This window comes from Heterodontus francisci, chromosome 42 (assembly GCF_036365525.1).
Source record: "Heterodontus francisci isolate sHetFra1 chromosome 42, sHetFra1.hap1, whole genome shotgun sequence".
Classification (NCBI taxonomy): Eukaryota; Metazoa; Chordata; class Chondrichthyes; order Heterodontiformes; family Heterodontidae; genus Heterodontus; species Heterodontus francisci.
In genome coordinates this window covers 3,645,512-3,933,869 of record NC_090412.1, presented here as the reverse complement: position 1 = coordinate 3,933,869, position 288,358 = coordinate 3,645,512, and the positions used below count along the sequence as shown (strand labels likewise).

The following is a 288,358-nucleotide window of genomic DNA, read 5'->3' as shown; positions in this document are numbered from 1 at the left end:
ATCAGGTGGAATACTGGTTTTAGGCCCCGCCCAATATTACTCCAAGCTGACTCCAGTGGAAAGTAACATCAGGCAGGGTATAAAAGCTGTGTTGCCCCCGATCCTATCAATTTGCCAACAGCTGGGCTGGGTTAAAATTGCCCGTCTGGAAATGTGTCTCATGGCTGAGCAGTAATATTACTTTGATCACATTTGCTCGACAGTCTCTTCTTCAAAGGGAAATTTGGCTTCACTAAGTGGAACTTCTTGTTGCCAGCAAGTGCTTCAGAAAGAGAGAATATGGAGAAATCTGGAAGGTTCCAAGCTTAAACATAAGGTTCCAAGAAGCTGGAGGCTGTGAGTAAGAGCATTTAAGAGAAACTTTCTGAATACTTTTCAGAATCGTCACTGGAACAGGGTCATGTTAACCCCAGTTATGATGAAAGGTCCTAAACCTGGTGCAACATCAGCAGGCCCTTTGAGTTTGCATTTTCAAATATTGACTGGTTTTGTTGCTTTTAAAAGATGTAAGCTTGATCTGTGATACTTCCACATTCAAACCAATGAGAAGTAGGGAATATGTAACAAATTCCAGGCGTGTTTGATATTATAAAATGGGACCGTTGGTATTTCTGTTTACAGACAGTGCGGTACAAGGGAAACCATGTTTAAAACTGAGCTTCAATTTATAATTCTATAGTTTTCTGGCATTCTACACATTGATTGTATAAACATCTGTGTAATATAGGACATTGTCACTGGTGCATGTATCAGGAAGACTGTTACTGCCACTCAGTGTGAGGTTTCATACTTAACTTACAGACTTCCTGAATTGATTTTAATTTTACTGCACCGATGGAGAAATTTAGAGTAATCCTGTGACACATCTAGAGCACCTTTGCACTAAAAGAGCTCAAGAAATCTGTCTCAGCCCCACAGTTGAATAAATTAAATAAATGCTAGTTGATCTCTGTGACATTTTACATGGGGAGTCAGGACTAAGCAGAGATTGGGTGATATTTGGCCCAGGGTGTATAAACGTAATTCAACCCCCCCCTATTATAAAGTTTTGCATACAAGTCACAATACAGAAACAGGCCATTTGGCCCAACCAGCCCATGTTGGCATTTACACTGCACACAGGCAAAGAGTTCTGATCACATGTACCCTCCTTGATCCCCTTTGTCCATCTGTCCAATCTAATCGTCACTGTTAACAGAGTTTCCGCCTCAACCCCTAACCCTGGAAGTGAATTCCACAGCCTCAAAACTCTCTCTCTGAAGAAATATCTCCTGCTCACGTCGAAATCTCTGCTGTAACCCCACCATCCTGCCAGTCGTGACAGCAGCATCTTCTCTAGGGAGAGGTTGTAATTACAGCTCGACAGGTTTATGTAGGCACTTTCCATTATAAATATGGACATGGGAGTTTGTAATGGAAATGTGCAAAACATGATTTTCTTTTAATATAGTACAGATGAGAAGCTGTTGAACAAGAATTTCTTTCCATCTCTGTACGATTGCCCATGAGTGGTATAAAGGACATGTGCACATCCCATCATTATTTCATGCAGTCAACACTATATTTGGAGATAAGTCTCATTATAGAATCCACTGGCAACAATTTAAACGAAATAACATGACTTAATGGGCATGTGTGAAAGGTAAATTGACCATTTGCTAGTTTGAACCAATATCTACTTTTATTTGTTTCATGGGATGTGGGCATCACTGGCTAGGCCAGCATTTATTGCCCATCCCTAATTGCCCTTGAGAAGGTGGTGGTGAGCTGCCTTCTTGAACTGCTGCAGTGCATGTGGTGTGGGTGCACCCACTGTGCTGTTAGGAAGGGAGTTCCAGGATTTTGATCCAGCGACAGTGAAGGACCGACGATATATTTCCAAGTCAGGATAGTGTGTGACCTGGAGGGAACTTTCAGATAGTGGTGTTCCCACGTATCTGCTGCCCTTGTCCTTCTAGTTGGAAGAGGTCATGGGTTTGGAAGGTGCTGCCAAAGGAAGCACGGTGGGTTGCTGCAGTGCAGCTTGTAGATGTTACACACTGCTGCCACTGTGCGTCGGTGGTGGAGGGAGTGAATGTTTAAGGTAGTGGATGGGGTGCTGATCAAGCGGGCTGCTTTGTCCTGGATGGTGTCAGGCTTCTTGAGTGTTGTTGAAGCCACATTCATCCAGGCAAGTGGAGAATATTCCTTCACAGTCCTAACTTGTGACTTGTAGATGGTGGACAGGCTTTCGGGAATCAGAAGTTGAGTTACTCGTCACAGAATTCTTGGTCTATGACGTGCTCTTATAGCCACAGTATTTATGTGGCTGCTCCAGTTCAATTTCTGGTCAATGGTATGTTGATAGTAATGATGATAATGCCATTGAACATCAAAGGGAGATGGTTAGATTCTCTCTTGTTGGAGATCATCAATGCCTGGCACTTGTGTGGCACGAATGTTCCTTGCTACTTGTCAGCCCAAGCCTGGATGTTGTCCAGGTCTTGCTGCATATGGACATGGGCTGCTTCAGTTTCTGAGGGGTTGTGAATGCTACTGAATCTCATACAATCATCAGCAAACATCCCCACTTCTGACCTTATAATGGAGGGAAGGTCCTACCCTTACAGCATAATTCTTAGAAATATTCTGGATTTTTTTTATCCATGCCCATAGTTATCACATACACTGTAGGAGAACGTCTCAGATGCCCCCTGTCTAAATTTATCCAATAAAGGAAATGTCTTAAATAGATGCCCAAGAGTGACTATAAGCCAACGTGTGTGAATTAGGAATGTGGTTGAATTAAAACAAGGCCTGGGAGATTAGCGAAATGCTGCCTGCAAGAGCCCTGTTCACGTAACAGATGGATAGCAGCTCCACATGGTCCTCTGAGCTGAACACAGATAGCAATGTGGTGAAGTAACATGACCAGGCTGGTATCTCATATTGTTTAAATACTTGGCCACTTTTAAAAGTAGGATTCTGGAAAGATTCCAAGCCCTGCTTCTGCAAAGTACCGAGTTTGACAAACTCTCCATTTCCTTTACTGAGAAAGTGAGGCACCTATAAATTTCAAATCAAATCTGGGCCAGAATTGTAATCCCTAGCACTGTGCTTCTGTAGAATTTCTTTGCACTGTTCCCACTAATAAATCAGCAACAAGACAAGAAATTTGTGTTCTGCATTGTGTTAATCTCTTAAGTAGCATGTTCAGATGGTGCAATATGGAAGGTCAGAATCTCTCTCACTATAACTTTTGTGTTTACAAAATAAAGCTTGTGTAGAGTGTTGCACTTGCATCAAAATTTGTTGTATGGCTAGTAATTGGTTTTCATTGTTTTAATCGTGCATTTGTGCTCCACACTTGCATCTTTGAAAAGTTGCTTTGGGTGTTGCAGTAATGCAAAATATGAAGGATAATTACAGCCAAGTATTTGTCACAGTTTAGCATTTGATGTCGGATCACTTTGTGAAGGTAGGTTTTCACTACCTTGGCTCCGCACCTGTTTGGAACTTGTACGAAGCCCACTTTTAAACTGTGACTTTAAAGTTTGAAAAGGTTGCAGTGGTCCTTTGGATTGCTTTTAACTATCTAATGCAGCAGTCTTGTCAAGGGACAGTGGTGTAGGTGCTACACAACCTCCTAAATCCCTGAAATTGAGGACAGGAAGTATTCAGTATGATTTCAATGTTTGCAAAAATTAGTCTTGTGTGTAATGTTGCACTTGCATCGAAATCTGTTGTATGATGAGTAATCAGTTTTCTAACATTTAGAATGAGATCTGTGGTCCAATATCTGGAGCTCCTCGGATCTCTCCAGAGGGAGAACAGAACCTAAAGATGGGTGCTTCTGAATTTCTAGGCCAATCTATGTGCACTGTGGAATGTATTATGTTCCTATATTTCTGTTCTGTGAATATAGGAACAGAGAACCTCCCACAATGTCCAGAGATACCAGACCACCTGAACATATTGCATTGAATAATAAATATGCACGCAGCAGGTAAATATCTTGTGGGTTTTGATGATTCTGTATAAACTCGTGTCGTTTTTTGACATGGTTGGACGTGATTTATTTGTAACTTCTCACTTAGTTCCAGTTATTATTTATGTATGAAGCGATAGTGGATTTCCTGTATTGTAGGTCGCTGTCACCTAGACGATATAGCATCAGTTTGCGTGTGGAAAATCTGCGATTGGATGAAACTTGCATCACTCATTGCAACCCATGTTAAATTGGGACATACTTTTCCAGACAGAGAGGACATCTTCCATTAAAGGATAAGGGAATATATGAGAGTACTTGGTGTATGGAATACCTCTCTGCCAATTCTGTCCCTTAAATATTGCTCTGTACACATGAGCAGTGCCCCAATACCTCATCCATTTGTCCAATCTGCACAGGCTCCCAGACACTGTGTGTTGGGAAGATGTTACACTGTTTACTGTAATTTGAGCCTCATTTATCCATCAGGGATGGCTAATGTACCCGTTGAGCTAGCGGCACTTAATCTGCATTTTTAATACCGTATTTGTAACCTTTTGCAGATTTCCCACCTTGAACACGAATCCTTGTTTTGCCCAAAGTCAGTGCTGTAGCCCAGGTATATGTCAAAATAACACCTGGAGAATCTGAAGTGAGGCAATATTACTGAGCTGTGTAGAATGATAAGGTACTTATTGATTATTTCCATTTTTATTCCAAATGAATTCTGTTTGGATGTCTTACTTTTCTACTGACACCAACTTCCTGATGTGTTGGAATTTGATAACAAAGACAAAAAAAGGAAAGGTCCTCTGCAACTCATCAGAAATTCCAAAACCTTATGCCTTGGCAGAAAGGGGGCTTTTGTATATGGAAATAAGACAAACCTTTGATTTTATGCAATGCACAGAATGTTTCTGTTCTATGCAGCACAATGAAAAATTAGTTTTGTACACGGTGTGCCAGATTTCTGCTTCTGTTACATGATGCTGACATAAGTTTAAATGGTCTGAAGTGACATGAGAAGGAAGTGATGCCAGACAAAAATGGGAGATTGCAGTATTTACTTTTTCCCTTTCTGTAATGAATAGGCTTCTACTTTGTTGCATACTGAATACTATAATTTTTCTTTTGTGTACCTGTCACCTTCAGTGGAAGTGCATGCTTGTATGTGGAACTGGGGAGTGACAGCAGAACAATAGGGGAGGTCAGTTCTCTGAAAGCAGAGCTCATTGAGGCACGAGGTAATTTTGTAGTCACCACAGGAAACACATCCTCCAACACTTAAATTATCTTTTTGTTATCCAGTGTTTTTGGTGTGCTGATCAACATTTGTGCAGACGTTTGAGTCAGCTGTAAATTCCAGGAATGGATTAAAAGCGACTAGAAAACTAGGCCGTAGTCAGCTTGTGGTGAATGTATGTGAAATTGCAGGATTGGACAGAATGTTGACTATTTAAACCAATACAAATAATTCGACAAAGTGGTGAAGCAACTAATTTTGTGCTGACAAATTTGTTCCATTTTTTGATCCCTGTTTTTGTGGATTGCCTGATACATCACCAAATGGGAGCTTTTGTAGTTTATAGTTGTTCCAGTTTGAGGGGTTTGTTGGGCAGCTGTCTGTTGTAGTCAACAAACTAATCATTGAAGTCTGTGAGAACTAAGACTACTTACACCTAAACTAATAATTTCAAAAAACTATCGAAGGCTTTTTTCTTTCTTCTTGACAATACAACAACAAAGACATTTTTTTGTGCAGGTAAATCATTGCATATTCCAACAGTATAATCTTGGCAGTGGTAGCCATTACTATAAAGTATCACACTCCTATAGTATACAGGTATGGTATACAGGCCATTACTATATAGTCTTTTGGGCCTCCTTATCTCGAGAGACAATGGATACGCGCCTGGAGGTGGTCAGTGGTTTGTGAAGCAGCGCCTGGAGTGGCTATAAAGGCCAATTCTGGAGTGACAGGCTCTTCCACAGGTGCTGCAGAGAAATTTGTTTGTCGGGGCTGTTGCACAGTTGGCTCTCCCCTTGCGCCTCTGTCTTTTTTCCTGCCAACTAATAAGTCTCTTCGACTCGCCACAATTTAGCCCCGTCTTTATGGCTGCCCGCCAGCTCTGGCGAACGCTGGCAACTGACTCCCACGACTTGTGATCAATGTCACAGGACTTCATGTCGCGTTTGCAGACGTCTTTATAGCGGAGACATGGACGGCCGGTGGGTCTGATACCAGTGGCGAGCTCGCTGTACAATGTGTCTTTGGGGATCCTGCCATCTTCCATGCGGCTCACATGGCCAAGCCATCTCAAGCGCCGCTGACTCAGTAGTGTGTATAAGCTGGGGGTGTTGGCCGCTTCAAGGACTTCTGTGTTGGAGATATAGTCCTGCCACCTGATGCCAAGTATTCTCCGAAGGCAGCGAAGATGGAATGAATTGAGACGTCGCTCTTGGCTGGCATACGTTGTCCAGGCCTCGCTGCCGTAGAGCAAAGTACTGAGGACACAGGCCTGATACACACGGACTTTTGTGTTCCGTGTCAGTGCGCCATTTTCCCACACTCTCTTGGCCAGTCTGGACATAGCAGTGGAAGCCTTACCCATGCGCTTGTTGATTTCTGCATCTAGAGACAGGTTACTGGTGATAGTTGAGCCTAGGTAGGTGAACTCTTGAACCACTTCCAGAGCGTGGTCGCCAATATTGATGGATGGAGCATTTCTGACGTCCTGCCCCATGATGTTCGTTTTCTTGAGGCTGATGGTTAGGCCAAATTCATTGCAGGCAGCCGCAAACCTGTCGATGAGACTCTGCAGGCACTCATCAGTGTGAGATGTTAAAGCAGCATCGTCAGCAAAGAGGAGTTCTCTGATGAGGACTTTCCGTACTTTGGACTTCGCTCTTAGATGGACAAGGTTGAACAACCTGCCCCCTGATCTTGTGTGGAGGAAAATTCCTTCTTCAGAGGATTTGAACGCATGTGAAAGCAGCAGGGAGAAGAAAATCCCAAAAAGTGTGGGTGCGAGAACACAGCCCTGTTTCACACCACTCAGGATAGGAAAGGGCTCTGATGAGGAGCCACCATGTTGAATTGTGCCTTTCATATTGTCATGGAATGAGGTGATGATACTTAGTAGCTTTGGTGGACATCCGATCTTTTCTAGTAGTCTGAAGAGACCACGTCTGCTGACGAGGTCAAAGGCTTTGGTGAGATCAATGAAAGCAATGTAGAGGGGCATCTGTTGTTCACGGCATTTCTCCTGTATCTGACGAAGGGAGAACAGCATGTCAATAGTCGATCTCTCTGCACGAAAGCCACACTGTGCCTCAGGGTAGACGCGCTCGGCCAGCTTCTGGAGCCTGTTCAGAGCGACTCGAGCAAAGACTTTCCCCACTATGCTGAGCAGGGAGATTCCACGGTAGTTGTTGCAGTCACCGCGGTCACCTTTGTTTTTATAGAGGGTGATCATCATCATCACTATATAGTACGCAATATATAACACTGTACAATATGCACATTACAACAACATGCATTTATATAGTGCCTTTAACATAACAAAATACCCCAAGACTCTTCACAGGAGACAAAGACTGACACCGAGTCAAAGAAAGAACTTACATTTATATAGGGTCTTGCATGACCTCAGGACATTTGAAAGAGCTGAACAGCCAATAAAGTACTTTTTAAAATAATTACTATTGTAATGTAGGAAAGAAGGAAACATTAGGACATGAGACCAAAAGCTTGATCAAAGAGGTGGGTTTTAAGCAGCATCTTAACGCAGGAGAGAAAAGTAGAGAGATGAAGAGATTTGGGGAAGGAATTACAAAGCTTGGGGTCTAGATAGCCTAATAATATACAATACACACTACATTACGGTATTATATGCAGTACAGTACAATATGTGCATTGCTATACAATGCACACTGTTACACAATATATTACTATGCAATACATACTGCAAGTGCTGAACCTTACCAGACCACATGGTTCCTGTAGGTCAATTGTTACTTTTAGAGAGTAAGACTATTAGCAACTGGGATTACGACTGCATGGTTTGCAAGCATCTTGATCCCATTTGGTTATCCCTAGGCCTTTGATGAACCCCTGGCTGGGTCTACCTTGGTGGGGTGAGAGAGGGTGCAACCTATGGCTCTAGTGTCACTGTGGCTCCTGAACTCTAGTAACCTGGCCATCCCACATCTGGGCATCCCAGTCCTATTTGAATAGATGTTCCTGATTGTAATTTGTGGGCTGAGAGGTTTGGAAGAACTAATTTTAGGTTTGTTGTTAGCTCTCTCCACACTGCCTCCAGATAATACATAATCCAAAGATCTGATTGCATTTACAACTTTATATATATGCAGTGGGAAATCCACACACCCAGTGAAGATACAGTCAATATATAAATATAAGTTGTTGTTGTATAATTAGAAGTCCCTGCTGTACCTCAATGGTTCAGTGTTTATTAAAAAATATTGGTCATTAGGGGATGCAACTGAACTGGGAAGCAACTGAGCATCGTTCGGAAATTCTCTATACCATAAAGTTTTATGGATCGTGATGTGCAGTATTTACCTAGAAGCTAACTGCAGACACATGGTACTGATGGTTATACGATGCTCCGCTCTGACTCAGCTCATGTTTCTTGAACAGCTGGAGGGAACTTGTTGACTTCTGAAAGAGGGGAGAAATGAGCAAGTTGTCTCTGTGAGTCCCAGCAGGGCAATGTTGGAGTATTGCTCATTGCTTCATTTCCCACTCAGACTTTCCTCTTGTGAACTGTCAGGGGTGGGGAAGAGAAATGTCTGCAGTTCTGCTCTGTTCAAACTGGAGCCAGTAAACTTAGACAGAAACCAAACTCGTCCCCCTCAGTGGGGAGGAAGCTTGACTTCTGAGTTGTATTGGATTGCAACATGAGGAACTTTTCATGTTGAGATTAAGGGAGAATTAAATTTTTTAAATCTTTTAAATTTGGAAAAACTCCTCAAAGATGTTTTGGCAAAAGCGCTTCCCTAAAAAAACCAGTTTGCTTGAGTGAATGAGCTGAAAAGTGAAGGAGTGCTTTGGGGGGGGGGGACAAATGAATTCAGAGGCCTTTGCACGTTCTTTTTCTGTTCCTGATAGCCAGTTGTGGAAAAACACTGTATTGCTCTGCCAGAACTGGCTTATTCAATGTGGGAGGACCGAGGAGAAGTACAGCTGTGTCTCCTCGCCCACCTGCAGCCTGACTCACTTCACTGGGACTTGTATTTGTCATTGCCAGCGTGGAAGGAGCCAGATCTGACTGGGTGTTAGGTTTGCTATCTTAATTCTTTCAATTAGAACTCTTTTGATATTTAAAGTAGCGTGTTCAAAAACAATTGGAAGCATTTTGCAGAAGTGTATTTGTTTCAAACTCAATAAAATATGTGGTTTTCTGCTGCTCGGAAGTGGGGGGCTGGGGGGTGGCGGTTGTGGGAGGTGGGGGTGCGTTGGGGGGCTGGGGGGGGTTGGGGGGGTTGGTTGGAGAGGGTGGAATCAGGTTACTCTCAGTTCAGCTGCCAGATCCATTCTGGGGTTTTGGGGGGCTGCGGTGATTGGGCGGGATGGTGGGGGTGCGAGAAGGAGGCGATTCCAGTGGGGGATGGAGGGCTTTGAATTCATACAGTGGGCCATAGAATTTCTGTGGGCTCAGGAAGAGAACACCTGCTTCTCCCAGGGCCACAAAAATAAAACCTGAAAGGTTCCAGGGTCAGATCTTGAGCAGGCGCCTTTAAACCCGGCATCTAGTATAACCAATCAGAATGTGTGTGGCTCAAGCTCCACCCATTTGTGCCTGAATTTCGCATTCAGGGTCCTACAAGGAGCATGGTTTCCAATTTGGATAGTAAAGGCACTTTATACTTGTTTCAGAGTCCCCGGCACGGTGGTGCAGTGGTTAGCACCGGCGACCCGGGTTCGATTCTGGGTACTGCCTGTGCGGAGTTTGCAAGTTCTCCCTGTGACCGCGTGGGTTTTCGCCGGGTGCTCTGGTTTCCTCCCACAGCCAAAGACTTGCAGGTTGTTAGGTAAATTGGCCATTATAAATTGCCCCTAGTGTAGGTAGGTGGTAGGGGAATTGAGGGAAGGTGGGGATGTGAGAGGGAATATGGGATTAGTATAAATGGGTGGTTGATGGTCAGCACAGACTCAGTGGGCCGAAGGGCCTGTTTCAGTGCTGTATCTCTAAATAAATAAAAATAAATCAAGGCCAAAAATCACCTGAGTGAAGATGGCATCTAGTGCAATTCCACCATAACGCAGGTTGTAATGTGAAATTCAGAAATCTAACACCAGTTTTATGCTAGAAGAATGATGGTTGTTGCTAGAATTTCTTCTCCAATGATTTATATATAATTCCTACATCTTTGATCTAAGTTATATGTGAATTGAAAATAAGCATTGAGATAAATTAGAGTTTTATTGATCAGTTGCAACATGGGGAACTTCCATATACCTTCTTTGGGTCAATATTAATTCCACATCAGAGTTTAAAAATTTGAGTTTTTATTTTGATGCCTCACTCCCTCCTTCTCATATCCTCTGGCCTTTGTGAAGGTACAGCCTGTTCAATGACTGATCAGAGCCAGCTAGTTTTATTCCCAAAAGAAAATGCTTTGCTGGAACATCTTAAGGCTCAAGGGAACTTAAATCTACTTCAGATTGAATGTGTTCCAGATCCTGTATTATTTCAGTAAAATTGCTTGGATTGCAAACAAGAGTTAAATTATTTAAAATCTGACGCTTCCCTCCCCCCCCAATTCCAGTTTACGTGAGTTATTGGTTCTGCTGCGTTTTGGAACTGGCAAGTGCTTAACGTGCTTTAAATCTCTCTCAAGGAAACTTTGTAAACTCTGGTCTGAGTACAAAGTGCTAAGTAGCCGTGTGCGACACTGCAGGTGGCTTTGTGCTGTTCTCCAGGCACGTGCTGTGAGTTGACAGAATGGGTCCTATTCTTCAGTGAGTCCTCGAATGGAAACGTGTGTCCCAGGGGAAGCCCTATCACTGAATCTCACAGCATAGATAAAGCTGCTGCTTGTCTTCCCTTGATCATCGTGTGCAACATTCTTTCGGTCGAAATTGAATGAAAAGTAATTGTGAGTTGTCTAATAAATGTCCCTGTCTCTATCTCTCTCTCTCTCTCTGCAGAATGAGAAACTTGGTATAAAGAGCATACGTTTTCAAATCCTATGTAATGGATTAAAATTGAACATTTTAAGTTATCAGGCTTAACATGGGGGAATTAGTCCACATGGAAATGCTTTCAATGCTTCTTACCTATCACCATTCATTATGCTTGAAACATAGCTGGTAAAAAGGCCTCTTACCTATTCGAAGAGATGATGATTTGAATTATCATGCTCTATCCATCTCTCCTCCCCCTCCCATCCCCCACAGAGACACGACCTTTTAGTTTGCAGAGAGGTTCCGCAAGACACGCAAAAGTGTTAGCTGCAGGCTGTCTCATCAAGCCCTTGCATTGACTAAGTGATTATGGCAATCACCATCCTCTCTTGCTCCTAGCTGTCATGTTTCGATTTGTCAATTCTTTTCTAACAAAGTAGAGCTGTTGGCGGCACAGTGGCGCAGTGGTTAGCACTGCCGCCTCACAGCTCCAGGGTCCCGGGTTCGATTCTGGGTACTGCCTGTGTGGAGTTTGCAAGTTCTCCCTGTGTCTGCGTGGGTTTTCTCCGGGTGCTCCGGTTTCCTCCCACAAGCCAAAAGACTTGCAGGTTGGTAGGTAAATTGGCCTTTATAAATTGTCACTAGTATAGGTAGGTGGTAGGGAAATATAGGGTCAGGTGGGGATGTTGGGTAGGAATATGGGATTAGTGTAGGATTAGTATAACTGGGTGGTTGATGGTCGGCACAGACTCGGTGGGCCGAAGGGCCTGTTTCAGTGCTGTATCTCTAATCTAATCTAAAAAAAAAAAGAATAAACGAGAACACTAGTTTGAGATCTATGGTCTTATTGACACAAGTAGAACTAAGTGACCCCACAGCTGTCATTGTCTGTGCATTTAGTTCAGTAATTTCCCCAGCCCCCAGCCAGAAATTTCAGATGTCCTTGAGGGAGCAGAGAGATACACAATGATGAACAAAATCATGATTCCTCACATCTTTGAAATGATGAGGTCTGTCGCTGCTGATTTCATGATGTGACGCTTGAGGTAGGCAGCATTCTAGGACATTGTTCATGGTCGGTTAGCCAACCTGGCTTATTGTTAGGTGTTGCATGGGTTACGGGCTAGGATCCTTCCTGTTTATTAACTCTGTAAGCCAATGTTGTAACTGGTAAGCAGGCAGCTTACTAGTGCTCTTGTTGATGAGCTGCACAGTTTTAGTTACCTAGGCTCCAGTAGTATCTCAGCAAACATTTTGGGGAAGGTTGAGGGCTGTGGGGAAGTTTCCTGAGATTTGACTCATGTCAAGCTGCGTCTTCTACCCACTGTTTTCCCTTTCCACCCTCCATAAACTTGAGGTCATCCAAAACTCTGCTCCCCCTATCCTAGCTCCCACCAAGTCCCATTCACCCATTAACCCTGTGCTCACTGATCTACATAGGCTCTCCGTTTGGCAACGCCTCAATTTTTAAAATTCTCATCCTTATTTTCAAATCCCTCCATGGACTCACCCCTCCCTCTCTCTGTGACCACCTCCAGCCCCACAACCCTGAGATCTCTGTTCTCCAATTCTAGCCTTGTGCTCATCTCCAATATTAATCACTCCACCATTGGCCGCTATGCCTTCAGCTGCCTAAACCTTAAGCTCCTTTAGACTCTCTGCCTCGCTAACTCTCTCTCCTCCTTTAAGATGCTCCTTAAAACCTACCTCCGACTAAGCTTTTGATTACCTTGTCCTAATATCATCTTATGTGTCTCAGGGTCAAATTTTGTTTGATAATTGCTCCTGTGAAGCACCTTGGGGCATTTTACTCCGTTAAGAGTGCTATCTAAATGTATGTTGCCGCATATAATTAATGAGCTTTAGCTAATTGGAGTTATTCCTATTCTCATGGTTTTCACGATTTGTTGGATGCCCTGAAAACCACGAGAATAGGGATAACATGGACCCCTTGCCCTAACCTTCAAGTAACAGAAGCTGCTACCCAAAGGAAAACACTTAATCGTGCATAACAAAATTTGCATTGGGCTAAGTCAGCAAATACGGGAAAATAAGAGATAAGCAGAAACCTGACGACCTTGCAGATCTCCTCGGAATCTGTTAGCAGAGTCCATGGAAATGAGACACTCCAATTAAAAAAGCTGAGGCCTGTGTGGTGGCAATAACAGGAATAACATATCAGGGAAACTGAAACTCCTTATTATACTGAATTTTCAATACTTTTCGTTTAGACTCAATCAGTGATGTGTTTCTGCATGTCAGATAACTGTCTGATCAAAAACGTCATGTATAGCAAGTGACTTTTAATTGTTATCATTAGAATCATACGGCACAGAAGGAGGCCATTCGGCCCATCACACCACTTTTTATTCGTTCATGGGATGTGGGCATCGCTGGCCAGGCCAGCATTTATTGCCGATCCCTAATTGCCCTTGAGAAGGTGGTGGTGAGCTGCCTTCTTGCATCCCTGCACTCCATGTGGGGTAGGTACACCCACAGTGCTGTTAGGAAGGGAGTTCCAGGATGTTGACCCAGCGACAGTGAAGCAACGGTGATACAGTTCCAAGTCAGGATCATGTGTGACTTGGAGGGGAACTTGCAGGTGGTGGTGTTCCCATGCATTTGCTGCTCATGTCCTTCTAGTTGGTAGAGGTTGTGGGTTTGGAAGGTGCTGTCGAAGGAGCCTTGGTGCGTTGCCTGTGCTGGCTCTTTGAAAGAGCTATCCAATTAGTCTCACTCCCTTCCTCTTTCTCCATAGCTGCATAAATTTCTCTTTTTCAATATCCAATTCCCCTCTGAATGTTATTATTGAATCTACTTCCATCGCTCTATCAGGCAGTACATTCCTGATCAAATCTCGCTACACAAAATAAATTCCCCTCTCTTGGATTTTTTCCCCAATTATATAGTTGTTGACAATTGGATGAGAGCTACACAGGTGGTGTTCAAGATTAATTTAAGGTTAAAATTGCCTCTAATTTGTTGCTATGTGCCTGCCTGAAATCGGGCAGGTGGGCAGTTAAAATAACCTAAGTTACATATTCACCCAGGTGCTGACAGATTTACCTGTTGTCCTGACCTGGTGACAAGGACACCTGCCCAAAGGTGTGAGCCACCTGAGCAGGAACTGACAGCGAGTTTCCTGCTAGGCATACCCAGTGGGGGAGAGGATCGAGTCCAGAAGAGGCCCAAATTTGATGAAACTTTTCTGTGGGACCAGGAGCAGCAGGCGTTTCCTCCGCAAGGTCCCCACAAGGAAAGCTCAGGTATTCCCTCCTGCGAACTCAACTCCCAGCCTCCACCCACCCCTTCCAATTGTGGAATCCTGTAGGACAGCCCACAAGCTGATCCTGCCACCTACCTGCTGTTGGCAGGAGAGGTGTTCCGCCTGCACTGGGTGGGAATCTGCCCACTGTGATTTAAATGAAGCCAGGTCTCATCCTGCTGTGAGCACTGTGGAATTAACTCACCAGCGAGGATTCCCGCGGTTCAACTCCAGGGCATGGTTTTAGGTGGGACGTGTCAGAAAGAAAGAGGAAAGCTGAGTTTTTCAAATGAGTTTTTTTGAATATCCTTTCCTTGTATCTAGTTGCCCAAATCCTACATGAAAATTCCTCAGGCCCACACACACCAAAGTTAATTTGTTGTTCATTCCTGCTCCTGTCCTTGGGAACTGCCTCCGTGTCCTGATTGTTTCACCCACTTTTGACCTGGTGAAATGTGTTAACCATCAGACTGGACAAAAGAGGGTCTGTAAGCTCACAAATGCCATTCCGCCCTGTGAGATGGATAACTGTGGCATGTCTTTTAGCATTAGAACTAAAACGGGTTCGGTTTCCAGTGCTGAGGTCTCAGATGGATCTTTTCAAAGGAGTCGCTTGGCATGGTTAGTTTAAGTGGCCAGTAATCAAGCTGCAATGGACATAATTGTGCAAATGATTGATCTGATCACTGAGTGCTCTGAAGCTATACCCTTTGGTGTGGATTGCTAGTCCGTGCTTTAGTGTTAACTACTTATGCACTGACCACCTCCAGGCGCTTATCCATTGCCTCTCGAGATAAGGAGGCCAAAGAAGAACTTATGCAGACTATCCTGTGAGTCACTGCACAGTCTGCTGCTGATAATTCAGTGTAACTTTTTGCACTAAAAAGTGTGAACCATCTAATAATTTGAATTAAACAGTGCAACTCACACAGCAAAGCAAAAATTTAGCACTAATAAAAAGTTAAATTATTAGATCATTTGAATTGAGTAGCTTTGATTGAAGAGGACTTGATTGTATGGTGAGGGGCATGCGTAGTCTATGACCTCAGTAGCTCTGTTTACACATTCATACATTGAGAAAGCAGTTAATGCCTTTGATATAGTCTGCTCATACCTCAGAATCACACTGAGTAGAGAATCCTTCGTCAATGGCAAGGTAAGCCTGAAGTTCTACTGCAACTTTTGAATTGCTGTAAAGTGAGTTCCACTTTTCCATGGTAATAGTATCAGTTTAACTTGAAGACTATAGCACGTAGCAGAAGAAATGAAGCTTCTTGTAGCTAAGTTCTGGGTAACAGGCTGCAGTTTTCCATTGATTTACATGTGGATAATACCATAGCAGGATGTTTGTTAAATGTAATTTGCCTTGTCAGGATAGTGCCATTAATGCTGGGACCTCTGAAAACACCATCCAGCCATGAGCTGCATCCCTCTCATCTCAGCCGTATGTAAATGTCTAGGACCTCCAGAATCTCAAAGTTGAATACAGCAAAAAAACAGTATAACTCCAGTCCACGCATCCACGGAGAACTGAAGATGATCCACTCTCACATTGCAGTATAACCGCACCCTCATTTTCAGAAAATTGTCGTTTGGTCAATATTGTATGTTCAAAGAAGAGTTTCATTCAAAGTGTTACCGAAAAACACTTTTATTTTAAACATGAAAGATCAAATATTTGGCTGCTCAAATTGAGTGTCTAATTAAATAGCAAATTCTGTGACTAATACATATATCCCTCACTTGGAACAGGCGGATGGGGTTAATGCAGGTAGAAGATCAACTGACTAGGGTCCGCAATCCATCGCCATCCAATGCGAACTTAGGAGGGGATGCATTGATATTGTTGGGAGGGGGCAGGAATTGGTTGTGGGCAGCAGCTCAAAATGAGTGATAGCAAATGGGCAGCCCATTAAGAAAGGCCCAGTGATCTGATGTGGAGCTACATATCTCTTTTTTTTTCTTAATTTAAAAGTGATAACAGCACTGAAAACATTTGCTGTTGTGAGGAACATGGATCAGAATTTTCCGACCTGCCTCAACATCGCTCCAAGTTGCCTTCTGGTTATTTCCTTTTATTTCCCAATTGTTGACCGTTTTTAAAGAATGGCCAATTTACTCCACACTACAGTTAATGACGGTATAGGACTTCCATGCTTAATATCAGTTCTGTTCTGTGGGAACTGAGTCACATCCATGATAAATTGAAGAAAATAAATTTTGTGTGTGTACTTAAAGTGGGCATTTTCTAAGAGTTTTATGACTGATATATGGTCTCGGATAAATATTTGTGGTCTCCGTGTTTGTACAGCTTGTCAAGCTGTAGAAAGCTTTTGCAGTAAAATGCTTATCAGAAATACATTCACACATTAAATGTAAGGATCGTTAACAGTGCTACTGTTTATATTTTGAAGATTTGCTTTTCATTGTAATTGCAATTTATAACATTGATATATAAGTTACTTATCTTTTTTCCCATAATATTGGTTGGGAAATGTATTGAAAACTCTTTACAGCGAGGACAGGTCTCATTGTACTGTAGCTAAAGTGATGACAGCTTATGAGTTGTCCTGGAGGTAAAATCTGGAGATAATTAGAGGACAGTAGTGGAATTTTAAAACATAAGAAACAGGAGCAGGTGTAGGCTATATGGACCCTCGAGCCTGCTCCGCCATTCAATACAATCATGAGCTGATCAGCTTTCCCACTCTATCCCTATATCCTTTGATTCTCATAGTGTTCAAAAATCTGTGCAGTCTTGATGATATTCCGGGACTGAACATCCACTGCTCTCTGGCATTCACCAACCCTTTGAAGAAATTTCTCCTCATCTCAATCCTAAATGGCTGGTCCTTCTTCTGAGACTGTGCCCTTTAGTTCTGGATTCTCCAGCCGGCAAAAACAGACTCTATGGACCTTCCCAAAGTGTTCGACCAAATAGGTGCCCAAAACAAAAGTCATGATTACAACAGTGAGAAACCTGCAGTCTCAAGTTGTTTGTGTGTTATTGATGTTCAGGAATTTACGTCACAATGTGGGCCAGCTGAGTTCCAAAGCAGCAGCACCCAAAGCAAAGCATTCCATTTGAAGCAGATCTGTAGAATATAAATACTGTGAACTGAAGAGGTCAGGTAGCTGAATTCAAATGCTGTCACGCATTCCAGGATATTGGTAACAATGTGTTTACTTGTAAAAGCTAAGCGGGGCATTATTTGTTTCGTTTTTTGTGTCCGTTCACAGGCACATTTTGTCACCACTGTAGACCCAAGGCCATTACTATTTTTTTTCTTTCTTTACTATTCCTGGGCCCTTCTATTCCCCGCTCCCACGGCTGTTGTTCAGTCATGCGATTTTGCATTTCTGTTTTGGATACTTTTTGCGCCCTCCCCCCCAGCAAAAAAAAAACTACCCAAACCCGCCACTATTCCTCTGCCTCCTACTCTCCTTCTGCCATGCCAGACATGAATCCCTCTCGAATAAGCCCACAGGTCACCCCATATCGGCATGTCCCCAATGGGCCCATTGAGAGACTGCACACTTCCTCCTGACAAGCCACATACACAACTGCCCCATCCTCCCTTCTCTTGCTGACTTTCCCACCAAGTGCACTTGGGACTGAATTTTATGGACCCCTGGGAGATGGGAGGGGAGGCATGGGGGGGGGGGGAGGGGGGAGGGGAGGCGTGGGGGGGGGCCCATAAAATAATGACAGAAGAGGGTGGGTGGAGTGCCCGTCACCTTCCCGTCGCCATATGATTTTGTTAGGGGCCATTTGAGGCCCTTAAGTGACCTATTAATAGCTACTTCAGGGTATCTTTGTGCTACTGTTGTTATTTTACCATGGAGGGCCTGTGGTGGCAAAGGCTACCCTTCTGCTAACACCCACCTCAATGACCACTCCCCCCATGATGCCACCCCCCCCCCCCCCCCCCATTGCCGGGCCCACAGGACTGGCCCCAATGATTGCGCCACATATACCTGGGGTCCAGGGCTCCAGCGATGGCCCTGATCTCAGGCCTCTTGTAGTACAAGCAGTGGCTACCAGTACTGAGCTGTTGGCCCTCTGTTTGGCTAGAAACTCTGGCAGGCGCAATCCCCATCCTTAAAAGGACGGGTCCCCGGTGCCAGGCAGTTGATTACCCAAGTGCGTTAAATAGAGCGGGGAAGAAGAGTGTCTCCAAAAGGCCAAGGCAGGGTTCTCCTCACCTTTTGGGCCCAGTGTGGGGACCCCTGCCGGCTCCATAAAATCCAGCCCCAATGTTGAGGGCGAACCTCACGGAACTCCTCCTCACCCTGGTTCACCTCATCCACCACTTACATCTTGGACTGTGCCAGTGAATCAATCACACTTTGCATTTCCCTTCTGAATGTGCATTCATTCATGAAGAAAGCCCTAGCCAACCATGACTTTATTGTGGATGATTGCATTGATATCATGGTTTTGTCTGAAAGTTGCCTCCTTTCTTGTTTCAACCTCTGTACTAGATGACCTTGTGCTCTGTGATTTCAATCTTCATTTCAGCTCCCTCCTCTGAATTCATTGGTCTTCTAACCTCCCGAAGCCTTATACAACTGTCAGGATTTCAGAGGAAGGTGGAGGTCCCAGTATATTGTTGGCCATTCTAACTTGACCATGAACTGTTGTTCTGATTGCTGCATTGTTTGCTGGTCTTGAGCAGTCATGTCATGCACTGGATTCCGGGACATTGTGTGAATTTATATTATGCTGGAGCCAACGCAGCAAAAGCCACCCACCTCGTGGTTTGAATTCGGGTGGGCGGGGTGGGGGGGTCAACATCTGGAATTTTCTGCTGTGTTTACAATGAGGTCAGCAGGAATGCAGTGTGAAAATCTTAGTATAATAGGTATAAGGCACAGAACCAGTTTGGTGAGCGTGAAGATTCAAATACTGGTAAAGGGACATGTATGTGAACAAAGGAATGGGAGGAGGCCATTCAGCCCAATGAACCTGTTCTACCATTCAATGATTTCACTGCTTATCTGTGAAGAGCTTGTGCAAACCATCACTTGAAACAGGTGAGTCCCTATTAACTTCTTGCTTCACACAGTTGAACTTGCTGTCTGAATATTGGCCACTGTATTCACAGAAGGAGGCCATTTGGCTCCCTATTCCTGTGCTAGCTCTCTGAGCTATCTAATTAGATCCCACTGCTCTGCTGTTTCCCCACTGCCATGCATTTTTTCTTTTTTAAGTATATACACCCATAAGCCAATTCCCTTTTTAAATTAGTGGCGTTTTTTGAAAGTGTCAAAGTTGGATCTGGATGAGGTTGTTATTAATCATAGATCTAGTCGGTGGGAAAACCATTTCAATAGTTTGTACTTGATCCAGCTTTGGCGGAAACCTGATTTTCTTTTGTTTTTTTTTTCACTCCTGTTTCTTTAGCTGTTTAGCCTCTGCTTTCCGTAAAATGATTGGTGTATTCAGTAACTGGATGGTCAGAGGTACAAAAAATGGCCTTGAGTGATTTGCTTATGATTCTTTCCCTGAGAGAGATGTGTGTGACCGTCACTCAGCACCCTCCCATCAGAATTAAGCTGAAATCAGGAGCTTGCCTTCAGTGAAATGTGAATAGAAATTGTGTCCAAAAACATAATCAACTTTTTGTTTTGTTAAGCAAGCTTTCAAGATCTAACTCTATCTTCATATATGGAATCGGATCCAATGTGCAAATTGTCGGGTCTTTTGAAATATTATCTCACTTAGGTAAAATGTGGACTGTAAATATACCGAATGGCAGGGATTACACAAGCACAGGATGACAGCAGCAGTGCAACAATGTGTTTCTGGCTGAGTGAAAATCACACCAGCAAACTATCCATTTACCTGCTACTGCTTGTTACAACACCATCCATCTTAATTTATGACCATTATTACTGGATCAAGACTACTTTAGATCGCCAACCAATAGTTCGTCTGCAGAAATGAACAATCTACCTGTTGCTTCGACAGTTAAAATCTAATTGAATATAATGATTTCACTTGTAGTTAACTGTTTAATTTATTGATCTCTTTTGAGTTTGGAAATGCTGCGCAGAACATTGTGTGTGATTTTTGGCTATTGAAAATGTGCATGTATAGAATTTTGATTTGTAAACTTAAACAGATGTTCAACACCGAAACATTGAAAGAAACCAATGGTACAGTTGAATTGTCAGAAGTACTTTACACATGAGGGTCATTGATAGTCTTATGTTGAGAAGTATAATATCTTGTTAAGGTATAGAAAGGGGTAATTTAGAATAGTAAAAAAGAAAAATTTGCATTTATATAGAACCTTTCATGACCAAAGGACATCCAGTGTGCGTCATAGCCAATGAAGTACTTTTGAAGTGTAGTCACTGTTGTAATGTAGGAAACAGGTCAGCCAACTTGTGGACAGCAAGTTCCCACAAACAGCAATGTGATAATGACTATTAATGTTGGTTGAGTCATAATCAGGGAGAACTGTCCATCTGCAAATAGTGCAATGGGATCTTTTCTGCCCATCTGAGAGGGCAGACAGAGCCTCAGTTTAATGTCCCATCTGAAAGACGGGCATCTCTGACAGTGCAGCTCTCCCTCAGTACAGCACTGGGAGGATCAACCTAGATTTTTATGCTCAGATCTCTGGAGTGGGACATCAACCCACAACCTCTTGGCTCTGAGGTGAGAATGCTACCGAGTGGGCCATGGCAAAGCAATTAACATTGCTTTATTTTGTTAGTTTCTCTTGCCAGTTTCTCCTTCCCAATCCTTCCTTGTTGGGGTGTTGGCTCCTTGCTGGGATGCAGTTTCCCAAGTATCAGTCATTCATTCCTTGCCCGTGTGACCATTATAGATGTGTGAGCCTCATTAGTGCTATTGCAGTGGAGCTCAATCCTACCCTCAGGACTTTTTATTTTATTTTCAAAATATACTTTATTCATAAAAATCCGTAAAAAAATACATTACCAGTTTCAAACAGCACCAAGTCAAAAAATACAAACAGTGCAAGGGTGGTCAGTTTCCTTCATATCAATCATGGGTTGTCTCACAACCCTTCCATTTCATTTTGTCATGCCATATACATTTTTACAGCAAACAAAAATTTTCCCGATACAGTTCGAGGGGTTTTCCATGGATCCAGCCCCTCCGTTCAGCTTGATGGGGGGACCTTACACAGTGGTCTTTCCCCATTGAGCCTCAATCCTACTCTCAAGACCTCTGAACTCTGAGAAGTGTCATTGGGTAGCGATTGGGTGCGTGAACGCTAACTTAAATTTCTTTTCTAATCCAGCAAACATGTTGGTAAGTGTAGCACTCCTACCAGGTTCGGGCTGTGATTTACTAACTCAGCAGAGACCAGACCCCAAACATCCTGAGCTCATGAAACTCACCTGGAGAAATGTCCTGAGCCACTCATGGACTGGATAGTGTATATTTTAAGAAAACTTTATTTGACTGAAGAAATGTGATTTACATAATTTTGCTGTATCCTATCCTTTTTGAGGACTTTGTATTTAAGCACAGAATGCTGATGATGTTAGGAGACATTTGTCTAAGGAAAGTTAGAGAGTCTGACTGTTGGTTGAGGAATTAATTCTCACCAGGCTACCAGCTCAATAAATGCCAAAGGTTGACCAATAGCCCCCCAAAAAACCTAAAAACAGCCCTGACTGTAAGACTAATGTAGTTACACAGAGAGCATATTGGGCCATAAGTTAAGCTGCAGATATACCCAACAGTAAATCACTTGCATAGTGGAGAATGGTGCCAAAAACTTGGGGATTTTTCCTTCACTTCTTGTGCAGAAGTTGTGGGCAACTAGATGTGTATTTATACTCACTGGGAAATCTGATTTGTTAAATTGTTTTTACTGTTGCAGTGACACGGAGACGCATTTCCCATTCATTTGTATTGGAACTCATCGACCTCTTGGCAACAGTTATCACTGGAGTTCCTCTAGTTCCTCCTATGGGGAGTGGACAGGAAAGTGGAATTGAAGCCCAAGATCAGCCATGATCGTATTGAATGACGGAGCAGGCTCGATGGGCAATATGGTCTACTCCTGCTCCTATTTCTTGTGTTCTTGTGTTCTTCCTTCATCAGTAGATTACACTGGTAGTTGTCTTTTCCCTAATAACCCAGTGGCACTTGTTTTGCCGACAGTTTATGTTGGGAGTCTTCTTCCTCACTTCACACTGGCAGTCTTATATCCCCTTTTCCCATCCCGTTCATACTGGTCCTTTTTAACACCAACCTTTCCCCCTTCGATTTATGCGGGCACCCTCTGACCAGTCAGTTCATCACCTCCTTCTTTCCACAGTCCACATTGATACCAGTCTTTCCCAATTCTTCCTCCAGCCACAGACTGCATAGCACAATTTTATTTCAGAGCTGCAGTTCTCCCTGGAGGTGAAGAATGAATTGGGAGGCAATTCTGATTTTCATCCATAAACATGCAGGAGATGGGCATGTCTGGATCTGCAGAGTACTTTTTGTTCACTGGGCTGAAACATGTCATGATACATTTCACACCACATGAAACACAAGATTTACATAAATACTGCTCATTTGTTGGAATTATTTCTAGTACTGTTTTATTACTGGATATAATACCTACACAAGTACATTATTCTAACGATATTTCTTCTCTGTTCCTTCTTGTGTTTATTTATATGCTATCTACTCATCTTGCAAAGTCATCTGTTTCTCTTTCAATCAATTTGAAGAGACAGAAAACACATTGTTTTTTTGATTGGCTGAAAACTTTAAAATCTGATTTTTCAATCAATCAGGCGAATAGTGGTTGGGGTTTAACTGACAGAGTGACATCAAACTTCTAATTTACTTTTTTTGTTACTCTGAGCAGTGCAAACAAGACATGGTGGAGGTAGGAAGATCCCCTGAAATGAGTTATTTTAGTAATGTTCGGGGGAGGGGTGTATGGAAAGGGATTAACATACAGAGACAGAGCCATAAACCCAGGGCTGAGTCAACAGATGTTAACGCGGCTTCCTTACACGGTTAGCCTCAGTAACGCTGGCTATCAGTTCTTACTGATTAAGGAGAAATAGTTTTGGGGGCTGGAGAGAAGACAAAATGGACAAATCAGAAGGAGATTGATGTTGATTATAACTCTCGGAACTGTTGGTTTTGTACTGGCTCTCAAGTTATAAAAAAACTCATCAAACTAGCTACGGAAATCCATCTAGTTCCAGCTATCTGTTTTCCCCAGTCCCTAGAGTAGAACCTAGAAAGCCGAGCATGTCCATAGAGCATTGTCAGCTACTTTAACACAGGCGCTTGTTTAAATTGGGTTAGCGCCTCTGCTCAGACAGCACACGGAGCAGTGTCCTCCGAACCGTGTTTGTCCCCTCATATCAGCAACAGTAATTTCAAGGCTTGTATCTCTTCTGTTGATATGTGAGGGAATACTGAGCGTTCACCAGAGCTGGCGGGCAGCCATAAAGGCGGGGCTAAAGTGTGGCGAGTCGAAGAGACTTAGTAGTTGGCAGGAAAAAAGACAGAGGCGCAAGGGGAGAGCCAACTGTGTAACAGCCCCGACAAACAAATTTCTCTGAAGCACCTGTGGAAGAGCCTGTCACTCTAGAATTGGCCTTTATAGCCACTCCAGGCGCTGCTTCACAAACCACTGACCACCTCCAGGCGCTTATCCATTGTCTCTCGAGATAAGGAGGCCCAAAGAAGAAGAAAGACTGAGAATACTGGTACACAAGTAAAATAACTTTAAGTTGCAAGCTGACAGCAGCTCTGTATCGCTGCTGAGAAACAGTTTTGGCTGTATTTCTGAAATCTGTCCTATTTATCATTTTTCATATAAATAGGACTCCTTTGAAGGTTGTCTGCTTGGAAATAGCAGAAATGTGTGTGTGTTTGTAAATAACACTTGCAAGTTAGCTTCTGTAAGCTTTAAAATGCTCTTTTGTGGATTTTTAGAAGAAGGACGAGCAATTTAATTTTGTTTTTTGCCAAAGATCCCATTTGAAGGATTTGTTTACATTATTTATGGGCTCCCTTATCTGATGAAGTTACGATAGACAAGTTAGTGAAGCCCCATGGGAGTTCATTGCCATAGTCTAGGCTGATACCTCAGTGCAGTACTGAAGAAGTGCTACATTGTCAGAGGTGTTGTAATTGGAAGAAACCTTAACCGTGGTCCTGTCTGCCTGTTCAGAAGTGTTGGCCAGGGGCTGCAAGAAGTACAGAATCTGTTACAAACTGCTGGATTGTTTGTGAACTATAGCAACCTGTGCTCAGACACTGGTCTGTGCTGGTAAAAACCAGTTTGAACTAATTAATTTATGTGACAAGACAAGGGAGCGATCACAGGAATAGAGCCTTATTTGGACACGGTGTGATACCAGGGTCTTTGGGCCTGGGCCAATAAGGAGAACATACGAACGAGGTGAGCAAGCCTAAACCAACCGGAAAGAAACAGCACAGTTTGAAGAGATAAGAAAGAGAATAAGTACAGAGAGTCTCGGGCATAGAGCCAGCGAGAAACTCCGGAGACCAACCATCGCGGAAGTGGAAGACCCTGCGTGAGCAATGCGGCGACGACGTAAAAGAGAGAGAGAACGGAATGCCTGGCCAGCATCAGCTCTCCCCTTTTTCAGGTATTATCCTCTGTTTTCTGTGACTAGGTCAGGGAAAGGTCAGAGGAACCTAGTGGGTGTGCTTATTGATTCTAGTAAGCTTTGTTATTAACTGTATAACCCAGTTTGAGTTGCATGCTTTTGTCTAACCAAGTGTATAAGCCTTATTCTTACATTGTACAACAATGTGAATAAAGTAAATTGATCGTTAAAGAAAGGACTGAGTTTCCTCCTCTTTGTACTAAGCCATTAACTGTAGCCGGTGGATTAGGTGGAGAGTGGCTCTCCTGTAACCCGATATCCCAAACACCCAGCCTGAGCCTGAATTAAGAGGACTTAGTCCCACGTGACGGCCAGGATCAAGTGGGTGAAAGAAATAAAGGGGCCAAGGGGGAGTTGACTCTGCGCCATGGTTTACAGAAGGATGTAAAAAGTCCCACAAACATATTTGCAGAGCAAGGAGAGGCCTGGCCAACATTCTTTCCCCAATCTACACTACCAAAAATATTAATAAACTGTTTTGTTGGTATCTTCCTGTGCATTGAGTCACCAGACTACCCTGTGTGGCAGTGACTGCCCTTCCACCAGCAAAAGTAATTCAGTGGTTGGGATTGGTATGGTTTTGGTTAAGGAGAGAACCTCTAACATGTAGGAGTAGCAGATTGATATTTTTGCGATCATTCCATTTGTGTGTTTTGAAACAGAATTTCAAACCTTGCCTGGCAACTGTTCAATGGTGACAATGGCTGCAGGTCCCTCTCCCAGGTTAAGCACACATATAGGGCTGGATTTTGTTCTGATCCCAACGGCAGGTTTTGTGGCAGGGGGTTCCGGAGAATCGGGGCAGAATCACCCACCACGCAACCCAGCGCTGGGAATCCCGGTTCCGATTCTCCCACGGCGAGATAGGCTGACAATGGCCTTCCCACCCAGAGGCCAATTGAGGCCCTGAAGTGGCCTCTAATAACGGCCATTTTAAGGCCTCTTCCCACCATTGCTGGGATCTTACCTTGTAAAACGAGGCGCCTTCCCTGCGGACTTGCGGGGTCCCTCCTTTGTGGACAACTTGTGGCCCATGGAGGATCCATCCCCCCCCCCCGGGAACAACTGTACCCCACCCGGGACGCCCTCCCCCTGGACTGAACAGCCGTCCCGTCCCCCCCTTGCTAGGGCCTTCCAGACCAGCCCCTGTGAGCCCACCTCACAACCTGAGATCTGGGGTTCCAGCGCTGGGCCTGGGTCCGAGGCCTCTGCAAGTACCAGCAGTGGCCACTGCTCCCGGTAGCTATGTCGATTACTGCTGAGCTGCTGGCACTGTGATTGGCCGGCAGCTCTTGGAGGTGGGATCCCCGTCTGATAAAGACTTTAAAGGGACAGGGATACTGCCTCCTTAAACTTTGACCCCAAAAGACCGGAGGATCACTCCAGGAGTCTGAAAAAATGCAGAGGCTGGGTTGCCCCTGACTTTTCAGTCAAACGGCAGGAAATCCTCCTGCACAAAATCCAGCCCATGGAGTTATTTCTATTTGGGGGCAATAGAACAAACCGTAACTCCTTTCCCCAATAAGATGTATTTTTGGTGGGGATGAGGAGGCAGAAGCAAAATGCATTCTAGATTTCCGTGAGCAGTTATTACTTATACACGTCCACTTTTCTTTTGGGCCTCCTTGTCTCGAGAGACAATGGATACGCGCCTGGAGGTGGTCAGTGGTTTGTGAAGCAGCGCCTGGAGTGGCTATAAAGGCCAATTCTAGAGTGACAGGCTCTTCCACAGGTGCTGCAGAGAAATTTGGTTGTCAGGGCTGTTACACAGTTGGCTCTCCCCTTGCGCCTCTGTCTTTTTTCCTGCCAACTGCTAAGTCTCTTCGACTTGCCACATTTTAGCCCCGTCTTTATGGTTGCCCGCCAGCTCTGGCGAACGCTGGCAACTGACTCCCACGACTTGTGATCAATGTCACAGGATTTCATGTCGCGTTTGCAGACGTCTTTATAGCGGAGACATGGACGGCCGGTGGGTCTGATACCAGTGGCGAGCTCGCTGTACAATGTGTCTTTGGGGATCCTGCCATCTTCCATGCAGCTCACATGGCCAAGCCATTTCAAGTGCCGCTGACTCAGTAGTGTGTACAAGCTGGAAATTTTGGCCGCCTCGAGGACTTCTGTGTTGGAGATACGGTCCTGCCACCTGATGCCAAGTATTCTCCGGAGGCAGCGAAGATGGAATGAATTGAGACGTCGCTCTTGGCTGACATACGTTGTCCAGGCCTCGCTGCCATAGAGCAAGGTACTGAGGACACAGGCCTGATACACTCGGACTTTTGTGTTCCGTGTCAGTGCGCCATTTTCCCACACTCTCTTGGCCAGTCTGGACATAGCAGTGGAAGCCTTTCCCATGCGCTTGTTGATTTCTGCATCTAGAGACAGGTTACTGGTGATAGTTGAGCCTAGGTAGGTGAACTCTTGAACCACTTCCAGAGTGTGGTCGCCAATATTGATGGATGGAGCATTTCTGACGTCCTGCCCCATGATGTTTTGTTTTCTTGAGGCTGATGGTTAGGCCAAATTCATTGCAGGCAGCCGCAAACCTGTCGACTGTAGACAAGCTAAGGGGGAAACTTAAGAAAGATGTTGAAACTTAAGTCACTGAGAAGAAAACAAAAATGATATTTAATATGAACCTATTGGATTTTAGTCTGAGTTGATTTGGAATCTTATCTCTCCGTACTTTCAGCATAATTTAGCATTAATCTTGGAAGTAGTCTTTAGAATCTTTTCAGTATTCGTTGGTCAACTGCTTGGATATTTTGATTCCTGTCTACCATTTCCTTTTTTATGCGATGTGAGAACACATTAGGGACACTTAGTCTCATGTGTTGCAACAAAGCTACAGCATAAGGATCAGAGGAATGTTTAAAAGTTATTTTGGTTAGCCTGGTCATGCCAAATACATGTTTCATTGGAGGCAGTGTGTACATGAACCAGGTTGAACTACGAGCTTAAATATTTATGGTGGCAAGAGGTACTTTTTATATCAAAATGTGAACTTCCACATCTACAGTTTAGGTTTGAGAGGAAAGTGGGTGAAAATATGTGTTTTGGTTACCAGGTTACAAACAAATGTTCATCATTCTAAAAGTTTCAGGAACGCTCAACTTCCAACAAGGGCATGAGGAGTTGAGCTAAATTAGGTGAAAGTTCACAAACTGGAGAAGCTTTAGTGTAGAAACCAGCAACTGGTTTGGATAAGATATGTTCAATAGGAGCTCATATTTACCAGAGATTGCTTTACAGAGTCTTGCCTTTAGAACCTTGTTTTACCATTTGAATTGTTACACAAAATTGAACTATATTCTTTTGTTCACTTTGCATCATTCTTTGAAGTACTTTTAGTGAGTGATGGTTGATGGCCCCAACTGGGGTACAGGTTTGGAAGGATTGCTATGTTTGAATGTGTGAGTAATCTGAATTAAGAGTTGCTGCTGAATCATACTGTTTTCCATTTGATAATGGTGAGACTGTCTTACTTTTAACAGTTTTAAACCACTGACCCATGATGCCATCAAATACTGTTTAAAAATAAATTAACCAAAGTGATTGGACAGATTAACCAAATTTGCTACTAATTGTAATTCTTTGCAATTGTTCAGATAATACAAGGCGTTCTGATGAGATATTATTTAACTTCATAATTAAAAGCAAATATAGTTACAAATATTCATCCAGGGACACGTAAGCAAAAATCTGTCGAGATGTCTTTGTGAGAATTTATGCCTCTCTATTTGGATTGCAGCCATGTTACTTTCAATGTCTACCTTGGCTCAATGGTAGCTCTGTGGGATCGAGCTCCATTCCAGATAATAAACCCATCATCCAGGCTGACACTTCAATGCAGTACTGAGGGAGTGCTGCACTGTCAGAGGTTCTATTGTTTGAGACATTAAACCAAGGCCTGTTTGCCTTCTCGGGTGCATTTAAAAGATCCCATGGCACTATTCAATCAAATAGCAGGGGATTTATCCCAATGTCCTGGCCAACATTGATCCCTCAACTAATGCCTGTTAAAACAGATTATTTGGTGACTTCGCTTATGCTGTATGTGAACTTGCTGTGCACAAATTCACTGCTGTACTTGCCCACATTACAGTTGTGACTACACCTCAAAAATACTCAACTGGCTGTAAAACAATTTGCACTTCCTTGAAGCCATGAAAAGCACTGGTTCTTTATTTCTACTCGGTCCGCTCTATCTTGCTTTATGTACAACCTTCACAGTCTTCACTTAAAACACACTGATTACCTCCTCATATAGCCACTTTGTGGTTTGTGAAGCAGCGCCTGGAGTGGCCTTTATAGCCACTCCAGGCGCTGCTTCACAAACCACTGACCACCTCCAGGCGCGTATCCATTGTCTCTCGAGATAAGGAGGCCCAAAAGACATATTGGAGACCTCCCAGAAACAGCATCCATTATAGTGGTAATCTTGTCCTGTGGTATGACAACCATCAGCTAACTCCTCAATTGAATGAAAATAGCAGGTGTAGAGAGGATAAAAAAAAATCTGCGTTGGAACGTTATCATTCAGTTGGGAGATTTAAGTGTGGAGTTGAATAATCTCACCCTGAGACTCGGTGTTTCTTGATATTTTTAACCCCTTTCCTGTAACTTTAGCAGACGCAAGCAGTTGGTGATAATCGTGCGTGTTGAATATGTTACAAACTTATGTAATGGGATGAGGCTTCTTGGTGAGATGTTTGGTTGAAGTGGGAGGTCTTTGACTCTGGAGCCTGGTTTCATCCCCCACTGAGGTTGTAGAGAACAATTTTACATCGATCTTATTGTGGTCTGGGTAACGAAGCCGGAAAAGTAAGTGACATGAAGATAGAACAAATGGGAATAGTGGCTATAATCTAATTAGATTCACATTGGAAACAGATAAAGTACAAGAGGCATTCAAGATAAAAGATTGGAAATGAGCCAATTTCAATGGGATAAAAGGGAAGCTTGCACACATTAATTGGCTTGGAAAAAAGACAGATGAAACAGCTAGCAGATATTTAAATACAAGGTGGGTAAGATACAGGTTGAATCCATTTCTACTTGGAGCAAATGGGATTTGCCAAATGCAGAGGCTGCACAAATAGAGGTTAGAGTAAAAATGATCCTGAAAAATTGGCATTATTTTCCACTGGTTGGTGAATTGCTATCAAATTGGCACAGACTCTGAATTATCACCAGAACAAAAGGGGCAGTTAGGGGAAATTATTTCACAGGGGATTATTCAAACAAGGAATAGCTAAATGCCACAAGCAGCTGTTGAGGCAGACACTCTCACATCTACAAGGGTAAGTATTTTATATCCTTCCTTTGCAAAGAATAAAGTGATAGTGCAGGGAAATGGGTTAGAATAGATAGCATGTTGGGTCAAATGGCCTTTGACTGTGCTGTAAATTTCTGATGTTTTCTGGGATTCTTGTAATACTTGTAAACTTAGATGCAGCATGGGCCTGCCTTGTTTGGTCTCCCAGCTGGAGGAGAGACAGTGTGTGGCAACTCAGTCCACTGGGACAGCTGTCTTTGTTTTGAGTGGGGATTAGCAACTAGGAATGAGAAGGATGCCATTCTTTACTCAGACAGAGCAACTGTCCACTGATGGCCCATCACATATGTTAGCAGAGATGTATGACCAGCAAGGAAGCTACCTCATTCATTAAAATGTAGAATTTCCCCTCAGAGGTAGGAAAATATGAAAGCAAATATTTTCAGCACTCTTCTCAGATCATTTTCCTTGAATAATGAGAGAACGTGCATTAATAAAATGCCTGTTGGACATCCCAGAGCACCTCACACTTGATGAATAGCTCCTATAGTGCAATGGCTGTTGAAATGTGGGCAAAAACTGCTGCTAATTTATGTACAGCAGATTCCAGAACAGTAAATGTGATGAATGACCAGTTAAAATTGTTTCTGATGGTGCTTGGTTGAGACAATGATATTGACTGGGTCACACTAGTCTGCATTGAGTAGTTCCATGGATTACTGTCCATCTGAACAGAGAGCCTCAGTTTAATGACTTCTCCAAAGCTTGCCACTTTGGAATGTTAAGGGTGATTTGATTCAGGTTTTAAGGATTTTGAAAACAACTGATAGGGTCGGTAGAAACTTTTTCTGCCAGTGGGAGAGTCTAGGATGCGAGCACATAAGCTTAAAATCATAGCCAGGCCATTCAGGAGAGAGGAAAAGCGGTAGATGCTAGCTCAGTTAATCATTTTAAATCTGAGGATGCTAGCTTTTACCAGGCAGGGGTATGAAAGCATATGAAGCCAAGACAGGTAGATGGAGTTAAGATACAGATCAGCCATGATCTCATTGAATAGCAAAACAGGCTCCAGAACTGAATGGCTTCTTCCTGCTCTGTGCTCCTATTTTTCAACAATGTAACACACCAGAGTCTCAGTCTAGATTATGGAGTGTGCCTTGAACCCACAACCTTCTGACTGAGACCAATGCTGAACAAACACTTGTAGTGAGTCGAAAGAAGCTGTCAGAGTATTCTAATGTAACCAAGCAGGATGCAGGATCATGGAAAAGAACGATTGTGTTTTTTATAATGAAGTTTGTTCACTATCCTGTTGTTATTATGACTTAAAATGCGAAAATCTCAGATAGTGGGCAAAGACTATTGTTCGTGACTTGGAACAGACGCAAAAAGTACCCATGCAAAGCTAAATTGGGTAAACTATTGAATGACGAAGCATTATTCAAATTTCAATATTGAACAGCATAGTATAAATGAGGATGCTGCACTTATTTCAGACCTGGATTCCTAAATTTGTTTATTCCAGTTGGACCGATTTCCAGGTCTTGAGGAGTCTGACCAGTGGTACAGAAAGGGATCGTTGGAGGCTACTTAAAAAAAGCCCAAAAACGTCCAAAATGTTTTTTTGTGGAGTCAGAAGGAGGAGAGATCAACTGGCTTACCCTCGACAACCACCTCCCCACCCCCCCACAAAACCCCGATCACCTTCCCGCCCCCCCAATCTGATCACCTTCCTGCCCCCAATCACCTCCTTATCCCCTCCCAAACACACTCACCACCCTGCCCTTGCCAGCAACCCCCCTCCCCAACCACCCTCCCGCACCAAGTCCCACCTCTGGGCCTTGGTGTAGCCTGAAATTCTTGAGGACCCAACCACTGAGTTGTGTTTGACTGTTTCATTGGTGTCTGCAGATCACCTGGTTTATCCTGATCTTGGGCCCTCTCCATACCAGTGCACTGTCGCTGAGCGCTGGCAGAATCACGCTCAGTTTGGGTGGTGACAAAACTCGGCTCCAATGGGTTTTAAATCCACTTTTAATTTCTTACTGAATATATAATGTTTACCCAATACAACTCTTCAGAAGCAAGCAAATAGCTTATCTCTTTTTTTCCAGTTCTTTGCTTTTGATATTTTTAAGGAGATGATGAAACCCGTTTTTCCCCCAACTGTAAGACATGCATATCTGAACTTGTTCTAGTGTTTGTCATACTGGCATTTGAAGTAGAGAGACAGGCTGAATTGGTTTGATGTTCTGAAGCTGTTATTAATGAGCAGTATTTTATCTGACATTTATAGTTGCCACTTATGCGTGCTTGTTGTGTTTTTGTTAATTTTTTTTATACAACTACTTCAAGTCCTAAGTGAAGCTAAACATATAATTTGCTTTACAGCTTACACCTGTGCATTTGAAGGTCTCACATAAATCATCACTGAGCTTTTTTTCTTCACAATTGCACGATACTTATTTTTAACAAACCATTACATTGAAATTTAACCTGTAGAAGTTAATTACATATTTAATATTTTTATATTTGCACCACACTTCTCTGAAACGGCAAAATGCCCAGCATTCCTGGCTTAAGCACACAGGGAAATTGTGAAACTACAATAAAAAAAACCTTCTGAAAGTATCTTGTTCTCAGAATGTGGGCAGTGAGACACTGGCAAAGTCACATTTATTATCCATCCATTGTTGTTGGGACACTGCAGAGAGAGCATCGACAGTCAACCATGTAGGCTTAGAGAATCGTGTGCAGGACAAACAAAGTAGTGATGAAAAGTTTCCTTCCCAGAGGATATTAGTGAACCAGTTGGCTTTTACAGTAATCCAGCAGTTTTCATGGTGTTTTTTTTCCCCCCTAGTCCCAGACTATTAATTACCAGATTTGTCAAAGTCAATTTCACAGTGGTAGCAATTGAACTCTCACCCTCTGAATTGTTAGTCCAGCAGTATAATCACCATGCTACTGTGCCATACTTGGACAGCAATATACTCAATGATTTGTACTTGACACTTGGATTAGTATTAAAACCCAGAGTGTGCTGAAATTGACAACTGGTTCTTGTTTTGGAGCTCAGTCACATTTAGAGACAGTGGCCCTTGGCTGAAATATCTTGAATTTTATTTTTAAAAGTTTGTAACATGTAAACGTTTAGATTTCGCTTTTAAGTAAAGACAAGATGCAGGTTCTTCAATGGAGCAAAGATATGTTAATGTCATTTCAGCAAGCCAGGTTTGGGGTACAATCTATGCCCAGACTATTAACAGGGACAGGCACCAACATGTTGCACCATGGACATTTGACAAAAGTATTGACTCAACCACAGACATAGGTGCAATTAATCTGTATATAAATTGTATAGCCAACCTAATACCATCAAAACACAGTCTGATTTAAAACACATTCTCCCTACTTAGTGAGATATCTGTCATTGTTTTTCCTTGCACAAGTAGTCAATGTCTGCCCTCTCCCTCTGCCCCCCTTTCCCCCCCACTCTCTCCCCTACACTCTCCCATTCCTCTCCCTCTCTCCCCCTCTCTCTCCCACTTCCCTCTCTTCCCCCCTCCGTCTTCCCCCTTCCTTCTCTCTCCCCTCTCTCTCTCCCTCTCCCCTCACTCATTCCTTCTTTCCCTCACTCTCTCCCTCCCCCTCACCCCCTCTTTTCCCTCCTCCCCTTTCTCTCTCCTCCCCCCCCTCTCTCTCCCACTCCCTCCCTCTCTCCCACCCTCCCTCTCTCTCTCCCACCCTCCCTCTCTCCCAATCTCTCTCTGCCACTCTCTCTCCCTCTCTACTCCCTACCTTCCCCCCAACCTTTCCCCCCACTCTATCTCTCTCTCTCTCTCCCTCTCTCCTCCCCCCCCCCTCCACTCCCTCCCTCTCTACCACCCCCCCATTCTCCCTCTCTTCCCCCCCACCACTCTCTCCCTCCCCCTCTCTCCCCCGCCCACCTCTGCTGCGCTCCATTTGGACAGATGACCGTGTGCGGGCTGTAGGAACTAGCCCGATGCTTTTCGCTCCCTTTAAAACACAAGTTTAAAGGCTTGGAGCAAGACATTTAAAATTACCACGGACCTCAAAATCTTTACCACGGACACTGGTGTCTGTGTACGGACACATTGCCGACCTCTGACGATTAATCTGTCCTTTCTCCCTTTTGATGCTCAGAAACCAGTAGTGTATTTCCAGCATTTTGTGTTTTTAGTTCAGATTTGCGCAGTGTGTCCTGTATAATCTCTAGATTTCTTTCTAACTAAGAATCACGCAGTTCCATAGCAGGATTCATATGTTCAATTCTTTTGCTGAAGACGCAATTTTAGAAACTGAGTTCTTATGCATTCCGTTCAGATTCTTTACCCACCATTGGCCTGCAGTTTAGGAGGGAAGCCTCCATGTTGATGCATGTTTTTGGTGGATTTTACGGGCCGAGCTGGAATTCCCATTCTCCCGAACAGCCAAGGAGAGAATGTGAAAAACTCTTTTGCCAACAGTTACATCTTCAGTGTTTAGACAGGACACGTAGTGCCTCTGGCACTCTCAACATTGAAATAAATTTGAGGTCGGTATAAGAAGTATCTGGGGGCAGGGTGTGAGTGGTACATTCCAGACGGTATCAACTCAATGCAGCAGGAGATTACACCATCTCGTCAGTTTCACGCTATTTCTATGCTGAGTGAAGTTTGGCTTAATTGCTCATCATCAAACTTTCAGCTTTGTGCCAATGCTGAAGTTGCAGATGTGCCCATGGATCATTTGTGCACCTGACTTTTCAAAGTACCTTCCTCTGTCACCAGGTGAACTTGCACACTGTTGTGGAAAACCAATCATAGATGTTGTGTACAAATGCTTTTTATTCATTCTCAGTATCTGGGTAACGCTGGCGCTGGCAAGACGAGCATTTATTGCCCATCCCTAATTGCCCTCCAGAAGGTGGTGGTGAGCTGCCTTCTTGAACCCTTGTAGTAAAGGTTGGCTACCCAACCCGAACCTGATGGGACCCGACGACATGTGTCAGGTTCGGGGTCGGGTCGGGTCGCACTTCCGGGTCCGGCATTCGGGCTCAAGTTGGGTCGGGCCAGGTCGGACACTCTCTACCAACACCTCAGGTAAGTGACTCTAATGTTAACTTACTTTTTGGGCTTCAAAGGTGGTTTTGTTAGTTATTTTAAGCTTGTGTAGATCAGCAACAAAGTGAAAAACGGAAGGTAGGTGAACTGATGGTCAGGTCGGGTCAGGCGCAGGAAAGAATGGAAGGACTTAGGCCAGGTCGAGCTCGGGGTCGGATGTTGTTCTGTTGGGCTTGGATTGGGTTTCGTTTGCAGACCTGAGCAGGCCTTTACCTTGTAGTCCATGTGGGGTAGGTACACCCACAGTGTTTGCGGGGTGGGGGGGTGGGGAGAGTTGCAGGATTCTGACCCAGCAATGATGAAGTGAATCATAATGATGCATTCACACAGTCTGATGCAACTCTAATTTTAGTGATTCAGTTAAAAAAAAGAAAATTGCATGTTATTTCTGAAATTCATTTGCCAATTCTGATGAACCAAAGAACCCTTGTAATTTTATCACTAAAATAAAATGCCTGTTTGATCTGATGTGATTTTTAAAAATCCAATCTGGCTGTCTTATCAGTGGGAAAAGGAGTTGCAGAGGTTGTTGATCTGATGGAGATGTTAATCATACAGGCTGAGTCAGCACAGTGTCTGGTGCATCATAGAGGGCTTGGGGAACTTCCAGTAATCTGTTATTCCAGATGGGCATCACCACAGATATGTTGCTGACATGAAAACCAGCAATATGAAATAAAAACAGAAAATGCTGGAAATACTCAATAGGTCAGGCAGCATCTGTGGAGAAAGAAACCGAGGCCAGAATTTTACGCCACCCCGATGAGCAAGATGGTGGCGTAAAATGGAGCGGGAGGCACCAGGAGACCTTCCCGACCCACTCCCACCTCCACCCCCTTTACGCAGGGTGGTGGCAGCTAAAAATAGCCCGTCCCACTTAACGGTCACTTAAGGGCCTTTGCCCACCTCCACTCAGATTTTACGCATGGCAAGCGGGCATCCTGGAGACGGGAGAAGCCGCCTAACGAAAGCAGGCAGCTTCTCAGCGTCCCGGGGTGGCCCTCGTGTTCGGCACCCTGTGCCCGATGGAGGCCGCCCTCGCTACCCCGACCAGCCCCAAGACCCAACATGCCCCCAATCCCCGCAATCGACCACCCTTGCCTCTCCAGGGCCCCACCGATTACCCCCGGCAAGGCAACCAAAACTTACCTTCCCTCCTGTCTCCCAGGCATCTTGTCTTCATGGTGGACTGCAGTCCCAGCAGAGACCACCGCTCCCATTGGCGCTGCTGGGACTGAGAGCCGATCAGCGGAAAGCTCCATTAGTTGGGACTTCCTACCTGGAGCAGGTGGACATCCTGCCTCCCACCAGGTGAAGCCCAGGGACCCGCAATATACAGGTTGGATCCCAGGCGAGGTGGAATTGGGTTCGCCACCGACCTTTCCGGCCAGAGTTAATGTTTTGGGTCAGTGTTCTGATGAAAGGTCATCAACCTGAAATGAAAATGTTGTTCCTCTTTCCACAGACGCTGTCTTAACTGCTGAGGATTTCCAGCATTTTCTGTTCTTATTTTCCAAGCTTTGCATATTGGTATTTTGCGACTGTTGGACAGGGTACTTAATGCTGCCCTTCAACCTCCTGCAAGTTTTCTCATGTGAATTACTGCAATTTCTCTCCAGTATCTGCAATTCCTGTGCTCAGAGCTGCTTGGGAAGTTATCTCCATGTTAGATGCAGTCTTAGGCAGAGTGGTTTGCATTATGGTTTTGTGCTGTTAAATCCATGTATTGCTACATATTCCTCCACTAAGCCATTTGGGATTTTTGGTCCCTGTGTAATATTATGAACACAGTTCAATGGAGAGGGCCGGTGTTGGTGAAGTTGGTCTTGGGCAGGAGAGGTAAAACATTTTCTGACAATAATATGACATGCTCAGCGACGCGATCCTGGAGGTTTAACGCTCCAACCCATGTCTTCATATTAAAGTTGATTTGATCATACAGCTGGATTTTATCTCACTCTTCCATTATTTATAATGGAAATTCAAGTATATGTTCACATTATTCTGCATGAATAAGAATTTTTTTAGATATCTTTTTTTAGATATGGGTTATATGCTGGTTCAACAGGGGATGCTGTTTTACGCTTAAGACATGTTGCCACAGTGTGCAAAATGACATTACATCTAACTTGAGCCATAGCCAGATTTACAAGGTATGTCTCAGTTACAAAGAAGACTATTCCATTTTCTAGCACTGCTGGTTTGATGTGTCCAATAATGTAGAGAAAGAGGTATCTCCTGTTGGCTCATTGAAAGTTCAAAGCAAGGTAATAAATTAAAATGATATGACGCTGTAACTATTGCTGCAGAGATCTACTTATAATAGTCCCCTGCGACACCACTCAGTCCTGTACACTTTTTATTTGTGCAGTGAGTCATTCCCACTTTGCTTAGTGCTAACTGTGCATGTTCCACATACCACGTTGTCTCACACATCTCTTGTCTGCTTTATCTAACGTGGCTTTTCATGACCTCATTCTAAATTTAAAGTGTCTGGTTCAATGTAACTAGGTTGACTTACACATTCCTGTACACGTCTGGAGACTGAGGTACAAACAGTCCATGTTCGGCAGTCCTACTAATGAGAGATACCAAAAAATAATGTATCCTTTCTGCACTGCTTTTGATCAAAGATTAGCACAATGTTGCCCATTATAATCACCGTTAGGGAACTTTTCATGCACATTTGTAATTTCGTCTAATGACCACCATTAGACAAATTTTCACTCTCCATGCTTCTTAGAAATATGTCTGGCTTCACATGCAGTTAAGTTGTCTACATAAACACATGAATGGTTGGTAATGAACAACATTAAATATAAACATTAGATGCAATATTCTAGTCAATGCTAAGATCTGAAGAAACTGCAATTTTCAGAAAGTGTAGGGTCCTTAGAAACTTGGATGTGTAATTCAACATTAAACCATCATTTTATATAATTTGACTAAATACTAATGTTCTATTCTTAAACAGTGATAATGTGCTCAGTTACCAGTGCTTGTCCTCCACAGTATTTTACTTTGCAAGATTTAAAAGTGTGCTTCCGAAAGTAGAATTTAAAGGGTTAATGCTACTTTTTGTTTTACTTAAGCTAGGTTTGTATTCCCTAGAATATAGGTAAAGGGGTGATTTGATTGAGATTGTCAGGATTTGGAAAGGAATTGGTAGGGTAGATAGAAACTTATTCTGCTGGTGGGGAGTCCAAAACAAGGGGACATAACCTTAAGATGAGAGCCAGGCCATTGGGGAGAGAGTTAGGAAACACTTTTTCACACAAAGAAGTGTGGAACTCTCTTGAACAAAAAGCAGTAGATGCTAACTCAGTTTATAGATTTAAATCTGACATTGATAGATTTTTGCCAGACAAGGGTATAGAAGGATATGAGCCAAGTCTAGGGGATGGAGTTAAGATTCAGATCAGCCAGGATGTTATTGAATGGCAGAATAGGCTCAAGGGGCTGATTGGCCTTCTGTTCCTGTGTTCCTAATGCTGCTTTTCACTAGGGACTTTGTTAAATCCACTAAATTAGAGTTCATGGAAGTTACTGTATAAATCACAACGTTGAATACTCAACAATACCATTTCCTTATGGATACTACATGCTGAATTTATTTGATTTCCAAGACTAATCTCTTACAATAGGATATTTTAAGTACAATGGTGGACAAAGCTTTGATTTAAGGCTTATTCCAGGATAATGCTATGCAATTATCCTTTGCTGCAGAAATTGCAGGATAAGTATCCTTCCCTCCTACTTCAACATGTTAAGCTCAACCAAGCGGAGGGTGGACTCCTGGTCAGAACTGCAATCTGCAAAGTGATTTTAAGGCTAAAATGTCCAAATGAATTGGGTTGTTTCAGCTTCAGCTCCTAGAATCCTCCATTTCTGCACTAAAGGCAAAGCACAGTCTCAAATTTAAAATACAAAATTGTTTTAAGTAAAACAGTTGGGACATAAGGGCATTTAGAGTTGAAGAACAATTTATTTGGAATTAAGAACATACAATCAGGAGTAAGAAAATGCTGATCTCATTAAGCCCATTCCCCACAGGTCATCTGTGAATATTCATAATCACTAACCTTGCTTCACCAATTGCTGCCCCTCACCATCACAACCCATTGATCCTACTTTGAGGAATACTGAGTGCCTTCTCCACCCTAAGGAAAAAACATCAAGTGATGCTATTAGTACCTCTACCATCTTCAATCCCCTTCTCAGCACTGGTACCCTTTTAAGGTATTGGTTGACCTCGAATAAACCACATTCTCTGTAAGTCTATTCCATTTGTCTACTATCCTGTGGGGGAATTCTCTACTTTTACTCAAGGTTTTGAATGTTGCACTCACATCCTCTATTCACTGCTCATAGTCCAAGTTAAATTGTTTGCTTCTTTCATTTTGGATGCAGTAGAATTTTCCTGATTCGTGTTTGAGTTGCAGTGTATGCAGCCACCATAAGTATAGCTTCTAATTTATATGGCAGAAGAAAAATCTAAAATAAAAGCAGCTGATTCTTAATTATTAGTTACTCAAAGGAAGTCTGACAATGGAGATGAGAACAATGTAACACTGGCTTTTCAAGTGCCTTCAAGGTTTACCCATCTAGTTATTCTCTACCTTGTCCATTCCCACCCAGCAAGGTTTTCAAGTTTAGATTTGTGGTTTTAAGATATTTCATATTCATTTTGCATCATATTAAATACAGTTTAGGTTTTTCATAATTAAAGGTGTTTTTAATAGGTGTGTTACCCCCGGGTTCCAAGCTGCACAGCATATTGTTCCCTCAAGGGATTATGGTACATAATATGGTAGGGATCCAAATTCATTTTGTCTTTTGGATTTATTTTATTGAAACTATAGAGTAGCGTATGTGAGATATGGTTTGCACTGAAACAATGCTGGCAATTGTATTAATTCCACCAAAGCAGTTGCACAAAGCATTTGTTCATTGTGAGTAAATTGGTTAGAATAAGGGCATATGATTAAATAAGATTGTATTCTTGGGATCCCTGCTGATCCAGACTGATGACTTGAGTGAGCTAATGGATGGTGCGTGTCTGAGATAATGCAAACTGTTTCTTACAGAGATAGAGTACTGACTTCATGGTGTATGAACCAGGTAGAAATGAACAACATTCCTGCAGTTCTTATTGTCAAAAATAAGAGTGAAAATGTCACCTGGTGTTGAACGTTTGATTGCTTTTGGGATACTTTGAGTAGTGTGCTTTATTGGATTGTTACACTTAAACTGATATTGATTCACTTACTAGAATCCCTGGTGGTTTCACCAATGTCATCAGTTTCAGATTCTTACAAATGCTCCATTAAGAACAGTCTTGCCACTCTAAGCCTCAGCAGGTACCAGTGTTCTCAAGGTGGGTGTTCCCCCCTCTAAAAGCTACACAAGCCAAGCATCTGAATGCAGTGTTTTCCTTTGGTCTTTTTGATGTCACTGAACCATTTTCTGACATCCTGTTGGGCTCCCTTATTATGCGAGATCTTGTTTGACCTTACAGAAGCTTCCATTGTATGCTTTTCTCTGGGGTTTGGGGATCACGGTGGTCCTGAAAGTGGAGGGCTACCTTTTAGACCTCCTCTGTGATCAAATTGACTTTCACTTCAGGAAATATTGCCTTGCTCGATCTGTTGACGTGCAGTAAATTAAGGATATTCTTGATTCATTGCTGGTTAAGGTTGATTGAATCAACCTTCAAAAAAGTATATTTTGATTCAGTATTTTAATTTATCATACATGGAACTTTCCTTAAATATGTGCACACTCGACAGACCTCTCCTTCCCCCACCCCAGAATCATATTTCATTTTTAGTTTATTATAGTGAAACTTTTATCCAATTATAAAGTTAGTTTAGGAACTTATTTTGGTTGCTCTTTTCTGCAGATGATTCTTGCAAAGATTTTGGTTTTGACTTCGAAATGGAGATAAAATTCAGTTAGATCCATTCTTTGTAAATAAATTACTGTTGAAGTTAACCTCTTTGCTCACAACTTCATGTTACTTTCAGAGATGTTTTGCTGTGTCTTTAAATTTAAAATTACATTCCTGATAGTTCTGTGGATCATCCCAAATTAAAACCAAGAACATGTTGGTGAGTTGTTGATGGTGCTGATAAAATCATGGAATTTTCTAGAGCAGGGAAAACCATTTGGCCCATCAGTCTCCACAAGCTCTCGGATCCGCCTAGCTCCATATCCTTGTCCTCATTCCCTCTAAACATGTTTTTTCCACCTCATAATTCCAAGGAACATCCTCTTGTGGTATTCAGATTATTAGCTTCTCTTTTAAACAGAGTGTTTCAACAGAGATGTTGAAGTGTTAAAATGTTGCACTGTAGACATGTCCAGCAGTGTTATACCTACATTATGCAATTACTGCAGTGCAGTACTGAGGGTGTGTTGCTTCATTGAAGGTGCCACATAACTGAGGACCAGTCTGCCCTGTCGGGTGGATGTAAAAGATCCCATTTGTCTGCTGATGATTCCATTCTGCAGGGTAGTGGAGTGGGAAAGTGGAGTTGAAGCCCAAATCAGCCAAGATCATATTGAATGGCAGAGCAGGCTCAATGGGCCATATGGTCTACTCCTGCTCCTATTTCTCATGTTCTTATGCCTACAACCTATAACTAGCCACTCTAATTTGCTTCAAAGTATTGGAAATGCTGTTCTCCATCTCAAGTGAGCATTTATGTAATGGTGACTTTGCATTATATCTTATACAAGTGTTTCAGTCTACTTGCTGGTACCTGCTATGTTAGTATTTGTGGTTTGTAATAGCTGTGTTCTTGGGCTCTCTGTAATCCAGGATCATCTATTCTGTTACTGTCAACATAACATCAGCAGTTGAGCTGGCAGCTGTTTATTGGTGAATAGTTACTGCTTGATATGATGAGTGCTATCACTGCACTTGTTTGCGTTAATAGATCCTGAAACTGTAATATATTCTACATAGAACATAGAACATAGAACATTACAGCGCAGTACAGGCCCTTCGGCCCTCGATGTTGCGCCGACCTGTGAAACCATCTGACCTACACTATTCCATTTTCATCCATATGTCTATCCAATGACCACTTAAATGCCCTTAAAGTTGGCGAGTCTACTACTGTTGCAGGCAGGGCGTTCCACGCCCCTACTACTCTCTGAGTAAAGAAACTACCTCTAACATCTGTCCTTTATCTATCACCCCTCAACTTAAAGCTATGTCCCCTCGTGTTTGCCATCACCATCCGAGGAAAAAGACTCTCACTATCCACCCTATCTAACCCTCTGATTATCTTATATGTCTCTATTAAGTCACCTCTCCTCCTCCTTCTCTAACGAAAACAACCTCAAGTCCCTCAGCCTTTCCTCGTAAGACCTTCCCTCCATACCAGGCAACATCCTAGTAAATCTCCTCTGCACCCTTTCCATAGCTTCCACATCCTTCCTATAATGCGGTGACCAGAACTGCACGCAATACTCCAGGTGCGGCCGCACCAGAGTTTTGTACAGCTGCAGCATGACCTCGTGGCTCCGAAACTCGATCCCCCTACTAATAAAAGCTAACACACCATATGCCTTCTTAACAGCCCTATTAACCTGGGTGGCAACTTTCAGGGATTTATGTACCTGGACACCAAGATCTCTCTGCTCATCCACACTACCAAGAATCTTCCCATTAGCCCAGTACTCTGCATTCCTGTTACTCCTTCCAAAGTGAATCACCTCACACATTTCCGCATTAAACTCCATTTGCCATCTCTCAGCCCAGCTCTGCAGCCTATCTATGTCCCTCTGTAACCTACAACATCCTTCGGCACTATCTACAACTCCACCGACCTTCGTGTCATCCGCAAATTTACTAACCCACCCTTCTACACCCTCTTCCAGGTCATTTATAAAAATGACAAACAGCAGTGGCCCCAAAACAGATCCTTGCGGTACACCACTAGTAACTAAACTCCAGGATGAACATTTGCCATCAACCACCATCCTCTGTCTTCTTTCAGCTAGCCAATTTCTGATCCAAAGCACAAAATCACCTTCAATCCCATACTTCCGTATTTTCTGCAATAGCCTACCATGGGGAACCTTATCAAACGCCTTACTGAAATCCATATACACCACATCCACTGCTTTACCCTCATCCACCTGTTTGGTCACCTTCTCGAAAAACTCAATAAGGTTTGTGAGGCACGACCTACCCGTCACAAAACCATGCTGACTATCGCTAATGAACTTATTCTTTTCAAGATGATTATAAATCCTGTCTCTTATAACCTTTTCCAACATTTTACCCACAACCGAAGTAAGGCTCACAGGTCTATAATTACCAGGGCTGTCTCTACTCCCCTTCTTGAACAAGGGGACAACATTTGCTATCCTCCAGTCTTCCGGCACTATTCCTGTCGACAATGACGACATAAAGATCAAGGACAAAGGCTCTGCAATCTCCTCCCGAGCTTCCCAGAGAATCCTAGGATAAATCCCATCTGGCCCAGGGGACTTATATATTTTCACACTTTCCAAAATTGCTAACACCTCCTCCTTGTGAACCTCAATCCCATCTAGCCTAGTAGTCTGTATCTCAGTATTCTCCTCGACAACATTTTCTTTCTCTACTGTAAATACTGATGAAAAATATTCATTTAACACTTCCCTTATCTCCTCTGATTCCACACACAACTTCCCACTACTATCCTTGATTGGCCCTGTTCTAACTCTTATCATTCTTTTATTCCTGATATACCTATAGAAAGCCTTAGGGTTTTCCTTGATCCTATCCGCCAATGACTTCTCGTGTCCTCTCCTCGCTCTTCTAAGCTCTCCCTTTAGATCCTTCCTGGCTAGCTTGTAACTCTCAAGCGCCCTAACTGAGCCTTCACGTCTCATCCTAACATAAGCCGGCTTCTTCCTCTTGACAAGCGCTTCAACTTCTTTAGTAAACCACGGCTCCCTCGCTCGACAACTTCCTCCCTGCCTGACAGGTACATACTTATCAAGGACACGCAGTAGCTGCTCCTTGAATAAGCTCCACATTTCGATTGTGCCCATCCCCTGCAGTTTCCTTCCCCATCCTACGCATCCTAAATCTTGCCGAATCGCATCATAATTTCCTTTCCCCCAGATATAATTCTTGCTCTGCGGTATATACCTGTCCCTGCCCATCGCTAAGGTAAACCTAACCGAATTGTGATCACTATCACCAAAGTGCTCACCTACATCTAAATCTAACACCTGGCCGGGTTTATTACCCAGTACCAAATCCAATGTGGCATCGCCCCTGGTTGGCCTGTCTACATACTGTGTCAGAAAACCCTCCTGCACACACTGGACAAAAACTGACCCATCTAAAGTACTCGAACTATAGTATTTCCAGTCGATATTTGGAAAGTTAAAGTCCCCCATAACAACTACCCTGTTACTCTCGCTCCTGTCGAGAATCATCTTCGCTATCCTTTCCTCTACATCTCTGGAACTATTCGGAGGTCTATAGAAAACTCCCAACAGGGTGACCTCTCCTCTCCTGTTTCTAACCTCGGCCCATACTACCTCAGTGGACGAGTCCTCAAACGTCCTTTCTGCCGCTGTAATACTCTCCTTGATTAACAATGCCACACCCCCCCCCTCTTTTACCATCCTCTCTGTTCTTACTGAAACATCTAAATCCCGGAACCTGCAACATCCATTCCTGCCCCTGCTCTACCCATGTCTCCAAAATGGCCACAACATCGAGATCCCAGGTACCAACCCATGCTGCAAGCTCACCCACCTTATTCCGGATGCTCCTGGCGTTGAAGTAGACACACTTTAAACCAAGTTCTTGCTTGCCAGTGCCCTCTTGCGTCCTTGTAACCTTATCCCTGACCTCACTACTCTCAACATCCTGTACACTGGAACTACAATTTAGGTTCCCATCCCCCTGCTGAATTAGTTTAAACCCCCCCGAAGAGCACTAGCAAATCTCCCCCCCCCCAGGATATTGGTACCCCTCTGGTCCAGGTGAAGACCATCCTGTTTGTAGAGGTCCCACCTCCCCCAGAAAGAGCCCCAATTATCCAGGAAACCAAAACCCTCCCTCCTACACCATCCCTGCAGCCACGTGTTCAACTCCTCTCTCTCCCTATTCCTCGCTTCGCTAGCACGTGGCACGGGCAACAACCCAGAGATAACAACTCTGTTTGTTCTCGCTCTAAGCTTCCACCCTAGCTCCCTGAATTTCTGCCTTAAATCCCCATCTCTCTTCCTACCTATGTCGTTGGTGCCTATGTGGACCACGACTTGGGGCTGCTCCCCCTCCCCCTTAAGGATCCCAAAAACACTATCCGAGACATCACAAACCCTGGCACCTGGGAGGCAACACACCAACCGTGAGTCAAATTTACACACAAGAGACCCTTGCTTGAGATGGTGGTGGAGGTTTTCATGGCAACTCTGCCACATTCTCCTCTCAGTCCAGTTTACATAGAATTACAAAGAATTTACAGCATAGAAACAGGCCATTCAGCCTTCCTGGTCTGTGCTCCAAATGAGCCTTCTGATTCCCTATTTATCTCACCCTATCAGCATGTCCTTCTATTCATTTCTTTATCATGTGTTTGTCTAGCTTCCCCTTAAATGTAGCTATACTATTCACTCTTCTTTGGCCTCCTTATCTCAAGAGACAATGGGTAAGCGCCTGGAGGTGGTCAGTGGTTTGTGAAGCAGCGCCTGGAGTGGCTATAAAGGCCAATTCTAGAGTGACAGACTCTTCCACAGGTGCTGCAGATAAAATTGGTTGTCAGGGCTGTTACACAGTTGGCTCTCTCCTTGCGCTTCTGTCTTTTTTCCTGCCAACTGCTAAGTCTCTTCGACTCGCCACACTTTAGCCCCGCCTTTATGGCTGCCCGCCAGCTCTGGCGAACACTGGCAACTGACTCCCACGACTTGTGATCAATGTCACAGGACTTCATGTCACGTTTGCAGACATCTTTAAAGCGGAGACAAGGACGGCCGGTGGGTCTGATACCAGTGAACAGCTCACTGTACAATGTGTCCTTGGGGATCCTGCCATCTTCCATGCGGCTCACATGGCCAAGCCATCTCAAGCGCCGCTGGCTCAGTAGAGTGTAAAAGCTGGGGATGTTGGCCACCTCGAGGACTTCTGTGTTGGAGATACGGTCCTGCCACCTGATGCCAAGGATTCTCCGAAGGCAGCGAAGATGGAATGAATTGAGACGTCGCTCTTGGCTGACATACGTTGTCCAGGCCTTGCTGCCGTAGAGCAAGGTACTGAGGACACAGGCTTGATACACTCGGACTTTTGTGTTCCGTGTCAATGCGCCATTTTCCTACACTCTCTTGGCCAGTCTGGACATAGCAGAGGAAGCCTTTCCCATGCGCTTGTTGATTTCTGCATCGAGAGACAGGTTACTGGTGATAGTTGAGCCTAGGTAGGTGAACTCTTGAACCACTTCCAGAGCGTGGTCGCCAATATTGATGGATGGAGCATTTCTGACATCCTGTCCCACGATGTTTGTTTTCTTGAGGCTGATGGTTAGGCCAAATTCGGTGCAGGTAGCTGCAATCCTTTCGATGAGTCTCTGCAGACACTCTTCAGTGTGAGATGTTAATGCAGCATCATCAGCAAAGAGGTGTTCCCTGATGAGGACTTTACGTTCAACCGCAAGCTTGAACAACCTGCCATCTGATCTTGTGTGGAGGAAGATTCCTTCTTCTAAAGACTTGAACGCATGTGAGAGCAGCAGGGAGAAGAAGATCCCAAACAGTGTAGGTGCGAGAACACAGCCCTGTTTCATGCTACTCAGGATAGGAAAGGGGTCTGATGAGGTGCCGCTATGCTGAATTGTGCCTTTCATATTGTCATGGAATGAGGTGATGATACTTAGTAGCTTTGGTGGACATCCGATCTTTGCTAGTAGTCTGAAGAGACCACGTCTGCTGATGAGGTCAAAGGCTTTGGTGAGATCAATGAAAGCAATGTAGAGGGGCATCTGTTATTTGCGGCATTTCTCCTGTAGCTGTCGAAGGGAAAACAGCATGTCAATGGTGGATCTCTCTGCACGAAAGCCACACTGTGCCTCAGGGTAGACACGCTCAGCCAGCTTCTGGAGCCTGTTTAAAGCGATTCGAGCAAAGACTTTCCCCACTATGCTGAGCAGGGAGATTCCATGGTAATTGTTGCAGTCACTGCGGTCACCCTTGTTCTTATAGAGGGTGATGATATTGGCATCGCGCACGTCCTGTGGTACTGCTCCCTCGTCCCAGCACAGGCAAAGCAGTTCATGTAGTGCTGAGAGTATAGCAGGCTTGGCACTCTTGATGATTTCAGGGCTAATGCCGTCCTTCCCAGGGGCTTTTCCACTGGCTAGAGAATCAATGGCATCACTGAGTTCCGATTTTGTTGGCTGTTCGTCCAGCTCATAAATGACTGGCAGAGACTGGGCTGCATTGAGGGCGGTCTCAGTGACAACATTTTCCCTGGAGTACAGTTCTATGCAGTGCTCCACGCAGTGGTCCATTTGCTTGCATTGGTCAGTGATTGTGTCCCCTGATTTAGATTTGAGGGGGGCGATCTTCTTGATGGTTGGCCCAAAAGCTCTCTTAATGCAATCATACATTCCTCTGATGTTTCCTGTGTCAGAGGCCAGCTGAATACGACTGCATTGGTGTTGCCAGTAGTCATTTGCGCAGCGCCTGGCTGTTCTTTGTGCAACGCTTCTGGCTGCTTTAAGTGCTACGGATGTTAACTTGCTGGGGGCTTTCTTGAAGTTCAACAGTGCAATGCGCTTAGCAGCTATGACAGGTTTCAGCTCTTCAAAGTGAGATTGAAACTAGTCTGCATTCTGCTTCTCATGTTTGCCATAGGTGGTCATTGCTGACTCATAGATAGCGTCTCTGATGTGGGCCCACTTGGTCTCTGCATCCCCTGTAGAAGTGTTTTGAAGGGCTTTTTCAAGTGAATTTAGAAACTTATGTCACAGCTGTGGATAAGAAATTCTGCTAGTGTTGATGCGCAGGTGGCCCTTCTGCTTGGAGTGATGCAGCTTCTTTGGTTTGAGACTAACCTTGCTGCACACCAGGGAGTGGTCGGTGTCGCAGTCCGCACTGTGGAAGTTGCATGTGATTTGAACACTGTTTAAAGAGGCTCGCCTTGTGACAATGAGATCCAGCTGGTGCCAACGACATGATCTTGGGTGTCTCCATGAAACCTGGTGACAGGGTTTAGTGTGAAAGAACGAGTTGGTGATGCAGAGGTTTTGATAGGTACACAACTCAAGCAGTCTCTGTCCGTTCTCATTCATCCTTCCAATGTCATAGCGCCCAAGGCAGGAGGGCCATGAGTCATGGTCGGCCCCAACCCTGGCATTAAAGTCCTCCAGCAGGAACAGATGTTCGGTATTGGGGATGCTACTAATGATATTATGGAGTTCCTCATAGAACTGGTCTTTAGCTTCAGGTGGGGAGCAGAGTGTTGGAGCATAGATGCTGAGTAGGTGTACTGGACCAGAGGTGGTGAGCAGTCGGATGGACAGTATGCATTCCGAGCCATTTGAAGGTGGCTCTATCATGCTGAGCAAAGAGTTTCTGATGGCGAAGCCCACTCCATGCTGTCTTGGTTCTTCAGGATCCCTACCCTGCCAGAAGAAGGTGTAGTCTTGCTCTCTTCGAGATCCGCTCGCAGGGAGGCGTGTCACCTGAAGTGCTGCAATGTCCACATTGAGTCTACTGAGCTCGTTATTAATGATGGCGGTCTTCAGAGATTCGTTGATTTATGTAAGGTCTTCCGACAGGCCAGGACACATAGTTCTGACATTCCAGCTTGCAAAACCAAGGGCTGGTACCTTCTTTCCTTTTTTTTGTCATGCTGTTTGGTGCAGTGTTGCAGTCCACTTTTCGGGCAATGACCCTGAGCTCCAAGCACCCATTGAAGCAGGTGGACTGTGGTGGGACAGAACCTTACTGACCGGGGGCTGCCCGGTTTGAGGCGGGCGGTAGCTTTCCAGTGAGATGCGATGACCTCTCCCACTGACAAAGGCAACCCGTGGCGCCCAATCTCTACGCCAATTGAGCTGGACTTATAACCCGTAACTGCTGCCTTCTGTGTTGTTTTGGTCGCTGTGAGGTGACTATGGAGTGACCTCTCCATGGCGCATGCCTGGGCGGATGTATGGAGGTTGTGAGTTGCCCAAGCATCAAAACCCCCCTCTCGGCCTTCCTGGTGGGGTCCAAAAGAGTGCAGAGCACGACGTTTGGCACCGGTATGGTTGCAGGAACTGCCGGAAACATGCCAAAGGTGACACATGATTGCCTTCGGGGGGGAAGGGGGTGTGGAGGGGGGAGTGGTGCAGTGGGAAGGGGGTGCAAGGGGGAGCTGGGAAGGGGGCTGCAGGGGGGTAGGGGAGGGGGTGCGAGGGGGGAGCTGGGAAGGGGGTGCGAGGTAGGTGAGCTGGGAGGGGGGTGCAAGGGGGGAGCTGGGAAGGGGGAGTGGGGGGGGGCGGTGTTGGCGGAAGGGTGTGCAGGTAATAAAACATTTCATCATCTCCCACCATTGTCCTCTAGTGATCTGAATGCTGGTGGGGTAGCTTCATTAATTGGTTAGTAGTAATGCACTTAAGAAAGGACCTCATCAGGTAAATCAGGCTCTCGGTGAACCTGTTCGCTTCCATCTGCATCGTCTTCGTCAACAATTGGATCGTGACTATTCACTCAGCGACTCCACATTCTAACCACTCTCTGGATAAAGAGATTTTTCCTGAATTCCTTATTGGATTTATTAATGACTATGTTCTATTGATGGCCCCTCGTTCTGGACTCCCTCTCCACATCTACCCAATCGAACCCCTACATAATTTGAAAGGTCACCCCTCAGACTTCTCTTTTCCAGAGAAAGGAGTCATAGTCATAGAGTCGTAGAGTCGTACAGCACAGAAACAGGCCCTTCAGCCCATCATGTCTGTGCCGGCCATCAAGCACCTAACTATTCTCGTCCCATTTTCCAGCACTTGGCCCGTAGCCAAGGAAATCAATTCTCTTCAATCTTTCCTGATAGTTCTAACCTCTCAGCCCTTGTCAATCTTTTTTGCATCTTTCCCGGTGCCTCTATTGTTTTTAATTGAAGATCTTCTGCTGAGTCTGAAAGTTCTTCAAGCTGTTGCAGTTACTGTCTGGCTTGGTGGCTGAATGTGTATTTATTTACTATCATTGAAGTGCTTCATGTTCAGTTGTTTGTGCCGATTTATATTCAACAACCGTGCAATCTTATCCCTGCCCTCCGTCTCAAGACCAGTTCCAATTATTAATCACTGCCTCACCAAAGCCTCCTGCACAATCATGGACATTTTGGACATTTCTGCCTCCTCGTACTCTGATTATTTTCTAGTGGCTTAATTCCAACACGGTGAATTAAAGGGTCAAGTCCCTCATTTCCTGTTTGTTCAAGTGCTAACCTGTGCTTATTGTCACTGTGCAATAATTGGCAGCCAGCAATATCAGTCAATGAATTTGCTGTTCGTGACTGGGTTGTAGTGAGTGCACTTTAAGTTGTGGAAATGCTTCAAAGTTTCTCAATCTTTGCCATTTTGAAAATAGCCCTATATATTCCTAAATACATTTTATATTGCAATCTTTTCTTGCTTAAATGCTGCTGCAGGTGTCACCAGGTTACTCGTGAAAATCTTTTAGTTTCATTGAAAATCCTATTCAGCCATATACAATCTCCTTTTCAGTGAGGGATGTAAAATCTTCCTGCCGATGGTGTATGATGTCCTGTGTCTGTGTGTGTGTGCAATGTGTAAAAAACAAAAAGCTGTTCATTTCATTATGAAGAATACATTTCCAATTTTTCCACATGTAGCATGTAGAGGAAATCCTTCTCCTCTATTGTAAAAACAGAATGAAGTTAGACATCTGCTATTTGTTTCAACAGAATTTTTCATGCAATTTTGTATCCTGGGTATTCAGGAATTTTCCGTGACTGCTGATGATTGCAAAGACAGCTCTTGGTACTTATCAGAGCTATTTTAATTCACGGAACTGTTTGACCACCTTGGCTTTAAAGAACGTGGAGCTGAATTTTTTCACTGATGGTCAGGTTTTGCCACCAGGGCTGAAAGCAGAAGCTGACCCCACTCCGGCAGGCATTGGGATCCTGCGGCAGCATTTTGCCAGTGACAGCCAATTGAGAGGCTGCCACCGGGGTCACTGTCCAATTGAGCACGGCAGCCCACACCCCCACCGAGCTGTAACCCAATCAGAGGGCTGACAACTCCACAGCCTCAGCAGTGTCTCTGCTGGCGGTGGCCATTGCTGAGGCTGTGTCACCAGGGAGAGGGCATCTCAATGCCGAAGTGCCCTTGAAGAGTGTTGAATTTGTTTAGGCAAGCTGGAACGTGGCAGGCAGGCCCCGATGATTGGGGTTGGGGGGGTGCGGGCGGTGGGGGGGTGGTATTGTGTTGCTACCAGGGTGGCCTTTGTCACTAGGGGGCCCTTCTGTGGGCCATGGAGTGCCCATCAAGGAAGGCACTCTTGCCAGAACCTGCTGGGAGGCCCCCAGGGTTTACCTGGTCGTCTCCCCACACGAGGGCGGGCCCACCTGACATGGGCAAAATGCCCACGGGGCGGAACATACCCTTAATTGGCCATGTAAGTGGCTCAATTGGCCATCCAGTGGGCAGCTGTACCACCAAGGTTCTCGCCACTGGCAATCTGCCATGATACCCAGGAAGACATTGGGCTCCCTTCCTGACACCTTCCCCCACCATATTGCCAGCCCTCCCACCTCCCAGCCTCTCTCCAATTGGCCAGAAAAATTCAGCCCATAAGAACATAGCAATAGGAGCAGGAGTAGTTATTGAACTAGTCTACTAAGTATTCATGAATAACATAGCAGAGTTGTTATTTGGAACATGTCTAATACATAGTCCATGAACTAACGGGCCCGCAAACTCACTTTATCCATGATAGCTTCTAATGCTTCAACCGTGGCTTGGAGTAATCAGTGAACAGTCTTCATTCCGTCAATCAGGAGTCAATATTTTCCCAGTTTTCCAGATCCAAAGTATTTAAAGAGTTAAACCTGAAACTTCCTGGTTTTCACCTTTTTCAGGGGGAAGGAAGGCTTGGATATTTAATACATGGGTGAGGGATTTGAATGCTTGTGGGCCTCAGATATTTTGTATAAAGGCTTTTGCCATTGTCTGTGAAAGGGCTTTGATTTCTCTGTGTGTAGCAGGCTTGAATGGTTTGCGTATGGAGACTCGGGCATATGTATAGGGGATTGAATATTTGTATATGGGGTTTGGCCGGGTCATGTATAAGGTTTTGAATGTTTTTATTGAGGGACTTGGATTTTCTGTACACAGCGGATGTTTGGATTTTGTGCTTTTTTGTGTATTGTGTTTCCATGTAAACATCTGCAGTCTATTTTCTGATGGTGACATGTTTATGAGACCAGCAGCTCCCATATGTTGGGACAATCCTGCTTTAAAGGGACAGTAGGAATAAAATTGGAAATCAATGGGAATGCATCCCTGCCAACGTTAAATGTTACCCTTTTGTGTAAGCGTTTGGCGACTTTTTTCTCTGTGGAGGGAGTAGAGTCACGTATTCTTTTCTTGACACTGATATCATGAAGTAGATTTTCACCTTTACTGCCTGAGCATCAAGCATCGACTGAGTAGAGTGCAGAGAGGAATATTTGATTGCATGGCAAAAGGGAACCCATCAGAATGTCCTTGTCTTAGCTGAAACCGAGGCACATGATTTTCTCGGCCTTTGATACTTGTCTTCCTAATTATTAAGTGGAAAATTAATTCATCTTGCTGGAAAAATATTCTGTTGACTGGATTTTAATATCCTGCCACTGACAGCAGTGGTGGTTGTGCAAAATAGCGGCAGTCCCACTTGTGAGGTTAGCGGCCACACTGCCGCAATTACACAGTGGGCAGCCATTGAGCATAATGACGGTGGCCGTGCCCCCCAATCATGTGGTGGGGGCGGCATTGGCAATACTGTTAACGGTTTGCAGAGTTCCCTCCATCCCCCCCACTCCTGCAAACAGTATCCACTTGCAGAGGTCTCTCCTTCTCTCACATCTGCAGATTGAGCTCAGTGGCAATGCCCAATGTGAAAAAGAATCCTATAAGATAACAATGATAACTTACCTAACCTTTGCAGGCACTGATGACTTTCGCCTCACTGGCGCAAGCTTTTCAAAGATTGGAAAGTGAAAGCACGTGAGTGCCACACGTTGTGCATAAGATTGTGATCGCAGCAAACTAGATACATATTCATGCAAAGCAGCATGTAACAGATTTAAGTTACGATCCTGTCACGTTGTGACGGAGGTGCTGCCACGGAACTTCGCCGCCTCTGAGAAAATCGGAAACCAGCATTGTGGCGCGGGTTCCACGACAGACGACTCCACGCCGTTTCTCTGGACCCATCCGCCAAAAAACCCACCTTCCAATGGAGAAAAAATCCTGCCCTGTATAGCGTTAAACCTAAAGGACTAACTGAAATGTCAGAGTATCTTAAAATTTGTTAGTCTACTATTTACTGTTGCAAATACTTACATGTTCTCCAGCAGACTGACTCCCCAAACCCTTTGCCATAAAACCCTTCATGTACAATACTAGTCGACAGAAGAAGTGTTCAGCTCCAGTTATTTAACCTTAATTGTGAAATTGGATTCATTCCTGTTGCTCAAGATTGCGATATATTCAGTTTGACAGATGCCATGTAATGATGATGGAATATCTTGAAACACCTTGTGAAAATATTTGTATCCAACACTTGAGCCTTGTGAAAACACTTGTGCTGCATTTAGAAATGGGGCAGATCGGTATATCAGTAGTTACATTCCAGCAGTAAGTCCAGACTGATTGAACTATTACATGTCCTGAAAACCATGAATAACTGTTTATTATGTAGCCAAGTCATGGTTCATTGAACGTGCAATTCATACTTAGACCATGTCACGCTGTGGCTGCATTAAAATTGCTAGCATTTAGCTGAAACCTAAAGGAATCTGTATTACTGTAGATACCTAATGCAGTGAATGGCATTTTATTTTATAGGATTAATAGAAGTCAACAAAATAAGTAGCACTTCCACTTTCCCAGGATAAACATTTGCTTAGCTCCTCAAATTTAGTAATGCTGAGATTGTTTTCTGGATGACACACAATTACGTCATCGAAGTGATGGTGATGTTTGTCTCTGATAGGTTTAGGATCCAGAATAGCATTCAGTCTTGTCACAGGTTTTTGTGGCAATCAATTCCTAATGTGTATATGATGTACTTTTTGTGTGTGTTTGTAACTAAGTCAATACTTTAATATTTAGAGTTTTTCACTCTGTTTCAAGTTTTAAATGCTGCTTTTGTTTCCTGCAAGATATTCTCTTAATTACTGTTTAATATGCTTGGGTAGCCAACGTAACATGGGAAGATGTGGGTTTTAAAAATCCAAGAGTGTTTGGAAATGTTGATTACTTGTTTCTATTTCAGAATCCTAAGTATTTTAAAGCTTATATTATTAAGCATCATTGATCTGAGAATAGGCCAACATCCTGATATCAGACCCATCAATCAATAACCCAGGGAAGCATAAGATCACTAGGCACACTGAACCATTGCATGTGGAAATTTGAAAGGTAGATATTTTCTGGTTGCTGTTACAAGCTCTGGGGCTTACATTTTTAGAAGGGCTGTAGATATCTGCATTTAAGATTGAGAGTTGAATCAGCGTTAAAGTGTAGTGCTCCGTGTTAAGTGGTAAGTGAGAAAGTTGTTAAATGTACTGGATTCTTAATTAAACTTAGATTGTTTAAAATTTGACTCCAGTTTGTGTTTTAATAGTCACATTACCAAGTAGGATGTGGTATGTGCATACACAGATAAACCTATTCACATTCCCCATTTGCTAATAGTTACACTAATGTCTGCCTACTGTTTTCACACTAGGGCCACCTGGAGAAAAGGGAAGACATGGTCGCAGAGGTATTCCAGGTATGTGGCACAGAAACTCTAAAGTATCCCCTTAAGTGGACATCATGGCAATCTTATTCCACAGGCTATAGAAAGGGAACCAAGAATCAAGTGAATTATAGGGAAATTATCCTGATTTATTTGGTACAGTGCTTATTAACCTTTAATCTTTGCCAGATTTTGTGTCTCTATCATGGAAAATGCTTGTTTGAGATATGTCATTCACACAGCCTACTTATTAAGGAATAACAATTATGAAGCAATGAAGTTTTATATATTTTATGTAATAGTTCATTGGATTAAATAAATATAAGGAACATGCTGTGTTATTATTTGAAGTCCCAAACTTCCAATATATATGAAGTTAAAAACTTCTTGAATATAAAATAAGATTGTAAAAGGTGCTAATTGTGCCTTTTAGTGTTAATTCAGTTCAGATGTTGTTTCCAGTAAGAGGTTGGAGAAATCAGCACAGGAGTTGCTTATGTGAATCTGTTATTAATTACATTCTATTAAGATACCGAAATGTGATTTATTTTCTTTGTGAGGTGTGAGCTAGTTTGCTGAAATTGCACAAACTGTGCATAATTTGTCTGTTTTTTTTTCTGTACCAATTCTTTGAATACAGTTAGATCCCCTCCTTTCCCCTGTCTGAGGGCAGCTAACACCCAGGACCTCTGGGTCTGTGTGAACAGTGGACATCCACTGTATTTACTCAGTCTGCAAAGTTTTGCCAAATAACTTTATTAAACCAAATGCTTCTTTAATTTTTCCCCCTTTTTATAAAGCAGTTGTCCCTTCTTGACTTTCTACAGCATGTTTGGGGGATTGATAGCAACCTTCTTGTTTTTTTCACCCTCTGTGGACTGGACTCAATCTGGAGCACTTCCATTAAAAAAAATCATTTGTAAGACTTTTATTTGGCTAGCTGATTTAGTAATGTTTCAATGACAGCACAGACAGTTGGAGCTTTACTGTTTGTTAGCAAACTTTATGATCTGGATTGCTTTGCTGTATATGTAAAGGGCATAAGAGATTTAAATAAGAACTGCTAACGGTGGTCTGGATTGTTATTGATGACCACATTCCCTCTTTAAATAGCAGTACACAATCTTGGTGCTTTATAGCACGCTACCACTAGACATGGCTTCTGGGTTGCCATTGGGAAATTTCACAGTATGGAAAGCTTCAAATGCCAACTCTTTGTGTATTTGTCCAGCTGTGATTCTCTATCTCGAGGTCCTGAATGAGATTAGTTTGAGCACGTGTCAATCCAGTGCTGGGTGCATGGGACTCTCCAGGAACAAAACTATTCCCCCCGCTAGGGATAGCTGGGAGTAATGTGTCAGCCTCACTGGAGGGAGGAAGGGTGCGTGTAAGCTGACTTGAAGTGCCAACAGCGGTTTGGCGATTGGACTGGCCCATTGGCAGAATATTATAGGGAAGGTACAAGTTGGATGTGAGCTGTTCTAAATGGAGTGGAGCATGCTTCATCCTAAAATGCTGGCAGTGTCAAGAAAACCATTCCCGGTCCTTGTCTCTACATCTTGTATAAACACAAACACTTCCCTCTGCACAATCATCTGTCTGAATTGTAATGCAATTTTTTTTTAAAGCATGTAATTTGTTAATGGAAAAGTGAATTAAATCTAGGTTAAAGCTTGTATTAATTCTATAAAGAACATTACAGCAGTATAATACATTATTTTCCTTTCTGTTCTTATGTTTACAGGATCAGCTGTAAGTACAAGAGTGGCTAGGATTATCTATGGGAACAGGTTGGGTTAAAAAAAACTTTGTCAGTAAGATTCTACATAGTGCACTTTAAACATTAACTTGTTTCTGCTAAATCTTTCCAGTATCATCATAACCTTTCCTCAGTCCTTGTGAAATTTATATTTGATATTGTTGTAAGTTATTTGTGTGAGCAGTAAGCACCTATAATAATGGATGGAACACTATCTTTTGCATCTTGGTGTACATTTTACTTTCATACTTTCTTAAACAAATGAGTACTAAAGTTAGCTTTATTCCTTTGGCTTATTGTGCTATGTATGTAATATGTTCATTTCTTTCCCCCCTTTCTACTGATTTTTGTTCTTTTCAGGGACCTCCAGGAAGAGATGGCTTTCCGGTAATTAGCATTTAACTGCACCACTCTCCTGTCTTGTCCTAAAGCTGTGTTTGCTCTCCTTTGCCTTATTTTAACATTCTTTCTCCTTCCCCTGCTACATTGTGGAGCTTGCCTCTTGCTAACTTTCTATCCACTCCCACTTGATCTCATTAATTCATTCATTTACTCCATTTTTGTTTAAAACAAAACGGAAAAAAGTAAAGGCCTTCTTAGGATAAACGAACGGCCCCATTGCAGAAAGGATTGATCTCCCAGACATTAAAACCCACATAATAGCATCACCTTCACCATTCTAATCAACTGTTTTGCAAACACTACTCCCCAAAAGTATTACTTTGGCTCTCACTACATTTGTTTTCAGGCTGTGGATGGAAACTTATTTAACTGGTGGTGTGGTGTTAGCATACAGTCATCATATTTCTAGCTTTTTTTTTGTGATGAGCTTTTCTCCTGAGAGTTAACTCTTGGCCTGGTAGTCTGGTAGTTTGGTGTGTAAAGCACTAAATCGCAGTAGCTATTGGGAAGGCTTCATGCTTTTATAAACAAGCATTAAATTCTGGAATGCTTGCTCTGTGATTTGGGGCAAACGACTTTGCTGGATGTCCTAGTATGCGGCTGAACATCTTTTTTGGGTGAAATCGCAAAAACTCTTCCTTTGCAGTTCTGACTGTACATTGATTATTAGGGAAACAAAGGATCCATGGGCCTACCAGGAAGAAGGGTAAGTTTACTTTATTGCATCTAATTTTAGTCTTGTGGTTACATAAACCTGATGCCTTGTGTTGCTCTGGAGGCACAATAAATGATCATTTCAGCTTTTTGTTAATGAACTGTCAAAGAAAATAATGTTAAAGCTGCAATATCCTTCCTTACAACTCGCCCCCCCCCCACCCCCTCCACCAACTCCCCCCTCACCCCCCCACTGCCTTCCCCTCATCCCCCCACTGCCTTCCCCTCATTCCCCACCTTTCCTGGACAAGCCGCAACTAAAATTGAGTTGAATTGAATTGCAGTATTTCATCTGTGTTAACAAGCACCGAATTAGTGTGTGTATATAACCTTTGAGGGGAAAAAAGGCACCGGTTTTAGAAGTGTCATGTTCTCCCTGAAGAATCATTGTGTAAACATTTATAAAAGGTCAGAACAACATCTGGTTTACGGAGATGGATGACTTTTGTTAAAGTGATGTTGTGCAGCTTTTTTATTTTAATTTCGGATGCCAGGATAATGCAGCCTTAAACTATTTATTTGGCAGTGCAGCACTTAACTGCACCTTTTTGAGAGCATTTTGCACATTTTTTGGCTCCAGCTTGCAACTTGTTAATGGACCAATTCAGTCAGGGCTGTGAACTGAAATATATGCTTCTATGCCGTTTAAGATGAATGTAATGTTGACTTGAAGTGAGGTTCTTATTTGGGTGAAGTTTCTGTAAAACATGTGCAGTTTTCTTGCTGTGATGCCTGGCAGTTCTGATTTGTGATTTATTTTAAAATGTGCTACCTGTTCTGCACTGCAACTTCTCCCTTTAAAGCATCGGTCAGTTAAATGGGCTGTTTGGTGAACATTTCTGTCCTCGTAACAAAACTGTAAAAATGCATCAGCAAATATGCTGGAATTGCAGTCAGTTCGGCAGGAATGTACAGTACAGTAAAACTCATTTGATGGAGTATTTACAGTTTAATGTTTCTAAGCAGTGAAGACGTCGGGACCCTGAACATTCTGAACGTCACCAAGCAATTTCTTGTGTGTCTCACTCATTTTATACGTTCTTAAAACGAAAAGAAGCTTATAGAATAATTTCCAATACTCATTTATAAATTCAAGGGATAAAATACGTGTGTAAAAATGTTTAATTTTATCCATTACTCTAACATTACGGAAATGTCAATGAGGCATAGGGTGGGATCACTGCAGCTAATATTGTGGATATCTTCACTGTCTTCTAATACTGAACAGCCTCTTTAAAAGTTTGACTCATTGCTGTCAAAATGCTGTGGGCTAACCTGAGTGCTGTGCATCTGGTCTGATTCTTTTTAATATTGTCTGTATGTAAGCAAAGGTGCAAGGAATACTTCAGTTCATAAGCACATTTATCACAAAGAGTTGGTATTTAGCAGAAATAAACAAACCCACTCTGACTCCCCCGTTGATTTAAAAGGAAACAAGTTCTATCTGTGTGTGGGCTGAAGGACCGTTAACTGTTATTACTCCAGCTCATTAGATGAGGAAATTCCAGGGGGGATCAACTAGGTTTTTAAGGTTAGTCTGCCACCACCATATCTCAGTGAGTGATTGTGAGGCAGGGGAGGACAAACACTGTTTCAGGCATTCTTGCAATAGACAGCAAGTTTTTGTACTAATTATCCTATTTTTTAGAACAATTACTTTGAAAGTTTTCCAAGTTCTGCTTGTTTTGGATCACTTTCTCAGTGCAAGGAACTACCCGCAGCAGAACTTCCTGTCATTAGTGGCAAATGCTCTCTTCTCTTTTTTTCCTTGAAGAAAGTCCATAAACTGTGTTCACTTTTTGGTGAATGGACCTCAAGGGCACGACTCAAAGAACATTGATTTTTGCCTGCTGTTAATGCATGTTATCACACATTGGCTCACAGAGAATTTATCCTGTCAAAGTGCTCTAACTAATAAATCAACACACTACCCATCCAGACTCTTGATTCAAAAGTACAGTTGCATGCAATCTAAAGTGTTGCACGTTAGAGGCCAAATCAGCTTCAAATATTATACTTTCAGTTATTTGAATAGTTTAAAGAGTAAGATCTATCACCTGTGTAGATGGAAGGATAACTGCACAAATGATTTACTAAAGATTACAGGGTAGGAATTTGTCTTGGGCAGTATAGCATTGGCCGCCTATTACATACCCTACTGGATATTAAGTTCAATTGACATTAAGGGAACTGAATAACAGGCAGGATGTATGACAGGCAGCCAACGAATTTACCTTTACATTTATAACTAATGATGAGGTTTTTTTTTGTAAGTTGTCATTTAGTTCACCAGTTTGTGCCACAACCAAAGTTTGGCAAATTGATTGGGTCTCCCAGATATCCGTGGGGTAGAGTGTGAAATGATGGTCTCAGATACAAATGTGAGATGGTCAGGCCAGTTACATGCCATTTTCATGATCGATCACTCACTGCAGTACAAGCTTTTTGTCCAAATTGTTCGCCAATCTCAGCAATCTGCAGGAGTGCCTTTGCGTTTTTTTTGGCTTGATGGAAGCCAACTAAATGTTTAGTATAAATTAAAAGCAGAAATTGCTGGAAATTCTCAGCAGGTCAGGCAGCATCTGTGGACGGAGAAACAGTTAATGTTTCAGATCTCAGAATCACAGAATTACAGAAGTGTTACAGTCCAGAAGGAGGCCATTCGGCCCATCGTGTCTGCACCAGCTCTTTGAAAGAGCAATTCCCTCAGTTCCATTTCCCCGCCTTCTCCCCATAACCCTGCACATTCTTCATTTTCATGTAACTGACTAATTCCCTTTTAAATGCTTCAGTTGAACCTGCCTCCACCACACCCTCAGGCAGTGCATTCCAGACCTTAACCACTCGCTACGTCAAAAGGTTTTTCCTCGTGTCACTTCTTTGCTTCTTTTACGAAATACTTTAAATCTGTGCCCTCTCGTTCTCGATCCTTTCAAGAATGGGAACAGTTTCTCTCTATCTACTCTGTCCAGACCCCTCATGATTTTGAATACCTCTATCAAATCACCTCTCAACCTTCTTTTCTCTAAGGAAAACAGTCCTAACTTCTCCAATCTATCTACATAACTGAAATTCCTCATCCCTGAAATCATTCCCGTGAATCTCTTCTGTACTCTCTCCAAGGCCTTCACGTCTTTCCTAAAGTGCGGCGCCCAGAATTGGACGCAATACTTCAGCTGAGGCCGAATTAGTGTCTTATACAAGTTCAACATAACTTCCTTGCTCTTGTATTCTATGCCTCTATTAATAAAGCCCAGGATACTGTATGCTTTATTAACTGCTCTCTCAACCTGTCCTGCCACTTTTAATGAGTTATGCACATATACGCCTAGGTCCCTCTGCTCCTGCACCCCCTTTAGAATAATCATAAAGTGCTGGGCGGCACAGTGGCACAGTGGTTAGCACTGCAGCCTCACAGCTCCAGGGACCCGGGTTCGATTCTGGGTACTGCCTGTGTGGAGTTTGCAAGTTCTCCCTGTGTCTGCGTGGGTTTTCTCCGGGTGCTCCGGTTTCCTCCCACAAGCCAAAAGACTTGCAGGTTGGTAGGTAAATTGGCCATTATAAATTGTCACTAGTATAGGTAGGTGGTAGGGAAATATAGGGACAGGTGGGGATGTTTGGTAGGAATATGGGATTAGTGTAGGATTAGTATAAATGGGTGGTTGATGGTCGGCACTGACTCGGTGGGCCGAAGGGCCTGTTTCAGTGCTGTATCTCTAATCTAATCACTTGCCCTCTCTCCCCAAAACACTTACCTTGTCCACCTGACCTTCCCACCCCCCCCCCCACCAATCTGCATAAACTTTAACCTAACACCCTTCCCACCATCCCCTACATCAACGATGTCACTTTGATCCTATTCCCCTCTTTCCCCCTGCCCCCCCACTGAGAAACGTACTTCCTCCCCACCAGTGTGGTGCCTCATTTCCCCGGATGGGGATCTGAAGGTGGGGGGAGTGTCGGCCAGCAGCAGGAAGATTACAACAGGATGGAAGGCGGGAGCATAAATATAATTAATGCATTAATTTTAATTTATTTGCATATGTAAATGGGGGTCCCATCGCCGAGCGGCAGGGGGGGCCGCCACAAGGCCTCGCTGGCACCAGCAATATTGGGTCGGGCCCACCCAACGTCGGAGTGGGTGGCGGTCTTCTCCCGGAGGCATCTTCAGTCTCCCCCCCCGCCGCCTTGGACCCCGACACCTGGGAGAGAACTAAATCCAGCCCATCAACTCTTTCTTTCTACACAGATGCTGCCTGACCTGCTGAATATTTCCAGCATTTTCTGTCTTTATTTCAGATTTCCAGCATCTGCAGTATTTTGCTTTTGTGGGTGTTTAGTTCGCTGCTTGAATCTGACATTGTCAAACTTGAAGATGAATTTTTAAAACACTCTCCAATGTATAATGTGATAAATGTGCTTTTAAAAGCATGATTAAATGTAGAATTAGTTTTACATTCATTATATTTTACTTGCTGGCTGTATGTTAATTACTATTAGCATGTAAATGCAAAGTTGTGAGCAGTTTTGAATTTATTAGATTTTGAAAGATTTCATGTAAATTCGAGTCCTATAATCAGACTTGAAAAGATGAAGGATTGGGTCAGCTACCATTTCTTTGCACATTTACAACAACAACTTGCATTTATATAGCACCTTTTAACATAGTAAAATGTCCCAAGGTGCTTCAGAGGAGTGCTGTCAAGCGGTTTGACACCAACACACAGACATAAGGTGACCAATAGCTTGGCCAAAGAGGTAGGTTTTAAGGAGCATCTTAAAGGAGGCGAGTGAGGTAGAGAGTCAGAGAAGTTTCAGGTGGGAATTCCAGAGCTTAGGGCCCGGGCAGCTGAACAACATCATTTCCAATGGTGGAGTGATTAAAATCAGGGATACTCAAGTGGCCCTCAGTTTGAATCCAAATCAGGCTTAGAAGATGAAACCATTTCTCCACACTGACTTCACCTGAAATAAAATTGCACAGTTTCCACCCAGTTCATGATTGGATCAACAATCTGAATGAGGAGCATCTCCCGAGGTCAATAATAGGAATGTCTCACTGAGTTATTTCAGCTGATCAAAGGTGGAGCAGCAGTTTGGGGGTGTTACAGTCAGTCTCAGCACTACCGGGAAAATCTGGTAACTTACCAGCTCATGAGCTGAAAATAATTCTTTTGCTCCAAAGTGAGTTTGCGGAGGTCAAGCGAGGACATGATTCCATCTCTGCTGTGAGTCTTTCATGGTTAAATAGGCCACCAATGTTCATTGTTAAGATTCACACAGAAAGTATGATCACTTGAGCTGGAGATGCTCTGAATCCAGCAGGGTCTCAATGCCTTTAGAAAATAATTGGCGTGAGTGGGATGAGGCGACAGTGCAAAATCACAAGATAATTGAGAATGAAGAAACCCATTTGACTGGTCTGGGTTTTACCCCTCCAGAAACACCCAAATGACCCACCTCTTTCCCCCATTTCCACATCCAACTGTTTCTTAAATGATTCCTGGATTTTTCCCCTTGACTGCTCATTCCGCAAATCCATTCCAAGTATTGATGGCTCTTAGTGTAAGGAGAAAGACCCTGAAAAGGTTGTGGTTTTGATGTATTGTTGAGGTCAGTAAGGGAATCCCAATACCCCTGATCAACAAGCACATGATACGAACATTGAATGTAAAGGAAGAAAATATTTTATTTCTGTGCCCACATCTTTGTTAAAGCTTAATATATTTAACCGCCCAAAAATCTGAGTAAAAATTTAACATGATGAAAATATACATGTTCACAACTTTGCTTTATAAGTGTGTGTGGTGAGATTACACCCTGAATAATCAAGAAGTTTTGGTGCAACCTGAACCAGGAATTAAGGACCCAGTTGCCCCAATATGTCCCACCATATGATTATTGATGTGAATGTAACCCCGCATTAGTGAATAGGGCACTTGCTTCTGAGTCTGAAAATCGTGGGTTCAAGTCCCACTCCAGAAATTGGACGCATAATCTAGGCTGACACTGCAGTACAGTACTGAGGGAGTGCTGCACTGCCGGAGGGTCAGTACTGAGGGAGTGCTGCACTGCCGGAGGGTCAGTACTGAGGGAGTGCTGCACTCTTGTAGTTTCTGTCCTTTGGATGAGATCTTAAAACCAAAATGGTGTCTGTCTGCTCTGATGGATGTTAAAGATTTCTGTAGTGTTTGCCGGGATACAGCATTTTCACTTTTTTCCCGATTTGTTTTCTGTGCGGATTTACGGTGTTTGATTAGATGTTTTGGAATCTTCTTCATAGGCATTGGAGATTTTCTTGACATTTCGTCCTGGTGATGAGTTTAAATTGGGCTAAATAGAGATGTATATCATTTCTATTCTCTCTTCAGCCCCAAACCCCAACTAAGATCGGTCAGTATTGCAGAGAATCCATCCTTTTCAATCTCAAAGTGCTATTAAACTTCCACGATTGCAGTAATACCAGAGTAACTTCGAATGGCCACTGAAGGGAAAATGGGAATGTAACTCTAGAATCTAGCCACAACCTAATGTCAGAGCATGTGACCCCAGGATCGATGAGACTGTCTCCATTTTATACACATAATTCTTTACTATTGCTATATGGCTTTGAGATCCCAATTTGATTTCCCCTCTTTTTCCAGTTCTTCCACTATTTTTAAAGGTCCGCTAACAGTGAGCTCCCTCCCACTCTCCCACCCTCACTCCATCCACCCATGCTTAGCACTATAGTCCCCTGCTGCATGGACCCTCACCAGTGACATGGTGTATCCAGCTACTGCAAGATGCACTAGGGACTGGGGAGCCAGGGTTACGATGCCAGTCAAAGAACCTGTCCACTGTTTAGGGCCTCCTGTTGGATGACCTAACCGAAAAATTGGCCCTGTGAGAGCAAACCCAGATCCTTGTGGTCTGCAACACACTCGCTCGCTGTTTTACAGAGCCGCCCATTACTTGCTGGGTTTTTATTCTTAGTCAAGTGCCTTGGAATGTTTTTTTCTACATTAAAGGCACTGGATTAATTCAGGTTGTTTTACTTTTGTCCAGAATTGAAGATTACGAAGGGTGTAACTTATTGCTGTACTACTTGCTTGAGGTTTGTTGCAGTATGATCTAATGCATAGATACTGATTTTGGCTGTGGATATCTTGATGTAGACTGCTTTAGAGAATTGCTGATAAGTACATTGTCTTTTTTTTTGGTCTAATACTAATCCTCTGTTTGTGTCTCTCCTTTACTTCTGCATGCTGTATTTGCTGTGCCTGCCCAGGGTCTAAAGGGGGAACCTGGTGAAGAGGTGAGTCATAGAAGGAAAGGGTAGCCTGTCCTTAATTTGTATTTCTGGTAGTACGTTAATAGGACTTCTAAATATTTCCTTGGCTGAGTGACTGTCTGTTAGAGTAGAACAGACATTTCATTCTAGCTAATCTTAAAATTGTAGTGTCAAACTGCTATAAGTGCAGTGGATATGAAAAAAAAGATGAAATCTTTCAATCGGGAGTACATTTCTGGAGTCAATATCAAACTAAGTTATGGTCGGAATTGAACGTTGAGACCTGGAAAGCCATGGCCGAGCTCACCTCTGCCAGGCCTGGAAGCCAGACTGATATTTTACATGGCCCAGGCCCTTAATTGATCTCTGAGGCAGGAAGTCTCACCATCAAGAGCTGCCAGCCAATCAGGGGGCTAGCAGCTCCTCAGTCCCAACAGCGCCATGGGGTGCATTGGCCACTGCTGGGACTGCACCCAGCAAGAAGAGAAACTATGGACATTGCCTTTCAAAGAGGTAAGTGGGGGTCAGGCCTCACCGAGGATAATCACCTAGGCCCGGACGAGGAGGATGTGGGACAGAGAGCAGGGTGAGGGGATAGTTTCAGCGGGGCTGCCCCAGGCTGCTGGGAGGGTCCTCTATGAGGCTAAATCAGGAGGCCACACCCCCCCACCCCCACCAGCCCACAAGGAGGCTGCCAGGTATGACTGGGCAGCGTCCTCAGGTGCCAAAGTGCCCATCCGCCGCTAGTAAAATACCAGTGGCAGCGGAAAGAGGCCCTTAATTGGTTTGTAATTGGCCACTTAAGGGCCTCAATTGGCATGGTCGTTTGGCACCTCCCCCGCTGCTGGTAAAATAGCAGCAGCATAGGTAGGTGATAGACATGGCACCCCCACCTCCCACACAATTTTACACGTCCCCATTTCCTCGCCCACTCCCAGGGTTGGGGTGGGGGGGTGCGGGGGTTGGGGGGCAGGGGATTATGTATCCTCTCCAGCAACAAATATTCCTAATTCTCATTCTTTCATAAAGCAATGGTTGAACCTTATTCCTGACAATGTTTAAATTAGATAAACAAACCTGAAAGAAAAAACGTTATAGTTTTTGCCATGTTGGACCGGATCTCGTGCTTGGCCCGATGTCAGGTTTCGTGGGGCGAGGGGGCGGTGGTGGGAGTGGGGGCCGGAGAATCAGAGAGGCTGTGGCCACCATGGAACCAGATGCTGGGATTGCTGGACCCAATCTTCCCAGTGGCGGCAACTCCTCCGATCTGTGACGGTACCCTAGTTTAAATATTTAAAATACCTCTCTGCATAAACTTCAATGTCGTTCAGCACGATCTTCCCATCCGTTCCTGATCTTCAGAATGACGTGCAGCTCTCACACGCCTTCACTTTTCCATCCATGAGAAGCTGACAGCATCAAGGAGGGGAAGGGGTCAAATCTGCATTCTGTTTGCAGGGCTTGCAGTCTTTTAAAAATGGCACCAGCACCTACTCCTGCATCAGGTGACTCCGTTCATTTAAACAGGGTTTTTCCACCCAAGTTATGCTCAGGGTTATCTCATTTGGTCATGGGATGTGGGCATTGCTGGCAAAGCCAGCATTTATTGCCCATCTGTGAGAAGGTAATGGTGAACTGACTTCTTCAGCTATTGGTGTCTATGTGGTGTAGGTACACCCCAGTGCCGTTAGGGAGGGAGTTCCAGGATTTTGACCCAGCGACCGTGAAGGAACGGCGATATAGTTCCAAGTCAGGGTGGTGTGTGACTTGGAGATGATCCCATGCGTCTACTGCCCTTGTCCTTCTAGGTGGTAGAGGTCGCGGGTTTGGAAGGTGCTGTTGAAGGAGCCTTGGTGCATTTTCTAGATGTACTTGGCAACTCATCCATTGGTGCTTGTTTTTCCATCAACCACGAATTCCTAAATGCTCTGTTATGCCTCCCACTGCTTTCCTTCCCCATTTGCAATGACTTCCTCCTCTGTGTACGCTCTTTTTGTGAATGATTGCACTTTTTCAGCTTCTTTCAGTGTGCAAAACCTGGGTCCCTCTTGTAATGAAATGGTTCAACCGTTACATCTTGATATCCTTTGTGCTCTTGAATGGGGCCGTGAACTTTGTCCATTTCAATTCTTTGAAGCTTGATCCTTCATGTCCAATCAGCTTTTGGCTCCACTGTCACTTATTTTTTTGTTTCTTGATAATCTCTTCCAAACAGGAAGGAAATTTACCGAACACTGCTCCCCAAAAACTAGGCTTCCTCTTTTGTGGCAAACACTTGCTTTCCTCTCAAGGGCCGGAATTTTACAGCTCCCCAACGAGAGGGCAGGTGGCGGGGGGAGGGGTATTCCCGACGCTTTCCCGCCTCCACTGCAATTTTACGCTGGGCAGCGGTGGTGAGAAATGGCCCCCACCCCAGGCCAGTCAGGCCCTTCAGTGGCCAATTAACTACCAGTTAAGGGCCTCCATCTGCCACTGCGGGTCTTTTACCCATGGCGGGCTGACGGCCAAGCCCTCAAGAACACAGCTAGGAAAATGCTGGGTCAGTGGTGGGGGGGGTGGTGGTTTCCCTCCTGATCGGGCACCCTGTATCCCATGGAGGCCCACCCCTGAAGCCCCAACCACCCCCACCGTGCAACATTCCCCCACACAACACCCCCTTGCCTTGCCGGGGCCCGGCTGATTGTCCCCGGCGAGGCCCCAAAAACTTACCTTCATTCCAGGGCTGTCCTTCGCCTTACTTTCCACGACTGGGTGTTGTCCCAGCAGTGGCCACTGCTGATTGGCTGGCAGCTCCATTAGACGGGACTTCCCGCCCAAGGCCAATTAAGGGCCTGGAGAACAAAAGATCCTGGCCTGGCACCCCAGGCCCAGCGGAGGTGGGCTCGCATCCGACTTTAATGTAAAATCCTGGCCAACGACTCTTCAATTCTTTTTTAATAGTGTGTACGTCCATTCCGATATGAAAGTGTTTCTCCAATGGAACAAATTTAACATCTCTGACTCTTACACAGAATATAACAAAGCATCTGTGAGCTCTCTGTACTTTTTGCCTCAACCTGCAAATGCACTGTTTGACATGCTCATCATTCTTCCTGAAATGGAAACACCTCCCAGGTTTCTGATGAACAACTGCTCCTGTAACTTGAAAAGATTCCTGGCACATGAAAAGATTGCCTAGAGGGCTTGCTCTGAAGCGCATTTGGTTGAAGAACAGAAAATTTGAGGAAGTAACAGCTCTGAAAGGGCTGCAGCTCATCGTTAAAGGGGAAATTGTGTTGATGACAGGAAAGGCGATGAATTATTCACAATGGTACAGCAACAACTATTGTCTTTGATACTGAATGACTGGTGCTTTTGTTGCAGGAGATGCAGCACAGGAGGGGTGGCCTTACTTGGGTCTGAAGGCAACCACCCCACCTCCACCCCTTTCAAAAGCACAGGTGCAAGTTGCATGGAGAGATGTCCTAAGAGCCATTCTCCCATGTTTCTTTTCTTTCAAATAATACGAGCCTGTTGGTCTGCTGCCTGAGAAATGAGTGCCAACATATAATCTTTCTGTGGTCAGATGCCACCTGAATGGTAAATTTATGTTTAAACCCTTTCCCTTCATGCAGACATGAGGTTTGTATGAAGATCTCTACCTCCGACATGGGTGCCAGACATAACATGCTGCAAGCGAGGGAACTCTGGAATGTAGAAACTTATACACTCTGTCCAACTGATAACTCCTTTCAACAGGAGAGAAGTGATGAACTATCTCAACTTTTGACAAAAGCCCTCGTCACTTGCTTTATACAGGAGTGCAATGCAGGCTAATTGACTTGACAGATGATGTTGTTAAATTGCAAGGATACAGTGACACCGTGCAGTATTTGGTACAACTCTGTGGCAGCCACTGTTGTGAAGGAGAGATGAACAAGACAGTTCTCTGATCTGTCCAGGGAGGTGTACCAGATTCTATAAACAGAGCTCCCAGGGTAGTGAAAGATCAGAGACAATTATGTTGAGGCTCCATTTATTGGCCACCATCAAGTCTCATTACCTGAATCATGCAGCAGTCTCTCAACCCTCTTCATTAATTGCTATAATATTTTAAATAGCACAATAAAATGAGCTATGAAAGTATTGGCAGGAAAAAAACATGGAAACATGCATTCCAGCAATACCAACTAAAGCATGGAACAAACTTGGACAGTAAACTCAAAAAAAACACAGTGCACCTGTAACCTTCTTCTAAGAAGATAATTTGAGCAGATTTGATCCCAAGATCCACAATGAGATCACAACGAGCAAGGTGTGTGTTGCAAGTGAAGCCAATCCCAAAGGAAGAGGCTCAATTTTAAAACCTGTGCCCACTGTCCACGAGATCCTACATGTCAACAGCAGAGCCTTGGAATATTTGTCAACTGAATATAAAGAGGCAAAAAAAATTTTAAGTACTGGTTGGAAATGCCAGGGACTACATTTGGCCATTTGTCTGACTTGGCTTGATAATTGTCCAGAGTGGTTGAAAGAAAGTACAACAAATCTTTTCATATCATGAATACTGGTCTGATTTAGAAGAACTTGGAGGATAGGTATTCTCAAAGACTGTGCATAGCATTTTGTTCTTCCAAACTATTACCAAATCTTGGCATGAATTGTATTCAAAGTCGAATCAAGTCAAGTTTCGTCTAGCAACTTTGATTAACTCTACTCAGTAGAAGTGTGTTCAGGATAAGGCAACGTTCCTGGCCCAATGGTAATTAAGTGAGGATTACACAGAAGTTGTTCTTCAAGCAGTGGTTAATGCAGTGAAGGGTTGGTGCCAAACCATGAGTTTGAAGTAATTCACATTGGCATCAGGTCAAGCCTGAATTATAACGTGCTTCAGACTTTGTTTGTTTTCTGTGACTAGTTTGATTCATGCAGCTCTTTAAAACTTGAGCGCGTAGACTTGTGGATGGCAAATCCCTTCATGAACCAGGCTGGCAAATGAGATCATCATTCTGTGGAAATTCCATGCAAGCAGAAAGTGTTTTTCTTTGAAGCACTCCTTACAAGTAGCATATTAGTTGCCTGACCAAGAGAATGATTATTCATGCATTGAAAATTGAAAAAAGGTTGGCCAAAAAAATAATACAATGCAGGCTTTCTTATGGTCTTGTGTACAACTCTCTCAAAAATTGATTTTGAAATATTTCTGTCGAATAATCAGTGATTGTTAATTAATTTACCATATTGTGCAACTTTCCATAACACAGGCTGGAACACTGGCTGATAGCTATTCAGTGTAAATTCAGGATCTAATCAATACTTGTCCTGAAATCATAGCCATAATAAAACTGGGAAATCAGGAAACAGAACTATGTATATATATATCAATGCTTCATGTTTTTCATAATTCCAGAATTGTGAAGATAAATTTTTTTTGATGTCAGTATTTTCTTCTATTACTTCAACCTTTGTGCAAGAACTGGCAGTAACATATTCAATCTCTCACTGCTCCAGCTGCCATAGTCTGATGATGCTTAAACACAGTTTACCCATAATGGCCCTTTACTCCCAAGAACTACATAGCGGAAGTTTTTTTTAAAAAGTGTCAGTACCCGCAATTAACTGTAGTAAAACCGAGACCATGTTTGCTTGCTCCATGTTGAACTTACAAAAAGATTTTATGCACCAAGAGTTGTAACATATACTTGGCACATTGTTTCTTGATAATGAACTGTGGATTATTCCTGGATTCATGTAATATCAGTTATTTTAAGAATGCTTGAAAATAAGAGACATAGAATCCTTTAAACTGGCTGAGAGAGAATAAAAACACACACTAAATGAAAATGGCATTTCAACTGTACTTCAGGGATAGATTCCGTTATGAACTGTTGAAGCTTAATTCTCATCTATAATACCATTTGAAAGCCATATTTTAAATGTTTCACATTCATTTTCTATCTAGAATTCAAAAAATGATTATCAGATCTGAGCAATATCAACAGGTCTTGAAATATTCCAGATGTATAACCCATGTTCTGTTTGTTTATATAAATGGTGCTGGATGTTTGAAACTGTGACACTATGGGCTGAATTTTCCCAAATCCCAGGTTGTCCTGCCAACCGGACTGAGTATGGGTCCCAAGCCTGCATGGACAGACACTGGGACCCTGGACGGGATACTACTGGCAGCAGCCAATTAAGAGGGCACCACCGGGACCACGGTCCAATTGAGGACCGTAACCCGCCTCAGAGCTGCCGGCCCAATCAGAGAGCCGGCAATTCGGCAGCTTTGGCAGTGCCCCCGAGAGAGAGGTAGCCACTGTTGAGGCTGCAGGAAGAAGAAGAGGGCACCTCCATGTTGAGGAACCCTTGAAGGCCAGGCAAAGTTGTTTTTATTCACTGTGCCGGGACCAGGCAGGAAGGCCCTGACAATCAGAAGAGTGAACCCTCCAGTGGCATTGGGTCAGCCATTGACGCTGGGGGTGCCCCTTGATGGGCCTTGGAATGGCCATTACGGAAGGCCCCTCCCTGGGAACCTGCTGGGAGGCTGCCATGGTTTAACTGGCAGTCTTACCATGCGGTGGGGGCCCACCCCGAGGCTGGTAAAATTCCATGGGGGGGGGTGGTGGTGTTGGAGAGGAAGTGGCTGTTCATTGGCCACTTAATTGGTTTAATTGGCCTCCTGCCTCCAGATCGCAGGCAGCCACACTGCTGCCATTCCCTGCATTGAGAATATCCGGTAGGGGCAGTATGACACGGACTTCCCTCCTGTGCCTTCCGCCACTATTTCACTGGTAAAATCCAGCCCTATGTCCTGGTTTGCTCAAATTAAGTGATGAATAGATCATGATGGGTCATGACTGTCCTGGTCTTCAGATTCATATTACTAAAGTAAACCACCCTTTCTTTTCTTTTTCTCTTCTTTTGGGCCTCCTTATCTCGAGAGACAATGGATACGCGCCTGGAGGTGGTCAGTGGTTTGTGAAGCAGCGCCTGGAGTGGCTATAAAGGCCAATTCTGGAGTGACAGGCTCTTCTACAGGTGCTGCAGAGAAATTTGTTTGTTGGGGCTGTTGCACAGTTGGCTCTCCCCTTGCGCCTCTGTCTTTTTTCCTGCCAACTACTAAGTCTCTTCGACTCGCCACAATTTAGCCCTGTCTTTATGGCTGCCCGCCAGCTCTGGCGAATGCTGGCAACTGACTCCCACGACTTGTGATCAATGTCACACGATTTCATGTCGCGTTTGCAGACGTCTTTATAACGGAGACATGGACGGCCGGTGGGTCTGATACCAGTGGCGAGCTCGCTGTACAATGTGTCTTTGGGGATCCTGCCATCTTCCATGCGGCTCACATGGCCAAGCCATCTCAAGCGCCGCTGACTCAGTAGTGTGTATAAGCTGGGGGTGTTGGCCGCTTCAAGGACTTCTGTGTTGGAGATATAGTCCTGCCACCTGATGCCAAGTATTCTCCGAAGGCAGCGAAGATGGAATGAATTGAGACGTCGCTCTTGGCTGGCATACGTTGTCCAGGCCTCGCTGCCGTAGAGCAAGGTACTGAGGACACAGGCCTGATACACTCGGACTTTTGTGTTCCGTGTCAGTGCGCCATTTTCCCACACTCTCTTGGCCAGTCTGGACATAGCAGTGGAAGCCTTACCCATGCGCTTGTTGATTTCTGCATCTAGAGACAGGTTACTGGTGATAGTTGAGCCTAGGTAGGTGAACTCTTGAACCACTTCCAGAGCGTGGTCGCCAATATTGATGGATGGAGCATTTCTGACATCCTGCCCCATGATGTTCGTTTTCTTGAGGCTGATGGTTAGGCCAAATTCATTGCAGGCAGACGCAAACCTGTCGATGAGACTCTGCAGGCATTCTTCAGTGTGAGATGTTAAAGCAGCATCGTCAGCAAAGAGGAGTTCTCTGATGAGGACTTTCCGTACTTTGGACTTCGCTCTTAGACGGGCAAGGTTGAACAACCTGCCCCCTGATCTTGTGTGGAGGGAAATTCCTTCTTCAGAGGATTTGAACGCATGTGAAAGCAGCAGGGAGAAGAAAATCCCAAAAAGTGTGGGTGCGAGAACACAGCCCTGTTTCACACCACTCAGGATAGGAAAGGGCTCTGATGAGGAGCCACCATGTTGAATTGTGCCTTTCATATTGTCATGGAATGAGGTGATGATACTTAGTAGCTTTGGTGGACATCCGATCTTTTCTAGTAGTCTGAAGAGACCACGTCTGCTGACGAGGTCAAAGGCTTTGGTGAGATCAATGAAAGCAATGTAGAGGGGCATCTGTTGTTCACGGCATTTCTCCTGTATCTGACGAAGGGAGAACAGCATGTCAATAGTCGATCTCTCTGCACGAAAGCCACACTGTGCCTCAGGGTAGACGCGCTCGGCCAGCTTCTGGAGCCTGTTCAGAGCGACTCGAGCAAAGACTTTCCCCACTATGCTGAGCAGGGAGATTCCACGGTAGTTGTTGCAGTCACCGCGGTCACCTTTGTTTTTATAGAGGGTGATGATGTTGGCATCGCGCATGTCCTGGGGTACTGCTCCCTCGTCCCAGCACAGGCATAGCAGTTCATGTAGTGCTGAGAGTATAGCAGGCTTGGCACTCTTGATTATTTCAGGGGTAATGCTGTCCTTCCCAGGGGCTTTTCCGCTGGCTAGGGAATCAATGGCATCACTGAGTTCCGATTTGGTTGGCTGTATGTCCAGCTCATCCATGACTGGTAGAGGCTGGGCTGCATTGAGGGCAGTCTCAGTGACAGCATTCTCCCTGGAGTACAGTTCTAGGTAGTGCTCAACCCAGCGGTCCATCTGTTTGCGTTGGTCAGTGATTATGTCCCCCGATTTAGATTTGAGGGGGGTGATCTTCTTGATGGTTGGCCCAAGAGCTCTCTTCATGCCATCATACATTCCTCTGATGTTTCCGGTGTCTGAGGCCAGCTGAATATGACTGCATAGGTGTTGCCAGTGGTCGTTTGCGCAACGCCTAGCTGTTCTTTGTGCAGTACTTCTGGCTGCTTTAAGTGCTGCGGATGTTAAATCGCTGGGGGCTTTCTTGTAGTTCAAAAGTGCAATGCGCTTAGCGGCTATGACAGGTTCCAGCTCTTCATTATGAGATTGAAACCAGTCTGCATTTCTCTTCGCACTTTTGCCGTAGGTGGTCAAAGCTGACTCATAGATGGCGTCTCTGATGTGGGCCCACTTGGTCTCAGCATCCCCTGTGGGAGTGTTTTGAAGGGCTGTTACAAGTGAATTTAGAAATTTTTGTAACAGCTGTGGGTGAGAAATTCTGCTCGTGTTGATGCGCGGGTGGCCCTTCTGCTTGGAATGATGCAACTTCTTTGGTCTGAGTCTAACCTTGCTGCACACCAGGGAGTGGTCGGTGTCGCAGTCCGCACTGTGGAAGCTGCGTGTGATTTGAACACTGTTTAAGGCGGCTCGCCTTGTGACAATGAGGTCTAGCTGGTGCCAACGACGTGATCTTGGGTGCCTCCATGAAACCTGGTGACAGGGTTTAGTGTGAAAGAACGAGTTGGTGATGCAGAGGTTATGATAGGTACACAACTCAAGCAGTCTCTGCCCGTTCTCATTCATCCTTCCAACGCCATAGCGCCCAAGGCAGGAGGGCCATGAGTCATGGTCGGCCCCAACCCTGGCATTAAAGTCCCCCAGCAGGAATAGGTGTTCGGTGTTGGGGATGCTGCTAATGATGTTATGGAGTTGTTCATAGAACTGGTCTTTAGCTTCAGGTGCGGAACAGAGTGTTGGAGCATAGATGCTGAGTAGGTGTACTGGACCAGAGGTGGTGAGCAGTCGGATGGACAGTATGCGTTCCGAGCCATTTGAGGGAGGCTCTATCATGCTGAGCAAGGAGTTTCTGATGGCGAAGCCCACTCCATGCTGTCTTGGTTCTTCAGGATCCCTGCCCTGCCAGAAGAAGGTGTAGTCTTGCTCTGCTAGAGAGCCACTCGCGGGGAGGCGAGTCTCCTGAAGTGCTGCAATGTCCACATTGAGTCTACTGAGCTCGTTGTTAATGATGGCGGTCTTCCGAGAATCGTTGATTTGTGTAAGGTCTTCCGACAGGCCAGGACACATAGTTCTGACGTTCCAGCTTGCAAAGCGAAGGGCTGGTACCTTCTTTCCTTTTTTCATGTTGTTTGGTGCGGTGTATCAGTCCACCTTTCGGGCAATGACCCTGAGCTCCAAGCACCCATTGAAGCAGGCAGACTGTGGCGGGACAGAACCTTATTGACCGGGGGCTGCCCGGTTTGAGGCGGGCGGTAGCTGTCCAGTGAGGTGCAATGACCTCTCCCACCGACAAAGGCAACCCGTGGCGCCCAGTTTCTACGCCAATTTATCTGGACTTATAACCCGTAACTGCTGCCTTCCGTGTTGTTTCAGTCGCTGTGAGGCAACTATGGAGTGACCTCTCCATGGCGCATGCCTGGGCAAATTTATGGAGGTTGAGAGTTGCCCAGTCGTCAAAACCCCCCTCTCGGCCTTTCTGGTGGGGTCCAAAGGAGTGCAGGACACGACGTTTGGCACCAGTATGGCTGCAGGAACTGCCGGAAACATGCCAAAGGTGACACATGACCGCCTACGGGGTTCCGCTCCGGATTTTCTGTTAGGGTTTACTCCCTTAGCCTTGGTCTCTCCCGAGACGCCCACAAGGCAGTGGGGTTGTTGGGGCCCCTACACAGGTGTAGGATGGTGCCGGTGGGAGGAGGGGATGCAAGGGGGAGGGGTAGAGGGAGGGGGTGGGGGGGGGGTGCAGGGGAAGGGGGTGCGGGGTGAAGATGGTGCGGGGGGCGGCGGGCTGGGACGGGGTTGTGAGGGGGTGAGCTGAGAGGGTGGAGCAGGGAAGGGGACGGGGGTGGGGGGGGGTGGAAGGGGGGTAAAGGGGGGGGGAGGGGGGGGTGGAATCTGGTGCAGGTAATAAGCCATTTCCTCAGTGCCCACCATCGACGTCCGGAAAGCTCATCCACGTCCTTCGGGAGGTGAAGCATCATTTGGCAGACTTAGAGGTGATTACATTTGCTAAGGGTTTTTTTTTTTTTGCAGTGGTTTAAATAAAGGCATGCAGCATTGCCGACAGTGCGCTGCAGATGCTCTCCGAGCCATCTCCCGCGGGCGCTTTGAAGTTGCGGCCGGGGGGGCCGTTCGTGGATGTTTTGGGTGTTCGGGGCACCTTTTCACAGGACTTCTCTCGGGTCCCGCAGCTCCTTCTTCACCTCAATGGACTTACCGCATGCCGTGGCTGCAGACACTCTACAATGCAAGAAAACATTGAGTTATAACACATGAATATAGAAGTTATTTAAACCTGGTTTTGAGATGAGAACAAAATTCTAACCATTGTGCAACAAAATCTAACGAGATAATTTTGTTCTGTTGTTTTCCTCAAGGAACGTTTAGGTGAAGATTGTGTGCTAAAGCAAGTTCTCTTAGACCGTCTTTGAACTTCACTTTGCTCCGATGCTGTGAATCTGGAGTCAAAGCCCAATGCAGAGCAGGGTTCCCTCTTCACAAGAGTCCCACATTAACTTTTTTTTGTCCAAGTTTCTATATTAAATGATCCAAATCTAGTCCACTATTCAGATACTCCAGACATCTCACACCATCGTAACAATTTGCATCGGCTGCAATGAAATCCTTAAAGGATCACCATGGAGACATTTTGATAGTTATTGAGCAAACTAGGATAACATTTAATATTAAAGTATAAACAGCAGAAAACCGTCCTCGTAACAGAAGCAATTTCAGTTATTATTCTAAATACAAATGGCTAAGTGGGGACAGGTGTTCTTCCAGTTGAACTAACAATTCAAGTCAACGTTTGTTCGCTGTCAGCTTCTCAGCTTGCGAAAGTATGAGAAATAAGCCAACATCAAGCGATGTATACACGAGTTTAGTTTGCCTAGTTTATTTTAAAAACCTTAGGATGTTACTTCTTTCTGAGCCAGTTTAGACCTCGAGTCTGGATTTATACAACAGTTCAGCATTGGTGCAAAGCCAGACATTTTGCACTGACATTATGTTTGTAGAGTAATGCAGCCTTATTTTAACGCATACACGTGCAATTTCAGATTTGTGACTTAGAAACAGAGTAAAACCTCCTTTTGTAATGTATTAAACAAAAATCTGCTTTGTTTAAAACATGAAACTATTATCAACATAACATGTAAATGAAGAATTGGTAGGTATTTTGCATAACCTACCACCAGATACAAACTAACTTCTTGGCCAACTACTAGTAATAAGGTGCAAAAATACAATTAATATTTTCTTCATATTTAGCAATAAAATTAAGCATTTTGCTCTTGAGATGCTCCAATTAGATTGTTTTTCAGAACTAATGGGTGAATCAGCGATGGAATTTAAGTTCACAATTCACATTCATTTACACTATGGTCTGATGGATTTGTGATGTTCTTGAGGATTCAGCCATAATATAAATCTTAGTTTACAAGATCTTCCGCTGGTTGAGATGGGAATGAATTACATAGTATGGCACACAGCAATACACATCATGAAGTTGCCAGGTCTAACCCCTGGTCTTTGCTAAGTTCACTCAGTTACACAGGAAGATGATAGAAGTACAAGTGATAACATTCACCTTGGTATCTCCAGGCTAGGAAGGGGGGGGAAATTATCCAAGTTTGAGCTCATAGTTGCTAACGAGCTGCTGGACCTATCCATGTTATGGGGGCCAGGTAGCAACAGCGATTGGGTGGGCTTTGATGGGTTCCATGCTTCCCGATGTCTCAAGTGCTCTTTCAAAGAGCTGACACAGACACAACAGATGGATCCTCCCCTCCCTTTCCTGACTCCACCACCCACCCCTCCCCCACCCCTTCTGTGGTGTCACAGGAAGGTACTGAGCGAAAATGGGTGATTTGCCATCACAACAAAGCAAAACCGAGAAAGGAGCAAGGTGATAAAAGGTCACTGAAATAAGCTCTTACATGCACTTTACGAGCTGTCATAGGACAATATAGCCACATGCACAATCTTGCTTATCTTTGGCCTCCTTGTCTCGAGAGACAATGGGTAAGCGCCTGGAGGTGGTCAGTGGTTTGTGGAGCAGTGCCTGGAGTGGCTATAAAGGCCAATTCTAGAATGACAGACTCTTCCACAGGTGCTGCAGATAAAATTGGTTGTCGGGGCTGTTACACAGTTGGCTCTCTCCTTGCGCTTCTGTCTTTTTTCCTGCCAACTGCTAAGTCTCTTCGACTCGCCACGCTTTAGCCCCGCCTTTATGGTTGCCCGCCAGCTCTGATGATCGCTGGCAACTGAATCCCACGACTTGTGATCAATGTCACAGGACGTCATGTCGCACTTGCAGACGTCTTTAAAGCGGAGACAAGGACGGCCGGTGGATCTGACACCAGTGACGAGCTCACTGTATAATGTGTCCTTGGGGATCCTGCCATCTTCCATGCGGCTCACATGGCCAAGCCATCTCAAGTGCCGCTGACTCAGTAGGGTGTATAAGCTGGGGATGTTGGCCGCCTCGAGGACTTCTGTGTTGGAGATACGGTTCTGGCACCTGATGCCAAGTATTCTCCGGAAGCAGCGAAGATGGAATGAATTGAGACGTCGCTCTTGGCTGACGTACGTTGTCCAGGCCTTGCTGCCGTAGAGCAAGGTACTGAGGACACAGGCTTGATACACTTGGACTTTTGTGTTCTGTGTCAGTGCGCCATTTTCCCACACTCTCTTGGCCAGTCTGGACATAGCAGTGGATGCCTTTCCCATGCGCTTGTTGATTTCTGCATCGAGAGACAGGTTACTGGTGATAGTTGAGCCTAGGTAGGTGAACTCTTGAACCACTTCCAGAGCGTGGTCGCCGATATTTATGGATGGGCATTTCTGACGTCCTGTCCCACGATGTTTGTTTTCTTGAGGCTGATGGTTATGCCAAATTCGTTGCAAGCAGCCGCAATCCTGTTGATGAGTCTCTGCAGACACTCTTCAGTGTGAGAGGTTAATGCAGCATCGTCAGCAAAGAGGAGTTCCCTGATGAGGACTTTCCGTACTTTGGTCTTCGCTTTTAGACGGGCAAGGTTGAACAACCTGCCACCTTATCTTGTGTGGAGGAAAATTCCTTCTTCTGAAGACTTGTACGCATGTGAGAGCAGCAGGGAGAAGAAGATCCCAATCAGTGTAGGTGCGAGAACACAGCCCTGTTTCATGCCACTCAGGATAGGAAAGGGGTCTGATGAGGCGCCGCTATGCTGAATTATGCCTTTCATATTGTCATGGAATGCTGTAAGTTACTAGTAGTAAGTTACTAAGCTACGGTCTTCATGGGTAATAGATGGTACATGCTGTATGGTGACTATAGGGAAGGCAGACAAAAGAAGGGATTAAAAACATTTCAAAGATTGTTAAAGGCGGTCAAATGCATCCTGGTTTGTAGCCAGTCAAAAAGTACTTATGCTGTATCTATTTTATGAAAAATACACAAATGTGTTCCTTGAGAGCCAATCATGGAGAGTGAAGGGCATGATGAGTTGCCTGTTATATTGAATGTAACACCTAATACAGCCAGAGGATCTAGGAGCTAAGATAAAACTACAACTGAGATGCTCACATGGACTTTGGAGTTTACCAGTATTGACTTTCTAACCTCTGTAGAGAAACAACAAACGATACCTAATTAGGGCATGAAGTCAATTTATTCTGGACCTTGGCTACAAGTATCATGTAGTTGGTTTCTATTAGGGGACAGAACATCTGAGAGGAAGTTCACAATTAGCTGTTATTTATTTGTCTGGACTGTAATGGTTGCTTTTTCTGATTGCCTTTTCCCCTTCTATCACAGGGAGCTCCAGGAGACCCTGGCATCTCAATTATTGGACCCCGTGGCCCTCCTGTGAGTCCTGTTATTGCTTCCTTGTTCGCTGTGTGCTCAGTTGTGATGTGTTGGGACAGGAAATATTGCAATATTTACCAATGCAGCTGTTGACTTTTATGTGGCAGAAATGTAAACATAGCCAGTGCTTTCTAGGTATAATCGTCTCTTATTGCATTCTATTATAAATATTATTTTATTTGATTTATTCAATGGCTGTAGCATAGGTTGTTTCAGCAAGAATTATTTCTTTTGGTAATCTGTGTAGTATGAAAGGCTTCAATATAATCCAGATGTTTTATCGGCGTGACAGAGATATCAAATTATAATTGACTCTAACATGCTTTTAAACTCTCTTTAATTATTTTTTGCTATGACTTCCTTAAAGGAACTGACTGTATAATGAGGGAGGGAGCAACATTCAACAGATAATAGGCACTTGAAGATGTTTTACTGGTCTTGTCCATTGTGCCCCTTCACAGCTGGGATTAATGAACTCCTATTCTCTGATTTAATTCAATCAGTTCAAACAAAAATAATGAAGTAATTATCAGAAACATGATTTAAAATGGTGTTTCTTCAGAATAGAGCACTTTACTGCACATGCAGTAACAGCTTAGTTCCCTAAAACAACAGCCTGAAGTCTTCAACAGCTTCAGTTGAGCTAAGCAACACAAGATTCATCACATGAGATTTAAAACAACTATATCTACATCTTAAACCTTTAAGATTTTTATTTATTTATTTAGAGATACAGCACTGAAACAGGCCCTTCGGCCCACCGAGTCTGTGCTGACCAAGAACCACCCATTTATACCAACCCTACAGTAATCCCATATTCCCTATCACCTGCCTACACTAGGGGCAATTTACAATGGCCAATTTACCTATCACCTGCAAGTCTTTGGCTGTGGGAGGAAACTGGAGCACCCGGTGAAAACCCACGCAGTCACAGGGAGAACTTGCAAACTCCGCACAGGCAGTACCCAGAATTGAACCCGGGTCCCTGGAGCTGTGAGGCTGCGGTGCTAACCACTGCGCCACTGTGCCGCCCATAAGGGATTATGAAAGGGTTTTTTTTAAGGTAGGCGTAGAGAAAATGTCTTCACTTGTAGGGGAGACCAGAACTAGGGGCCATAAATATAAGATAGTCACTAATAAATCCAAAAAAGAATTCAGGAGAAACTTCTTTACCCAGAGAGTGGTGAGAAGTGGAACTTGCTACACAAGGAATGATTGAGGCGAATAGCATGGATGCATTTAAGGGGAAGCTGGATGAATACATGAGGGAGAAAGGAATAGAAGGATATGCTGATAGAGTGAGATGAAAAGGAGGGGGAAGAGGTTCATGTGGAGCATAAACACCAGCATAGACCTGTGTGGTTGAAAGATCCATTTCTGTGCTGCAAATTCCTCCATGGTTCTCCCTTTCCTGTATCTGTAACCTCCTCCAGCCCTACAACCGGCCGAGGTCTCTGGGTTCTTTCGTTCTTGGCCCCTTGCGCTTCCCCCTTATGTTGCCGAGGCCCGAAACCCCTCTGCCTATCTACCCCCTCTCCTTAAGATGCTCCTTAAAACCTGTCACTTTGACCACTGTCCTTATGTAGCTCAGTGTCAAATTTTATTGGATAGTGCTCATGAATCGCCGAGGGATGTTTTACTACATTAAAGTTGCTATATAAATGCAAATTGTTGACGATGGGGAGACAGAGGAAATATTGGGCTGAATTTTTAAAGCTCTTTCCCAATCCTGGCAGTGAGCTTCAAAAGAGATGCGGTGCACACGCGGTGCACACGCGAGATACACGCGAGATACACACGGTGCACACGCGAGATACACGCGAGATACACGCTGTGGAGGTGCCACGATATTTCACATGGCGACTCATTTACATTGGGGGGGGGGGGGGTGGGTGGAACGCCCGCCCCTGACGACATAGAGAGGGTGGCTGTTCCGTCCCTGGCAACAGCGTCCAGCGCCATTTTTAAAGGGCTCAAGCCCTTCAGTTACATTTAAATTTTTTAAGTGACAGGTTTTCCAATAAATTAAAATTTTATTTTATTCACTCTTCCAACCCCCTCTCCCACCCCCCCAATGCATAATCCATTTATTATTTGTCTTATCCCCCCAAAAAATAAATTTTTTACGCCCTTTTACCGCCCCCCCCCACCCAAAAAGATTCTTTCTTTTAATCTTCAACCCCTTCCCACCATCCCCTCAACCAATCCTGTTCACTTTTGCCGCTCTCCCCCACCCTGAAAAAGTCATCCTTCCTCCCTCCCTCAGATCTCCATAGGCCGGAATATCGATGTGGGATGGCCGTCGGAACCGGGTTAAGTGTTTGATTAAAATTTATTTAAATACTTAAATGAAGGCTTGTCCGCCGCTGGTAAAATGGGGTGGAGCCTTCCCAGCTCCGAGGCCCATGGCAGGACTCTCCCGGAAGTGTTTTCCACCCCGCTCCTCCCCCTCCACCCCTGACCATTACCCTCAAAGTCGGGGGCTGGTAAAATTCAGACCATTATTTTTCAATATGCCATGTCAAACTTTTTTTTGATAAGTTTGGGTATTGGTGGCAGTGTATATGGGCAGAAAAAAAGTCTTCAGTGGCTTGTGCCGCAGATTTCTAAAGTTATGTGTTTGTCTTTTTGTGGAAAAAAAAGTCTCATTTTAGGTGCCAGAGAATTTTACATTACTAAGCTGGTTCAGAAGAAAAACAAAAACCAGATCACAAAAACAACATAATTTGATAGCTTATTTTCTTCCAATAATTAACTGTAGCAAACAGATAGGTTAGATTATATATTGCTGCTTTATGCGCATCTGTACTTATTTTGCTAAAATTAGTGGACGAAGGAAAATGTCGTCCCTAATTTTCAGACCATCAAATGAAACCAAAATTACTGGAAAACCTTTAAAGAAAATGTGCAGTTATGAAAAGTTAACTTTTAAACATATCTGTTGATAATGAAAGTGCTTTACGGTCATAATTAATTCACATTTGATAATACATTTCCCATCTGATCAATAGTTGGACATAGAATTACATGTTCCTTGAAGTTTATAGCTAATGACATTTACATTGCACAAAATCATGACACAAAATATCTTTGTGAATTTTATTGCAAAGTAAATAACTGGAAAACCTGCACAATTTGAAAAGCTCTAGATTTTGTTCCTTTTTAATTAGATATATATGTAAGTATGTATGCATATCCATCTAATTTACCTTATAACACACTCTCATCAACCTTTCCATTATAAATTCCTATGCCCACATTAATAATGGGAATTGTCTATGTAAACTTGTCACATGGTGATTATGCTCTTCTGCCACTGAGGGCACTGTGGAACCTCAGCTCCTCAGTCTGTACTGCAGAGTAATTCCTGCATTGCAACCAACTATACTTTCCAATTTGCCTCAAGTTTGGTCAAAGTATTATATAAAAATGAGAATAAAATGTATTGCTTCAGAATGGGGGCTGACCCACACCTGGTCTAATTAAACCCCAATCTTTAACCCCCTTAATTTGTATGACAAATCACAGGAGATACAAAATATGGAAATATGCACTTGGAAATGATTGATCGTAGTGCTTTTTAGGAATTTTCTTTAAGTGCGTTCGTAAAGTTTTAAAGTACCAGTAGATCTTACCTTGGAAGTTTACTTGAAAATAAAGGACTGACCGAGGGTCAAATACAAAAAGGTAAAAAGTATATTTACAAAAATAGTGAATGGTGTGTACACCATGTAACTTTTATTCTAAAGTATTTTGTTGTTTAAAATATCCAGGTTTCTCCAAAGGCTGCGTTTGCTGACAACGCAACCACTAGGTGGCGCAGTACTGGCACATGCGCTAATGCAGCCTCACGCATTGAAACGTCACTGTCTGCGATGTCTCAGGAAGCTGCCAGTAATAAAGATGGCGCTGCTCAAATTGTCACAAAAAGCAAACGTAGCCTTAAAACCAAATCCCCACAGTGGTTGCAATTGCTGCCTGCATCCCATCCCCAACAGTATCTGTGTTAGTACAGAACCAAATAATCTCATTGGAAGGCATCTTTCAATTCGCACTTTGATGCTGATTATTCTAACATATTGGTTTTGGGAATAGATTCATGTGGCTTATTCTCTTGCACAATTACAGCAGTGCAAATGGATTCTGGGCTATAATTCAGATAGAAGCCATCACACATTTCTTTGCCACTCCGTCCCGCGCCCGTCTGCTCACCGCTTCTCCCTCCCTTGGCCACTCGCTCCTGCCCTTGCCGCTTCCCTACCACGGCCGCTCGCTCCCCGCTACCCCTCCCACCACCACCACGGCTGCTTGCTCCAGGACTTGCTGCTTCCCTCTTCTTGGCCGCTGGCGAGGGATCGAGGGGGAGAAGGGCGAGGGTGGGAGTGAGTGGCTGAAGGGGAGGATGTTGCGAGATTGAGAGCGAGTGGCTGAGGGAAGGCGACCGGGAACGAGTGGCTGAGGGGGGAGGGCGGTGAGGGCGGGAGCGACTGGTTGAGGGAAGCCGGCCGGGAGCGAGTGGTTGAGGGAAGGTGGCCGGGAGCGAGTGGTTGAGGGAAGGCAGCCGGGAGCGAGTGGTTGAGGGAAGGCGGCTGGGAGTGAGTGGTTGAGGGAAGGCAGCCGGGAGCGAGTGGCTGAGGGAAGGCAGCCGGGAGTGAGCAGCCCCGTTCCAGCCATGATGATGTTTCAGAGCACATGCGCGAATTAGTCCTGACAAACCAGGTGCTGATGTAGACTGAGCAGGCGCAGCACCACACTGGCAGGAAGAAACCGATCTGCACGTGTGCGCAGCTGGGAGCGCACTGATGACGTGGCGCTTGCCTGCGTTGTCAGGAGTCACTTTGTTCTCCAAATTGATGGAATTTGGATCAATTTAATTAACCAGGCCCCTGGATGTACAACAATTCTTACTTATTTTTCAGATGATAGAGTGTAAATTGTCTGTGTGATTGAGAACAGCTTATGATGAAAGAATGATCTGTGACCAGATGTATCACCATCTCTATGATGCAGCAGACAAACAAAAGTCTGGTTATATTCGATCTGTACTTGGGTTTCCTTAAATCCAGGGAGCTTGCTGAATATTGTTGTGCCTTTAAAAGAGCTGCTAAGAGTGGACATGTTAATTATGCCAGAAAAGGCATCATCCTTTTACAAATGATGGGGAAGGATTTCATTTCTTTGATATTTTATTTCCTGTTCGAATATACCATAAAGAATTGATTTATTTGCGGTGTTTTTCACTCTCGTTGCGCCTAAGTTAGGGCTGCAGAAATGTGACAACATAGTTTGACCATCTGGTTTTGTAGTTAGCCATCAGAAGCAAAGTGATAAACCATTGCTAATGAGGAACAGCTTGAGAACCAGTTACTTGCTCTCACATTTTGCATTTGACAAATAACAAACAAATAACAGGCCCTCCAGGCTTCAAAGGAAGCTGTTTTCCTTCAGTAGCCTGAATTAAAATTAACTTAAATTGTCTTAATATCCTGGTGTAGCTGGAGAGAGTTGGTTAGACAGTGAACTGTCACCTGCAGAAATCATTGCGTGAAGAATGTGTGTCATGCAATATCCTATCTTTAGGGCATATTTTCAAAAGTCACTTTAACATTTTAATCCTGTGAGATTATTTGGAGTCCCTGCAAAGAGCAGTTGAAATGAGAGTGACTTATTTATCCATTCAAATCCTTCAAAATCCAAGATTAAACCTAATTTCTGCTCAGTCTCCTGTTAGTAATTTGAAAAGTTGTGGCAAAAATGCTACTTTTACAAAGATTAGATTTCACAGAATTCTGAACAGTACGTTGAGATTACAATACTGCAAATGTAGCGCTGAACATGGATTGTGAAACTGCAATTTTAACTTAATTGTGCTGTCACAGTAATGCCTACAGTTGATTTAACGTAGATTTTTTTTTGACAATAAAAAGCAACAAGACTTCCCTGATTGCTCAGCTGGTTCAGACCAGCAAAGACTGAGGTTTCATTTCTCTCAATGGTGCTGGGTTAGCGTGAGCTCAACTGGAGTGATGACAGGACAGTACAATTGGCCTTGCTACTCTTGGTTAGGCAGGTGAAATCAGCCAGCACTTCTGTTTCTGATCTTAGTGCTACTGGCTGGAGAACACATATCGGCACGTGGCCTAGATTGGATTGGATTGGATTGCCTCCCCACACTGAATAGCTTGCCAATACGGCCTGTCTAGGCGTGGACATTTATGGTCACTTGGATGAGAGATATAGGTCTGATACCTTTTTGTTTTGTTAACAAAAAACTTTGAGAAGAGCAAAGAGTATCTGTATGCTTCAGGAATGTATGTTACTTTCTTTCAAATTAATGAAGGACCTATAACATATATCACAGCATTGGTTGTGATGTTGTACTCTACTTTACCTGGGTAAAGTTTCCAACAGTGGTGCAGTGGTTAGCATCGCAGCCTCACAGCTCCAGCGACCCGGGTTCAGTTCTGGGTACTGCCTGTGCGGAGATTGCAAGTTCTCCCTGTGACAGCGTGGGTTTCTGCCGGGTGCTCCGGTTTCCTCCCACAGCCAAAGACTTGCAGGTTGATAGGTAAATTAGCCGTTGTAAATTGTGTAGGTAGGTGGTAAGAGAATGGTGGGGATGTGGTAGGGAATATGGGATTAATGTAGGATTAGTATAAGTGGGTGGTTGTTGGCTGGCACAGACTCGGTGGGCCGAAGGGCCTGTTTCAGTGCTGTATCTGTTAAAAAAAAAACAAAAAAAAAACTGTGTGGATCCTTGAATGGCAGGAATGCAAGCATGAAATTTGTATGAAAACCCATGATTTTCCATCCATTAAAATGACCCTTTATTGTCTTGAATTACCCTAAATAAACTTGAACTCATCCAAAACTCTGCTCCCCATAGCCTAACTTGCACCAAGTCCCATTCACCCATTATCCCATGTGCTCGCTTACCTACACTGGTCCCTGGTCTCATAACATCTCAGTTTTAAAGTTCTCATCCTTGTCTTCAAATCCCTCCATGGCCTCGCCCCTCCCTATCACTATAATCTCTGCCAGCCTTACAGCCCTCTGAGATCTTGGCACTCCTCCAGTTTTGGCCTCCCCACGCAGCTATCGATTTTCATTGCCCCACCATTGGCGGTTGTCCCTTCAGCTTCCTAGGCCCAAACTCTTGAATTCCCTTCCAAAACCTCTCTGACTTTTCTATCTTACTCCTCCTTCAAGATGCTCCTTAAAACCAATCTCTTTGACCAAGCTCATGGTCATTTGTCCGAATATCTCTTTATGTGGCTCTGTGTCAAATTTTGTTTGATATTCACTCCTGTGGAGTGGTTCGGGACGTCTTACTATATTAAAGGAGGTAGATAAATGCAAGTTATTGTTGTTGAAACAGTAAAGTGTCTTGAGTTGTATTGAGTTAAATGTTTGGCGACTCCCATTAGTTGTAAACTTTGACATGATATCGTGTTGCACATGGTATTAGTGCAGATACTCCAGGCTTAAGTGGCTGAAAGAGTGAAGCTTTAGTTGAGCCATGTCAGCTGATTGGGGAGGCAACAAGTGAAGGAGAGGCATCGATTTCACTCCATCACCAGCTGGCGGGAGTTATGATTCCAAGTGATTCATAGCTTCTGTTTTTCTCTGTTCTCTTTCCTTGTTCAATGAATTGTTTTGTCTAGATGCTAAAACTCAAGCAAGCAAAAAAAGTGGAGCTTCAGCTCTGTTGCCTGTTTATCGAATGTTCAGCTGCGTGAACTATTTCTGTTATTGGACTTTCGTATTTCAAAGAGGTCAGGAATGACTATTGGAGAAATATAAATGGACGAGTTTACATTGAGCTGCTGAAGTAGAGACATCTGTAATGAATATAGTGATGGTGAGGAAGGCTTTTGATGCAGCAGTGTATACAAGGGTGAAATATTTCTGATGTGCAATACCTGTCTCAGTTACTCACTTTCTCACTCTTCTGCTGCTGTATATAGAATGCATTTGGTCTACTTCTAAGAAATAGTTTTAGCTTAATTCAAGTAAGTTCTGTGAATTCTCTAATTGTTTAGAAAACCTTGCTTGAGAAGAAAAATTTTAACTAGTAAAAAAAAAACCTTGCTTTGTACTATAATATATAACCAAGTAAAAGGTGATGAATTGGATTAATATTTTTCCCCAATTCTGTTTTTTTTCCCTTTAATCTAGGGTCAGCCAGGAGCAAGAGGGTTTCCAGGATATCCGGTGTGTTGATGTTTGAGAGACTTTTCCCTTGGAATTTCATTTGTTAATCATTCAGTAATATTTTAATAGCTTGCTTAACATTATTTTAACCAGATTACTCTGGTTTATTTGTATAAAATAGACCAGCTTTCGTGAATGAATGGCCATGCTGTGAGGAATTAATCGTATATTTATGCCACTGCTAGTGCTTTTGAGTTACAAGTACCTAAGTTATATAAGCTTCCCATCGTGTATTCATACTGTTTGATCATTACATTTATGTTGCTGTGTATTCAGACGCTAACTCACTAGACTTAAAGCTGTTTTCTTATGTTTTGGGTTCCATCCTAATCAGCTTCATTGAGCACCTACACTAAAGGCTCAGCAGAAAATATCCTTATTTAATGCTCATGTGAAGTGCCTTGGGATGTTTTTACTACAGTAAAGGCACTATATAAATGCAAGTTGCTGTTGTCAAAATGATCCTTTTATTTATAGAAAGTGTATTGTGACACTGTGTAGGTTGTAAGTATATGAGGGGTAATTCTGCATTGTTAGCAGGGAAGAGGCTGGAAGGGACTATAGATAAGAGACAAGGGCTGCTACGTCATACTCCAGTCCACACCCTTGCCCTTCTGGTATGAGTGTGGACTTGGAGAACCATCCCTGTAATATACCGAACTTCAAAAACAAAATGGATAATTATAAAACACTGGTATTTTCAAGTATGTTTGCATTTCAACTTTAAACGGTGAAACTGATTTTTTTAATAGCACAAGAAAATACAGCTTACAAGTTTTAATTTATCTACCATAGTAGCAGGTGTAAAGAGGTGTGCATGTATACAGTGCCACAAGAACACAAGAAATAGCAGCAGAATTAGACCATCCAGCCCATCGAGCCTGCTCCGCCATTCAATGTGATCTTGGCTGACCTTGGGCTTCAATTCCACTTTCCTGCCCTCTCCCCATATCCCTTCATTCCCTGAGAGCCCAAAATCTGTCTATCGCAGCCTTAATTGTATTCAATGATGGAGCATTCACAACCCTCTGGGGTAGAGAATTCCAAAGATTCACAACCCTCTGAGTGAAGAAATTTCGCCTCATCTCAGTCCTGAATGATTGGCCCCTTATCCTGAGACTGTGTCCTCGTGTTCTAGATTCCCTGACCAGTGGGAACAATCTCTCAGCTTCTACCCTATCAAGCCCTTTCAGAATCTTGTATATCTCAATTAGATCGCCTCTCATTCTTCTAAACTCCAGAGAATATAGGCCCAATTTACTCAGCCTCTCATCATAGGACAACCCCCTCATCCCAGGGACTAATTTAGTAAATCTTTGCTGCCCTGTCTCCAGTGCAAGTATATTCATTCTTAAATGTGGATACCAAAACTGCACACAGTTTTCACCTCCCTCAGAAATGTCTCAAAATGTTTCACATGCGATGAGTTAACTTGACGCACGTTGACTATTGTCAAAAGCAGCAGCCATTTTGTGCTTGGCAGACAAACATACGCACATATGAATTAGGAGCAGGAGTAGGCCACTTGGCCCATCGAGCCTGCTGCGCCATTCAATAAAATCATGGTTAATCTTATTGTAACCTCGACTCCACATTCCGCCCACCCCGATAACCTTTCACCCCCTTGCTTATCAAGAATCTATCTACCTCTGCCTTAAAAATATTCAAAGACTCTCTTTCCACTGCCTTTTGTGGAAGAGAATTCCAAAGATTTATGACCCTCTGAGAGAAAAAAATTCTCCTAATCTCTGTCTTAAATGGGCGAGGGCAACCCCTTATTTTTAAATAGTGATCCCTAGTTCTAGATTCTTCCACAAGGGGAAACATCTTTTCCACATCCACCCTGTCAAGACCCCTCAGGATCCTGTATGTTTCAATCAAGTCGCCTCTTACTCGTCTAAATTCCGATGGATACAAGCCTAGCCTGTCCAACCTTTCCTCATAAGGCAACCCGCTTATTCCAGGTATCAGTCTAGTAAACCTTCTCTGAACTGCTTCCAATGCAATTACATCTTTCCTTAAATAAGAAATACTCAGTACTCCAGATGTGGTCTCACCAATGCCCTGTATAACTGAAGCATAACCTCCCTACTTTTTTATTCAATTCCCCTCGCAATAAACCATAAGATTCTATAGCTTTCCTAATTACTTGTTGAACCTGCATACTAACCTTTTGCAATTCATGCACTAGGACACCCAGATCCTTCTGCATCTCAGACCTCTGCAATCTCTCACTATTTAGATAATAGGCTTCTTTTTTATTCTTCCTGTCAAAGTGAACAATTTCACATTTTCCCACATTTTACTCCATTTGCCAGATCTTTGCCCATTCACTTAATCTATCTATATCCCTTTGTGGCCTCCTTTTGTCCTCTTCACAACTTACTTTCCTATCTTTGTGTCATCAACAAGTTGAATGACTAGTTTTCTATTTGTGAAGCTGGTGTTGAAGAGAATGAAAAATCTGTTTCAGATTTCTAAACTCAATCTTCATGGCTGAAAACTAATCCTACAATCTAGATTGATTTGTGAAAGCCGGCTATTGATCTAACTAATAATACTTACTGGGATTGCTCTGAAGTGTGCAAACTCTTCTTAAGTGAGAGCTTACTGATGTGAGCCTGGACATTATGTTGACAAATATATTTTGACCTATATTATCACTGCAACAGAAGCACTGTGAAGCAAAAGATATCTGAGTTATAAAAGATACTGCAATTTATAGTGAGTGTAAGAACAGGAAGTAACAGAGTAAAATATTCAAAGTAAATAGATTTATATTTGAGGATTTTAAGATCAGCATATAAAGAGCCATTCTTACCATTTAAGATTTGAATGTGAAGTTTGTCCCACATTTAAGGGAAAAGGTAAGACAGTGGAAAGATGGATTTGAACTCAATCAATCAAAAAAGAATGAACTTACAGAGCCTAATGGTCTCTCTGTTCCTAAGCATTCTTCTGTGTTCCTAAACTGGGGTTCTACTTATTCTTTACCAACATTCAGGTAAATAATACTCAGTATTTTTGAATTTCTGAAAGATTTGATCTCTGTGTTGGGATAAACCATTGAGAACGTACCTTTACCACAGAGCTGTTACCTCACTGGATTGGATTAGGAATCCAAGTGTCGCTCTGAACGGTTTGCTGCATCAAAGACTCTGTATAACGTGTAAATCTTAGCCACTTGAGATGGAGATATCGATGAAACATGAAGCCAGCTTTTGCCTCATGATTCAGCTGCAGTCCAGACCCCGCAGCACATACACGTGTGTCTATATAATAAAAAAATATATATATAATATATGCATCTAATAAATGGCTAATGAGACTGGACGCAAGGGGATTAGTGAGGATTAATGCAGTTAAAGAAAAGAATATACCAGACATTCAGTAGGTGTAAGAGAGCTGAGATTGTGGATTGCACACTTGAACAAAGAATCCTGTGTATACCTTGGTACATTTTGGAGCATAATCCATTTCTTGAAGGAAAGCTTGCATTCATTACAAGATATTGTGAATACCACTGATTTTATACTTACCCCATCTGAAATCCAAAAGCAGTTCAAATACCCGCTCCTGCGCATTTAATTTACACCTTCAATAAAGTATTAAATAAGTTGAAGTTGAGTGTGAATTATGTGCCTGAGCTTTGCACCGAACTGGAAAAAATGCATTTTAACATTTAATATTGTCAAAACTGATGTACCATTTAACATATTGATTTCTTGTCAGCTGTGTTTTGCTCAATTTGCCAAGCTGCTTCTGTTTGTTTTTCTTTTATGGTGAACATATTGAAACAATAAAACTGATCAGGTTTGAGCGTGCTTTACACACTTCACTACCAGCTGATGGGAGCCATTTAAAACTGCATCTTAACAAAACCATTGGTTATTAAATAAGTCTGTAAAGGTGCATTGTTGTTCTTTGCTTCAGTGTTTTTGCTACTAACTATTCCATTGCTGAATTTCCATTTAACTTTCATTTAATGGACTCCTGTCATGTTGACGTTTAATCTCTTGAAAAACTTTTCTATGTTTAGCGTCATTTCCTGTCAAGTGATTGTTATGCTCTGAAACACTTCATTCATATTTTTATATTCATCGGTATTTAATTTATTTTGAAGGGTCCGATAGGGTTGGATGGCAGATCTGTAAGTATTACATGTAATTTTTAAATTTCTTGCTGTAACAATAATGTGTACATCCTTACTAGCATTTTGTTTGTGATCGATGTACTTCAAATATTTACTGTCCAACATTTGCTTTCATGATGGAGTGACTTCTTCGGCCACATTAGAGGGCATTTAAGGAAGTGAAATGTGTCCTGGACTGTAGTACAAAATGGATGATAGCAAATCAGGAGCCTGTTTTATATGCCGCCTGATTTGCTGTTCCATTTTGCGCCACAGCACTGGACCAATTTCACCTTCTAAGAGGCAACCGCATAGGGTGGGATGGGAATTACAGACCAGACCAGGTAGAGTGACGTAAATGTAAAACCAGTTGGGTTTCTGCATGTTTCATTTCTCAAATCCACAATTTACTGTGGAACTCAAACTCTGTGTTGCTAGTCCACTTGATGTGGTCAAAATGCCCTCTTTTTTGAAGTTCTCCAAATATCAGTGATGTTATTTTTGGCCTTAATGGTGCATTATTATAAATATTTAGTCCTGTGAATGTCTGAACTTTATCTTTGGGTGAATATAATTAGCGAGATCAGAACAGCACTCATTATACAACTGTTGATGCCAAAGAAAGTCAGACAGGCAGCCAATCTGATATCACTGAAGGTGAAAGTTCCGCCAGAGGTCTGATCTGTTTGAATTTAGAATTGTTCAGTTTCTTAATGGTTAATGGGTTATTCTCCCTTTTCAAATTTTCTTTGGAAAAAAAAGGAATAGAAGGTTATTATATTCATGAACTGTAAACCATTGGTTTTTTTGTGTGTGTTTGTGTGTGTGTGAGAGAGAGAGACCACAGATGTAATAATACAGAAGCTGCCTACCTGTGAATGGTGCTCTCATGTTCTAGATTTAAATAGAACAAAGCAACACATGCATTCACAACGTTTCTTTGTCTGATTTCTTATCCGATTTTCACAAGGTGTTTGGGGTTGAGGACGGGTTGAAAACATAAACAAATTGACAAAGTAAGCATTTTTATCAATCCACCGCAGCTTAATATTTTATTTCTGTCATTTCAGGGAAAAGCTGGTCCTAAAGGTGATATGGTAAGACTGGAATCAAAATGTGTATTTTTTAAAAATCCCAAAGTGCTGGGAATACACATTAGGATCAGTAGCGTCAGACAGATAAAACAGGTTGATGTATCTGATGCAGACTTTGTCAGGGTGATTCAATGTATATCCGACACTTCTTATTTCTAGTTATGACAGTTTTGCTTTAAATAAACATACTCAGCATGTAAGTAAATATGGGAACATTTTACTACAGGTGTAAGAGAGTAAATAATGTGCGCTACATTTTTCTGACTAGAGCTTATGATGTAGCTTCATGTGGTGGAAATATAAAACAGGAATTCAAGCCTGAAGTCAGTACATGGTACATGACCAATGCAATTTTCTGTCCATTTATTTATGGACAGCAAATAATCCAAGCTGCAAATCAGATCATTACTACCCCCAACGTCCCTAATATTAGCTCCCATCACATGAAACTCTGCATCAGCAGCGCCAAATAATATTTCATCCTATCAGCTAAAATTTTGAAACACTTGTTGATGACTGTCACTATTATCAGATGTTTTGAAAAGCAATTTTGCAGTTTTTGAAAAGATCACCCTGGGTCAGCATGGGGTCAATGGGCTGAATTGCCTCCTTCATGTTGTAACCATTCTGTGTGTCATTATTTTTCAAAGCAAAACTTCACTTTCACCAGTCCCTTCCAAATGTTTGTGTTTGCTTATAAATAACAGAGGTTACTTCCTGCACTGTCTCCAGCTCTTGCACATCTTTGTGACCATTCTATGTCTTCTTTGGCCTCCTTATCTCGAGAGACAATGGATACGCGCCTGGAGGTGGTCAGTGGTGTGTGAAGCAGTGCCTGGAGTGGCTATAAAGGCCAATTCTAGAGTGACAGACTCTTCCACAGGTGCTGCAGAAAAATTTGTTTGTCGGGGCTGTTACACAGCTGGCTCTCCCCTTGCGCCTCTGTCTTTTTTCCTGCCAACTGCTAAGTCTCTTCGACTCACCACACTTTAGCCCCGCCTTTATGGCTGCCTGCCAGCTCTGGCGAACGCTGGCAACTGACTCCCACGACTTGTGATCAATGTCACAGGACTTCATGTCGCGTTTGCAGACGTCTTTAAAGCGGAGACATGGACGGCCGGTGGGTCTGATACCAGTGGCGAGCTCGCTGTACAATGTGTCTTTGGGGATCCTGCCATCTTCCATGCGGCTCACATGGCCAAGCCATCTCAAGCGCCGCTGACTCAGTAGTGTGTATAAGCTGGGGATGTTGGCCGCCTCGAGGACTTCTGTGTTGGAGATACGGTCCTGCCACCTGATGCCAAGTATTCTCCGGAGGCAGCGAAGATGGAATGAATTGAGACGCCGCTCTTGGCTGACATGCATTGTCCAGGCCTCGCTGCCATAGAGCAAGGTACTGAGGACACAGGCTTGATACACTCGGACTTTTGTGTTCCGTGTCAGTGCGCCATTTTCCCACACTCTCTTGGCCAGTCTGGACATAGCAGTGGAAGCCTTTCCCATGCGCTTGTTGATTTCTGCATCTAGAGACAGGTTACTGGTGATAGTTGAGCCTAGGTAGGTGAACTCTTGAACCACTTCCAGAGCGTGGTCGCCAATATTGATGGATGGAGCATTTCTGACGTCCTACCCCATGATGTTTGTTTTCTTGAGGCTGATGGTTAGGCCAAATTCATTGCAGGCAGCTGCAAACCTGTCGATGAGACTCTGCAGGCACTCTTCAGTGTATGTAAGATTGTAAAAACACTCTTTTACATTTTAAGCAGAGTAAAACTTGCAATCCACAAAACTGTTTATTGTAAACTCTGACTGTTGTTTTATGTTTTTGTTTTTGCAAAGGGTTTACCTGGCACAAAAGGAGAAAAGGTAAGCAAGCCTTCACCATGAAATTTATGCAATCTGATTAAGTTTTAAGACTACTCTGACGGTGGGCAAATTCCCTCATGTCATCTAACTGTTCTATTGATTTCCAAAGGGAGACTCGGGGCAAAAAGGAGAAAAGGTAAGTCGCAATTCTGAATTAAACACATATTGAACAATAAGACTGAAAGTTCTACAAGGGTATATAGCTGGCAGTCATTGGTTAATGCAGGTTCATATTATAAAATTACATGTTCTTCACAGATAAATAGCTTGAATGGTCCAGGACATGGTCTGAGAACGTAGAAACGCATGATGTTCCCCTACCGACTAGTGTAACAGTAATTCTTGATAAATGAAAGGGGATATAAGAGAGTGAGACTGGCTATAGAAATGGTTGTGTTTATTTTCCACGGCAGTTTCTACATCAGTCAGAGAACAGTCAAGCTATTGTGCAGTTGTTTTAAAGTGGCTGTTTTACCTTTTGAGTTAAATGGACCTTGACTGTTTTATATTCAGCTCTTCCTCTGTTCCTTTGCCACTGGCCGGTGTCTGCAAGCTAGCAATTGCAAAATTACACAGCTTACGTGTAAAGTAGCATTAACCGAGAGGAAGCTGTTGTTCAATGCACTTGTTCTTTAAAGAAACTGAATTATTTTTATACCTTTATACATGTTCAAGTTTTCAGTTTTTGGTATTTGCTTGTTGTACAAGACTTGAGCTTTGTAAACACCAAGCAGTCTTTAAAAATAAGCCAAATATTTGAAAGCAATTGCTTGCAGAAGTCTGTGTCCAAGAACTAGACCCATTTTCCTTGATTTAAGTCACAGCTGTGCTGATACCCAGAGGCACAAGCAGTGGTGGATTGAATGTGTCCGTGCATAACTGTGGGTTCTTGGATTACCAAATCTGCTCCTCAGGAAAATCCTGTCGTTTTTTTTTTTAAACATTTTTTCTCTAGTGTATCCGGATTTGAAAACAAATTGTACTTTGTAAAATTTACTTGCAACTGGAAATCATGGGAATAATGGATCAACAGCAGAGTCTTTACAAGAACGTGGGGAAGGGGATGATGGGAGAGATGTTGCATTTATATAGCACCTTAAAATTAATGAAATTACATTTCAGTGTTTTTTTTTGTAGGCAAGTGCAGGAGCAAACTTGCACACAGCAGGGCCCACAAACAACAATGAGATAAATGAGCAGTTAAATTGCTTTTGGTGATGTTGGTTGAAGGATAAATATTGTCCAGGACACCAGAGGAACTCCTGTGTTTGTCTTCAAATAATTTCATGCATTCTTCATATAGCCACTTGAGAAGTGGGTGTTGGGACTTGCGTTTAACATCTTATGCAAGAGACAGATCTTCCAACAAATAGCACTCCCTGAGGTGTCAACCTAGTTTATACGCTCAAATCCTGGGCTGGAATTTTATGCCGCCCCCCCCCCCCCCGCCCCCCCCAACGGGCGGGCTGCAGGGTGCGGGGATATCTGTTCCCGAGGCTTTCCCGCCCCTGCTGCTATTTTAAGCTGGGCGGCAGCGGCGAGAAACGGTTCATCCGTCCCAGGCCAATCAATGCCGTAAAGTGGCCAATTAACTGCCACATAAGGGCCTCCTCCCCCTGCTGCTGGTATTTTACCCCTGGGCAGCCGGACAGCAAAAGCCTCAAGAACACTGCAGGGTGGAGGTGGGGGGGGGGGAGGGTCCTACTGATCGGGCACCCTGGGCCTCACCGAGGGCTGCCCCCAAAGCCCAACCCCCGCACCCGCACAAAACTCACCCCTCCCCCCCCCCCCCCCCCCACCCACTGAGCCCTTTTGCCTTGCTGAGGCCTGGCCGATTGCCCCGGTGAGGCCAAAAACTTACCATCTTTCAGGGGCAGTCGTCCCTTCTTGCTTCTTAAGGCTGGATGTAGTCCCAGCAGTGGCCACCGGTGGTGCTGCTTGGTCTAAGAGCTGCCAACGCGCTGATTGGCTGGAAGCTCCATTAGGCGGGACTTCCTGCCTCAAGGAGGTGGAAGTCCCGTCTAAAGATAATTAAGGACCTGGGGAGTGATAAATCCCTGTGTTGCTCCCCAGGCCCAGTGGAGGCGGGCTCACCCCCAACTGTTCGGCCACTGGGCAGGCCCTCTCACCCAACATAAGATTCCAGCCCTGGAGCGGAATTACCTTGAGACTGTGAGGTGAAAATGCTACCACTGAGTCAAGGTTGATACTTAACTGGGAAGAGTTTAGCAATTATGGAGGGGATTTTAGGCAAGAGTCTGACCATGTTTTATGCCGTGCTTTTTTTATACTGGCGTTGATTGTCCATAAACTGAATCAGTTGTATGTGGTTTGGAAGTTTAATTTCTGTAACAATGCCAAGTCCAAGATGCAGTCTGACCGTAAAAGAAATGACGAGGAGAGCCAATAGACACTGAGATCGATTAATTATGTAACTAGTGTTTAACCTATATGTACTAACTCTCAGAAATCAGTCCATAAGTTCACAAGCAAAGGATATGACCCTCTTCTCCAAAACATAAAAACACAGGGCTGAATTTTACCGGTATAATTCTGCGGGGAGAGGCTCGCCTCGAACCCTGACGTTGAGAAGGGCCCGCTGCATATTACTGGTGGTGGGGGGTCCTCGGTGCGGTCTGCTGCCGCCTGGCGGCAGGTCCGTCACCTCCATATTTAAACTAACATTAATAAGATATAAATGTACCTACCTGCAGGCAGTAGCCATCGCACGCCGATTTTACAGCCGCCATTCGTGCTGCGTGCGCTGTACGGCGTTCCGGGCAAGAACCTGGTGGGGAGGGGGGAAGGAATAAAATTTTCAGGGTGCGAGGGGTGGAGGAGCAGGTAAAACAATTTTGATTGGATGTGGGAATGGCGGGAAGGGGTTGAAGGACAAAAGATTGAAGGCTGGGGGGGAAAGTCCGGGTATTTGAAAAAGCCAATTGTTGGTCATTTCGGGCAATGAAATGACCATTGGGGGAGTGTTGGGGAAGGGCTTGCACATCTTTATTACCTCTTAATAAAAAATTCTGTGTCGGAAGGCCGCCGAGTTGAAAGCGCGCCCCCCGCAGAGTGCGCACGTGACTAAAATTCAGGCATCAGAATCATAGAATGATGCTGCCCAAAAGGAGGCCATTTGGCCCATCGTCCTGTGGTGGTTCTTTGGTAGAGCTGGCCAATTATTCCATCTCCCCTGCTCTTTGCCCATTGCCCTGCAGATGTTTTCCCTTCAAGTATTTATCCAATTTTCTTTTGAAAATTATTATTGAATTTGCTTTCATGCAGCACATTCCAGATCACAATAACTTGCTGTGTAAAAAAAAAAAATGTTTCCTCATGTCATCTGTGGTTCTTTTACCAGTCACCTTAAATCTTGTGTCCCCTGGAAACAGTTTCTCTTTATTTACTCCATCAAAACCTTTACCAAACCTCCTCGTAGCCTTCTCTGCTCTAAGGAGAACCTCACTGTTCCATGACCATTATGTGGTGCATCACGTATTTTACATAATTGGAGTGAATGGGAAGTGGTTTGTATGTTGGAACTCTGCACAGGCATTGAAGCATTTACTTGGGCCTGACTGTATTCCTTGAAAATTGTAACTGCCTTGAAATCGGTTTGGTGTTACAACAACAACTTACCTTTATACAGGGCCTTTAATAAAACATCCCAACGCACTTCACAGGAGCATTATAAAACAAAATATGACACCGAGCTACATAAGGAGATATTAGGTCAGATGACCAAAAGCTTGGTCAAAGAGGTAGGTTTTAAGGAGTGTCTTAAAGGAGGAAAGCGAGGTGGAGAGATTTAGGGAGGGTGTTCCAAAGCTTGGGGCTGAGGCAGATGAAGGCACAGCCGCCAATGGTGGAGCGATTAAAATCAGAGGCCAGAATTAGAGAAGTGTTATGCTATCTATCTTTAGTTATCATGAATTGCAAATATATAAATCCCTGGTTGCTTTCGATGTTTTGTTTCACTCCAAACACAAAACGATAATATGTTTCTGGTCTAAATTCTTATTTATCAATCTTAATAACCGTTTGATTGTTTTACATCATGACACTGTTTCCTAACATTTAAAGATAATATCTTCTTTGTTTTGGATAGCAAGACAGCATTTGAACATGGCTCACTGTTTGTTTGTGTTTGCACAGGGTCTGAATGGTCCAAAAGGTGACAAGGTGAGCATGGGTTGTTGCCAGTTTTGTTGAGCTTGTATTAGCCTTATAACTATTCCAATATGTCACTTTAGTCCCGATTAGATTGCAAACTTGAGACAAGATGTAATGCAGAACTTAATTCAGCAGTGGCAGTAAGGCATTGGGCTAAAAGATTGGCTGGCCCTTCTCGTGACTTCAATGTAAAGGAAAATCGGGCGAGGAATGTGATAGGCAGACATGGGAAAACAGCTGTGGCCTATCACATGCAGTCAATCTGCCAGCTCTCATTTTATACACTCGTCTACATTGAAAATACACACATAGTTACGACCAGTTGATTACGTTAGATGTGTCTTTCACTGGGAAATATAACCTCTGTAAAACTGATGCGTAAACTTCAAGTTTAATCAAAGAACTAAAATATTATATAAAAGCAAAATACTGCGGATGCTGGAAATCTGAAATAAAAACAAGAAATGCTGGAACCACTCAGCAGGTCTGGCAGCATCTGTGAAAAGAGAAGCAGAGTTAACGTTTCGGGTCAGTGACCCTTCTTCAGAACTGACAAATAGTCACAGGTTATAAGCAAGTGAGGTGGGGGTGGGGCAAGAGATAACAAAGGAGGTCTAGATTGGACCAGGCCACATAGCTGACCAAAAGGTCACGGAGCAATGGCAAACAATATGTTAATGGTGTGTTGAAAGACAAAGCATTAGTACAGATTAGGTGTTAATACACTGAATATTGAACAGCAGCAAGTGCAAACCTGAAAAAAAACAGTGGGTAAGCAAACTGAACAAACTAAGATGAAATGAAATAAATGCAAAAAAAAGATTGTAAAAAATGTAAAAAAGAATGTTAAAAAAAAGGAAGAAAAACCTTATATATCTTGTTTTCTGCTACCAGCAGGAATCACTAATCATTTATTAACTAACTCAGGATCGAAATATTTTTTACACCGATCTTTCTTTCACTGGTTTGTCACTAAACACACTTTCCACACATGGATCTTCAATTCCTCCTTCAGAAATGTTGCATGATTGAACATTTGAGTTAACCTTATGGCATCACTTGTACCTGTCCACACTCTGCATAGTGTTAGTGATGTCACCTGCTCAGTTCCAAGGACACTGTGATTAAAAAGGAACTGTGTCAAATCATGCCTCTGATCTTTAATTAAACAAATGTTAAATGTCTTTTAGAAAGTAAGTACGATGTTCAATATTGGCTGTAATGTTTAGGATCTCTGTAATACTGTGGTGGGAATGGTCTAGAAATATAGACACTGAAATCACCTGACTAACCAGAAGTGAAAATTGTTTTTCATACTTCAAAGGGCTAAACATTAAGTAGCTCGTTATATGCCAATGATTATTACATGGGTTTAGTTTTCATAGGCTTTAAAATGCAGCTTGGGTCAAAAAAAAGACACTGTCACACATTTTCATTTAATACACAACTAATCAGTCCATGATATTTCTTGATTTCTTTTTACATTTAAAGATTATTCAAAATTTTCTCTGATTTGCTTAGATGTTTTTTACACCTTGATACTGTTCACACATTTTTCCAAGCTTCAGTATAACCAGGCAAAGTCTGTCTGAGACATCATCACCCTGGAGGATCCAAGCTTTTATCATTAATAAAATTCCCAGTGTTGCTGCCCTACACATCAACTAAAAATGATAACTTTCAACTACACGCGAATCAATCAGATGATTGTAGAAATGTTCTATCCTTATGTATAAAACCTATGATAAGAATGGTGCAAATTGGAAAATATTTATAGGCAGTTAAAAATCCATCTCAGTTTTGGATTAGACTATTTTAAAACCTCGCTATAATACGTCAATCTTTTTGCCAGGACTTTAGACGTAAAACAAATGATGTATTGACATCGTGACTCTGATTAAACTTCTATTTTCTAGGGTCAACGTGGAGATTCTGCACTCACAGTAAGTAATCTGTCTTTCAGACTATATTTACTTTTAGCCCTAGTGGATATACACAACAGTATTTATATCCAGCCTTCTAATGCGATTTTTATATAATGAGATTTACTGATAACTAAAAAGGGGTGAAGGTTCAAACTCCTAAAACTGATTATCTCTAAATTTCATGTTTCATTTTTAACTGTTCAAGGACATGAATAAAGATATTTCAATCTGTCCACTTTATTCAGCTGAAAGCCATTCGGTCATAAATGGTTAACTTTTTCAATAATTTAGTCATGTTCACTGTTAGTTTTCAAATGTTCACATTAGTAAGAACATTAACCCCTCTTCCTCTTTCCACCACCTCCCTTCTAAAGCCATGAAAGCTCCTGCCTAACTTTCAAGTTATCCATTAGCTTAGAAATTCAGATCGAATCCCTGACTGCTTGTTCGTTTTTGATGCTGTCTTCTGTCTTGTCCTAAGTTATGATTCTGTGAATGTCCAATGGTCACTGCCATTTTATCATTACAGAGTAGTAAGTTTGGGACAGGAGACACTGTCTTTTACACTCTGCACAATGAAAAATGCCATTTTTGCGCAGTCATGGCATAACAGTGTCACATTTACAATTCAGGACAGAAGAAGTTACTGATTTGGCTGCCTCAGTGCTCCCTATAGCCCTGACACAGGGCTTTGTTTTTCTATCACTCTATTCCTTCTCTAATAATGATCTGCTCCATTATCACTTCATCATGCCCACTTATTGTTTTTGCTGATTCCACAACCTTAATATCTACAACGTCCATTTCTCTCTTGGGGAGCACTGACAGTCTATTAATACAACCTAGCTGATTTTTTTTGGAAAACTAGTGATGGCCCTATTTGGGGCAGATTTGTCAATAAAGGATTTGATTAACTGGAGCCGAAGATATGAGATTGTCTTTATGCCAATGCTGGGTCTGCAGCTTGTCAAACCAGAGTAGAAGATAACTTTGTACAGGAAGACTGATAGGACTGCCTGGTAGCTCCACACCAATTGTATTTAATTTAAATCACCCTGATGGGAACTGAATAAGACTGAATTTTGTATCTAACTTAGAGCATCAGGCAGCCATGTTTAACTGCGACTTTCTTCTATCATAACCCCCAGTAGTTCCCATTGCCAAAACTGATGGAAACATTACCGAGGAAGGTCCAATTGATTATTAATCCACAGCTTTACATTCCATTGCTGGTTAATGAGAAATTAATTTCTAACCTCCATGAGCTTATAACCCGGAATAACTTTGTAAATAAGTGAACATAATTACATAGATTCGGGTTCAAGAAGCAAGAGCAACTCATAGCACCAGTCTCTTAAGTATAATTGTTAACTCTTAGTTCCTTGAGTTGTTAACAAGATTGAAAAACAGGTTGCGCTTAAATCTGTTGCATGCAAAGTTTTACTTTTTAAAATTCTGTATCCTTTTTCTTTTTCTTTAAATTCTCTTGTGTCAAATAAACTTAGACATGAGGTTGTTATTTGATGAATTGCTGTGATTGGAAATCCCTTGTTACCATCTTGTAATACTTTTATTTCATTTTCATCAAAACAAATTTGTTTCGGTGTTTCTACAGAAACGACGTAGGCAAAAATATTACTGCAATTTCTCAATTTTTTTATTATATAAATGTCTGAGTCCAGTTGCGTACTTTGTCTGTCAGAACATAGCTTCCATTTTTCATTTTAAGTTGTTTAAGGTTCATCTGTTGTCCAACAGGCTAACCTAAAATGCAATTCTCGGTGGAAAGCAACATGAAGGATCTGTTGATAACACAGAAGAATTGAATCATGTCTCATGACCCTGCACAGACTCATTATTAAGACATTTAGAAAAGAGTCTAAATTGACCCCAGACTGCAAAGCAAATCTTTTGGAAATTTTAGTCCATGGCATGTCTGGTTGCCTTGATAACAGGCATAGCAGAACTTCTGCTCACAGTGGTACTTTATTGCCCTTTTATGCATCAAAGCAGTTTTAAAAGCACTTACAAGGCGATTTGTTTGTTGCATAGTTCTTGTGGGATGATTTAGGGTACTGCTTTATTTCTGTACAGTGAATTAGAATGGTGTCTTAATTCCAACTCCCATTGCATGAAGGAATTGCTGTGGAGAAGCTGTCTTCAAGGCTTGTCTTTTTGAAACTCCTATAAAGAAACCATGTTTGAAAATTGTGTTGCACAACTAGATGGATCTTTATAATTCAAATTCTCACTTATAGCTATGGAGAAAGATGCAGCCAGCACCAATCTAAATAGTCCTAATCTACCCTACCTCCTTCAGTACAGCAATGTGAAGACACCCTAAGATCAATCGAGAAATGAGGAAATTTTTTTTTTAACTTATTGGGAATGAGAGTCAAGAGTGTCCTTGCCTTATTGTCACAAATATCAATATAAGAAATGACCTGTATTTCAAAAAAGTCCAAATCATGCCTCTGTAATATGTGCTGGAGAGACTGTTGTTTACGCTCCATCTCAGCTTCACATCTACACTAAATATATGACCATAAACTCACCCAAATTCAAACAAGTTATATACCATTTCTTTCCTATCTAGGTTGCAATTCAAAAGATTCCATTGTGACAATTTTTATAAAATTCCATGTATTGTTTCATTGTGTCATATTGTTTCTTTTTGCATTTTTTCTTCCTGTTTAAGATTTTCTCTACGCTTCAGTTGAAACATTTTGGTTGGCATCTCTCTGTGGATGCAGCTTTCTGTAAGATTAGGGTTAGTCATGGGTTGTATGTTCTTTCAAGATAACCTACCAAGATCATGGCAGCAGGAGATGTTACAGTTCACATCTAAAAGCCCGGAAATATATTTTCTTACATAGCAGTGGACTCCCCAGCAATCTACTTGGGAAGTGTGGGTCTACACTTCACATTATTTTCAGTCCATTAAAATGGGTAGTAAACCTTAGAAAGCACATGTACAAATTCCCTATCTGTGCTCCTGATGGGCAAGGTCTCTGGCTAGGGGTTGTATGTATAGGTCCTGTGTCGAGCACACATCTTGTCATTTTTCAGAGTGTCCCTTTAGCTTTGCCTTCCTGCTGTCCTGCAGTGTAGCCAGCCTTGCATCTCTGAGGGACTGTATCCTCTATTTTGTCACAAAGACTGCTCAGATTGACAGCGCATGACCCTGAAACAAATCATTTGTAAAAGGTTACAAAAATCTCTAGTGAGATTGAGGATAATTACACATTTTTAAAAAAGTACCTGTTTTAAGGATGTAGTGTACATTTTTTTGGAGGGAACAGGTCTGATTCTGTCTGCCCGTGGATAGAATCACTTAGTTTCTATGTTGCATTCTGTAGGAGTTCCCTGGGACTTCACTAGCAGCACTGCGGCTAAATCAGATCCTGACTGTGAAGGTTTGTGGGTGCTTTCACTGTCGTTATGGTCAGTCTTACAACAGAGTGTTTTGTGCTCCTTCGGAGTAGCTCAAAATTGGTTTTGTAACCAGCTGAATTGTGAAGCAGCTCAGAAAAATTCCTATTCTCAACCCAAATTGGATATTGGCCTGTAATAACTATGTGGTTTAGTTGACTTGACCAGTTGCAGTCTGAACTTATGTTTGATTAAATTGGTAGGGTTGCCACCTCTGGTTGGATGTATTCCTGGAGGTTTCATCATGTGACCTCATGCCTCCAACTGTCCCACCCTCACACGCCTACCATTGGTCGCCCAACATGTCCATCCTCAAAGCACTCTGCCAATCGGAAAGCAGGCAGGTCTTCATGAATCGATTGGATGATTCTTAACTGTTGAAGTCTTTTTTTCCCCCTGCCCAATATTTTTATAACTAATAAACAAAAGTGTTCAAAGACTTTTTTAAAAAACAACAATATTTAAAGCCCCAATGATTTTTCTCCTGGGTTTTTGCTCACAGCATTCCTGGAGACAGATCTTTAATCCCTGGAGACTCCGGGCCAAACCTGGAGGATTGGCAACCCTAATAATGAGTAATGCTCAGTTTCAACTGGGAAAATTCCATATTACAAATGGCAATTAACCATTTTCTAAACACAAAAAAATGTTTTGAAATCATAATTCACTTTGTTATAAGACTGGGTCTTATTTCTCTCTACTTAAAGCCAGCAACAAATTCTGAGGGTAGTCCTTTGGTGAAAAAAATGTTTTACTTTTTAATTTTAATTTTATTTTCCTGTAACGTTTGGCACATGATGAAAGGCTTCATGTTTTCCTTTCACCAACTGCACACCCCCGTACAAACTTTTCTGTTGCTGGCTTTCACTCTGGCGTCGAGCTTTGCTGCTTTTCTCAATATTCTTGTCTTTTTTCCCCTTCCTCCTCTATCCATCCCTTCCCTTCCTAAAAAAACACATCAAACATCACCTCATGCCCTTTGGCTTTGTACTGACCTGTGACTTCTGGCTCACCTGCCTATTCAGTTTACTCCACCTCGACTGAAAATACTGCCACCTGCTGACCAGTTCATCAGACGCCTCTACCTCAAGGTAAACGCCTCGACTGCTACCAGGTGCCACTTTGTTCTTTTCAGTATTCCTCATTCCCCTCCCCTCCCCAATCTAATAACCTATTCTTTGGTTATGAAGTTTGCTTTTTGGCTGCTCTACTTAATATCAATTACTTGCTCTTTTAATTGGCGAATGATTTGCAAGCCAATTGTTTTAAATATTGTCATGGAACTTAGTGGCTTTTGATTCAATCCCAGGGTGAACAAGGACAAACCAATAGCAACTGCTCTCCAGGGCCACCTGGACCCCCAGGGCCTAAAGGACCCCCAGGACATTCGGGTAAACCAGGGACTGATGGATTACCAGTAAGTTTTAGCCTTGTCCTTTTCTTTGCTCTTGGCACCTCTGCCCTGCTTGTGAAAAATGTTGTCGTTGGCCTGGTAGGTGCATGACAATGGGGTTAAGGAACTAACCATCTTTACACTTTCTCCTGTTGACCTACTTATTGTTTTAACTTAAGATGTTTAAGAGCCCTTGCATACAATGCCATGATTATTTCAGCAATATCAAAAAGTGTTGGTAGTGTTAATCGCAACTGCAGGTAAAATGGTTCATAACTGTTTCCAAATAGTGAACTATCTGGGTTAAATTCCATAGTGCATTTAACCGCACCCCCATTGGTGGCTGTACCGTCAACAGTCTCAGCCCTAAACTCGGGAATTCCTTCTTGAGCTTTTCCACTTCTCCATCTCTCTCTCCTCCTTTTAAGATGCTCCTTAAAACCTACTTCTTGGACCAAATATCTCCTCCTGTGGCTCGGTGTCAAATTTTGTTAACGCTCCTGTGAAGCGCCTTGGGACTTTTCAACTATGTTAAAGGTGCTATAAAAATGCAAGTTGTTATGCACAAACACAATTAGTCATGTCAGGATGGGAGCCAGAGAGAGAGAGAGACAGAAAGGAAAGTGGGAGACTGAGAGATGAGAGAGTGTAAGATAAAGGAGAATGATTGGTGTGCAGGATGAACTCCATTGTCACCCACTGCAGACACAGCGAACACCTGCTCAACCTGAGCGAGGCATGGCTGAAAAAAGGCCAGCAGTCAACCAACAAGCAGCTGTGAAATGGTTTAGGAATGGGGATTGCGGCACAGTGGCGCAGTGGTTAGCACCGCAGCCTCACAGCTCCAGGGACCCAGGTTCGATTCTGGGTACTGCCTGTGTGGAGTTTGCAAGTTCTCCCTGTGTCTGCGTGGGTTTTCGCCGGGCGCTCCGGTTTCCTCCCACAAGCCAAAAGACTTGCAGGTTGGTAGGTAAATTGGCCATTATAAATTGTCACTAGTATAGGTAGGAATATGGGATTAGTGTAGGATTAGTATAAATGGGTGGTTGGTGGTCGGCACAGACTCGGTGGGCTGAAGGGCCTGTTTCAGTGCTGTATCTCTAATCTAATCTAACTGTTGTTTCTTGGTGAAGAGATCACTGCATAAAACTGTACAACTGCTGGAAAGGGTTTGTCTTGTGCACCAGTAGAGTGGAACATTTGAGAGTGGAGCACTGCTGTGATAAATTTTATTTTTCATGAACTCAGTCTGTGAAACTAGTAAAGAGTGAGGGTTTGCTGTTTCACAGTAATTTCTTACAGCGGTTGGGAAATTACCAAGCGAAATTGTGGAAAGGAACAATAATCAGTGGAAAATAATAATTGTCCAAATGACTGACTGAATTTAGCCAGTGCTTGGGATCGTTACATACTGATAACTAAATTAAGACTCTGGACTCAAATAATGACTGAGTTCATATTTGCAGGGGAAACCTGGAGATTCTGGGAAACCTGGAGATTCTGGGAAACCTGGAAGAGATGGAATCAGGGTAGGTAATTGAAATGATTTTGCTACATAGATTACCTGTATATTTCCTTTGTTTAAAGCCAACTCTCTGCTCTTTTGATTCCCCCCACTTCCATTATGCAACACACCAGGCTTCGCTGCAATTCTGTCTGTGCAGCCCTGAACCATTGGACCCTGGAGTACAGTCAGTTTGGACTGATGTCAGGACAGGTAGCGATTTACTGCCTTGTTTGGTACCTCTTCTCAACTCAGCTGAGACAGGCAGTTCACCACATGCTGGGGTTCCTGATGCAGCACATCGGGCAACTGCTGGCCTGAGTCACAGCTGACATGGATACGAGAACCTGGACTGCACAATAGAGTTCCCTTCGGACAGCAGCTAAGGGTAGATCTTCAAGCACATTTCCCGCAAGTTTCCAATTGGTGTCACAAGCAGGTCAGGTACTTCACCACAATTAAAAATCTTTGCTTAACGCAAAATTATTCTTTGAGATTGTATTCTCACCTTACTATTGAAAAACAGAAACCCATCAAAATCTTTTGACCTTTTATTGCCATTTATATGGTAAAAGCTAAATTGTAGAAATTCAAAGAGCACTAACATTACCAAACACATTCACAGAGTGTCAACAGCCATGTGCCAATTTTGGGTTAAAAACATGAGCTTTTTTTATGAATAAAAGGATAAAGTATATCTGTTTGATTTTGCCGCCTGTCACCATTGCTAATTTTAAATCTCACTCGTTATTTACAGCATTGATAGTTTACCATTGTTACTTTGACTTGATGAGATGTGTGGGAAAGTTGATTGGAATCTGACCTTGAAAGACAACGGGCAATCACTTTGTAAAAATGGATTTGACGCTGCACAGTGGATCTGAACTTAGTTCTAATTCTTCGCAAAGAATACCTTTTAACTATACGTGCTTCCGCTCTAGAGTCTTACCCACTGGAAAAGCAGAGCAGGATGGCACATGCTGTTTTGTAGGTGAATGTGACAATCAGTTTGTACACTGCTTAGTTCCACAAACAGCAGTGAGGTGGTTTGCCTGTTATTCTGTTTGGGTGATGTTGGTTGAAGGATGAATGCTGGCCGAGACACCAGGAATGTTTCCATGCTCATCACCTTCAAAGAAAAAGAGCCATGGCATCTTATACAGTCCACCTGAGCAAGCTGATAAAGCCTTTGTTTAACACATCTGACAGATGGCTCCTCCAACAGTGCAGCACTGACTCAGTACTGCACTGAAATATCATCTAGATTAAGTGCCCGAGCCTTGGATTGGAGATTGTGGGAGTTGAACCCACAACCTTCCAACTCAGACAGAAGGGTTGTCACGGAACACGTGGTTGTAAAATTTACCTCAAACTACTACCGACGTCTCTTTTCTCTGAGTCAAGTCACAACTTTGAAAGAGAATTTTGAAGGACCAACATCTTATTACTATCCTTTTAATTTCTCAGGGTCCATCTGGAATGCCTGGACCGAAGGTAATTAACAAGGCCTGTGTCTACATCAATAAATTTAATTGATGAGGTCTAGGTGGATCTGTAAAATTAAGAACTATTATTAGCACTTCCTGTGACTGCTTTTAGTTCAAAGACAGCGAAAGACCCCTGCTCACCATTAGAATAACAGCTTCTTGCCTTCGTCTAGTGACTATGCAATAGGATTTAACTATAGTTGACAAAGTTATCTTAGCTCTTAACTTTATTCTGCTCTTAGCTCAGTAAGAAAAATGCAGAAAATGGCAAAGTTTTCTGGTGCAGCTGTGTTGAGGTGCAGAGACTGTTACAGTGACTGTTTTCTGAACTTCAAGTGCAGTCATTGAATCAGTGGAGCTGAATGGTCTGTTTCTGTGCTGTACAATCTCTAATTCTATGAAAGGTACATTGGAGGAGAATATACAGAAAGTATATTCAAAGTATGTTCCTTTCTAAACATGTCCAGTGATTCAGGTTTTCCTGGACCGCAGAGGCAGAGGTGAAAATAGTTTGTGTGTTTAGGAAATGTTCGTTCCTCTTCAGAAGAACAAAAGGAACTCTTCATCAGAGGGACAGTGTGGTGGGTCAATAAAATGCTGTCACCATCCGAAACATGAGATAAGGATGTGTTTAAAAGAAAGCTCTCCAAGCAACAGGGCACAATCAAAGGAGCTAATCCCATTTATATCTTATCTGACGCTCACCAGCCCTGCTATTCTGTAATAGAATCGACAGCCTCACAACCTTGGAGGTGTTTACGAAAATCACATTAGTGTTGAAATCCCTGCGGAGTAATTATCAGCCTAACACCTTTTGTTTCAAGTGTTTAAACACGCCCGTTTCGAATTAATTAAAAATATAACTTTAGAACTCAGTATGGTAGCATGAGACGTTAAGTATTACCACAGTGAACTCCACTCTGTTCCCAACTCGCCAAGCCTCCTTTGACAGCACCTTCCAAACCCACGACCTCTACCAACTAGAAGGACAAGGGCAGCAGGTGTATGGGAACATCACCATTTGCAAGTTCCCCTCCAAGTCACACACCATCCTGACTTGGAACTATATCGCCGTTCCTTCACTGTCACTGGGTCAAAAACCTGGAACTCCCTCCCCAACAGCACTGTGGATGTACCTACACCACAAGGACTGCAGCGGTTTAAGAAGGCAGCTCACCACCACCTTCTCAAGGCCTTGCCAGCAACGCCCACATCACAGAAATGAATTCTTAAAGACTTGGGCCTTTCATGACCTCGGGACATTCCAAAATGCTTCACAGCCAATGGAGTAATTGTGAAGTGTAGACAATGTTATAATGTAGGAAACACAGCAGCGAATTCGGCACAGTATTGTCCCACAACAGCAACAAAATAAATTACTAGATCATCTGCTTTACGAACATACGATTTAGGAGCAGGAGTAGGCCACTCGGCCCTTCAAGCCTGCTCCACCATTCAGTAAGTTCATGGCTGAACTGATTACTCCACATTCCGGCCTTCCCCCGATAACCTTCCACCCCCTTGCTTATCAAGAATCTATCTACCTCTGCCTTAAAAATATTCAGACTCTGCTTCCACTGCCTTTTGAGGAAGAGAATTCCAAAGACACTCAGCCCTCTGAGAGAAAACATTTCTCCTCATCTCTGCCTTAAATGGGCGACCCCTTATTTTTAAATAGTGACCCCTAGTTCTAGATTCTCCCACAAGATGAAACATACTCCATTTGCCAGGTCTTTGCCCACTCACTTAACCTATCTATATCCCTTTGTAGTCTCCTTATGTTCTCTTCACAAGTTACTGTCATACCTATCTTTGTGTCATCAGCAAATTTAGCAACCATACCTTCGATCCCTTCATCTATGCCATCTATTTAAATGGTTAAAAAGTTGAGAGCCCAGCACAGATCCCTGTGGCACACCACTCATTGCATCTTGCTAACCAGAAAATGACCCATTTATGCCAATTCTCTGTTTCCTGTTAGTTCACCAAGCTTCTATCCATGCCAATATGTTACCCCCTACACCATGAGCTTTTATTTTCTGCAATGACCATTGATTTGGCACCTTATCAAATGCCTTCTGGAAATCTAAGTACAGTACATCCACTGGTTCCCCTTTATCCACAGCACATGTAACTCCCTCAAAGAACTCCAATAAATTGGTTAAACATGATTTCCCATTCACAAAACCATATTGACTCTGCCTGGTTACCTTGAATTTTTCTAAATTCCCTGCTATAATGTCTTTAATAATAGCATCTAACATTTTCCCTAAGACAGATGTTAAGCTAACTGGCCAGTAGTTTCCTGCTTTCTGTCTCCCTCCCTTTTTGAATAAAGGAGTTACAGTCGCTATTCATGGGCTAGTTATACACAGGGCCCTGTTCCTTGCAGACAGAAAGAACTTTCTACACACATTGCGCATGTTTCAGCTGAACAAAATAAGTGACAGCCATTCAGGGCAATGCCTTGACCAATCAGAGTCAAGCTGTCTGGTTTAAATTTCAAACAAAGCTTGGCTGTTAACTGTCAATCACCGTAAACTGGTGCATTCTCCATGGCAACGCCTCTACCAATCAGAGTTCACTTGCCAACCAATCAGCACTCTCTTCACATGCAATATAAGTTGTTGTTTTCCCTTACATTGGTTATTCTTGCGATTGTGCTGATGAGTGCAAGACGAAAAGCTTGGACAACATGTCTCTATTTTAAGCAATTCTCAAATATGAGAACACATTAAAAAATGTTGGGAAGAGTTCAGGAATTGACCTAGCCAGCTTCACGCTGAATCATTGCAATCACAAATGTTAAGCATGTTACTGCAATATTGAAGGTTAGATGCCCTTAGCTTGATGTGGAAATAGGTTTGGTGATCCTTCAGATCGAGAGCAGGCTGTCTGAGGTGTAGCTCATTGAAAAAGCTATATCCTCAAATGTCTTGTCCCTTCAGTCAGGCTGAATGGACATAGTTGTTCTCCAATTAGAAAAACCAACCTTGAAAGACTAAGTTCAGTTGAACATGAAGTTCAGGTTTTCTTTGGGCTTTGTAAACAATCACAATATATAGCCGTGTGTGTAAAATATGCCATTCTTATTAACATAAAGGAACAAATAAGGTAAATAGTTTTATGTGCAAAATGTATTTTTTGGAAAGACAAAATTGTAGCGTTTTGAAGTATGTGGTAATTTTTTTCATGACATTTGTGTAACGTCCATAAATTTTAGTAAGTGAACAAAACTCATGGAAATGCCATTTGATTAAAAGTACTTGCTAAAGTTGGCGTGAGGAGTACTAGTTAGCCATGTGATCCAAGTTACATTTTTGAAAGGGCAGAATACCATTCCAGGTATTTCAAATTATTTTTCATCAGCCTCTGAGAATCCAGGTGGAAAGGTGTGCATAGTTTTACAACAGCAACTTGCATTTATATAGCAACTTTTGAGGTATGATGAACATTCACTCCCTTCACCACCTACGCACAGTGGCAGCAGTGTGTACCATCTACAAGATGCACTGCAGCAACGCACCAAGGCTCCTTCGACAGCACCTTCCAAACCCGCGACCTCTACCACCTAGAAGGACAAGGGCAGCCGGTACGTGGGAACGCCACCATCTGCAAATTCCCCTCCAAGCCACACACCATCTTGACTCGGAACTATATCATCATTCCTTTACTGTCGCTGGATCAAAATCCTGGAACTCCCTTCTTAACAGCACTGTGGGTACACCTACATCCCAATGACTACAGCAGTTCAAGAAGGCAGCTCACAACCACCTTCTTGAGGGTAATTAGGGATGGGCAATAAATGCTGGCCTGGCCAGCGACGCCCACCTCCCATTAATGAGTTTTTAAAAAAATGTAGCAAAACATCCCAAGGTGCTTCGCAAGAGTGTAACCAGAAAAATCTGACACCAAGCCACCTAAAGAGATATTAGGGCAGGTGATCCAACTTTTAATCAAACAGGTACATTTTGAGGAGCATCTTTAAAGAAGAGGAAAGATTTATTGAGGGAATTCCAAAGCTTAGGGCCTAGGCAGCTGAAGGCAAAGACACCAATGGTGGAGTGAAGGAAATCATGGGATATCTTCAGTAATTTTAAATGTTAAACCCTTGGGAGGGAGATGACCACAAAATGTCAAGCCATCGAGATGCATGTCTTTTGTTGGTACCCTTGCTAGAACCTCCCTCAGGGTTTCCGAGTTGTAATCTTAGACAACTACAGTAAAGTTGGCTGAGATTGAGGCATCGCAAAGCAAATCAAATCAGGAAATGGAACAGCATGACTTTTAAAAGGCTTTTCCAGGAAGCTGTAAGAAAGTCGATTTTTAACGAGAGAACTTGTTTATGTAACGAAGGGAACTTTTACTGAACTCTACTAACCCAGTTTTATACTCCACGAAAAGTTTCATCAGTGGTGTTTTAATCTGAAAATTGCAAACTTTACCCATTTTCGATGTCTAATAACTGAAGTGTTACTAATGCTAAGTGTTTCTTCTCAATAATGGAAACAAATGTACTCCTTTTATTGTTTCAGGGAGAACCAGGAATAACAGGATTGCAGGGAAAACCAGGAATGCCAGGGCTCCCAGGAAGAAAGGTTAGATAAACTCTCTTGCGGCTGTGGGCAATCCCCAGGGCCTTAACCTGTACAAGGAAATATTGAATTAATCTATCACTGTGAGACTGGTGAGAGGTAGCTCCATGAATCTATGCTGTCTGCACACCACACACAATCAAATGTGATTGGCACAATGGACACCAAATAATGCAGGTAAATGTGGTTGAGAGAAATGTGTTTAGACCAATACTCTACTTGCTCTTCTTAGAAATCATTCTTGCTATTAAACCTACTTCAAAAGATTGACATAATTCTGCTGTCAGTGCACAGCCTCTTCCCCTGATTGTTGGTCAGAGATTGGATTCCATTCATGTCTGTCGCAGTCATCAGTTCCAGTATAACTAGTGGTAGTTTCTGTAGCAGGACTACCATTGAACAGTAAGACTGCATTTGCACTGAGGTGCTAGCGTCATTTTGAAGCAGTTTTTCTAAGTTGTAAGCGTGTAAATCTAGAGTCAGAAGCCAACTGGAGTTTTGAGAGAAGCAGAGTGATTCTCTGTGAAAGATCAACTCTCAATCCCTGTCTCCAGACTCGCACTGCAACTTAACATTGCTATGATGCCACTTCTCACCAACACTACCACAACCAATCATATAAATGCTGCCTAAACTGATGGAATTCCCTGGTATTAGTAAGAGTATTAGTAATTTCTAATGCTGTCGGGTGTACATGTGCAAATTAAACATTTTGCATGTCATAACTTCACTGCTATGTTGCTGGAAAATATTTCCAGCTTTTTTATTTGTAATGTCTATGATGATGAGGTAATTGGTATATAAAGGAAGCAAGTAAAGTTGTCGGGCAATGGTCAAAGTGCTTCAGCGTTAAATCTGAAGAACCTTGTAAAAATAACTTGATAACTATGTATCATGCCAGTAGTTTGCTGGTAAATGAGTGGATTAGGTTATTGACCATTCACCATACTCAGGTTGGTTTTCTGAGATGCCTTATTAAGAAGGCAATCTAATTAATTAGAAGGTGCATTCGACCTCCTTAAAGGAATTGTATATTTTTAAAATGCAGAAAGTTCAGGCTTTGTATCGACGTATTCCTGCAGAGATTTAGCTCAAGAACACAGTCTGTCTGGGAATGTTGTTGATTATAACAGCCTGTGCTATTCCCAGATTGTGAGTAAACCACTTAAAATGTACTGGCTCTTTCACATTTAGTTGTAGAATTATTTTATTGTGGTTTATTGTAAACAGAACTGTAACGCAATCCAAATGTAATACTGCTATTAATAATGTTTTAACCTCAATGCTCAGAATTGCTTCCATCCATTGGGGCTCAGTTGACTTTTTATTGCTCACACTTTCACCTGAGTTGTTAGATTTGTTTCTTCTTGGAAGTTGTGTAAATTTTGATATTGAGGATAAGCTAAGTTAAGGATCTGGGTTTTAAACCTTTAATGGTTTGAAGGTGTCAGAAATGTAAGAACCGGACATGTTGTCAAATGTGTAAGCTGCTCTTTAAATGGACCATCATGTCATTAACCAACTTGCCTAACAAATCGAGGTGTGTTGTTGAGTTGGTGGGTGTTGTTGGGGAGTGTGGGGAGGGGTGTAGTATCTTAATTAAGATGGCTAACCTGGAATAGCATTCTGCTGCTTCGAAGTGTGCTGCCTGAAGCACAACTTCTTCACAGGGCAAAGGCTGAAATTGGAAGTACTTGTAAACCTATTATTATTTATGGTATAATAGAACTATTTATTGTAAAAGAGCATGAACATCCCAGGAATGTGGCCAACTTTTGGAACCTGCCTTATAAAGACGTTGGCACTGGGAAATGTAAAGTATACAGATCCTGTGCAGTCCACAAGGGGGAGGGGAGAGGGTGAGAGAGGGAGGACTGTGGGTCCCTTAGGGTATTGGGTTTCTGTGTGTCACAGCAGATTTCTGTGTTTTTGTATTTGTTAACTTGTTAGCCCATGATTCCTGTAGCTGTGTATTAAATATAACATGTTTTCCCTTGAGTAACCAATCCTGTCTTTTAGAATTTAGTAGATGGGGTCCCCAGGGGCGGTTTAAAGGTCAGCTGGAACATGTTAATCTCTTAAATAAAAACGGATATAAATTCACTTGAGTTTTGTTTTTGGTAGCTTTGCCTAGAGAAAGTCACTCATTATAATTTAAATTGTTTACGTCAGGTAAATAGGCAGATAATATGTTAAAATGTATAATGATATTCCATTGTTATTGGGATGACAAAAGCAACTTGCTCCAGATGTTATATAAGCATTTTAGAAACAAACTGAAACGAGATAGCAAGCATATAACTCTTTAGGAGAATGAAGTTGTTCAGACTTTTCCAGACAGTGATTGTTTAAAGGCTGCGTTTGCTGACAACGCAACCACTAGGTGGCGCAGTACTAGCACATGCGTAAATGCAGCCTCTTCCACTGGAACGTCACTGTCTGCGATGTTCAGGCAGTTGCCAGGATTAAAAATGCACTGCTCAATTAATCACAGAAAATGTAGCTGCTGAATTTATCACAGATTTATCAACCTGCTCTCCGGCCTCTCGCTCCCCGTTTCCTTCCCCCCCCTCCCACCACCGCCAGCCCTCTGGCTGCTCTCTCCCTGCTTCCCCTCACCCTCCTCCAGCCACTAGTTTCCGGCTGTGCCACTTATCTCCTCTTGGCCACTCGCTCCCGTGTTCGATCGTTCTTCGCGCAGGCCGGGAGGGGTGACGGGTTTTCGTAGGAGTGAGTGGCCAAGAGCAGGGAGGTGGGCCTAGAGCTATTGGCTGGAGGAGGGCAGGGGGTGGGGGTGGGGACAGTGGGGGGGCAGGGAGCGAGAGGCTGGAGAGTGAGGTGGCCGGGGGGTGGGGGTGGGTGGGTAGTGTGGGAAGCGAGGAGCAGGGAACAATCAGACGCTTCACCCTTCATGTGCGAGCACCAAGCACATGCGTTGGGTCCGCCCAGGCACGTTACGCGATGACGGCGCATGTGCGCAGCTTGCAGTGTTCTGATGATGTTGGCGGGCCGGAGACTTGTCAGGAGTCACTTTGTTGTTTAAATGCCACTGTGATACATGGAGAGTTGCACTTATAAATGTAACTATCTTAAGACCACAATAGCAGCTTGTCTGCTGGGTTGATTGAAATGAATTTGGTGAGAGGAAGTAAGGTGGGAGGAGGCTCGTATGGAGCATAAACAGCGGCACTGATTGGCTGGGCCGAATGGCCTGTTAGTGTGCTGTAAATTCTATGCGATTTGAAACTACAGGGTTGTAGATCTGGTGTATCAGGCACTTGGCAACAAGGCAGCTCATCTCCCCACCTCACCTGGCTTTTTCAGGATTGTACTCTTGTCCCATCAGCTCACCCACAACAACTGAGATTCATCCATCGATTTGATGGGAGATGCCAACATCACAACGCCATTAACTATATCAAATATTTGACACTGCTTTACAGGGGTGTTTACTGTCCATAGAATGATAACCAATGACAACCTTTCTTTGATGAATTTGTCTTTTACTCAGCTTTAACTTTATCACATCAGTTCTATTTTATATAAGGATATATTGGCTTTGAAAGGAGCACAGATTTACCTGAATGTTACCAGGGCTCTAAGGGTTAGATTATGAGGAGAGATTATACAAACTAGGGTTTGTATTCCCTGGAATATAGAAGGTTCTGGTTGATTTGATTGCGGTTTTTAGAATTTTGAAATTAATTGTTACGGTCAATAAAGAGAAACCTTTTCTGCTGGTTGGAGAGCCTTGAACAAAGGGACATATCTTAAATTCAGAGCCAAGCCATTCAGGAGAGAAATTAGAAAATAGTCCTTCATGCAAAGGGTGGAAGAAGTGTGGAACTCTCCCCTACAAAAAAGCAGTAGATGGTATTTCAATTAATAATTTTAAATCTCAGATCCATAGATTTTTGCTAGCCAAGAATATTAAGGAAGATGGAGACAAGGAGGGTGGATGGAGTTACGGTACAGATCAGCTGTGATCTCATTGAATGGTGGATCAGGCTCGTGGGGCTGAATGGCCTCCTCCTGTTTCTGTCTAACAGGCTTGAGGGGCTGAATGGCCTCCTCCTGCTCCTATGTTCCCCTATAATTCCTGGGGGGCCCCTTTTTGTCCTAACTCCAGGTCAGAAACTCCATTCCATGGAACGATGGAGTCATGTGTGTAGATGGGGCAAAAACCCCTGGTGTCTTTAGGGATCCATTAGTGTTGTCTGCCCAGTATGATCCAGCCTTGTAAAGTGGAGCAAGGGCCACTGAGGACCAGCCGAGGCTCTGAAAGGAAAAATGGATCTCTACTGGGATTGATACCTAACTCGAATGAAGGTTTAGGGCCTTTAGAAGACCTCAAAGTTCAATTGTGCTGAAGCTTGTTAAGGGCGTAAAGGGAGTAATTTCTCTGTGAAACCCACGAACCACCTTCGCCTTCTCCACTCACATACACTTACCCCTTTTTAAATGGAACATCCCTTCTCATTGCTGCCTGCAAGAGTTTAAATGTCCCGTCTAAATGCAGCAGAATCTTGACAGACCAGGGTTCCACCCATATTACAGGATAGAAATCGATCTCAAACCCTCTCCAGTTCCAGGAATTTCAGCAAATATTTGTTTAACTGGAAATATCTGGGTTGGTGAATTTGGATGTGCAATATTACACCCATTAATGAACTTATGCAGTGTCATTGGCCACTTGGGCTGCTTTAAATGACCATTTCAATTCTCCTAAATAAGTCATCTGTAAATGAATATTAGTGTATTGGAGAGTAAACCTAAGGTGGTGTATATCTGACCTCACAATTGGAAAAAGAAATGTTTCTACCTATCCTGCCACAGTCAGTAAATGTGGGCATCCATCTTCCTTGTAAAGTGTCCAGCTGGAAATCCGATCTATTTATGTATCTGAAGTCTTTTCAGATTTTATTTCTTGCTTGTTGCAAGGGGAATAATAAGATACTTGGTTAAAAAATTAGATTGTTCTAACAAATGGTGCTATCCAGAAATTCAACGCACATAAGCTTCTTGCAGTAATTACACTGCAAATTTAATATTTGTGAGGATATCTTCAAATGTCTGTTGAATGGAATGGTTGATGTTAGCATGATCACCATAACTGGGAAACTCTTTCCCCACAGTATCACAAGCAGCAGAAATGTATTTAAGGGGAAGCTGGATAAACACATGAGGGAGAAAGGAATAGAAGGATATGGTGATAGGGTGAGATGATGTATGATGGAGACAGCTTGTGTAGAGCATTAACACCAGCATGAACATGTTGGGCCGAATGGCTGTAGACACTATGTAAACACCATTTGAAAGTAATGCCACAATATGCTTTTTTAAAAATTGGATCTGTGGTGTATCTGCAATCTGTCGGAGCTCTGTGCTTGTCTGTTATTAGTCACGATGAAACTAGTCAGTAACGTTGCGTGCCAAACATGAAACCCAGTCAGTGTGGAGCTAATTTGTTTAATTTGTAGTGGGATTATCACTGAATAAAGCAGAAATACAAGTACCCTGTTAACTTTTGACTTTCTATTCTGTTTCCATGAGAGTGTCATGTTCTTTGCAAAACTTTCTCCAACTCTTGAATTCTATTATTAAAAGAAGCAGCTATTTTTTTATGGGGCTTACGTTACAGAACCAAGTCAAACAAAAAGAAGTTCATTTATATTCATTTGTTCACATCCAGAAGCAACTGGGCACTATGGAATTAAATTATGCATAAGTTTACCTTCTTTCTAGAAAGAGGTATTATCACACTTTTCAAATGTCTGTGAAATTCTTTCATGAATTATGGCTTCAGCAGTGGGAAAACAGTTACAGTTGGATTGCAAATTACACAGAATTTACACCACAGAAACAGGCCATTCAGCCCAACTGGTCTGTGCTCCTCCCACCAATCCTGTATCGTTCAATTTTTTTCTCCTTCATGTGCTTCTCTAGCTTCCTCTTAAATGCATCTATACTATTCACCTCAACTAGCAGCGAGTTCCACATTCTCACCACTCTGGGTGAAGATGTTTCTTCTGAATTCCCTGGTTCTGGTCTCCCCACAAGTGGAAATGTCTTCTCTAAAGACCTCTATTAGTTCACCCCTCAGCCTTCTCTTTTCAAGAATTTGTCATACCTTTTATCTCATGGTTTATACTCTGTCTACCTTTCCTTTCACTGCTGCGTCCTCTCTAGTTATGTTCTTCAGTCTTCTCTCTTATTTTTCTCTTCTTTCTCTCAGGGAGAGGTTGGTGAACTGGGACTTCCTGGTCCAGCTGGACTACCTGGATCTGTAGGGCAAAAGGTAAAAGTGGAGGAATGGTCTGTGCTGTCTGTTGGTTTGAAATAACAACAATTAATTACTCATTATTATTGGAAAGCACAAAAACATCTGTTTTTAAAGAAAATTAAATCTCTTAACGAAGGGTGGTATAGTTGTCAAGTTTGGTTTGCCACACCATCATTAAAAGGTTTCAGTTTTCACTTAATAAAGGAATAACTAGTTTTTTTTTAAAGATGTAAAATTCAGATCCTTTGAGCTTTCAGGCAGGTTAAATTCAAGTGTCAGATGTTGACTTGTGTGTGTGAATGAAGGAAACTAAACTCTAAACTGTGTGCATGATACAGGATCTGACCTCATTTTCTTTCTTGCTTCTGTCTGCATTGTATAAAGTGACTTATCTCTGCTTTCCTTCTGGCTGTCCTATTTTTGTTAACAGGGAGACCGAGGACACGTTGGACAAAAGGTATTGAAATAGAACCATCCTTTCATCCTTAATCTGTCTTGCCTGCCTTAATCTGTTTTGTCATTGCTTTTCTTAATCTATTTCGTCTTAATCAATTAACCTTTCCACTAGTTCCTCCACCAATCTGAATCAAATTAATGAATTTCATCCAGAAGTAGACCCAATAAAAGAGAGCATTTATTTATTGAATTTTCATGTTTCAATATAATTGCCATTTATACATGTGAGATGCATAATAAAATTCACAAGTGCTGTGCCCAAATACTTTTCTAAACATAATAAGTGTGCTAAAATTGCATTCCCTGCTGCAGTTTTTTTTTGGTGATTTATGTTCAGAGAATGCACCATGTACATTGTCTGTCTGGAGCTCACCTCCACTCTTTTCCCCTTAATCCCTGCTTTTGTGATGTCGGTTCTTAACTGATACCGTCTACTCCATTAATTGTCAGTTTTTAAACTTAAAGAATAATTTATCCAGTAATATGTATTCAGCAATTTTAATCAATCAGGGGCTTATGTTGAACAGTTTCAATTCAAGTTAACAGTTAATTTAAATTAATAAACCTTAGAGAAGTCCACTGTATTTTACTTTCAAGCAATTTCTTCAATGAAAAGAATCTGCTTTGGAGCACTGATTTTGAAACTGAAGTTACCTAATCAAAAAGCTGTGGTGTTTTCTACGGTGCAAAACTTTGAGGGCCAGAAATACGCAGCATGTCAGTCAGTAATGAACAGAGACCGGGAGGTTAACATTTTTGGAGTGACAGTTCGTCGAATTTCAGCGTGCTGCCTGAATGTAAAGTCATCGTCGTGGGTCAGTCGGCACCTATACAAAACTGCTGGATTTTCATTTCCAGCAGGCTCTGAGGGAAAGCTTGTTGTCTACTGGGGAGATGGTGAAGGGTCGCGTGAGAGAAAGGACGGGGATGGGGGAAGAGTCTAGGCCAGAAGAATTCTCCCACTCCTCCTGCCTTGTCAGAGGAAAGTTTTCCACTTGGAGAGTCACTTCTGTCAGCAGAGCAGCTGCAGACCTGGAATAGCCACAATGGATTCATTGTTCGGGCCGCAGTTAAAATCCAATCTTGATTTGCATAAATTCATGAGTACCCCACGTCCTGTAGGCAGAAGAACATGGGTCAAAGTGGGAAATGGGTGAAAGGGTTTTTTTTGGGGGTTTGGGGGTTGGTCAGTAACCTGTTTTTTTTAACTGTTGGCCCACCCTGCTTCCATCAAGCAGGTAGGTTTAAAATTGACACCAAAAACTAGGCCCTTTCTGCAATAGGCCAACAATCCATGATGCCAGCTTCATACTCAGGAGCAAATGGAGACTCTGAACCCTGTTTCAGATCCCCATGTTGAAGATTTATCTTTCCTCTTTCGTATGTTGACTGACCTGCTGTGCATTTTGTTCTTTTTTGCATAAATGTATTTTCATTGCAGCAATCAGGTGTTCAAAAACCAGATGTAGCGATTGAAAGATAGTTGACACATGTATCCCCACACGGAAGGATGTGGCTGCTCTTCACCCCTCCTCAGTTCTTCACTTAAACTTTCATTACCCCCCACAGGGCAAGCCAGGCGAAGCAGGTCGGGCAGGTGATAAAGGAGAAAAGGTAGTTTTTAATCTCACTTCAGAATCGTTTGTTTTGTTATGAGCATGCAAGTTCATGAATGGCCTGCAGGGTCAGTATTGCTGAGAAACTACGACACACTCAGACACTGATTTAAGAGGCAGGATTGAAAATCTGTTATTTTCATCATTTCTGACAATCAGTTGGAAAAATTGAAAGCTAATGTTTTGTAGCGAGACTCATTTACTGGAAGAATGATGTCCGACTGAACACGTTAAGAACAATAAGAGATTTCATTTATTCTTTAGTACAGCACAGATGTATACTGGACCATTGCTAGTCTTTGAACACCAAAGCATTCATATGAAAATCCTTTGTTCACTATGTAAACAGAGGAATTAATTTCTTTGATTTTAAATTGATTAATTCCTTCATTCATGTAGTGGACAAAGGAATTCCATACACAGTGTTCTTCTCTGACTGTAAATTTCAGGCCATAGGCTATATATTAAAAATAGTGATTTAAAAAAACTGATCTAAATAGTGGAGTTTATGAAAATCTCATCGTTTCCACAGCAGCTATTGTAGTGCAGTAGTTTCTGAGAAATTACTTCTAGTTCAGAATGCAGCTTTTGATAGTACTGAATGAATGTTTAATCTCATTGTATGACATTCCACTAAAATAACAAAGGAACATTGTATGAATGTGTTAAATCTCTGAAGATGACACTCCAGTGCAATACTAGGAGACAGTAGGAAGTGTCTTGTATTGTAACTGACTTGTGCTGTGTCACACCTGACATGTTAATTGTTAATGTTATCATTTGATGCAAAGTGGAAATTATGAAAATCTTCCCTGATATTAATTGCGGAGTTTTAAGCACTGAGAATTTCTGTATTGTACATTTTTATATGAACTTGTAGCTGGGAATTTTTTTTAAATGAACACTTTGGCCTTTGCTGTGTTGGTTAAGGCTTCCGTGTCAAGGCAAAGGAATCCAAACCTGCCTGTCTGTAGTAGATTTCGATATTCAAACAGAATGTCCAGCTACTATTTCTAACTTGAGGTGTCAGCCATAGCTCAGTGGGTAATATACTCTCACTCTTGAGTCAGAAGGTCCTGGTTTAATCCCCACTCCAGAGACTTGAGCCCATAACCAAGGCTGACTCTTCCAGTGCAGTACTATCAGAGGTGCCACCTTTTGAATAAAGCCTTAAACCAAAGTCCTCTCAGATAGATGTAAAAATTCGCACGGCGCCATTTGAAGAAGAACTGGTAGGTTTCCCAGTGTCCTGGTTAACATTTATCTCTCAGTACGTCACTAAAGCAGATTATATGTTCAATTTTTCTCAATCATTTGTGGGAGCTTGCTGTGCGCAAATTGGCTGTTATGTTTTCCTACATTACAACAGTGACTACTCTTCAAAAGTATTTCATTGTCTGTGAAGCACCTTGGGGTTCTAAGATAATGAACACTATATAAATGCAAGTCCTCTCCTTCATCTGGTCAAAATTGGTTTGATTAATTCCTCATAATCATATGGTCAGCTGTGACTTAGCAACTTGTATGGCCTAACAAATTATAGATGTAAAAGCTGTTAGAAATAATTGATGTTGATCACGAGCTGTTGATTGCCTATAAGAGTAAATTGTATTTGCCATTATTGGAGGTCTTTGAAATGCTCAATACAGATAGGCTTCCAGCCTCATATTGGCGTTTACTGTCTGCGTTATAATTAATAATGGTTATCCCGTCTCAGAGTGTCTGATTAGCATGACCCTTGTCTATTGTAGCAGCTTTTCTTTCTTACAGAGGTGTGAGAATTCAGGGGATGTCTTGAAATTGGAGTTGACAGTTTAGATCCAGAGGCATTATGTGTCCCACATCACAACAGTGACTACACATCAAAAGTACTTCATTGGCTATAAATTGGGATGTTCAGAGGTTGCGAAAGGTGTTCTTTGTTCCTACTTTCTAACTCAGGCTTAGAGTAAATATGGCCAGCTTTCAGTCTTGCTTTAACTGCCTGATTGACTATGTTAAGCTAAATGTCTGAATCACTGTGGTGAGCTGGAAGTCAATATATTTCCAAGTAGGAACACAGGAACATAGGAACACAGGAACATAGGAGCACAGGAACATAGGAGCACAGGAACATAGGAGCACAGGAACATAGGAGCAGGCCTTTTCAGCCTGTCGAGCCTGCCCCGCCATTCAATATGATCATGACTGATCATCCACTTCAATGCCTTTTTCCCACACTATCCCCATATCCCCTTATGTCATTTGTATTTAGAAATCTGTCAATCTCTGCTTTAAACATATTCAATGACTGAGCTTCCACAACCCTCTGGGGTAGAGAATTCCAAAGATTCACAACCCTCTGAGTAATGAAACTTTTCCTCATCTCTGTCCTATGTGGCTTCCCCCTTATTTTGAAATGGTTCTAGACTCCCCAACCAGGGGAAACATCTTAGCTGCATCAACCCTGTCTAGCCTTTTAAGTATTTTGTAGGTTTCAATGAGATCACCTCTCATTCTTCAAAACTCAAGAGAAAACAGACCCAGTTTCCCCAGTCTCTCTTCATAGGACAGTCCTGTCATCCTGGGAACAAGTCTGGTGAATCTTCGTTGCACTCCCTCTTTGGCAATAATATCCTTCCTAAGGTAAGGGGACCAAAACTTCACACAGTACTCAAGGTGCGGTCTAACCAAGGTTCTAAACAATTGAAGCAAGACTTCACTACTCCTGTACTCAAATCCTCTTGCGATAAAGGCTGACATACCATTAGCCTTCTTAATTGCTTGCTGCACCTGCATGTTAGTTTTCAGTGACTTATTGACAAGGACACCCAGGTCCCTTTGTACATCTACACTTTCTAATCTCTTACCATTTAAGAAATACTCTGCACATCTGTTCCTCCTACCAAAGTGGATAACATTTTTCCACATTATATTCCATCTGCCACGTTCTTGCTCACCCACTAAGTCTGACCAAATCCCCTTGAAGCCATTTTGCATCTTCCTCACAACACACATTCCCACCTAGTTCATCCGTGAACTTGGAAATACTACATTTGGTCCCCACATCCAAATCATTGATATATATTGTGAACAGCTGGGTCCCAAGCACTGATCCCTGTGGTACCCCACTAGTCACAGCCTGCCAACCTGAGAATGACCCATTTATCCCTATTTTCTGCTTTCTGCCTGTTAACCAATCCTTAATCCATGCCAGTATATTACCTCCTATCCCATGTGCTTTAATTTTGCTAACCAACCTCCTGTGGGGGACTTTATCAAAGGCCTTCTGAAAATCCAAGTATACCACATCCACCCCTTTATCAATTCTGTCAGTAACATCCTCAAAAAACTCCAACAGGTTCGACAAACATGATTTCTCCTTCCTAAATCCATGTTGACTATGCCCAATCAGATCATTGTTATCCGTGTCCATTTATCACATCCTTTAGAATAGATTCTCGCATTTTCCCAACAACTGATATAAGGCTAACAGGTCTGTAATTCCCTGTTTTCTCTCTCCCTCCCTTCTTAAATAGTGGGGTGACATTTGCGACCTTCCAGTCTGCAGGTGCTGCTCCAAAATTTATAGAATTTTGGGAAGATGATCACCAATGCATCCACTATCTCCATAGCTACCTCTTTCAACACTCTGGGATGTATAATATCAGGTCCTGGGGACTTTACAATCTTCAGTCCCATTAATTTCTCAAATACAACCTTTTTACTAATACTAATTTCCTTCAATTCCTCATATCCCCTAGTCCCTTGGATCTCTAATTCTGGGAGATTTCTTCTATCTTCCTCAGTGAAGACAGACACAGAGTAATCATTTAGCTTCTCTGCCATTTCTCTATTCCCCATTATAAATTCTCCTGACTCTGCCTGTAGTGCACCCACATTGGTCTTAGCCAAACGTTTCCTTTTTCCGTACCTGTAGAAACTTTTGCAGTCCGATTTTATATTTTTTTGCGAGTGAAATTATTAGTCTCAAAAACAGATTTAAAATATCAGTGAAAATTAAAATCGTGTTAGTTTTATCTGCTGGTTTATTTAGTGATCTCAGTGCGATATTTTGAGAGGTCACTGGTATACAGTGGCATTCTATACTATGCCTGCTGTGAAATCAGGTGGTATAATTGTGAATAATTGACCCCACGCGTGCAATCTCATTTACTTCATGCATGAGGTTAAGTTCTGATTCAATAGGAAGCTCCTGCCTGTCTATAGATAATTTTTGCATTGAGCAACAGTACAGTACAGTATTGAGAAGAGGCCCAAATGAGGACAAGTAAATCCAGGGTTCTTAACAAATGAGGAATTACAGAGATTTGGAAACTTTGTAAAAGTGTTGTTGAAGTGCCAAAAAGTTTAATTAAGAAACGGGAAGGATTCTTCTGTTCTGGCACCTAAGAGATTACTTGGACATACTGTGTCACTAAAAATTGGGCAGGCGGAGGTGTACGCCCATAAAGGGGGTTATTTTAAATGGCATGTGTAACCTTCCCCTCGATTCCTGTCTGTACGCCCAGGTGATCAAATAGACCTAGGCACAGCAGCAGAGAAACCTATCCCAGTGTTTGACTGGACATTAATGGGAAATATTTTACCCTTGGTGCCGAACGGTCAAGTGAAAAACCCTAAGGAAACCCCATGTGTACTTACTTTGAATGAAAATATATCAGAATTTATAAGCTGAAATTCAGCTCCCACTTGGCATCTGAAATCTAACATATCTGATGTTGATGTGCATTTTAATGATGAATTTGGACAATGTAGCTGTTTGAAGTCTGGCAATTTATGCTTATGTTCGAAGAGTGCCATCTGCTGGTCCCACTTGATGTTTGAGTTGGTTTGTTGATGCAGGCTGTAAAAACCATACTACTTGTAAATTACTCCTCCCTTCAACCCCACTCTTGGCAGCTGTGCTTCAGCTGACCGGGCCCCACGCTCTTGAATTTCCACTCCAACCCCTCTGCCTTTTCACCTACATCGATTCCCCCCCTACCCCACGCTTAAAACCCACATTTTTAACCAAGATTTTGGCCTCCCCATCTAATCTCTCCTTTTGACTCAGAGTCTATTCCTCGGTGAAGTGCCTTGGAATGCTGTTTGATATTAAATGTGCTCGCTAAATACAAGTTGATGGCTTGCTTAACATTCTCCCATCAAAACCTTTCAGATGTTTTTCTGTATATTGCTCTATTCATAGTTTAGTTGTTTTCTACCATTACTAAATAACGGAATTGTCAGCACTTCCAGGAAGGAACTGTTTGAAAGCTTTTGTCATCATTAATACAGTCATTGATCATTGCTGGAATTATACCTTTCTATACTTGAGAAATAATTGTTGCCAATGAGGTGCTTTTCCGCCTCAGAATAAAACATGTCCAACAAACTCTAACACATAAAAGCTAAATATGTTAGAAACCTGCTTTTCATCAGGAGGACCAAGGGATTGATTAACAAGGGGAAAATAGAGTTCGAAAGCAAGCTTGCAGGGAACATAAAAACTGACTGTAAAAGTTTCTATAGATATTTGAAGAGAAAAAGATTGGTGAAGACAAATGTAGGTCCCTTACAGTCAGAACAGGGGAATTTATTATGGGGAATAAAGAAATGGCTGACCAACTAAATGCATACTTTGGTTCTGTCTTCACAAAGGAGGACATAAATAGCATACCAGAAATGTTGGGGAACACAGGGCATAGTGAGAGAGAGGAACTGAAAGAAATCAGTATTAGTAGAGAAATGGTGTTGGGGAAATTGATGGGATTGAAGGCCGATAAATCCCCAGGGCCTGATGGTCTGCATCCCAGAGTACTTAAGGAAGTGGCCCTAGAAATAGTGGATGCATTGGTGGTCATCTTCCAAGATTCTATAGACTCTGGAATAGTTCCTACAGATTGGAGTGCAGCTAATGTAACCCCACTATTTAAAAAGGGAGGTAGAGAGAAAACAGTGAATTATAGACCTGATAGAATTATAGCCTGATGTCGGTAGTAGGGAAAATTCTAGAGTCCATTGTCAAAGATTTTATAGCAGAGCACTTAGAGAACAGTGGTAGAATCGGGCAGAGTCAGCATGGATTTATGAAAGGGAAATCATACTTGACAAATCTACTAGAATTCTTTGAGGTTGTAACTAGTAGAGTTGATGAGGGGGAGCCAGTGGATGTGGTTTATTTGGACTTTCAGAAGGCTTTCGACAAAGTCCCACATAAGAGATTAGCATGTAAAACTAAAGCGCATGGGATTGGGGGTAGTGTATTGCGATGGATAGAAAATTGGTTGGTGGACAGGAAACAAAGAGTAGGGATAAATGGGTCTTTTCCGAATGGCAGGCAGTGACTAGTGGGGTACCGCAGGGATCGGTGCAAGGACCCCAGCAGTTCACAATATACATTAGTGATTTAGATGAGGGAACTAAATGTAATATCTCCAAATTTGCAGAAGACACAAAACTGGGTGGGAGGGTGAGTTGTGAGGAGGATGCAGAGAGGCTTCAGGGTGATTTGGACAAGTTGAGTGAGTGGGCTAATGCATGGCAGATGCAGTACAATGTGGATAAATGTGAGGTTATCCACTTTGGTAGCAAAAACAGGAAGGCAGATTATTATCTGAACTGCTATAAACTGAGAGGAGAGAATATGCAGCGAGACCTGGGTGTTCTCGTACACCAGTCGCTGAAGGTAAGCATGCAGGTGCAACAGGTGGTAAAAAAGGCAAATGGTATGTTGGCCTTCATAGCGAGAGGATTCGAGTACAGGAGCAGGGATGTCTTGCTGCAATTATACAGGGCCTTGTGAGGCCACACCTGGAATACTGTGTGCAGTTTTGGTCTCCTTATCTGAGGAAGGATGTTTTTCCTATAGAGGGAGTGCAGCAAAGGTTTACCAGACTGATTCCTGGGATGGCGGGACTGACGTATGAGGAGAGATTGAGTCGGTTAGGATTATATTTGCAGGAGTTCAGAAGAGTGAGGGGGGATCTCATAGAAACCTATTAAATTCTAACAGGACTAGACAGGATCGATGCAGGAAGGATGTTCCCGATGGCGGGGTGGGGGAGGCGAGTCCAGAACCAGGGGTCATAGTCTAAGGATACGGGTTAAACCTTTCAGGACTGAGATGAGGAGAAATTTCTTCACCCAGAGCGTGGTGAGCCTGTGGAATTCGCTACCACAGAAAGCAGTTGAGGCCAAAACATTGTGTGTTTTCAAGAAGGAGTTAGATATAGCTCTTGGGTCTGAAGGGATCAAAGGGTATGGGGCGAAAGCGGGAACAGGTTACTGAGTTGGATGATCAGCCATGATCATAATGAATGGCGGAGCATGCTCGAAGGGCCAAATGGCCTACTCCTGCTCCTATTTTCCATGTTTCTATGAGATTTAATTCTGGCAAATTTCTGATAATCTGTGCCAAAAGTTCAATGATCAAAAAAAAAATCTGGCAGAACATGGAATTGTACTGTTTAAAATAATAATACTAAACCTTTGGGAACTTGCTGTTGTGGTGTGTTGAATGGCTGCCCATTTCACTTCTCTGAACCGCAGTTATAACACAGCTCAAGATCTGCCACTGTTCAACCATGGAAAATAGTTGAAGCTGGAAAAAGCACAAATCCCAAACCTTCAGTCAAAATATCTTGAACTAATTACACTGGAACAGATATTATAGTCAATGACATCAGTGCTGGTGGTCTAATAATTTGCCATGACTCCCAGCCAGAATCCTGGAATGTCCAGTCCCAGAATTATCCTTCTGGTTGCATTCACTTTGAAATATTTTTGTAAACTTTTCTGTATGCTCAAAGTGTGGGATTTATACATGTAGGTTAATGGTAAACGTATTGAAGAATGGCAGGGTGAATTATAAATGTAGTCCCATTCCCCATTAATGGGAGAAAATGATGCCAACAGGAGCAAATAGGTTGAGCTCACAATCCCTTATCACTACAAGATGGGTTATTCAAATCTTAATGTGTTTAAATATTTTTTGTTCTTTTGGCTGTACAAAATGCCTGCACATATATAAAACCTCGAGATGTAAGTACCATTGTAACAGTGTTTAAAAACCACACAAAAGATCGGAAAATGAACATGCACCGTAAAAACTATTGCACCATGAATCATTAAATAAAAGTGTTGACCCCTACGTGGCTTAAATGGATATACGTTTGGTGAGCCTGTGGCACTTGGAACAGAGCAAACAGTTGACATACATTCGAGCCATTGTCTCTAGGCTTGCTCCTCATTAACCAACTGCAGAGGGTTCCCACTGGCCAAGGTTAAAGTGGAGTAATTTATTATGATCATTGTTAATCACAAATTTTTGATGCTGGCTAGTCTACCACCTACTTAATTGCAAGAATTTAGAAGTAAATTCCAATAGGTTTGAACTACCCTTATCCAGCAGGTCTTCTGTACCTTGAGATTATTTGTTTTGTGACCCTCAATGGAATGTCTGGAAGTTGGAGAAAATGTATATGGATTTGCAAAAGAGATCAGCATTCCAATTGGCTAAATTAATATATGTACTTCAACATGTGTTTACATATTAACTTCATATGATGTTGAAACACTGACAGAAATGCACTCACTTCATTATCAGCTCCCCCACTATATGGTGGTAATCCTATCTGCACTGATCTAAAACACTACAGAATAGATTGATAGCTGAACTATTTTGAAGATGTTTGTGTGCATTATTTGGCTGCAGTATACAATAGTTCTAACTTGAAAACATTGGAAAGCAGAAGCAGAGCTTTGAGCAGAACTCACCAGTTCGAGAGGGGAGTAAATAACACGGAGATCTATGGTAAAAAAAACTACACTGAAACTTGGAAACACACTTGACCCTTCATGGTTTTAATCCTTTTGAGTACGTTCAGTACTCAAATGATTAGCAAATACTCAAATATAGAACATGGAACATATTGATGTTCAAAATAAATGACTTATGAAAGGGAAACTGGTGAGACTTATATGTATCGCCCTCATTTATTAGATAAACAAACTATTTTGTCTGAATCTAGAGAACATGTTCAAGCTTTATAAACTATAACTGGGAGTAGCCTGTGGCTGAGGGTTATCTTAATGATCTACTGTAGTTTGGGTGAGGTGCTGTTTGCTTTTGGCAGCCATATTGGAAATTTTGAAATTTATTTTAGAGATACAGCACTGAAACAGGCCCTTCGGCCCACGGAGTCTGTGCCAACCAACAACCACCCATTTATACTAATCCTACATTAATCCCATATTCCCCACCATTCTCCTACCTACACTATGGGCAATTTACAATGGCCAATTTATCTATCAACCTGCAAGTCTTTGGCTGTGGGAGGAAACTGGAGCACCCGGTGGAAACCCACGCGGTTACAGGGAGAACTTGCAAACTCCACACAGGCAGTACCCAGAACTGAACCCGGGTCGCTGGAGCTGTGAGGCTGCGGTGCTAACCACTGCACCACTGTGCCGCCCAGAGATTTAGCACCCTGACTGGGATTGTCTGGATCAGGGTTTGAAACCTACATCTTCTGATGTAGAGGCAGGAATTCTACCACTAAGCCAAATCATGAAAGAAAACTGAGGAACTGATGAGTTCAGCTCAAAAACTCATGCAGGCGGAAACTGGACCAAACGGTCCCAATGTAGAGGAACAAAGCCCTGTGTGCAAAGCACATCTGAATAATGTCTGGCCCAATATTGGGTCAGGGCATCACTAGCGTGCAGGGCCCCTTATATATGCAAATGAGGGGCTGAACACCATGATTAGATCTATTCTGAGAAACGGGATAGTGATGAGCTGAGCAGGAGTTGCAGAGACAGAGAATCTGTCTGGGAAAATAAACAGTGTCACATCTCATTCCAGCCTAAATTGTGCAATCTTACAGAAAGCGTTACCTCAACTTCTGTACAGTCGCAGGTCTGCTTTTGAAAAATTCTGTAGCATTCACAAAAATAGTCCTTTAAATTCTGAACATTACGAAATGAAATCAATTATAACACCCATTGAATATGTTTCTTGGAATAACTTTGGATGTGTTTCTTTTTCCTTTTAAAATCTTGATGAAGAAATTTTAAGCTGACGTATTTGCACATGCTTTTATGTAGATAATATTCCATCAAATCTGTTAGCCACTTCTCTGGAAGTTTCTAACTATAGATAGATGATACTTAACAGGTTGACGAGATCGCAGTGCAATGTTGTAACCCTGCCCCAAACTCTTTTATCGCCAGAAAAATAATTATTTAAGGCTAAGCATCCTGGCTTTAGTAATAAGCTGTTAGCTCCTCACATGTTTCAACTCAATAGTGCTGTTTTAAATATTTATAAATGCAATAAGTAAGTCATTATTCTATTTTAAGAACTGGAACTTGCAAATAGTTTGTTCAGAGGAGCATTCTAATCTTGATAAATGTTGAACAACAGTAGAGTAGAGATGTACGTTTGGAATCAAAATGATTTTCAGAAAGTATGACTGTACATTCATGAGTGAATGTGCGCCTGTGTTTTGATTTGTCATAGTTCCAAAATTGCTTATGAAATGGACACTATTCCACACAAGGGAATCTGAACACAAGCTATCCAGGCACCCCATTTGTTCTGCTGGTTGTTGATATATTTCGCACAATCAGTTGGTCATTAGTTGAACCGTACAGCCCATGAAGTTCCTGGGTTTGATCTCCAGTCAGTGCCATTAATTGAACTTGAGTGTAATAGTACCAATTTGACTTGGTGCTCCCAGCTTCGGGAGTGGGAAAACAGCCCAGGTTCCCGGTCCCAATTGCTACCTAATTAGCCATGCTGGAAAGTGCCTTGTGTGAACTTTAGGTGACAACATGCTTGAGCTTGTCTGTGGTACCTGTGTGTTGAATAGCTGCACCAACATTCACTGTCTAGGTGCACACAAAAATAGTGACTGCTTGAGCAAGGCGGCAGATGATGGTCAGCATTCATTGCACTGTGTCCATGAAGACTCATTGCTTTCTGGACAGAGGGAGCCTAAGAGAAAGAAATAAGAGGTAGTGGGGAGCAAAATCAAGTTGGTCACTGCTTCCAAGAAGACTAATTGATTGCTCTTCTCAATGAAATAATACTAAAGAGATTCTACTGAAAGGGCAACACTGGAAGAAACGACTAGAGATAATTCCGAAAGTAACCGATGGTGAAGCTGGCTAAATATGGCATTGATAGAGACACCAAAACTTCAACAAGATTCATTAGTTGACAACACTTCAGCAATATGGATGAATGTGCCCATTATTATTACCGATCTTAGGTATCACGGATCAGATCAAAATTTAGTTCAAATGCCAAGAACAAGCAGCCATAAATCAGGAGAGAAAGAGGAAAGAAAGAATGAGTTTATATTTATTGCACTGCTGCGACCAGGTGAGAGAGGTGTCTGGGGGGCGGGGGGTGGGGGGGTTCCCTCTCAGCCTTCATCTGGTAACAGGCTTTAATGTGAAACATATCGTGTTTTTAGCTCCCCCTTGGTGAATCCTTATTCACCACTTTCCAATTAATAGGCAAAGAAACCAGCACAAACAGGCTTTATTAGGTTTAAAGAAGAAACGTTGAAATTTATTAAACTCTAATTCGGTTAATGCCTACGGATACACGACATGTAGGCGCCAGCATGCATATGCGATACACACATGCAAATAGAGACAGAAAAGAGCAGAACAAAAATAAAGTGGAAAGGTTTGAGGCAATATCTGAAGAGTTTTGTTATGGTGCTTCGAACCCACTGTAGAGACCTTGATTGTAGGTAGATCTTGCTTTTTGTTGGGGCCCAGTATTCTTAAACCTTGTTCGCCGTAGGAGACTTTTCTCTCTTGGGGATCATGTGTCTTAAGTGGATTCAGAGGCTTGTGAGAAAGAGATGGGAGCAGACAGACAGGAGAGGCTGTGGCGAGCCAGCCAGGAGAGATCATCTCAGTCCAGGAGCATTCTGCTTTCTGCCCAAACTGTTTGTACAAATTCAAAAAACTCAAGTTGCCCAGCAGGTTAGTCATGTGACTAGCTGGTTTGACCATGTCCGTTTGTGTATTCAGCCATCTTAGCAGTCACTTGGAATGCGAGCTCCTCCATTTTCAGCGTCTGGTGATCAAAAGTCCATTGTAGGTTGAATGTGTCGGGGAATGGCTGCTTTGTCCTTCCAAACACCCTGTTAATATGCAAATGTCTTTCCAGCCACGGCTGATCTGTTTAACAAGTCCTTTCTTCACTCCAGTAACAGTTTTTAATATCAATGTTCATGACAAAATTAATGTGCCTCATTCTTGGCAGGTGGGGGCCTATCCTAACATGCACCTTGTCACATCCTCAAGGCATCCCAAAGTGCTTCACAGCCAATGATTTACTTTTTGAAGTTCCGTCACAGCTGCCGTTTTGTCTATAAATAGTTTTACAAACAATAGAGAGGACCAAAGTAGTCCTCGTGTCACTGTGATCTAAACTGATTTTAGTCCTTTGAGTTTACCGGAGGTCTAAAATGTTGGCGTTGTAATAAGTTAAATAGAGGCAGAACTCCATCAGAGCACTATCCTAGCAGCTGAACCTCAGTTCCTTAACTGAGGAGTGAATCTGCTGTTTCATAGCATCTGGCCCAATGGGACTGGTTAATCGTGGATGAATTTGACCTTTGGTCCTGACTCTGAGAAACTAGTGATCATTCACTCAAAATTTAACCTTAGAGAGGAAAAGTTGTCATTTAGCATTGTTTATGAAACTGTCTAAACCAATAATATAATCAGTCATTGAAGTTCATTTATCAGTTTGTTGAAATGGGAATTAAGGATATATTTACGACACAAATATACAGCTAAGATGTTCTCATCCCTTTCCCTTACTCCTATCATCTTCCTCACCGTTCCTCATTCTCACCCTTCCTTTCAATATTTCTTTATAATATTTTCCCGTTACTTTGTACATGTCTTTGCTTTCCTGTTTTCTGTAGGGAGAGATAGGAAGACCTGGTATGCCAGGAAAACCAGGAGCAAAGGTATTCCGCAATCACATTCCCCTGCCATAACTTTCTTGTGCACTACTGAAGTGATGAAAATTCATAACACTTCAAAGTAAAAGCATTTCACTTTTGTTAATCCAGTATAAGTTCTTTTAATCGTTTGCAGCAGTTACAAACAGATTGCTACTTTATTGCTTCAATCTTTTCCTAAAGGTCTGGAGTATTTATATTAAGTGGATATTTAAAAATTGTACAGTGTTTAAGACATTGCTCATGTGTTGCCAAAATCTTACCAAACGAACTGAAGCATGATCCTAGGTAATGGATCCTATAAATAGTTCCAATTACAGGCAGCCAGACTACTACTGCTCCCGTCTTTCCATGAAGTTTGGTGTGTGAGATGATTACAGAAAATCATTCTTGTCGTGTCTCCTTAAAGTCATCTTCTTAAATATTGTACACTACTTTTCAAACACAAGGTCTGACCTATACCGAAAGATAATGAAATATGTATAAAACTGAAATTGGTCTAAAAAGATGATTATTAGTGCTAAACAAGACATTTAGTTTTGTGGAGAGTGATATGGCTGTACAGTACAAACTGATGTTTCTGTCTCCCACTTTCATTACTGCCCTGAATGTTACATTTTTAAAAATTCATTCACGGGATGTGGGCGTCGCTGGCGAGGTCAGCATTTATTGCCCATCCCTAATTGCCCTTGAGAAGTTGGTGGTGAGCTGCCTTCTTGAACCACTGCAGTCCTTGGGGTGTAGATACACCCACAGTGCTGTTAGGAAGGGAGTTCCAGGATTTTGATCCGGCGACAGTGAAGGAACGACAATATATAACGACAAGTCAGGATGGTGTGTGGCTTGGAGGGGAACTTGCAGGTGGTGGTGTTCCCATGCATCTGCTGCCCTTGTCCTTCAAGGTGGTCGAGGTCACGGGTTTGGAATGTGCTGTCTAAGGTGCCTTGTGCGTTGTTGTTCTTTGCTGTTACAGGCTCCACCTCTCTGGCTTTCTTCCCATCCTCCAAATCCTAGCCAGCTGGTCAAAATCCTTTAACTGTATCCAGTGAAGTAGCCCAAAACTCACAGAATCTAGGGATGCTTATTGTTCATTAGAAAACTTTTCCCCAGAGATTTATGGCATATAACCAGCATTCCTGATTGATTCTGAAGATGCGTGTTAACAAAAAGGCATAATCTGTACTACCCAATTTAATATGTCTTTCATTTTGCAACAAATCAGTCTCTGTCTAAAATACTAACTAGTGTGTCATAAAAGTATTTACTAATGTTTCTATAACTCAGCTTTGTCTCTTATTTTCTTCCGTATACTTTGCATTGATTTCTGACTCGTGCTATTTCCTACCTTCAATCAATAGGGGTCACTTACTTCAACTGTTCCTAGGTTAAAGGTTAGTCACAGTTCAGCACATTCATTAAACCACAGCATTCTTAATTTGCTTCTTTCTTTGTCTCTATTCATTTCTTATCTATTTTCCCGTTGTGCTTTCTGCCGGACACAGGGAGAGCCAGGACAGACTGGACCAACTGGACAGAAGGTAGTATTTCACCTGGTGATAATTTAATTTCTTGTGATGCCCTTTTCAGATTGAGTTGTTCTTTGTACACATTGCTCATCGCTTAACAATGCAGTAGCATCAGGATGACTTGTATTGTGTCTCACTTGACCTGTTTTAACCAGCATTGAATGTTTTATTTGGTTAGTTAACACTTATTCTTTTACTTTTACAATTCTACTTTTTCTTTCACTTCCCCAGCGCCCACCCTGCCCCAAACAACACCCATCTCACCTCTCCAAATCACTCATTTGTGCAGTGTCTGCCTTCAGCAGTTTGGAGTGCTTGTACTTTTGGCAACTGTGCATGCAAGTCTTTGTTCAGCCCCTGTGGTGGATCATTCTCATTGTAGCTGAGAGCTGGTCTTTGTGCATTGCTCAAAATTTGGCAATAAAGATTAAAGTTTTGACCTAAACTAGGATGCAAGCCTTTACCTACAGAGGTAAAAACCAAAAGCGACATGGGGAATAACCTTTTTACACAGCAAGTGGTTACGATCTGGGTTGCACTGCCTGAGAGTGTGGTGGAGGCAGATTCAATTGTGGCTTTCAAAAGGGAATTGGATAAGCAGCTGAAGGGAAAAAAAATTTCAGGGCTGCAGGGAAAGGGCCAGGGAGCGGGACCAGCTGATTAGCTCTTATAGAGAGCTGGCACAGACACGATGGGCCGAATGACCTCTATCCGTGCTGTAACCTAAAGGTTCTATTCTTGGTATGATGCTGATAACTGAAGAGAAGCAATCAAACCATACTACTAGTCTTTTATTACAACGGTATTTGAACAGCTGATGATATTTGAATTCCAAAGCCTTTCCTGCTGCTTAGCATTCATAATTTAATATGTTTTATAATCAGCACTGCTCGACATAATGAGCTGTAAGAGTTCTTTTTGCAGAATCCCTGATAAATCATGAATAATTAAAAATGGATGGGTATAATTAGATGATCCAGTATGTGTCAGAAATGATAGCTTCATCATATGTCAGTGTAAAGTCTTGAAACTGCAGAAGAAAATAGACTCAACTGTCTCACTCCCCACATCACAATGAGGCTTCATCACAAGATGTGCTTTAAGGTTGTCCACAGCTGATGTCCCTCCTCTTTCTCTTACTGACTCCTGGGTCCTGGTCTCCTACCTTCACATTCTATACATAAGATGCACTAGGAGAAGCTGGTCAGCGTGACCTCCCCGGAAAGAGAGGTCATTGAGTAGGATTTATAGTTTGGGACTGACTGACACATTGATGCATGAATTTGCAAACACCTTGAAAAAACTATTGCTAACTATCCCTTTATAGGAAATTAATTTTGCTAAAAACCAAAGCAGGTGATCTTGAAATTTGCATAGTTTATTGCGAGCATCCACACTGTGAGTAACACTATCACTTGTTATCATCCTATCACTGGAGATCTGGATACAGCTACACTTGGCGAGTTAGATGTAGAGCACTGTGCTCAGTTCAGGTCTCCATGTTACAAAAAGGGCACAGAGGCTCTGGGGAAGGTGCAAAAAAGATTGGTGAGAATGTGGAACTCGCTACCACATGGAGTGGTTGACACACTGAGCATAGATACACTTAAGCAGAAGCTAGATAGAAGGACACGATGATTGGGTGAAATGAAATAAGGTATTGGGTGGCGCATTGGTTAGCACCGCAGCCTCACAGTTCCAGCGACCCGGGTTCAATTCTGGGTACTGCCTGTGTGGAGTTTGCAAGTTCTCCCTGTGTCTGCGTGGGTTTCCGCCGGGTGCTCCGGTTTCCTCCCACCGTCAAAGACTTGCAGGTTGATAGGTAAATTGGCCATTATAAATTGCCCCTAGTATAGGTAGGTGGTAGGGAAATACAGGGACAGTTGGGGGTGTGGTAGGAATATGTAATTAGTGTAGGATTAGTATAAATGGGTGGTTGATGGTCGGCATAGACTCGGTGGGCCGAAGGGCCTGTTCCTGTGCTGTAAGTACTATGTAATACTGTTCATGTAATTCCCAGATGAATTCTCCTGTGTATACAATTTGCTTCATAGATTTTAGCATTAGTGGCTTAATAGTAAATTGAGAGTGAATGTATTCTACATCCAGGTGAATCTGTAGCAAAGAAGCTATTCTGTGTGTTTGTCAGCCTTGCAGGTTGAATTCTGGCAGTGGGCTTTGCATTTTGGAAGCTTTATAATGCATGAAATAATTGCCGAAGTATTGCAGATCAAAGTTGAAATCCTTGCACACGTGTGCTTTTTAAGTGCTTGTAACTGTGATTTGCCACGTTTGTATATCAGAGGAACAAGTGATAGTATTTGGTACATGACATGGACTCATCCCCTAACCAGCTTCATTTTAAGAAAGATTCTACTTTCGGTGTAACGTGTGTACTCTCACTGTGAGAATCGGTCCTGGAGTGGGAAAATCCAACTGGAGTTTGTGCTGTCATGTTTGGAATTGCTGTCGCTGCCATTGTGCTTCTTGCCAATAGCTTGACAAGGGTAGCATTGAGCTCCAAAGCAGGATTCGCATCAGCACTTGGCAGATTTTCACTCTGTTCACATCCGTTGGCTCACATGCAACAGTCAACTGAGACAGGCTTAACTGTGGCATGTATGGATCATCTTCAATAGATCTCAAGTATTGCAGGAGATGTGTTTGGACAGAGAATTGCTTTCCACACTGGAGTTACATGAGTCTCGAAAATACCACTTTAAGATCAGTGGTGAAAAATTACAATTAGATTTTTCAATGGGAAATATTTAAACCTCAAGCAGAGAGAACTTTATTTTTAAAGTCTGACCAGTGAAAATGAACTGTTTTATGACCTTCAGAAGGTATTTGATAAAACTCCCCCATGAGTTTTTTTAATGAAGTTCACATTCGTGGAGCTAATGGCAAACTAGCTAACCAGATGAAGAGTTGTGCAGGTCGCTTAAGTTTCCTGTTGCTCCCACTAATCATAACTGAAGGGGTTACTACTCACAACAGTAATATTATTAATAATGGAAAATTGCATGATTCCAAGGCATGTAACCAGGTTCAAATAGAATTAAAAAGATCTAGCCCAATTGAGCAGATGGAGTAAGGAATAATAGATGAATCTTAAATTGATTTTATGGGAGATAAATGTAAGTTAATGTATATTTGAACAGCAAATGTGAGGATTGGGAATTAATTACCCCAATTACTGGGTCTAATTATTCATCAACTACTGAAAATTACTAAGAAGGCAAATCACATTGGCATGAGTCTCAACAGCATTTGACTACAAATTGAAACAAGCTGTGCTAACCTGGTTTTGAACACCGTTTTGTCAAATGGATATTAATACTTTTGAGAAGTTTCAGAGAAGAGTGATGAGAATGACTCAAAGACCAGGGGGTTCCAGGGTACGAGGTGTGATGCACATAACTGAATTTGGAGAAAAGAAGTTTGAAGAGAAGTATGACACTAGTGTTTGAAACAGGAGACGATATAAACAGATTCTATCATTTTGGTAGTGTGTGTTCAAGAACTTTATGCATTTCAGTGCTGCACAGTTTCTTTAGAATATTTTCTCAATATGTGTTGTCATGGTGGGTAACTAGTAGCTGCCGACTGAACCATTTTTGATGGCAGACCGTCAATGGAAAGCTGATAAGAGATACAAGGAGAGTAAAGATACTGGCTAGTGTTACAGTTCATCAGTTGGAGAGGGCTTCTGAATTATAAGAAAGAGGAGTTTTTTTTATTCATTCACTCGATGTGGGCATTACTGCGCCAGCATTTTTTCCCCTAATAGTCATCGGAGTGGTTTGCTCGACCCTTCCCTCGAGAATTACTGGCCCCTCAATACCACGGGTCATGGCACGGGGGCTGGTAAAATTCTGTAGGGAGAGGTCTGCCTCGACCCGCAACGTCAAAAAGGGCCCACCGCATGTAACCGGCAGTGGGGGGAACATTGGCGCAGCCCCCCGCCACTCAGCTGTGGCACCCCAATTAGAATATGTAAAACACTACCTACCTCTGCAGATTTTGCAGCCCACCACATCTCCTGCACGCTTCCGGATTTTACGTAGAACAGGCGACCGTTATGTGCCGTCCCGTTCATGAACCGAAAACCAGACGGGACAGCAGAAGCAGGAGTCTGGACAGTGAAGGTAAGTCCAGATATACAGGGGTCTCAGCTCTGCATTCTTAAAGGGAGGAGGGAGGGGGGGATTACAGGGGTCTCACTCTACATACTGGAAGGGAGGGGGGGATTACAGGAGTTTCAGCTCTGCATTCTGGAAGGGAGGAGGGAGGGGGGGATTACAGGGGTCTCACTCTACATTCTTAAAGAGAGGAGGGAGGGGGTCTGGGATTATTAGAGGGAAAGCTCTGCAAGCATGAAGGGAGGTACGGTGTACCCTCCCTCCGTAAACTGCGTATGCTGTGCGTTTGTTTGTGCTTGTGATGGAGCAATGGCACTCTAGTCACCCTGTGTGTGGGAGGGTGCCAGAAAGGGCAGGAGCATTAAGGTTATATGGATGGTGAGGGAATTTTCAGCTGGTAGGATCTTGATGTGGTCATACTGTGCCACTCTGAGTGTTGGCCAAGATGGGCAATGCCATGCCACATCACATAGTTGATCCATGAAAGCACCTGATGTACACGTCAACACCAATCCCTGCCCTGTTAGGAAACTTCGAGTAAATGAAGGGTTCAACTTTATTTACCACATGGGAATGGGTATGGCTCATCCTACATTGTGTGGTCCTCTGCTCCTGAGGATCCATATGGGCCGGAGCCAAAATCAACAGGCAGGTGTGGTCCACGTAGAGGCCCCCGGTCCTGAGCAGGAGCCCCCAAGGGGAGCTTGCCATTATGGTCACCGTGCATCTACAGGCCCTACACGACACGCCATCGGATGTCAGAGTACCAATTTCAGAAGCGTTTGCGCATGTAAAGAAGGTGATGACACGTCTCTGTGCCCTGCTCAAAGATGACTTGCAGCCCATTGTCTTCGGTGGACCCTATGCCTGCGGCCCTCATAGTGGCAGCAGTTCTCAAGCTTGATGCTAATGCAGCTTTTCAGGGGCCCACCGGAGACCTCTGTGGGGTCACACAGTCAGCAGTGCACCGCTGCATCAGGGAGGTCGCCAACACCCTGCACCGGAGAGCCAGTGACTTTGTCCACTTCAGGACAGATCCTCACAGTCAGGCACAGAGGTCCATCGGTTTCGGCACCATTGCCGTATAACCAAAGGTTTAAGTGTTCATAGACTGCAACCGTCTGGCCATTAGGCCTCCCGCCAGGCTACCACCTGCAGACGTCACCATTAAAGGAATCCTCTCAATTTAGGTGCAGCTAGTATGTGATCATCAGAGATGGTTCATACAAATCTGTGCCCGCTTCTCAGGTAGCCGCCATGACACCTGGGTCCTGCACTAGTCCCGGCTGCCACCGCTGTTCACTGAACTGGTTCAGATGGAGGGGTAGCTTCCTGGAGACAAGGGCTATCCCTTGCAGACATGGCTCCCGACACCAGTGAGAGACCCCACACTGCTGCAGAGGAGAGATACAACGCCAGCCACTGAGCTACAAGAGCCACCATTGAGCAGGAGATTAGCATGCTGAAAGAGCGCTTCCAATGCCTGGATGGATAGGGTGATGCCCTGTACTACGGGCCAAAAAGGCCAGCTCCTTTCTTTGCTGCTCGCTGTGTTCTGCACAACTACGCATTCAATAGGGGCCAGGCCTGGCATGATGAGGAGAGACGTTCTTTTGATTCCTCCTCGGACTATGAGGACACTGAGAACCTACAACAGGAAATGCGCATGGGAGGGCAGATGGCACCCAGGCTCTGCATGCAGGGCTAGCAGCAAGATAGGTATGTATGACAGTGGCTTATCAGACAAAGGCTCTCTGCTCCATAGGAACCAACATGTGCTCTGCAAACCACACATCACCCTCGCTCACCTGCTGTGCACCAGTTCACATCTGCAGCATCCCTGTGTAAACCATTAAGAGGCAGCAGCTGACTGAGCCAATATCCATGTCACTGCATTTGTGGAGACGCTCATGAGTAATGGTGGCATGGCAATGATGTTATTGCATATGTTGGCTCTCCTGAATGGCCAACGGTGCAAAGGGATGTGACATTGGCGCTACATGCTGGCATACATCATTCACACGGAGAAAAGGAAACACATGTTGGTGACAAACATTTAGTGAGAGACGTATTTACATTGCTATGACACCCGTGCAGTCCCATTTGTGTCAGTGTGTTCTCTGTAAACGCTTGAGAGTGCCCCTTCTCGGTGCAACCTCTGCGCTAGCAGCCTGACTGAAGGAAGGCTGCTGATCTGATTGGCCTTTGGCTGCGGATGACTTTGGCACTCATACCCTGTGCGCGTGAGGCCTAGAGGGCTCCGCTGGCTGGGGGAGTACTCGTTCATCTTCTTCTGGCATTGGACCCTTTGACGCCAGATGGCTCCACAGCTACTCACCTCCTCTGCCATCTCCAGCCAGACTGTCATGTTCAGGTGGGAGGGCCTCTTCTTACTGTCATTGACGAAAAGGACCTCCCGCCTTGCCCACACAGCCTGGAGGAGTGAGCAGGGAGACTTCGCTGCAATGTGGGGCCACTGTAGAGCACCCCTCTGTCATCCTCAGCTTTTGGTGTGGTCCTTTAAATGCAAAGGTGACTCCACCGTGTAACTGCTCTAACTTCTGGCTGCAAGGTTTGTCTCGCACATGTTTGAAAACCAATGCAGGACTAGTGAAGAAATCTGTGCTGTTGTCATGGTTTTTCAACTATTACATATCGACGCATGTTCACAAACATTTTGCTTCTGCAGTAGCTGATCATAGTTATTGGTGTAATATTTCTAGTTGGCAATGCAGCTAGAATATGAACATTTTTTCTCTTTTTTAGCAAAGATCATTTAATTGAGTTACAAGTATTTTCACATAACAGTTAGCAGAGAAATGAATACAGATTCCAAATGCATATTAGTCTGCAGCTTTTCACAGTCAGATGATTAGAAGACCATATTATGTAAATATTCTTCAATTATGGTTTTACTTCTGTTGTATATTTGCCTTTTATGGTACATTTAAGTCTCACGTCCTGGAATGTGTAAAATTAAGGTTATTCACCCAGGTGCGGCACACCTACAAAGCAATTTAACACTTGAGTGGATGAAGGGGATCGCAACACTGGGATACAGCAGAGTAAGTATGTGGCAGCGAAGCAGAAAGTTCTGGGGAAACTCTGCAGCTCAGGCAGCATCTGTGGACAGAGAAGCAGAGTTAACTTTCACGTCTGTGAGCTTGGTCACAAACCTGAAAGTTAACGCAGCTTCTCTCTCCACAGATGCTGCCTGAGCTGCTGAGTTTCTCCAGAACTTTCTGCTTTGCTGCCAGATTGACAGCAGCCACACTCTTCAACAGTGAGGTAAGTATTTCTTTGACAGCTGTCAGGAAGCAGGTGCTGGGGCACTTAAAATAGCACCTGCTACACAGCTGTCAAATGGTTCCTCACTGCACCGGATGTCCCGCCTCTCCCCATGCAATTTGGGGGGGGTGGGCGGGGGGCACGGCTCGTCGCAGTGATGCGTAATATCACAGGGGCTTGGCGGCGACCACTGAATGCGGGCACACCGCCGACTTCAAAGTTTGCAGCACGAATAAAATTCAGGCCAGTATTCGTGAACTCGATGGGTTTTGTGACACTTCAGTAGTTTCATGGTTACCATGACTGATAGTAGCTTCTTTTATTGCAGATTTATTTAATTAACTGAGTTTAAATACCCCAACTGCTATGGTGGGATTTGAACTCAAATCTACCAGATTACTAGTCAAGTAACATAACCACTCTGCTACTGTACATCTCAACTTAATGACTGGAAATATTACCATTTGTTCTTGCTGCATTTCCAGTGGACTTTCTACTTTTGTAAATGGATATTCTGTTAGTTTCCTGTTTTTGTAAAAGGTTCAAGTTTTTTTTCCATTTAGAATAAGTCTGTAATTTCCTCATGAATTGAGAGATTGCTAGCCAGACACACAAAAGCAGAAAAATTACTCAATTGCTAACATGTTGGTGTCTTTTCAATTGTGCAGGGCGAAGGTGGCATCCCAGGGAAAGATGGTGCAGCAGGACAGAAAGTAAGTCTGCTCTCGGACATTCTTGTGTGTTAAATGCCTCGTGTAGATAAATGGCTCGAGTTATGGGTATGGAGCCTGCTTGCCATTTTAAAACAGAAACATCGAAACATAGAAAATAGGAGCAGGAGTAGGCCATTCGGCCCTTCGAGCCTGCTCCACCATTCATTATGATCATGGCTGATCATCCAACTCAATAGCCTGTTCCCGCTTTCCTCCCATACCCTTTGATCCCTTTAGACCCAAGAGCTATATCTAACTCCTCCTTGAAAACATACAATGTTTTGGCCTCAACTGCTTTCTGTGGTAGCGAATTCCACAGGCTCACCACGCTCTGGGTGAAGAAATTTCTCCTCATCTCAGTCCTGAAAGGTTTAGCCCGTATCCTTAGACTATGACCCCTGGTTCTGGACTCCCCCACCATCGGGAACATCCTTCCTGCATCTACCCTGTCAAGTCCTGTTAGAATTTTATAGGTTTCTATGAGATCCCCCCTCACTCTTCTGAACTCAAGCGAATATAATCCTAACCGACTCAATCTCTCTCCATACGTCAGTCCTGCCATCCCAGGAATCAGTCTGGTAAACTTTCGCTGCACTCCCTCTATAGCAAGAACATCCTGAAATGCCCGGCCTGTGAGGGTGGTAGAGGCAGGTTGCCTCACATCCTTTAAAAAGTACCTGGATGAGCACTTGGCGCATCATAACATTCAAGGCTACGGGCCAAGTGCTGGCAAATGGGATTAGGTAGACAGGTCAGGTGTCTTTAATGCATCGGTGTAGACTCGATGGGCTGAAGGGCCTCTTCTGCACTGTATTATTCTGAGATTCTGTGATCATCCCTCAGATAAGGAGACCAAAACTGCACACGATATTCCAGGTGTGGCCTCACCAAGGCCCTGTATAATTGCGGAAAGACATCCCTGAAAATATTCAAATATTGATCGAAACTATATATTCAGCTGTCTCTGACAAATCTTTATTTGTGCAGCAGCATTGTGACAAGCCATTTCTGTATTTTATGAAGTTTATCCTCAGGGATCAATATTTGCCACACGCTCTCCCCCATCTCTCATCTACCTGCTGCCCCTCGGTGACATCATTTGAAGTATTGGCCCCCTCAGGATGGGAATGGTGGGTGTGGGTGTGGGGGGTGGGGGGGGGAAGTGCCCTTTGCCCTTTGCCCTCTTGAGGCCTTGCAATTTAGTCCAGTTGGAGAAGGCCATGGAGAGCCTTTCCGCCCCAGGCCAATTACTTGTCCACATAGGGGCCTCTTCCCGTCTCTGCCTCAATTTAATAGAAGGCGGAGGGGCGCAGCCCCTTGGGAAGACACCGCCAGGTGGGACCTGGTGGCCACCTCCCAGGGTCAGGAGGTGGTCCCGCCTTTGGGGGCAATCCAGGGCTCCTGAAGGGGTCTCCCAGGAGCAATGGCTGCTCCCTCCACCCCCCTCCTCCACCCCCCAGGACACCCCTCCTGCCCTCCACCCTCACTAACCCCAGCCCCACCCCATTGCTGGGACCTGCCTGACTGACCCCACTCACCTGTATGGATAAATGTGAGATTATCCACTTCGGTAGCAAAAACAGGAAAGCAGATTATTATCTGAACGGCTGTAAACTGAGAGAGGGGAATATGCAGCGAGACCTGGGTGTTCTCGTACACCAGTCGCTGAAGGTAAGCATGCAGGTGCAACAAGCAGTATAAAGGCAAATGGTATGTTGGCCTTCATAGCGAGAGGATTCAAGTACAGGAGCAGGGATGTTTTGCTGCAATTGTACAGGGCCTTGGTGAGGCCACACCTGGTATATTGTGTGCAGTTTTGGTCTCCTTATCTGAGGAAGGATGTTCTTGCTATAGAGGGAGTGCAGCGAAGGTTTACCAGACTGATTCCTGGGATGGTGGGACTGACTTATGAGGAGAGATTGAGTCGATTCGGATTATATTCGCTAGAGTTCAGAAGAGTGAGGGGGGGGGGGAATCTCATACAAACCTATAAAATTCTAACAGGACTTGACAGAGTAGATGCAGGAAGGATGTTCCCGATGGTGGGGGAGTCCAGAACCAGGGGTCATAGTCTAATGATACAGGGTAAACCTTTCAGGACTGAGATGAGGAGAAATTTCTTCACGCAGAGAGTGGTGAGCCTGTGGAATTCGTTACCACAGAAAGCAGTTGTGGCCAGAGCATTGTATGTTTTCAAGAAGGAGTTAGATATAGCTCTTGTGTTTAGTTCAGTTTAGAGATACAGCACTGAAACAGGCCCTTCGGCCCACAGAGTCTGTGTCGATCATCAACCACCCATTTTATACTAATCCTACACTAACCCCATATTCCTACCACATTCCCACCTGTCCCTATATTTCCCTACCACCAACCTATACTAGGGGCAATTTATAATGGCCAATTAACCTATCAACCTGCAAGTCTTTGGCATGTGGGAGGAAACCGGAGCACCCGAAGGAAACCCACGCTGACACAGGGAGAACTTGCAAACTCCACACAGGCAGTACCCAGAATTGAACCTGGGTCGCTGGAACTGTGAGGCTGCAGTGCTAACCACTGCGCCGCTGTGTCTAAAGAGATCAAAGGGTATGGGGCGAAAGCGGGAACAGGCTACTGAATTGTATGATCAGCCATGATCATAATGAATGGTGGAGCAGGCTTGAAGGGCCGAATGGCCTACTCCTGCTCCTATTTTCTATGTTTCTATGTATGGGACCTTTCTCCTCGAAGCTGCAGGGCCTCCTGCAGTACCGGCAGTGGCCACTGCTCCCTGTGGCGCTGCTTGTACTACAGAGCTGCCGGCCTTCTGATTGGCTGGCTGTTTTTGGAGGCAGCAGCTGGTCCCTCAAAGGGATGGTGTCCCAGATGGCGGGCAGTTAATTCCCTGCCCGCTGTGAATTGTAACAGGGGTCCGACAGAGGGCCGAGGCGGGGTCTCCCCCAACCTTCCGACCCACTGTCAGGACCCCTGTCTTCAGAATAAAATTTAACCCATGGTGTCAGGTGCCACATGTACGCTCATGACACCCAGCTCTATCTCACGACCACGTCTCTCAACCCCTCCAGTGCATCTTTGTTGGCAGACTGCTTGTCAGCCATCCAGTCATGGATAAGCTTCATTTACCTCCAAATAAACATTGGGATTTGGACTGAAGTCATTGTCTTCGGCCTCCAGCACATTCCCTCTCCATCGATTCATCCCTAGCCACTGCTTCTGGCTGAAACAAACTGTTCACAATCTCAACATCCTATTTGACCCCGAGCTGAGTTTCCAACCCCATATCCTGTCCAAGATAGAGACCACCTACCTCCACCTCAGTAACACTGTCTGCTACTGAAACCCTCCTTGTGTTTTTATGAGCTCCAGACCTGACTATTCCAATGCTTTCCTGGCCACCCTCCTACCTTCCACCCTGCGTAAACTTGAGCTGATCCAAAAATCTGCTGTCCCCCATCCCAACTCGCACAAAGTCCTGTTCACCCATCATCCCCGCGCACACTGACCTGCATTGGCTCCTGGTCAATGCCTCAATTTCAAAATTCTCATTGGTCTGTTCAAATCCCTCCATGGTCTCATTTATCTCTGTCACCTCCTCCAGTCCTGCAACCCTCCTAAATCTCTGCATTCCTCCAACTCTGGCCTATTGCCCCTCACCCACTCCTTTCACCCCCAACTATTGGCGGCTGTACCTTCAGCTGTCGAGGCCCTAAGCTCTGGAAGTCTCTCTCCGCCTCTGAAAACTCTGGATAAATCTCTCCGCTTCCCTCCCCCTTTCAGACCATCCTTAAAACCTACTTCTTTGGCCAAGCTTTTAGTCACCCATCCTAGTATCTCCTCTTTTGGTTCAATTTTTGTTTGATAATGCTCCTGCGTAACACTTTGGGACATTTTCCTAGGTTAAAGGTGCTATATAAATGCAAGTTGTTGTTCCCTAAATTGGCTTTGGGTTAGATAGTTAAATGCATCACTAATCTGGTAACTGTCGAACCCAACATGCTAATTATTTTGGGAATATTTAGCAATGATATTAATCATTCTATAATTGTGTACATACACGTCCTTAACTCTTTGTAATTTATACCATTTATATTTCCTGTTGGACAGGCTACGATACTTTGTTTAGTTTTTTTTATCTCTCACTGTTATTCGAGTCTACTGATCGCACAGGAAGTCAGCGATTGTGGGTTTAATAATCTAGAACTCACCCTGAAGAAATCTCTGTCTATCATTGTTTAACTTGACAATATGGTCTTGTTAAATAGGGTGAAACCGGAGACCCAGGATCAGCTGCTGGTGGAATTAAGGGTGAACCGGGTCTGCCGGGTTTACTTGGACCTCCTGGCTCTCCAGGACGAAAGGTTGGTATCTCTTTATTAAACAGTATCATTCTGGTGAGTAGTTGTTGAGGTTTGGCATTTAAAGTGTCACTTGTGTCAATTTTAAAAAGATAGACTTGCACAACCTCAGGCCACTCCAAAGTGCTTTACAACCAGGGAAGTATTTTTGAAGTGTAGTCACTGTTGTAATGTAGAAAAAGCAGTAGCCAATTTACGCACGGCAAGCTCCCACAAACAGCAATGTGATAATGACCAGATAATTGATATTTTAATGATTTTGATTAAGGATTATTGATTATTGGCAAAAATACTGCCGTAGGATCTTTTATGTCTACCTGAGAGGGCTTAGGGGGCTTTGGTTTAATGTCACATCCAAAAGGAATGACACCTCTGACAGTGCAGTACTCATTCAGTACTGCTGTGGATTGATTTTGTGCTCAAGTCTCAGGATTGGAACACGAGCCTAAACCCTCTGACAGAGATGCAAGATTTCTGCCCACTGAGCTACAGTTAGGACATGTCTGCCGCTGATAGGGTCAGGCAAGGTGGGGTGGGGTTGAGTGGGGTGTGGGGGGTGGGGTTTGCGGGAGGGTCTTTGGAAGGGGATGGGGGGGTTCTGGGACAGGGAAGAACTCACCTTTATGAGTGGAGTACCAGAGGAACAGTTCTGCTCATCCCATCCTCACAAAGGAATTTATTCGTCTTGCCTGAACAGGCCTCTCGTCCTTCCCGCCAGATGCCAACCTGTGTCAATTTTACCCATTCAGGCATCAGTTTCAATAGAATCAGGGCCCCCAATTCATGTATCTGTACTATATTCCTGAATACAATATTGGGGGGTTTGTTTTTAAGGAGAATAATAATTAATGCTAATTCTAAAATTTGCATAATAAAGTTAATAACCAGTATCCCAGTGAAGGTATGTTCTGGAATTTTTTACAGGGTGAAGCTGGTGCAAAAGGACTGCGGGTGAGTTGAAATTTGGTTAATGATGCTATCTTTGGTAACAGCAGTTTTCTTTAATAATTAATTCTGCAGAGGTAACATAAGCTGCTGCTTTGTTGTACTTGTGCATTTCTGTTATGGTATAAATTATATCCTCTAGTTTACACGGGGAATGAATAAAATGGGCTTCGCTAATGCACATTGCTTGCTGGTTCTAGTGATGGGTTGTTTAATCTATTTTGTTTGCTCTGCAGGGTCCACCAGGTCCCAAAGGTGAACCAGGAAAAACCGAGATCATTGACTACAATGGTAACATCAATGACGCACTCCAGGTACGTATTCGACAAACAGCTGCATCCTTCACTGTAGTTAGTTCAGGCTTTTCTGTTAAACATGTTTAGAATTCTGTTAAGAAAACAGTCAAATGTTGTAAGCGTAGGAAATGCTGTGCATCAAAGGACAAATGATAGAATCTTACTGTGTGGAAGGAGGCCATTCAGCCCTTCGTGTGCCGTGCTGGCTCTTTGAAAGAGCTATCCAATTAGTCCCACTCCGCCCTGCTCTTTCCTGTTAACCCTGAAAATTCTTCCTTTTCAAGTATTTGTCCAATTCCCTTTTGAAAGTTATTACTGATTCTGCTTCCACTGCCCTTTCAGGGGAGTTGGTGGCGTAGTGTTAGTATCATTGGACTAATAATTTGGAGCCTGGGCTAATGCTCTGGGGATATGAGTTTGAATCCCACCACGGCAGATGGTGAAATTAGAATTCAATTAATAAAGCTGGAATTAAAAGCTAGTATGATAGGGGACGAATGCCCTTTAGGGAAGGAAATCTGTTATCTTTACCTAGCCTGGCCTACATGTGACTCCAGTCCCATAGCAATGTGGTTGATTTATAAATACCTTCTGAAATGGCCTAGCAAGCCACTCAGTTCAAGGACAGTTCGGGATGGGCAGTGACTCCCACAAATGAATATTAAAAAAAAGTGCATTCTAGATCTTAAAACCTCACTGCGTGTAAATGTATTATTTCAATTTGGTAGAAATGTGATCAGCTGCTTTTCTCTTGTAAGTTGCACCAGGCGATAGAGCCCTGATTGTCCTCCATCCCACTCCAAAATTGCACCTGAGAATTGAGTGGAATGCTTAGGAAGAACAGGCACCAAAATCCTTTTCACCCATTCTGCTCCTGATATTTGCACTGCACGTAAACCGCCTCTCTGGCTTTCCTGCTGTCTGTGTAAACAATGTACATGTCCTACAATTGAACAGCAGAGGTGGCTGCACTCGGGGGTCCTCGACTAGTATCAGCACTCAGAATGGGCTGAGACTGCTGTCGGCAAGTTCGGGTTTCACTCGCCAAGCTCTGGTCAGGCTCCCGACAGTCGGAATCCAGCCCGATATCCTTTCTCTCAAACATTGCTTTATTCGAACAGCTGACATAGAATCATAGAAATTTACAGCACAGAAGGAGGACACTCGGCCCATCATGTCCACGCTGTCTGACATGTAGCCATCCAGCCTAATGTCACTTTCTAGCTCTTGGTCCATCGCCTTGTAGGTACAGTACTACAAGTACTTTTTAAATATTATGAGGGTTACTGCCTCAATCACCCCTTCAGGCAGTGAGTTCCAGATCCCTACACCCTCTGTGTGAAAACATTTCCCCTTCAATCCCCTCGAAACCTCCTTCCTCTTACCTAAATCTATTCCTCCTGGTTATGGACCCCTCAACCAAGGGGAATAGAGCTTTCCTACCCACTCTGTCTAGCCCCCTTCATAATTTTATACACTTCTATTAGGTCTCCCCTCAGCCTCCTCTGTAACAAAGAAAACAATCCTAGCCTATCCAATCCTTCCTCATAACTAAAATTCTCCAGTTCAGGCAACATCCTCATAAATCTCCTCTGCACCTCCTCTAGTGCAATCACATCTTTCCTACAGTGCGGTGACCGGAACTGCGTGCAGTACTCCGGCTGTGGTCTAACTAGTGTTTTATACAGTTCCAGATAATAAAAGCAAGTATCCTTATGCCTTCTTGACCACCTTATCTACCTGTCCAGCCACCTTCAGGGATCTGTGGACATGCACTTCAAGGTCCCTCTGTACCTCTACACTTCTCAAATATCCTACCATTTATTGAGCATTCCCCTTGCCTTATTAGCGTTCCCCAAATGCATTACCTCACACTCCACTGGATTGAACTCCATTTGCCACTGTTCCACCCACTTCACTGGTCCATTAATATGTTCCTACAGTCTACAGCTTTCTTCTTTATTATTCACCACATGGCCAATTTTTGTATCATCTGCAAACTTCTTAATCACACCCAAATCATTGACATATAACCACAAAAAGCAAGGGACGTCATACTGAGCCCTGCAGAAACCCACTGGAAACAGACTTCCAGTCTCAAAAACATCCATCAACTCTTTCCCTTTGCTTCCTGCCTCTGAGCCAATTTTAGATCCCATTTGCCACTTTGCCTTGGATTCCATGGGATTTTACTTTCGTGACCAGTCTGCTGTGTGGAACCTTATTCAAAAGCCTTGCTAAAATCCATATAGACTACATCAAATGCTGTAACCTCATCGACCTCCTTGTTACCTCCCCTCGACCCTCTTTGTTATCATCCATCTCTGTAGCGGATCCTCCTGTTATAATCAAGCAATTCGCCATCTGGGGCAGCCCTGTGCCTGACATCAGCTGAAAACAGAATTCCAGTATTAGATTCTCAGTGGAATCAGACAATAATCTGATAACATTTGGGTTTGGGTATTTAAAGAAACTAATGATGCACATGGGCTATAGTTATGGCTGGGTCCAAAACACACTTTATAATCAGAGAGCACTGCACCAGACCTAGTTCCCTTCAGACATCAGTCTGCAAGTTTTTGTTTGTCTAAAAACGAAGCTTATTCTTTTCTGTGAGGCTTCACATTGCCCTATATGATTATATTTAGGGTCCCCCAGGGGTTCCAGGAATGCCAGGACTTCCAGGCCAGAAGGTAAAGTTTTCACCTTGTTCGATGACTCAGAGGGGATGAAATCCATCTTGGGCGATAACAAATTGTCCGCCCGTTTTATACGCCATCTGATTCTCTTCTGCATTGACGGGATGCCAACAGCAACAACTTGCATCTGTATAGTGCCTTTAACATAGTAAAGTATCCCAAGGCATTTCAAAGCGGCAAAATTTGACGCTGAGCCACATAAAGAAATATTAGGGCAGGTGACCAAAATCTTGGTCAAAGAGTTAGGGTGTAAGAAATGGCTTAAAGGAGGAGAGAGGCAGAGACGAGGTGCAGAGGTTTAGGGAGGGAATTCCAGAGCTTAGGGCCCAGGCAGCTGAAGGCACGGTCACTAATGGTGGAGTGACTAAAACCGGGATGAGCAAGAGGCCAGAATTGGAGGAGCGCAGAGACCTCAGAAGGTTGTGGGGCTGGAGGAGGTTACAGAGATAGGGAGGAGCAAGGCCAGAATTGGAGGAGCGCAGAGACCTCAGAAGGTTATGGGGCTGGAGGAGGTTACAGAGATAGGGAGGAGCGAGGCCAGAATTGGAGGAGCGCAGAGACCTCAGAAGGTTGTGGGGCTGGAGGAGGTTACAGAGATAGGGAGGAGCGAGGCCAGAATTGGAGGAGCGCAGAGACCTCAGAAGGTTGTGGGGCTGGAGGAGGTTACAGAGATAGGGAGGAGCGAGGCCAGAATTGGAGGAGCGCAGAGACCTCAGAAGGTTGTGGGGCTGGAGGAGGTTACAGAGATAGGGAGGAGCGAGGCCATGGAGGGATTTGGAAACAAGGATGAAAATTTGAAAATGTGGCTCCCAGTTCGTGAATGTCCACTTTGCCTGACAGCCCAAGACGGATTTCACTCCCCAAGATCTTGAAAAATCTTACTTATCTTTCCAGACGGGGGTGAAGGTATTTATAACAGCAAATAAAAATTCCGATTCTCCTTGTGTTGGGTTTGTTGCTTATTTAACACTGGAGTGTCTACATTTACACTGTGAAATTGCTTATATGTTGTAAAATGGAAATTTGGGTAGAATTAGCATATATCGTTGACATTGCCCGAGTGGAATGTATGCACTGATGCTTGATTATATATTTATAGGGTGAAATAGGCTTGCCAGGGGTACCTGGAGTTGATGGAGAAAAGGTAATTAGAGTTTTTATTTATCTTAAAGAACAAATACAGTTGTTTTGTGTGTTAAAGTTCCCATTATCTCACCTGAGTGTCTCGTTTTAGCCATAAAAACTTTCCTGGCTACTGTGTTTTCTTATTCCAGGGCTCTCGTGGTAAAACGGGTGATGTTGGACCCTCCGGCCCAGAAGGACCACCAGGACCCAAAGGAGAGACAGGAATTATGGGATTCCCAGGACCCAAAGGAGACAAGGGAGATGTTGGGCTGACAGGAGCTCCCGTACGTTCAAACCTTCAATGTGTTATTTCTAACACAGACACTTAGAATTTTACAACCCCCTGGGAGCAGGCTAGGAGGCGGGAACATAGGAACAGAAGTAGGCCATTCGGCCCATCAAGCCTGTTCCACCATTCAAACAGATCATGGCTGATCATCTACCTCTACGCCATTTTTCCCCACTATCTCCATATCCCTTGATGTCATTAGCATTCAGAAATCTATTGATTTCTGTCTTGAACATAGGAGGGGGCCGTAAAACCAAATGGGAGGTAGGGGCTGCCATGCCTGTTGCCTACCAGCCCCCGCTGCTATATCACCAGTGCCGGGGGACGAGGCAAGCGGCCTGCCTTTAGGCCTATTGAGGCCCTTGTGGCCAATTAATGGTTACTAAAGCGCCTCTTGTTGCTGCTACTAGTATTTTACCAGCAGTGGTCGGGCACTTCAGCACCAGTAATACCTTGCCAGCTTGGGGGAACCTCCTGATCGGGCACCCTGTGCCCCATAGAGAGCTCCCCCAGCAGCACGGGTCACTCCTGCTAAAACTACCCCTGCCCTGCTCCCTGACCCACCTCCTCCTCGCCGGGGCCTAGCCAATTATCCCTAGCGAGGCCCAGCCCCTCACTCACCTCTCTGAAGGGCGATGTCCATCATTCCTGTTCTTACTGGGTGCAGTCCCTGCAGTAGCCACTGCTACTGGGACTGAAGAACTGCCGGCCCTAAGATTGGCCAGCAGCTCTTGGAGGCGGGACTTAATGCCTCAGCGGGACAGAATCCCTGACTGAAGCCAATTAAGGGCCTGAGCCACACAAAATAGCGTGTGGCTTTCAGGCCAGGCAGAGGTGGACTTGTCCCTGGCTTTCCAACCGGCGGACAGGGTCACTGTCTTCTCGCTAAATCCCAGCCTTGGATTCATAAACACATTCTATTAATATAAGGTACCTTGTTGTACATTTTGGCCATCTCGCCATTCCTTTTAAGTATTTTCATGGTCGTATCCACAAACTAAAATGTTCGCATGACAATGAGGCAATCTCCCATCCAAATCTTCGTCTGCCCAGTATAGATGAATTTACTTCCTGGCCTGATCTATTTAATGAACAACTTTATTGCAAATCTTTCTTGCACGAGACTGCACCAAGCTGGTCATGTGACAGTGTTTGACTGTATCAAACTACTCATACTAAAAAATAACTTTGGCAAAATTATTCCAAAATGGCTTTTGATCTTTTCTGCCCCATTTGCAAACAGTCCAATACTCAAAAGCTTAAAGTATTTGAATTATCCATAAATGCTATTATAAGAAATTTTATTTTGTATTTAATGAATGTTTAGGGTCTAGACGGGCTCACGGGTGAAAAAGGAATAAGGGGAGAACCAGGATTGCAAGGCCCACCCGGACTGCCAGGTCCCGTAGGTCTTCCTGGCTCAATCGTAAGTATTTGCAGCCAAGCCCAGTTCCTTTAGTTTGATACAATGAAGGTGAAGTTGGTACTGGGTGTTAACAAACAGTGGCATATAGCAGATTGGCTGCCCATTTTACGCTCTGTCCCCGTTTTCTTTCCCATTGATGTCAGTAGAACAGATAATCGGGTGCATGTAAAACAGACTCCTGATTCGCCATCTCCCACTTTGTGCTCCCTCCCAACTTCACCCCCAATGCCAAGTCAGAATATTAATACTAAAAGCCAGCCAGTCATGTGTCCTTCCAGACCACGCTGAGGTAAAAGTTTGAGTAATGTTCTGTACTAATCAAAAAAACATTTTTCCTGCTGTGTTACCCCAGCAGAGGGTTAGATTTTCCTCTTTGGGTACATTTTATGCCACACTAGCTGTTGATGGGTCTTAGACTGAAATGTGAGTTACTTCTTTACTCCAAATGTTTCTCTGTCGTCCCATTCACGTAATTTAAGTTGTAAGTTTAGATGTATCTTAAGAGCAGACTAGATGTGGTAGATGAAATTTATACATCAAATTTAAAGGGAGGCAGGCTTTAAGGTCTTAAACAGCTGAGGAAGGAATGGTAATTGATCCCAGAGAGCAACAATTACCTCAAGTGGCCATCATTTTTGTACTTTGGGCTGAAGCATAATTTTTTCCCCAGTTGTTTGCCTCATTAAGGTCACCCAATTGGAACGGCAGAGTGTGTCACTCTGATTTCCCAGTACTGTTTAGAGGTGAGCACTACAAATGCTGGGAATACCCAGTTCAGTTATGTAAATGATGCTGCCCCAGGATTTGGGACAGGGTCAAAGTTCTCCGTTGTAGGTGACTAGCAATCCCACAACACCACACTTCCAGCAACAGAGCAGGGACCCAGAGTTTTGAAACTTTGAAGTTTAATAAGGTTAAGATAAAAGCGTCTTCGTGACAGCCCAATATCAAGAGTCTGAGTGCTCAGATACAGACTCCAGTCCCAGAATCCTGACCTGGATGCAGTTGTCACTTCTTGGTAACGCAGATTGAGTGCCTGACTGTAGCAGAGCACAATATCAGGGCAATTTAGTGTAGTACCAGAGGGGAAACTGCTATTGCCAGTTCACTAGTAACAATATTGATGGAATATTCCACAGTCCAGACTCTGAATAATCCCAGCAGCTCAATCAGACTGTGTAACTGTGTAAACTATGTAACTTCCTTGCAGATAAAACAAAGAGGGCAATTTCTGTACAGTGTGTGCTCCCCTTTCACTGAATCTTGCAGCGTAGAACTGGCTTCCCTGCTGTTGGTACCTATTGATGCGATGGGATACTTCTGCAGGCACAAGTAAACAATTTCCATATAGACTGACTGATTTATTTTTATTTTTGATTTCAGGCAGATAAAGGCGAGAAGGGTGATGCGGTAAGGGATGTTTACATTTATTTTCTATCCACTGGTTAAATATTGAACACTCCAAAGCTTAGAAGACACTGGGCTGAATTTTACAGACCCTCCCGACGTCTGGGGTCATGGCGGGGGGTGGGTGGGAGGGGTGCGGGGGGCCGGAAAATCCCTCCGGGAGAGGGTCACCACACCGGGAGGGCCCGGTCTGATATTGCCAGCGGCGGCAAGGCCTTGTGGTGGCCCCGCCCACCACTCGGTGACAGGACAGCCTTTTATATATTTAAATAAATTAAAATCATTGAATTAATTATATTCACATTCCTGCCGTCTGTTCCGGTGCGATCTTCGAGCAGCTGGTCAGCACTCCCATCCGGGGAACCGAGGCAGAACGCTGGTGGGAAGGGGGGGGGGAGGAGCTAAATTCTCAGTGCAGGAGGCGGGGAGCGGGGTCAAAGTTGCATCATTGGTGTAGGTAATGGTGGGAAGGGTTATAGTTTCAAATTTATGCACTTTGGTGGGGGGGGGGGAAAGTCAGGTGGACAAGGTAAGTTTTTTTTGGTGGGGCAGAGGGCAAGTAAATTCTATGGTTATTGGGGAGGTGTTGGGAGAGGGGCAAAAAAAACGTTTTTAATTTTTTTCATTCAATGTCTCTTTAAAAATTTTAATTGAATGGTCGGGCACGAAGCCCTTTAAAATTGACATCAACACCTGCGCGCAGGCAGCTGACGCCATTGCCAGGCCGGACAGCCCACCCCTCCCCCGTCATTGGGCAGGCTGGGCCGCCATTGTTTTCGCCCGCCGCTGATTTTGGCGGCAGGAGTATAAATTTTGTCCCACTGTTTTGTGATTTTAGTGTGCGAGTGCTGAATGTGGTGGCAGGTCCTTCCTTTGTCCATTTTTAAAATAACAGGTTAGCACCTCAGACACAATAGCAGACAGAAGGAAATCATGCAAATAGATTTCATGTTCAGGAGTTATCACTGCAAACGGTAAATTCTAGGCTTGTATATAATTGGGATAAAATGTTAGAAATGCATTAGGTGTTTTAATTTTCTGTATTTCACTGGAATATTGTGATTCAAAAAACATAAATGTTTCCACTGTCAAGGAGCTGTGATATATTACCTGCCCATAGTGTACATTGTTGGGAAGTTCAAATTATTGCTGTAAAATCACACAGTGTAATGGGTAGCCCAAAAGAAAAAAAAAGAAATGGGTAAAATGAGAGGAAACTGACTGAATTTGCCCAGTATGAATATTTGCATCTAAATATAAAAGATCTATCCAATCATCCCACTTCCCTAGTTCTGCAAATTTTTCTCCCAAGTATTTATCTAATTCCCTTTTGCAAGTTACTATTGGATGTGCAGGAAATGTAATGCAGGTTCAGATAAAACTTGGCACAAATTTACTATCCTTTCCACCCTGAGGTATCAGATATATTATAAAAGCAAAATACTGCGGATGCTGGAAATCTGAAATAAAAACAAGAAATGCTGGAACCACTCAGCAGGTCTGACAGCATCTGTGGAAAGAGAAGCAGAGTTAACGTTTCGGGTCAGTGACCCTTCATCGGAACTCGGAGTTCCGTTGAAGGGTCACTGACCCGAAACGTTAACTCTGCTTCTCTTTCCACAGATGCTGCCAGACCTGCTGAGTGGTTCCAGCATTTCTTGTTTTTGTATCAGATATATTATTTGAAAACTTTGAAAAATTTGAGCAAGGGTGTATATGATGGAAGGACAACTCTTAAGCATTGCTGAATAATACGCACTTCAGTTGTTTTAACTGTCTTATTGTAGTTTACGCACTGTACTCGCTGAGGGTTTTGGAGCCAATCATCATAATTTAAAAGTCTTTTGAAGTTGAACCATCTCTGCTGCCCGTTCCTTAAATCTGCTGTGTGACTGTACAGCACGATCTACATTGTTTCATGAATTATTTGCAAAGGTTGTCTTGTGTATATACTGAGGGATGTCTGTTATTTTTATAGGTTAGTGGTCCTCCAGGACCACCTGGACCAGAGGGACCTCCAGGTCCAATGGTAAGGATTCATTCTCTTCAATCTACCAGGAAGCCAGTATAACATGAAAGACTCCAACCAAGAGGAAGCTAATATACAGTCTTGTAGACGAGAGGGGAAATGAGCAGGCAGCTGGTGTTAAGCTCACAAAAAAGTTTAATTTTGAAGTTGTTAGGGGTAGATTATTCATGTAGCTAGGTTTTTCTGACTAAAGATGTAAACTTCAGAGTTAAGCTGCAGCCTTTGACCATGTTGTAACTATTAATGCAGTTTGCAGTTCAGTGGAAAGCAATAACGTGCACTTTTATAACACATTTCAACATCTCTGGATGTTCAAAAGCAGTAAGTTATTTTTGAGACATTGTCACTATTTTTTATGGAAATCATATAGTTCACACAAATAGATCACTCACATACAGCTGGATGAATAGATCACACAGATCGATCACTCCACTCTTAATGAATCTGCCAGATTGCTCTAAGTGAATCATATCTTGAATCTAAGGACTATATCAAAATAATAAAAATAAACTTAGTGAAATATTGCAAGTAGTTTTATTTTTAAAACCCAAAATGTCTCAAAATTATCCTATTACAATATGCAAGTAAGCAAAGGTATTATCTGTATGAAATGTCATTTTATAATAAAAATTGAGTTTCTGGTCTGTTTTGTTCAGGGACTGCATGGCCTTCCAGGAACAAAGGTAATTTTAATTACACTCAAACTACTTTTACAGTCTTTTCCCTATCTCTGCGTAGTTTGAAATTTGTAGGTGACTAAAAGTAGAAAACAAACTTGATATGTGGCATCTATTTTAATATTGTGCATTTAAGCTTTATTAAAAGGGAAATTAAAGTTCTTTCTCATTGACCTCACATTAGAGACAAGCTGTTCTGTCCATCACCTTGGGGTGATTTTGTTCTGTTCTGAATGGGGAAATCTTTGGCCTGAAGTCCATCCTGCCCATGGATTCAACATCTGACTTTATTTCCACTCCCAGTTTCTGTGAATCATGGAGCAGCTGTTTCAGCATGTCAATCGCGATCAATGTTAGAATCTCTTATGATACTTGAACATGATTTTGTAAACCCTTTCGCCATGTTTGTTCTTCCAATATGTGCTGTCTTCAACCTTTTTTAAAATTTGTTTTGCACCATGGTTGTTTAAGTGCTTGATCCTGGAAGGCTAGTATTAAACACTGTGAATGGCCCCGAAACATTTTTGTCAGATTAAGGTTGTAATCTCCTTAAACATTAGGAATTTCTTTAGTCTTGCAAACTCAGTACGAACTCAACCTAATAATTTTCAATAATAATACCAGTGTGATGACTGAATCTGTTTTGTGTCCTGTCCTGTGCCAAATTATCTAGTCTGTCATGATTCTCCCATTCACTCTGTCTTGGTTTCAGTTAATTGCTGCACCTTTTCCCATGTTGACTTGCAGGAAAGCCTTTTCAACAAAACCAGGTCATTCTCAGTCTCCGAGGCTTCAGTTCCGATGTTGTATCCTCATTTGGTGCATTGTTCTAGAGCCTCGAGCACATGACCAAGTGGACCGTGGAGCTTTTGCCTCATAAGTTGGTTTACTGCCAGCTGTCGTGTTCTCTCCTTTACTTCTTCTTCAAGTTTTCCTCTTCAACTGAGACAATTTTCAAAGACATTTGAGCTTAGATTTTCCAGTTGGTGTTACCTTAACCCTGGCATTAACTTACTTATTTTAATCAGGCTGTTGTTGAAATAATGCCTGTCATAAAATTGACGTCAACAAAAGTGTCAAATTTGCAGCCTCTATGATAGATGACTGGATCAAAAGGGTTTATATACAATAGTCTGTTACTTACCGAATTGGTTGTTATATACGTTAATGTAGGTACGATGCGCATGACGTTGTTGAAACTAATATGCTGTCATTTTGTCATTGACGCAGGGCGACCCCGGGTCAGCTGGTCTCAAAGGTGATCGAGGTGACCGAGGTCCCTTGGGACTGCCTGTAAGTTACATTTTCTGCTGTGACTGTCAGTCGGCATTTTCGGCATGCACTTGCCGTTTGAGATGTCAGGGCATGAGAGTGTATATAACATAGATTCTTCAAATCAAATTAACCCATAAAGAGCTCAATTGTGTAGAAAACATCTAACTATAATGTGTGTGTGTGTGTGTTTGTGTGAATACACATCAGGATCATGTTTCTAAAATTAGGTAACTACAGATCATATTCGCTTAGACATTAGTTTTCTGCCTGTGCAGCAAGGTGATCAGATCCAGAGGTGAACATCTGCCCACCCGGTTTACCAAACCATATTTGAACTCAGTTCCCTGTAGGGAAGACTAGAACAGTTCTTTTTATTCTGCAGAAATATAGCCCCTGTCCACCAGTCTGTGAGTTGTTTTGGTGGGGCAAACTGTGGATAACTCAGCAACCCTCACATGTACGCTTTCAACAAAACTAAAGTAGGAAAAATAAAAGTTGTACGGAGAGAATGGAAGGCGGTGGGGATGTGGACCAAGGGGGTGGAGGACGAAGATGAGAGGAAACTGATACAAAGAGGGCAAACAGAGGAGTAAAACCAAGCAGCCAGCTCCAAGTTCCGCTCCCAGAGGATGCTTTCCGGATTTGAAAATACAAACGCTAGCTGAACCTTTGTGACTAAGTGTCCTCAACATAAATAAGCATGAATAGGGCATTTGGGTCAGGTTTGGGATAAAAAGAAGAGACGGTGAAGGTCCAGGACAAAGTGCGACAACGTTTTAAATTTTTCACCATCCACGTGGTCAGTTGCAGAATTTTCAGTCTTTGGATATATAAGAACTGCTAGACAGCTGCAATTCCCTTGGCCAAATATAATCCAGCTGTTTGTGTATTCTCAAAATTATTTTACACCATTTATTTTCTTAAAAGATTAAATTGAAAGATTCAAAAAAGGAATATGGCCCAAAATCCTGGAATTAGGTTATTTTAATTTCCATTTGTCCAAATTGTTGGTGGAGTGGGCTATTAAAATTTAAAATGACAGACGTTTCCTTAATCGCTTATGGCTATCTATAGAACTATTATTTCAATTCCATAAGGACGTCAGAAATAGGTACAGGAGTCGGCCCTTGTGCCTGCTCCGTCATTCAATAAGATCATGGCTGATCTTCCACCTCAACTCTGCATTCCCACACTATCCCCATATCTCGATTTCCTTAATGCCCAAAACTCTATTGATCTCAGACTTGAATATACTCAAGGGCTAAGCTCTCTGGGGTATCGAATTCCAAAGATTCAGAGTCATCTGAGTGAAGAAATTTCTCCTCAACTCAGTCCTAAATGGTTGAGCCCCTATCCTGAGACTGTGACTCTGTGTTCTAGACTCTCCAGCCAGGCGGAACCCTGTCAAACCCTCCAAGAATTTTATATGTTTTATTGAGATCACCTCATTCTTCTACACTCCAGAGAATATAGACCCATTCTACTCAACCTGTTTGTATTATCAATCACAATAACTTTGGAAAAAGATCCCTCTTCATTACCAGACTGCCAACAGAACTAAGGAATAGGTGGGTGAAAATACAAGCACAAATTAAACTTTGAGTATTTAAAACTACCATTAAAACCGCAGAGACGTTCACAAGAATGGACAAAGCATTAAATGCTGAAATGGTACACAATGATGCCAAGTCCAAAGTGTTATGGGAACATTTTAACTTCTACATTAGATATTTTACTGTCCATTAAAGGGATTATATAATGGACAGAAAACATTGCTGTGTCATCAACATTGGCATAATTCATTATTGGTCCAATTTACACGTGTCATAATCTGCTTTCAATCATGCTGCATTGGTCATACTCACTCTTGGCTGATTGGGAAGATTTGGCATTCAGTTTTTCCAACTAGTGCTTGTGCTAGTTTCAGAACATTCCTGCTGCTAAACAGAAATGTAAAACAGGTAACTCTGCAACTGTGACTGTTTCATTACCAGTTGTACTAGGAAGAATTAAACATTTTCAGAGGCAACGAGCTTGAAATATTCAATCATATGGTTTGTTTTTCTAAGTACATTCTTGTGTGGTGACAGATATGTCAAGTCCTCATCTCTTTCAACGTTATGTCATCACCTTTCATTGAGTTGTGCCAACACATGTCCCTTTTCACTGCTACACTCATCTCTTCCCCACTGTTCTTTCCACTTTTAACACTTCATACACCGTCCAGGGTGCTTCTGGCTTAGACGGACAGCCTGGGCCACTGGTGAGTTCCGTATGTCCATTCTCCTAGATCATTCATGCCTGCTACACTGCTGTTGGACTGCAATGTGAATTTAATACAGCTGGATTACATGCCTGTACGGTGGACCGTTTCCATTATAAATGAAGCATGAAAGATCTGCCAATGCATGCAACTGCTTATTTAACCTTTTGGTTAGTCATTTGTATTAGGAATTGCTTAAGTAATGTGACTGTTCAACGGGTACAAATATTGTAGCCACAGTGTTGTAATTCTGGTAAATTAACAAATGTAGGAGGTCAAAATTTACAGTCCTTTACTGTGTTTAAACAAAAAATGTTATACTGAACAGTACCCAATTTTGGTTTTATATGTTTGATATTTTCAAATGTCCTACATTTTCATATACCAAAGCAATCTGTGGTTTATAGTAAATCAGTTCTGTCTTAGTAGGTCTGAAGCATTTAATGCTGACATGTAACTTGGGCCGATGACCTTAGAGTTATTCTGACCAAAGCAGACCCTTAAAATTACAGTGGAACTCATCTCCACACTGCATAATTTGTTGCACTTATTATTGAATCGTTGGGGTGAAATGGAAATAAAATTGGGCAGCTGATTCTGTATCACTACTTTTTGCATCACTGCCTGAGATGAATTTCAACCACATCAAGATTTATTTTTAGTTTGCTGGGCATATCTCATCTCTGGAAACCCATCGCCATGCTTAATAGTCTCCAATTGAAGATATTGAGCTATCTACACCTACTTGTACAGTCTTTGTTTGCCCAATTATGGTGTGCACATTCTCTCCCTGTGGGGGGAACATTCCACTTACATGAGGTAGCAGAGTAGCTGTTGGCAGAGCCAAATTACTAGGGGCCCCCAAGTGTGTAGAGAGGTACCACAGGAGGCAAACCAGCTAAAACTGTGGAGCTTACCTGAACAGGTCACTTGTGCCTGTCCAACTACAACTAGTCTACCCATCAGGTGCAAGATTCTTTAGATCAGAGCAGGAAAATTCCCAACTCCCAGTCACTGGTCTATCCCTCAGGAACAGGGCTTAGCTGGTTAATCAACAACAGCATCCTGGGGTACTGAGGATCTGGTAATAGGATAAAATATTTAACTATGGAGTGTTGGCTTGGATTCAAACTTGCATCACCTAGTGCATCATTTTGGAGCTACCTCAGTTCCAAAGAGATTCTACCAACTCCCCCTAGTTTCCATCTAAAAAGAATAGTCACCAGCTAAATAGACAACTGGCAAGAGTGGGTTTGAGCTGTTGCGAGGTGCACCACGCCATGGATACACACGCCATACCCCATCGACTGGTAGTTCTGCCAGTTGGAGATATGAAACTTCAGTAGCAGCTAATTACCTGTTTGAATGCCAGTCATGGAACAGTGTGTGTGTGCGTATGTGTGTGTCGTCTCGTATCCAGCCTCCCTAACATCTGCTGGCAGCTGTTGGGCCAGTCCTCTAAATGTCATCATCAGCTATGGGACAAAGACCTGCCTTCAGCAGACTGGAGACACCTATACAAGCCAGCTTGCACTGTGCCAGGCAACAGGGATCTAGGCATCCAGTGACACTTGATCTAGGTCTTAGATTAAGCAGTTGGCGACGAGGGAGGTTGGTTGTGAAGGCTTTGCAGTACATTAAGACAGAGTAATTGTACATTAATAACATTGAATTATAGTTTGGTTCATTGCAGTAGAAGCAAGTGTTGTTAACCCAGAGATCTAGATACTCTGCAGTTTAGTTGGTACTTCACTTATTAAGGATTACTAGATTTTAACAGTAGATTTCGTTTTTTCAATTGATAATCTTCATGATACCATACATTAGTTAAGCAGTAAATAAATGGACTAAAACAACACACAGGATGCCCAGGGAGCTTTAAATTCTATACTCATTTGACGGTGGCAACAAAAGTCTCCCTGAGCACTTGGCCAGCTTAATGCCAGTATATCTATCCCATAATCCGCACAGTTGCACGGAAACACAGTGTTGCATTGCAACTTTCACATGTCCCAACAGCAGTATCATTTGCTAACATTCTGCCTTGAAATTATGCAGTAAGATATATGTTAATCCCTTCATTTTAAACATTAATGTTTTTGCTAAAATAACAGAGATGAATCTGAAGCAACTCATTAATATTCCTATGTCTGTGTTGTCAGAATTTCAGTGCCTTTTATTTATGTATCTGCACACAACTTCAATAAGTCTTCTCACGTCCCTGCTATGTGACTCTTTAAATTCACCAGTGATATGTGGGGAAACTAACTTTCCCACAGGTACTTAATATAGAAAAGAGGACCACAAATAGCTACACTCCCACACATGTAAAGCCCATTTAAATTGCCGTCACCTTCACTGCTAATGTCAGTAACTTTCTTTTCATTCTTTCATTCTCCTGAAACAGAGACTTTTCTGAGAAAATATGCATCAGATTATAAGATGTATTTTTGCATCATGATGTAGGAGAATGTCTTTTCACCAAATGATAGGATGAAGTCTCCGAATACAGCATTCCCAAATTCAACCGTGCCATCATTGGGGAGGAGTGGGGTGGTTGGACCCTTAGAGTGAAGACCCAAGAAGGAGGGAAGGAAAATTGGAGGGCAGATTACCTCAAGCCAGTGTCTCATGCCTCCATTTGTAAACCAGACTGATAATTGACCTGCAGGTGGGATATAACAGAATTCTATTCACTCCATTGGAGCAAACCCAGGGTTATGTCACCAACAGAAATGCCCCAGTCCTACTAAGAGAGCGCTACTTAATTTTCTTTAGGCTGAGCAACTGGTCCATGTACTGTTCTCTGAATGAGCAAAGTGCTCTTCTGCTCTAATGCTGGGCCTTTTTTTGTATACGGTTTTGTTACTACATAATAGGAGTAGATAGTCTGATGTTCTTAAATATATTCATTTCTATGTAGGGTGTACCAGGGCCAGCGGGACCAAAAGGAGAAAGGGTAAGAGTGAGATGAAATGTGGGATGTTGGCATAAAACGATTTCAATTTCAGGCTTACGTGAATGCTGTTAGAAACAGATAGCTGTAAATAGCGGAATGAAATGCCGAGAGGCAACATTTTATTTCCAAGTGACTTTATGTACAAATTTTTTGGGGGCGTACTGTGACAGGTGGACCCTCAGGCCTTACAGTTTGGTGAGCAGCACTGCAAGAGATGGGAAATTAATGATGAATGAAGATGGAAATACTGAACATAGTTTGCTGTATGATGCAGTGATCATTTGCCCCATGATTACGCTACAGTGCTCATGCATAACATTACACTGCGACTCCAGTCCCACATTAATCCAGTACAGATGCTTGTGTAGCAACATCTTCAAAACCACTAGATATGGCCCAGGGAAGCAATCAGAACATCAATACAATGTTATCTGCACCCTTCTGACGTTTTGACACAGGTGGTTTGGTAACAGAACAAGCATCAAACCAAATTCACAGAGGTTCTTGTGCAGCCTCCGAGGACACAGCCATTGCTGGGAACACTCCTAGACTGGAGACCAACACCTTCCATTGTTCATTTGAGACTTTGTGACCATCTTCTGGCTCAGTTCTGAACAGACTAATTGAGCTCGATGGCGCTGCTGATTTCACTATAGCCCTTAGTCCATCAAAAAGAGAGAGCCACAAATGCTGGGTCAGTCTCTTCCCTCTCTCTCCCCCCCCCCCCCCTCCCCTTTTTCTCTCTTCTCTGAACACACTCGCATCCTCTCTCTCCCTCTCCTCACTTCCTACTCTCTCTCTCCATAGGTGATGAGAGGTGAAGGTACCTTGTCCCCAGAAATGAGGGACTAAAGTTTTTGCTTTGGACACGGTCAACAATCTGGGCATAAATTGTGATTGAAATTGCGCTGGTTTTCCAAAATGAAATTATTGCTGAAGTTTCTGCTCAAGCTCATTTGCATAATCACAAATGTAAAATCACAGGAGCATCCGGAATAAGGTGGGTGAGCTTGCAGCATGGGTTGGTACCTGGCATCTCGATGTAGTGGCCATTTCGGAGACATGGGTAGAGCAGGGGCAGGAATGGATGTTGCAGATTCCGGGATTTAGATGTTTCAGTAAGAACAGAGAAGAGGGTAAAAGAGGGGGGGGGTGTGGCATTGTTAATCAAGGAGAGTATTACAGCGGCAGAAAGGACATTTGAGGACTCGTCTACTGAGGTAGTATGGGCCGAGGTTAGAAACAGAAGAGGTGAGGTCACCCTGTTGGGAGTCTTTTATAGACCTCCAAATAGTTCCAGAGATGTAGAGGAAAGGATAGTGAAGATGATTCTCGACAGGGGCGAGAGTAACAGGGTAGTTGTTATGGGGGACTTTAACTTTCCAAATATTGACTGGAAATACTATAGTTCGAGTACTTTAGATGGGTCTGTTTTTGTCCAGTGTGTGCAGGAGGGTTTTCTGACACAGCATGTAGACAGGCCAACCAGGGGCGATGCCACATTGGATTTGGTACTGGGTAATGAACCCGGCCAGGTGTTAGATTTAGATGTAGGTGAGCACTTTGGTGATAGTGACCACAATTCGGTTAGGTTTACCTTAGCGATGGGCAGGGACAGGTATATACCGCAGGGCAAGAATTATAGCTGGGGGAAAGGAAATTATGATGCGATTAGGCAAGATTTAGGATGCGTAGGATGGGGAAGGAAACTGCAGGGGATGGGAACAATCGAAATGTGGAGCTTATTCAAGGAGCAGCTACTGCGTGTCCTTGATAAGTATGTACCTGTGAGGCAGGGAGGAAGTTGTCGAGCGAGGGAGCCGTGGTTTACTAAAGAAGTTGAAGCGATGGTCAAGAGGAAGAAGAAGGCTTATGTTAGGATGAGACGTGAAGGCTCAGTTAGGGCGCTTGAGAGTTACAAGCTAGCCAGGAAGGATCTAAAGGGAGAGCTTAGAAGAGCGAGGAGAGGACACGAGAAGTCATTGGCGGATAGGATCAAGGAAAACCCTAAGGCTTTCTATAGGTATATCAGGAATAAAAGAATGACTAGAGTTAGATTAGGGCCAATCAAGGATAGTAGTGGGAAGTTGTGTGTGGAATCAGAGGAGGTAGGGGAAGTGTTAAATGAATATTTTGCGTCAGTATTTACAGTAGAGAAAGAAAATGTTGTCGAGGAGAATACTGAGATTCAGGCTACTAGGCTAGATGGGATTGAGGTTCACAAGGAGGAGGTGTTATCAATTTTGGAAAGTGTGAAAATAGATAAGTCCCCTGGGCCAGATGGGATTTATCCTAGGATTCTCTGGGAAGCTAGGGAGGAGATTGCATAGCCTTTGTCCTTGATCTTTATGTCGTCATTGTCGACAAGAATAGTGCCGGAAGACTGGAGGATAGCAAATGTTGTCCCCTTGTTCAAGAAGGGGAGTAGAGACAGCCCTGGTAATTATAGACCTGTGAGCCTTACTTCAGTTGTGGGTAAAATGTTGGAAAAGGTTATAAGAGACAGGATTTATAATCATCTTGAAAAGAATAAGTTCATTAGCGATAGTCAGCACGGTTTTGTGACGGGTAGGTCGTGCCTCACAAACCTTATTGAGTTTTTCGAGAAGGTGACCAAACAGGTGGATGAGGGTAAAGCAGTGGATGTGGTGTATATGGATTTCAGTAAGGCGTTTGATAAGGTTCCCCATGGTAGGCTATTGCAGAAAATACGGAAGTATGGGGTTGAAGGTGATTTAGAGCTTTGGATCATAAATTGGCTAGCTGAAAGAAGACAGAGGGTGGTGGTTGATGGCAAATGTTCATCCTGGAGTTTAGTTACTAGTGGTGTACCGCAAGGATCTGTTTTGGGGCCACTGCTGTTTGTCATTTTTATAAATGACCTGGAAGAGGGTGTAGAAGGGTGGGTTAGTAAATTTGCGGATGACACCAAGGTCAGTGGAGTTGTGGATAGTGCCGAAGGATGTTGTAGGGTACAGAGGGACATAGATAGGCTGCAGAGCTGGGCTGAGAGATGGCAAATGGAATTTAATGCGGAAAAGTGCGAGTTGATTCACTTTGGAAGGAGTAACAGGAATGCAGAGTACTGGGCTAATGGGAAGATTCTTGGTAGTGTAGATGAACAGAGAGATCTTGGTGTCCAGGTGCATAAATCCCTGAAGGTTGCTACCCAGGTTAATAGGGCTGTTAAGAAGGCATATGGTGTGTTAGCTTTTATTAGTAGGGGGATCGAGTTTCGGAGCCACGAGGTCATGCTGCAGCTGTACAAAACTCTGGTGAGACCGCACCTGGAGTATTGCGTGCAGTTCTGGTCACCGCATTATAGGAAGGATGTGGAAGCTTTGGAAAGGGTGCAGAGGAGATTTAATAGGATGTTGCCTGGTATGGAGGGAAGGTCTTACGAGGAAAGGCTGAGGGACTTGAGGTTGTTTTCGTTGGAGAGAAGGAGGAGGAGAGGTGACTTAATAGAGACATATAAGATAATCAGAGGGTTAGATAGGGTGGATAGTGAGAGTCTTTTTCCTCGGATGGTGATGGGAAACACGAGGGGACATAGCTTTAAGTTGAGGGGTGATAGATATAGGACAGATGTCAGAGGTAGTTTCTTTACTCAGAGAGTAGTAGGGGCGTGGAACACCCTGCCTGCAACAGTAGTAGACTTGCCAACTTTAAGGGCATTTAAGTGGTCATTGGATAGACATATGGATGAAAATGGAATAGTGTAGGTCAGATGGTCGGCGCAACATCGAGGGCCGAAGGGCCTGTACTGCGCTGTAATGTTCTAATTCTAATTCTAAAATCTTCCATGAAGCAGCATCAGAGAATGTAATTGGTTATTGTTCATTAAAAATATTAATTGATGTATTTATGAGTGGTAACATGGTGCAGTTTTATTAATGTAACTGAAAATGGGTTTATGACAAAAAATAAGCCTTTTTAATCAGTATCCAGTTCTGCACCTGATTTTTAATCCCTGAAAATGACTTCAAAAGAACTTTACTGAATCACTTATTAGTTTAATTGATGTACAGTAGACAGTTTCTTGTTAAAACTTTTTAAATATTCAAGATATTTTACTATGTACCTATTAGTGCCTTTGGGCCTAAAAAAAATTAGCTCGATTTGAAGAGCCTCCTCAAAGGGCCACAAATGACAGAAACTCACCTCCATGATGAATTCAATATGTGGGCGGGACCAGCTTCCACCACGATTTCTTTTAAAACCACAGCAAGAGATCATGAAACTTGATATGAACTCAATTTGTGCTTATACGTCCTCAATCTATGACGCTGGTCTAGCCAAAATCAGGCAAATTACTCCAGAAAAATTAGTGCAAACTGGCAGTAACTCGGGTTTGTGGAGAGATTACCTGACAGTGAGCTGCTGAGAGAGTGTGTAATGAACAAGGAGCAGATTGAAGCTGTGTGGGTGGTACTGGATGTATTTCAGCACCAGAGCCTTGACTTAACTTGTCCACCCTTGGAAGGTTCATAACCTTTTTTCTAAACTGTGTGGCTCTGCTTGGAATGATGGAGATTGTATTGGGCTGTTAAACAGCAGAGAGTGGGTGATGAATGCAACAATATTTCTGAGGTAGAATTAGGCAGATTCGGTGATGAACTAGATTTGGGGTTTGAAGCCCATTTTCAGGTACAGCAGGATACCGAGGCTTCTTGGGCTGAATTTCAGGTGCAGGGTTTCTGTTTGGAAGAATAACATGGCTTCAGTCATGTCAACATAAAGTATCAGAAATCACTGGCTCACTCATGATTTGATCTCCGATAAGAGGTCAGACAACACAATTACAATCCTGAACCAAGGGTAGTGATGGGGAGGTGTAAAGCTGAGTATCGTTGGCACACACATGGCTTTGTGTAATGTTGCCCCAGTGCAAGTATACATGGAAAATAGGAATCACTACAGTGGAAACTTGGGACGCACTGAAGGTAATCATGTGACGTGGGAGAGAGGCTATTTTGATCCCACTGGGGATGGAGGACTGTGGTAAACGGGCAGAGCAGAGAGGAGAACTGGTGGATGTGGATGAAACAGTCAACTATGCCAAAAGTCAAAGAGGGAATGAGGAGGGATAACTCACTCTAGGCATAATTATACAGAATAATGATCACAGAAGTCTCAATGGTGTGGACAGAATGGAAACTAAACAGAAGAATTTTGAGCTTCGAGGGGTGGGAGAGGTGGTCATAGAATTGGATGAGGATGACACATCCCAGAACCTTGCAGAGATTGGGAGGTTATAGATGATGGGAGCAATCGGGGTGGATACCAGTCAACCGTCAGGTTTTTTTAAGGAATGGGGTGATGACCATGATTTGGGGAAATGGGGTTACAGTACTTGAGAGCATCTGAACACTGGGTCCAGCATTGAGTCAGGTGAGTCGATAGAATGCATGAAGGAATCAGGTGGTTTCTTGGATGTGAATAGTGATTGGAGAGAAGGAAGAATTCCACATGTAATTTCAGGATTGTGAATATTTAACCGAGGACCCCTGGCTCACTGGAGTCAATCTCGACAGTCATGAAATCATCAATCAACCTGACACATAGAAGGTGCCAAGGGAATTTTTATTACAAAGATCTGTGGAAATTCAAATCTGATCAGCATTTTGTTTAATATCTAGCATTTATTTCCCATAGTGCTTATTTTTTAAAGCACCATTTTGATAGTTATGATGTAATTACAGTTTAAGAAATTCTGGATTTTTGCTGAAAGATATTACATTAGGATACAACTGATTGAAGTGAATTTCATATTTTCCAATGCTATAATATATGTTTTTTCAAAACAACTGTTTCTGTACAATTACTGCTCTGTGCTCCGATCCCATGTTTCCTCTCTTTTTCTGAAGATACAGACTCAGGCTAGGATATCGTTCCACAAATCTGGGAACTCTCCGGCCCATTTCCTAACTGACCATCCTTCACATGAGCTGAGACAGTGGGGGTCAATGTAACCTCACTCACCAAGCAGGAAACCCACAGGATCGGGGTAGAATGCCAGTTTTACACCCTGTCCAATATTAGCTTCAGTAGAGAGTCAAATCAAGCAGGAGTGTAAAACCAGTGTTGCACCCAATCCTGTGGGACTTCCAATGAGTGCATTACATTAAAATTGCCCCTAATGTGTCAATGTGGTATTCCTTGTCGAGAGCATCTTACACACAGTCAAACACGTGCAAACAGCATACACACACACACACACACACTTTCTAGCAAGAGTCATTGAATAATAACTTAGAAAGGGAGCCCTGGCAGACTTTTTCCTTTCCCTAACTCTGGCACCCAAACCACTGACGTCACATAACTGGGCAAAGAGAGAGGATAAAACCCGAGTGGTCCTGATCAGCATGTCTCAGTTTGGCCATTTACCAATTGACCCATTGAGGAGCCAAAATGTTTATTTGTAAATGCAAAACCTGCATCTTATGATAAGGAATGCTGAAATGTTAGCCATCTGAATTCATTCATCGCATGGCCTAATCATCAGTGTATTTACTATCCATCTGTGCTGAGCTGCAAAAGTGAATTTATCCAACATCCTTCCAGATAAGGCAGCCTAGTCATTGGCATTTTTATAGTCATTGTGACTTTGATGGAATAATGTAATGAGTAGAATCATCATTTACTTTGAATGTACATACAGTCTGTTTGTAACAATTATATAACTCTGTTGGTGTTTGTTTTAGGGTGATAAAGGAGACCCGGGATATGCAGGACCAATCGGACCACGGGGATTACCTGTAAGGAAGCTAGTTAATATTTTGTGTTCTGAAACTAGTTCTGATTTTAACCTAAAATAGCCAGTCAGAATGGGGCGGGTTTGGGACCATTGAGGTCATGCCGTTAAGTGTATAATCAGTGCGGGCTGTAAGTCAGGATCCCGACCCGAACACGCCTCATTCTCTCAGGTATGTTGGGTTAAAATTGGATTCGGCTCTTGCCATGTGTTGGAAGTGCTGTATATTCTACCTTACGGTAATGTAATCAACAGGAAAGTAGCTGTGATTTTAGTAAGATGGACAGCTCAAACATGTGGAACCACACTAAAAGCTGCTTGGTGTCTAGAGTTGTTTTTATCTTATTCAGAACGTTGAAGACATTGTTTTCCCCTGGTTTTGATATTCATTTAATTTACACCCCTTTGTAAGTTACTTTCTTCCCTTCTTTATGTTCCCTGCGATAATACCCGAGTACCAAAGATTATAGGAGATGCCCAATTCTCTCACTCTGTGTAACTTGATGTGGCTAAAGGAGAGACATCTCCAATTTGGGCTCCCTGAAGAACTATCTTACCTCCATTCAGCACCTTTCCCAGCCAGCTCCATTGAGATTGGAGCACAGTGTTCATCCACAATGTTCATATAGACCTCCGACAAGCAATGCTTCCCACTGGGAGTTCAAAATCAGAAAATTACCCCTTTCATGCCCGTGTGGTGTTGCGCCAACACAAAGTATTTGATGGAGAAATTTTGCAGCAATGCAGAAAGTGAAAAGGTGATCTCTCATCTGTGGTGTTCAGATTGTCCAATGTCTCATGCCCTGTGATGTTTTGATTGGCTGGTGTCTCGCCCAATGTTTTTTTATTCGTTAATGGGATGTGAGCATTGCTGGCAAGGCCAGCATTTATTGTCCATCCCTGATGTGTCACTGGATAGCCAGTGCCACACTGGCAAAACTAGCCGACAAAGCACAACACAGAACTTGACATTGTTGCAGCAGTAATACACACATATACACGAGGCTGTGTGCCCAGTTGCATGTGTACAGCACGCCTGGGCTCATCGCTACCAAATGTCCTCCTAGGCCTCTCAGCCAAGATGCAACCAAGACAGCTAATAACACTTTGCATCCAACTCTCCAATCTATTGTGTACCACCACTGACAATTCAAATCAATTATAAATCTGAACGGTTCACATAAATTAGCTCGTTCCGTTGTTATGCAAGGTCAAAGTCGTAGATACCTCATTCCCAGCAAAGATCTGCACTATAAAGGAGCAAGAGTTGGGGCTGCAGTGTTGTCTTCATCCCTCTCTCTCTCTAACCAGCGGTCCCTTCAAGTAAAGTTGTGCACTGGTAAAGTGCCATCAGTGAATTTATCCTGCAGTTTTTTTTTTTACTGATGATCCAACCAGAAAACCAAGACAATGTTGTCTTTTGCAGGGTTCACTAGGACCAAAGGGTGAAAAGGGAGGCCGGGTAAGGATGATTGGCCATCTGCATGGTCTCACTTAATTCTACAGTCATTGTAATTTGCATGATATCTTCAAGTAAAGGTTAAAACTAGGGGCTGTATTTTCCTCTGGGTGTTACTTTTGACAAAAAGCAGAAATGTATAAAAGAGGAGTGGGGTGTTGAGCAAGCAGGAACAACCATTTCATCCACTTTGTGCGAAAATATCCCCAAGGGAAATAATTAGGGAAGAAATGATTTACTTGCTCAAGCTTTTTAAGGGCAGGATAAAGGCCAATCAAGAAGGAACCCGAGCACAATTGCACTGAGATGGTGGGCTGGTATTTGCCTGACTAGTGAGTCCTGAGTTCTGGAAGATTCTGAAGTATCGCTAACACGCATGAACAACACAGAGAAGTTTCCGGCCCCCAGAATGTGTGCAGTGACCATTGCTGAATATCTTGGTGTGACAGGAGAACGAGGCTTCAGAAGGGGTGGCCATAATTTGCAGGACACATTACCCAGACAGTGTTTGTATCGCAGCTGACTCTGCTACCTGGGCAGGACAGGAGCAGTGCATGTTGAGGCTCAGGGTTTGCAGGGAGAGTATGACTAAGGTGAGTTCTTGGTCACAGAGACCTGGAAGGGCAGTCGACCATCTGTATTGCACGGTGTAGGTCACCATTGCCCTTAGCTTTTATCAAAGGGGGCTTCAAGGCAGCCAGAGGGGGCATCACAGAAGTCGGCCACTGTATCATTAAGGAGGTAATGGAAGCTTTCATTCACCACCCACCCACTTCACAGTTCAACAATAATCGCCTGTAGCTGCAGCAGTGGTGGCTAAAGTTTATCAAATTGGTGGCCTCCACAAGGAACGGATCATTTCATTGTTTACACATGTAGCCATTCATGAACCTACCAATAATCCAATGGCGTAGCTACACAGGTAGGGCTATTACTCCATCCATGTATAAGTGGTGTGTGACCACTGCCAGAAAATATTGCATAGTGTCTCGAGGTGCATTCTGAGGTAAACAGATGTGACACAACCCTGTGAAGACAAAGGAAGGATAGATGTCTGACGCCTTGGAGATATGAACTGCAAGGTGCAAACATTGCTGGCACAGACACGATGGGCCGAAGGGCCTGTTTTCTGTGCTGTATAACACTATGGCTCTATGACTCTATGATAGCAGTCCTGCACAGCCATACACCCCAGCAGAAAGCAATTACAGAATGTGTATGAATGAACCAGGACATTCATTTAGGAGATGTTTGGGGTTCTAAAGCAATGGGATTGATTTTATTGGGACAAGCAAGAAGGTCGAACGAGTGTGAAACTCACTGGCCTTCCTTCCAGGCTTTATCTAAATGCAACCAATTCAAGATGGGCCATTGAGTAGATAATCAAACCTATCCATCTGATACTCAATTGTCATTTTATGAACTAACAAACCTGCTTGCACAACAAGTGTCTATACCCGCACTGATGTATCATATAAAGCTGAACTCAGAGGGGCTGAACTCCTGGACCGGAGCCTTGCTAGGTGGGAGCTAAATCGGAGGAAGGTATATAACACTACAGCCTGGGTTCTCTGAGCCGCACTGTTGTCTAGCCAAGTTCTATTCTGAGTCTGGTCCACTGAGTAGTGTTGTATATTGGATTATGTACATAAATAGATTATGAGCCATTTGGACCAGTGGAGTTCATTAGTTCTTTGAGGAAAGTTAAGGGGATCATGATTGGCCGATTTTCTACCATTTCTGTGAATGAAATAGTGGTACAAAATTGGCTGAACCAGGATTATACGCTATGCCACTTAGATTGCAAGTTATTAACATCTTTGGAAAAAGGCACTTTTTATTTGAAAAAAGGAGGAAAATATAGCCCTTAGCCTGTTGTGAATAAATCATCAAGCTGTAAATGGATGATGATTTCAATTAGTTTTATTATAGTGTTCAATACAATAACTGATGGTAGATACTGCATAATGTTTAACGCTAGAGGTACAACTTACATTTTAGTTAAAAGATTTAACTTTGTAAAGAGTCTGGTTGACTTAAACAAAAAAAGTACTTTTTTTTTTCAAATTGTAAACTTAAATCCATTATTTTTTGATAAAATGTAAACTCATTTAATTCCCCCAGAAATACAGATGAAAGTATTGCTAGTTTTGACGTGTGTATCATTTTAAAAAATGTTTAAATGATGCTGTGCTGTTTCTTTTTTGCTTTGCGTTTTCTGCTGTATTCTTATTCCTTCCAACAGGTCTGCCTTACCCCCTTCATCCCTTCCTTCTGTTCTGCATTAATCCCAGATTATCCTTCTTGGTCCTTACTCAAACAGCATCTCCTCTTCCTGACAATGATCCTAATGTGTGAGCTATTCCTTTTCTACTCAATCTGCAAGTTTCCCTCTCCCCGCCTCCTCTAATATTTATTCTGATCCTGGACTTTAATTCATTATGCAGTTCACTTTGATGTTTGTAAACATATTGGAAGCATTAGTGAAGTGCCCAATGTAATTTTTTAAAATGTCAAAATAATTTAGAACAGGGAATTGATTGTTTTAAAATTGCACACTCATCCTCAAAAAAAATTTTCAGAAAAATTATTTCAGCTTAAAATATATTTTTGTAAAAAAAAGAGGGACAGTTGAATCGTTAAAAAAAAGCAGGTTACAGTTTATAAGCACTGACATACTCTGTATAACATTAGCCTTTTGTAGATACGATACTTTTTTAAGCAGCCAGTCTGTCACCAGACACAATCTCCAGTGCAAATACAGACACATATTCAGTAACATTCCTATAAAAAAACTTAGATGATGCTGGAGTTTATAATCAGGGCTTAAATTTCCTAATGATCTATTCAGTCCAGTACAATAATGTTTTATTTATATGCAGTTGAGTAAAAAAAGGCGAATGTTACTTCAACTTTTTCCCCCCTTTTTGCTATAGTTCCTTGACTAATAAAGATATTGTTTGCAGGGGGAGAAGGGAAAGAGAGGCTCTAAAGGGCCTAAAGGGGATAAGGGAGACCAAGGCGTTCCCGGATTAGATGCACCTTGTCCATTGGTATGTTCTCGTGATGTAATCGCAAATGTCAGGTATTGTAATGGAAAAATAAGGGAGGAACAAGAATATCAGCCCAAGAATTCCACTAAAATGGACTCCGTCACAGCAGACCTGAATACTGCTTTTACACTGGAGATGTGGAATCACCTCACCCTCACTTGGATCCAGCTCTGCCCAACAACGAGGTCGCAGTGCCCTGTCATTCCAGTTTGCCACAGGAACTAAACAGACAAATGCAGAGTGTGGTTCTGGAGGAGTTCAGAGCCACATCTGGTGATGTAGGCTTCACTTACCCAGGTTTGCTCACTCTCCAGTGACAAAAATCAGTTGGAATTTCTGTGCTTGCCTCAACCACGCATCTTAATTCGCAACAGTCAAAGAGCCTTTCTGACCTTTGCATTTGTCAGTGTGTCCACGGAGAGTCTGACAGTGAGCGTGAGAGTCTCATTTGCAAAGCTGAATGGGCATCAAAGAAAAGAAGCCGTTCCTTGGACCATGTCACTTTCTAATGATGTGCCACCTTATTGTACATTAACTTGCCTGTTTCAAGTCCTCCCTCCTTTCTCCATCTATGTGAAAGTCAATTCAAGATGCATTTGTATTAACCGAGTCAGTTCATTTTGTAAACAGGGATTCCGAGGCTTTAAAGGAGAGAAAGGTGAACCGGGCTTACCCGGCCTGGATGGGCTTGACGCCCCTTGCCCATTGGTATGGTGTTATCACCCTTCCCTTCCTGCATGTTAATCATTGTAATCCACTTTCATGCATGCTAGTGAGCTAATAACTCCAAGTGCAATCTGGATAAAGTACTACTCTATTCCCACATAGTCATCAAAACCCCTTCACAACCAGTAACATACACAACGCTTACTAACGCAATCCGATACTCCTGATGTAGTTGTTAATTGCAATTATAAATTTTGCTACATATACAGAATACCTTATATAAAATATTGCTCACTTTACAAATGGCAATTTAGAAATGTTTACAGAGCAACATACATCAATATGTCCTTTACTGAATAACACACAATGAGAGCAGCACAGAAGCACAAATTGTAGACAAAATATGTACCAATAAAACAGACTAACTAATATAAATTTGACTTCCACAAATTAGACCTGCCTGGAATGATAATCACTGGTTGTGACATTCCTGCACTTTACACTTGAAAACACACATTTTACTTGATGTCTGTGAAGTGGTCTTGTCAATGATGTCGGATGCTGAGTGTGAAATTTCTAAGTTTTCACTCTTGAAACATCTATTATAAAACTTCTGTTGAACAGCTGCAATGACAAGTTTGTAATATAAGATGTGCAATATTGCAGAATATCAGTTGTGACAGGCTGTTGCATTGCTGTATGATGTGAAGATCAATCTTTCTATAGATGATATAGATGATAGTCAATCTCCAGCTCCCCATTTTCTTGCCATTTGCCAGCAAAGCTGGCATTTCTGCAACAAAAAAAATTTATGTACCACAAACATTTTGGCTTCAAAGATTTGTCACTGCGTTAAACTCATAATATAAGAAAATCAGTTGATTTGGGTGGGAGACGTTCCATGAGGCTTTTATCAGTCACGTACAGTGACATCCTGGGCTACATTTAATCTTAGCCCAACACCTAAAAAAAAAAATGACCCGATCATTTATCTCATTACCGTTTGTGGGATCTTGCTATGCGAAAATTGGCTGCTGCATTTCCTGCATTACAACAAATGGCTACACTTCAAAAGTACTTTATTGGCTGTAAAGTGCTTTTGACCATCCTGAGGTTGTGAAAGGCACTATATAAATGCAATTTCTTTTCATCCTACCACAGTTAAACAATGCTAACCCAAATCCTGTAGGAGAGTTCACTATTTTCATTTTAGTGGCTTTGTCTTTCCTTGCTATATCAAAAATCAGGCATTCCCATCAAACCTCCCCTACTTATTTGATGTTGCTGCAGTAGATGTTCTTGCAGAATCCTCCCTTATTTATCATAATGATGCTCCTGTTTTCCTTTTCAAAACCAATTAAAAATTAACATTCCCTCACTTCTTTCCTACCCTGTCTTCTCTGCCACTTTCCTAAACCCTGCCCTGAATGTATTACAACAGAGTACCAATGGGTTAATATTCATTACCTTAAAATTAGATTTATGGTTAAATAATTAATCATTTTAGTGCATTTTTGAGAAATCAAATTCTGCTTAATGTAAAGTGTAATCTAAGAATCCTATTTATAATGTATAACATTTCATTTAGTAAATACTTGAAGTGTACAGATCCTGTTCTTTTAATATTACCATATAATTGCAAAAAAGTTTTACTGAACCATTTCTACTGGTAGTAGCTCAATGCATGAGCAATAGTTTTACAGCTTGCTTATAGTTCTTGTGTTTGGAAACTTTTTTTTTAAAAAAAGCATGTTGCATACAACTGTCCAGTCTTAAATAAATGTACTTTTTATTGGTGTTCAATGGGGTACAGTAATCTTTCTTCACATAATTTAAGAAATGCCAGAATCCAGGGGTGATCTGCTAGTTTGGTCTCAGGAGATTGGCAAAGCAGTGAGTTAGTGCAAGATTCCCGGCAGAGCTCTCAGTGTTAGAGGGAAAGGCTTCCTTTTCAATGCTGCAACAATTCTTCACAGTATCTGGTGTGCTGTGTGAAAGGGCTGATGTCATTGATTATTACTTGGTTATTGTAGTGAATTGAAGCTTGAAAAAACTTTTCCACAATAATTACTTTGTTGTTTGAATGTCAGTAGATGTATACTGTTGCTAATATTAACATTTGAACATGAATGACAGTCCTCTCTCTACTTGCCCTGGGTGAATACCCACATTAAATAGCAGATAGAGGAATTGTTATAGCAAAGTATTAAAAATTCAACTACTCATATCACCAACTGTAATTTTGAGACTATTGTCCATTCCAATAAAAGTGACTACCTCATGGTTGTAGGCTAAAGTTTGAAATGAAAACATTCCAGCAGAAATAAAGCTAGTTTTGTTGATTTTTTTTTTCAGGGTGTAGTTTGGGATTTATTGCAGTTTCTTGGGTAAATCCCAAGGGAAAAGCAGAAAGGGCACTGATAGGTCAGCACATCCTTAGGTGCTGTTGAGTTTGCCTGCCCCTTGCTTGATAACTTCAAGAACAACAGTCCTATCTATTCCATAATTACAGTAATGCCTAAATATTAGCAGACACAGATTATTATTCTACACTTCTGTAATAATGTAGAATTCTCCACAGCAATAGTCTGTTTACCAAGTCAAATGTGACTTTCAAGTTTATGACATTGAATACACAAAAATCCAAAAACGTAGGCCTGTGTCCACAGTCACCTTTGTGTTACAAATAGAAATCCTTGCAATGACTTTGGATTTCTAGAATTTCCCATTAACAGCCCTGTCACTTGAGGTTCTCTCTACTTAAAAAAAAAAATTCATGAAGGTACAAACCCATCAAATCAATCAAATTAACGAGGATCTCAAATACTAGCAGGTTTATTTTTAAGTTTCTGAGGGGCAGACACTGACAGTTTGATTGAAGGAAGGTAAAGGGTGATTCCAGGAATCAAAATGAAAAGCTTTGAGGAGAGGCTGTGGTAAATAAAACTTGTTTTTGTTGGAAGAGATTGTGATGCAACATAATCCATGACTTTAAAATGTTGAGAGGCAAGGAGATTGTGCATGTAATCACATTACTTAATTAGAGGGCTTGAGTATAATATTGGCAAGCTTCAACTAAGACTAGAGATTTTTGTTCTCCATGCAGAATCATAGAATAGTCTGCCATAAAAACAATCTGATGGCATATTTGTTCATTCCTTTGTTTTAAAAAAAGAATTGGACAAAATATATTGTCCTGAAAGGGATCAAAGATTTGAGAGGTAAGCATTGTCACTGAAAAACAAATTACACTGTGGCTCCATGTTGGCACCAATGGGATTTAATCTATGGATATCAACCAATCAGGATAAGCACAGTACATAACATTAGACTTACCCTGGTGGAATTTTCAACCTATTGCCTTCACAAATCAAGGTGAATTCTCAAAATTTCTTTTTGAAGTTTCACCTTCATTATGAAGATGGGTAAAAGTTTCAGAAAAGATAAAGGGTGAGATTTTGTCAAAGACATTCAGATATTGACATGTATTCTGACATAAAATGGCCAAACATGGAGCTAAATTTATGCAACTATGAACAGTGCTGTCCCAATACCAAATGTTTCACTTCATTTTTCCAAAAAATGTGACGTTAATGCAACTCCTGTCAATCATTAGACTGATGTCACTGCACTAAACACTGGATGAGAAAAATCCTTTGGGTTTATCCCCAGCATCATGTAAAATACCAAAATATGTGACAGTCTCCGTTATAACTGGCTCTTTGTGTCTTGCATTTTCTACAAGGGCAGTTTGCATCGCACATAAGATATTTATGGGGAGGAAGTGAGAAACATGGGAAGGAGCAGGAAAAATAGGTCATGTGAATGAGGGGATAGAGTGATAGAAAAGGACAAAAAAAGAAAAGTGCAAAGATATATAAATATTTTCTCTGCTTCAAATTGTAGGGTGAAGATGGTTTACCTGTGCAAGGTTGTTGGAATAAAGTAAGTAAAATTGAAATTATTTGATTTTCTGAACGATTTAAGTATGTTGATGTGTGGCATGTTAAGGTGTCTTCGAATTGACTGGAAGCCACTAGTGTCTGTAGCTTGGTAATTGCTGAGCCTGTTCCTAGTGTAGATACCTGATGCTTCCCTTAATTACCAACTTATTCATTACTAATCATAAACAATGTGCTGGCTTTAACAGTGGATGTTTGATTGTTACAATCACCAAACGTTTTTCACCAGGGCCCTATATAAATTACTCCACCATTTAATCCCAGGTTTGGGCTGTAAAATCCCCCTCAATTAAAATTAAGTTTATACACTTGTAAAAGTGTGAATGAATTATTAGATGCACCTTGGACCTGGAACCGTGCAGCATTGAATCTGAAAGAAACTACTGCAATAACTTAAAAAAAAGTGAACAACAGTTTTGTATTGAAACCTGAAATCAAAATACATGAAGTTGATTTAATAACATACACATGTAGGGCTGAATTTTACCAGCCCCTCGACACCACAGGTCGCGGTGCGGGGGCTGGTAAAATGCTGCGGGGGAAGGCCCGCCTCAACCCGCAATGTCAAGAAGGGCCCGCCGCATATTACCAGCGGCGGCGGGACCTCTGTGTGGACCCCCACATTTATTTTATACCCTTTAAAAACTAAACTTATTTGTGCAGGCTTTAAGCCCTTTAAGAATGGCGCCAGCGTGTGCTCAGTGGCGCTGGACGCCGTTGCCAGGGACGTGGAGGCCGCCCCCTCTGCTACCTCTATTTAAATGAGCCCCCACACGTAATATCACAGGGGCCCAAGGACGGCGCGTCCACACGGGATGCACACCGTTCTTAGAGTGCGCCGCCGCGAACTGCGGAGGACTCATAAAACTCAGCCCAGAATGTGGGACAGTAGAATCTGGGTAAGCACACACCACAACCAAATCCACTTAATGGCAAAGTGTCTTTTAATCAGGATTACACAAGTTGAAGTAACTACTCTAAAATGTCATCAGATCACAGTATCAAAGAATGCAATCTCATCAGTGACAGTTGTAGACTGTTCATATACTTTGATCACTGAAACTGAGCCACTAGATTTTAAAAACAAAAAAATTGCTTTTAAGTAATACATTGCCACATAATTTACTGCTAATCAACTTTATTTCAAGAATGAGAATTTTCTGTCATGTAAGCTTAAGGTCTGAGCCTAGAAATTATTCTACATGCTATGAGAATGCAAATATTTAACACATTCCTATGAAATTATTTTGTTGCCATGTTAATGGGTATATTAACCCACTTATTTTAAGCAGGTTAAATTGTTCATTGCACAGGGTAAATGGATGTCATATAAACGCAAGAAGAATTATATAGCATAATATAATTCATAAACTTTGATTATTATTCTCTCTGGCTGAGGTGCCCAGACAGGATAATTTGAAAACAATACTTGGACTTTGAATTAGACTGGGGAACGGAGAATATTGCTTTGGTAAAGAGAGAGGAGCCAACAGTTGTGTGTAACCAAGTGATGTGAAGAGACAATGTACAGGGCATAAAAAGGAGCACATATCAAATTGAATCAACTTTAATGGCAAATAGTAAAAGTGATTTATGTGCAACACTGGCCTCATTACTGCTCAACATTAAGGAATATAATACTGGTCTAATTCAGTTCCCTCTCTAATTGGTTAATGAAATGGCTTGGTTTGAAGTGCTGAAGTTTGGACTAACATGAGTTTACTTTGTTCTTTTTTCAGTGATGATGATCTAACCTCAGAATGGAGTGTGTACATAGAATATTTATTTTTATACAGTTTTTTGCAATTATAAAAGTTATCTTTTTTAAAACGATTGCATATTTTAATAAGTTCACATTTTGTAAATTCTGTGTTGTCTACCACTGTCCTTGTACCTGTGTATTCATCTACTAATTTTGTTGCATAATACAGCAGTATTATTTGCATGATATTTGTGCAGAATATAAAGAGCCACTGTTGCATAATAACTTATTGTGTTATATGGATTAGGCTGCATTTCATTGCAGACCTGGTTATTTGAAGTCAATTCCCCAGGCCACCAATTGCAAAATGTATGCATTTGTGCCAGGGCTTTATTTGTGTCTTCTTGCTTATCTATTACTTGTTGCATAAGTGTGCATAAATCCTAGTGCCTTAAGTGCAAGCAAAACAATCCAACTACTTTACCAGAGACTGCTGTTAATGGAAATTGAGAAGGGACAGATGCATTCAATTTTATATTCTTTAAGCAAAAAAGGTGCAAAGAAATTTACTTTAACTTGTTAAATTCTTGAACGTTTGTTGATGCCAAATATCCAAACCTATATCAAATAATCACAGATTGTGCCCAGGAATAACAATAATTAAAAATACCACACTGCTTTCCGAGCATTTTCACACTAAGAATGGTTAATGAACAAGAAAAGCAACATACTAGCTATTACACAACATTACTATAAATCCCTAGCTACAGCACCTCTCGGTAAGAATTGCATTGTGAGGTTTTAGATAATGAAACAGCCAGCTGCTAAACAATTGCTTCTTTCTCTCGTTGAAGTCGATTTTCAATAGTTGCAGTAGTAGAGGGCACCAATGAAGACTTTTACCAGGTTCAATAAAAATAATGCTTTCTGTTTCTTTTTAACTATAATGATACTGAGAAATTTCATTAACACTATTTGCAGCTTTTTAGATTTAGCAGTATTCTAAATCTAAAGTTTAAATATATATATAAATAATGTACTTTTACCAAGATGCTGGTGTGGAATGTGCCCACTGCCTGCTATATTGCACACTTTAGTACTTGTTTTATGTCTGCAGATCCAGCATCAACCAATTTCTAGGCCACAGAGTCAGGGTTTCAGCTTTTATTGAATCATAGAATGACACTCTCCAGCTGGGCCGTAACCAGCGTTTTATAAAGGATTAACATAACTTCCTTGTTTGGTGCCCAGTGCCTCGATTAATAAAGACAAGAATCCCATATGCTTTTTGTTGTAACTTTTTTCCCTCTGGAAATTACCATTGGTGATATTAACAGATAATAAATGTATTTGAATTGCATTTTTTTGCAATTTGATCACAAACATTAACCATTTATTTTAAACAGGTTAATGCCTGTGATAAAAGCAGCAGACATAGGAATGTTAATCTGTTAATATGCCCTACAGCAATTTCCAGACTCTAGTTTTGGAATACTTCCTTCTGAAGCTCATATTTGCTTTTCTGCATTATCTGATCCCAGATTCCTTCAGTGCCTGTAAGTTTAATTATAATTATCCTATAAATACAGTCCAGATCTGACAGGACAGACCACACAATTGGGTCAGGAGAAAGCTGAAATTTTATAACATAAAGTACACAATTCAGCAAAGTGTAGCGGTCAGTATTTGTAACCGGACAGTGTCTAAGCTTCCCTCCTGTTAGCTCCAGTAACGTGTGTGCATGTTTCTGTACCTGTTACCACATGTGCTATGTGCGGACTTTGCTCATGAGTGCCACCTGAAGCGATGAGTTCTGAATTGATGTATTTACCACTGCCAGGGCCAGACACCATGGCTTAATGCTAAAAAGTAATGAAGTTGGCCAACACTGGAATGATTTGAAATGACTGCAGAGAAACCTTCCATAACTCCTCGTCAAACAAATTTTGACACAAAAATATTGGAGGAACGGAGTGCTGAAAGTTTGAGTTTCAGAAGGTGACTTCCGCTCTATAGCGGCGGTTTGTGTGCTGTAGTCGCTGGGATCTGTGGATTGAGCCACATTCTTCATTGCACATCCAAGTGGTGCATGAAAAGCAGCAAAATGTGTGTATACATTTTGACTGTGGAACTGATGGGTCCGTTTTAATTCAAATGTGGGCCTCGTTCTTTCAGTACGAGCAGGAACGATCTGTTGAGCAGTTTTATATATTTCTATATATTTGGTGGATAGCAAACTGAAAGGCTACCATCACTGTGGTTTTTTTTCTCTTCCTTCTGTGAGAGTATCAGATAAACACACTGCCAAGAATGAAATGATTCCTTTTAACAAATGTACTTTAGGGAACTGACCAGAACTGCTGACGGTTTTCATGTTTTTTTTTAATGGTGATATATCAGTAACTTTGTATAGTTCATTTAAATAAATAATTGGTATCATCACCTTTTTTTGAATCTAAACTTGATTTATTGCTTTCCCTGCATTTTTGAATGAGCTTTATTTGGGGAGGAAGAGAATTACTTCTTATCCATCCCAGGATTTCGTTTTGTAAAAGGCTCCATAATCTGTTTTTCAGACAACTGCATTTAGATTTAAAAAAGGTCATTTTTAAAAACTTTTATATATAAATTAAATGCTCCATCTATCACACTGACATCTGTGTTACATTTTATATGTATCCAGGGCACTGTGATCAATGCAAAACTCCCTTTCTAAGGGCCTATAAGACAAATGATGCTGTACATACCAGCCTTACAATGGAAGAGATCAGTGTATGTTGTAGCAAAACCCTGTATACAAAGTGCAACTGGTCTGCAGAGCAAAAGTATTAATTTTTATGGCCTATGAAGAACATATTTTGAATCTACTGCATGCTTGATAATTATGTATTTAGTTATTTTGAACAGGCAAGATCTATATGGCACATGCCTTTATGATATAGCTGTGTGAGGCATCCAGTCATTCCTATTTAAGTAATAATGTTAATTTTTGTAAGTCATTGCAGTGTTATACAAGATAATTAAATTCCATTTTGCAGTAATTCCATGTAAAACCATAATCGTAGAATGATGCAGCACAGAAGGAGGCCATTTGGCCCATTGTGCCTGTGCTGGCTCTTTGGCAGAGCTAATCAACATAACTTCCACCAACCAAATGCCTTAACAACTAACACGGCAGTCTGAGCTCAATGAACCTGTCCATGGCAGTCGTTCCAGCGAGTTGGTTGGTTGAATTTACACTTGCAAGATATTTATATATTTTTACTGCACTCAAACTAAAAAAAAAACCTTTAAATTGTTGTAAAAATTACTATTTCAGTTTTTGTAATAAATGAATCTTGAGAAGCAATGACTTCTGAAAATGTATCTTTTCTTTATCCAACACATTTTCATATCTGCAGAATGCTTTCACATTCTGAAAAGACATAGGGACTTGTCTTTTTTTTTAATCTTTATGCTATTGCTCCAAGTATCTTTGGGAGTTCACAAAACAACACCTTTATCGTTACAAGAGTCATTATTTAGAATTGGGGCTAGAATCACCATCATAGCTGCAGAAATGATCTGAGCTATGCATTCATTTTTAATGACCAGTTTTAATTGCAACATATAATTTTGCATTTATGATGCTTAACTTATTTTTTAAAGCCTTTGATTTAATTAAAAACGTTTGAAGCGTATTCATTAGCATTAACAATTTTTTTTAAATTACAAAAATTTTATATTGAGATTTTCTTTTGTAGCATAAGATGTATCATACTATTAAATACTTGTAAATGAACCTGTATTATATTTTTTGAGTTTGTGTAGGAGATCAATAAATATGACTCCAATTTCTATTTTTTGTGATGCATTAGAAGTCTGAACGTTAACATTGTTTACTGACTGATTCTATTTGCAGAATGTTCACCTTTATTAATGGCATGCAACATTTTTGATTGTATATATCACCTTTTTAAGAAATTTGATTTCAATACCACTGATAGTATTTTGTCTGATGTAGCATGCTGTACCCTGTGCCTTTAGTGCAGGTAACTTTCCCACTACATGTGGGATTCTACAGCTAATCTCAAAGCATCAATTATTTTCCCCTGCAAGACTGTACAGGTTTTTTTTTTTGCTTCTACAGTGGATAATCTGTGGTTTAAGACAACATTTGGCTTATCTGTTTTGTTTCTGTTATATCTGCTGTACAGAATATAAAATTTTTAAAGTGGTGTTTTGCTTTGTGGTTTCTTTATTGAAGAGAATAAACAGCAGTAGGTATAGATCCTTTGTTGACACTGCAAACACAGTGTCCAGACCTACCTTTCATTCACTGGGAGTGAGACTCAATGATTGTGGTTTAAAAATGAAAAGACTTAAGCACACACATTCATGACGGAAGATTTGGCTGCAACCCTGACACATTCTAGCTTCAACATAAGGACCACGTACAGAATTAGGTAAAATGACAAATTACTAAATTTATTTTGCACTATCATTGACAGCATCAAAAGAAATGATTAAACACAAGACATTAATGAAATAGCATTGTAAAAAGAAAGAATTGTATTTATATAGCACCTTTCACAACCTCAGGACATCCCAAGTGCTTTACAGCCAATGAAGTACTTTTGGGACGGAATTTTATGCCCCCCCCCCCCCTTCAGCAGCGGGCTGGTGGCAGGGGGAGGGGGGGGGTTGTAAAATTGAGTGGGAGGTGGGGGGCCATTCTCGATACCTTCCCACCCCTGCTGCAAATTTACAAGGGGCGGCGGCAGCAAGAAATAGCCCACCAAGCCTATCAAGGCCCTTAAGTGGCCAATTAACCACCACTTAAGGGCCTCCTCCCACCACCTGCACCAGTCGCCGGCGGGCGACTGAAGTCCCCCAGGAGGCTGCCAAGTAAAATCTGGCAGCCCCCTTGCAGGCTGGGGGGGCCTTCCTGATCGGGCACCCTGTGCCCCGCCGAGGGCCCCCGCCCCTACAACCCAACTGCCCCCACTGCACAACACTTGCCCTGCCCCCTCCCAACCAACCCCCCCCTTGCCGCGCGGGGCCCAGCCAGTTTCCCTGGCGAGGCCTCAGACACTTACCGTGTTTCTTGGGCTGGTGTCCCTCTTACTGCTGAAGCTGGGTGCAGTCCCAGCAGTAGCCACTGCTCCCAGTGACACTGCTGGGACTGGGAACTGCCAGTCTGCTGATTAGCCAGCAACTCTTGCAGGCAGGACTTACTGTCTCAGAAGAGTGGAAGTCCCGCCCAGGGCCAATTAAGGGCCTGGACCACACAAAAACCTGACATGGCTCCCCAAGCCCAGGGGAGGTGGGCTCCTCCCTGACTTTTTGGCCAGTGGGATGGGCCTCCGCCCTGACGTAAAATTCTGGCCATGAAGTGTGGCCACTGTTGTAATGTAGGAAATGGCAGCCAGTTTGCATACAGCAAGCTCCCAGGAACAGCAATGTGGTAGTGACCAAATAATCTGTTTTAGTGATGTTGTTTGAAGGATAAATCTTGACCAGGACACTGAGAATAACTCCCCTGTCCTCCTTCGAGATAGTGCTGTGGAATCATTCACACTGAATCAGTTTAATGTTCGGTGTAGTCCAGTACACCACCTCCCTACTTTCCTCACTGTCTCAAAATCAGGACTCATGAATGGATGGAAGGTCCAGCTCTTTATTGTTCCCTTTTCCATGTCATTATTTCCAAGACTTCAAAGCTGTGACAAACATTCCCTCTCTGCCTTCACCTCCTCTTACAAACTATGACATTTAAAGCCCAAGCTTTGTGAAACATGATTTCTTTTCCTTTTTTAACTTTGCTGACTATACTACCTTCATCTCAGTTTCTTGATAACTCTGGGAGAGGATTGGAGGGTGTACAACACACAACAGAGAAATCAAGTTTTATGAGGGCCAGAAGTTTTTGATGGTCAATTTCAAGCCTGTGTCTTAGAGAAGGTCAAATTTTCTTGCAAAATTTCAAAGCCAGTAATGGTTGCAATATGGGAATAACATCCCACTGTTGCTGGTACATAACTCACGATGCACTTATATAATGAGTCTTATCAGTAAATCTAAAACTCCAATTCATTTAAACATATGTCAGATACTCCCTCTATCCACATCGACAAGTAATCCCTCCGAGACTGTCTCTGTCTGTTGGTGTGGAGGAAGGAAGCTGTAGACTTGTCAGAAAAATTAAGATAAATGTAAAAAAGACTGATGTGCTCAGACTTAAAAGAGACTGAAACAGCTTGCAAGTTCCATAATGGATATTTAATATGACACTGACTGTCCTGTCAGTGCATCGTTCATTATTTTATTTGAGCGAGAAGGCTATGAACATTCATGTTAACTCTAGAAAGGAATTAAACTGCTGAGTTTTGTCATGTTATTCTTCAACAAAATGAATAATGAGAAACAATGGGTGCACTTTCTAGGAAGTGGAACAGGAACCAGAGTATATGATAGTAATCTGTGTTTGCAATTACAGGATGATGTGATAGGCTAAGACGCATTAACTTCCAAAGATTGTTCTCACTAAATAAGAAGGGTTGTTGGGGTAATTTTGAAAGCTGTTCATTCTTTTTAACCATTTAGAATTTTGTTCGAGCACATTTTCTGCAGTTGTAGCTATGTTGCTGATAAATGTTTACAAAGCTTTCACTGATGGGGAGATTTTTTTTTTTACACAGTGAGTTGTGATCTGGAATGCACTGCCAGAAAGGGCAATGGAAGCAGATTCAATAGGAACTTTCAAAAGGGAGTTGAATATATATGTGAAGGGGAAAATTTACAGGGCTATGGGGAAAGGGCAGGGGACGTGGGACTAAGTGCTTAGCTTGTAGTATGACTGTGGTTGAGTGCCATCAAAGGGAGCACTGATTCTACAATGAGAAGCTCAATATTATCCTACCGGATATCACCATCGTTACCTATTGTCAAGGGGGTCAGTTGGCTAGAGTGTGATGCAGAATGATGCCAACATTATGGGTTTAATCCCCATACCTGCTGTGGTAGTTCAAGGAAGCTTGTCTCCTCGTCTTGCCTCATGCTGGAGGAGTGATGTCCCTCAAGCTATACATTACCAGCTGTCTCTCTCTAATGGCTAACGATGTCTATGGCCGTTTGGGACGATGGCTTGAACAAGTTTACTGTCGAATTGAGCAGCAAATTTCCCAAAATTTGCTTGTGATGGCATAAGTATATTTTTATTATTGTTGATTCTGAAGCAAACTGGAAACATTTCATTTTACAAATAACACAGTAAATGTGGCATTCGAGGAACTGCCCATCTTCTGAATTCTTCGGCAGGCTTAGTTCCTTGAGAACTCTGCTTTGTCACCATCTTCTCATAATAGCCCTCATGGCAAACTTTGCTGCAACAGATGGTACCTGCAGAATTTCAGGATATGTATTTCAAGTAGATCCCAAGTATTTTCTAAATTTTGAGTAACTAAGGACCGTAGAGGAGCAAAGACCAAGTACACAAATCATTAAAAGCCAGTAGACAGGTGCACGAAGCAATGCAAAAGGCTAATGGAATCCTTTATCTCAAAAAGGATTGGAAGGGGAGGAAGTTATGCTTCACTTGAATGAAGCCTATCTGGAACATAGTGTTCAGTTTTGGGGACTGCATTTCAGGAAGGATATGTTGGCATGGAGGGGTGCAGTGTAGATTGCAGATGCTAAAAGAATTTGATAAGATAGATAAGGAGAAACTATTTCCTCTGATGGGAGAAGCAAGGGGGGATCACCTTAGTATTAGAGCCAATCCATTCAAGGGCAAAATTAGGAAGAACTTTTTCACATAAAGGTTAGTAGAAATTTGGAACTCAGTCTATCAAAGGCTGTGGATGTTTGTGCAATTGGAGCTTTCAAAACGGAGTTAGATTAGGTAAGGGCATCACAGGATATGAAGCTGTGGCAGGTAAATGGAATTGAGGTGCTAATCAGTTATGATCTAATTGAATGGCAGAGCAGGCCCAAGGGGCTGAACGGCCTACTCCAGTTCCTGTGTGATTTGGACTCGTTGGAAAGAACTTGCAGTGTTTTGTTTGCTATTGTCTTTAAGAGGTTTTAACTGCAGTTGAATTGGTCTGCAATAATTGAATCAATACTGAATAATAAGATGATAGGTTTGTAGAATTGGCTTTAGGTCGAAAATAAAAATATCAAGCTGGGTAATTTTTTTAAATTGCGGTTATATGGAATAAAAAAATTTCTGTTTAAAGTTAAGCTATTAGCTGTGTACCATGACAAAGGATGATTGGTTGCCAAATTCATAATAATTTAATGCTTTGAACCTAAGTCAACTAGAAACTCAACTAAAACCAAAATAGAACTCCTGTTATTGAGAACAGACTTGAAAGTAAAAAGCTGTTTTCTTAGTGTTAGATAGATAAGGCTAACATTTTGATCTCATGAAAAATATTCAGACTGTAATTATTTAATATTTTCATAAACACATTTTTCTAATAACCTGCCTTGAATGTGATCCAATTAGTTTTAAAACTCCTTATTTGGGACATTTTAATTGTTTCAAATATGCTTTGAAATTATTCTCCACATTTTCACTGGAAATGCACCTCAGAGGTTGGGTCTGGAATATTGTTGCTGCCCCCTGGAGGAGCATTTGGTTGCAAAAGTGAAATTTCCTTTTGTCAGTCTAACATTATTCATAACAATATCATAAATAGAAGCTGCAGTAGGCCATTTGACCTCTGGCGCCTGCTCCACCATTCAATAAAATTATGATTGGTCATCTACCTCAACTCCACTTTTCTGCCCTATGGCCATATCCCTTCATTCCTTTAGTGTCCAGAAAACTATTGATTTCTGTCTTGAATATACTTAATAACTGACACAGCTCCCTGGGGTTGAGAATTCCTAAGATTCACAATCCTCTGGGTGAAGAAATTCATTCCTTTACCAGTCTGAAAATCTACAGTAGTGGTATCTATTGTTCTCTGTAACTCAGTATGTAGTGCTCTTGTCTCCGAGTCAGGAGGTTGTGGATTCAAATCCACCTAAAAGACTTAATCAGACAATTTAGACTGACACTCCAGTGCAGTACTGAGGGAGTGCTGCACTGTTGGAGGTGTTGTTTGGATGAGATGTTAATCTGAGGCCCTATCTGCCCTCAGGTGGATGTAAAAGATCCTAGAGTGCTATTTCAAAGAAGAACAGGCAAATTATCCCTGGTGTACCCTGGCCAATATTTATCCCACAACCCAAAAACAGATCATCTGGTCATTATCACTTTGCCATTTGTGGGGGTTTGCTGTGTGCAAACTAGCTGCTGTCTTTCCTATAATACAACCGTAACAACACTTCAAAGTTATTTTATTGGCTGTTTTAGAATGTCCAGTGGTTGTGAAAGGTGCCATGTAAAGGCTAGTCTTTCCTTTTTTTAAATCAGAAACACAGATCATAAAGGAGCCAGTTAGGAAAATTAAATAGGAATATCCATTAATTTGTTGGTCTTTATATTAACTTTCCCTCACAATAATAATTTTGATATTAATTGATCCCTTTTCCGAGAATATTACATTTATTTTCGTGCCTCAGTAGAGTTCTATAATTGGAATTAGACTGGCGAGGAGAAAGGTTCAGTTTTACCTAAACTCTATCAGTGTCGCAAACTCTGTAAGTTGTCAGTAGTATTAAGAATTGTCACTGAGAGTTACATCACTTAACAAGGTGTCCCAGGACACTACAATGGGCACTGAGCAGAAAGTGGGAGCAATGCTAGGTAAGGTGGCCAAGAGTATTGTTGAAGAGAGGAGGTTAAAAGGGATGGGTTTTGAACAAAGACTGAGGTGGAAGGTAAAGAGGTTTAGGGAGAATCCCAAAGTGCAGGGTCATGGTGGCTGGAATTTCTGCCACTGATGGAGCTTGTAGCTGGTGCAAGGAATGTCGAAGCAAATGTTCAACTCATCTCACTGTTGAACTACCAAACTCTTCAGCATCTGGAATTCTCACCTTAAACCTCTCCATCTCTCTCTCCTCCTTTAAGATGCTACTTAAAACCTACCTTTTGGCCACCTCTCCTAATATCTCCTTATGTGGCTCGGTGTCAAATTCTGTTTGATAATGGTCCTGTTTTATTACATTAAAGACACTATATATAAATGCAAGGGTGTTAACCACGCATCCCAGCTGTGCTATTGTGATCAATGACTCCACTTTATGGTCCCCATCACAATTTCCCCCTTTTTCTAGCTGGCTGCAATCCTTTAACAATTAAAGGGCTCCTCTCCTTAAAAGTGACAATACCACTAATTTTCCCAGTAAAGGGATCATATTTTATGATGAACCAGAATAAATGTAGGGTCAGAGATATAAACAAGTGTCATCCCTTTAAAGGGGTCTCATGGGATGACAACCCTAATTTTTCAATGAAAGTTTCTTTTACCATGAAAATAACAAACTAAGTTGATGTCATGAATTCAATGGAAAGTAAAACAGAAATTTCATGCAGTGTCCACCAGTCTCAGAAGGTACCAAACAAACTCGTCCCCACATTTTGCTGCCAAAGGGCAGCTAAGGTGTGGGATATAGTTTGGAATGTGGGTGACCCAACAGATGAATCCACCCCAGAGATCCTGAGGTTTGTTTTATTCTTTCATGGGATGTGGGCATCGCTGGCTAGGCCAGCATTTGTTGCCCATCCCTAATTTCCCTTGAGAAGGTGGTGGTGAGCTGCCTTCTTGAACCGCTGAGGTCCATGTGGAGTAGGTACATCCACAGTGCTGTTAGGAAGGGAGTTCCAGAATTTTGACCCAGTGACAGTGAAGGAATGGCGATATAGTTCCAAGTCAGGATGGTGTGTCACTTGGAGGGGAACTTGCAGGTGGTGGTGTTCCCATGCTTCTGCAACCCTTGTCCTTCCAGGTGGTAGAGGTTGGGGGTTTGGAAGGTGCTTCAAAAGGCTGTTTGGTGAGTTGCTGCAGTGCATCTTGCAGATGGTACACACTGCTGCCACTGTGCGTCGGTGGTGGAGGGAGTGAATGTTTAAGCTGGTGGATGGGGTGCCAATCAAGTGGGCTGCATTTTCCTGGATGGTGTCGAGCTTCTTGTGTTGTTGGAGCTGCACCCATCCAGGCAAGTGGAGAGTATTCCATCACACTCCTGACTTGTGCTTTGTAGATGGTGGACAGGCATTGGGGAGTCAGGAGGTGAGTTACTCAACGCAGAATTCCCAGCCTCTGACCTGCTCTTGTAGCCATAGGATGTATATGGCTGGTCCAGTTAAGTTTTTGGTCAATGGTAACCCCCAGGATGTCGATAGTGGGGGTTTCAGTGATGGTAATGCCGTTGAATGTCAAGGGGAGATGGTTAGATTCTCTCTTGGAAGAGATTTTAACATAAAAGTAAACCATTGGAAGTTACATAGAGACACAATACAGAAATTGATTGAGTTATTTGAGGAAGTGATGAAGAGGAAGTTATTTGAGGAAGTGATAGGGCAGTGGATGTTATCTATATGGACTTCAGTAAAGCCTTTGACAAGGTCCCTCATGGCAGACTGGTACAAAAGGTGAAGTCACAAATGGATCAGAGGTGAGCTGGCAAGATGGATACAGAACTGGCTCGGTCATAGAAGACAGAGGGTGCTTTTCTGAATGGAGGGATGTGACTAGTGGTGTTCTGCAGGGATCAGTGCTGGGACCTTTGCTGTTTGTAGTATATATAAATGATTTGGAGGAAAATGTAGCTGGTCTGATTAGTAAGTTTGCGGACGACACAAAGGTTGGTGGAGTTGCGGATAGTGATGAGGATTGTCAGAGGATACAGCAGGATATAGATCGGTTGGAGACTTGGGCGGAGAAATGGCAGATGGAGTTTAATCCAGACAAATGTGAGGTAATGCATTTTGGAAGGTCTAATGCAAGTGGGAAGTATACAGTAAATGGCAGAACCCTTAGGAGTATTGACGGGCAGAGAGATCTGGGCGACAGGTCCACAGGTCACTGAAAGTGGCAACGCAGATGGATAAGGTAGTCAAGAAGGCATATGGCATGCTTGCCTTCCTCATTTGGGACATAGAGTATAAAAATAGGCAAGTCATGTTGCAGCTGTACAGAACTTTAGTCAGGCCACACTGAGAATATTGCGTGCAATTCTGGTCGCCACACTACCAGAAGGACGTGGAGGCTTTGGAGAGGGTACAGAAGAGGTTTACCAGGATGTTGCCTGGTCTGGAGGGCATTAGCTATGAGGAGAGGTTGGATAAACTTGGATTGTTTTCACTGGAACGACGGAGGTGGAGGGGCAACATGATAGAGGTTTACAAAGTTATAAGCGGCATGGGCAGAGTGGACAGTCAGAAGCTTTTTCCCAGGGTGGAAGAGTCAGTTACTGGGGGACATAGGTTTAAGGTGAGAGGGGCAACGTTTAGAGGGGATGTGCGAGGCAAGTTCTTTACACAGAGGGTGGTGAGTGCCTGGAACTTGCTGCCAGGGGAGGTGGTGGAAGCAGGTACGATAGCGACGTTTAAGAGGCATCTTGACAAATACATGAATAGGATGGGAATAGAGGGATATGGACCCCGGAAGTGCAGAAGGTTTTAGTTTAGGCAGGCATCAAGATCCGCGCAGGCTTGGAGGGCTGAATGGCCTGTGCCTATGCTGTACTGTTCTTTGAAATTGGCCATTCGGCCCAACCACTTCATGCTGGTGTTCGTCCTTCACATGAGCTGTGTGCCCACCATGTTTCCATATCCCCCTTTCCTGTTACCACCTATCTCACCTGTTCTTAACATGACTTCTGGTTCTTTTGTCTATTATTATAAATCTGTGTCCTCGGGTTAACTACATTTCGGAGTTTTGCATCATCTGCAAAGTGTGAAATTCTGCACTGAATCCACAAGTCTAGGTCACTAATATATATCAGAAAGAGCAGTGTTTCCAATCCTGACCCCTGGGGAACACCACTATTCCAAACAATGGGGCTCAGCTGTCACATCATTTTGCTTTAAAAAAAAATCCCTTTAGATGTAAATAATGATTTATTATTGATATATTTACAGTTACCGCCTTGGTTTAAAGCACTCAGCATCTCCTTCCCTCCCCTTTCCCCCTCACCGAATTCCCACTCTCACCGAATTCCCGTTGCCCACTTTGTGCACCAGATAGTCCCAGTTCCCTTGTTCTCCTGAAGACCTTTCCTTTGCTAATTAAAGAAGTTGGATCTGGAATGCCGCTGTTGCTTTCAGAGATTCGGCAGATTAGTTTTCCGATTTGAATATTTTTTCCCCACCCGTTGTCCTAATCCGCTAGAGGGAAGCGGTGAGCTGGCAATTCAGCCCCCAGACTGTGGCACCTGAGATTGCCAGTCATCTCTGTTTGCTAGTGTCACTCTGAGCTCCTTTCACTGGGCGATTGGTCCTCCCCAAGACACCAGCGAGAGTCAGAGAGACAAAACACCATCGTCCTGTTGCTGCTGCAGTGGGAGGACACGACTTCTGCATCACTTCGCTCTGCTACACTTGGATCCAGAAAACAGCAGCTTTCAGGCATGAATATTAGTGAAACCTCAACAGACTGACACCAGTCAGCATCACATCAGTGAGTTACCCGTGTAAACGCTAAAACCGTAAACGGAACTGAATGTTTCCATCCCATGAGATTCTACTTTCATTATTTTTATATAAATACATTTTCTTGAAAGATAAGACCCGTTAACTTAATGCTGGAGGGTGGTGGTGGGGGGGGGGGGGGGGGGGGGAGATAAATATTTAAACGAGCACCTCGGGAGGGGGAAATAATCTTCACTTGTTACATGAGGAAGAGAGATTTCATTACAATTTGTCGATTTCTTTGCAAGAAACTGTGCATTTCGCTGGATCGCCTTTAAACAAGTTCCTTAAACGGTTTCCTGATGAAACGTTGTTTCAAAATCACAGTTTATAAACTAATCTTTGAGTTTATCGGCGAGTTATTCATTTCAATCTATCTCCTTAGCTGCTGCTCTGAGTTGCTGCCTCTTGTACTTTGTTGTCATTTCTGGTAAATGTAGCAATTCCTCTCTCCCACTTGTGTTCAAGATTCGAGAATCAGACCAAGATTTGATCTGCTTGCTGCAGATGTATAATATATTTTGTTATCATTTGTCTCTCGGTTCCAAAAAACAAGTTTTACGTGAATTAAATTGTGATTTACAGTTAAATAGTTTTGTGAAGGATTGTGTCATTAATTTTCTGTATCTTTATCTTTCCTTTGTGTTCCATTTCTTCCTGGTGTGAATGCGTGTCAGCATTAAAGTAACAAGATTTCAACAGAAACTGTTTAACTGTGTACTTTATAAACAAAGAACCAAATGCAGACTTGCAGTCAATCTGTGACACAAAAAAGGGAGAGCAGTCTTTTTCTCTCCGTTTATAGTTTATTCAACAGAAAAATAAGAACAAAGAACAAAGAACAGTACAGCACAGGAACAGGCCATTTGGCCCTCCAAGCCTGCGCCGATCTTGATGCCTGCCTAAACTAAAACCTTCTGCACTTCCGGGGTCCATATCCCTCTATTCCCATCCTATTCATGTTTTTGTCAAGATGCCTCTTAAACGTCTCTATCATACCTGCTTCCACCACCTCCCCCGGCAGCAAGTTCCAGGCACTCACCACCCTCTTGTGTAAAGAACTTGCCTCGCACATCCCCTCTAAACTTTGCCCCTCGCACCTTAAACCTATGTCCCCTAGTAACTGACTTTTCCACCCTGGGAAAAAGCTTCTGACTATCCACTCTGTCCATGCCACTCATAACTTTGTAAACCTCTATCATGTCGCCCCACCACCTCCGTCGTTCCAGTGAAAACAATCCGAGTTTTTCCAACCTCTCCTCATAGCTAATGCCCTCCAGACCAGGCAACATCCTGGTAAGCCTCCTCTGTACCCTCTCCAAAGCCTCCACGTCCTTCTGGTAGTGTGGCGACCAGAATTGCACGCAATATTCTAAGTGTGGCCTAACTAAGGTTCTGTACAACTGCAACATGACTTGCCAATTTTTATACTCTATGCCCCGACCGATGAAGGCAGGCATGCCATATGCCTTCTTGACTACCTTATCCACCTGCGTTGCCACTTTCAGTGACCTGTGGACCTGTACGCCCAGATCTCTCTGCCTGTCAATACTGCTAAGGGTTCTGCCATTTACTGTATACCTCCCACCTGCATTAGACCTTCCAAAATGCATTACCTCACATTTGTCCGGATTAAACTCCATCTGCCATTTCTCCGCCCAAGTCTCCCACCGATCTATATCCTGCTGTATCCTCTGACAATCCTCATCACTATCCGCAACTCCACCAACCTTTGTGTCGTCCGCAAACTTACTAATCAGACCAGCTACATTTTCCTCCAAATCATTTATGTATACTACAAACAGCAAAGGTCCCAGCACTGATCCCTGCGGAACACCACTAGTCACAGCCCTCCATTCAGAAAAACACCCATCCACTGTTACCCTCTGTCTTCTGTGACTGAGCCAATTCAGTATCCATCTTGCCAGCTCACCTCTGATCCCAAAGACTAAGACTAAGCGCAAAGACTAAGGTTTTTATTTATCATTTTAGTTCACTGTTCCCCCACCCCCACTCCTATTTCTCTCTTATATCCCATCCCTATTTCTGAATTCTGCGGCCTCTGGACAGTTCTATGCATTAGGGCACTGCTGCTCAGAGGCAGACTGGGAATTCTTGGGGCCCAGGATATTCAGCGCCCCTATACACCCTCTCCATCCTCCACCCTCCTTTCCCCCTCCCCCATCATCCTCACCTTCCATCCTCTCAATCCTCCACTCCCCCTCAATGCCCTCCCTTCACCTCCCCTCCCCTCCCCAGCATCTTCCCCTACCATCGTTCCCCCTCCATCTTGACCCTCCTCCCTCCATCTGCCACCTCCATATTGGTCTCCAGTCTGATGTTGCATCTTTGTTAAAATCAGAAACCGTGTTGTTACCACTTTCCATCAAACAGATGGTGTTGGGGCCACTCATCAAAGCAGAATAGAGTAACTCAGTAACTGGCAAGTGTACCAGAAGCTGGAGACACTCCCCTGTCCCCTGTGGAAGGTCAGTTTGAATTTGCACCAAGTGCAGTATAACTCTGTACTAGAAGTTCCCTCTGTCAGTGGATAATGGGATGTATCATTCTGGAGTTTGTATTAAAAGTGTTTTCACAAACTGTCAGCACCTTCTGAAGGGAGACATGGTCAGTGTCATTTCCTCATCTTCCTATGGGGTGCAGCTGACAGGTTGATGAATTTTGGTGTGGTCTATTTATTGAGTTACACATTGGAGTAATTAGACTAAATGGTGTCTGTGTCTATGTAAACTCCCCCTCTCTAATCTCATTTTCCTACTGTTTCCTCATACTAAATATTCTTCAAATGTTTATCTAGCTCCCCTTTAAACGCTGTGATATCTGAGCTGCAATATTGTGCTAACAGACATTCGAATGACACTTTGTCTGAAAAATGTCCTTTAAACTGCCCCCACTACTAATTTATTTCCCGCCTTTTGTTGCTGAATCTATAAACCTTTCACCATTTATCTGCTGAAACCCTTTCGTAGATGTTTCTCTTTGTTGCCTCTTAACCTTCGCTCATTTGAATACTTTGTTTTTGGAGTCTCATCAGAAAGGTATCTGTCAATATGTGTTACACCTTTTCCATGATTCTTATATTGGATCCAACCTCAAATACCTGAAAGTATTCAGCACTTGTGACTAAAATAATGCCTGGTACAGATTTATCTTCACACCTTGTTTTTATGTTCACTGCCCTTGTGTATCAACCCCACAATCGCATTTTCCCATTTAATGGCTTTATTTACTTGCAACCCTACTTTTAACAAATTTTATATCACCATCCCTAGGTCTCTCTATTCTCTATTCCTTTGAAAATCATACTATTTATGTATAATTTAATCTTCAGTTCTTTTTTCCTGTTATCTACATCAGGCTATTTTTTGCCCCCGACCAGTCCACTTTCCTAACCTATCAAGTATCTCCTGTGGCTTCCTCTATTCTTCCTCACAGTTTGCTTGGTCCCCTAATTTGGTATCATCTGCAAAGGGTGATATTCCAGCCAAACCCATGCTCAAAACATTTATGTTTATGAATTGTGCATGGTCCCTGGCAGATGCCACAAACTACATCTTGCCAATTTGACAATTATCCATTCACTCCATCTCTCTGCTTTTTATCTTTCAACCATCCCACTATCCAACCCACCTTGGGTCTTAATCTTCATCATAAGCCTCTTACGTTGTACTTGATCATGATTTTTTGAATGTTTATTTCTATATCTATTGTATCCTCTTTGACCATAAAGCCTAGTAATTGTCCCAAAGGTTTTCATGCTTTGATTTATCTTGATCTCCCCTGATAGTTCAGTCTTGAAGCAAAGTCCACAGCAGAGCTGGGCCAAAGAAACCAGTTCATCTCCGTGTTCTGTGCTGAGATAAAGTCAGCTTTAGCTCCTAGAGGATGGATAGGAGATGATGAAACCAAGATTGCTGCTTCATGTTGCTACCCAGTGACCACGGCTGCAAAATAATCGTGAATATGTGGTGCGGAATGAATCAGGTTTGGCTGTAAAGGCCTTTTGGTCAAACAGTTGGTCCACGCTTTCACTCTTGGCTGAATCATGAGGAGTAATTCTCGTAAATGAGCTCCCAGGGGGTGGCCCGATGCCTGTGGAATTGGAATGGAACATGAGCAAAAAATCAGAAAGGTGGCAAAGAGGAAGAAAAAAGAATTACCTAAGTTTTTGGTCACAATATCTTCCATTAGGTAAATTTGTGCTGAGGTTTACCAAAGAGCCAGGGAGAGGACAGTCTGGAAGCTGAGCCAGGTGTCTTTGGGATTGATTTTCCTCTTCAATGGGATGAAAGCTCATCGTAAAGTCGGGCAACACCCAAAATCTTTGTTCTAGCCCACCTTATTTTTTCTTCTGCTCCCTGCCCCTACACATCTCCAATTTCCTCCTCCTTTTCTGAAGACACCTCTCATGCTCAAGTACTTGTGTCCACAGCCGGCGAGCCCTTTATTCCAATGGTTGAAGGGATACAGGAATTGTATAAATGTTACCATATTGGTTTAAGCTCACCTGCTGATTTACCATAATACTAAAAACTGAAAGCATTCCACGTGTTGCAAAATAAACCCAGCATGTAAAAATTTGATACAATTTGTGTTATCTGAAGAGGAGTTTTATTGCACATTTCCTCAGTAAGGGGAAATTCCAGCTCTGAATATTTGACTTAGTGCAGGATGTACAGAATTAGTTTATTTCTTGTGTGCTTGTTGGATGCCTCCTGTTTCCTTATTATTCCTACTGGTAATAAAGTAATAAAACTGTAAATAAACAATGTGAGGAGGTTATTTCGACTGGAAATATTTAGCAAACATCATTTTGATGTTCCAGCCATCTGTCTGATTCATGACATTAGGGCTGGACCAATTATAAAGAAAAATAATTTGTGGATGATCATTGTACAGATTAATAACTTTGAAGACACTTATGTGTTTCAATCATTTTTTTTCTGCAGGTTTAAATAGTTACTGTTTCAATTGCCTAAACAGCTAATGGTGTCAGCCATGATCCAGTTGATAGTGCTCCTGTCTCTGAGTTTGGAAATTGTAGGTTCAAGTCTCACTCCAGAACATTGAGCACAAGAATCCAGGCTGACCCTCCCTGTGCAATACTGAGGGAGTGCTACAGTGTCAGAGGTGCCATCACATCAGATGAGCTGTTAAACTGAGCCCCTTGTCTGCCCTCAGAGGTGGATGTAAAAGATCCCACAGCACAATTATGTAAAAGAGCAAGGGAGTTTTCCCCTGTGTTCTGGGACCAATATTTATCCTTCATTCAAATCATTAAAACAGATGATCTGGTCATTAACACATTGCTGTTTGTGGGAGCTTGCTGTGCGCAAATTGGCTGCCGTATTTCCTGATTTACAACAGATCAGCAACTCAGCTTGTGTGAACAATGGCGAGGAACATACATCCCATCATTCCACTAAGCTGTGCCCTGGGGATATTGGACAAGGAAAAATTTTGCACCTGTTTTGAAATCTCATTGTTTATTCAGTGTTATTTTCAGATAAAATCCGTGCAAAGAGCTGATTGTTTATGGAACAGAAAATAGTTATTAAAGAGCTTCAAACAACAGCAACTCAGCAATCTGTGTTGTAAATGGTTTTCTTTCAGCAGTCTGGCCGGGAGAGTGTGGAGAGGTGTTTGGGATGATTTATATCTACACAATGGGAAACGGTTCTGTAAAAGCGTCGAAACCTCAGGAGACGATCTCTCCCCCCAGCCTGACGGGTCCCTCCTTGGAGATCTTAGAGAAGCTCAGAAGGAAGATTCACAGCTTGGAGGAAGAATTGAAGAAGAAGGATGATCAACTGAAGCAAAAGTCAGAGAAAATAAAGTCCCTGGAGAAAGAACTGAAAGGGAAACTTTCTCAAATCGACAAACTTCAGGATGCTATCGGATACAACACAACTTCTGTGTCCCTCTCTGTCAGCCAACACAAGAAACTAGTCAGTGTCATAAACGAGGGGCCAAAGCGGTTTGCACAGGTTGCAACAGAGATTCACCGACGTCTCAAGGCCAAAGAGGGAGTGTCTGCGGAACCAACCTCCTGGAACTATTACTGTCACAATGTTCAGAAGTTCTCCATTGAGCAGATTCGAGTGCGGAAAGACTCCAGGTGAGAAAGTAAAACCTCACTACCCTTAGAAACATAGGGTGACTAGTTCCCCACAGCAGTGTGGGGGGATACTTAACTCCCCGCCCCCCCACCAGTTAAAAATCTACCCCACTCACTTATAAACCCCGCCCCCCTTATAACCCTGCCGCACATGTAAACCCCACCCACAAATAATAAAAACGTCCGCCCTGCTTATAACCTCACTCCACTAGTAAACCTTGTCGGTTGTCAGCTCACTCGAGTCCTACAAAGGGGAGTTCACCCCAGAGTCCCGGCCAACATTCATCCCTCAACCAACATCATGAAAGCACACTAACCGATCTGTCATTTCTCTGTTTGCTGTTTGTGGGAGTTTGCTGTATGCAAATTTGTTGCCGTGTTTCCTGCATTACAATAGTGACTACACTTCAAAATGTACTTCATTGGCTGTAAAGTGCTTTGGGACTTCCTGTGGTCGTGAATCACTGTAGAAAAGAAAAAGGAACAAGTAACTTGTATTTCTATAAAGTCCTGACACCACCTCAGAATGTGCCAAAGTGTTTTACAGCCAATGTGATACCCAACATTCAGTCAACGCATTTGTGAATGACAAAAGTTGGGTTCATTCATTCTGGGAATGTAACGCATGGGCACCATGAGGATGATTGATATGACAGGTTTATAGCAATGACTAACTTCCTTCCCCACTTTGGTATGAGTTGGAAATGAACCCAGACCTCACATGCTACCAGAGAGTCGAGGAAGGGCAGACAGAGTACATCACCACCTTGCTGCTACCTGTCATAATCCTACTGGAGACCTGAGAACAAGTCTTCAGCTCACTCTCTAAGCTGGGAAAGTGACTCAAGAACGGAAAAAGGGGAAATGGAATTAATTTCCCCTGTCAAACTAAGAGAGATGTTGGAAACTAAAGATCAACCTAACAAAATATTGTCGGCCAAACATTTGAGCAATGTGTTAAAGTGATCTTTCCAGTGATGAGTAAGAAACTGAAGTGTTGCTGATAATCATAATAACAATATATTTGGCAGCTTAAAGAAACTGATTACAGATGCAATAATGCACAATGACTTCCTGAAAAAGCTGGAGTCCCAGCACGTGCGGGAGATTGTGGAGTGTATGTATGAGAGATGCTACCAGAAAACAGACCTCGTCATTCAGGAGGGAGAAGCAGGAAATCATCTCTATGTTCTGGCAGGTGCGTTCAAATGTATTGGCGTCTGACCAATTTGAGTGTGCACCCAGTCACAAGCTGGCAACATACATGAGGAAAAGTGAAAATGTTCCAGTTCACGTGATAGAAACCAGTAACCGCTCAGTCTGTGTTCCTTCATAAACAACAGCTCACAGTTCAGTACACTAAGTCAGGGAAGTGAGAAAATATTGCGATAAAGGGAACAGAAATTCCCCTTTATGAGAGTTCAAAGCTTGTAATTCTATAGATTCTAGTCAAGCTTCATTGACCCTTTTGATTTTGTTCCTCTATTATAGTAATAGATCCGAATCTTTTTCTCTTTCACGGGATGTGGGCATCACTGGCTAGGCTAGCATTTATTGCCCGTCCCTAAAATGTGCTGCCCCTTCCCCCCTTTCCCCCTTCCCCCTTTCCCCCTTCCCCCCTTTCCCCCTTCCCCCTTCCCTTTCCCTGTCCGCCACTTCCCCTTTCCTCCTTTCCCCTTTTCCTATCTCCTTTCCCCTTTCTCCCTTTCCCTTGAATAAGTAGGCATAGAGATCGACTGTCCAGTTAGTATGTAGTTTGCCAAGTGCATGTTTACTGTCCAATTTAGGACTGAGTACTTTCTAAAAACTGCTATTTTATGCTATTTGATATGAAAAAAATGAGGCTGCTTCCCAGTTGTGAATGTAAAACATTTCAATGTGGCAAAGACTATTGTACTAGTGGCAACAGATGAATGCACTAAATAGTGATTGAAGTACATCTGAGTGTTGACCTGGAACCTCTTCTAGTCAGTATGCAGCTGTCTGAGAGCTGCTCCATCCATTAAATACTGGAGAAGATGCATCAGTTTAACAATGCTACAGCCTCATTAAAATCAGGCCAATAAGAATTATAGAAAGTGCGCTCTGTGTAGTCTTTTATAACTTATTAACAGCGACTCTGGAAACATAGAATTCCCGTCACAAGAGTGTAGCTATCCTTGTACATGTTAGAATAATTTTTTAAAATGCTTCTCAGAATGTGGTAACTTTGTCAGCTTGTTTATAAACAACAGTTATCATACCCTGAAAATACTTAAAGGATCATTGAATAGGATCATTAGGGGAACGAAGAGGCCATTCATCCCCTCAGACCTGCCGCAGCATTCAATCAGATCATAGCTGATTTGCATGTCATCTCCATTTACCCAACTTTTCTCCATATCCCTTAATACCCGTGCTAATAAAAATCTGTCCCACTCAGTCTTGGAAGTTGTAAATGTCCCCAAGCATCCACAGCCTTTTGGGGCAGAGAGTTCCAGACTACCACTATCTTTTGTGTGAAAAAGTGCTCCCTGATTTTGCTCCTGAACATCCTAACTTTAAGTTTAAGATGATGTATCCCTTTTTCTGGATCCAAGGATCCTGATTCTACCTGCTTCTTTATCTTATTGAGCACACTGTGTGTACACTGAGTGTACATCAGGGAAGACACGGTGCGGTAATGGGCACATGGTCCCTTTAATTTCCAATGTGTTTTCACACCAATGTTACTCCTGTATATTAAAGCAGGAAATGAATCTGTAGAAAAAAAATATTTAGAGGTCTTTCTCGAGAAAAGAGAAGACTGACGGGTAACCTGATAGAGGTTTTTAAGATTGTGAAAGAGTTTGATAGAGCAGACATCGAGAAGATGTTTCCACTTGTGGGCGAGACCAGAACAAGGAGCCATCAATAAAAGATAGTCACTAACAAATCCAGTAGGAAATTCAGGGGAATCTTCTTTACCCAGAGAGTGGTAAGAATGTGGAACTCACTACCACAAGATAGTCGAGGTGAATAGCAGAGATACATTTAAAGGGAAGCTAGATAAATGCATGAGGGTGAAAGAAATAGAAGGATATGCTGCTAGTGTGAGATGAAGAGGGATGAGAGGAGGCTTGAGTAGGGCATAAACACCTGCATGGACCTGATGGGCAGAATAGCCTGTTTCTGTGTTGTATGATACTCATTGTATCGTCATGCATCATGTCATTATTTTTTGACAAGAATAATGACTTTCTAATATTGCCAGGATGTGATGATGTGAATACAAAATGCTATAATAAAGTCAAATGGAAATACTCCTCCAATCATGGGGTTTACACTTCCAGTTTCGCCTTTAAACTCAGTGTTGTGTATCAGTGCTGAGAACAGGTGACTGTAACTATTGTTTACCGTGTGAATAAATTTTAACTATACTTTTAAAGATGGAGTTTTGGAAGTTATGCAGAATGGCAAGCTACTGGGACAAATGCAACCTGGGACAGTATTCGGGGAGCTTGCAATCCTCTACAACTGCAAAAGGACTGCTACGGTCAAAGGTAACAATAGCTGCTCTCTGTGCATATATCATTCTGACACTCCATTTGTCTCTGCCTGTAGGTTCACGACTGACCTATTATTGTGCACTGAATACTGGTGGGGTGTGGGGGAGCAGCAAGGTGGTGCTGATCTGAGCTTTTTTAGTGGATGACTTCAAATTCAGCACCAAAAATCCAAACTGAAATTGTTTGGGAAGCTAAAGAACTGATCCCAGTCTCCACAGCTAGTGTTTTGTGTGTGTCTTTGTGAGATGGTGTGTGATTTGTGTGTGTGTAATTGGGTGATGGTGTGTGATGGGGTGTGATTATTTTTTTATTCATACATGGGATGTGGGTGTCGCTGGCCAGGCCAGCATTTATTGCCCATCCCTAATTGCCCTTGAGAAGGTGGTGGTGAGCTGCCTTCTTGAACCGCTGCAGTCCATGTGGGGTAGGAACACCCACAGTGCTGTTAGGAAGGGAGTTCCAGGATTTTGACCCAGCAACAGTGATGGAACGGCAATATAGTTCCAAGTCAGGATGGTCTGTGACTTGGAGGGGAACTTGCAGGTGGTGGTGTTCCCATGTATCTGCTGCCCTTGTCCTTCTAGTTGGTAGAGGTCGCAGGTTTGGAAGGTGCTGTCTAAGGAGCCTTGGTGCATTGCTGCAGTGCACCTTGTAGATGGTACACACTGCTGCCACTGTGCGTCGGTGGTGAAGGGAGTGAATGTTTGTGGATGGTGTGTCAATCAAGCGGGCTGCTTTGTCCTGGATGGTGTCGAGCTTCTTGTGATTGGGTGATGGTGTGTGATAGGGTGATGGTATGTGCATGAGATTGTTTGTGTGTGATGCGTGTGATTTGTTTGGAAGTGTTGCCAGGGAATATTCAAGCTGAGGTACCTCAAATACATCATGGTGGCGTTTGACAATGACAACATTAAGCTTGATATTTCAAATGGTTTCCAAGAGCAAGGCACATGGAATTATTTGAAGATTGATGCAGACTAGAGAGTCCTAAACATACCTGGATGTTTATTTAAATATCCCCATACATAGTGCTTATTCTTCATTAGCAACACTCCACAGTGATCCATTGTCACACTCTGAGCTTTCCTGGCTGTCATCGCAGCCGAATTCTCCAAACCAAGGTCACAAATTGCACCCCCAGCCTTGGTTGCCTTCTCTAAGAGAGTTCTGCCTGTCCTCGAGCAGAATCCTGGATGGAGCATTGAGAGGCAGAGGAACACTCCATCTTGCTATGAAGGACTACCTAGCTGAAGAGGTCTTTCCTGTGCCTTTAGGTCTCTGGACAGAGAGACAAGATGCCTTGAGATGGTGGTGGGAGGTAAATAGTGAGATGTATGAATACCCATTTCACAGTTTTATTGCTGAAGACCATGATCGTGAGATGCTAATAGTACAAAAATGAAACCATAATCCCATAGATTTGACTTGAACATTTAAAAGTGTAACTGGTCCAGTGCTGTGTTTGTTCTTCAGCTGTGACAGAGTCTTGGATTTGGGTTCTGGATCGTCAGGTTTTCCAGAGCATCATGATGGAGACAGCACAGGCGAGGAACAAGAAATATTTCAACTTCCTCAGCAGGTAAGAACTCCGAGCCTCTGACTGCTTTAGGCATCTGTCTGGGACACCTACAACTTGAAATCCACGGATGCCGTGGAACCAGTGTGTGCACAGATTGGGTGCTGGCCATCCCACTGCTAAACTGGTAGACATTGTGCCCATTTTACACCCGAAAAACAGCTGCAATGCATAAAGAGCTATGCTCTTTCTTTTGTGGCCTTTGAAATGGGCAATAAGTTATTTTCAGTAACAAGTATTGTAATTCATTGGTATGAACTGAAGGCAGACAACTGAGGGAAACTACAAAGAAAATGCTGTCTCGTTTTCAAATCAGCCCCAGCTTTCACAATATCTACTCAAAAATATCTCTGCTGTTTCCTAATTTCCATCTCTTGGTCACCTCATTCACAGGGCAACACAATCAACATCTCCAAATAGAGAGCAAATGTTGCATTTCATGTGTTGTGTTCATACACAGAGCTCAAGGAATTCAGAGCTCATTGTTAGTATGTTGGTGTTGAAAGTCAGTGCAGGTGTGGAATAGTTTTCCATGTGACGGAGCAGTTTAAAAAAAATTGTGTTTTTTTTACTCAGCGTTTCCCTGCTAAAGGATTTGCCTGAAGAGAAATTGTCCAAGATTGTAGATTGCCTAGAAGTTGTGAGTATTTTTTAAAATCACAGCAATGTCTTTCTCCAAATGACATACCTTTAGGAACTCATTTAACTGCCTACAGAACTCAGTGCATTTATATTTCCTGTATATTTCATTTTCCTTCCTTTTTAACATTGGGTATTTCAAGGGATAATGTGATGGTAGGTCAGTGATCTGAGTTTTTAAAAGGCAAAGTACGATTTTATTCATGGACATTGAAAGGATAAAGACAAAATAGCAGAGAGAAATGTAAGTGTAATATAAAAATAGGAACTTCACTGTTCCTTCACATGTCAAACACACAGGTTATCAAAAAAAAACCCACAATTCTTTGGGTTTGAATCTCAGGGGATGTTGTATTGTTGTCTTCAAAGCTGCAAAGTGAACTTTTAGAGCATGCAAACAGTTACTATTGGGAGGAAAGTGCTACTATTTTGATTGTTGCTGTAAGGGTTTTTTTTGTGATGTTAAAAACTATTGAGATTCTCATATTGCTAGTGGGGCACCAGAAGAACAAAGGTCGAGCACAGTGTGTGACCTCCAAGCGCTCCTCCCCGTTTTTACTGAACCAGCATTTCACTGACTCTTGTTGGTGTGCCAATCGAAAAGTACCACTTTGTTTGCACCTCTGTCGCGCACCACAAATCGTCATGTCTGTTTATACCACTTACAGCAGTAGCATCATACACCTACAGCCAATGGCAGAGCATGATTATAAAAGTGCCTTCAATGTCAAGCCAACAAAATGGTACTTACAGCTTGACTTGATAAGAGATTTGAATAATACCTGTAGCTCCCGCTGGATGAATCATGTTAAGAGATTACACAAGGCAAAGTGACAATATGTTCAGGAAAACCCTCTTGATAGAAGGAGCAAAGAGCAGTAGATGTCCACTCCCTGCTGTAGTCACTGTGTTTGGTTTTGAAATGATGTGGAAAAGACTAGTAGGATAGAAAACAACACAAATAAAACAAATGAAGTTCTGCCATTGATCTAACATTGGCTTCCCACCTATCAGTCAGAAGTTTATTATTCTAATTATTTGGCTATTAGTTTTTAAAGTCTATTGTCAATGGCTGATCCCAGTGTGTAATCTCTCCATATCTTATAGGATTATTATGATAAAGGAGATTATATAATTCGTGAAGGAGAGCAAGGCAACACATTCTTCATTATTGCAAAAGGAAAGGTAAGAAGATTATTTATGTTTATAAACCTAGTTCTGGAATGTAGAAAGAAGTCTATTGTTGTTTTCACTATTTTAATAGTAATATCCCATGGGTCTTCTGACAGATTTGTAAAGATTTTTCTTTGATTGAAGAGCTCTTTACACTTAGAAGTTGAAATCACATTTTGCAATGTTAGTAGTCAATGATTGAACTCCTCCTGCATGTCAGTTTGGCCCAGTGGGTAGCACTCTTGTCTCTGAGTTAGAAAGTCATGGGTCTAAATCCCATTCTCGGGCTTGAGCTCATAATCTAGGCTCATTCTTTGGTGCAGGAGAGAGGGAGATTCCTGCATCCCTGGAGGTTGAGGCTTTACCTCCAGGGGAGTTCTTCCTGGTGTCCTGGCCAATATTTAACCTTCAGCCAACATCACAAGAACAATTACCTGGTCATTGTCATATTGTTGTTTTATGGGAGTTTGCAGTACACAAACCGGCTGTCATGATTCCTCTATTACAACAGTGACTACACTTCAAAAGTACTTCATTGGCTGTAAGGTATTTTTGGATGTTCTGAGTTTATGAAAGGCGCTATAGAAATGCATGTTCTTTCTTTTGGGATAGATGTTAAGATGACCTGGTGGGTGTAAATAAGAGCAAGGACATGTCTTGGTTAACATTCTTCCCTAATCCAGGCCAAGATAAACAGATTGACTGTTTATACATTCCATTGTTTTTTTGGGGCAGTCTTGCTGTGCTTACATTGGCTGTAATGTGTGTAAATATAATAGTGACCAGTAATCCCTTGGATATGAAGTGCTTTATGATGTCCTAGGGATATGATAAACGCAAGTGGTTTCTTTTCATCCCTGTTTTAACATTTAAATCGCTCACATAGTTTTATTGATCTGGTACAGGTCCGTGTGACACAAACAAGAGAGGGCGATGAAGACCTACAAGAAATCAAGACATTAAGAGCAGGAGAATACTTTGGAGAGAAAGCTTTAATTAGGTACAGAATTGTGGAGTGCACAAAATGACACCAACCTCGTTACTAGAAGAGAGCAGATAGCAAATGACACTTTAATCAGAGCAAGGGCCTCTGTTCCAGAACATCTGTTACTTTCCTTCATTGTATAGGTTGTGGGAGCCCATAAAATCCTCCTGTTATATTGGACTAACTGCCATATCAGCTGTTGTAGAGATAGTTAAGGCCATAGAAGCAGTGTTTACACGGTGCACTGTCAAGACTGTTAATTAGCCGAGCAATCCTTGCACTATTCACCAAGAGGAAGATGAAAAGATACAAAACTGACTACACCACCCTGCCAGACTGTTAAGCAGCCTTCCACTACTTTCTCCACAGACCATTTACCAAGGGAAAAGTGCAAAAACACAAAACCACAGCAACATATTGTAAGAATGTTTAGGTTCTGTTGTATAACAGGAGCCTTCAAGCTGCTAGTTATTGTCTTGGGTTATCCGATATGCTGGTATGTCACATGTCACACAACACTTCCAGTTATAACAGGAAATACCACTTCACAAAATGCCTTAGTTTGAAAGAAGTATAACAAAGTGAAAATAAATTTAAAGCCAAAGAACCAGGGAAAAAGGGAGAAATCACAACAAAAGTAGACACACAGTTTTAACAAGAGGCTCCATTGTCCTTTGAGAATCCCAGTTCGCCCACTCGTTGAGACTTTGCAATCACTGATACCTCTGATTGTAAACTCACTCATCCACTGCTGACAACAGCCCCACTGATTGAAGCTCCCCTGTCACAGGGCACATGGACAATGCACAGGAAAGGTTTCTTCACCTACTGGGACGTGTTTGGTATGAGGAGCCCATCGGGAACATCAGGAATCGACAGGTGCTAAATAAATCGAACAACCAGAGTTTCAGGCATAATAGTAATAAAAGCAAAATACTGCGGATGCTGGAAATCTGAAATAAAAACAAGAAATGCTGGAACCACTCAGCAGGTCTGGCAGCATCTGTGGAGCGAGAAGCAGAGTTAACGTTTCAGGTCAGTGACCTGAAGAAGTTCCGAAGAAGGGTCACTGACCTGAAACGTTAACTCTGCTTCTCTCTGCACAGATGCTGCCAGATCTGCTGAGTATTTCCAGCATTTCTTGTTTTTATTTCAGAGTTTCAGGCAACAACACTGCGACACAAAAGAAATGCTCCTGATTTGAGCTGTTTAAATGCTGATATCTTTGGGGAGTCTGGCTATGATTAGCCAAATGAAAGGTTGGGAGGTTTATTGAGAGTTCATTCAATTGCAATGATGAAACAGTGTGTCACTGACCCCTTTGACTGTGCCTGCCATCCTCTCCCCTCTCTCTTTCTCTTTGTACCTCTCCTTCACTCGCATGCAGAAAGCAAGCTCTTTATTATTTAGTATACCAGAGTTCAGTATTTGATTAACTACAGATATAATTCTAGAGTTTATTTTTTGACTAACGAAAAAGGAATTCTTAAATCATATCAAATTAAATGGGGCAACATTGCAAGTTTCCTGAGTGTTACCATAGATAAGTTAGATCTTTCATTTGCGTGGTTTTTATGTTGCTACTGAGTCTGTGAAGCAAAAGGATAAGCTTTCAGTTTGGATTTGAAATGAATACTTTATCAGGTTTAGGTATCGAGTCTGTATTGCTGCTAGTTTTCTGACTGCATTGGTAGCATTTTTGAAATAATATTTTAAAATCTATTAACTGGTGATGTGTAACGAGTTTATTTTAGGAGAAAAAAGTAATATCTTAACTCTGGAAGAGAGAGCACAATGATAGAATGGTTCAGTCAGGAGAATGGTTCAGCTCTGATTTGATTTTGCTTTGGAATTTTCAACCTCTTCTTTCCTTACACAGTGAGGACCTACGTTCTGCAAACATAATCGCGGATGAAGATGATACCCAGTGCTTGGTAATAGATCGCGAGTAAGTTGTCCCTGTAGAGTGAGCTTTCCACTAATGTGTGCTCTTTGGTGTAGTGGAATTTTGGAAGCTATTTTTAATGTTGGTGAGAGTGATACTGTTTTACAATTCAACAAGATTCCTGATTTTCAAATTACCTTACATTGAATCATAGAATCATACAACACATTCAACCCATTGTGACTGGGCTAGCTCTTTGAAAGATCTATCCAATTAGTCCCACTGTCCTACCCTTGCCCCATAGCCCTGCACATTTTCCCTTCCACTATTTAGCCAATTCCCTTTTGAATGTCACGATTGAAACTGCTTCCTACACCCATTCAAGCAGCACATTCCAGATCGTAACAATTCCCCCCACTTCTGTCAAACAAAGTGAACAGTGATAGCATAGGAAAACTGCAAGGTGATTGGTTGGTGAGTAACTGTTGTTAGGGAGTATCAGTAAATAGCCAGGTTAATACACTACTGTTAGGGTGTGCGTGTAAATAGCTGGGTTACAGCGTCACAACAACTGGCAGATGAAAAAAGAGTAAAAATTAAGTATTAATAATAAGGAACAAGTGAGTAGCTGGTGAGTTTTTTTTGAATAAGGTTTATTTTAACTAGTAAACTGTATTGATTTTTAGTAGGATTTATTAATAATTCTATGGTGTTGTAGTATTGGTAAGGTTTCTTTTAGCAGTAACTAAGGGTCAACTAATAAATAAAGGAATGGCGGGGATGCTTCAACCTCGAGACTGCACCTCCTGTGCGATGTGGGAGCTCGAGGATGCTTCCTGTATCCGAGAGAACCATTTGTGCAGAAAGTGTTGTCAATTGCGGCAGCTTGAGCTCTGGGTTTTGGAACTTGAGCAGCAGCTGGCGACACTGCGGTGCATTCATGAGGATGAGAGCTACATGGATAGCACGTTTATAGATGTGGTCACCCCACAGCTTAAGAGTATGCAGGGAGAGGGGGAATGAGTGACCACCAGGCAGTCAAAAAGAATCATGCAGGTAGTGCAGGAGACCCCTGAGTGCATCTCACTCTACAACAGGTATTCAGTTCTGAATACTGACGAAAGTGATGCTTCACCTGGGGAGTGCAACCAGAGCCAAGTCCATGGCACCGCGGGTGGTTCAGCCGTACAGGGGGGTAGAGGGAAGACTGGAAGAGCCATAGTGATAGGTGATTCAATAGTCAGGGGAACAGACAGGCATTTCTGTGGTCGCAGACATGAATCCAGGATGGTGTGTTGCCTCCCTGGTGCCAGGGTCAAGGATGTCACTGAGCGGCTGAAGAGCATCCTGAAGGGGGAGAATGAACAGCCAGCAGCCATGTTCCACATCAGAACCAACGACATAGGTAGAAAGAGGGATGTGGTCCTGCAGTCAGAATTTAGGGAGCTAGGTAAGAAATTAGCAAGCAGGCACAAAATCAGAAATAAAAATGGAAGGCAGAATATTAATGGATGAGTCTGGAAGACAGAGGAAACAAAGGTTAGAAAATAAAAGAGAGGTTGGCAGTGCTCAAGGGTATCTATTTCAATGCAAGGAGTATAGTAAATAAAGCAGATGAGCTGAGGTCACAGATAGACACGTCGCAATACGATATCATAGCTATTACAGAAACATGGCTTAAGGAGGGACAGGAATGGCAGCTCAATGTTACTGGTTGCAGGGTTTTCAGACGCGATAAGGAGGGGGATAAGAAAAGAGGAGGAGTGGCAATTTTGGTCAAGGAAAGTATTACAGCTGTGAGGAGGGATGATATGTTGGAAGGTTCATCAAATGAGGCCATATGGATTTAGATAAGGAGCAAAAAAGGGGCAATCACACTGTACTATAGTTCCCCAAACAGTCAGAGGGAGAGAGAAGAGCAGATATGTAGGAAAATCTCTGAGAAGTGCAAGAACAATAGGGCAGTAATAGTAGGGGATTTTAATTACCCCAATATTAATTGGGATAGATTTGGTGTGAAAGGAATTGAGGGAGCTGAATTCTTGAGGTGCATTCAGGAGAAATCTTTTTGCCCAGTATGTAGCAAGTCCAACAAGAGAGGGGACAGTTTTAGACTTAGTTTTAGGAAATGAAGATGGGCAGGTGGAAAGAGTGGCAGTGGGAGAGCATTTTGGTGGTAGTGATCATAATTCAGTCAGTTTTAACATAATTATGGAAAAGGACAGAGATAGAACAGGAGTTAGAGTTCTCATTTGGGGCAAGGCCAATTTTACTAAACTGAGGAGTTCAGCGAAAGTGGATTGAAAACAGCTACTTGAAGGTAAATCAGTGTCAGAACAGTGGGAAGCATTCAAAGGGGAGATTCAAGGGGTTCAGAGTAAACATGTTCCGACAAAGAAAAAGTGTGAGACGGCCAAATCTAGGGCCCTATGGATGTCAAGGAGCCTACAGGGTAAGATAAGGCAGAAAAGGAAAGCTTATGTCCGATACCCTGAACTCAACACGACAGAAAGCCAAGCGGAGTATAGAAAGTGGAGGGGTGAAATCAAACAGGAAATTAGGAAAGCAAAGAGAGGGCATGAAAGAATATTGGCAAGCAAAATCAAGGTGAACCCAAAGATGTTTTGTCGATACGTTAAGTGTAAGAGGATAACTAAGGAGAGAGTAGGGCCCATAAAAGACCAAAACGGTAACCTATGTGTAGGGGCGGAAGATGTTGGTATGATTCGTAATGAATACTTTGCATCTGTCTTCACAAAAGAGGGGGACGATGCAGATATTGTAGTTAAGGAGGAGGAGGAGTGTGAAGTATTGGATGTGATAAACATAGGGAGAGAGGAAGTATTAATGGGATTAGCATCCTTGAAAGTTGATAACTCACCAGGGCCAGATGAAATGTACCCTGGACTGTTAAAAAAAGCAAGAGAGGAAATAGCAGAGGGTCTGACCATCATTTTCCAGTCCTCACTGGATACAGGTGTGGTGCCGGAGGACTGGAGAATAGCTAACGTTGTACCTCTGTTTAAAAAGAGAGCGAAGGATAGAACGAATAATTACAGGCCAGTCAGTCTAACCTCAGTAGTGGGCAAATTATTGGAATCTATTCTGAGAGACAGGATAAACTGTCACTTAGAAAGGCACAGGTTAATCAAGGATAGTCAGCATGGATTTGTTAAGGGAAGATCTTGTTTGACCAACTTGATTGGATTTTTTGAAGAAGTAACAAGGAAGATAGATGAGGGTAGTGCAGTTGATGTGGTCTACATGGATTTTAGCAAGGCTTTTGACAAGGTCCCACATGGCAGACTGGTAAAAAAAATCAAATCCCATGGGATGCAGGGAAATGCAGCAAGGTGGATACAAAATTGGCTCAGTGGCAGGAAACAAAGGGTAATTGTTGATGGGTATTTTAGCGACTGGAGGGCTGTTTCCAGTGGCGTTCTGCAGGGCTCAGTACTGGGTCCCCTGTTTTTTGTGGTATATATTAACGATTTGGACGTAAATGTAAGGGGCAAGAAGTTTGCGGACGACACAAAGATTGGTCATGTGGTAGATAGTGAGGAGGATAGCTGTAGGCTGCAGGAAGATATTGATGGTCTGGTCAGATGGGCAGAAAAATGGCAAATGGAATTCAACCTGGAGAAGTGTGAGGTGATGCATTTGGGGAGGTTAAACAAGGCAAAGGAATACACGATTAATGAGAAAATACTGACCAGTGTAGAGGAAGTGAGGGACCTTGGAGTGAATGTCCACAGATCCCTGAAGGTAGCAGGACCGGTCGATAAGATGGTTAAGAAGGCATATGGAATCCTTTCCTTTATTAGCCGAGCTATAGAATACAAGAGCAGGGAGGTTATGCTGGAACTGTATAACACATTGGTTAGGCCACAACTTGGGTACTGTGTGCAGTTCTGGTCACCTCATTACAGAAAGGATGTAATTGCACTAGAGAGGGTACACAGGAGATTTACGAGGATGTTGCCAGGACTGGAAAAATGCAACTATGAGGAAAGATTGGATAGGCTGGGGTTGTTCTCCTTGGAACAGAGAAGGCTGAGGGGAGATCTGATTGAAATGTACAAAATTTTGAGGGACCTGGATAGAGTGGAGGTGAAGGGTCTATTCACCTTAGCAGAGAGGTCAGTGATGAGGGGGCATAGATTTAAAGTGATTGGTAGAAAAGTTGGAGGAGAGATGAGGAAAACTTTTTCACCCAGAGGATGATGGGGGTCTGAAACTCACTGCCTGAAAGGGTAGTTGAGGCATAGACCCTCAACTCATTCAAAAGGAGTTTGGATATTAACCTCAAGTGCTGTAATCTGCAGGGCTACGGACCAAATGCTGGAAGGTGGGATTAGAATAGGTGGATCGTTTTTCAGCCGGCACAGACACAATGGGCCCAGTGGCCTCTTTCTGTGCCTTAAACTTTCTATGGTTCTATGATTCATTGTTCATCTGCCAATTAACTTAAATCTGTCCTTTGGTGACTGACACTCCTGTTAGTGGAAACAGTTTCTCTCCATCTAAACCACTCATCATTTTGAGCAAATCTATTAAATGGCCTCTTAACCTTCTCTGCTCTAAAGCGAACAGGGCCAGTTTCATTTCAAAATGTTGGGCTGAATGTTATGAGCTCTCTGGCAACAGGGGGTGGGCGGGTGGGGGGGGGGGCCCGGAATATTCTTCCAGGAGAGGCCCGCCACGACCTCTGACACCGAGAAGGCCCTGCCATATTTTACTACCGGCTGCTCGGCAGTGGGACCTTCTTTTTAATATTAAAATTAAGTTTAAAATATGCAAATTAACTTACCTTGTCCTGGCTCGGTGGCCCTAAACCAGACATTGGGGGGATGGGAGAAAGGGCCTGCAGCTTTTATTAAAATTTTGAAATCACATTTATAAAAATGTCCCTTTAAAAATTAAAATTTCCTCTAAGGGCTTGAAGTCCTTTAAAAATGGCGCCTGCGCCTTTGCGTTGGCGCCATTGCTGAGAACGCAGCGGCCGCCACTCTACGTCATCGGGACCGGCCATTCTGACCCCTTCATTTAATTGAGCCCCCACGCGAAATATCACAGGAGCTCAGCAATGGCGCATCCACGTGGGAAGACCAGCGATATCGGAGCACACCGCCCCGCTCATAAATTTCAGCCGTTTAATCTCACATGAATTATGACAGCGATTCAATATAAAAGTGTTAATTATTCACAATCTGCATTGACAAATAGGCTGATGGTGGGAATGAATGAATGAAGAGTTGTTGATGCCATAAAGACAGATAGGTAAAGAGCCATGCTGAGGGATTGGAATCTGGTTTCAGAGCTCCAGTGTTAATATAACAACAACAGGACACCTTCTGCCAACTTTTCAATCCCAATTAGATTGCCAAATTGAAGATTAAAATTTGATTCTATTCAACATAATAAAATTAAACTATTTTCAACTCTTTTGTATTCTCATGCTTAAACTTTGTGAAACTTTTCGTCCTTACCCTTCCCTCTCCTTTTAATTAGTAATTAACAATTATTGTGCCTTTAAAGGGTACTTAGATTTGAGGTGACTTGGCTTACCTTTCCGTGATGATTTTAGTTCATATGTAACACACAATTACAACAACTTCACCCTCTTCAATGCAGTCCAATGGTGAGGCAGATGGTGAGATGCTGCTTTCACAAAGCTGATGGTAGAACAGTGCTACTGTTGGATTTTCACGGTGAAGCATGCATCTGCCCCTCACCTGAAGTTACTGAGGTGTTTGCACATCTATAACAAGGAGCACCATTGTCCTCACTGGTATTTTGACAGCAAATTAAAGCCGTTACCTTTAATACTTCATAATGTAACTGAGAGCATCTGGCAATGATAATATTGAGAACATTTTTCTGCACATGAAATATTATTGTAACCTTCAACTATGCAGTTTTGTTGTAATTTCACAAGCGAATTAGCATGACTAGATAAAAGTTTTTTTTTAATTGTGTGAGTCAATTTAAATATGCTTTAAAATATGCCCCCAGCATCTTTAACCAGATGGTTGGCACCTACGAGGAGTTACAGACGTACCTGAAGGAATACGTTGAACAATTGTCCCTCAATGATAAGAAGAGAAATGAAACGTCAGTATTCTCCAAATGTGTGAATCATTTCTAATTTTACAACTTCAGGTTGGATCACAACTTTGCTGATTTGTTGTATTCGTTTTTCACTGAACTCGTGTATGCAGGTGCTGTGTATTTACAGCACGTGTAGGTGTCAGCACATGTGTAGCACATGTTACAGTACATGTGTAGGTGTCAGCTGTGACTCACAGTGGGTAGCACTGTAGCCTCTTAGTGAGAAGGTGATTGGTTCGTTGGTTCAAGTTCCACTCCGCAGATCTGTGCACAAATTGTAGGCTGGTACTCCAGTGCAGTAGTGATGAAATGCTGCACTGTTGGAGGTGCCATCTTTCAGGTTAAACTGAGGCCCTGTCTACTCCCACAGGTGGATGTAAAAGATCCCAGTGAACTATTTGATGAAGAGCAGGGGAGTTCTTCCAGTGCGTACTGGTTTTGTTTCCTTAAAACGGTGTCCCAAAAATACTTCAGCAAGATATCCCATCCTCTCTTCAAAAGCCTTCTTAAAACATTTCCTCTTGGCCATGTCTCTCATTGAAACATCAAAGATGCTCAAGGGGCTTGAGAGGGTAGACACTGATATGCTGTTACCCGTGGTTGGGGACTCTAGAAGATGGCGAGATAGTCTCAGGGTAAGGGTTGATCATTTAGGACTGAGATGAGGAGAAATTTCTTCACTCAAAGGGTTGTGAATCTTTGGAATTCTCTATCCCAGAGGGCTGTGGAAGCACTGTCATTGAAAATATTTAAGGCTGATGTCTCAGGGAATCAAGGGATATGGGGAGTGGGTGGGAAAGTGGAATTGAGGCAGAAGATCAGCCATGATCGTATTGAATGTGTAGCAGGCTCGAGGGGCTAAATGGTCTACATGTGTTCCTATTTCTTATGTTCTTATTTCCCCCACCCCCTGCAAACATTCGCAGCTGATATACAACAAGAGCTATATAATTGCAAATGATTATATTCCAACCACAGGTTTTAAGTTCACACAAAATTCTCCACTGATTATTTTTTGTTCCTACCTCAGAGTAGGTTTTTTTTGATTTAAAGAAACGCTTAAATATTTCAGACCTATGAAGAAAGACATTTTTGTTCTGTTGAATAATTTTTAATGATGAATACAAGTATGAATATTTAATGTTTAACATAACATAAAATGATAATGAGGCATTTACGCTTGTTCTGAATAATCGCCTGCAAACCATAAATGATCTGAGCTAAATACTAGTGATTGATTTTATAGTGAAACATGCTGAAAACTCACCAAGTATTGTGAAAACTGAAGCTGTGACAGACACTGACCTTTTCATTGATGCTGTATTTACACTGAGAGAGTTCTTCTACTCCACTTGTTATTTGTTGTGTAATTAACAGTCATTTAATATTGCCAAAGATCTCACAATGTACAGAGGACATTCTCCCTTTCTTCATCCATTCTGTACCCTGGTAGTCCCAGAGTGTTTTTAAAAAGCGTGTATTTAATAATGACTGATACCTACTGCAAGTGTACTTCCCGTCTTTCTCTTTAAAATTATAAATGTTCTGTAGTCAGTGTTATAATTTGTTGCAATTATATTGTAGTTTCTGAACGCAGATAACAGACTGGGCTTATAGGATAACTTCAAGACTTACACAGAGAGCCACTCCCAGACTAGTGTTGTACTGCATGTGCTGTCAAACCCGAGCTGTGTGAGACATCCTCTCCCAGGGGATCTGATGTCTCTTACCTCCAGGGTTAGGTTGGGACCCCTTTTGGGAATATTACACTCCATCTTGTATATACTGGAAAAAATGGAAACTGCTTTGCAGGGATCTGCGTGTGTCCCTCGACTGCTCCATCTCTACTACTTTTGATTTCTTTCACCACCTCAATTGTCAGCAAAAACAAATTCAGTGGAGTTTAGAAAGTAGATGTTTATCACTAATGTGGGGGACGCACCGACACTTCTCCAGATTTTTTTTTAATATTCATTCGTGGGAGTGGGCATCGCTGGTTAGGCCAGCATTTATTGCCCATCCCTAATTTCTCATGAGAAGGTGGTGGTGAGATCCTGAGCTCCTGACCATTGCCAGATATTTTTGGGCGGGTGTTAATTGAAGCCAAGGTATTGACTGAGAGAGGGGAGGTCTGAGGATAGTGCTGGCTTTTGTTGCACTCTCTGAAACCCGGCCAACTGGATTGGAAGATGAACAGAGAGAAATTCAGCCCTTTTATTATTAATAAACTCAGGTGGAAACCAAAGGCTATAGAAAAGGACATAATCAAGGATGATTTAGATCAAAACTACTCACCTTGATGAGCAAAAATTACACATAAAAACAGTAAAAGCTGTAGTTTAACTCAAGTATCATATTGAAAATTAAATCCAAATACTGTAAAATAGATGCATTTTATTTTACAAGAAATAGTTGTGAGGTAGCAGTCAGTCAATTCCTTGTAAATGCAATAATGGGTCAATGTAAACAAATTGTACTATGAAAATGCTCATTGATTCCTGATTGCTAACTCCAGGTAAACTGATAAAAGAGAAATTCATAAACCAAAATGTAATGGGTTGAAGGTATTCACTTTCTGATTTGCAGAGATAATAACCACGTACAGTTTCTATTGGTTGTGAGTTTATACAAAGAGATTGTTCCAGATGTTGCCTGATGTTTGATGTGATGATTGCCTTTGATTGCTTTATATTACCAAGACAACAGCCGCTGTTTCTTTCCCTCACTTCACTGTCTCCGAGTGTAAATGGAATTCTTTTTATACCCCAAGGCCACTCATGTTTGCAGTCCAGTCGTCCTCCGAGTGCAAAGAGATCATGCGGCTAAGGGAAAAGGTTGCCAGGTTTTCAAACTCTTGCCCTTTCAAAAACGTTGATATCATTGCCACCCTGGGCATGGGAGGTTTCGGGCGTGTGGAGCTGGTAAGTGGTTTTGGAAGGAAGATGATGGAGGATGGAGATGGATCGATGTAGAATGATGCTGTTAATTGTAAAACTAGAAACATGCTATACAAGAATATCCTTGTGCCAGTTCAGTCAGTTGAGATATTTGATGAGGATTATTATGGGTTTATGAGGGCACCATCACTCAACTTAAAAGGAGAGGTTTAAACAGAAGTTCATAATCAATGCAAAACTATGTGGGATCGCACTTTGTTCTTGTACATTATTCACCCACCCTCTTTTCAGCTTTAAAAGATGCTTAACACACTTACATCCATTACAAGACATTACACACTTACATCGATTGCTTCAAACCAGTCTTAATTTAAAGAGAGGTTTGTGTTTAGATTTCCTAGACCCTTTTTAGGATCTTTAATAAATGTAAGGGGAAGGAAACTATTAACCACTTGATGTTGTTTTGGTTTTAAATCCATACCCAGAGGTGAAGGCAATGTTGTAATACAACTAATCATTGCTTTTGTTTCTAAGTTAAGCCATTAGCCATGAGGTAGTAGATGCGTTGGTGTTAATTTTTCAAAATTCGCTAGATTTTGGAAATGTTCCATCAGACTGGAAAATAGCATATATAACCCCTCAATTCAAGCGGGGTGGGGGGGTGGGCAGGGAGGCAGAAAACAGGTAACTATAGGCCAGTTAGCCTGATGTCTGTCATGGGGAAGGTGTTAGAATTGATCATTAAGGAGGCTAAAGCTGGGCACTTAGAAAAACTCAAGGTACGAACAGTCAGCATGGCTTTGTGAAAGGGAGAACGTGTTTAACCAATTTATTGGAGTTCTTTGAAGAAGTAGCATGTGCCATGGTTAAAGGGGAGCCTGTTGACGTACTGTACTTGGGTTTCCAGAAGGCATTTGACAAGGTGCTACATAAAAGGTTATTGCGCAAAGTAGGAGCACATAGTGTAGTGGGTAATATATTTAACATGGATAAAAGATTGGCTGGCTGGCAGAAAACAGAGAGTATGCATAAATGGGTCCTTTTCTGATTGGCAAGATGTGACGCGTGGAGTCCCGCAGGGGTCTGTGCCGGGGCCTCAACTTTTTACAATTTATATTGTTACTACCAACTGCTCAAGTCAAAGCCCCCAATCAAAATATACGATTCTGATTGTGGTGGGAAAAATGCACTGTTGATTCAGTCCTGCCCCTCCACAGATCACTTAACATATCATTTTAAACTTTCCAAATTAAAGAAAACCACAGCCAAACTGACCATCTATTAACCCCCAAATGAGGCTAACCAAACCAGGTGTCTTTAGATCAACAAATTAACTGTTTAATTAGAAAAACTAAATTCTTAAACATTACTAAGATATAAACAACATTTAAAATAGAAAAAAAAATAGTGTCTTTGCAGAACAGTCTAAGGTTGCTTGCAGTCCTCACAGCTGTCCGATGGGGGTGAAAAAAGGTTCTTCGTCAGTAGAACAGTCCGTAGTCTAATTCAACAGTTGAATTCTCTTTTCCAGCTATGAATTTCAGCAATTAGAGTTCAGTAGTTAAAGGAATTTGGTTATTTTCTTTTAAGAATTTAATCTGGTTTGACATCAGAATTCTGAGAGTATAATAAATAGGATTTAAATAAACCAGGAGAGAGCTCTATTTTCCTTCAGTGGATGCTGGCAGACAGTCTGTGTGTGTCTCTGTTAACTGTGTCTCAAAAGCCAGTTTTTCAGCTAGTTTCAAATGTCAATCGGCAACATTGTATCTCGTGTCCTTGGTCCTGACTGGCTGTATCTTACGGCAATGAGAATGTATATTGGAAGCTGGCTGTATCCTACGGCAATGAGAATGCATCCTTTTACTCAATCCCTGGAGCTTGCTGCTTTAAAGCAGTACTGATCCTGTTACAGCCTTAAAGGCACACTGCATACTTCCCAGAAAAGAAAGAACTACAGGATCATAACAATATCAATGACTTAGATAAGGGGAGCAATTGCATGGTAGCTAAATTTGCAGATAATACAAAGATAGGTAGGAAAGTATGTTGTGAAGAGGACGTAAGGAACTTGCATACCGATATAGATGGTGTTACGACCAGGTGAGAAAGAGGTCAAGGGTTCCCTTTCAGCCTTCACCTGGTCTTACTGTAACAGGGTTTTATTATTAAACACCATAGAACCATAGAAAAAGTACAGCACAGAAGGAGACCATTCAGCCGATCATGTCTGCGCCGGCCAAATAAACTATCCGCCCAAGTAACCCCACCTTCCAGCACCTGGTCCATAGCCCCACAGGTTACAGCACCTCAGGTACATGTTCACCACTTTCCAATTATAAGGCAAAGATACCAGCAGAAACAGGCTTTCTTAGGTTTAAAGAAGAAAAGTTGAACTTTATTAAACTTAAACTCTAATTCATTTAATGCAACAGATACAAGACGCGCCCACACTAGCATGCATACGCGATACACACATGCAAGAGACAGAAAAGAGCAGAAGAAAAATAAAGTGGAAAGGTTTGAAGCAATATCTGAAGAGTTGTTGTTATGGTTCTTCGAGATCATTGTAGAGTCCTTGATTGTAGGTAGATCTTGCTTTTCATTGGTGCCCAGTATTCTTCTTAAACCTTGTTTGCTGGAGGACAAACAAAGAACAAAGAACAAAGAACAAAGATAATTACAGCACAGGAACAGGCCCTTCGGCCCTCCAAGCCTGCGCCGATCCAGATCCTCTCTCTAAACATGTCGCCTATTTTCTAAGCTTCTGTATCTCTTTTCTTCCTGCCCATTCATGTATCTGTCTAGATACATCTTAAAAGACTCCATCGTGCCCGCATCTACCACCTCCGCTGGCAATGCGTTCCAGGTGCCCACCACCCTCTGCGTAAAGAACTTTCCACGCATATCCCCCCTAAACTTTTCCCCTTTCACTTTGAACTCGTGTCCTCTAGTAATTGAAACCCCCACTCTGGGAAAAAGCTTCTTGCTATCCACCCTGTCTATACCTCTCATGATTTTGTACACCTCAATCAGGTCCCCCCTCAACCTCCGTCTTTCTAATGAAAATAATCCTAATCTACTCAACCTCTCTTCATAGCTAGCGCCCTCCATACCAGGCAACATCCTGGTGAACCTCCTCTGCACCCTTTCCAAAGCATCCACATCCTTTTGATAATGTGGCGACCAGAACTGTACGCAGTATTCCAAATGTAATGAGAGACTTTACTCTCTTGGTGTTCATGTGTCTTTAGTGGATTAAGAGGCTTGTGAGAAAGAGATGGGAGCAGACAGGAGCGATCTTCTCAGTCCAGGAGCAAACAGCTTTCTGTCCAAACAGTTTGTACAAATTCAAAAAATTCAAGTTGCCCAGCAGGTTAGTCATTTGACTAGCTGGTTTGACCATGTCCATTTGTGTATTCAGCCATTTTAGCAGTCAACCTGGAATGCGCGCTCCTCCACCTTCAATGTCTGGTGATCAAAAGTCCATTGTGGGTTTAATGTCAGGGAATGGCTGCTTTGTCCTTCCCAATCCCATCTTTTAATATGCAAATGTCTATTCCAGCCACGGCTGATCTGTTTAACAAGTTCAAGAAGGCAGCTCACCACCACCACCTTCTCAAGGGTAATTAGGGATGGGCAATAAATGCTGGCATAGCCAGTGACGCCCACATCCCATGAATGAATAAAATAAAATTAAAAAGTCCTTTCTTCACTCCAGTAACAGTTTAAAATCAATATTCATGACAAAATTAATGTGCCTCATGTATAATGTGGGAAAATGTGGAAGTTGTTCACTTTGGCAGGAAGAATAAAAAGGCTGAGTATTACTTAAATGGAGAAGGACTGCAGAACACTAAGGTGAAGAGGGATCTAGGTGTTCTAGTACATGAGTCACAAAACGTTCGTATGCAGGTACAGCAAGTAATAGAGAAGGCTAATGGAATACTATCCTTTATTATACGAGGAATTGAAAATAAAAGTAAGGATGTTATGCTTCAGTTATACAGGGCATTGGCGAGACCACATCTTGAATACTGTGTGCTGTTTTGGTCTCCTTATTTAAGGAAGGATGTGAATGCGTTGGAGGCGATTCAGAGGAGGTTTACTAGATTGATACCTGGGTTGTCTTCTGAGGAAAGGTTGGACAGACTGGGCTTATAAACTGGAGTTTATAACATCCTGAACATTCTTAACAAGGTGGATGTGAAACATATGTTTCCTCTTGTGGGGGGGGAGTCCAGAACTAGGGGGCACTGTTTTAAAATTAGTGGTTGCCCTTTTTGGACAGAGATGAGGAGAAATTTTTTCTCTGAGGGTTGTGTGACTTTGGAATTCTCTGCCTCAGAAGGTGGTGGAGGCGGGGTCATTGAATAATTATAAGGCAGAGGTAGATAGATTCTTGTTAGGCAAGGGAATCAAAGGTTATCGGGGGTAGATGGGAGTGTGGGATTCGAGACAAACAGATCAGCCATGATCTTATTAAATAGCGGAGCAGGCTAGAGGGGCCGAATAGCCTACTTCTGCTCCTAATTCGTATGTTTGTATGTTCATTACATAAGCATTTAAAAATGTTCCTTTGTCACCAGTATAGTTTCTCAGTAACTGATCTTCAATATGACACTTTGCTTGACTTTCAAATTCATTGCTTTCTGTTTAGTTTTCTGTTGATTTAAAATGTCAGCTGTTCCACCTGGAGTTTTGCCCCTGTAACCTGGTTATTGTCGGGTGTTTTATAGCATATGCTGCAGTTTGTGAACAAAAAGACACAAGTCCACCAGCCATTGCTTCACCTCACTTACAACAATGGCTATTAAAATGTGTTGAAAAATGCTTTGGTACACCAGGTGAAACTGAAGGATGAAGACACCACCTTTGCCTTGAAATGTATCAAGAAGAAACACATTGTGGAGACTCGGCAACAAGAGCATGTCTACTCGGAAAAGAACATCCTCCTTCAGACCAAATCCCAGTTCATTGTGAGGTACGTGAAACTTCATTCACAAGAGAGGGAAGAGATCATTAGGAATCAGCTGCATGCTCTTTCTGATTGTTCTCAAGATAGATTATTTATCGATTTTTAAGTGTGTGTGCATGCGTGTGTGTGTTGAGTGTGTATGTGTGTAGAGGTATGTGTATGTGTGTGTATAAATGTGTGTGCGCATATGTGTGTGAATATGTGTGTAGCGGGTATGTGTATATGTGTGTGTGTATGTATGTCAGTATGTGTGTGTGTATGTGTAGGTGTGTGTCTGTATGTAAGTATATGTGTGTGTATGTGTTGGTGTGTGTCTGTATGTAAGTATATGTGTGTATGTGTAGGTGTGTGTCTGTATGTAAGTATATGTGTGTGTATGTTTTGGTGTGTGTCTGTATGTAAGTATATGTGTGTGTATGTGTTGGTGTGTGTCTGTATGTCAGTATATGTGTGTGTATGTTTTGGTGTGTGTCTGTATGTCAGTATATGTGTGTGTATGTGTTGGTGTGTGTCTGTATGTCAGTATATGTGTGTGTATGTGTTGGTGTGTGTCTGTATGTAAGTATATATGTGTGTATGTGTTGGTGTGTGTCTGTATGTCAGTATATGTGTGTGTATATGTTGGTGTGTGTCTGTATGTCAGTATATATGTGTGTGTATGTGTTGATGTGTGTCTGTATGTCAGTATATGTGTGTGTGTATGTTTTGGTGTGTGTCTGTATGTAAGTATATGTGTGTGTATGTGTTGGTGTGTGTCTGTATGTCAGTATATGTGTGTGCATATGTTGGTGTGTGTCTGTATGTCAGTATGTGTGTGTGTATGTTTTGGTGTGTGTCTGTATGTAAGTATATGTGTGTGTATGTGTTGGTGTGTGTCTGTATGTAAGTATATGTGTGTTGGTGTGTGTCTGTATGTCATTATATGTGTGTGTATGTGTTGGTGTGTGTCTGTATGTCAGTATATGATTGTGTATGTGTTGGTGTGTGTCTGTATGTCAGTATATGTGTGTGTATGTTTTGGTGTGTGTCTGTATGTAAGTATATGTGTGTGTATGTGTTGGTGTGTGTCTGTATGTCAGTATATGTGTGTGTATGTGTTGGTGTTTGTCTGTATGTCAGTATATGTGTGTGTATGTGTTGGTGTGTGTCTGTATGTAAGTATATGTGTGTGCATATGTTGGTGTGTGTCTGTATGTCAGTATATGTGTGTGTATGTGTTGGTGTGTGTCTGTATGTCAGTATACGTGTGTGTATGTTTTGGTGTGTGTCTGTATGTAAGTATATGTGTGTGTATGTGTTGGTGTGTGTCTGTATGTCAGTATATGTGTGTGTATGTGTTGGTGTGTGTCTGTATGTCAGTATATGTGTGTGTATGTTTTGGTGTGTGTCTGTATGTAAGTATATGTGTGTTGGTGTGTGTCTGTATGTCAGTATATGTGTGTGTATGTGTTGGTGTGTGTCTGTATGTCAGTATATGATTGTGTATGTGTTGGTGTGTGTCTGTATGTCAGTATATGTGTGTGTATGTTTTGGTGTGTGTCTGTATGTAAGTATATGTGTGTGTATGTGTTGGTGTGTGTCTGTATGTCAGTATATGTGTGTGTATGTGTTGGTGTTTGTCTGTATGTCAGTATATGTGTGTGTATGTGTTGGTGTGTGTCTATATGTGTGTGCATATGTTGGTGTGTGTCTGTATGTCAGTATATGTGTGTGTATGTGTTGGTGTGTGTCTGTATGTCAGTATACGTGTGTGTATGTGTTGGTGTGTGTCTGTATGTAAGTATATGTGTGTGCATATGTTGGTGTGTGTCTGTATGTCAGTATATGTGTGTGTATGTGTTGGTGTGTGTCTGTATGTCAGTATACGTGTGTGTATGTGTTGGTGTGTGTCTGTATGTCAGTATATGTGTGTGTATGTGTTGGTGTGTGTCTGTATGTCAGTATACGTGTGTGTATGTGTTGGTGTGTGTCTGTATGTAAGTATATGTGTGTGTATGTGTTGGTGTGTGTCTGTATGTCAGTATATGTGTGTGTATGTGTTGGTGTGTGTCTGTATGTCAGTATACGTGTGTGTATGTGTTGGTGTGTGTCTGTATGTAAGTATATGTGTGTGTATGTGTTGGTGTGTGTCTGTATGTCAGTATACGTGTGTGTATGTGTTGGTGTGTGTCTGTATGTCAGTATACGTGTGTGTATGTGTTGGTGTGTGTCTGTATGTCAGTATACGTGTGTGTATGTGTTGGTGTGTGTCTGTATGTAAGTATATGTGTGTGTATGTGTTGGTGTGTGTCTGTATGTCAGTATATGTGTGTGTATGTGTTGGTGTGTGTCTGTATGTCAGTATATGTGTGTGTATGTGTTGGTGTGTGTCTGTATGTAAGTATATGTGTGTGCATATGTTGGTGTGTGTCTGTATGTCAGTATACGTGTGTGTATGTGTTGGTGTGTGTCTGTATGTCAGTATATGTGTGTGTATGTGTTGGTGTGTGTCTGTATGTAAGTATATGTGTGTGTATGTGTTGGTGTGTGTCTGTATGTCAGTATACGTGTGTGTATGTGTTGGTGTGTGTCTGTATGTCAGTATATGTGTGTGTATGTGTTGGTGTGTGTCTGTATGTCAGTATATGTGTGTGTATGTGTTGGTGTGTGTCTGTATGTAAGTATACGTGTGTGTATGTGTTGGTGTGTGTCTGTATGTCAGTATACGTGTGTGTATGTGTTGGTGTGTGTCTGTATGTCAGTATATGTGTGTGTATGTGTTGGTGTGTGTCTGTATGTCAGTATATGTGTGTGTATGTGTTGGTGTGTGTCTGTATGTAAGTATACGTGTGTGTATGTGTTGGTGTGTGTCTGTATGTAAGTATACGTGTGTGTATGTGTTGGTGTGTGTCTGTATGTAAGTATATGTGTGTGTATGTGTTGGTGTGTGTCTGTATGTAAGTATATGTGTGTGTATGTGTTGGTGTGTGTCTGTATGTCAGTATATGTGTGTGTATGTGTTGGTGTGTGTCTGTATGTAAGTATATGTGTGTGTATGTGTTGGTGTGTGTCTGTATGTCAGTATATGTGTGTGTATGTGTTGGTGTGTGTCTGTATGTCAGTATACGTGTGTGTATGTGTTGGTGTGTGTCTGTATGTCAGTATATGTGTGTGTGTGTGTTGGTGTGTGTCTGTATGTAAGTATATGTGTGTGTATGTGTTGGTGTGTGTCTGTATGTAAGTATATGTGTGTGTATGTGTTGGTGTGTGTCTGTATGTCAGTATATGTGTGTGTATGTGTTGGTGTGTGTCTGTATGTAAGTATAGATGTGTGTATGTGTTGGTGTGTGTCTATATGTAAGTATATGTGTGTGTATGTGTTGGTGTGTGTCTGTATGTCAGTATATGTGTGTGTATGTGTTGGTGTGTGTCTGTATGTCAGTATAGATGTGTGTATGTGTTGGTGTGTGTCTATATGTAAGTATATGTGTGTGTATGTGTTGGTGTGTGTCTGTATGTCAGTATATGTGTGTGTATGTGTTGGTGTGTGTCTGTATGTAAGTATATGTATGTGTGTATGTGTTGGTGTGTGTCTGTATGTAAGTATATGTGTGTGTGTATGTGTTGGTGTGTGTCTGTATGTAAGTATATGTGTGTGTGTATGTGTTGGTGTGTGTCTGTATGTAAGTATATGTGTGTGTGTATGTGTTGGTGTGTGTCTGTATGTAAGTATATGTGTGTGTATGTGTTGGTGTGTGTCTGTATGTAAGTATATGTGTGTGTGTATGTGTTGGTGTGTGTCTGTATGTAAGTATATGTGTGTGTATGTGTTGGTGTGTGTCTGTATGTCAGTATACGTGTGTGTATGTGTTGGTGTGTGTCTGTATGTAAGTATATGTGTGTGTATACGTGTGTGTAAATCTATCTCAGTTTACATACAGTCTGCCAGCTGTGGACACGTTTCATTAGTGAATGAGACCTAATTGGATCCAGATGTTCACTGCACCAAGTGATTCGAGTACTATTTTGGCACTTTTGTGAGAATCAATCACACAGCATTAACCCATTTCCTAATGATCAATTTGATACTTCAGGCCAATGTAATTGTTGTGCATTAATGAGTAATCGAAAAGCAAAATACTGCAGATGCTGGAAATCTGAAATAAAATCAAAAAGTGCTGGAAATACTCAGCAGTTCAGGCAGCATCTGTGGAGAGAAAAACAGAGTTAACGTTTCAGATCGATGAGCTTTCGTTAGAACTGGAAAAGTTAGGAATATAACAGGATTTAAGCAAGTGCAGAGACAGGAAAAGGCGGGGGGGGGGGCGCTGGTTATAGAATGAAAGGGAAGGTCTGTGATGGGGAGGAAGGCAGGAGAGATTAAATAATAAAATGGATGATGGAGCAAGGCAAAAGGGGATGGTAATGGGACAAGTAGAGGAACAAAAGATAGGTTTAGAAGAGGTGTAAATAGGTTTGGAAGAATCATCAACAACAGAACAGCTACTGTCTGAAAAAATGGGAGCAGCAGTTATGATCTGAAATTGTGGAACTTGATATTGAGTCTGGAAGTTGAGGTGCTGTTCCTCAAGATAGATTATTTACCGATTTTTAAGTGTGCTTGCATGCATGTGTGTTAAATGAACCTTCATTGCAACAGTGTAGGAGGTTGAGAACAGAGAGGTCAGAGTGGAAGTGGGGCGGACAATTAAAATGACAGGTGATCAGCAGCTCAGGGTCACACTTTCAGACTAAACACCAGTTTTCCGCAAAGCATTCACCCAATTAACTGGGTAATCCAGTTGTCTGACTTGCTCTGTAATCTGTTGGACCAAGGAAACTGCAGTTGAGGATTGGCCAGACAAATTATCACTGTTGTATAAGTTCTGTTTCATTGCATTTGATAATGTTCCACCTAAATGCAATGCTTTCAAAAAATAGCTGCTTTACTCCTGCCCTCCTTCCAACCTACACTTTGGTCTCGGTGCCATCTCAACATTAAATCGCTCTCTCCCTGATTAATGTGCTACAATTTTTAGCAATTGAAATGGTGACAGTCCCCTTGAGATGAAGCTTTTCTGATTTTAACATGTATTCACCCAGCCACCTGCTGCCTTGTGCTATAAGACTGTTGTTGCTTAAATCGAATATGGGGCATGTCATTATCAGATGTCACCAAAAAATCCAAGCATTTCTGATGAAAATGAATTGTCTGTTTATCTGGCAGCGCAAAAATGAATTGATTTTCAAGGGCTGTGAAACAAAGATGACAAAACCTTCTGTTCCAGCTGCCTGTATAAGAGCAGACAGGAGTCTTTTATCATAGAATATTTTAGAATAATTTAAAAATAAAAGATTTGGCTACAAAGCATAGCGTAAATACTTATTCTTATGGAAAGATAAACATCATTTCGTACTGATTTATTTTGAGTGGCGTGTTATCAATTCACGGGTTGTACTGGATGTTGCGTTTTTCTACAATGTTTTAATCAGATCAAAGAAAGAACTTGCATTTATATAGCATCTTTCAATATGAACAGTGATATATTTCCAAGTGGGGATGGTGTGTGTGGGTGACGTAGAGGAGAACTTGCAGGAGGTGGTGTTTACACGTGCCTGGTGCCTTGTTCTTCTAGGCCGTGGAGTTCATAGGGTTGGAAAATTATCTAATTTCCATTAACTGACCCATTCCCCAGAGCTCAGTTCTGATAAAAGTTCATCAACCTGAAACATTAACTCTGTTTCTCTCTCCACAGCTGCTTCCAGACCTGCTGAGTATTTCCATCATTTTCTGTTTTACCCCAAAGCTCTGTACTGTCTTCAAACACATTCCTCCTTCATTACAATAATCTTCTCATTCCACCCTATCCATTCTTTTGCCAGATAAATTTCTGGTTATAACATCCTTAGTCTGAACACATGCCGAGAGGCAGCAATGCTAAGATTCAACTGGTGCAGTTATTTCCTTCTTGAGCTCTCCTGAAATCTGTTGTTCTGAGTCTCGAGTTACTCATATTTATAGTAGACATCAGTTGATGCAAAGTGAACTTGCAATCTGAACACAACTTTCTTGAACGTTTATCTGAAGGTGGTACCTCTAATTATTATTGAAGAAGTAGCAATCACTGAGATCCGCCGCGCCGAATACTGTCATTGTCTGATAAAGGTGCTTCACTGCTTTTCAACTTTCCATTTCTCTCTTCTGCTGTTTTCCTGCTTTTTCACAATGTCATTGAAATTTTGAATTAACAAAGGGTTTTAGAATGTGTTAGTTTGGTGGAGTTGGGATTTTTTTTTCCAGGGGTGTAATTACTTCTTTCTTCTATGTAGACAGCATCAACAACTTGCATTTATATAGCGCCTTTAACATAGTAAAACATCCCAAGACACTTCACAGCAGCATAATCAGACGAAAATTGACACGGAGCCACAGAAGGAGATGTTAGGACAAATGGCGGAACAAACTTGGCCAAAGTAGTAGGTTTTAAGGAGTGTCTTAAAGGAGGAGAGAGAGGTAGAGAGGCAGAGAGGCGTAGGGAGGGTATTCCAGAGCTTGGGGCCCAGGCGGCTAAAAGCATGGCCACCAATGGGAGGTGAAGGAAATGGAGGATGGCAAGAGGTTAGAGTTGGAGGAGTGCAGAGATCTCAGAGGGTTGTACGAGGTTACAGAGGTAGAGAGGAGCACGGTCAGGGAGGGATTTAAATACAAGGAAATAATTTTTAAATCGAGGCATCTAGGAACCAGGAGTCAGTGTACAGCAGCAAGCAAAGGGATGATGGCTGAATTCTGAAAGCAGGTTCATCACTTGCATGAATTTTATTTATTTTCTATTTAAGCTTTTAATTATCAATAAAATCTCTTTGAAAATTTTCATACAATTTTAATTCCCGTGTTTGCAACATAGGAACAGGAGTGAAATGAAAACAGGAACTGCTGGAAATACTCAGCAGGTCAGGCAGCATCTGTGGAGAGAGAAGCAGAGTTAATAAAAACAGACAGTGCTGGAAATACTCAGCAGGTCTGGCAGCATCTGTGGAGAGAGAAGCAGAGTTAACGTTTCAGGTCAGTGACCTTTCATCAGAACTGGAGAGGGCAATTCAGCCTCTCAAGCCTGGTGTCAGCAGGAGCAGCCTAAGCTTCAGGCGAGAGCCAATGTCCATAGTTCTCTGCATTACAAAAGAGACTACACTTCAACAAAGTACTTCATTGGCTGCAAAGCGCTTTGAGATGTCCGGTGGGCGTGACAAGCGCTATATAAATGCAAGTCTTTCCTTCTTTTCTTTTGATGAGAGAAGGCAGACCAAGTGGGTGTAGGGGTTGGCAGGGGAGGGGGGGGGCGGGGTGGAGCTCGGGGAGGGGAAGGAACCGGGCGCCCTCTCTCACTGCAACAGGCTAACCAGTCAGAATCCAACATCGTTTCTGAAGGACACCAAAAGAAAATGAAACTAATTATTGTAACTCACAGGGAAAAGAACAGGCTTTGCTGTAAGGCATTAACAAAATTAATGTGGAGAGAGTCTGACCTTCAGCCTGTTCTCTTTCATAGATTATACCGAACTTTTCGAGATTCAAAGTATGTGTACATGCTTCTGGAGGTGTGTCTGGGTGGAGAGCTGTGGAGCATCCTACGTGACATGTGAGTGTAGGTCACATGTTTTATCATGCATTGAATACAAATAATATGTATCAAAGTCGCAGCTATGTATAAACAAGCAACTAAGGGTAGAATGTAGCTGGAATACAAAAGGAAGGAAGTATTGTTTCATTTGTACACAGCCTATCTGAAGTAACTGCGTTCAGTTCTGCACACGCAACTCAGGAAGGATATGTTGGCCCTGGAAAGAATGCAGTGCAGATTTGTCAGAATGATACCAGGATTTGAAGAGTGAAATTAGGAGGACAGGTTGTTTAAACTTGGCTTGAAATCCCTTTCGAATTTAGATGGTACAGGGATGATCTAATTCAGGTGTTTAAAATGATGAAAGATTTTGATAGGGGTGGTTGAAGTGAAACTATTTTCTCTGGTGGTGGTGGGGGGGGGGGGCGGTGGAGTCCAGAACAAGGGGGCATAAACTTAAAATTAGCACCAGACTGTTTAAGAGTGAAATCAGGAAGCACTTTCCACACAAAGGATAGTGGAAATCGCCAACTCTCTCCCCCTAAAGGCTGTGCATGTCGGGGGGACAATTGAAGCGTTCAAGACTGAGATCAATAAATTTTTATTAGCTAAAAGTATTAAGGGATTTGCATTTTACACCTTTTAATCAATGTCTGGTTGTTGGGGTAAATTAGGTCATTCACGCCTGACAGTAACAAATACTAATAATGACAGTGTTACAGTTGAGTACACAAGGGACAACGATGGGACTTTGCTATTGAACAGGACTGCAAGCCAATTGGGATCCAGCGATAGGTTGAACAATCCCGACTCTACGGTTGTTGAAAGCACCAAACTGAACAAGAGGCTCCCGCAAGGTAAATCCCCCCCGCCCCCAACCCCACCTGGAGCAAAATCTCTAACCGTGGGATCAAGGAAACCAAGATTTATGGAGCAGGCATTGAGACACAAACTGCCTGAGGAGAGGCAGCTGAGCTGTTAACCATCACTTTCACATTAACAAAGTGACAAAGACCTCAAACCTGGCACCAACCTAATGGTCTACAGGACCGCAGTGTTACCTGCCCTCCTGTATGTGTTGGAAACATGGACACTGTTTCAGACACATGAGCAGATATCTCAAAGCCCTGGAGAGATATCACCAGTGGTGCCTCCACAAGATCCTACAAATTCAGTGGCAGGACAGGCACTCCAATATCAGTGTCCTCTCTCAGGCCAATATCCCCAGTATCGAGACACTGGTCATGGCCAGTCAGTTATGCTGGGCAGGTTACATCGTCCGCATACCTGACACCAGACTCCTGAAACAGGCTTTCTACTCTGAGCTCCGTCACAGCAAGAGGTTACCAGGAGGGCAGAGGAAACACTACAAGGATGTCCTTAGAGCCTCCCCGAAAAAACGTGACATCTCACTGATTCGCGGCAATCTCTTGCCCGAGACCACCCAAAATGGTGAAGAAGCATCCGTGACAGTGCCAGCCAGTTCGAACAACGTCGATATGCCCAGGCAGCGACCAAGTGCAAACAGCAGAAGGAGTGTTTGGAATTTCCAGCATCCCATTCACTCACCTGACCAAACACCGCCTGCCCCACCTGTGGCAGCGTGTATGGATCCAGAATTGGACTATTCAGTCACCTAAAGACCCACAATCCTGGAGTGGAAGAATGTCATCCTCGTTCCCGAGGGCCTGTCTAAGACAGAAGAGAGTAATAATAATGAAATGGGATGAAGATTGCCAGGGAGAAGATCATATTCTATAGCTAGATTAGTGGGAGCAGTTCTTTGGGCCTCCTTATCTCGAGAGACAATGGATACGCGCCTGGAGGTGTAAAGTGACAGATACCCTGAAGCCACTGTACCTGTGGAGGAGTGAATGCATCATTTTATACCATGAATTCCTTTGGTGGTGACGAAAACAAGGCAAATCCTGGTAAGTGCCTTGAAGTAAATGTCAAGGTCAAAATGAACAGTGTTTCTCAATCCATGTAAAATACAAAGGAGGTGAATTCCCGTTTGGCAGGTTTCTTGATTCTTTCCTATAACTTTGTCAGAATCTCCACAGAAGCACCGATCAATCAATGTAAAGGCCTTTTCTCCCGGGGTTTCCACATATCTTCTGCAAAGCTTAAGGTGAATGATCGGGAGAACTCCCATGGAGATATGACCCCTAATGTTCACCAGCTGATACACATTTGGCCATTTATAAAAGATATAATGTAAATCTATTTACTGTTCTACTCTGATGTATATTCGAGAGTTCCAGAAATTTATCAGTTCATTATATCGTCTTCAGGGTTTTAGATTTTTTTCTCTATAGGTGAGTCTTAACCTCCAAGTATTTTAAGATGAGTGAGTGCAAGGAACAGCAGCATGACCTCATCGTCCAGTCTCTCTACCTTCACACTTGCTATACAGCTTGTTTAAGGGAGCAAACAAGCCACCAATAACAACAACATACACTTATAAAGCAAAATCCTTTAAAACTCTTCACTGTCAGGGTTGGGGCCCAAGCAGTCAGGGGGTATGTAAAGGTGTGGGCGAACGGGTAGGCTATAAGGAGGTCATTAAAAATGCAACCAGTTGGATGGGTTTAGCTCGAGAATTCTCAATTCTGAGGAAAAGGTGGTTGAAAGCTCAGCCATAGGAAGTAGAGGAACAAATGAACTTGCATTTCTGTAGCGCCTTTCATAACATCAGAACGTCCCAAAGCACTTTACAGCCAATTAACTACTTTTCAAATTGCAGTCACTGTTAATGTAGGGAACACAGCAGCTAATTTGTGCAAAGCGAGATCCCATAAACAGCAATGAGACAATGACCAAACTATCTGCTTTAGTGATGTTGGTTGAGGGATGAACTCGGTTGAATTGTTACTTCACAAAATTCATTATTTTCTTTATTATATTTACTGCTGCTTGTGCTGAATAACTGACCTTCCTGGCAACCAAACTGAGATCCAGTAAACGGGGACACGAGTTCACTTTTCTACACCTTCGGGCTTTAGATTAGGGGCTCCATGAAGTTAGGATATCCTTGAAACTGTTTCTGAGGATTAAATCCCAATCGTACTGCCGCACAATTCCAGATTGTTGGGCATTGCATTGCATGTATGTGTGGTAAACAGCAACAGAGACCTCTAAACAGGGTTTAAACACAAGGTTAACACTGACATCCATCAAATGTGGACACTTGTCCTTGACTAATTGAACCGCCAAAACCATTCTGGGTTAATGGGCACTCCGATTTCGACCACCAGATACTATAGCCAGAGACTGATAAACCCGCTAACAGTGACAGATGCAAACAATGCTACAACAATGACTTGCATTTATATCGTGCTTTTAACCTAGTTAAAATGTCCCAAGGTGCTTCTTCGGAGCAAATATCAAACAAAAAACCTAAACTTTCTTTGCTCCTGCCAAAGCTGAATTTGTACATTCATTTGCAGGTGCTTCTTCGATGAGTCAACAGCCCGGTTTTGTGTTGGGTGTGTTGTTGAAGCCTTTGATTATTTGCACAATCGAGGAATCATTTATCGGGATCTCAAGCCGGAGAACTTGCTGTTGGACACAGATGGATATGTGAAAATGGTATGTCCAAAGTACTGTACCTCCCACCCTGCATCTGAACACTATATTCACTCCCACGTACCAAAGAGATTCAGCCTCCTTCAAACACTAACCTGTGGAGGGATCTCTTATTGATACCAGCACTTAAGGAAAAAGGTCATTTGAAGTTATGGTTTGCCAACTCGGGTTGGTCATATTCCTGGAGGTTTGGTCACTAAGTCTCCTGCCTCCAAATGCCCCAGTGATCAAAGAGCTTTTTGCCCCATCTCCAATATTTTAATAAGGTAAGTGTTCAGAGAGAATGAGAAATACACAATTTATTTTAATGACCCTATAATATTTCTCTTGGATTTGCTTGCACCGTGTCTGAGAGATTAATCTTCAATTTCTAGACACCAGAGGGTAATCCTAGAGGGGTTGGTAACCCCTATATTTTCAGAAGTGAGCAGATTTCACCAAGAGTTTTAATTTGCAACAGTGAGAAAGATTCGGCGTTCAGTTCCACGTGTAGTAACCAATCAGTTGCCATTTGCGGTGTAGACAGGAGCATTTGCATTCCTACTACAATTAAATCACTCTTATGTCCGTTCGAAACGTGTCTCGGAGCTTCCAGGTAACTTCTGATCATTTGCTGTGCAGAATTTGACTCTGTGTTGGGTTTCCACCCCACACAGTGTCAAACCCTAGTGATGTGCGAATGCCTGTTTTAGGAGGTTTTGCATTGCTCTCCTCCAGACTGCAGACAGGAAGTAGTTGCAGAATCACAGCAGCACTTTCACATCCAAAAGCAATGCGATATTTGCAGAGGTTTCAATTTTTATCCTGTTTTCGCCCAGTGTTTCACAGAACCATTGATCCCTGAACAATCAACTCACAGCTTCACACTGACCATTTATGTGGGCAGTAAGCTGACCGGAGTATTTAAAAAAAAATAAAAGTCCTTAAAATCCACATTGTAAACAGAACACAGAACCTTTCATTGCCCAGACAATACAGTGAGTGAACATTAAAACCGCACACAGTGCAAGAGTTCTGTTGTAGTCTCCAATGAGTCTTTGTTTCTAAATTGATGGTGTAAATAAAGAGGAACTATTTCCAGTGGTAGAAGCATTGGTAACCAGAGAATGCAGATTTCAGATAATTGGCAAAGGAGCCAGAAGAAAGTTGAGGGAAACGTTGCTGTGGTTCGGTGGATCGTCTTTTCATCAGAAGCTTGTGGGTTTAAGTCTCACTCCAGTGACTTAATCACAAAGATCTGCACTGAGGGAGTGCTGAACTGTTGGTAGGTACAATGTTAAATAGAGGCTTTCTTAGGTGGCGGTAAGAGATCCTATGGCACTATTTTGAAGAGCAGGGGAGTTCTCCCTGGTGTCCTGGCCAATATTTATTCCTCAATCAACATTACTAAAACAGATTGTGGGAGATGGTTGTGGATAATTAGCTGCTGCATTTCCCACATTAAAACGGCGACTACACTTCAAAAATCAGTTAATTGACCTTAAAGCACCTTGGGACGCCCTGAAGTTGTGAAAAGCGTTATATAAATGCAAGTCTTTTTTCAACGCACAGAGTTGTTATGATCTGGAATACAAAGCCTGAAAAGGCAGTGGAAGCAGTTTCAACAGTAACTTTCAAAAAGGAATTGGATATAAACTTGAAGGGCTATGGGGAAAGGGCAGGGGAGTGGGACTAATTGCATGGCTCATTCAAAGAGCCGGCACAGGCACAATGGGCTGAATGGCCTCGTTCTGTGCTGTAAGAATCCATGAATTTGATCCCACACCATTTTTGTATAATTTTCTATGTAAATCAGATCTGTGCATTTCACATTGACAAATGTTGGAGGTTTGGACTGGCAGACAGCTAGAGTATCTCTTCTCACAAAAGGTCAATAACAAGTTCCTGACTCTAATATGTCAGGTGGTCTCTCCTTTCTCCTAAACACATTAAACTAAAAATAGAACCTCCAGCTTCGCACATTTTTCAAAGTCCTTCACATACAAACAAAAATCACCTTGAAAAGTCCCACAATGAAATGAGCAAGCAGTTTAATTTATTTTTGAGGTGATATTGGTTGAAGGACGAATTAACAGATTTTTTTTAGGTGAAGATATTAAGGGTTACAGAACCAAGGTGGGCCGATTGATTGAAAAGACAGATCAGCCATGATTTAAATTCAATGGCAAACCAGGCTTGAGGATCTGAATGGCCACCCCTGTTCCTATATTCTTATAAATGCTCTTCAAACAATGATAAAGGATCTTTAATATCCTAAGGAACCGGAGCTTCGTGTTAATAATTTGTTTGAAGACGTCACCTACATCAGTGTTGCACTGTCATTGCCTTGCACCCAGAGCCTCCTGATCCAGTACTCTGCTGAGAATGAGACCCACTAAACTGAGCTGGCATGGGTTAGAAACAGCTTCACCTGCTAGTCATTCATTGCTCTCTCTCTCCTTGCAACATAGGAACGTGGGGCAGGAGTAGGCCATTCAGCCCATCGAGCCTGCTCTGCCGTTCAATACGATCATGGCTGATCATCCACTTCAATGCCTTTTTCCCACACTATCCTCATATCCATTAAGTCATTAGTATTTAGAAATCTGTCAATCTCTGCTTTAAACATACTCAATGACTGAGCTTCCACATCCCTCCGGAGTAGAGAATTCCAAAGATTCACAACCCTCTGAGTAAAGAAATTTCTCCTCATCTCTGTCCTCAGTGGCTTCTCCCTTATTTTGAAATTGTGTCCCCTGGTTCTAGACTGCCCAACCAGGGGAAACATCTTACCTGCATCTACCCTGTTGATCCTTTTAAGTATTTTGTAAGTTTCAATGAGATCACCTCTCATTCCTTGAAACTCTAGAGAATACAGGCCCAGTTTCCCCAATCTCTCTTCATAGGACAGTCCTACCATCCCGGGAACAAGTCTGGTGAACCTTCGTTGCACTCCTAAGGCAATAATATCCTTCTGAAGGTAAAGGGACCAAAACTGCACACACTACTCCAGGTGCAGTCTAACCAAGGTTCTAACAATTGAAGCAAGACTTCACTACTCCTGTACTCAAATCCTCTTGCAATAAAGGCAAACATACCATTAGCCTTCCTAATTGCTTGCTGCACCTGCATGTTAGCTTTCACTGACTTATTGACAAGGACACCCAGGTCCCTTTGTACAACTACATTTTTTAATCTCTTACCATTTAAGAAATACTCTGCACATCTGTTCCTCCTACCAAAATGGATAACCTCACATTTTTCCACATTATATTCCATCTGCCACATTCTTGCCCACTCACTAAGTCTGTCCAAATCCCCTTTGCATCTTCCTCACAACACACATTCCCACCTAGTTTTGTGTCATCCGCGAACTTGGAAATATTACATTTTGTCCCCACATCCAAATCATGATATATATTGTGAACAGCTGGGGCCCAAGCACTGATCCCTGCGGTACCCCACTCGTCACAGCCTGCCAGCACGAGAATGACCCATTTATTCCTACTCTCTGCTTTCTGCCTGTTAACCAATCCTTAATCCATGCCAGTATATTACCTCCTATCCCATGTGCTTTAATTTTGCTAACCAATCTCCTGTGGGGGATTTTATCAAAGGCCTTTTGAAAACCCAAGTATACCATGCCCACCGACTCCCCTTTATCAATTCTGTCAGTAACATCCTCAAAAAACTCCAACAGGTTCATCAAACATGATTTCCCATTCAGAAATCCATGTTGACTGTGCCCAATCAGATCATTATTATCCAAGTGTCCATTTATCACATCCTTTAGAATAGATTCTAGCATTTTCCCAATGACTGATATAAGGCTAACAGGTCCATAATTCCCTGTTTTCTCTCTCCCTCCCTTCTTAAATTGTGGGCTGACATTTGCGACCTTCCAGTCTGCAGGAACTGCTCCAGAATTTATAGAAGTTTGGAAGATGCATCCACTATCTTCATAACTACCTCTTTCAACACTCTGCGATGTAGAATATCAGGTCCTGGGGACTTATAACCTTCAGACCCATTAATTTCTCCAATACAACCTTCTTACTAATACTAATTTCCATCAATTCCTCATTCTCCCTAGTCCCTTGGATCTCTAATTCTGGGAGATGTCTTGTATCTTCCTCAGTGAAGACAGGCACAAAGTAATCATTTAGCTTCTCTGCCATTTCTCTATTCCCCATTATAAATTCTCCTGACTCTGCCTGTAATGGACCCACATTTGTCTTAACCAAACGTTTCCTTTTTACACACCTGTAGAAGCTTTTACAGTCTGTTTTTATATTTTTTGCTAGCTTACATTCATAGTCTATTCTCCCTTTCTTCATCAGTTTCTTTGTTCTCCTTTGCTGTATTCTATCTCTATCTCTCCCTCTCTCTTTCTTTCTTCCTTCTCTTTTTCCCTTCCCCTCTTTCCCTCTCTCTGTCTTTCTGCTCCCTCCCTCTCCTTCACCCTCTCTTTCTACCCCCTTCTCTCTCCTACTCTCTGCCACTCAAAGGGTTGTGAATTTTTGGAATTGTCTACCTCAGAGGGTTGAGGATGATCCAACATTGAGTAATTTAAGGCTGAGATAGACAGGTTTTTGGTGTCTCAGGAAATCAAGGGATATGAAGAGCAGACGGGAAAGTGTTGAGGCAGACAATCAGCCATAATGGTATTGAATTGGGGAATAGGCTCAAGGGGCCGTGTGGCCTACTCCTGCTCCTCTTTCATATGTTCTTATGTTCTCTCCTCCTCTCTCCCCTATCTCTCTATCTCCTTTTCCCCCCTCTCCTTCTCTCCCTCTTCCTCTTAGGCTGATTTTGGTTTTGCTAAGCGGATTGGCCGAGGCAAGAAGACATGGACATTCTGTGGAACTCCTGAGTATGTCTCTCCAGAGATCATCTTGAACAAGGGACATGACTTTGGGGCAGATTATTGGTCCTTAGGAATCCTGGTCTTTGAGCTGCTGACTGGAAAGTGAGTATTGAGGCAGTGATGTTTATGTCACAGTGTCTGCACAGGATGTAGTTACACACAATTTAACATGGAAGGCGTAGATCTTCACTTTGTGTGGCAGTTTAAAATGGGTGATAGCGAATTGGCAGCTCATTTACATCCTAGAATAGAATCATGGAACCTTACAGCACAGAAAGAGGCCTTCATACCTGTGCCAGCTCTTTGAATGAGCTGTCACATCTTTTGCCCATTGCCCTGTTCACTTTTTTGCCATTACACTCAGCGGGTGCTAAGTATAAAACTTTTGCAACTGGTGCAATTTTAATTGCTCCACCATTGGAAGACACGCCTTCAGTTGCCCTGGCTGTAAGTTCTGGAATTCCCTCCCTACATCTCTCCGCCTCTCTGACTCACTTTCCTCCTTTAAGACACTCATTAAAACCTATCTCTCTCTGACCAAGCTTTTGGTCATCTGACCTAATATTTCATTATGTGGCTTGGTGTCATATTTTGTTTTACAATGTTCCTGTGAAGGGTCTTGGGATGTTTTATAATGTTAAAGGCGCTATATAAATATAAGTTGTCGCTGGTGGTGGTGGAATGAGACATTAGTGTAATAAATGTTGCTGTGAGTGAGAATCTGTCTTATGGTTAAATTGGAATTAGCAACTAGGAATTCAACCTTCATTGTGTTTGCATGAGCACTGTAAACTCAAGTTGCACCTTGGCTGGAACATATTGTCTTACACACACTATATGGAGAGCCCAGGGTGATATCTGTGAGGCAGTGAAGATTTACTGCTGACATTTTCTTTACAGTTGTTTGCTCTTGTTCGAGCTCCACTGTGCATTGCTTTTAGGAGAACATGGGCTTGTAGAACAAATGTGGGTTTAATATTATTCATAAGTTACGGCTTTCATCTGCTTTCACTCGCAGAAGGAGATGATACATGAAGTGATTCGTTCCAATGGCATTGATGTCATTGAATCATGAGGTTGGCATCAGCCAAGTGAGAGGGATTGCCAAACACAGATCTATGAGAATAGAATCCATTTAACATTGGTCACATCATTCTGCTGGTAGTTCGAAACCAGATCCTGTTTGTATAATACTAGTTATTCATAAACAGCTTCCCCATGGAAATCACTGACTAACAATGAGATACAGATGTGTCTTTTGTTGGTAAATTTGAGTACAGAATAAATTCAGGTGTTGAGGCACTGTCTGGCAGTGTCATTCCTTTTCAAAAGCTCCTTCAACAGGCGATACATATGATAATCAACTTTCTGTGCTTTAATGAGGTGGACGATTAACATATTCATTTTCTGAAACCTGTTCCTCGTGCCCTGTCCAGGGATTGCAAATATTCAGGCCCGATATTAAAGACGCCACTTTGAGAGACTGGGAAGCAGGTGAACACTGTGGTTACACTGGGACATTATTCTTATGTCTGGGGATTACTCTGGTCCTTTGAGCTGCAATGAGTAATTCTTCACTCTATGATTCCTGTTAAAGGTTGTATTGATTTGGATTACCATTGCTCTCAATGCAGAATTTTCTGCTCTTTAACAGAAAGCAATGTAACACTACAGCAAGGATTCACAAAAACCTGCAACCTCTGACCAGATGGCCATTGTCCATGTGTGAGCCCAAAGAGTGAATGCCATCCTGCATCGGATCAGATCATCAGTCCAACTGGTCTACGCTGGTGTTTTTCCTCCCACCTCTTTCCATCTCACCCTATCAGCATATCCTTCTATTCCTCTCTTCCTCATGTGTTTATCCAGCTGCCCCCTTAAATATATCGATACTATTCACCTCAACCACTCCCTGTGGTAGCATGTTTCCACATTCTCACCATTCTCTGGGTAAAGAAGTTTCTCCTGAATTCACTATTGGATTTATTAGTGATTGTCTTATATTTATTGCTCCTTGTTTTGATCTCACCCACAAGTAGAAACATTTTCTCTATGTCTACCCTATCAAACTTGCTCATAATCTTGAAGACTTCTAGCAGGTCTCTTCTCTTAATATTCTACCAAGAGCTTGACAGTAAAGTTTTATCCTGTCCTCATCAAAGCTCCACACCTACACACGTCTCAGCACAGTGTCCAAGAACTCCCACCAGACTCTTCCTGTCCTTAACATGGGGAACATTGAGCATAATTGTCATACTAGGTGTAGCCCCAGCTGAGAACAGCAGGGCAAGGTGTCAAACCTAGCATCTTCCTGGTCTGTGTGACACAGTTTCATGTGCTGTGTTTACCACCTGAGACACTGTCGGAGCCTCACCAAGAGCAGCAACTTGCAAATATAGCATCTTTAATATAGTTAAACGTCCCATGCTGTGTCACAGGAGCAATTATCAAACAAAATCTGACACCGAGCCACATTAGGAGTTATTAGGGCAGGTGACCAAAAGCTTGGTCAAAGAGGTAAGTTTTGAGGAGTCTTAAAGAGGAGGAGAAGGGTGAAGAGGTTTAGGGAGAAATTCCAGAGCTTAGGGCCCAGGCAGTTGAAGGCATGGCTGTCAACGGTGGAGTGAAGCTACAGGCATGAAGAATGTTTGAAATAGAGGAAACTACACAAATTCCAATGGTGCTATCAGATTCTGCAATGAGTAGATCTCCCAGCACAACACATGAATAGTAATTCAGGGATGTCTCAGATCGGCTGCAGAACATTCTAAAGGGGGAGGGTGAACAGCCAGTTGTCATTGTGCACATAGGCACTAATGATATAGGTAAAAAACGGGATGAGGTCCTACAAGCAGAGTTTAGGGAGTTAGGAGCCAAGTTAAAAAGTAGGACCTCAGAGGTAGTAATCTCAGGATTACTACCAGTGCCACGTGATAGTCAGAGTAAAAATGAAAGAATAGTCAGGATGAATGCGTGGCTTGAGAGATGGTGCAGGAAGGAGGGGTTCAGATTTTTGGGACATTGGGACCGGTTCTGGGGGAGGTGGGACTATTACAAATTGGACGGTCTACACCTGGGCCGGACTGGAACCAATGTCCTTGGGGGTGCTTTTGCTAACGCTGTTGGGGAGGGTTTAAACTAATGTGGCAGGGGGATGGGAACCAATTGAGGTCAGTTGACAGTAAGGAGGTAGTAACAAAAGCCTGTAAGGAACTAGATAATGAAGTCAGTGTGACTAAGGGGAAGAGCAGGCAGGGAGCAGATGATGAATATAAAGGGACTGGTGGTCTGAGGTGCATTTGTTTTAATGCAAGAAGTGTAGTAGGTAAGGCAGATGAACTTAGGGCTTGGATTAGTACCTGGGAGTATGATGTTATTGCTATTACTGAGACTTGGTTGAGGGAAGGGCATGATTGGCAACTAAATATCCCAGGATATCGATGCTTCAGGCGGGATAGAGAGGGAGGTAAAAGGGGTGGAGGAGTTGCATTACTGGTCAAAGAGGATATCACAGCTGTGCTGAAGGAGGGCACTATGGAGGACTCGAGCAGTGAGGCAATATGGACAGAACTCAGAAATAGGAAGGGTGCGGTAACAATGTTGGGGCTGTACTACAGGCCTCCCAACAGCGAGCGTGAGATAGAGGTACAAATATGTAAACAGATTATGGAAAGATGTAGGAGCAACAGGGTGGTGGTGATAGGAGATTTTAATTTTCCCAACATTGACTGGGATTCGCTTAGTGTTAGAGGTCCAGATGGAGCAGAATTTGTAAGGAGCATCCAGGAGGGTTTTCTAGAGCAGTATGTAAATAGTCCAACTCGGGAAGGGGCCATACTGGACCTGGTGTTGGGGAATGAGCCCGGCCAGGTTGTTGAAGTTTCAGTAGGGGACTACTTTGGGAATAGTGATCACAATTCCGTAAGCTTTAAAATACTCATGGACAAAGACGAGAGTGGTCCAAAAGGGAGAGTGCTAAATTGGGGGAAGGCCAACTATACCAAAATTCGGCAGGAGCTGGGAAATGTAGATTGGGAGCAGCTGTTTGAAGGTAAATCCACATGTGATATGTGGGAGACTTTTAAAGAGAGGTTGATTAGCGTTCAGGAGAGACATGTTCCTGTGAAAATGAGGGATAGAAATGGCAAGATTAGGGAACCATGGATGACAGGTGAAATTGTGAGACTAGCTAAGAGGAAAAAGGAAGCATACATAAGGTCCAGGCGGCTGATGAAAGACGAAGCTTTGAAAGAATATCGGGAATGTAGGACCAATCTGAAACGAGGAATTAAGAGGGCTAAAAGGGGTCATGAAATATCTTTAGCAAACAGGGTTAAGGAAAATCCCAAAGCCTTTTATTCATATATAAGGAGAAAGAGGGTAACTAGAGAAAGGATTGGCCCACTAAAGGACAAAGGAGGAATGTTATGCTTGGACTCAGAGAAAATGGGTGAGATTCTAAACGAGTACTTTGCATCGGTATTCACCGAGGAGAGGGACATGACGGATGTTGAGGTTAGGAACAGATGTTTGATTACTCTAGGTCAAGTCGGCATAAGGAGGGAGGAAGTGTTGGGTATTCTAAAGGGCATTAAGGTGGACAGGTCCCCAGGTCCGGATGGGATCTATCCCAGGTTACTGAGGGAAGCGAGAGAGGAAATAGCTGGGGCCTTAACAGATATCTTTGCAGCATCCTTAAACACGGGTGAGGTCCCGGAGGACTGGAGAATTGCTAATGTTGTCCCCTTGTTTAAGAAGGGTAGCAGGGATAATCCAGGTAATTATAGACCGGTGAGCCTGACGTCAGTGGTAGGGAAGCTGCTGGAGAAGATACTGAGGGATAGGATCTATTCCCATTTGGAAGAAAATGGGCTCATCAGTGATAGGCAACATGGTTTTGTGCAGGGAAGGTCATGTCTTACCAACTTAATAGAATTCTTTGAGGAAGTGACAAAGTTGATTGATGAGGGAAGGGCTGTCGATGTCATATACATGGACTTCAGTAAGGCGTTTGATAAGATTCCCCATGGCAGGCTGATGGAGAAAGTGAAGGCGCTTGGGGTCCAAGGTGTACTAGCTAGATGGATAAAGAACTGGCTGGGCAACAGGAGACAGAGAGTAGCAGTAGAAGGGAGTTTCTCAAAATGGAGACGTGTGACCAGTGGTGTTCCACAGGGATCCGTGCTGGGACCACTGTTGTTTGTGATATACATTAATGATTTGGAGGAAAGTATAGGTGGACTGATTAGCAAGTTTGCAGACGACACTAAGATTGGTGGAGTAGCAGATAGTGAAGGGGACTGTCAGAGAATACAGCAGAATATAGATAGACTGGAGAGTTGGGCAGAGAAATGGCAGATGGAGTTCAATCAGGGCAAATGCGAGGTGATGCATTTTGGAAGATCCAATTCAAGAGTGAACTATACAGTAAATGGAAAAGTCCTGGGGAAAATTGATGTCCAGAGAGATTTGGGTGTTCAGGTCCACTGTTCCCTGAAGGTGGCAACGCAGGTAAATAGAGTGGTCAAGAAGGCATACGGCATGCTTTCCTTCATCGGACGGGGCATTGAGTACAAGAGTTGGCAGGTCATGTTACAGTTGTATAGGACTTTGGTTCGGCCACATTTGGAATACTGCGTACAGTTCTGGTCGCCACATTATCAAAGGGATGTGGATGCTTTGGAGAGGGTGCAGAGGAGGTTCACCAGGATGTTGCCTGGTATGGAGGGCGCTCGCTATGAAGAGAGGTTGAGTAGATTAGGATTATTTTCATTCGAAAGACGGAGGTTGAGGGGGGACCTGATTGAGGTGTACAAAATCATGAGAGGTATAGACAGGTTGGATAGCAAGAGGCTTTTTCCCAGAGTGGGGGTTTCAATTACTAGAGGACACGAGTTCAAAGTGAAAGGGGAAATGTTTAGGGGGGATATGCGTGGAAAGTTCTTTACGCAGAGGGTGGTGGGCACCTGGAACGCATTGCCAGCGGAGGTGGTAGATGCGGGCATGATGGAGTCTTTTAAGATGTATCTAGACAGATACATGAATGGGCAGGAAGAAAAGAGATACAGAACCTTAGAAAATAGGCGACATGTTTAGAGAGAGGATCTGGATCGGCGCAGGCTTGGAGGGCCGAAGGGCCTGTTCCTGTGCTGTAATTTTCTTTGTTCTTTGTTCTTTTGTTAATAAAGGCAGAATTGGTGTTCTCTCCAAACACCTCCTGATTTGTGTAAATTGGTATCCTGGATGTCCAACAAAAATATTGTGTAAAAAGAGCTTTCCATCTGATGATTGATTGGGTTGATGGTTTTTTTTACAGAGAAAGTCTCCCCCCACCCTGACCCCTGGCATTCCATGCTACATTTCCATAGCAACCAGAGAGGAATTGGCACTGGTACAAGCCCTCACTTCCTTGGAAATATGAAGAGTAGCATTCCAGCTATTCTGATGAAGAAATTTGTACCTGAAACGCACACCTCAGCCTCTCCATCCGATGCTGATGCATTTTCTGGGTTTTCCAATATTTCCAGTTTTCAGTTTTTTTCTTTATTAAGTATCCCTCCTGCTGGTGTGACTTCCTAGTTTGTAGTTACTTGAACTTTTATTGACAGCTCATGTGTTCCTAGATTGACCCACATTGATGTTATGTAGCTGTGTCACTAAACTTCCAAAGGATACCTCGGATTACAGCCTGCGACACACACAGGCTCAAGAGAATTAATGATCCAGTCTGTCTGTCTCTCCAGTCCTCCTTTTACAGGGCCCGATCCAATTCAAATTTACAACATGATTTTGAGAGGAATGGAGAAAGTGGATTTTCCAAAGCGAATCTTCAAACGGCCAGAAGATCTGATCAGGAGACTGTGCAAGTAAGCAAATGTTAATGACAGAAATGACCCTTTATTAAAACATAATGGTCAAAAACTGCAAACAGAGCATGGCTTTTTCTGGAAAGGTCCATCTGGTGCAGGACCATTTTAATTCTTCATATTTTAATATAACATACTTCATTCCTACAAGTCTTTGCCACATTTACTAAATCTGGGGATGCCCCATATTCATCCTTTGTGAAGACTGATAGGAAGAATCCATTTAAAACGTCTGCTGTATTTTGATTATTTATGATCGATTTATCAAATCCAACCCCTCTGGGCCCCCCTATTCTTTAACTTTCTGACTGGTTTTATAGTCCTTGCTCCCTCCTATGGCTGTCTCCATCTAGTCACCAAATTGCTGTCTTCCTTTTCCTAATTCTTTCTTCAACTGCTCACATCGAATCCCAATCCTTGTGTTTTTGAAAGTATTTCTGCTTCATTTGTTATATTCCATCTAGTCTCACGATGCATCAATTGTACCTCCCACCTTAAACTAGCCTGAAATAGATTCCATGTCTCTTCTGCTACAATTTCCAAAGGTTTTTTAAGTGGCTGAAAGATTTCGCTTGGGATAGGTTTTATGATCAAGTGCTCCCAGCATTATCCCCAAATTCCTGACACGTGTGCCTGTCCCAAGAAACTGCCTGCCTGGAGTTAGGAGACAGCTGTGGCTCAGTGGATGTGCAAATCTTCATCAGTATGAGTGACGTCAGCTCTGATGAGTGTCTTTTCATTTCCCAGAGGCTGACTGACCTGCTGTATATTTCCAACATTTTAGGTTTCTAAAGGAATTTTTGTTTCATTTTATATGTTTCAAAGAGAACTCTATTGCTATTTAAATGTTGTCAGATTTTAATGTGTTTTCTGAACAAAATATACTCTTGAAACTGATTTATGAATTATGTTCATATTTTAACATGTCCATTTGATAATTGTGCAGAGTTAATCCAACAGAGAGATTAGGAAACAAGAAGAATGGAATAAATGATATTCGGAAACACAAGTAAGTGACCAGACAATTAAAGGGCCAAATGGAGAATGGAAATGTGATATTAGTGAAGAAATGAGAGTGTCAGTGGGGATTGGGGGAAGACAGAACAAGGGGGCATAACCTGAAAGGGAGTGATGTCAGGAAGCACTTCTTCACTTAAAGGGTAGTGGAAATCTGGAACTCTCTCCCCCAAAAAGCTGTTGAGCCTAGGGGTCAATTGAGAATTTCAAAAGAGAGATTGATAGATTTTGGTTGGGTAGGAGTATTAAGGGTTATGGAACCAAAGCGGATAGCTGGAGTTAAGCTTTGATCAGCTATGATTTAATTGAATGATAGGACAGGCTCGAGGGGGTGAATGGGTTTCTCCTGTTCTTATAAATGGATTTGAAGGTGCACCACACCCCTGTTCCTTGCAGAGCTAAATTCACTGGAGCCGCCGGTCAGCTCATGTGAAGATATTCTTCATTTTCTCAGTCATGCTGTGCCAGTAGGAACCCCTGTACCCTCGGCTCTTCCATATTCCAGACAATATTCCCATCCAGCAATCAGCTGGGATAGTGTGTGGCCGGGTTGAGATACTGTGTGCCCAGCGAGTAAGGTTGACACTGGCAACACAGACTCCATAAAATAGCCCATTTATCACAGCCACCATGTGCTTGAGCTGGGTATGAGATGGAGCAAAATCCACAAATCCACAGCAGTGACGATCTTCACTTTGATCAGCACAAAATTCGCGATACAATGTGAAACAAAACAGTGATGGGGTCATAAATTTAAATATAAGATAGTCACTGATAAATCCAATAGGAAATTCAGGAGAAACTCCTTCACCCAGAGAATGGTGAAGAAAGTGGAACTTACATACATATGAACTTACGAATTAGGAGCAGGAGTAGGTCACTCGGCCCCTCGAGCCTGCTCCACCATTCAAGAAGATCATGGTTGATTTGATTGTAGCCTCAACTCCACATTCCCATCTACCACCAATAACCCTTCACTGCCTTGCTTATCAGAATCTATCTACCTCTGCCTTAAAAGTATTGAAAGACTCTGCTTCCACTGCCTTTTGAGGAAGAGAATTCCAAAGACTCACGACCCTCTGAGAGAAAAAATTTCTTCTCATCTCTGTCTTAAATGAGTGACTCTTATTTTTAAACAGTGACCCCTAGTTCTAGATTTTCCCACAAGGGGAAACATCCTTTCCACATCCACCCTGTCAAGACCCCTTAGGATCTTATATGTTTCAATCAAGTCGCCTCTTACTCTTCTAAATTCCAGCAGATACAAGCCTAGCCTGTCCAATCTTTTCTCATAAGACAATACGCCCATTCCAGGTATTAGTCTAGTAAACCTTCTCTGTCCTGCCTCCAATGCATTTACATCCTTCCTTAAATAAGGAGACCAGTACTGTACACAGTACTCCAGATGTGGTCTCACCAATACCCTGTATAACTGATGTATAACCTCCCTATTTTTGTATTCAATTCACCTCGCAATGAACAATAACATTCTATTAGCTTTTCTAATTACTTACTGTACCTGCATACTAACCTTTTGCGATTCATGCACAAAGACACCCAGATCTCTCTGCATCCCAGAGCTCTGCAATCTCTCACCATTTAGGGGAGGTGGTGGCGTAGTGGTATTGTCACTGGAGTAGTGACCTAGGGTATTGCTCTGGGGATATGGGTTTGAATCCCACCACAGCAGAAGGTGGAATTTGAATTTAATTAATAAATCTGGAATTAATGATGGCCATGAAACCATTGTCGATTAAAAACCCATCTGGTTTAATAATGTCCTTTAGGGGAGGAAATCTGCTGTCCTTCCCTGGTCTGGCCTACATGTGACTCCAGACCCACAGCAATGTGGTTGACTTTTACATGCCCTCTGAAATGGCCTAGCAAGCCACTCAGTTGTATCTAACTACTACGAAGTCAATAAGAAAGAATGAAACCGGACGGACCACCCGGCATCGACCGAGGCATCGGAAACGACAACGGCAAACCCAGCCCTGTCGACCCTGCAAAGTCCTCCTTACTAACATCTGGGGGCTTGTGCCAAAGTTGGGAGAGCTGTCCCACAGACTAGTCAAGCAACAACCTGACATAGTCATACTCATGGAATCATATCTTACAGACAATGTCCCAGACACTGCCATCACCATCCCCAGGTATGTCCTGTCCCACCCGCAGGACAGACCCAGCAGAGGTGGTGGCACAGTGGTATACAGTCGGGAGGGAGTTGCCCCGGGAGTCCTCAACATTGACTCCGGACCCCATGAGGTCTCATGGCATCAGGTCAAACATGGGGAAGGTAACCTTCTACTGATTACCACCTATCGCCCTCCCTCAGTTGATAAATCAGTACTCCTCCATGTTGAACACCACTTGGAGGAAGCACTGAGGGTGGCAAGGGCGCAGAATGTACTCTGGGCCGAGTCCAAAAGGACAGAGCTGCTAGACTATGTCTGCGGCAGGTGGTGAGGGAACCAACAAGAGGGAAAAACATACTTGACCTCGTCGTCACCAATCTGCCTGCTGCAGATGCATCTGTCCATGACAGTATTGGTAGGAGTGACCACCGCACAGTCCTTGTGGAGACAAAGTCCCATGTTCACATTGAGGATACCCTCCATCATGTTGTGTGGCACTACCACCATGCTACATGGGATAGATTTCGAAGAGATCTAGCAATGCAAAAATGGGCATCCATGAGGCGCTGTGGGCTATCAACAGCAGCAAAATTGTACTCAACCACAATCTGTAACCTCATGGCCCGGCATATTCCCCACTCTACCATTACCATAAAGCCAGGAGACCAACCCTGGTTCAATGAAGAGTGCAGGAGGGCATGCCAGGAGCAGCACCAGGCATACCTCAAAATGAGGTGTCAACCTGGTGAAGCTACAACACAGGACTATCTGCATGCCAAACTGTATAAGCATCATGCAATAGACAGAGCTAAGTGATCCCATAACCAACGGATCAGATCTAAGCTCTGCAGTCCTGCCACATCCAGCCATGAATGGTGGTGGACAATTAAACAACTAACTGGAGGAGGTGGCTCCACAAATATCCCCATCCTCAATGATGGGGGAACCCAGCACATCAGTGCGAAAGATAAAGCTGAAGCATTTGCAACAATCTTCAGCCAGAAGTGCCAAGTTGATGATCCATCTCGGCCTCCTCCTGAAGTCCCCAGCATCACAGATGCCAGACTTCAGCCAATTCAATTCACTCCGCGTGATATCAAGAAATGACTGGATACTGCAAAGGCTATGGGTCCTGACAATATTCCGGCAATAGTACTGAAGACCTGTGCTCCAGAACTTGCCTCGCCCCTAGCCAAACTGTTCCAGTATAGCTACAATAATAATAATAAAAACAAGAAACGCTGGAAACACTCAGCAGGTCTGGCAGCGTTCCGAAGAAGGGTCACTGACCTGAAACGTTAACTCTGCTTCTCTCTCCACAGATGCTGCCAGACCTGCTGAGTGTTTGCAGCATTTCCTGTTTTTATTTCAGATTTCCAGCATCCGCAGTATTTTGCTTTTAATCCAGTACAGCTACAACACTGGCACCTGTCCAGAAATGTGGAAAATTGCCCAGGTATGTCCTGTTCACAAAAAGCAGGACAAGTCCAACCCGGCCAATTACCGTTCCATCAGTCTATTCTCAATCATCAGTAAAGTGATGGAAGGTGTCATTGACAGTGCTGTCATGAGTCACTTGCTTAGCAATAACCTGCTCAGTGACGCTCAGTTTGGGTTCTGCCAGGGCCACTCAGCTCCTGACCTCATTACAGCCTTGGTTCAAACATGAACAAAAGAGCTGAACTCAAGAGGTGAGGTGAGAGTGACTGCCCTTGACATCGAGGCAGCATTTGACCAAGTGTGGCATCAAGGAGCCCTAGCAAAACTGAAGTCAATGGGAATCAGGGGGAAAACTCTACGCTGGTTGTAGTCATACCTAGCACAAAGGAAGATGGTTGTGATTGTTGGAGGTCAATCATCTGACCTCCGGGACATCACTACAGGAGTTCCTCAGGGTAGTGTCCTAGGCCCAACTGTGCTCAGCTGCTTCATCAATGGCCTTCCTTCAATCATAAGATCAGAAGTGGGGATGTTCGCTGATGATTACACAATGTTCAGCACCATTTGCGACTCCTCACATACTGAAGCAGTCTGTGTAGAAATGCAGCAAGACCTGGACAATATCCAGGCTTGGGCTGATAAGTGGCAAGTAACATTCGCGCCACACAAATGCCAGGCAATGACCCTCTCCAACAGGAGAGAATCTAACCATCTCCCCTTGACATTCAATGGCATTACAATCGCTGAATCCCCCACTATCAACATCCTAGGGGCTACCATTAACCAGAAACTGAACTGGAGTAGCCATATAAATACCGTGGTTACAAGAGCAGGTCAGAGGTTCGGAATCCTGCGGCGAGTAACTCACCTCCTGACTCCCCAAAACCTGTCCAGCATCTACAAGGTACAGTCAGGAGTGTGATGGAATACTCTCTACTTGCCTGGATGGGTGCAGCTCCAACAACACTCAAGAAGCTCAACATCATCCAGGACAAAGCAGCCCACTTGATTGGCACCCCATCCACAAACATTCATTCCCTCCACCACCGGCGCACAGTGGCAGCAGTGTGTACCATATACAAGATGCCAAGCAGCAATGCACCAAGGCTGCTTAGACAGCACCTTCCAAACCCGCGACCTCTACCAACTAGAAGGACAAGGGCAGCAAATACATGGGAACACCACTGCCTGCAAGTTCCCCTCCAAGTCACACACCATCCTGACTTGGAACTATATCGCCGTTCCTTCACTGTTGCTGGGTCAAAATCCTGGAACTCCCTTCCCAACAGCACTGATGATGTACCTACCTCAAATGGACTGCAGCGGTTCAAGAAGGCAGCTCACCACCACCTTCTCAAGGGCAATTAGGGATGGGCAATAAAAGCTGGCCTGGCCAACGACACCCACATCCCATGAAGGAATTTTAAAAACGCATATTTTTTATTCTTCCTGCCAAATTGAACAATTTCACATTTTCCCACATTATACTCCATTTGCCAGGTCTTTGCCCACTCACTTAACCTACCTATATCCTTTTGTAGCCTCCTTATCTCCTCTTCACAACTTACTTTCCTACCTATCTTTGTGTCATCAGCAAACTTAGCAACCATACCTTCGGTCCCTTCATCCACAGGGAGTGGTTTAGGCGAATAGCACTGTTGTATTTAAAGGGAAGCTGGATAAACAAATGAGGGAGAAAGGAATAAAAGGGTATGCTGATAAGGTGAGATTGAGAGGATGGAGCAGTTGGGCTGAATGGCCTGTTTCTATGCTGCACATTCTGTGTAACAATGGGGCCAATATGGAGGGGGTTGTCAGAAATCTTGAGCAGTTGACAAAAAAATACTTGGGCAAAAACAAACACCAACCATATCATGGGCCAATTCTAATTAATAAACCCTTTCAGTGACATCACACCTGGGTCACTCACAATGTCTAGGAGAAAAAAAAAGACAAATAAAGATGTGAAAATAAAGGATGTTATTGAGAGGAACGTATCGTTGGTGTCAGAGGACTAACAAAATGGCAGATAAGACGCCTTTAATTCTCTAACATCTACCATAAGGTGAATACGGAAGCTGTGAGGTTCCCTTCACTCCCACTTTAATTCAGATCTGGCCCCTTTCCCAAGTGGTTGAGATTCTGATCTCAGAGCTGAGAACACAATACAGAACAGCCACTGCACTGTCAAAAATAATTATTACTGTGAAGCACTTGAAGATATTTGGATGGGAGAGGTGCTTTATAAATGCAAGGCGTGCAGAAGAGATCAAGGTGAAATCCAAACACTTCCCGGTATTCTATTATAAAAGTATTAAAGCTTTGATATTCAGTGGAATACAAGTCATTATGCTTTGTTAATCTGCACATTGTTGTCACAGAGTGCTTGAGCTGTCAGTCTCTAATTGATAGTTGCTACCTCACTGATATGAACAGAATAAATTACATTTTGTCCCTATTATCACAGCACAAATCCATTGTGGTTTTATTCACTTTGTTTTAGATGGTTTCAAGGCTTTGACTGGGAAGGGCTCAGGACTCGGAAAATGAAGTCTGTTCTTCGAAGAGAGGTATTTATGGTTTTACAAAGGCTCGGAGTTGGATGCTTTCTTTCTGTTGTTTTACAGGTAATAAGGAGTAGCTCGCCAGAAATGTTGGTAAAAAGACGGCTGTTTTCTTTTTACTTGGGTGATGCCAAAATATAGTCATTAACGAGAGGTTCAATATATTTATATTGTTCCTTCAGCAATTGGGAATAGGCTCAACATATAGTGCACAACAAATGTAGGCATGCATTCTAACTTCGTACTCATTTAAAATGTCTTCTTTTATACCCTTCGTTTTCCTTTAGCAGGCTTGAATCAACCTTCTTTTCCTTGATTGGCTCTCTTTACCACTTGACCTCACATGGTACTTGCCCCTTCAGTAATTTCCCATCATCTAAAGCTCACTTTTATCCTGCATTTCCTTATCTGTCTGTATCCTGTGTGAAAATGACAAAGCTGTATCACGGCCGAGCTGTTATTTAAGCTGTTTACAATCAGGGGCCACCTTCTGGCAGACTTTCATGGTCCAGCCGTCTTGCTTTATTCAATACACTATAATCTAGTCTCACTCACTACCCTGCATTATGTTTTCTATTCTCAATGCTAAGTTAACCTTTAACTTCCCAGCTGCATCTTTATCTCATCTTCCAATGAAGAGAGATCCCGATATCCCCAGACATCTCAGCAGCCAATCCCATGGGACCATAGGAAGAATGAGGAGAGGCAATATCAATTCCATTTGGAAGGAAGAAAAAAGAAAAACTTGCATTTATCTAGCACCTTTCATGACCTCAGGATACCCCAAAATGCATACTGCCAATCAATTACTTTTGAAGTATAGTCACAGTTTATTTTTCTCTTTGATGGGATGTGAGCGTCGCTGGCTAGGCTAGAATTTATTGCCCATTCCTAATTGCCCTTGAGAAGGTGGTGGTGAGCTACATTCTTGAACCGCTGCAGTCCATTTGGGGTAGGTACACCCACAGTGCTGTTAGAGGGAGTTCCAGGATTTTGACTCAGCGACAGTGAAGGAACAGCGATATAGTTCCAAGTCAGGATGGTGTGTGACTTGGAGGGGAACTTGCAGGTGGTGGTGTTCCCATGCATTTGCTGCCCTTGTCTTTCTAGTTGGTAGAGGTCGTGGGTTTGGAAGGTGCTGTCTAAGGAGCCATGGTGTGTTGCTGCAGTGCATTTTGTAGATGGTACACACAGCTGCCACTGTGCGTAGGTGGTGGAGGGAGTGAATGTTTGTAGATGGGGTGCCAATCAAGTCGGCTGCTTTTCCCTGGATGGTGTCAAGCTTCTTGAGTGTTGTTGGAGCTGCACCCATCCAGGTAAGTGGAGAGTATTCCACCACACTCCTTTCAATAGCTCTTTCAAAGAGCCAGCACAGGCACAACTGGCCAAATGGCTTATTTCTGTGCTATAAAATTCTATGACTCCATGAGACTCCCAAAGGCTGAATAGTTGGAGATTCCTGGCTTGTCCCTTTGATCTGAGATTGCTCACTCTCATACTTTAATGGGTCGTTAGCCTAATCAAAACAAACGAGTTAACATCTCTACTAAAATATCAGGAATTTCAGATTAATATCTTTTATGTGAAGAAACACTTCCTGACATTACCCTTGAATAGTTCTAATTTTAAGCTTACACCCCCTTGTTATGGACTCCTGTACCAGAAGTTACTCTTTATCGACCCGAATAATCTTTTATTCTTTTAGATGCCTCAATTTGATCACCCTTTAATCTTTTATATTCAAGGGAACACAAGTCGGGTCCATACTGCTTGTCCTCATCATTTACCACTTTTTAGTCCTGGTACCAGTCCTCTTGTAATGTTTGTCTTAATTCTTGTCTTAAGTTGAAGGGACCAGTGGATCACAGCAACTTTGACAGTTTCTCTCCTGAAAATAATGAGCCTCCGGATGAGTTTTCCGGCTGGGATGAGGACTTTTGAGGAGTGGTCCCCGCACCTGAGACATTTTGGGATGAAGACCGAAAACTTCAGGAATCTTCGAAAAGAGAGAATAAGAGAATGTGTTATGAGAAGCTTTTTCTTAACAAAAAACAACTCATTTACAGTCTGGGAGTTGTACTCAGATCGGATGTGCCTGGAGTTTGGAAGCTTGTCTATCTCCACAGCCCTCGTGAGGCAGTGCTTCAGATGGAGCTCAATGTCCTGGAGTCATGGGTTTAAGGAGCAATGTGAGGTGCTGATCAGGTGTGGCTATGTATTACATTCGACATGCCTTTAGTTGATGCATGACTTGTCCCAGTCAATGGGGAAACACTGCATGTGTCATTGACTTCATCCTTCAGAGAGACTGTTAACGGGAACAGAATTGAAGACACTATCTATGAGCATGGAGAAGTTGCTGGTAAACTTTGTTACAGTCGTGTAACTATTCTGCAGCAGTTAGTGACGGGAACCCTGTAGATAATTCATCACTTTGCCGAAAGGTCTTTACTGACATTTAGAGAAGCAGCATGAATGAGAAAAGTATTTGAGTAATTATTGTGGAGCTTGGAGGATAAAGTTATGGTGCAGTACTTTTCTGTGAAAAAGACAAATCTAATTGATTGAGACAGAGCTAAGTGGATAGAACATTGGAACCAGAGGAGGCCATTCAGCCCCTCGAGTCTGCTCTGCCATTTAGTTAGATCATGGCTGATCTGTATTTTAACTGCATTTACTCACTTTAGTTCCACAACCATTATTATTACCTTTTCCCAACAAAAATCTATCTATCTCAGTCTTGAAATTTTCAATTAATCCCCAGCCTCAACAGCTTTAGGAAGAGAATTTGTTGTGTCAAAGTTGGTTGTTTTCATGTACATTGTGCACAATTCATTTGCATTCCATTAAGTAAAACGAGGTGTTGATTAGTAGGAACGCCGGAATACGTATAGGATCAACTCCCAGATCATTGGGTGTAATCAGTGGAGAAAGCCCGTGGCTGCAGTCAGATCATTCATTCAATGGCTATGCGATTTAAGTTGTTAAAATGTGTAAAAATATTGTTAGAAAGAAATAAAGTTTAAACGAATTGAAGACGTCTCATATTTTTGCATGATCGCAGAGCTGAGCGGAGTCATTCTGTTAGTGTGTGATGGAAAGCACACCTGCCAAATGGAAATATATTAATTTCATCATATGGAACACTATTTGAACTTTTACTGGACATTGAACATGTTAAAAATCCACAGAGCTGAATGGCTGAAAACATGGCTGCACATTTGCATTCTGAAAGTTGCATAGAGAGAGACAATGGGAGTGTTCCCTGATTCAGTTAGCTGGATGGGTTTTGTCAATAGTGATGATCAAAAGATATTGAGAGTCATTGTCTGTGTAAGAGCCAGCAGTCCACAACCCTTCCCCGCCACCCCCCCACCAAGTGTGTCTAGTAAGCTTTGAAGAATCAACAACCCTCGGCAGGTGATGCTGTTTCAAACAAAGAGCTAGTAATATGACTAACCTGCTGTCCAACCTGGCAATTGATTGAATTGTGCCGCACAGAAAAGTTTTGAGACAGACTGCAATTTTGAAGACCAAAGAGAAGCAAGGTCTCTCTCTCTCTCTCTCTCTCTCTGTCTCTCTCTCTTTCGCTCTGTCTCTCTCAAGCAAAGGACCCACAGAAGTAACTTAAGTCTCAAGACAGAAGATCCCTGCAGCCTACTGGTATCAGCGAAACAAGTTTAAAAGTGTGTACTGGGCCCCCAAGGAGAACTGCAAGACTTAACTCCAATCAAGGTCCTTACATCAAAACCAAAAACAGTAATTGAATTCCATCTACTGCTCCAAACCCTCCCCCTTTAGTTCTTTCTCCTCCGTATCTATTTGTGTGCGTGTTTATCTCGTATGCATGCTAGCTTGGTTGCATCGCATATTTTAGTAATTTTAACAGAGTTAGAGTGTTAAGGTTAATTAAACTTGCATCTTTCCTGGTAAACCTGAGAAAGCCTGTTTAATTGGTTTGTTTACAATTACAATTAGAAAGCAGTGAGTAAGGATTCACTGAGGTGAAGCTAAAGACACTATTTTTAAAAAGTTAAACCCTGTTACAGCCAAACCAGGAAAGGGACGAGAGGGGAGCCTGAGACCCCTTCCTCACCCAGTCGTAACAGTGTGCTGGCTGTTGGGAATGAGTCTTCATGGTGTGGGAATATTGCACATAGTTATGGGGGAGCCTGGGGCTAGTGCCTGGGCCTGCAGCCTGGATCTCTAGTTAGGCAGTTTCATTGCTGCTGCTGAGGGCCAGTTCTGGTGTTATACGAACATATGAATTAGGAGCAGGAGTAGGCCATTCGGCCCCTCAAGCCTGCTCCACCATTGCAGTAAGTTCCTGGCTGAACTGATTGCTCCACATTTCCACCTACCCCCGTTAACCTTTCACCCCTTTGCTTATCAAGAATCTATCTACCTCGGCCTTAAAAATATTCAGACTCTGCTTCCATTGCCTTTTGAGGAAGAGAATTCCAAAGACTCACAACCCTCAGAGAAAAAATTTCTCATCATCTCTGTCTTAAATAGGTGACCCCTTATTTTTAAACAGTGACCCCTAGTTCTAGATTCTCCCACAAGAGGAAACATCCTTTCCACATGCACCCTGTCAAGACCCCTCAGGATCTAATATGTTTCAATCAAGTCGCCTCTTACTCTTCTAAATTCCAGTGGATACAAGCCTAGCCTGTCCAATCTTTCCCCATAATATAGCCATAATATTGCAATGAGCTACAACTGACACTATCACCCACATCGTATCTACTCTATCATGGACTCTACCTCACAAAAAGTTCCTTCACATGACGCAATTATGAAATAGTTTTTCTGGGAAATATGACCTTGGGTCTGATTGCAGAATGTGATACTTTGATTACTGTGTTCTTTCTGAGGTAGTTTTTATATATTACCATGGTTACTGAATATTAAACTTGTTGACCTGGATGAAAGATGAGTAAAGATAATTCTCAACCAATCTGCACTGAAATAAACTAGGAGATCTGTCGTTCCCCAACCTACTCAGATTAAGAGAGTTGACGATTCATTACATACACAGCAGCTCATGTTCATTGAATTATTAAAGAACGTCTACACCGAGAACATTCACCCATCAAGCCTGCCTCTTCCATAGTCCATGTAATTTAAAAAAAGACTTGCATTTATATAGCCCCTTTCACAACCTCAGGATGTCCCAAAGCGCTTTACAGCCAATTAAGTATTTCAAACTGCAGTCACCATTGTAATGTTGGAAACACGGCAGCCAATTTGCACACAGCAAGATCCCACAAACAGCAATATGATAATGAACAGATAATCTGTTTTGAGGTTTTGGTTAATTATTGATCAGAACTCTCCTGTTATTCTTCAAATAGTGCCATGGGATCTTTTATGTCCATCTGAGAGAGCAGACAGGGCCTCACTTTAATCCAAAAGGTAGCAGCTCTAACAGTGCAGCACAGTCTCAGTACTGCCTCTCCAACAGTGCAGCACTCCCTCAGTAGTGCACTGGGAGAGTCGGCCTGAATTTTGTGCTCAAGTCTCTAGAATGGGACTTGAACCCATGACCTCTGACTCATAGGTTAAACACACTCGCACTAAGCTACAATTGACACTATCAGCCATAGCATATCTACTCTATCCTGGACTCTACCTCAGAAAACGTTCCTTCACCGACATTGCAAATATCACTCTGCCCCTCGGAAATCCAGCATTGATATCTCCACGTGAAACACAAACCATACAGCAAATAATTAGAAAAAAAATTGTACTTTCGTAAATGCACAACAGATAGATTCAGGCCCAACCTACTGCATTGCACAGAACATGAGCCAGACTACACATATTTACAGGTCCAACCTATTACCAGTTCTAGGCCTATTTTAAAGCTCATGGCAGACCACCACCCCCACCACCCCCCTCCCCACCAGCCCCACCACCCTCCCCAACACCCCCCCCACCCCCCTCCCCACCAGCCCCACCACCCACCCCACCCCCCCACCCCCCTCCCCTCCACCCCCCCCACCCCCCTCCCCACCACCCCCCCCCAACCCCCTCCCCACCACCCTCCCTTCCACCCCCCCACCCCCCCTCCCCACCAGCCCCCCCCACCCCCCTCCCCTCCACCCACCACCAACCCCCCCCACCCCCCTCCCCTCCACCCACCCCCACCCACCTCCCCCACCCCCCAATCATTGAGATACAATTAACCAATGGGAAATAATTACAGAAAACCCTGCAGGGCATCCAGAGCAAAACTGAGAACAAAGATTAGTCTGCACAGCAAGTCAAAGGAAAACTAGAAATCAAGAGTGAGAGAGTGAGAGAAAAAGAGATAGAGAATGAGAGAGAAAGAGAACTATATAGAGAGAGTATGAGAGAGATATCGAGTGAGAGATAGAGAATACAAGAGAAAGAGATGGAGAGCGAGCACAAGAGAGATAGAGTGAGAGAGAATGTAAGAGAAATAGAGATTGAGAAAGAGTGAGAGAGAGAGAGAGCACAAGAAAGCTCGAGTGTGAGAGAGGGAATGAGAAAAAGGAAGCGAGAGATAGAGGGGGAGTGAGAATGAGAGACAAAGAGATGGAGAGAGAGACTAAGAGTACAAGAGGACTAAAGATGAAAATAGCTCAACTAAGCAAGCGTTTATTTCATTATAATTTTGTGGCAAATTGACTCAGCTGATTGTGTCATTTGAAACAACTAATTACAGTATAAATGTTGAATTATTCCATATTCAGTAGTAAAATAGGGTGTACTTAGCAATTAGATGATGGTTTCCATAGCAACATGTTATTGACAGAGAAAGTGGCAAGAGGCAGTGTGTGTGTTGTCACCATGGCAACAGCATCATAATTGAAGACTTTCAGTCAAACTCAGAACACAATGTCTGATAAATTGGAGGGTTTCGGAATTAATTTGCTGTGACCAGAATTCCCAGGAAATGCACCAGCCCAGAATTTGCTGCCAAAATTGCGGTGAGTTTAAAGCTTTAATGCTTTGTCGATATCACTGTGGCAAAGCTGCAGCAGCTTGTGGTGAGGGAGAGATTCCCCATGAATCACTGCCAGCCTCGCAGAAACAGGACCTCAGACTCCCCGTTCTTTTTAAGCACTCCCTGGATTTGCACATTAAACCCAAAATTAAACACATCGCAGAAAGATAGGGCTGGTAATTAAGAGCGTAAGGAGCCTTTTAATGATGAGATAATTGTTTCTGCAATGCCACTCAACCTCTGGCCCTTTCTGTTTCCTTCTTAATCCAATCTTTCTTTCCCTCTGTTTATTTTTCTTTCTGTACCTGATTTAACTCTAATTCCCCCCAATTTCCTTCTCTGCCATTCCTCTGTTTCTTTCTCAATCCTTCAATGTCACTGGTTGACTGAGGTTGCAGATTCCCGGTTGCCCTTGCTGCATTGTTATCAGCTCACACTTCCAGCAAGTTACACTGCATAACAATTCCGGGCTGAAGGATTATGGAGAATGTCTAACTAACGAGGCTCTCGATGAGGAACTGTGGTGGGAAACTGTGGGAACCCTGCTTCCCTATTGTAAGCTCCATCATTGAATACAATTAAGGCTGCATTAGACAGATTTTTGGACTCTCAGGGAATCAAGGGATATGGCGAGCGAGTGGGGAAGTGGAGTTGAATCCTAAGATCAGCCATGATTGTATTGAATTGCGGAGCAGGCTTGATGGGCCATATGGTCTACTCGTGCTCCTATTTCTTGTGAACCTGTGTTCTATCAGATTCCAAATGGCTCACCAATGGCCTTGAGGGAAGGAAACCTGCGGTTCTTACCCAGGCTGAGCCTCTATGTGACTCCAGTCCCACACCAATGTGGTTAACTCTTAACTGCCCACATTTCAGGGCAATTAGCGGTGGGCAATAAATGCCGGCCCTGCCAGCATCTCGAGAATGAACTTTTTAAAAATGTTCTCTCGTTTTCAGTTTGGAAGTTCGAGAGGTAGGTGTGAAGTATTAAGCATAAAGTGACACCACAATATGTTCACCCCCGTTCAGAGGAACCTGTCCCCCAGGAAGCTGCAGTGATGTGAATACCATTGCGAGGGAACTGTGAACAGTGCAAGGGGCATATTGGGAATATAAAATGGGGGTCATTTAGCAAATGCACAGCACAAGCCGAGAACATTAGCCATCATTAGCCATGGAGCATCCATAACCCTCTGGGGTAGAGAATTCCAAAGATTCACAACCCTTTGACTGAAGTAATTTCTCCTCATCTCAGTCCAGCTTTCAAGGTCACTTTTGGCTGACACCAAGCTTTCATTTCCAGATTCTTTTTAAACTGAATTCAAATTCTCCAACTACCCACGGTGGGATTATGATCTCATGTTTTCTGGAGTATTTCTCGAGCTATATAATTGCTGGGATTGATCCTCCAGCACTCTGTCCGGGAATCCATTGCATCAGTTAACTCTGTACCAAGAACAATTTCCTGTTACCAATCCTGTCCGATTCTCACTACTTCATTTAAAATGATTTTTTTAAATTTCCCTTTGCTAAACCATTTACCACTTGCAAGACCCTCAATAAGCCACGACTCAAATGCCTTCTTTCAAAGAATAAGAAAGACTTGCATTTTTATAGCACTTTTCGTAACTTCAGCATACACTTCACACCTAATATTTTTGACGTGTAGCCACTGTTGTAATGTGCAAAAAAACAGCAGCCAATTTGCACACAGCAAGCTCCCTTAATCTTACATACTTAGTTAACATTAATTCCTGCTTAACAGGACTGACCAAAACAGAGGGAAGGGCACAAAATTATAATTCATTCTCATGCAACTTCCAGGGATCTTCTTTGTGGCATCTACCCATGTCTACAAAGTAAAAGATTCGATTTGCTATTATAATCCCTTCACTTTATCTACACAGAGTTCGGCATCCACCACTTTCAACATTTCAATCAGGGTTTTTTATGTTGAAGATTAAAGGCAAAGGTTTTTCAAGCACTCAGATACTCAATACTCTTAATCAGTGTTTTTTTTAAACATTTTGTGAAAGCAAACAATCAGGAAGAATCAAACAGGTTTATAAAACTTCCTTTTGATCTAAATATGGAAACTTGCTGCTTGTTACTGAGCTGTGAGCTCCACCTGCTGGAGTTCAGTGGCTCTGCATGATGGGATGAACAGCCCAAAATGCTGATCAACATCAAAAGACTTGCATTGATATAGCACCTTTCATGTGCACCAGACGTCTCAAAGCACTTTACAGCCAACGAAGTACTTTTGAAGTGTAGTCACTGTTGTGATGTAGAAAATGTGGCAGCCAATTTGATACAGCAAACACCCACAAACAGCAATGAGATAATGAGCAGATAATCTGTTTTCGCGATGTTGATTGAGGGACAATTATTGGCTCAGGATACCGGGGAGAATTCCCTTGCTCTTCTTCAAAATAGTATCATGGGATTTTTTATAACCACCAAGGGAGGCATCTTGTAGATGGTACACACTGCTGCCACTGTGCGTCGGTGGTGGAGGGAGTGAATATTTGTGGATGGGGAGGCAATCAAGCAGGCTGCTTTGTCATAGAATCATAGAGTTATACAGCACAGAAAAAGGTCCTTCGGCCCATCATGTCTGTGCTGGCCATCAAGCACCTATCTATTCTAATCCCATTTTCCAGCACTTGGCCTGTAGCCTTGTATGCTATGGCATTTCAAGTGCTCATCTCGACACCTGGATGGTGTCGAGCTTCTTGAGTGTTGTTGGAGCTGCACCCATCCAGGCAAGTGGAGAGTATTCCATCACACTCCTGAGGTCAGGAGCTGAGTGGCCCTGGCGGATCCCAAACTGAGCGTCAGTGAGCAGGCTATTGCTAAGCAAGTGTCACTTGATAGGACTGTTGATGACACCTTCCATCACTTTATTCATGGTTGAGAGTAGACTGATGGAGCGGTAATTGTCCAGGTTGGACTTGTCCTGCTTTTTGTGTACAGGATATACCTGGGCAATTTTCCATATTGCCAGGTAGATGCCAGTGTTGCAGCTGTACTGAAACAGCTTGGCCAGGGGCAAGTTCTGGAGCACAGGTCTTCAGTACTATTGTCGGAATGTTGTCAGGGCCCATAGCCTTTGCAGTATCCAGACCCTTCAGTCGTTTTTTGCTATCACGCGGATGTGATGCTGGGGACTTCACAGGAGGAGGCCGAGATGGATCATCCACTCGGCATTTCTGGCTGAAGATTGTTGCAAATACTTCAGCCTTACCTTTTGCACTGATGTGCTGGGCTCCCCCATCATTGAGGATGGGGATGTTTGTGCAGCCATCTCCTCCAGTTAGTTGTTTAATTGTTCACCACCATTCACTGTTGGATGTGGCAGGACTGCAGAGCTTAGATCTGATCCGTTGGTTATGGGGTCGCTTAGCTCTGTCTATTGCATGCTGCTTATGCTGTTTGGCACATAAGTTGTCCTGTGTTGTAACTTCACCAGGTTGACACCTCATTTTGAGGTATGCCTGGTGCTGCTCCTGGCATGCCCTCCTGCAGTCTTCATTGAACCAGGGTTGGTCTCCTGGCTTGATGGTAATGGTAGAGTGGGCCATGAGGTTACAGATTGTGGTTGAGTACAATTCTGCTGCAGCTGATGGCCCACAGCACCTCATGGATGCCCAGTTTTACATTGCTAGATCTGTTCGAAATCTATCCCATTTAGCACAGTGGTAGTGCCACACAACACGATGGAGGGTATCCTCAATGTGAATGCGGGATTTTGTCTCCACAAGGACTGTGCGGTGGTCACTCCTACCAATACTGTCATGGATAGATGCATCTGTGGCAGGCAGATTGGTGAGGACGAGGCCAAGTAATTTTTCCTTCTTGTTGGTTCCCTCACCACCTGCCACAGACATAGTCTAGCAGCTATGTCCTTTAGGACTCGGCCAGTTCGGTCAATAGTGGTGCTACTGAACCACTCTTGGTGATGGACATTGAAGTTCCCCACCCAGAGTACATGTTGTATTGCAGTAACAAAACAAGGGACAACGTCATGGAGGGATCTGAACACGAGGATGAGAACTTTAAATTGCAGGTGTTGTTGGACCAGGAGCACAGGGTATGGTGAGCGACTGAGACCTGGTGTGAGTTTAATGTTTATTTCAGCATCACAGTGTCTGAGCTGCAGAAACAATCAAAGCTGGTGAGTCCAGGATGGGGTGGGGGAGGGTGAGAAATTGCCTTTGAACTGTCACCAATGGAAGAGCTAAAATCAATCAGTCTTATTAATAATTCTATCACAATGTGTGAATTATATCAGGACCATGATTGGTGACATGGGATGGACGAGCTGGAACATGGGCTGTCCTGGAAAGATATGCTGATAGGGTGAGATGAAATAGGGTGGGAGGAGGCTTGTGTGTAGCACAAACACCAGCATAGACCAGTTGGGCCGAATGGCCTTTTCTGTACTGTAAACACTGTGTTATTCTATTCATGGGCAGGGTGATCTAAATGGTGTTTATTTCCTAGTTTGGACTGTGACCTTCTCCCAATGAGGAATGGTTTGGAATTCTGACTGTTCTGAGAATTCCAGAGTGGGATCGTTTGGGAACGATGCCAGACTCTATGACCTTTACAAAGCCCCTAATAAATACAGACTCATTTTTATGTGAAAATGAGAAAGACACAGTAATAAAACTTAAATGTACAACAGCAGAAAGACACTGCTACTCTTCAAAATGATGCTGGTGGCTTTTGCTGATGTTGTAATCACTGATGACATGGAAGGAATAAAGCTGCAATGGCTCAGGTCACAGAAACAGGCCATTCGGCCCAACTGGTCTATGCTGGTGCTTATGCTCCACACGAGCCTCCTCCCACCCTATTTCATCTCACCCAATCAGCATAACCTTCTATTCCTTTCTCCCTCACGCGTTTATTGTATCTATATTATTCATCTCAATCACTCCCTGTGGGTAGTGAGTTCCACATTCTCACCACTCTCTGGGTGAAGAAGTTTCTCCTGAATTTCTTACTGGATTTATTGGTGACTATCTTATATTTATGGCCCTTAGTTCTGGTTTCGCACTCAGTTGGAAACATCTTCCCTAAGGCTACTCTATCAGACATAATCGTAACATTAAAGACCTCTATCAGGTCACCCCTCGGCCTTTTTAACTGTTCAGCCTTTCCTGAGAGGTATAATCTCTCAGTTTTGCCATCATCCTGGTATGTCTTCTTTGCACCTTCTCCAGTGTCTCCCTATCCTTCTTGTAATACAGACACCAGTATTCCAAGTGTGAATCTACACAGGCCGACACGCATTTATCGCAAATGAGTTCATGCCTGTGTTAAAATAACAGACAACAGAATGTCATACAAACATGTCACTGACAATAGGCCAGCCTGCGATAAGCAGCAATATTGCTCCATCATTCAGCCACAGGAGGAGAAAACCTCAACATTTCCCTCTTGTCTTAATCAGAGTTTGTTACAATTCAATGTTTAACAAGCTGTGAGTGTGTAAAATGCCTAATTGACACCAGATGACTGTAAATTACATTCCTGGTGTGATTGTTTTTCATGTTAATGTAAATTAACAAATGTGAAATAAATAATTATGTCAACACCTGCCCTTTTGAAGGAAGAAAGACTTGCATTTATATAGCACCTTTCACATCCTCAGGATATCCCAATGTGGTTTACAATCATTGAAGTACTTTTGAAGTGTAGGCACTCTTGTAATGTAGGAAACACAGCAGGCAATTTGCGCACAGCAAGCTCCCACAAACAGCAATTGATAATGACCAGATAATCTGTTTAGTGATGTTGATTGAGGGATAAATATTAGCCAGGACACTGGGGAGAACAAACTGGAAAATGAAATCCCAGGCCTAGGGTGGTAGGAGCAGCAGAAATATTTTTACACACAATCTCTTGTCATATAAAATTGCTAATATTTAAAACCATTCAGTGCTCCATGAATAGATCATTTTAGTTACCTTATTAGGGTTGAAAGCTTTATCTGCTGTGGGCCTGGGTTAAGCCCCTAAACCGCTCCAACCAGGAATATCCTTTTGTATCCTAAGCGTGTCCTAGCTCATTGTCATTGTGATGTTGGTTGAGGGATAAATATTGGCCAGGACACCCGGGGAAAACTCCCCTGATCTTCCTCAAAGCAATGCCATGGGATCTTTTACATCCACCCGAGTGGGAATATGGGGCCTCAGTTTAATATCTTAACTGAAAGACAGCATCTCTGGCAGCTCAGCACTTCCTCAGTACTGCACTGGAGTGTCAGCCTAGATATTGTGCTCAAGTCTGTGAAGTTGGATTTGAACCACAGATCTTCTGAGTTGTGTCCCCATTAATTTAAATGATTCCATTCTCTTACACAGAGTTGAAGGACATGTTGTGTTGTACAGGTTACACCATGAAACACAGAAGATTTTATATAAAGAATAGTAAGTGAGCAGAGGTATTCCACAGCACATACAGACTGACTGTACAACATAATAATAAAAGCAAAACACAGCGGATGCTGGAAATCTGAAATAAAAACAAGAAATGCTGGAAATACTCAGCAGGTCTGTCAGCATCTGTGGAGAGAGAAGCAGAGTTAACGTTTCAGGTCAGTGACCCTTCTTCAGAACTGGTAAATATTAGAAATGTAAAAGATTTTAAGATTTTATCCCCTACTTTACTTGCTTAAAATCTTTTACATTTCTTATATTTGCCAGTTCTGAAGAAGGGTCACTGACCTGAAACGTTAACTCTGCTTCTCTCTCCACAGATGCTGCCAGACCTGCTGAGTTTTTCCAGCACTTTCTGTTTTTATTTCAGCCTGTACAACAGTCTGGCTCATGTATGTGCCATGTGGTGGCCATGTGTGTCAGAACTTAGGAGAAGCTACGGACATGAATATTTCCCCACGTTCCTCGGGGCGCTGTACACAGTGAGTCACAGGATATGCTGCATTGTAACAATCGGGTGTTAACAGTGAGTGTGACAGGGAAAGTGTTACAGGAAGCCAGGGTGACACTGGCAGGAAGTGGGCACACTAAACCAAGACATTTATGCCATTGCAGAAGAATAAAGTGCCTCAAATTATTATTCCAGTTATTCAATGCTGCCATTTGATTTATAATTTTTTTTTAACTTTAAAAATATAAACTTTAGCTACACCTGCCGATTGCAGCTGGTGTTCGGGACAATATTTTGCATTGACTGAATCTGTTCATTATCTTCTGACTCTCAGTGATGCATGTATTAACACAATGTGGTTCCCAGAGGTGTTTTTACTATAAGGTTCTATGATGAAAGCTGACATACTTACCGTAGTCAATCTGCTTGACCTCCCAGTCATGCATTTCCTGTCAATCTGAACAAGAGAGTCTGGCCCACTAGATGGCAGTCACTTTCAACAGAAAAGCCCCCAGCTGCCAGTTCAGCTTCTGTCCAGCCCTCTGTCCCATTATTAAACCTGCAGCTTAAACCCAAATCTCTTCCCCCTCCTCCGTCACACTCCCCCACATCATCTACCACTCACAGTCAGCAGACAGGGAGGTGATGAGCTGAAATCATTTCACTGCCCCGTTATTTCAGAACCGTAGGAGGAGGCTGTGTCCTTTGCAATTTCTTCAAGTCGAATATTGCAATGATTTTTGCAGTCGTTTTGAAACCCACAACTGTTTTCAGTACTCCTTTTTGCATTAACTGGAAACCTGAAAAGCCTATCTTTGGAAATTAAAATGAACAGGGAGGAAGTGTCGAAATTCAATTGGGCAAATAATAGACTTCAGCTGATGGACGATGAAAATGAACAGCAGATCTGTCAGCATTTCCTATGGTTCAGTTGGTAGCACTCTTACCCCGGACTCAGGAAGGTTGTGGGTTTAAATCCCACTGCACAAAGGTACAGGCTGCAGTGCAGGACTGAGGGAATGCTGCCCATTAAAGGCCCTGTTTGCCCTCTCATGTGGACATAAAAAATCCCAAGGCACTGTTCTGAGAAGAGCAGGGGAGTTATCCCTCGTGTGCTGGCTAATATATATCCTCCAATCAACATCACTGAACTGATTATCTGGTCATTATCACATTGCTGTTTGTGGGATCTTGCTGTGTGCAAATTGACTTATGTGTTTCCTACAACAGAGACTACACTGCAAAAGTATATCATTGGCTGTAAAGCACTTTGGGATGTCCTGTGGTCATGAAAGGCACTATAGAAATGCAAGTCTGTCTGATCGGAGTGGGCTGCGGTAGAGAACCTACACCTAAAACGTTAATTCATCTTTTCGATGCCAAAAGATCTTTTGTCTCTTTCCAATATTTTTCATTCTGGGCCAGTCAGCTGATGCATTACAAATATTTTCAGGGCGCCAAGTTCTAAAATAAATGTCGACAGTTGAGTCAAGGTTTGTTTAACTTGCAGCACAACTGCATGATCTGAATGTGTGGAACCTTGGTTAATCTTTATGCTGAGTTTTTCCCCCTTCTGACTCAGTGAGGGTGTTTTGGGGAGATGTGCTGTGGCACTGAGTGCAGATCAATGCAGGCGGTTTCCATTCACCACACAGAATACGAAGCTAATCGCATTTGTAGATTGTTCCTGCAGCCTGGCCTGGAGAATAAACCCTTACTACAGAAAAGGTGTCTTACCCACATCGCGACATACCGGATCTGCGTGCTCACAAAATGGAACTGCATAACAATATAGCTCGTGTACAACTCGGGGCCTTCTCTGCAGATTGTTCAAGTGTCACTCTAAATTTTCAGCTTGGCTGCTCCAGAGAAGGTCCAGACTTAACCTCCAGTGACACAGAGGGGAGGCCACACTGAATAGGAATTCACAAGTCTATACAGCTCTACAAACTGAAGCACATGTGTGTCGAGGAGCTGTCTCCAGCTGCCCTCCATAGTTACAGGGCCAACTCCGAGAAGTTTCATGCCTCGCCAAAGAAACCATTTCTTTCTAACGAGATCTAATTCGGGATGAATAGAGGCACCGATATATATGACATTTTCATTGCAAACTAACAAGTGAAGAAATTCAATTATAGCTGAAAGCTTCTTTCTAATAGCTCATTCATTTAGTTTGTCTCCAAATTAGTTTGCATATAAAAGCCACCAGATCATTCATCAGCAGACAAAAAGCAGAGAAAATATTTTTTATCGTTTAAAAAAAAAACAAAAAGGGGATGAACAATGTGACCAGATTTCAGGAATGGACAAAGGAAATGTTCCTCTGCTGTGTGTCTGAGGTCCTCAGTCAGTGAGGTCGAGAGCAGGAGCATTTTATATAGTGTTCCAGTCGAATAATGTCATTTCAGCAAAGCAGGTTAGCAGCAAAGTGACAGTGTGGGCCCAGCAACCGTCACAACATAAAGCACAAGGCCACAAATCAGCAACAAAGGCCTCTGTTTTTTCTTCCCAAATGAGGTCGCTGGTATAAAAGTTTTTATTTTAGTCGCCTGGAGCTCAAGGCACAGATCCTTCAGAAATGTTCATCCAAGTGAATCAATGTCACTGAAACAGATGATCAGGTCATTATCTGATTGGTGTTTGTGGGAGCTTGCTGTGCACAATTTGGCTGCTGTGTTCCCCACGGTGACAACTCTTGAGAAATACTTCCTTGTCGGTAAAGTGCTTTGGACTGTCCAGAGGTTTTGTAGAAAGTGATTTTGAGAGATTACCAATGTCATTTAACTTTGCTTTGATTTCAAGAATAATTTTTCCCCTTTTTCCACCACAATTCCTGAAGGTTCAAATTTCTTTATCCGTCTTGTGTCTAAATCATGTTCCTGCCCTTTGGTGCCTTGAAGGGTTGTCTTGGGGTTCTGCGTTTAGGGAACAGTTACTATTGGAGGCATCAGCAGGAGACACCCACTCCCATAGGAACAACAGGTATCTACCCCTCTCCAGAGGCATAAGGACAACTAACTGCCCACAAGGTCCTCAGTTACCCTCCCCCCAACCCCCAGCTAAAAAGTGTGTAACCCCTTTCAACTCACATTGTGATGCCTTATCTACATTAAAGGCACTTTATAAACTTAGAGGCCGAGTTTTTTTAATTCACTTTTGGGATGTGGGCGTCACTGACCAGGCCAGCATTTATTGCCCATCTCTAATTGCCCTTGAGAAGGTGGTGGTGAGCTGCCTTCTTGAACCGCTGCAGTCCATGTGGGGTAGGTACACCCACACTGTTGTCAGGGAGTTCCAGGATTTTGACCCAGCGACAGTGAAGGAACGACGATATAATTCCAACTCCAGTATCAGCCCCCACTCACAATCAACCCACTCACTCAAAATCAACCCCCAAATCACAATCACCCCCCAAATCACAATCAACCCAGAAATCACAATCACCCCCACTCAAAATCAACCCCCAAATCACAATCAACCCAGAAATCACAATCACCCCCACTCACAATCAACCCCCAAATCACAATCACCCCCCAAATCACAATCAACCCAGAAATCACAATCACCCCCACTCAAAATCAACCCCCAAATCACAATCAACCCCCAAATCACAATCAACCCAGAAATCACAATCACCCCCACTCACAATCAACCCCCAAATCACAATCAACCCACTAACTCAAAATCAACCCCCAAATCACAATCACCCCCCAAATCACAATCAATCCAGAAATCACAATCACCCCCACTCAAAATCAACCCCCAACTTAAAATCAACCCCCAAATCACAATCAACCCAGAAATCACAATCACCCCCCACTCACAATCAACCCCCAAATCACAATCAACCCCCAACTCAAAATCAACCCAGAAATCACAATCACCCCCCAATCACAATCAAAACCCAAATCAAAATCAACACCCAAATCAGAATCACCCCCGAAATTACAATGCTCTCCTCTGTCAGCCTCTCTAACCTACACTGTTAACACCTTCCAGCCCCATTCAGATCCTGAATCGTTGTGGGTTTTGAACTGACCACAATGTGAGTGTTTAACTGTGACCATAGCTTTTCGCTAAAATGTTTAAACTTCGGGTAGAAACTGTGCAGAAAACGGGAATTTGGGGCGGGGGGAGTTGAGGCTGGGGAGGGGGGAGAGTTGAGGCTGGTGAGGGAGAGAGAGTTGAGGCTGGTGAGGGAGAGTTGAGGCTGGGGAGGGAGAGAGTTGAGGCTGGTGAGGGAGAGAGTTGAGGCTGGGGAGGGAGAGAGTTGAGGTTGGGGAGGAGAGAGAGTTGAGGCTGGTGAGGGAGAGAGTTGAGGCTGGGGAGGGAGAGTTGAGGCTGGTGAGGGAGAGAGTTGAGGCTGGGGAGGGAGAGTTGAGGCTGGGGAGGGAGAGAGTTGAGGCTGGTGAGGGAGAGAGTTGAGGCTGGTGAGGGAGAGAGTTGAGGCTGGTGAGGGAGAGAGTTAAGGCTGGTGAGGGAGAGAGTTAAGGCTGGTGAGGGAGAGAGTTGAGACTGGGGAGGGAGAGAGTTGAGGCTGGGGAGGGAGAGAGTTGAGGCTGGTGAGGGAGAGAGTTGAGGCTGGTGAGGGAGAGAGTTGAGACTGGGGAGGGAGAGAGTTGAGGCTGGTGAGGGAGAGAGTTGAGGCTGGGGGGAGGGAGAGTTGAGGCTGGGGGGGAGAGAGTTGAGGCTGGGGGGGAGAGAGTTGAGGCTGGGGAGGGAGAGAGTTGAGGCTGGGGGGGGAGAGAGTTGAGGCTGGGGGGGGGAGAGAGTTGAGGCTGGGGGGGAGAGAGTTGAGGCTGGGGGGGGGAGAGAGTTGAGACTGGGGAGGGAGAGTTGAGGCTGGGGAGGGAGAGAGTTGAGGCTGGGGAGGGAGAGAGTTGAGGCTGGTGAGGGAGAGAGTTGAGGCTGGTGAGGGAGAGAGTTGAGGCTGGTGAGGGAGAGAGTGGAGGCTGGTGAGGGAGAGAGTGGAGGCTGGTGAGGGAGAGAGTGGAGGCTGGTGAGGGAGAGAGTGGAGGCTGGTGAGGGAGAGAGTGGAGGCTGGGGAGGGAGAGAGTTGAGGCTGGTGAGGGAGAGAGTTGAGGCTGGTGAGGGAGAGAGTTGAGGCTGGTGAGGGAGAGAGTTAAGGCTGGTGAGGGAGAGAGTTAAGGCTGGTGAGGGAGAGAGTTGAGACTGGGGAGGGAGAGAGTTGAGGCTGGGGAGGGAGAGAGTTGAGGCTGGGGGGGAGAGAGTTGAGGCTGGGGGGGAGAGAGTTGAGGCTGGGGAGGGAGAGAGTTGAGGCTGGGGGGGGAGAGAGTTGAGGCTGGGGGGGGGAGAGAGTTGAGGCTGGGGGGGAGAGAGTTGAGGCTGGGGGGGGGAGAGAGTTGAGACTGGGGAGGGAGAGTTGAGGCTGGGGAGGGAGAGAGTTGAGGCTGGGGAGGGAGAGAGTTGAGGCTGGTGAGGGAGAGAGTTGAGGCTGGTGAGGGAGAGAGTTGAGGCTGGTGAGGGAGAGAGTGGAGGCTGGTGAGGGAGAGAGTGGAGGCTGGTGAGGGAGAGAGTGGAGGCTGGTGAGGGAGAGAGTGGAGGCTGGTGAGGGAGAGAGTGGAGGCTGGGGAGGGAGAGAGTTGAGGCTGGTGAGGGAGAGAGTTGAGGCTGGTGAGGGAGAGAGTTGAGGCTGGTGAGGGAGAGTTGAGGCTGGTGAGGGAGAGAGTTGAGGCTGGTGAGGGAGAGAGTTGAGGCTGGGGAGGGAGCGAGTTGAGGCTGGGGAGGGAGCGAGTTGAGGCTGGGGAGGGAGAGTTGAGGCTGGGGAGGGAGAGAGTTGAGGCTGGGGAGGGAGAGAGTTGAGACTGGGGAGGGAGAGAGTTGAGGCTGGGGAGGGAGAGAGTTGAGACTGGGGAGGGAGAGAGTTGAGGCTGGGGAGGGAGAGAGTTGAGGCTGGGGAGGGAGAGTTGAGACTGGGGAGGGAGAGAGTTGAGGCTGGGGAGGGAGAGAGTGAGTTGAGGCTGGGGGGGGAGGGAGAGAGTTGAGGCTGGTGAGGGAGAGTTGAGGCTGGGGAGGGAGAGAGTTGAGGCTGGTGAGGGAGAGAGTTGAGACTGGGGAGGGAGAGTTGAGGCTGGGGGGGGGGAGGGAGAGAGTTGAGACTGGGGAGGGAGAGTTGAGGCTGGGGAGGGAGAGAGTTGGGACTGGGGAGGGAGAGTTGAGGCTGGGGAGGGAGAGTTGAGGCTGGGGAGGGAGAGTTGAGGCTGGTGAGGGAGAGAGTTGAGACTGGGGAGGGAGAGTTGAGACTGGGGAGGGAGAGTTGAGGCTGGGGGGGAGGGAGAGAGTTGAGGCTGGGGAGGGAGAGAGTTGAGACTGGGGAGAGAGTTGAGGCTGGGGAGGGAGAGAGTTGAGGCTGGGGAGGGAGAGAGTTGAGACTGGGGAGGAAGAGTTGAGGCTGGGGAGGGAGAGAGTTGAGGCTGGGGAGGGAGGGAGAGAGAGAGTTGAGGCTGGTGAGGGAGAGAGTTGAGGCTGGGGAGGGAGAGAGTTGAGGCTGGGGAGGGAGAGAGTTGAGGCTGGGGAGGGAGAGAGTTGAGGCTGGGGAGGGAGGGAGAGAGAGAGAGAGAGTTGAGGCTGGTGAGGGAGAGAGTTGAGACTGGGGAGGGAGAGAGTTGAGGCTGGTGAGGGAGAGAGTTGAGACTGGGGAGGGAGAGTTGAGGCTGGTGAGGGAGAGAGTTGAGACTGGGGAGGGAGAGTTGAGGCTGGTGAGGGAGAGAGTTGAGGCTGGGGAGGGAGAGAGTTGAGGCTGGGGAGGGAGAGAGTTGAGGCTGGTGAGGGAGAGAGTTGAGGCTGGGGAGGGAGAGAGTTGAGACTGGGGAGGGAGAGAGTTGAGGCTGGGGAGGGAGAGAGTTGAGGCTGGTGAGGGAGAGAGTTGAGGCTGGGGAGGGAGAGAGTTGAGACTGGGGAGGGAGAGAGTTGAGGCTGGTGAGGGAGAGAGTTGAGACTGGGGAGGGAGAGTTGAGGCTGGTGAGGGAGAGAGTTGAGGCTGGGGAGGGAGGGAGGGAACGAGGTTTTCCCCAGTCCGGCAACATTCTGCCGCCCCGCGATGCCGGAGCTGCGGAGAGGGTTTGAGGAAGGAACAGTTCGCTCGGAGTTTATTTTCTGTAACACTGATGACTGTCATTTCCTTTCGGAGCCTGTGTTTGGTGTGGGCAGCATTAAAACAGGAAGGAATTCTGTGCATGGGACAGGGACAGGGGCTGAGCAGATATTGCAATCTGATGTGCAACTTGCATTTTGCAGCCTTGCTGATTCTCTCTTGTCTCTTTTCCCTCTTTGCTCTTCCTCAGGCTTTGGGACAGTTTACAGGAAAATGGTTCGTATTCTGGCGAATGGAGACATTGTGCAAGATGACGATCCTCGGGTTAGGAAAACATTTCAGCGCAGAGAGGATTTGAACAGACCCCGGCAGGTAGGTGTCAATCAGCGGCAGATTAAAAGGGGCCAAATGACCTTTGCAACATATGAGCGAAGAAGTTTATAAAGTTACCAGCTGGTGACAGGCTTATTCAACAAAGTGCGTCTGTCCCAAGACATTACTGCCCATTTACCTCCTCATCCCACTTAAAAGAAGACAAACAAGTTGCTCTAGATTTCCTTAAAAGAAAATTACCTTCTCTGCTCTTGAATTTTGAAATAGTGCCCCCTCAAAATTCCTGGGATCTTGCTGTGCTGCCAGTGAGCCACCTCCTCCAGTTAGTTGTTTAATTGTCCACCACCATTCACGGCTGGATGTGGCAGGACTGCAGAGCTTAGATCTGATCCGTTGGTTATGGGATCGCTTAGCTCTGTCTATCGCATGCTGCTTACACGCACACAGATAGTCCTGGGTTGTAGCTTCACCAGGTTGACACCTCATTTTGAGGTATGCCTGGTGCTGCTCCTGGCATGCCCTCCTGCACTTTTCATTGAACCAGGGTTGATGGTAATGGTCGAGTGGGGGACATGCTCGGCCATGAGGTTACAGATTGTGATTGAGTACAATTCTGCTGCTGCTGATGGTCCACAGCGCCTCATGAACGCCCAGTTTTGAGTTGCTAGATCTGTAGGAAATCTATCCCATTTAGGACAGTGGTAGTGCCACACAACACGATGGAGAGTATCCTCACTGTGAGGACAGGACTTCATCTCCACAAGGACTGTGTGGTGGTCACTCCTACCAATCTTGTCATGGACAGATGCATCTGCAGCAGGCAGATTGGTGAGGATGAGGTCAAGAATGTTTTCCCCTCTTGGTTCCCTTACCACCTGCCGTACACCCAGTCTAGCAGCTATGTCCTCTAGGGCTCGGTCAGTAGTGGTGCTGCCAAGCCACTCTTGGTGATGGACATTGAAGTCCCCCACCCAGAGTACATTATGTGCCCTTACCACCCTCAGTGCTTCCTCCAAGTGGTGTTCAACATGGAGGAGTATTGATTTATCAGCTGAGGGAGGGATGATGGGGGCTGCCATAGTAGGTGGTAATCAGCAGGAAATTTCCTTGTCCATGTTTGGGCTGACGCCATGAGACTTCATGAGGTCCGGAGTCAATGTTGAGGACTCCCAGGGAAACTCCCTCCCGAGTGTATACCACTGCACTGCCAGGTCTGCCCTGCCAGTGGGACAGGACATACCCATCGATGGAGATGGTGGTGTCTGGTACATTGTAAGTTATGATTCCGTGAGTATGACTATGTCAGGCTGTTGCTTGACTAGTCTGTGAGACAGCTCTCCCAACTTTGCCACATCCCCCAGATGTTAGTAAGGAGGACTTTGCAGAGTTGACAGGGCTGGGTTTGCCATTGTCATTGCTGCTGCCTAGGTTGATGCCGAGTGATCCGTTCGGTTTCATTCCTTATCTACCTTTTAGTGTTGAGGTACAACGGAGTGGTTTGCTTCGTCATTTCAGAGAACATTTTAAGAACCAAACACATTGCTACGGGTCTGGAGTCACATGTAGGCCAGATCAGGTAAGGACAGCAGATTTCCTTCCCTAAAGGACATTAGTGAACCAGTTGGGTTTTTGGCAATACTCAACAATGATTTCCTGGCCATCATTAAACTAGCTTTTTTTTTAATTCTAGATTTTTGCTATGGTGGGATTTGCACCCATGTCCCTAGGGGAATACCTGGGTCACTAGTCCTAGTGACAATACCACAACACCACCATCTCCTCTGTTAGCTTAAATCTGTGTTACTAACTCTTCTGCCACTGGAAATGGTTATTTACACAATTTAATGAAATACTTGAACCATCAAAATCCATGATTTTGAACGCCTCGATTAAATCTCCTCTTAACCTTCTCTGCTCTAAGGAGAACAATCCCAGCTTCTCCAGTCTCTCCACGTAACTGAAGTCCCTCATCCCTGGGAACATTCTAGTAAATCTCCTCCGCACCCTCTCCAAGGCCTTGACATCCTTCCTAAAGTGTGATGCTCAGAATTGGCCACAATATTCCAGCTGAGGGTGAACCCTATATTTTATAAAGGTGATTTAGATTAGATTCGAGATACAGCACTGAAACAGGCCCTTCGGCCCACCGAGTCTGTGCCGGCCAGCAACCACCCATTTATACTAATCCTATACTAATCCCATATTCCTACCAAACATCCCCATCTGTCCCTATATTTCCCTGCCACCCACCTATACTAGTGACAATTTATAATGGCCAATTTACCTACCAACCTGCAAGTCTTTTGGCTTGTGGGAGGAAACCGGAGCACCCGGAAAAAACCCACGCAGACACAGGGAGAACAGGGTGATCTCATCCTATCCCTTCTAATGACATCTACAAGGTGAGAAGAGGAGTAAGGAGAACGTAAGAAATCAGAGGAAAAATAGGCTTTACGGCCCCTCCAGCCTGCTCTCCCATTCACTAAGATCACGGCTGACCCTTGACCTCAACTCCACTTTCCTGCCCGATCCACAAATCCCTTGATTCCCTTCAAATCCAAAAATCTATTGATCTCAGCCTTGAATACACTCAACGATTGAGCTTCCATAACCCTTTGGGGTAGAGAATTCCAAAGATTCACAACCCTTTGAGTGAAGAAATTCCTCCTCGGCTCAGTCTTAAATGCCTGGGCCCTGAGCTCTGGAATTCCCTCCCATAACCTCTCCGCCTCCCTCTCCTCCTCTAAGACGCTCCTTAAAACCTACCTCTTTGACCAAGCTTTTGGTCACTCATCCTAATATTCCTATGTGAAGCATCTTGGGACATTTTACTATACTAAAGGTGCTTTATAAATGCAAGTTCATAGAATCATAGAATGATACAACACAGCAGGAGGTCATTCAGCCCATTGGACTTGTGCTGGCTCTTTGGTGGGGCTCTCCAATTAGTCCCATTCCCCTGCTCTTTCCCCATAGCTCTGTAAATTCTTTCCCTTTTCTTTTGAAAGTTATTATTGAATCTGCTTCCACCGCCCTTTCAGGCAGCGCATTCCAGATCACAACAACTCACTGTGTAAAAAAAAAAGTTTCCTCACATTGATTCTGTTTTCTTTGCCAATTTCTTTATATCTGTGTCCTCTGGTTACTGACCCTCCTCTGCTGGAAACAGTCTGTTATTTTATATCTCTGAAAGACATTGAGAAGTGCGATTAATATCTCCAAAACGCCTAATCTCGTTTCTCAACAAATTTCAGTCACAAGTCCCTTTTAAAGGTCTCAGCTGATCTTCAATCAACTCTGTTACCCGAGAATCTGATGCTGTGTAAGAGGGGCAGGGATTTATTCTAATCTCTAACCTTGACCATGGCTTGAGAGGTTTGTCCTTTAAGCTGCCTGACTTACATTGATGCTGATTATGAGTGAGTACAGGGGTAAGTAACACAGTGGGTCTGTTACTGGACTAATAACATGAGTTCAAATCTCACCAGTTTAACAAATCGGATTCAGTATTTAAAGAACAAATCTTGTGTTAGTAAAGGAACCCTGAAGCTGTCAGATTGTCATTAAAACCCAACTGTTCTTTAGGGAAGGAAATCTGCCGTCCTTACCTGGTCTGTCCTAGATGTGATTCCAGACCCACACCAATGTGGTTGACTCTTAGCTGCCTCCTAAAGTAGCCTAACCTGCTCACTTGGGGCAACTAGGAATGGGTAATAAATCTCAGGAACAAAAATGGTGCTGGAATGTTGATTTTTTTTTGTTGTTGTCCTATCTTTTCCCGCCAGGGTTTCATCCATAACTCCGAGAATACAAACCAGCTTTATCAGGGACAAGCCAATCAAGGTCGCTCGCTGTTTACGGACATGAATCAGCGATTGATTAACATGGGCTTTCCACGGTGGAATCTGGGAAATCAAGTCATTGAACCAATCATGTCCGTCCTTCTGATCCTGCTACTAATGTTGTTTGGAATGCGTGGCCTTCTCCTGATTGGTGGGCTGTACCTCTTTTCTCAATTTAGTCAACGGTAACTCAATTAGTTGTCAAGTTTTTCTATCCGACGCTGTACATGTACATGTATTCATGATTTTTCTTTTTCCTCCAACTTGTAAAACTGGTTAACAGAAAATATTTACAGTTTGAAACATAAAAAGGAAAAGGGATTGGTTAACCATCAACTGCTCGATTGTCTGGAATGTTTGGCTTTTTTTCCTCATAGGATTGTCATCGAGCAAGTGTTTCATAAATGCGGACTTTGAAAAAAAAATCATTCCTCAGTTTAATTGCTTTAGGATCAACGTTACTTTTAAATCTCTGTGTGCTGATTTGTCGAGTTGATTGAAGTCAGTCAGGAAGTAAAACACTGGTGCCATGGTGACCATGAAGTTAACGCTGTTGCCATGGTGACCATGAAGTTAACAGATTGTCGTAAAACCCAACTGGTTCCTTTAAGAAAAGAAATCTGCCATCTTTACCCGGTCTGGCCTATATGTGACTCCAGTCCCACACCAATGTGGCTTACTCTTGATTATTTTAAGATAGTGTCTTCCTTGTTTTCAATTACCCCAAGTTTTGGCTGACATCAAGAGAAAATCAGCAATTCTGTAAAAGTCTCCTGTTTCCACCAGTCAGAGTTCCTTAAACAAGTTTGAATTTTGAACTTCCTTTCGCATGTTTCCAGCTCTATGGATACAGCAGAGAGTTGTACTACCTGAGCTGTGGGCCTCATGTGATACAGGAACTCAGCAATGTCATCTGGAGGCTGTCTCTGGAAAAGGTCCCACACATAGTTTCACACCAGGTGCGACATCTTCGTCTCCCAATCATTCCCAACACCCAGCAACCAGGGCAGGTTTCTTAGTAATGTTGGTAATCCAGCTGAGGAAAATCTCGGATAAAATTCATTGAACTGGTGCAGGGTAGTACGTGGTACAGAGTTAGGGCATCATGCCTTTATACCTAATCCCTGGGCTTGAATGAAACTCAGACTGATGGAACAAAAGTCACTTTTCTCTCAGTGAAAAGGTGATTAATTCCTAGGAATTAACAGCATAAAAATTCACACAGCACGCCTGAAGTCACTTCCAATTGAAACTGCCTGCTGTAATCTCATTCCCCTGCCCTTTCCCCCTATTCTTTCTTTTCAAGTACATAATAATGTCCCTTTTAAATAATAGCAAAATACTGCAGATGCTGGAAATCTGAAACAAAAACAAAAAATGCTGGAAATACTCAGCAGGTCTGGCAGCATTTGTGGAGAGAGAAACAGAGTTAATGTTTCAGGTCTGTGACCTTTCGTCAGAACTGGCAAAGGTTAGAAACATTAAAATAAAAGCAAAATACTGCGGATGCTGGAAATCTGAAATAAAAACAAGAAATGCTGGAACCACTCAGCAGGTCTGGCAGCATCTGTGAAAAAAGAAGCAGAGTTAACGTTTCGGGTCAGTGACCCTTCATCGGAAACATTTCTTGATTTCAAGATTGATAAGAATGGGTTCTGATGAAAGGTCACAGACCTGAAACATTAATACTGCTTCTCTCTCCACAGATGCTGCCAGACCTGCTGAGTAATTCTAGCACATTTTATTTTTGTTCCTTTTCAATTTACTTTTTAGCCTCTGTCTCAGTACCCCCGCCCTCCATTTGTAGTAAAGTATTTATATCTCTTAAAAGGCACAACAGAATTTGTGCCCCCATTTGTGGCAGCATCCCCTTAGTTTTCTCAGCAAGCCTCTAAGTACAATCCCCTTCCCCAGGTCTTTGCTGATCTCCCAGTCCCAAATATGGATCTTGAATGTTGACCCCAGGAAGTCCTCAGAATCCTGCTATCCTCTGCTGGAGTCCAATGAGATCCTCCACCTGCCATCTTTCCAGTTTCTGGAGTACTGCAGAGAATCGCCTCTGATATCACCAGCTCAGACCCGTTGCCAGGAAGTCCCGACTGCCAGCTGACATTGTAAGTGAAGTGACAGAACAAGCATAGAGGATCTAGATGCTGCCCGACAACTTCTGCAAACTTCTTGGGAGTTCCCAATGACTGAATCGCTGGGGGTTAAAGAGGGAATTGTTCCTGGTTCCCCAGCACTGTGCGTGAGCAAATTAACAACTGATCACCCAGCCTCATCAACCAAAGTGGTACAACATCATCATGGCACTGTGCATTTGTATATAACCAGGCCGCACAGCTTCTGAATGTTGGCATGTTATCAGGCTGCCTTCCTTCAGGGCTGTGAATGATGAAAGTCCAATAGTTTTCCTTCATGACTGTTGTGTCACCTGTCTGCTACACTCTGCTCTTGGCTGTACGATGCCATTGAGAGCTGACCCAGTGGAGGACCCAAATGAACGAGTGTAATCCACACATAGTTCAATAGCACATTCACCAAGTTGGAATTTTAGGTCACGGTAATGGCGTGATCTGCTTTACCAAAAATCTCACCCTTGTAATCACCGTGAAATAACACTGGTGCCCTGTAATGGTTCGAGGAGATGGTTGTGAATCATCTGCTCAATATTGAAGGAGTGATTCTTAGACTTAACATGAACTGGAAATTGTTACAAACAACTGTTTCCAAAGAATAGAAGACAATGAAATAAATCTTATTTGCTTTGGCAGCTTATAGATTATAGACAATGAAAGTGTGTATCTGATTTGTGAGACCTTATTAAAAATTATATTACAGAAGGTATCACATTTGATATCTTTGTGGTTTGTTCTCAATGAGTATAGTGTGTTTTTGCCTTTTTTCGAAAAACTTGCCAAGAATTCTTGAAAAGCAGAATTTTTTTTAAGCATGGGTAGAAATTGGAGAAGGAATTAATTATTGAATAAAGGTCTGTGCAGGTCTTCAGTCGTTACTCTCTCTTTATCTTACCGTGGTGCTTTTTAAAATTTTTCCACGGGATGTGAGCATCCCTAATTGCCCTTGAGAAGGTGATGGTGAGCTGTCTTCTTGAACCGCTGCAGTCTATCTGGTGCGGGTACACCCACAGTGCTGTTAGGAAGGGAGTTCCAGGATTTTGACCTAGCGACAGTGAAGGAAAGGCAATATAGTTCCAAGTTGGGATGGTGTGTGGCTTGGAGGAGAACTTGCAGGTGGTGGTGTTCCCATACATCTGCTGTCCGTGTCCTTCTAGGTGGAAGAGGTCGCGGGTTTGAAAGGTGCTGTCGAAGGAGCCTTGGTGCATTGCTGCAGTGCATCTTGTAGATGGTACACACTGCTGCCACTGTGCGTCGGTGGTGGAGGGAGTGAATGTTTGTAGATGGGATGCCAATCTCACTGCTGCTTTGTCCTGGATGGTGTCGAGCTTGTTGAGTGTTGTTGGAGCTGCACTCATCCAGACAAGTGGAGAGTATTCCATCACACTCCTGACTTGTGCTGTGGAGATGGTGGACAGGCTTTGGGGAGTCAGGAGGAAAGTTACTCGCCGCAGGATTCCTAGCCTCTGACCTGCTCTTGTAGCCACAGCATTTATATGGCTGCTCCAATTCTGTTTCTGGTCAATGGTAACCCCCAGGATGTTGATAGTGGGGATTCAGCAATGGTAATACCATTGGACCTCAAGAGGAGATGGTTAGATTCTCTCTTGTTGGAGATGGTCATTGCCTGGCATTTGTGTGGCCTGAATATTACTTGCCACTTTTCAGCCCAAGCCTGGATATTGTCCAAGTCTTGCTGCATTTCTACACGGACTGCTTCAGTATCTGATGAGTCGCGAATGGTGCTGAACATTGTGCAATCATCAGCGAACATCCCCACTTCTGACCTTATGATGGAGGGAAGGTCATTGATGAAGCAACTGAAGATGGTTGGCCCTAGGACATGACCCTGAGGAACTTGGGGCTGTTTGAAGTAACTTCAGAATCAGGAAGTACGAGAAGAACATTTGCAGTTCATACCCAACTAAGATAGAATCATAGAACTTTGCAACACAGAGAAAAGGCTATTTGGCCCAACATTCCTGTACTTGCTCTGTGAAAGCTACCATTCAGGCCCTCTTCCCGATAGCCTTTTCAAATTGTTCCATTGTTTTCATGAATAAACTTTATTGAAAAACAGATTTTTATTAGAAGAAAATATAAAGTCAAATAGAAAAAACATGTCAAGCAAATCAAACAGGACCAGGAGAGGACAGAGTGTGGGTGGATGTAAAATGAAAATATATCAGTCAGAAACAGACAATTTAAAACTTTACTTGTTGGCCCCTCTCTGCAGATGCGAATATTGGAAAGACTTGTTGGCTCATTTGCAGTTTTTATGAAGAATATGTCACTTATCCATTAATAATATTTGTTTTATTTGGTGCCATTTGGTATCTGGCTGCAGATCTTGAGGTTTCATTTTTGGTTTTGTTCTCTTGCACCCTCTAGAACAAAAGTTTTGTTCAACCCATAGTTCCAACAGCCTTATGCTGCTTTTAGGTTGCTGAGGTTTTACAAGCAAGAAATCCATCTTTTTATATGAAATCCTGTCTCACCAGCACAGATTAAAATGAGTAAAGTGTGGTCCTTATTACACTTTCCCTTCAGCTCCCATTTCCATTCTCTTGAAAGCAAAGTCCTATACATAACATTTATCTAGAGGCAACTGTCTTATAACTACTTGTTTAGAGCTTTTTGGTTTTACTCCAATGAATTTCACACAGTGGCTTTGCCAACCATACACATTCCATGAATTAATACATTAAAAAAAAGACAGTTGTACCTTTCAGACTGGCTTTTAGGATTGTGTGTTTGTGTTCTTGATAAGATTTTGCTAATGTTGGTGGCATTGAACCTATTATAGAGTCACTAAAACTAAAGTATAATTTGCAACAAAACAGCCCTGCAGCACTCAGCTATTGCCTGTAACTCGAAACACACAAAGGATAAATAGCGGTGAAGACAAAACCTAGCAGACCTGCACTCCGCACGTTCAGCAGCGATGATTCACAATGACCCTGCTTTGAATGAGCAGGGTGTTGGGTTTGTTCAG

General features: G+C 42.9%; 3 protein-coding genes across 6 annotated transcripts; all 3 read left to right on the top strand.

The window, feature by feature from the left end:
* The first annotated feature begins 57,532 nt into the window (after positions 1 to 57,532).
* On the top strand, positions 57,533 to 188,808 carry col13a1 (collagen, type XIII, alpha 1). Its single transcript, XM_068020400.1, has 34 exons — positions 57,533 to 57,553; positions 58,239 to 58,274; positions 65,553 to 65,579; positions 80,373 to 80,423; positions 88,602 to 88,637; positions 92,761 to 92,787; positions 93,840 to 93,866; positions 95,703 to 95,729; positions 95,839 to 95,865; positions 99,885 to 99,911; positions 101,819 to 101,845; positions 105,187 to 105,243; positions 106,569 to 106,676; positions 108,119 to 108,181; positions 109,624 to 109,650; positions 114,179 to 114,241; positions 145,201 to 145,245; positions 149,508 to 149,603; positions 150,525 to 150,551; positions 150,782 to 150,859; positions 153,490 to 153,534; positions 154,640 to 154,684; positions 154,815 to 154,949; positions 156,282 to 156,380; positions 157,764 to 157,790; positions 159,766 to 159,816; positions 160,473 to 160,499; positions 161,724 to 161,786; positions 166,955 to 166,990; positions 173,698 to 173,751; positions 175,174 to 175,209; positions 178,173 to 178,259; positions 182,832 to 182,870; positions 184,627 to 188,808. Exons 2-34 carry the CDS (start codon positions 58,254 to 58,256, stop codon positions 184,627 to 184,629), a joined length of 1,608 nt encoding a protein of 535 aa, XP_067876501.1. The 5' UTR covers positions 57,533 to 57,553; positions 58,239 to 58,253; the 3' UTR covers positions 184,630 to 188,808.
* Positions 188,809 to 197,951: 9,143 nt separating this feature from the next.
* Positions 197,952 to 261,108, top strand: LOC137355313 (cGMP-dependent protein kinase 2). Of its 4 annotated transcripts, none has more exons than XM_068020301.1 (19): positions 197,952 to 198,145; positions 203,794 to 204,295; positions 205,327 to 205,493; positions 207,703 to 207,816; positions 209,296 to 209,401; positions 209,975 to 210,038; positions 211,145 to 211,222; positions 212,116 to 212,210; positions 214,075 to 214,143; positions 220,096 to 220,194; positions 222,962 to 223,112; positions 227,936 to 228,072; positions 235,593 to 235,682; positions 239,114 to 239,255; positions 244,037 to 244,200; positions 250,842 to 250,964; positions 251,911 to 251,973; positions 258,060 to 258,126; positions 259,966 to 261,108. In XM_068020301.1, exons 2-19 carry the CDS (start codon positions 203,826 to 203,828, stop codon positions 260,059 to 260,061), a joined length of 2,295 nt encoding a protein of 764 aa, XP_067876402.1. In that variant the 5' UTR covers positions 197,952 to 198,145; positions 203,794 to 203,825; the 3' UTR covers positions 260,062 to 261,108. The 4 variants fall into 4 exon arrangements, with proteins under 4 accessions (XP_067876402.1, XP_067876401.1, XP_067876403.1 ...); XM_068020300.1 differs by having other exon boundaries at positions 203,791 to 204,295; XM_068020302.1 differs by lacking the exon at positions 235,593 to 235,682 and having other exon boundaries at positions 203,791 to 204,295.
* Positions 261,109 to 279,122: 18,014 nt separating this feature from the next.
* On the top strand, positions 279,123 to 283,561 carry LOC137355312 (protein FAM241B-like). The gene is made up of 2 exons (XM_068020299.1): positions 279,123 to 279,422; positions 283,169 to 283,561. Exons 1-2 carry the CDS (start codon positions 279,324 to 279,326, stop codon positions 283,412 to 283,414), a joined length of 345 nt encoding a protein of 114 aa, XP_067876400.1. The 5' UTR covers positions 279,123 to 279,323; the 3' UTR covers positions 283,415 to 283,561.
* The last annotated feature ends 4,797 nt before the right edge of the window (positions 283,562 to 288,358 follow it).

What these genes read in the sequence shown, in the direction of transcription:
- LOC137355313 (XM_068020301.1), top strand. Translation starts at nt 203,826, where the DNA reads ATGATTTATATCTACACAATGGGAAACGGTTCTGTAAAAGCGTCGAAA. An exon ending in TATTTCAACTTCCTCAGCAG is followed by an intron (nt 209,402 to 209,974) that starts GTAAGAACTCCG and finishes TTTTTTACTCAG; the next exon opens with CGTTTCCCTGCTAAAGGATT. An exon ending in AGTCTGTTCTTCGAAGAGAG is followed by an intron (nt 258,127 to 259,965) that starts GTATTTATGGTT and finishes TCTTGTCTTAAG; the next exon opens with TTGAAGGGACCAGTGGATCA.
- LOC137355312 (XM_068020299.1), top strand. Translation starts at nt 279,324, where the DNA reads ATGGTTCGTATTCTGGCGAATGGAGACATTGTGCAAGATGACGATCCT. An exon ending in ATTTGAACAGACCCCGGCAG is followed by an intron (nt 279,423 to 283,168) that starts GTAGGTGTCAAT and finishes TTTTCCCGCCAG; the next exon opens with GGTTTCATCCATAACTCCGA.
- col13a1 (XM_068020400.1), top strand. Translation starts at nt 58,254, where the DNA reads ATGGGCCTACCAGGAAGAAGG. An exon ending in CAGGGCTCCCAGGAAGAAAG is followed by an intron (nt 114,242 to 145,200) that starts GTTAGATAAACT and finishes TCAATTGTGCAG; the next exon opens with GGCGAAGGTGGCATCCCAGG. An exon ending in ATGGCCTTCCAGGAACAAAG is followed by an intron (nt 160,500 to 161,723) that starts GTAATTTTAATT and finishes TCATTGACGCAG; the next exon opens with GGCGACCCCGGGTCAGCTGG.